The sequence below is a fragment of the Idiotropiscis lumnitzeri genome, chromosome 1 (assembly GCF_059441095.1).
Source record: "Idiotropiscis lumnitzeri isolate Australia: NSW breed Sydney's pygmy pipehorse chromosome 1, RoL_Ilum_1.0, whole genome shotgun sequence".
Classification (NCBI taxonomy): Eukaryota; Metazoa; Chordata; class Actinopteri; order Syngnathiformes; family Syngnathidae; genus Idiotropiscis; species Idiotropiscis lumnitzeri.
Window position 1 is genome coordinate 30,718,906 of NC_142391.1, and position 224,013 is coordinate 30,942,918.

Below are 224,013 nucleotides of genomic sequence, written 5' to 3' on the forward strand. Positions count from 1 at the left end.
AAATTGAATTGACTGAACTATATTGCAATAGAATTTAATTGAACACTTTGATGCCTGAATTTACATAATGGTTTGAGACATATTATGTCCAATGCCGGGCAGAAAGGCAACAATTTTTCATCAGTGCTACTTGGAGGCCACATATGACCACGCACTTCCTAATCAGATGTATGACACTAAATGCCATTCAAAATATGGACAACATATGTGGAAAATACACGCACACAACATGCCACTGAAGAGCGACACTAAATTGCTAAATGGCAAACAAGTGCAAAAACTCATTTTGTGCATTTTTTTTCCCACAAAAATAAATTCACTCAAAATTGTAATACTGTTCAGAGACAGTGTTTGTCCTGTACCGTCATTCCAAATCTGCAAAAAAATGCAGTGTAAAACCCAGAATAAGTGCACATGTTTGCCACCTAGGGGGTGAATGGAGATAATACAATTTAAAACTACAGTCGACCACTCCATACTTGTGGTTCGGCATTTGGATATTGTCAGATTTATTTTTCTCTTTTTTTCAATATATTTTTCTACATTCAGTTCTTAGAGATTAAAAGTTAAATACAACTGAACTGCACTTTGGCAATGACAAATATTTTTTCCACCCATCCCAAATGATTAGTGTACTATCCATTCAAAATGAACACTTCTCCATGGGTCTTTGTAAAATAGTGCTTCAGGTTAACAATGAAACAAAGCGAAAAATGTAATGGACAAGAATTTGCGAGTTGCATACCTGAGTACACTCTGGCTGGGTGGTCTGGTTCGAGTTTCATAAGGGGAGAGGAAGCATGAGGTACAACAGCTTCCTGCATGCGGACCTGACATCGCGGTGACGGAGTGCGTCTGTTACTGATGTGCTGTTAACATGTTCTGCGAGAGTAGTCACGGCTCAGTGCAACCTGCTGCTTCACACCTGTTGTTTCATGTCAAATAAGTACGCTGCACAACACAGGAGGTGTTACACGCTGTGTGGGTGATTACAATGTTCCTTTATAAGGTCGAGTATCGCTGACCAGGAGCTTGATGTCAAGCGGGGACACAATTGATTAGTTGTGAAAAGTAAAGGCCGGGCCAAAATCTACACCGCACGGAACATTGAGCCGGCATGTCTGCTGGCACACGCCACCAGCACATATGTTCTCGCTCTTCTGTTATTTGTCATGTCCAACGCTCTCGCAGGCCCGTCTCATTTGGATTCTTTTGGAAGGCAAGCTGTTTTATCAAGTGTGCAACTCCCCAAATGAGTTTCCCACCTTGGCTTTGGCAGGCAGCGCTTTCCCCCCCTGAGATCTTAATGACCCCACTGCCAGCACTTTGCTGTTTCAGCTAATAAATTGTCTGTCGCACATGTGGGAAGAAACAGATGCATTTCAACCCGAACACTCGACGCGTATGTAAATTGTAAGGGTTTGGGCATAAGTTACACGATAGATGTATTGAAACTGTAACTGGTAGTTTGTCCACTAGGGGGTAGTAATGCAACCTGAGTGAGCTCAAACAGTATGGGACCTTAGAGCAATGGTGGGCAAACTTTTGTGCTCCAGCGGTTTTTAAAAACGGACAAACATGGATGAAAATGAATAAATAAATAAATAAATTCTGCCCCGTGACTGGCTGGCGACCAGTTCAGGGTGTAATGCGCCTTTCGCCCGTAGTCAGCTGGGATAGGCTCCAGCACCCTCCCGCGACCCTGTACAGGATAAGCAGTGTGGATGAAGACATGACATAAATAAATAAATATTTTAATAGTAAAACAATCTTCTTCCATCTTCTCTATTGATTTTATTAGCACTGAATATGCTCGCTCTTGCTTTGCATCACTTTGCATTGTAGTTTCAGTGTATTGATTAGGAAAAGGACATACACTACTGAGCAATTTTAATCTACGAGATCAGCATTAAAAACGGGCTTGCTTACATTATAACTGGAGTGATGACATCGTGGGCTATGGCTTCAAGGAGGTTTTGGGGAGTAAATGCAGATTGCACAGTGGTGACTTTGTCGCTAGAGGGAGACAAAGTCTAAGTTGAAGTCGCTTCAACACAGCAAGGTTTCAGGAACCAAGGGGTCGGTCTTCAGAATCGAAGTAGTAGGAGAAGTAGTCGTACTAGTAGTAGTCTTGGTTGAGGTGGTGGTAGTAGTTATTGTGATGAAGGTGATATGGAAGTGTTTGCAGCAGAAATAGTGTATTAGTTGTATTAACAGTAGCAGTAGTAGTTGCAGCAGCAGTAATAGTAGTAGTTCGGGAGGTGGTAATTGTTGTAAAAGTAGTGTAGTATTGGCAGTAGTAGTTCTAAAGGTAGTAGTACGACGAGTAGTAGTAATAGCAGTAGTAGTAATAGTAGTGGTAGTAGCAGTTATTAGTTTTATAAATGTAAGATGTAGTTTTCATTTTTAAAGATTTTTTAAAAAATGTTTTCATAAATGAAAATGTTTCCTCAATCTTATTTTTTTTTTGTTAAAATAACCTTGTCTTCAACAAATTATTCAATTTTAATTAGACTGGGTAGTACAGCGAGTATGGGGTTACATATACTCATCCAATGCAATTAAATGTGCAGTATTAATTATTCAGTAAGCTGTTGACGTTCCTTTGCATTATTTACCCAGGGGGAGTCATAAAGTATGTGTCTATCTCTGCATAACATCATTTTCCTCAGCTGATGCACTGTGCAGGTTACTTTCCAGGAAATATGAGTCTGTACTCAGAACTTATTTGATGCATGCTGTGCCGTACTCTCCAAAACATGGCTTGTTTTAGAACAACTATAAAACACATTTGTATAGTTTATCACAATCTTTTTATTTCAGAGTAACTTTTTTTCATGCATCTTTAAATTGCTCCCAGAAATGGCTGAGTCATCTTCTTGTACACTGCCAAGTGCCACATGATGTCGCCAAAGTCGTGGCCAAGTAGGAAAGTAGTAATTGGTGCTAAGGTAGTACATTGAAGTCATACACCTAAACCACAGGTGTCAAACTCCAGTCCTTGAGGTTCACAACCCGTAGAAGCTGATCATTTGAATCAGGTTTGTTGTATGGCTAACATGTAAAACATGAGGACTGAAGTTTGACACCTGTGCTCCTTACTGAAAGACAAGCTTCGCAAGTTTGGCAAGAAGCTAAGTTTAGCTTGGTTACGGAGTGTCTTTGACACATGTGCATGTACACGCATGTGCTTTTTTTAATTAAATCAAATCACCTGTTAGCAATTTATATGGAAGGGTAATGTTGTAAGATGAGTTTGAAATGCAATTAAATTGTTCGGGATCACAGCCTAAACTATGAGCGATGGTAATTTTAGGCGGGGGAGCATCAATGCTGTTTTTGTTTTCTCGCTATTTGCAGTGGGGCTCAGTCGATAACACCCACATTTAGTGGTGCTTCACTCTACAATATTTAATATTCTGTTCAAATGACTCATGAGACTCTGCTTTTTACGGATTGTTTATTATCGATTCTCTTATGTAGCCGGATTAAGTCACTTGCTTAGAAAACAGCCAGCTACAGATGGAGTAGCATTCAATTCAACGCAATCACAACGATGATATTGATAAATCAATATCACTTGCTGAAAAGTATCTTATCTTTTTTTAAAGCAGAATTTTGGATACAGCTCTTGCAATGGATCTTATCAGATAGCGCTTAGTGTAGTGCACGCGCGAGTAACGAGAAGCATTGTGAATTTCTCTGCAGCATTATGATTTGATTCTCAGCAAAGGCTTGGTCTGCTGATTACATTTGCACCTCTGTGCAATATTGCAAGCTGCCCAGAGCAGGAAATGTCAGCTGTTTGCACAGGAAGACCCTCCACTGGCCTCGCCCACGGCTTGGCAGCTCGCCACAGATCAACACTTCGTCTTTAAGGGAGGGTGGAGGGTTCTGGGAAAGTGTGTGACAACGGCAAAACATATTGGATAATCGCCGGTGGTGTTTCTGTGGACATCTTTACTAGAACAGGCTGGTCCGATGTGTCCGGACCAATCACAGCGAGGTGCATAATCACGCTTCCTGGAAGAGCGCCGAGCAGCACCATCTCTGGATGCGGAGGGATGCACTGAGATCACTTTCCGATTAAATCAATCACCGCATCGCTACACCATCATTCTATTTTTAGCAAAATGACTTAATTGTGCATTTTAAATACTACGAATACAATGTCATAAACGTTTTCTGGGAATTTCTTCTTCGAGTGTTTTTCAGCTCAAACTGGCTTTTAAACCTGCTTTTAGGGAAGCACTTGCCTTTACTGGAACATTGATTTGCTTGCAAGTGACTCACGCTTTAAGAAAATAGGGAGTTTCTGTACTATGACCAGCAGGGGGAAGCAGAGGACAATAATAAATCACAACTCGAGCTTTCTGGAATATGACTCAACATTACGCCAGTGGATTAGGACTCTTCATCATTTTATTACGTCAGCATTTGGTGCAACTCAATGCAAATGGACGGACCGACGGACGGACGGACGGACGGACGGACAGACAGACAGATAGATATGACATTTGAAAAATGCAGATGACATGAAAATGTAATCAATTTATGTTGAAACATTCAAGATATATGACCCAAATTCCAATAACAAATTCAAACAACTATACTGTAGATTTTATAATTAATTTCACATAGCTTCACAAAAAATATAAATGATAATAAATTTGTCATTGAGGCTCCATTTTTTCGACCCAAGACTTATTTAATTGGTGTGCTGTGTTAGTTATCTCCAGAACACCACACACTGTAAAAGTAAGCTATAGGTCGTGTGTGTGTGCGTGCGTGGGTGTGGGTGCGTGTGTGTGTGTGTGTGTGTTCTCACATTTCAAAATGTTAAAAATGGCTGTGTACGCTGCTTAATGTCTGGAAAAGTGTTTGAACAAGACGCAATACAAGAGCTCTTTTGATTGGTGCTGACAGCGAGCTCCAGGAATCCTTTTGCAATCTCTATACATTATCCCACTCTGCTGCTCAAGCAGTGTTTTTCACTGTTGATGTTTATCCTAATATGATATATAGTGAGTCATGCATCATTCAAAAACGATCTCATGTTGCACAAGTGACTGCATGTTGCAACACATTGCCGCATTTACAGACTGTTTGGAAAATAAAAACACTCTACATATGCAGGTCAGAGGTGAACACGAGACCAGACCGAGTGTATCTTGTCACGTGCCGTCCACATGCAAAAAAAGAATGCAGGCTGCTGATGCGCTATGTGCTCAGTGGCTGCATACTTGAGAGCAGGACAGGGCCCTTATGATGAGTGTCATGAGGTGTAGGCATGCAGTGGAACGCCAGCACACTCCAACTCGAGAGGGAAGGCATGCGTCTGCAGCGGCGTCACCGCTGCGGCCTATGTCAGAACTGATTGCGTTGGTTGCCTTTAAAAAGCCGCAAATGTCGCATTTCTTCAGGCCAAGTGAACCTCGGGCTGCTTTAGAAGAGTTTCTACATGCAACATTCAATGATGTAACAGGTCGTACTGAGTGACACAGTACAGTATGTGAAGGGCAGGCTTGTACAAAATCTTCTGCAAGACTTCTCCTTGTTATTTAAGCCAAACAAAACATTCTCCTCTTTCATGCCTGCAGGTTCTGTTAGTGGGTGAGAATTGTCCAATGCCTACTGTGTTTTATGTAAGACAAATAGCAAACTAAAGCACAGTGAGTTATTTTTGTGGGCTTTGCACATTTGGGAATAACCCTGACCAGTAGCATGTAAAACTAGTCCTGCTCAAAGAGAAGAGAAAGATAACATTGTGAAATTGTGCTTGGAGCAGCAGGCATGGGGTCAAGAAGGCCCTTTCAGCACATGCGCACGTTGAACACTTGGGAGGGGAGGGTGTGACCTTAAACATTTTACACACTTTACTCTCAGTACCAGTATAATGGTGTTGAATACAGTTCATTCTCCCGTTGATATCTGCATGCAAAATTTGATATGATGTTTAATGCTGCACAATGCCTGAGAAGAGTGGTCGCCAATTTCCAATTTGACTTAATTAGTCTGACATTTATTTATCTATGCCCATCACATAAACGCTCTTCCACTAACACTGCAGATCAACTTGATTTTACAATACAGTCAATTATTTTTGTGACAATTGTGTTTGTACTGTATGTGACAGCACTTTTCAACTTTAGGGCAAAACATTGTCTTAGACGATGTGAATGTGCTCTACTGGACAGCTTGCAAATTTTCATTTATTGGACAGACCACTGAGTCAATAAAAGTACTATTATTATTACAAGAAAAAAACACACCGTGGGTCAAAGAATAAGCAAATTTGTGTGTAAATCAATTTCACAATTGCATCATTGGGAAAAAAATGATAGTAGGTGGTTTCAGAGGAAAAATCTTGTGCCATAAGCAATTGTTCATCACTCATTCCTGGGAAAGATTCTTTGCTGCAACTTGGTGCCTACTTTTGCCTGCAGAAATATCTGCTTAGATTAGTGTGGCCTGCCTTCCCACACTGTACACCTCAGTTGAACTGTCTCGCGCTATTGACTCATGACTTTGATGCACGTTGCAGGCAAAACCAATCAGCATGACGAGCGAGAATAAACTCAGTCAGCTTGTTCTGAAATGATCTTAATGGTCTCGGTCGCCCTGGGTCGGCCTTAAAAGACTCGACTTGGGACCAAATTCCTGTTCTACACTTTCAGCAGGCCAAAAAACAAGAGTTGAACACTATCCACTGCCGACAACTTGGTGGTCTATGCTGCTTAGTGTGTCTGCCTAACAGAAGTGACATGCATCTTAGGTTCACTGATTCTTCAAATGATGGTCTATGTGTACCCTCCAATTAACTGGCAACCAATCCAGGGTGTACCCCACCTCTCGCCTAAAGTCTGCAGCTCATTGGAAACCGCAATGATGAAAAGCACAACAGAAAATGAATGAATGGACTATTCACAGAGGGAAAGATGGTGGACATCCAATTTTTTTAACGGTAATTGAGAGCCCCATGTCCAACTCTTGTCTTTAAAAAAAACTGTATTCAATGTTTGTTACATTTTCTGAATAAAGTGACAAAAATGATCCATGCAAACAACAAAACAACTATTTTGATGCCTCAGTCTATGATGGTACAAAAGTGAAAAAGGCGTAATTAGCACCTTACCATATTTAAGGTTAATAAGTTCAGATGAATATTTACTGCAATAATGACATCTTGTGCTTATGAACAGCGCACAAAGGACTAGTTTGTGCAGAGGCATAAGACTCACGTGGCACAACAGGGCATGCTGAGTTAGCATCGGACTTACTGTTTTTTATTTATTTGTTTTATGTTCACGACTTTGAATGGTTTCCTATACAAATATGGATACATTTCCTACTTCATTAGCACACTATGTTTTTACTGTACGTACAAACATCTGCAGCAGGAACAGGGTACCATCATACCCCCTGAATACTGCTTGTCTCGCTTGTTACCCTTCACACAACACAATGAGTAATACACGCTTTTCAGAGATTGCCCTCACACCTCAGTGTCCCCTTTCCAAGAAGACAACCTGTGCACCATGTCAATGTGACTTCAATGTTCAAACCCCCCTCCAATGTCTTTTCACCTCCTCTTCACAGACACAGTGGGAGGTACTTACCGACAAATGATTGACATTGGCGGGCTTTTCCATCACAGATATGTTGATTTACAAACACGCATGTGGCAATGGGTACCGCCTAGTCAGTGCCTCACCACGTTTTGATATTGGCCACAGATGGTCCACTTGTGCTCAAGGAGCAAAAAGTTCTGAGCGTGGGGGGAGTACTATGCAAGAGGAGCTAGGGGGAGCAGGTAAATAAATGGAACAAAGAAAATGGTGCAGGACATTCTGACCCAGTGTGTAGAGAATGGAACAAACACTAAACGAGTGCGTGTGTGTATGTCCAAACTTTTGGCCAACGTCATCTCCCCTGTACTGCTTGGACTGACAAAAGTTCATTGGGCCAAGGGTGGTTGCACAGATCTTTGCAAATCTAACTGTGCACAGACTATACAGCCAAGGTACACGCACACGCTTAAGAGAGATCAATACCTATTAGAATGCACTACGGGGTTATGTTACTCTTCCCTCTAATGTGCACACGCTATAATTTGTGTCAGTAAATGATCACAGCCGTTTCTTTTCAGTCGGACACTCTATATTGGTGTCATGTGTATTACCAGCAGCACAGCTTCAACTATATACAGCATTTCATAACCACAAGTTACATACGGTAACTAGCTGCAGCCTATAATGAACATGCAGCACTGTGAAAATCTTTGGTTTAAATAGTAGAGTCGATGTGGTGAAATACAGAATTTGGGAGAAATACGGCAGAAAGCTTAGACAGAACTTTGCAGTTAAAACAAGATTTCAGTTTCAGACACAGATGGTCTCCAAGTGCCCATTGAGAGCGACTAACTTTACTGTACATCATCCACATGGGGGGATGTTTTTGCAGCTCCCTTTAAATGTACTTTGCATGCCCTAAAAAATACAAAATAAAAAAAATCTCCACAAATATCAGACTGCACTTTGTGCTCAACTTGAGCTGGGCAAGAAAATAGGGTCCTGTGTGGCTGAGTGTTTTTGGTTTTCAGTTTACACTTGAATATTTTTCAAACGTTGCATTCGAGCTGTGTTTAGTTAATTAAAAGGTGAGATTAGTGCAACCAACAATTGGACCCCAAACAGATTTATAATATTTTTCTTCCTTTTCCATGGGAAAGTTGCCTTGCCTTGTCTCTCATTAGATTGTGCAAGTGGTGATAATGTTGCGGCCAGTCAGTACATAGTTTCTATTTATAAATAGAGGAGCACAGTGATCTTGTGGTTAAAGAGGATCCAGAAACACATGACTTTCTATTTTAATTGATTCACAGATGGGGGAGGGGCAGGGGGCTTGGGGCAAAAGTCAAAATCCCCGCCCGCCTCCCACCTAGAACAGGACGTCTTAGTTACAGGACACATGTCTGCAAATAAGTGTGAACAAGAGACTGCTCAGGCAGATTTGTGATTGGGAGAGTGGCCGCGAGATAATGACCTTGGCAGCCCTACTTGGAACCATTGTTTAAACATAGTGGAGTTTGTCCCATTGTTGCTTAACGCACTGTTGGAACACCAGTGAACAGAGTGTGCAGAAAGCCCCCGAACACACACACACACTCACCCACACACCCCATCCCATTGTAAAGACACACGCTGGACTGTCAATAAGAGGTGAAAGGTTAACCAGTAGCTGGCCAAGAAGTCAGAAGGTCAGCATTCAGGGTCTGTGTTGTAATTATACCATCCCCTGGGCTGTGTAAAAAGGGGCTAGGCAGCTGTCCCTTGCCCGTAAAGTTACATTAACCCTGGCTAAGTGCAAACTGGACTTGTGGCTGACTCCTAATGACGGGAGCACAAGTGGGATGATGGTGGTAGAATCGAGGGATGAGGAAGGGTGATTTGTTTCAGCATGCAATGTAACTCACTGTCCACTTCATTAAGTACACTTGCGCACACTAAAACAACTTAACTGATTGCAACAGGGTATCTAGAAAGCTGAAAAGCAAAGAAGATATAACAAAAAAACAGAGGAAGATAACCTAACAGTTGCTAACAATACAATGGAACCTCGATTTAAAAGAACCGGATTGAAAACAGTTTCCAGACCACTCAAAACAACCCTTCGAGTAGTACCTTTCAAAGTCAGTTAGGTTCAAAATTGGCTGCAATTTGGCATCAAACATCAACAGACAGACACTGGTCATGTGATTCCAGCTTGTGCTGCTCTCTTTCCAGAACTAAAAAGCAGGCTAAAAAGTGAGCCAATGTGGCAGCCATGTTGAATGGGGAGACTTTCCCGTCAAAAGCAATGCTTTTACATACACGGCGGCCATGTTAGAGGGAACGACTGTCCCATCAAAGACTATTTAAAGCATTAATTTAGCGCTTTTAGTCGAGCATTAATCTCAGGCATCTAATCGTAATGGAGGTGAAAAAAAGAGAGCACGAACATCATGGCTCATGAATGCCACCTGCTGCAGGCCATTATCCTCTCCACAAGCACCAACAAGGTCATTTTCTAACTTTAAAACCTTGTAAACAATTTCAGGCACTTTTTGTATTTATTTATACTAGTTTTGGGCTACAATGGGAATTTTTACACTATGAAAAAAGTACAAATGTTGACCATATCCGATGCTTACGCTTCATTCTGGTTTTATATATCATATCAAATACAATTTTCATGAATAAATTATATACAGGAATTAAAGTTTGGTACGTAAATCACTGCTGGTTGCTCATTGGATAAGCATATTTGTCATTTTAGCAGCATTTTGAAGATGTATAAGTAAAAATGACAACAAATCCAGTTTCCACTTAGCACCTAAGATTCATCCACAATAAAATGAGTCGCATTGACCATAACAAAGAGCCTCTCTCCATCACTCGAAAGACTCTTGTCCAACTTTGTCCTTGTTAGTCAATGTGTTTCGTTCTTACTCATGAGTTCAATGCAGCAATATTTTTGCAGTTGTAGGGAAATGGAAAACCGGCCCACTCAAACCCAGGCAAGGCAAATAGAGCTAAACTGGTATTATTCAGCATCAAATCGGCACCCACGATCTTCGTTAGACATCCTTGAAAAATCAATATAGTTCTTGTTTTAGCTACAAAAGGTCAAACATTTTGTTTACATCTCCTCCACTGGAGCTTATTAGCTTCTGCAGGTGTACCTAATGAAGTGGCTGATGAGTGTAAAACATGAATTAAATAGTCCCTTTGCTCTCTTACAAAGAGACATATGCTTAATGCCGTCCTTTGAGTGAGCGTTAAATGGGCCTATCTTCCCTTCTGGTGCTGCTGTCGAATGCCCCCAAGGGCAAGAAAAGGAGAGGGGTATCTGAAACCTATCACTGCCCCCCAACCCTCTCCTGTCGTCCTCAGTTGTCATAGCCCACATGCCTGAATCACATCAGTACCCATTAAAAAAAAAAAAAAAAGGCACACGCACGCATCCCTGCGATGATTCATCCTTAACCCCTCGTTACTCCCCGGGGAGCATGAGTGACTCAGGATGAGAGGAGGAGTAGAAGGAGCGGGACAGAACATAATGGTGGCAAGTACACGACGAACCAGCAGTGCCGTCGAGTGGCGGAGCGATGAGCAGTTTGGCCTTCAGTGCTCAGAGGGGGCCATGCAAGGGAGACAGCTCGAGAGAGGCGCCTTAGTCACCACGACAACTGCTGTGTGGCACTTCACTGAGAAACATTGTGTCTCTGCTTTCTGCAAGTGCCATTTATCAGTATTGGCGGTTTATGATAAGGAATGTTTTTCAGAATGCTCCCCACTTGTTTACACTGCAGAGTAGTTCTCAGTTGTAAATGATCAGAGCCATCTTGGCATTTGCTGCTGGCCTAATTGTCTAACTATCAGAAGCAATGATCTACAACTTCATTTTTATATTTCTTCCATGAAATTGTTTCAATTTATTCCCAACAGTCTCTTCTCTTCATTTTATTGCGTTTCTCTTGGCTGCATTGCTTCCAGCATATGCATGTGTGGGTGCCTTTTTTGGTCTAATCAGATTTCATGAAATGTCAATCTAATCGGCCCAGAATCAGTAGTGCTGGCCCATTTAATGTAAACGATTAGCAATGGGACTGCTTCTTTACCCAATCAGATTTCAAATTCATCCTGACTGGGCCAGAGTGCTCCCCTCGATGATGCGAGCAGTTTTGCGGCCTCTGATTGGTTGGTCAGAGCATCATTTTTACAGCCAACTTTGACAAGCAAAAAAGAATTGTACTGTAGCAATTTAACATGATAAGTGAGTATCATGGAATGTTTTTTATCTTTTTGATGATGATCGCGGCACCGTTGTGTGCTCTTATATGGCATTTTTGTAATTTTGCACCTGTAATGATGGTTTCTTGAATTGCATGGTGATACTGGTGGTACAGAGACGTATATTAAGTCACTGCAGTTCCTTGAAGGCCCAGGTCCCAAACGCTGATAGTTCTGCACCGTGAATCATAAAGCCAATGTAGGTGCAAGATAGCCCATTTTGAAAAATTTGTGATCCTAATTGGTGCTCTTATGAACTACCACTGCGACCTTTTTGAAACCAAAGTGGAATGAGTCAGAGCACCTTAAAGCATGGCCCGACCGCATGCTGGGGTAGAAGAGGAGGGAGAGTGCCTTGCAGCCAGGAAAATGACTCACGACTCTCTTTCTCCCTTTCAGTTCTCGAGGGCGGTAGGTTGGTGCGCGTGTGTGGGCCCGGTGGGTGTGTGGCAGCGTGTGGTGAGCCGTCGGTGTGAAAAGCAGCCCTGCACTAATGTCACTCGCAGAAACACAATCACGTCCCGTGAGAAATTGGGCAAACTGTGCAGCAGTGATCTAGAAAGTTTCCTTTAATGCATGTTAGCAGTGGAGTTTCCCCTGATTGGGGAATTCTCTGCTTGCAAGCACCCACGCATACACTCACCAGCAACGACATTAGCTACACTTTCGTATTGTGTTGAGATCCAATACAAGAGTCGTATCAAGAACTCAATGCATCCATTTTTTTTTTTATAGTGCTTGTCCTCATTGGGGTCGCAGGTAGGGATGTGATCATTCTGAGAACTGGTGTTTCTACCAATATAGAAGAGCTTGGCTTCAAATGTGAACCAAGCAGCTCTTCAGTTCTACATCATGTTGTGTTAAGTGGCACAACTAACATCCTATTCCCTTGACTGCAGCATCCACGTGGTGGAAGGGGGCCATAAAGACGAGAGGTCATTATCGGATTGACCCCTTTAATGGAGTACGATGACCTCTGACCTACACCGGACCAGAGTCCGTATTGACTGAGAGTCAGCACACTGAGTGAAGAAGGGGAAGCTCGATCCGGATCGTGTCCGTGTCTGTGCTGCAGAGGGCGTGGCTTCTGCCGGCAGAGGAAGTGAGCGCTGTGCCTGATTGTTATCTGGCTGGCAGGAAGTTCTTTTGTCTGTGGGGTTATCTAGCAGTCTGCAGAGGGGTGACGTGAGTGCACTGTGTACTAAAAGGCCGCTTTGCAGCCACATTGAACAGCTGGAGCTGGTTATAACATTCGAACAAATAATGCAACCAACCAACCGAATAATGCAGACATCTCAAACGCTCTCACCATGGGAGCAGCAATTAAACCACAGTGCTGCCATAAGCTAATTTATTTTTCAAAAATAGTCTCGTAAACCACGCATATGTAATCTTTTTAAAGTTAAATGTGCATAATTACATGTGCAAAGTGCATGTCAGAACACATCATTTAGGAGTTAAGGGCAATACTCCATTTGTTAGCACGTCTGCCTCATGGCGCTGCGTTTTATGATTGGAATCTCAGTTTTGCGTGCACACCCTGGACTAATTGCAAGGCAATTGCAGGACACATAGGGACAAACAACCAGTTGCACTCGCATTCATATTCATTGACAATTTTGAGACTTCAACGATCCTAACATTCCCGTATACAGAATGTGGAAGGAGAAAGCATCCACAAATTGAAGGAAAGCATGCAAACCCTACACAGGAAGACCCAAGACAAGATTTGAACCCCACGACCTCTCTGATTGACAGTGAGGCCGGCATACTAATTGCGAGACCACCAGGTTGCCCAGCAATCCACATCTAGCTTTACTATAGAGTACCAAAATGTATCGTGGTGGGCTGAGCTGAACGATACCAGCTTGATTGTTACTTAATTGTGATTTTGTGAGTGTGATTAGCGCACAGCTGACTGTTAAATTCCATTAGCTAACAACATTGTGTGTCTCGTGTGCCTGGATGCTAGCACACACATTCCCTTCATTCCTCGTCTCCCTGGCTCTTTGCCTCTTCTTCCATTTATTCCTGCGTTCGTTTTTTCTAGGTCCCTGTCAGTACTCATTGTAATGCTTGCCCTTGGTGAGTCTTTTTTTTTTTGTGTGCACTTTAAATCTCACAGGAATTTTGAGTTAGGGGGACCTCACAGTGTGAGCAGGCGCCTCCATGGTGGTCTCGCGTGAGCTCTTGCGCTCTCTGTTTACCTTTGGCATGTGTGCCTGTCTGTGACAAAACACAACCACACACATTTCGAGCACAATACAGAATGTCAGCAATACAGTATACATTGAAGATAAACTCACTGGACACTTCATGAGGTACACCTGCACAATCTCTGACCTGTATTTAAATGTAACATGCACCAACGTTGAGTACTTTGGCTGTCATTCAAAACAAATAGATTCTTGCTTTTACATACAGGGTGCACTTTTGGCTAAATGTACTCGATTGACAATGAGGTGGGGAAAATTAACCATTGATTTTTTTCATTTTTATTATTTTCAGAGATATGGGGGAATTGAAAACACACGGACTAATGGTTGATGCATGTGCCTCATAGTTCTTGTTTTAAAACTAGGTTCTGACCAACAAGTCTGGATTTGACTTGTTCTCTGGTGAAGCAACCCATGAGCCACGGGAACCACGCGGCACGTCACTTGACGGCTGCTTCTTTCGTTTGTTCGACAAACGAAGCGTCAGCATTCGACTCACAGCTTCTAGATGACCATGCTTTTTTTTGTTTTTGTTTTTTTGTCAAAAAGTAATCCTTAAGCTTGTCCATCGCTATTACTACTACTATGTCTCTGCTATTTCCAATTTCACCATGCTATTCCACCATGCCCAGTCCTATAAGGCTTCATTCTCTTCCGCGTGATTACTGGTTGATCTTATATTAACTTCCATCTGCGGGCCATTTTTTGTAAACAACATTGGAGTCAACCCTTATCCTTCAGCCAAAAACTGTGTGAGCCCCTTCTGTACACTTTCGCTTAAAAAAAGAATGTAAGACGCATAAATACGTCTTAGGTAGGCAGGGACAAAATTTCTGAAGACGTGTATATATGTTTTCTGGATTAAAGTGAGTTAAGGTGTGACTATTCAATCATCTGTTGCACAATCAACCAAATTCTTTTTTGATTCATCATACACAGGTTTATTATTTCCAATCCCATTTGACATAGACAAAGAGCCTACTTCTTTGAAGTTTGAACTATAAGTGACTTCTCATTTTTGTTGGCAAGGCTCGAGCTGTATTTGCGCCCGAGCAAATGAGTCTTTGAGGGCCCATCAGCTATAGTTAGAAAGAGACAAGAAGCCGCTTGTTTGTGCAGGTGTCTCTTTGCTGGTGGTAGTGGTTTACGATGCTCTCGCACATCCATCATTTGACACGTTTCAAGTGGCGACTGCGGCTCGTCTGTTTGCATGCATACAGGACAATGAGCCTCACCGAGCCAATTTCAATGTATGCATTTGCGGCTCCAGTGGAGGGAGAGGCCCTTCTGGATCTGTATGTCGGGTATATCTCGGGATTAGAGCCTTCGTCTGGCATTGGAGTTTACAAGGCGGTCTTTCGCCATACGTTTGCAGCCCTGATGCTAACCACAGACATGTAACATACACATAAGCAGTACTTTCTCGGCCACACAACCGGTTCTCAGTAGGAACACACTTTGATTCAGGTCTTTCTTGCCATGTCCAAACCGACACGGTCTTTCGGTGTGCCGCTGGAATACATGGGAAAATCTATAAGTAACTTCTAAGGTCATTCCAGGACTCGGGTCAACAGCCATTTTGTTTTGATTTAGAAATTGTTTAGCCCTTTGCAAATAATGAAATATGAAATACTCCTTCAAATTGCTACTATCATAAAAAAGAATTACACCGGGGTGTTTAAATAACATTAAGTAGCATTTTAACTGTCATGCATTGCATAAAGAAGATAACTTGTGGGGGCAACCTTTACGTTAATGTCAAATGATGACAAACACGCAGAGATAAAATTCTGGAGGTGGGTCTCTTCACATTAACACCAGCAACACAGCTCTCTTGAACTCTCTCTTTTATTCTATAAAATTGTGCTTATTGCCATCTTGTCATATTATGTCATATGTCCTGGACAGAGATGTGCACCATTTTCAATGTCTTTAGTTGGTTATTCGGTTATAATCATCCATTGGTAAATATTTGTGATGGAATTGAGAAAAAAAAAGCAACATACTCTAGTGGAGTTAATCTTTCACATGCTCACTGAGCTCAAGTCTCATTTCTTCATGCATGAGAGACTCTCTGTGAAATTACCACTACAGATTTTACAAAAGCACTGTTCCATTTTGATCTTCTTCACCCACGTTTACATTTCTGCACCATTGCATTCTGGAGACTTGCAGAGTGGCCTCGCTGTCTCTTGGATTGTGTAAGAGCTCTTTGAATCTATTAAAAGGCTTGCAGATTGCAGGACATCAATTTGATCTTCGGCTGTGTGGTGAACACTGTTCTCAGCTGAGAGCTCTCATCTGGTTTGCGTGCTGGGGTTAGGGTTAGAAGCTCCACATGAAACCAGCTCGTTTTGCATGTTGCAGCTGAGCTCTGCGCCACTGACATGTGGCTTCTGTGCTCGCATTTTGTCTTGTCTTTTTTTTTTTTTTTTGGCCAACAAAGGCTTTTTTCTTGCTTTGCACGTCAAAACTATCCTAGAATACAGAAAAGGGCATGTCAAGCCAACCGCTTCTAAATTGGATCAGAATTTGTAAACGTTCAAAGGCATGCATACCTAGCTCCGCACATGCCTGCATTCTGTCATTAACATCCGTGCACATACAACATGGCTCATTCCTTGCTCCATGCAACCATAATACTTCTAAATATAACACAGATCAACCATAGTTGGAAACTTTAAAGCTAGGAATTTATCCTCAGCTCACCTTTGACCTCCTTTGTTTTGCTTTTATCCTTGACTTTTGGTCACATTTTTAAAATGAAGAAGCAGAAAGACTCCAGCATTGTTTGAGTACTTTGGTCCAGCAATAGTGAGTGTTTTAGAGTCATGCCTGTGGATGATAGAGCTGTTACTAGTTAAGCAGCAAGCAAGCAAATTGCTCACTGGCTGCAGACTTGCTCAGATGTGTGTTTTACTGCACGTGTGTGCTGTTTCTTTTTACATGACATTACTGATTGATGTGATGTGTGATGTCGGTGAGAGAGTTCTCATTATTCAAATGTTTGACTTCTGCTTTTGTCTTTTTGACAGTTGATAATATTTAAACCACACGGTGGTAGAGTGGTTAGTTCGTCTGCCTCACATTCAAGAAGTTCAGGGCTGGAAACCCAGCACTGCGTGGAGTTTGAATGTTCTCCCTCTACTTCAGTGGGGTTTCTGTGTGTACTCCAACTATCTCCAACATTCCAAGTATGTTCGGTTCATTGAAAATTGTGACAATGTGGTAGACACACGCACATTTGCATTTTCTCCAATTTCTTCTCTCAGTATTTTTTAATAAAACATATTTTGGGGGTTTTGATCTGTTTTCCCCCCACCCACGTATCTTAAATGCTTTTCAGTGTTTTTGGAAGAATTTATGGGGTTGAAAATATTTATGTGTAGTATTTTTTTCCCCTGTGCATTTCAGAGGGTGTCAATTGTACTAAGATTTTTGATTAGTTGTCCATCCATGCCCTGTAACTAAAACTCCTTGCACACACGCTGACCGTGACTGAGTCACTGCCACCTACTGTAGTTGATGTGCAATTACACATGCATAACGCCTCCCCCATGGGGTTTGTCCCGCCCCACTAGTTGAGAAGGATTGATCTAGACACTTATGTGTCCTAGTGATTGACTGGCGTACTCTGCCTCTGACCCAAAGTCAGCAGGGATTGACTCCTGCCAACTAATGAATCTAATAAAGACAAACGTGACAGAACATAGGCATAGGATGTTGACTGTGGCTTCCACTGTATTTTTATTGTATTGTTGTAGTCCAATGACTTGTGAAGGGAGATGTCTGGCACACAGTGTCCCAACCTTGTCACTGACTATTAATTCTTCACACACACTCGTAAGCAGACTGCTCACAAATACAGACATGAGCACACAGACACAAGCCCATCCCTCAGACAGACGAGTCTCTCTCTCACACACACACCTACACAGACACACAAAACTACATTTCCAGCCAGACAGCATGTTGAACAGATAACTTCTCTTGATGTCGTCGCCGCAAAGTCACGAGGGAGATGATTTATTGAAGGCTTTTCCCGCCAAAATGATCATGTTTTTCCTTTGACTGAAACTCAGTGGCTGGCATGTTAACAGAGGATTTTGTTCCCGCTTTCTTTCAAACCCGTCTCCTCCCTCCAGGGGCAGACACTGGGAGTCATTAAATGACACACAGTACGGGGAGAGTCCTGCTAGACAAAACTAAAGCTGGAAATAGGAAGCGTTTCAGACGCACACTCATGCAGTCAAGTAGGTGATAGCGGCCCATTGGAAAGCTGTTATTTGGCAAACTGCATTGGGGGTGTTTACAGAACAATTAAGAGCCTGAGTAACAGTCTACTGCCGTGACAGGCACTTTTATTATCGTCTGCAAAGCGAGCAGATCTGACGGAAGATGGTTATTATTCAACATTCGTCAGTGTTTATGGCACGGTGTCACTCGTGCCTCGCTGCACGACTCCCGCTGCATAACACCGACGCGTGACCTTATTCCAGATGGGAGCCGTTTCTGGCCCAACGAGCTTAGACGCTCGATTAGGAAACACTGACAAAGACGGAAAACACGTGATACCGTCTGCTGGAAATAGAAGGAAAACTTTCTTTTTCACGTAACCACAAGACCCAAAATAGACATTTCCAGGCTGAAGCCTGTGAGGGAAGGTGCGCGAGGGCAAAGGAGGGCAATCTTAAGAGGGGTATTTACTGCTCTCATCCACTTAAAGAAGCACGGATTCCCCCTCAGGCTGCCCTACATTCAAGATTTCTATCTTGGAGCAGCTTTGTAGAGCAGACAGATTACCCACAGTATCCAGGTGAGAGGTAGGCCAAATAGGATCTGGGTTTCTAAGCTTGGCACTTGTTGATGTTGAGTGCATTTACCTGTGCAAACGCCGTGCAACTGTTTGGAGTGTGTTCAATGCTCAGTACACGACGAGCACATTTTATTGTTTGCAATGGGAATGGACTTAAAAAAAAAAAAATTATCTGTAGACAACTTATTAGGTACACTTGCACACTTAAATGAGATCCAATACAAGAGCTGTATGAAATAAGGCTCACTGGTGATGAACTGCAACATATTGAGCGGTAGTGTAGCTAAATGGGGAAAACAAAATGCACTTAGGTTGAACAATCGGTTCCAGAAGGCTGTAGAAAATAATCGAAATAGATCGTTCCTAGACAAACAGTACAGGCAAGATTATAAATAACATTTCTGGCAGATTGATGAAAGACTTTAAATTGGCTTTTGGTGTGAATGTGATGTGAACGCTGGTCTATTTGCGAGGATAATAATTTACAGCGAATGAACTGCCATACAAGCATAAAAAAAAAGTTGACAATGAAAAATGTCAAGGCAAGTGTGAAAAGAAGTTCAGAAAATTACACTCAGCCCTAACCAGAAATGTGAGTCGACTTACTTAATGTCACTTGCAGTTCAAAGAAAAAGCAAAACTTGCCGGCTTAATGCTTTGATGTGAACGGAACTGACATCCAGTAAGGTGTACTGTGATACTCCAAAATTTTGAAAATCGGCGCAATGTATTTTTTTCAGAAACATTCACCAAATCCACTATAGAGGTGCCACTGTATTACAAAATCACTGTATTATAATAAATAAATTGGCAAATAAAGGCCTTAACGTTACCATCTTAGTCACTGACAATGTAGTGCTTCATTCGCCTGATTTACTTGAAAGTGTGGATTTAGTTCCAACTCAGTGTATTGTGATTTATTGTGCATGTTGCGGCTTGTTTTAGCAGATCCTTTGTTTACACAAGGTGCGCTATCATTAAATGTAGACTCCAGACGACTGTCTCATGCCCAGTTTAAGGAAGATGGGAGTTTTCCCAACTGCGTCTTCTATAAATAATTTGTAACATCGCTCATGAGCTCAAGCAAAAGCTTGACCAAAATTAATTTGCAATGGAAGGGAGGGTCACTTCCTTCCTCTGTTTCTTTTTCTCCATCAGCTTCTCACTGCCTGGCGTGTGTGTTGTTCAACCTCGGTCAGGCGTGTTCAGAGCGTCTCTGTCACATCCTGCCGCTAAATCCACTTCCCTCTGAAATATTTCATTCTTCCCTCGTTCCTCTGCGTCCATACATGTGTGCACAAAGTGCTGTGCGAGCACATGCACAAGCGATGATCAGTCTTCATCTTTTTTTCTCACACATCTCCTCCTACCTTGGTCAGCAGATACTAAATGACTAATAACATAACTGCTAATATAAATAAGATCACAAAATCTGCTCCCTCAGTGGTTTCGTTGCTCACAAACTACGGATGTAAACAAACACCATCTTTCAAGGCGACCGCTCTCGTCCGCGATGTCCCTTTTTGGTGACACACATGCACACCTTTGTATGTGGGTCAAATCGTGTGCCTGTATTAAATGTAGTCCTCGGAAGCAGGTCAGATAAACCGTTATGCACTGGCCCAGATATCTTAACCTATATTCGCGCCATTGCATCAAGGGTGGGAAAATGGAGAAAAATGGCATGGCGAAAAAAAAAATGCAACGTCACAAAAGCTTTTGTCCCGCTCTTTGAGACCCCTCGGTGTCACAGCCAGAACTGGCTGTTCAGGAATATTGAATGTCAGGATGGATGGGAAATTGTGATTTTCCATTTGAGCTATGTTTTGTTCTCCAGCCTTTGCACAGTCTTGTTGTTTCCAGTCAACGTTAACAAAGCAAACTAAGCTTGTTGCATTGATATCCATATTCAATATTCCTGTTCATTTAATTGTTTTTACACTTAGGGAAGGCCCATTGTCTCTTCATCTCAACCTAATCAGTCAAGACAGACAGAGAAGGGACGAGCAGCTTAAATGCTGGAGGGGTGTACGATTTTTCATCATTGCTACAGGTGGGCCACCTAAGACCAAACATTTCCTGACCAAATAAAAGCTTGATTTGAAATACAGACAAAATAGGTGCATATATATTCTCTGAAACAATTTCATTTTTGATAATACATTTTTCAATGCGTTCAAAAGAAAACCACTATTCTAACTTGACAACAAAACACTACAAAGGGTTCCCTTGAATAAAACTTACCAAGTTATCAAGGATAGCACAAAATTGCTGAACAAGAAACCAACATTAAGTGCAAGAAGTCATTTTGTACATTTTTTCACAAAATGTATTCACTCAATACTTTAATATTATTGCGGTACTATCCTACATATCATTCAAAATCCACACAAAAAGCATTACAACTACTGAGGTTGTAGTATTGGGTATAAAAGCCAGTGTAAGCGCAATTAAGACAAGTCTGCCATCTAATGGTAATTGGTGATATTACAACTTAAAACTGAAGTCAAGACCTGGATATTTGCAGTTTGGCATAAATGTATTTTATTTTCCAATATTTTTTCACATTTTGAACTTTTCCCATTTTAACTCATTCACTACCAGCCAAGTAAAAAATGATCTTAATTATATTCCCTTTCCTCATTTTTTTTTCATGAAAATCTGGAATTGAATGTTAATCAGTGCTTTTTGAATAATTATTTGGGTCTATCCATCTATTTATCACTCTCGCTCTCTCGCTATTTTTTTAAAATTTTTATTATTTTTATTTTTAATGGAAAAAAAATCAAAGCAGCTTCAAAGCCTCGTGCACTGTGGACAAGTGTTGCTGTCATATACAAACAGTTACCATATTTTCTGTAATTCCTCAATTAGTTCAAACGTAATGTATTTTTCGTCTTCTGTTTTTTTTTCATAATGTCGCTCATCCTGCGACATATGCTCAAGTGTGACACAATTTCACAATTATCACGTATGTGCAGTTTTTCTCCAAATTATAAAATACTGATAATATTTTGAAGAACGTTGTTAGCACGTCTGCTTTCCAACTCTAAGGTTGAATTTGCATGAGGTTTGCATGGTGACTGCGTGCATTGTCTTGTAGTTCTTTTCACCACATTCCAAAACCATGTGAAGTATTGCAAGACCCTAAAATGTCCCAAGGTGTGGATGAGAAGGATAGTTTGTCTTTTTGTGTCCTGTGATTGGCTGGCGACCAGACATCAGCTGGGATAGGTTGCAGCTCACTCGTGATTTTGAATCATTCATGCGTCCTTGCTTACCTCTCACTGTGACCTCGTTAAGTTTAACCTCGAAACTCCAAGAGAGGAACTTGACTCATTTAGAAAAGCACACAAACTCCACAATGACACGTCGCAATTTGTCCTGCTCACCCGAATCTTTTTAGTCCGTGCGCATGTATCAACCAACCATTCTCCTGTTGGCCGCTTGCACATGCAGTGTGTGTATGCATGCGCTAGAATGACATGACATGCATTAGAAAAACTCAAAATTGTATCTTTTTCTTTTTGTGGAAAAGCCTGTCGTAAAAACAATTCTTTGACAATCTTCACACATTTTGCACTTGCTCCTGTCTATTTGCCAGGGAGTGCATCATCATATCGATTATTCCTCCGAATGCTGCTGATGTTGCAGTGATAGTCCGGGAGGAGAGCTTGATGGAACGGAATTAATGAGTCAGGCTCTCGTTACACAAGAGATTAATGGAAGAATGCAGTTGCAGCAGCTATCATCATTTCTTCAGTATTATGGGCCGTACCAGGAAGCCGTGATACAATTTTTACTGTCAGAGCTTGTCGTTCGCTGAAATTGAATGAGACATTCTTTGTTAGGAAGTAAGTAAGTTGAGTTGTTTTATCGTCAGTTTCTTCAGTGACCTCCCTTCTTTGCCCAGATGTGGCACAATAGAGTCAAATGCAACACATCACGTGACCAGACATCACCTCAAACGCTTGCCACGTCTGCAACCGCTCGTCTTTGAACTTCCTCAAGAGACAATCCGACATGTCAAAGTGTTGCTGTTGTCTCTAATTACAGTTTCCTTATATTACAGGGAAGTCAGGGGACTCCTACTGTTCTACTCTGCCAAGCCTTTGTAAATGCGCGCATCAAAGACGACTAGAGACAGGAGCTACCCCGAAGCGGCCATTCTACACTCTTTTATGCTAATTAAATGTGAGCAAAGCTGTCAAACTACAGTAACGTACAAAAGACATGAAGGCATGGCACAAAAAAATATATACTTCCATTTGACGTCTCTTCTTCCAAGAAAACTGACAATATGAACTCATATTGCAAAGGGGAGTAAGGATAAGCGGATCAGATAATGGATGGATGCATATTTAAATGTCCGTGACAACATTTGACTTGTAATTGTTGCATATTCTTTTCAGTTAATAACGGATCAGGGCAGCACAGTATCTCAGTGGTTAGTATTTCTGTCTCTTAGTTCTGAGGGTCTGCATTTGAATATCCAATTGGGACGTTCTCCCTGTGCTTCTGTGGCCTTTCTGCAGGTTTTCCTCTGAAAAGTATGACCAAGCAGATTGCAGTTTACAACAAAGTTCTATTCCTTGAGCGGTGACATAACATCCACTTTTACAGTCAAGTCAATTATATTAATTTATTTGGCAGAACCCATCCTAAGGCACTTAACACACACTATGAGCAGGTCAAGCAAGAACCAAACTCCTCATACACTTGACTGTTGCATGCGGGTCGTGACCAGAGATTGAGTGGCCACCGTGATTATTAATATGCCTCTCTGAGTTCCTGGCCTGACAAAGTGGGTGGGGTAAGAGGAGGGGTGGGGATAGAGGAAGATACTGTTGCTCCAAACTTCAGAAAGGTTCCTCTCACTCGCATAAACTGAGGGAAGTAGAAAAACAAACAAGACCGTTTGCAGACTAGCTTGCATCAGATTGCACGAACACGACACGCTGCTTCACATTTACTGATGACTCACGCATAGCAAGGGGATTACGCACCACAGCTGGCCACAACTGTAGGGGTGCACCTGCACAATGTAATGGAATCATAACCCAACACAAGCTGCATCAAAAAGTCCGCCTCATTAAAGAAAGCAAGGCTCAGATTTTGAGTTTAATTTGACAATACATTTATTACTGGTTGTACAGTAATAAATGTATATCTTTCTCTCTCTCTGTATATATATATATATATATATATATATATATATATATATATATATATATATATATATATATATATTATATATATATATATATACACACATAAATATATAAATATATATATATTTTTTTATTTATATATATATATATATATTTATGTATTTAGTTATATATATATATATATATATATATATATATATATATATATATATATATATATATATATATATATATATATGTATACACACACACATGCATGTATATGTATGTGCATGTAAAATACTTTGATAGTGAATTTTAATAATGAAATTAAATTAATTATAACTTTAAAATCTATAATTCTTCATTTCCCAAGTAATTTACAAAATATTTAATCAAATAAAACATATTTTTATATATTAATGTATGTATAAAATTATTTGTCACTACTTTTATTGTATTTTTTAACACTACATACTTCATCTTCATTCTTTGAAAAACATGCATGACCATTTTTTTTTTTAATTTTCACGTTAATTGATGTCTGTAATGCAGAAACCCCATTCACGTCAAAACAAAATATGTGAAAAAAATTATGTGCGGTGCCAGGGAGACGGGTGTGACCTGGGGATAATGATCTTTTCAAATTTTTTTTTCGTACAAGACTCAAGTGTAAGTGCGCATCCGCTACAGTAGGTGGCAGTGGCACTCTCATTTATTTCTTTATTTTTATTTTTTGAGCAAACTTCAAATCTTTTCTGTGACACACTAAAAAAAAAAACATGCTCATAAAGTTAATCTTTGTTGTATGTTGATTTATATTTATATTTTGTTTTCTTTAGTGTTAATAAGGATACATTGTTTTGCAGTGTACTTACATAAATTTTATAGACAAATTATACTATTTATAGTCAAGGCGGGGGAGGATGGAAATGTTTTTCTTCTTAGTGGGGCAACACAAAATAATTGAGAAGTACTGAGGGCTCATCCATACATCAATTTTCTTCAACTTGGATTGGTGGCCAGCCAACCTCAAAGCACAAACAACCACATTCACATTCACACCTAGAGACAATTCCATGTCTATTCTTCAAACAATCTAACATGCATATTATGGCATGGAAGGAAACAGTACATTCTGAAGAAAGCATCGGGAGAACTGGCAAAGTCAACAGGGAAAGGCCCCAGACGGGATTCCGGAACCTCTGACTGTGAGGCAGACGTGCTAACCACATGCTCCACCGCGCCTGGAACAGACTGTGTTGAACCTCAGACGTTCCTCTATATATTCCTTTTGGAGTGCTCCACTCATAACGTGCAACCCTTTAAACTTTCCAGGAGCACTGTACGGGAGGTGGAAAGCTGTGGGCGTGTTGCTAAAAAAAGTGAGCTGTGACTAAAGGGCCCCACGTTTGATTCCTCGAACTCCCCCGTTTGCTCCCTGGACATGGAGAAACTACTCACTTCTCCTGGGTCTTATTATTTGCATGCGCTTCAGAGGTCTTAAAAAGAATATCAAACACATTGATTCAAATTGCTACCCTTCAGGCTAATTCAGATAGAAGTAAATGTTTTCTGTTAATGCCTCTACAGCCTGCGACTGATTTTCTCATTGCTGATCAGACACGCTGTCACTGCAACAGGTTTCCAGTTAAAGCAAGAAGCAGACATCTCACAACATGTTTTGTTCCTTTGTACCTCTTTAAACAAAAAGCCTTTTAGTGCCGCCAGTTGAAAAACATCGGATGACTGGATCCCACCCTCAGTTGGCTGCACAACAAGTCGCCACTCTTACTCACAGCCCCGTTACCGCACTGATGACGTCACAGTCCTTGCCTGGCTAAAAATACAATACAGACTTTGTGATTCGCTCGCCGCATTCATGTCACGGCAGTCCAAAAAAAGACCCATGGTGCTAAAAATAGACCACAAACAATAGGTTAGGACTGGCGTTATTAAGGAGCTCAGTTCTCGCTGAGATTATGGATCGCCAGGGGAGACAGAGAGGCGTTGTTGTTGCTGCTGACGTGCAACTTGTGGTCACAATGACTGCGTAGAAACAAACGTTGAGCTCTTTTGCTTGTGCAGGGAAGTCCAGCAACAGGGGGAACAACATACATTTTTGCCCTGCTTTAATCCGATTCCACACCAAAGTTCTTGCTATTTATAGGTTTTGGGGGAAAAAAAACGGTGAAACCCCCATCTGTTGTAAGCTTTTATGCGCCCTTATCACCCTGAGTTATTGCTTTCAAAAGAATTCCCCCTTTCTTCTTTTACAAACGTGCTGGATGTGTTCCAGACACTCCTTCCGCTTCCGATTCTGTGTCGTGCTCCCAAATGTTTGCGTTTCCTGCTCAGGGCTTGATCCCATCTGGCCCCTCTGACCTTTACACAAACAGAAAGAGGCGCTGAATGAATATGTTTCAACAAACCCACTTGCATAATCCTGCTCAATCCTGCATTTTTTCCCCCTCCAACCCTCCCCACAATCCAATCCTTGATTAATGCCTTAAAAGGCCCCAGCATATGGGTAGCCTATCAGATAAGGGTGCGCACACACAAACTAGGATTAAAGGTGCAACCGCGGAGGCTTTATTACTCATTAAGTATAAATCTAATGATGGGGTAGATTGTATTTGCAGATGTGATGTACACAAAGCGATTAACACCCTCCAGATGTTCCTTCTAATGTATTTGATTTTATGCAGCAAAACAATTGCTTATTACATAGTTGACTATGTTTGCATGCAAACGATGCACATTGGGAGTGCTATTAAATTATAATTTACTTCTAATTGGTAGTATGATTGTGACTAATTATTCACATTTGCATGCCGGGTGGCTAAATGATGCTTGAACTCACTGACATTTGAGGCAAGGAAGATTTGTGGTTTGCGGTTTTACTTTGAAGTGAGATGACAAGTTGGTGATGAGATTCTATCAGCTAGTGTCAATTGTCAGTTGCTTAATGATGGAGGTTTGACTCTGGAACAGATCATGTTTTAATTTCCAATAAAGGTGGAGTTTGCAGATTTTTTTTTTTGTTTTCTTTATTTTTATTTTTTTAAGAACCCAACGGCGCTCACAGACGAACAACCTACCGGGGACTGAAGCTACAATCGAAAAAGAGATGGGTCAGTTTGACAGCTTGGGTCACTTCCAACTCCAAAGACTGAGCTGTTTTGTCAAACAAAACGGCCGGTCAAATTGATCCAATTAGAAGATCAGTTCATTTTTGACCCAAAATGGTGTTATTCTTAACCCAACTTGTTTTAGAGTATAGAGACCAACAAGTTGTAAATTATTCGCTCTGCACTAAGAAGGCATACGCGAAGCATGGCTTTGTCATTTCATGCATTCATTTTTGGAACTATTTTGGAATATTTGCAAGATGCTAGTCTGTTTTCTGACTCTCTAAGTATTAAGGCCTGTGCATGTGTATGATTTGCCATGTGCAATACGAAATATACAGCAGAGTGGAAGCTCCATTTCCTCTCAAGTATTTTAAAAAGCGTAACAAATCTAAAATCCAAGGCAAAACTGTACACAAGGCATGCAGCTCTTCAATTGCTGATTATTAATTGACTTTTTGTTGCCTTCCAGCAGTTATGCATTAGCATCCCAGTTGATTCTCGCTGAAACTATCTTGATGTTGACACGGAAACAGGTTTCCAGCCCTGGCCGGTTCACCGGGTGGAGTGCACATGCATGAACGCCGCCACGCTTCCAACCACATCACACGCTTTCCTCACGTCTATTCATCTATGTCCACGTTATGCGTTTCCTCTACCGCCCTTTATTTTCCTCTGTAGGTTTGCCCCAGCAAAAATACCTGCGGCACATTTATATCTCCTTTTATTGTCGGCCTGCGCCTCAGAACCATGCTCGCCCGAGGCTAAGAACATGTCTGCGCTGCCAGCACCCAATGGAGAGAAGAGAAGGGAGTGAGGTGCACGGGAGGAACAAAGGTTGTCTTTGGCCGCTTTGTAACCGAGAACCTTGGCAGCTGTGCTGCAGCAATTTATTTGCAGTAGGGATGAGTGATCGCTCAATACACAAATGTGCACAACATCATTTGCTCAGTCGTCTCTCACTGGTAGTCAAAGCTAATGACCAAACTGCATAGGGAGATTGCCGACCAAAACTTGGTATTAATGCACGTTTTAAACTGTTGCCAACAAGTGTCTCCGAGAACAGTTAAGCATGCTGTTTCCATATTATATTTGTGATTGAATCAAGCTGGTTAGGTATGGGAACTGTTGAGAATACAAGGTAACAAAATGAACAGTGAAGTCCTACTTGAATGAATACCCCTCATAATACGACACCACGACTAGAGAAATAATATGCACACATACTCATGCACAGATCGTCGTGTAGCTAGCTTGGGAGTTGGATGACCTCGGCTCACGGGAGCTAGCAAGTATATCTGCAATCAAATCCCTCCTTTGGCCATTGTGGGTTAAAAAAAAAGCAAGAAAATATTTTTGATTTTCCAACATCCGCCGGGTGGTTTGGATTTGTCTATTTCGTTACTTTCAATATGAGGCCTGCTAGTAGGCCTTACTGTCACCAACTCGTGATCTGATTGGGTATCGCAACTGTATATCAACTCTAAGAGCCCGATCACTCCCACAGCACAGACGCCCGCATTGTTGATTCTGAAGGCCACACACAAATAGTCCCTGCCACTGGTACTATGAAATCTGCCTGGCAACACGAGCTAGCCGAATTCTGATTGGATAAAAACTCTCAACAACACTGTGATATAAAATGACAAGAATAAAATTAACTTTTATCATAGATATGATCATGATTTCTTGATTTTTGGTTATGTTAGTTCATCAGAGAAGGCCTTGATGGACTTGACCACACGCCACTGCCATTTTAGTGTCTTCAGGTTTTCAAGTGGAGTAACAAAACATCTAATGTACAAGAGCAATTCCACAAGCATCAGCAATGCCCCGAGGCTTGATTGCAAACTGAAGACATCCAATTCAACGCGTTGTTAGTACTATTTTCACCGCCAAGACATAACATATTGAAATTGTGCCAGTTGAGTGCAAAAAAAAAGAAGTAAATCCAGCCTCATCAGCCTTGGCTTTTCTCTACATGCAGAGAAGGAAATACAAGAGTCAGCCTACTATACTGTTTTGTTTTTTCACGTCTAGTTAAAAAAACGTGCATTCCATGACGCACCGTTTTGAACTACTATTCCAAAGCAGTATTAGCTGTGGAAGCGCTCAAATGAATGATACACAGGTGGACAAAAACAAACAGCCATAACCTGAAATGAATGCTCTTGCGTTAATGCAGTGAGAGGAAATGGCATCTGTATTTTCAATCATTTGTTTTTTCTTTGTTATTTTTTTGTTTTCCATGTCTGTCCGTCAAAATAATATTTTGACCTGAAACTAGTCCATGATGCAAAAAAAATAAGGTTGAAGACTACAATTTAAATCATTGACTGACCAAAATTTGACTAAACTTTCATCACATTATAGTTGACTATAATCTTAAATCGTTCAATCCCTAATCTGCATCGGTTAGAGTTTAGCAGTAATCGGACATCTAGTCACGAGCATTGCAAATATCCTCCAAAGGCCAATGGGTCTTCATATTCCTTGAGGTGAGACATATAGGCGGCGAAAATGAGGTCAGTGTGTCAGGTGGCGTCTATTTCATGTTGCAGAGCCACTCCGATTATTGTGGTGGCGCTGAAAAGCCTCCTTTCAAGCGGCAGGCCGGTGACATCTCACGTCTCATTAACTCCCAGCCAACAGGTGAGAGCGCAGCTGCAAGAAATCTGCATACATCTGTCAGAGGGGAGGCCAACAAGAGTTTTCCGTGGCAACTGGTTTCATAAACACACATCAGCTGTAGATGTATGAGATGGAAGACAAATAGCGGCATGTACATACAGCCCCGGGGGCTCAGACAACATACATGACCTCCAAATAAAAGCGTATTACTTGTCACACAGTGTATTCCCAATTGAAATAGGAGAGAAAGTGGAAAGTTTTGTTCATTCCTAAAATAACAAACTCAATTATAACATGGTGAGCCAAAGTCAAAGGGGCATCATTAACTTGGCTTTAATAACCCTTTCCCCAACTGTCATATTTATATTGCAAAAAAGAAAATAGTTGAACAGTCTCACGCAAAACACATCTGAAAAAACAATTTCCACAAACCGTAGTGACGGAGTGGTAAATAGGTCAAAGAAGACCTGACGACATTTAAGGGAGTATCTGGATGAAAATGCAGATGACGAGAATGTGAAGCAGAAATAGAGCTGACCAGCCCTCAGAATCATGATAGCAAATGTCAGTTCTTCTTCCGCCAATAAAATAGGAAGTAGCATGCCAACTAACAAAATTCGAATGAATGCGCACTATTTCTTTTGTTCCTTTGATTTCCGGAGGTCCAAAGCTGTGATTGCTTTCCCAGTAAAGTGAGATCATAGATTGTTTCAAAATACATTAAACATGTTTGAAGATAATTGCTGAAAACGGGTAAATAGTGAGAAGTGTGTAGTATTTAATCGTGGAGATGTAGCATTAAACAGTTTTTCACTATATCCATTTTCTAGATTTTTTCTTTAGGTGCAGCAATATGATGCACTTGCTAGCACCTCCGATTCTACAAGAACCTGAGTGCCTTTGTTCAAATCAATGGTTATCCAGCATAAAGGTGAGTAACAAGACAATTTCTACCACACTTCTAGAGAGTTGCCAGCAAGCTAGCTGTGCCGAAAATACAAATTGGCTGAATGCTACAATTTACACAACATCGGTTGTCGTTATTTAAATGCCACAGATGAGGATGTGCGATTTCTCTGAAGCGTTACATTTGCACAAAGCTCATTGCTTGACTTTTTGCCCCGCGTTTGGGGCCTAATTGTCCTCTAGTAACAGACTCACTTCATGGTTACTTCTCTTTTCTTCCAACTGACTGTTTTCCTCCAGTGTCCACCGTGGCCCAGCTGATAAATGAGATTTTGTCACACCACTTCCTCCTTGACCTTGACAAATGGCGTCCTATCAGGCCTCAGTCCAACCACAGCTGGGCGTATGGGTCATGGGTCAGATTGAGTGAGATAACCACCTGCTGGAGCAGACTGGAGGTCTCGATACATCTCGTGTTTTGCATAGTGGGGGTTAATACGTTGTGGGGGCTGCTTACGTCTGCGTGAGCGTGAGGACATTTGGGAGGTACTCTCTAAGAAATTCTGTGAAGGTCGCCTTTGTCCTGGAGCTGTTTAACAAGCCAACAGATGTTGGACTTCAGCATGATTATCAGTAGGTGCCTGAAAACAATCACGAGAAAGACCTCTGACAAATGACAAGAGGTGAACAAAGTCAACGAGAGTAGTACTCGGAAGAGACTTCTCCTTAGAGCGAAACTGTTAACAAACTGAGATCACTTTTTTTTTTGTCTCATTGCAACTAATCAGGGTACTTTAGTGGTGTCGCTCAAACAAAGCATTTTCCTTAAAGTGAAAAATGGGACCATTTTGATGGGATATTTAGTGTGTCTCCTACCAAACTGAACCTTGCGTCAAGTTGGTAACAACTCTTTAAAACTTTAGAAGAGGGCAGACGACAATTGATTGATCTTGATGTGGATTGAACCACATCTTAACATCTCCACCTCCCCCAAAAATGTGATAAGTATATTTGCATACCCACTAACAAGGTTTGCGCTAGGTGGAATAAACGAAAAGGTGCCAATCCGATGCAGACAACTACAGGTTGTGCTAAACACAACACATGCAGTAATTAGACCCTCCTTTAACAAGTTTGCAAAGTGATTAGCCACAATTATATTGCCAAAGTATAATTTTCAAAAAGCGAAAAAAAAAAGCATCGACGGCTTGACATACCCGTGCTACTCATCTGTACTAATATCTGCCTTGATCTTTATCCGCCCCACCCGACCGACCCTGAGCGGCAACCCCTTTTGAAAAGACATTTTAAAACATCCGCCCAGATAAATACAGGAAGTGGGCTTCGAGAAGAAGACAGACTTTTCTGGGAGTTAGGAGGGTCCTTTCTAAGGAACCCCTGGGGTGAAGCCACAAAGAAGAACGTCCTGACGTTTGTTCATGCAAATCCCCTCAGTGCAAAAAGGCTAATCTGCTTTCATGGAGAAGAACATATAACTGACCCGTGTTTGACTGGCGTGTTTCTACTGAAATGAACATCGACCCATTTTGTCAAGTGCTTCCTCAACCTGACGGTTATGTAGAGCACAGGTCAGTCGGCCGGCGCTTGTTTTCACACAACCGACACGTGCCTTGTTATCTGCGCCAGCATATTACGGTTTGCGAGAACACTTTGTGAAAGACCCTTCAAACTGCAGCCCTCTGACATCAGTGGGATCGTTCACATTGTCTTCCTGGCAAATTAGCCCATCAGAGGAGTAACAATAGAGTCAGCATTTATTTACTGGTGCCTTTCAGACAGAACTTACTGAAGTGCGACATGACCGTGTCAGTAGTGCGCATTCACAAAGCTGTTGCTGCTACGCGCATTTACTTAATTGGATGAATTCTCAACATCAATGACAGCATCCAGGATAGAGATGATCGCTTTTAACAAAAACAGATACGGGAAACCTCACACTCTGGTAGCCCCTTACAACTACGTATCCAACATCATCTACTATGAGGTCAGATTTATGAGATATGTCACAGTCAGATCAGAGCTTTTAAGTGGCCCAAAGCTAAGATAGGGAGGAGTATTTATTTTGTCTGTCAGTCTGACCGGTGTGCTAGTTACTCCAATGTATGCACTGTAGATTAAGGGTTGAATTGATTAGTCAACTAGTTGACTAGACAACTCCCCAACGTGTAATCCTTGAAGTCTACTAATCACTAATCACATTTTATTGGCATCATGTCATCCATCCATCCATTATCTGTACCGCTTCTCCTCACGAGGGTCGCCGGGGGTGCTGGAGCCTATCTCAGATGTCTTCAGGCAGTAGGCGGGGGACACCCTCAACTGGTTGCCAGCCAAACGTAGGGCACACAGAGACGAACAACCATCCGCGCTCACACTGATACCTAGGGGCAATTTTAAAGTGTTCAATCAACCTGCCATGCGTGTTTTTGGAATGTGGGAGGAAACCGGAGTACCCAAAGGAAACTCATGCAGGCATGGGCAGAACATGCAAACTCCGCACAGGAAGGCCAGAACCGGAATTGAACTCACGCCGCATCTTGTCACTCAATCAGCCATTTTACACAAGGCAACACAGGCTTCATAAAGTCCGGCAATGCAAAAATAAGATGGAGGTGGTGGAAAACAGCTGTTAGCCTCACTAATTTTGGCTATGCTGATCGTCGCCAGTTTTTAAAGTTTCATCAGGCCTGCCTTAAAATTGGGAGTGAGGAACACGGCCAGAACCTCAAAGTGAATCTTCTCCTTTATTGCTTTGTCGGTTGATCATTTCGCTACTCTACAAAGCCTTAATCAGATCTGGCAACAGTAGCAGTAGTTGAAAGTCGTCAATCTGGCATAAGATGAGACGGGCGGGTTTGTCATAAAGAAACAAGCGCACGACTCTTAATGATTATAACACCTAATAATTGCCGCAGTTGTTTTTTTTTTTTTGTTTTTTTTTAATGCACGTCTGAAATATGTCTTCACAGAAAACTGGTCCATGGCGTGAATAATGGTTGGGGACAACGTCATCAATTCATCGACTCTTTGTCTTATTGTCAACTACAAAAATATATTAGTCATTCACCTCCTATTGTAGGGATATTTTTTTAAATCATAGTTCAGGTTTTTTTTTGTGGACTCCAAGCCAAGCCTTGTGGATCCCACTTTAAGAACCACTACCTCACACACAGCACAGAAATCCCGTAAAAAGCTCGCTCTGACGGCCCGTTTTAAAGAGGCTCCTGACTTCTGACCTCATAAATGCTCTTTTGGATGAATGCACGACAATTCCCACAGACACAATCCAACATCTTGTGGAGTCTTCACAGAAGAATGGAAACTGTTACAGGGGCTTCTAAGTGTACAATGGTACCGACATTTTGGGGTTGTTTTGCTCAGCACAAGTAAGCATTCTCAGCTATTTACTGTTTTACATATGATTGTTTTATTATATTTAGGGTCAAGTGTTTACTATCCAAATACTATAATTGTCACGTCATTATTGCCTTGCATATATATGTTGTGGGTGAGTGACCAAATGTCTTTGTCTAGAATGCAGTCAGCAAAAAAAATCTGCACGGTCAGGGGAATTTGTTGAGCATCTGTTATGAAATTTAACTGAGTACGTCTATTCTCCCACATTCACTCGTGTAATCCTCAAGTGGTGCGTGCTAACAAAGATAATGAGCTACTTATCAGATGGTTAGTTGTGGGATTAATTGCTTGGTCAGTGTTATTTAAACACGGCACCTTGAAGACACCCCGCCGGGATGCACGGCTAGCTCGTCTGTGCAGCATGGCGAGCTGTCGTGAAGCTCATTATCGTGACTTGATGTGGGCACACACGCACACACACACACACACACGTGCGCAGGGGTGCACACGCATAGTACGCAAGTGAGCCGGCGCTTTCCAGCCTTTGCAGTTGAGCAGATTTACCGTAAAAGGCAACTATTTGCAGGGAGTAAAAATGTACTTGAAGGAGAGGATTGACCGTAAACGCGACCTGCTGTGAGTGGTAAATGCAGTCTGGTCTCTCGTGCATTATTTATGACCCGCTCACTCACTGTCCTTTAAAAGTGCAACCAAGTGCAATCATCTCATAGGAACGTTTATGGCTCTAGGACCTTGCATTGCAGTCTTGCCACATGTATTGCATCCATAGGATTGGAATATGTTTCAGGCAAAGCCCTATTGATTTGAAATGACATCTGACACAAGTAGGTTGCTCGCCTCCGCTCCGCCTGTCACAATCCAACTCATTTTCTTTCAGAGATTATTCTTGTTCTGTGTCAGGACACAAACTATTCATTTGGAATGACATCCAATGCAAGATGCTTGACATTGTTGGGCTCAAAGGTCATTCCACAACATGCTGTCTGCGATTTGACTGGCTGCTAATCCGCGACCGCACTTTGTTCAGAGTCAAATTTTCAAAACGAGAGAATAAGAATGTTGTCTTGAAGAAAATGCAATTAGTCTGCATGTGTTCGTTCACACCCCCCCGCTTAAATGTTTTTAAGAGATTGCTTTTATGTCTTTTGCAGGGTTCAAGCAAGACCAAATTTAATGTCGCTCACCTTCAGTATTTGACTATGTAGTGCTTTTTCTGTGTCATACTTTTGGACATTTTGCATTTTTCATATCTGCTGCTCACTCAGAGAAAAGACAATACAGGTTGTTTCATAAGTCTACATGACGTTCCAAAAACACATATCTTGGGAACCAGTAAGGTTGGCAAGCTAAAACCAGTTTCGCTTTAGGGAAAATCTTCAAGTTTTATGCTCCTGTGATCTTGTCAGGCCAATGTTATGTCACAATGAATGTTTTTACTTTTTGCATAAAACGTGATTTGCACTGATTTCATTGCTATTTACTGATAATACCGTTCACTGGAGAGGATGAGGCGTTTTGTCTCAGACATTAAGAAGAATAAGTGGTGAATGTGTTCAACGCAGATTTGGGATGCATTTTTCAAAGTGTTTGGCAAGAAATGGAATATCGTTTCATGCATGGTGTAACGAAGGGTTAGATAATCGCACGTGGGTGAAAGTTTTGATAAAATATGAATTACTTGGATTTTTGTGTTCACATTTTCTGCTACAAAAACGTAAACTCAATAGCTTTCAGGAAATATAAGTTGGATTTCAGCATTAAGATAGCGGACTTTAATTTAATTATTTTATGACGCTGGTTTAAGTGTGTTTAAAGTTGAGAACTTCATCAAAGGCACAGGCAACTTTTTTTGAAGTCACATTTGAAAAACTTTCATATGTGTGAAAAGATCACTTAAGGTTAACGCATCAAAGCAACAAGTCATAACAATGAAAGACAAAGGTGAAATTTGAAGCGACGTCGTTGGCTTGCGTCACGCATTTCCAGCATTGTTAATTATCACCTCAGTGCAAAAACAACTTGTTTATTGTCCTGTAAATCATGCCACAAATATGGACTGACGTCACATTGGTACGAAATGATAACGCGGTTACTTTTACGTAAGTCGGTTATTTCCCAAACCTTGGTGGCGTGTATTCATTTTTCATCTTGTCTTGTTGATCTTCTCCCCAGCTTTTATGCATTTTAATTTATAAAGAAACACTAAATGCTTTGAGTATTTGAGGGATCTATAATCTGTGTTCCTAATCATTTTACTTGTGGAAGGAATCATTTACATGCTGCATTTTCAGCCATACAAGCTCAACCCCTTCAGTTAGGGAGGTGTCTCCGCAGGAATGTCACGCTGCTCAGCTATGTGCGCTGCAGGCACGGAGCTTTCGAGGCTGAGGACGCATACCACTGATTCCAGTCATTTTCGGCTGCGCACATGGCTTCATGGTTAAGGGAATGCTCCACGAGGCCTTATCTTCACTAAATGCTCGCAGCTGCAGATGCTGGGAAAATCTGCCGTTGAACATCAAGTCGAGCAAACAGACACGTTACGTCAGCGTTTAGCTAAGGTGGAGCTCGATGAACTTGAACACACATTCGCATTTTAAGACTCAGAGAAGATGTGTAGGTGCCTGCGGAGGAGGGGAATTGGTTGGTACTTAAGTACAAGTACAAATATTTTTACTGGGAATTGCATTAAATACCAGTACGAAAAGTACATACCTGCACACAAAACAACGACCGGCTTTTATGAACTAGAAGTTGCTAGTGGTGAATTAACTTTTAAGCCACCAAAGCAACATATTCCAATAGCTTTGCTCATGTTGTGAGTAAAAAGAAATAGCTAATTATAACTTTTTTTTTTTTTACATCGGACAATCATTTTTGAGCAACAGATGCTTTTGATTTTCAGGCTGGCATAATACACACCACATCCATCCACTACTGTTCCGCTTCACCTCACATGGGAGCGTGGTGCTGGAGGACCACCTGTCTTGTGGGCAGTAGGCGGGGTACACCCTCAACTGGTTGCCAGCCAATTGTTGGGCACACAAAGACGAACAACCATCTGCTCTCACATTCGCACTTAGGGCCAATTTAGAGTCTTCAATCAAGCTATGGTGTATTTTTTGGAATATGGGAGGAAGCCAGAGTACCCGGAGAAAACCCACGCAAGCACAGGGTGATCAAAACTCCAGACAGGAAGGCCGGATCCAGAATCGATCCCACGACCTCTGCACCGTGAGGCTCTTTGTGCCAACCAGGCGGCCACCGTGCGGCCTGTCACAAGGTATTTATTCAAATTCTCTTAAATATCTTAAATTATTTGTACTTCATCACTTCCTGCCCAAAAACATTTTTATTCAATAAATGGAGAATGGAGTTTGACGTAGGCTTCCAGTTTGCTGTAATCTGCATGTTAATCTCCATACATTCATTTTCTCCTTCTCTTTGCTTGAGCGCGAGATTACAACTTGAAAAACAATGGGGTTATTTCCAATGGTATTAGTTGCCACCCTTGTTTGCAAGCTGGGCGATTTAGGGAGACAAAGGAAAAAAGCCGAGGGTTACAATAACATCTCTTCTGTAGAGATGATCCACCTTAAGTGATTTCCTTAAATGCTTTTTTTTTTCCCCATGTGTGAATATCCTTTTCGGCAACGCTCAGCCTTCATTTTAACGTCATAAGTCGCTTCCATAAGGTTATTTATAAAACGTCGCTCACCCACCCACCCCCTTCTGTGTTAAATATTGTAATCCATTAATACTACTTCCATTTTCCTGGTTCAAGGATGTAACGACAGAATTAGAGATGAAAGAGGGAAAGGACGCGAATGTTAATAAAAATGATGGAACAAAGAGCAAAATTATACAAGGAGGCCCTTAAGTAAAAAAAGTTGATCCCCTCAGCCATATTTAGCCGTTCTAACTCCACACTCTCTTCTCTTCTCTATTGGTATGCTGCTATACATAAACTCATAAGAACACGCATAAATCACCAGGGGGCCTGTCAGCCACTGGCCCTCACAGTGGCAAACACCACAGGGGGAGAGGATTTCCACAGCACTGATCCTGTGAGATTGCCTGTGTCAATATGTAAACACGTGGAAGAACTGCTTCTCTGCTTTTTGTTGTTGTTGTTTTCTGGGACGTAACATATTGAAAGGTGGTGTTGTTGACTTTCCATGTGGCGATTCTGACCAGGAAGGAATCAGCTTGACTATGCAATGTCCGATGTTTACGTTGATGTGCCTCACAAGCGTGCCCGTTGTAATTAAAGCACTCTGCCGCTAGTGTCGCCGTATTACGTGTCGCCCTGGATTCATTCGTGAATTGTCAAGCACAGCCAACAAAATATTAATATTAACGTTGTGCCATTCGTATTTGCGTGGAGAAAGTTTCAGCTGCCATTGTTTTGTTCTGCTGCTCTTTTATTAGAAATGGGACGTTCCAGCGCAGAAAGCTCTGCAATGTTTACATGCATTCTTTGCTTTTAGTGGGTATAAAATTATAAAAACAACTCAGGACTTCAAAGGTCTTCCAAGAACAAAGACAAGTGCTCGTTTTACACATGCAATACAAGACAACTGTATTCATATACCGACTCTGATTTGTTTTAAGTAATTGTTGAATGAAAGCTACAGAACTACAGGGACCCTACAAGGTCAAAAACACTCCATGCTGGACAAGTGGACCATGAGAACACGACATTTGTTTGAGTTTAACAAACCAGAAGTTTCTGCCTGTACCTCTAAACACATTTGAAATGACGTGTCTCGGTCATGTGGTACAATAGCAAAAATAAATAAATAAAAAGAATATAAAAAAATAAAAAAATTGAAAAATGCAAAAAAAAAAAAAAAAAAAACTTTGGCAAGCTTCTTTGTAATGGGGAAAATACCAAATGATGAGACAAAAGAAGAAAATACAACTTCTAAGAAAAAGCATTAAAAACGACTACATGAAGGCCTTCTTAAAACATTTACACAACAAGCATAATTTGTGGCGACAGGCTCCCAAATGAGTCAATGAAGACTTCAAAACTCCTCCGATAGCATAGAATAATGACTTCCATTTCCAACAGCCTATCTTTGTGATTTTAGCCAATGACGGCTACCACAACATAGTTACAGACTAGATTGGACACAAGTCTCCCATGACCCCAAAATTAGACTGGCTTTTTGAGGAGAAGGAAGTGCAGGGCCCTCATTAATTACAACAACTACATTGAGCATATTTTTAATTATTTGCTTTTATTTGTTTCTATGTCAGTTAGTCAAAATATTGCTTTACATGAAACCGGTCTGTAGCATAAAAAGTTATTGCCGCTGACGATCCAAGACATTTAAATGTTTATTTTCCATTTGTTGACAATGCTCCATGCATGCTTTGCTCTTCTTTTAATAACGTTGTCTCAGCTGATGAAATTGCCTCAAGTTCAAAGGCGACGTTGTGAAACCACGCAAATTACTACATGTGACCCATTTTAAGCTGCCCCTCTAAGGTCACTGGTCAGAGTCATCCACAAAGTTCAAACTTTACAATGCTGTGCTAAGATGTGCAGAGCAGCAAGCACACAAAGACAGCCCTGTGCTGATGCAACAAAAAGCAACAGAGAACATCAAAGGCATGTGTTAGAAGAACCCAGCCAGAGGCAACTCGGCCGTCTGCGCGCATGTTCTCATGTATGCAATTGTGCACGGCAGCCAAAGCACACATTGGGCCGTGTGTGATTGTATCACGCCCGCAGCGCTGGACTCTGAGTCCCAACGCGAGTCCCACAGAGGGGCTGGCTGTGCTCCCTGGATAATCAGCTGCTATAGGCCTTGATTAGCTCGGGAACATAGTAAACGTTATTCAGCTTCAGCTGTCCTGCGATGGATCTTTGCATGTCACAGAATAAATTCTTTGTCTGCCCGAGGGGAGTCGAGTGTGGAGAAAGCCTTGTTCGCTGGTGGCATGAAGGGAGGATAAGAGCAACCCCACCGCCCCCTTGGTAGAGAATTTACAGTCCTCACAAACAGAGTTGTTTGCTTTCAAGGCTGTCACAAGTCTGCCACTTCATTTCTTCCTCCTCCTATGAACCGCGATTCTTCTAAACCTCCACATTCAACAAAAGGCCGGTCAGATGAGATGATAACGAATGACATATCTTATAATGCCATGTTCACACAATCAGTACATTTTCTACCACACAGTGGACCACCAGTTGCTCCTCCAGAGGCGCTGTCATGTGAGACCACAAGACTAATGACAGCATATGCGAGTCATGTTATCCACATTGCCGGCTATTGATAGTCATAGGAGACTGAGCTGTCATGCCATAATGAGCGTGTGGTTGAGTGGCATGACTGCAAGATGAGGCAGCGTGAAGTGGGCAGTGGTCATTGTAAAGCACAAGAGGAGGTGCAGTGGGAGGACAGTGGGAACTTGTGCCTACAGTGTGTGTGTGCGCATGCGCGTATAAAACAGCCGATTGATGCTTCAAGTTATAACCAAGTAAAATGTTTGCATTGTTTTAAATCGACCATTTTGTCAATGGGATTCAATTGCTTTTCTTGACAAAGAAGCGAAATGACAAAAACGTCACTGAATCGGCACCATTACATCAATTCAACAAATCAATTTGTCCTTGGCCCCATCTGAAATGATAAAAGCTATTTTAAAAAAATGGTTACATTCATTTACACTTTATAATGCTGTTCACAACAAATAGTATATTTGTCACACTGAGCTTGAATTTATGAAGCCTCAATAAAACCAAAACCATATGATCATGATTTTTGCAAACACTTTCACTCTGCCAATTCAAATAGTCTGTTTCTGAAATCAAAGTGCAACTTTGCAGTGCAGCATTAGAACCCGAACTGAGGTGATAATGTGAAGTTTAAAACCAGCGACTCACTGCCCATGACCCCGTCGTGAAAGCGATTTTTGCTGGCCCAGTTGCAGGCCCTGAAATTGCCACGCATCTAATTATCTCAGTATGAGAAGCAGCAACAACTATGTCAGCCCACACACTGGACACAGCAATCGAACCACCAAGGCCCATGGAATTACCAAAGTGCTACATAAACATTTGGTTCGCGTGACTACTTCAACAACAAACCAACAAAGAATGAAACCAACCAGGGAAATAAATACAAACAATCTGATGTGACAATGAGGTACACCTGGACAAGACACGAGTGGCTGAAGGGAGCTAATTAGTAGGCACAAGGGACATGGAAATTAAGGTAATCCAGGACTGACTTCAATGTGATATCACCGTTTTTCCACGGCTCATCGGTCGCTAACCCTGCGTCACCGGCGCACGTATTGACACTGAAGTTACCACAGCAACCCATGTAGATTAATCAAAGCGCTGATGTGTTGACGCAACAAATCCAATCCAGTAAGAAGTTATGCAAAACAAGAGATCTTCAAGATGAACAAGACCTTAGAGGTCAATCGTTTCCATCTGTCAGTGCTGTTCTCTCTACTTATTTCTTTCAATGACAACACACGTTCCACGTTCTGATACCAAGAACATCAACGTAATCACTTTGAAATTCCGCATTCTTTACAAGACTGCAGCAGCTTCTTCCAGCAGCTTTGCATTGTGCTAAAAGACGTTGGTGAGGCCTTGATACATTTTCCGAGTTACAAGAACACCTTCCTTAATTCAAAGACACATTTCCCCTAAATCAGCAAATATGAAATGTAAGAATGCCAAAGTAAAGTGACCGGTATGGTTCAGACATTTTTTCCATTGAGGGGGATTCACAGGAACTATCCAGAAGTAACACACAGGCTTTATTCATAGACACAAGATCATAAATAGCCACAGTATATCTGGAGTTGATGAGTCACTGGAACTTCTCATGTACCTGCCTGGTGCTATTTGGATCTGCATAGGAACAAATCCATTGACAAAATAGTTTCCGTTTTATGTTGACGCACAAATGTTTTCCACGGTGAACATGTGGCAAAAGACAAACATTTGTATTGTGTCAATGTTACATTAAATCCCCCTCTATCATGGGGTTACATTCCAGAACACTGGCGCATTAAGTGACGTGATAGCATTTACAGCGCTTAATTTAATCTAATATATATTAAGAGAACGCAACCAGCAAAGGTGACGACAATGCCGATGATGACGAAGCTGCCAGAATGCAGTATATTCCCGTTTCGACTGAAAGATGACGGTGTCTCCTTTATAAAGAATTGACAACCTTGTCATGTGTTGAAATTGAACATCTAAAATCCTCCGCTTCCATGAGCATTGCGGTAAAACTGCTCATTAACATGGTTTTAGTCCTTCGAACATGGTTATTGGCAATTGCTGGCTGGCTGTGTTGCTTACTTGGTGTACTTGGGTGGCAACATCAATGATTGGAACTGCAGAGCATGACCCATGTCAGGAATCCGCTCAGCTAATATTACATTACATTACGCATGGTAAACGCGGAAGTGATGAGCAAGGCGAGCAGCGCTCTGTGTCTCTCCTGACAGAACACAAAGGCCAGCTGCTGCTAAAAAAAATAGCAATGTTCTGATTGGCTGAATCAGTACATACAACACAATAGATCTTAATGTATATAGTACTTTCACAACGGTTATTTCATTATGATACGCATTTAAAACTCAAAACAACGTTTACAAAATGCCTGTAAATGGTGGAAACACAAAATTGATATTAATGCAAACAAAAAAACGCTAAATACTAAGACCACGAACCCAAAGCCCGGAGTGGGTTTTACTGTATAGTACATTTGGCTTCAATGCCATTTCCCCCCAAACCAGCATAAAAAAAACTGTGCATGAATGATTCACTGTATTACTGGCAATTCACTTGCGTGGAGAGTAAAGCTTCCACAGCTGTCCTCAGTATGTAAAGGCCGCATACAAATACTTGACTATGGACAGTGAAATCACATACTCTAATGCACAGCTGAGTCGTGTGCATATGATATTTGCCATTTTGTCCAGTAATTAAGGAAGTTAGACTTTCAAATTCAAGAAGAAATGACAAATTACTGACTGGAAGCAAAGTAGTCACTTGAGCATGAGCACATGGTCACGTGGTTTCTCAGCGGTCTGTGTTTTTGGCAGGAAGGGGACAATTGCTGCCCTGGATTTTCAACTTTCTCAAAGATGGATCATTTTGACTCCTATTATGTGTTAAAGACCACTGCAGATAACATAAAAGCAAGTACAAATAAATCCAACCAGATGACGCACTTGTTGAAATATACAGAGCCCAGCACTTGACATGTTTTCAAAAGCTTTATCTTAAAGATAATGCTCATGTATTGTCGGGTGTTAAATACTGTTGCTGGAGATGTTACACTATGTCCTTGTGTGTAAAGCCCCTGAGCTGCCCCTTCTTTTACAAGCACTTTAATCGAAAATGGGGCTTTAAGTAGAAAAGCGCGCATTACCAGTTTATTGAAGTTTCATTTATTTATTGGTAACATCCTCCTCCTCACCTGATTACAAAATCTGACACAGTATATGAAAGTATTAGGTTAGATGTTATTATTTGGTTTCAGTCAATTAGTTAGTTAGTTAGCTAGCTCGCTAGCTAGCCAGCCAGCTAGCTAGTTAGCTAGCTAGACAGCCAGCCAGCTAGCTAGCTGCTAGTATGAATAACCATTGCATTTGGCTGCTTTACACGGTTATTACATCATGATGGTGTCGTAGAGCAGTCAACTTGAATGAACTTTGGAGTGTAAATGTACTCTATGGAACAATGCCAATGTATGAGCATCTTGTGCATCGAACGCAGCCACAGGTGACTCATCATGACAAAGTGTGCGCAAGGGCAATTCTTGTGGTAAAAGGGAGAGAGAGCACAAGGCAGGGCAGGAGTCAGGATTAAAATGAAAACACCTGTTAGTAGACTGCTGATGCAGGTGTTGATCAGCAGGGGATTTTTCTGCACATGTTGCAGACATGAGGCTCAGCAGGGACAATTTTGGTTATGTTTAGGGCGGTCAAATTTAAAGTGTTAACCTGAGATGAATTTTTTTTTTTTTTAAATGCAGATAAATATTTTAACTCAGTTTTATTTACTTCAAAAATAATTTGCATTCTTCACAAAACCAAATTCAAACACTGTACCATATGAGCTGAACATCTTAAGCACATCATCTCAGAACAAAACACCCTGCTCAAGTTACCACTGGATCTTGCGAAACAAAACTGCTGGAGTGTGGTGCTTGTGAAGAACAGAACTAAATGTACTGTATAAGCAGAGCTGGGCAGTCCGTCCCAGAAGCGGAACGGGCCGACCCTCTGGCCCAGCCAAATACCCATTTTTAGGGCGGAGGATGTTGGGTGACAAATTTTTTAAAAAAGGGCTCGACTAAGCAAGGCCGGAGGTGGATTTTAGTAAGGCCCACTATTCGGGCCTCGTGCGTGTGATGTAGTTGCGAGGCGGCCAAAAGTTCCTGTCAACCTACTCGCTGAATTGAGCGAACGACAAAAATTGCCTCTGAAAGCGTCAAAAGCACAAAAATTGGACTTACTTGCATTGGGCACGTTCGTGGAGAAGAAGAAGATGAAGAAGAAGGAGACAAAGAAGAAGAGGAGGACGAAGAAGAAAAAGGAGTAGGAGGAGGAGAATTAGCTGAACAAGAATACAAATAAAGAAGTTTTTTGTGTTCAAAGTGGTCCACACTGTTTCACAATAAATTGTTGTGTTCTGTTCCGTTTTGCAGCCGGTCTTAAAAAAAGTGGTGACTCCAACGGGGATTTGAGTGGGCATGTTTATAGAATTCAAATATTTACACTCAGAGCAGAATGAAATCTAGTAATGCCGTCTCGTGTACTGGCCCTTCAACAGAGTTCATCTCTGTTCACTGGGTAGGACAGGCCGGAGGGCGGGGGGACAGACCGACAAAAAAGGGACAAGTGCCCAGCTCTATAGAAGTTTGGAGAATTATTAAAGGATCAAAGAAAGCTATTAGAACAGTCTTTGATTTAAAATACACATCACATTTGTTAATTACAAGATAATATTCAGGTAAATACCTGTTAAACGCATCACAAAAAAACTGTAGGTTTTTTTTGCGATTAATTAGTTAAAAAAAAATTAATCGCTTGACAGTACTATGCTCACTAACTATAGCTACATGCACAGCAACAACCTAACCAACCAGATTGTCCGATGAACCGACCTCAACTGTGAAAACACACTTCTGTTAATAAGTGAAGAACAAGTAACAAAAATACAAGTCAATCAATTTGGTGTAGAAACTGCCAAGCGAGGCAGAGACAGTAAAGACTATGGTTTAATTCCTGTTTTTCCAAAAAGGCGGCTGAAATCTCGTTGCACACTTGCACACTTGAGTACAATGACAATAAAGGGATTTCTGATTCTGATTCTAAAACCACATTGTTCTCTTACGAATAACGCCTCCATTGGGTTTGCACAGCTATTGCAGCTTGACACATTCAGATAATCTGATGCGACATTTGCCTTCAACACAATGCTCGGTGGTTTCAGGTGTTGAACTTCCCATTCTGGTTACAGCTGCAGGCCATCTTCCTCTCTTACGCATCTGATACCATTTGCACATTGAAATCCGGAAAATTCCTGCAGGAGCAGCTTAGAGGCCCAGTCTGAAAAGATCTTATAAAGCTCCGGTTTTAACAGTGAATAGCTTGGCAATGTTGTTTTATTGTTTTTGTTGTTTGCAGTGGTGAAGAACTGCATTAGGCAATATTAAGAACAGTTTTTAATATTTTTTCTCACTCTTATAGCTAACTAATGTAACATGTTCCATTCCTCCAATGCCGCCGTAGCCTGAATTTGTAAGAACACGGTTTTTAACACATATTGGTATGATAAAAGGTCTTGGGCTATGAATCTAGAAGATTCCAATGGCTAGTTTACTGTACATTGATTAAAAAAGGACGCGGTTGACTTGACTTGTTCGTAACCCCAGCTAAATGAATGTCGACGCTGTAGTACGTTGAGGACACACTCTTTGGCAAAACAGATGTGAATTTTGAATTGGGTCGTGTAACATTGCGCTACAAGACAAACCCACCAATTCATACCGCAATACAAAGGCATACTACAAAAATACACACATAAACTTTACTGTCCCCTTTGTTAGTCTTTTCGTCGCGCCAGTTCATGTGAGGATGCTGCAACAAAGTAAGCAGTGTTGCCCATTGCAGACGCCATGTGACAGTTCACATTTCCTGTGTATGGCTCCATACAGGAGAGTGTGCACAGACAGACAAATGCCCAACGCTCTGCCAAACAAACAGCATATGTCGCCAGTGTTCCCATTCAGTTACACAACATCGGATCACATTGTGAAGCTGGAGCACATGTGCTTCGCTGTTATGCTGCCACTCCTGCCACGTTACTGCCATCTTATGCTGCTGGTTAGCTAACAGCATGCGTCTGAAAATGCAAGTGACTATCGCAACATGATTCGATAGCCAGGCGGTAAAGTGCTGGGAGCCACGTTTCAAGTTATGCAACGGATTATATGGGCTCAATCCAATTCTGTCAATGTATATACGAAACAAAAGAGTTCCAACTGACCCATCAAGTGCCAGTGTGTTAATTCTCTTCTAGCGGGAAGGTTTCTTTTCGTCTTTTATGGCAGATATCATTTCAAAGGAAGGCGAAACCTCAACAACCAGTGTAAAGTAAAGTGAGAGTGTGATCGCTTGAAAATATCTACAATACTTTTTGAATACTAGAAGAATATGGAAGTACTGACTCCTTCTGATGTGTTTGTGTTATTGCTAAATAGAAAGCTGACACAATGGTTTACTTGTTTGGAAAAACAGTACAGTTTTGTGAAGTGCTCAATGGAGAGAGTCGTCAAAACTAACGTCTGTATCATCTGGGTCAAATAAGGCAAATCACTCACCCTAAATGCATATGTTGCTCTATTGGACATTCATAACCCATGAGGCACATGTCGAGCATAAAATTAACATCCGGATCTCTTCACTTAAACTTCTGAGTCCACTGTATCTGATCAAATTCGGCGTGTCTCCTTTTTGGAAAAACTAACCCAGATGAGCATTTGCCAAAGGGCACTTTCACACATGCATCCTTTAATATTTGTTTAACTTAATTGAACTAACCCATATGACCTCAGTCTGCTCCAACTGACACAAGTCATTCAGTTTTACCCTAAATGACTCTTTAGCAGGCTTCACTTTGTTATTCCGCGATGCAGCTGTGTGTGCAGTAGCGCAATAACAACAGCGATAACATCGGCAGCTAAAAGGATGAAACGACATGTTATTGATTTGTTACCAGCACTCTTGAACATCATTATGGTGACTAACTGAAGGTAAACAAATCAGTAAGCTGACACGTAGGTTGTTCAGCATGTTTGCTGTTAGCATCTGCATATTTGGTGCCTGGTTTTTATTTAGATGTCTGAGAGCAGCAAATTTCCACCTCACAAACAAGGAAAATGTGCTAAAGTCATGCTTTTTTAAAGCGTATTAAGTTATTTCCTAGTATCTTACAGCCTGTTTTTCCAGATAATTATTCAGGGTGTCCTTTTTTTGTTGATTTGTCTGGCCTTATTTGTTTATTACATGCTAACTCGAATGGCAAATCTCCGTGTACAGAGGGCTGTCGCTCGAATGTCAAATTCTTGATTTATTGGTGACAAAATACTGTATGAAGTATGCATGTATTTATTACATTGTAACGTCTCTAATTGAGGCAATCAAAGGCTGTTGTCTACAAGCCTGAATTAAAAAAAAAACCCCACCAAACTCCGGGTACTTGTGCACGCAACCAAATTCCTGCATGGGAAGGGAAAGGCAAAGGTCTGTCTGTGCATGTGGAAGTTCCACCGACAGTCCCAGCCAGTCGCAAATCGAACAACAGACATGTTTTATTTGAGATCAATAATCAGCAGGAGAGGATAGATATGATTGCGGCGTCCATGTTTGCATTGGTTCTTTGTAGTTTTGCCAAGTTAAGTGAACCAACAAATTTAATACAAATATTACAAAATATATGTGTAGCTATTTTTTTAAGTAGTTCACAGTTAATTATGCATAAAATTTGGTGTTGAATTTCAAGTGTCCATACAGGTTTGAAATACATTAATTTATTTTTTAAATTATATAGCGCCACCCCCAGGGAAAATTCCACTAACCGCAAATGCTGGAAACAATGGTACATTGCAGTTGCGAACATTTCTCTTTGTCATTACTATTCTGTTGAAGGACTTGTGAGACATGTCATCCAAACTCTCAACATAATCTGAGTGTGTGGCACTGCCTCCCTTGGTGTTGACCACACGTATGATTTAACATTTACAAGTCTCTGCTCGACGTTTTCTGATAAATCACTCCTGAGTCCTGCCACACCACACGATTATGTGTCAGGAGTAATTTTTGCAGATATCTGATTGTCGGGCATTTTCTAAAGAAGAATGTAACTTCATGTGGTATTTTCTAATGCATTTTGGTGGGCTTGAAATTTTTATTGTGCGATAGCGCAGGACGTGAATCGTGGCGAATGGAATACAGAAGTGAATTGGGCATCAAAACGATGGGATTTGAGTCTAAATAGGTAATATCCCGCGTGTTGTCACAGAGGAACGTTTTGGTGCTGAGATCCACGTCTCAATATGTGGCACGTATTGCAGCATAACAGATCGAATGGCGAACTAGCAACAAATGGGAACAAAATGGTTAACTGTTGGCGGTTACCATCCCAAAACAGCAACACTAAATGATTCATAAATTGCAGTGTCATTTCTCCCTTCCACCTCCCAGCCTTTCCAAGTCCTCTCTTTTGATAACCTAATGTCAACTTTCCAGCTCATATGGAAAGACAAACATTCTACAGTAGGCCCCAGCACGCCCTCGACCCTTGTGAGGATAAGAAGCTTAAAGTCAGTCGATAAAGTCCCGCTAGGCAGTGTATAGATACCTTTGTTTACTCATTGTTGGCCATGCACATCGTCCGAACAAGGAAGATGAAATACAAAAGCTTAGCGCTAGCCAGCAGATGATGCGATGCGAGCTGGTTGATTTATAATTGGTCTAAAAAAATCACCAGCAGTTGGCGAGTGCATAGCAAGGAATCATGAAGGTTAAAGAAAGCCATTTTGAATTAAAAAAGAAAATCTCCTATCACCTATGTTGTTCATTCTTGCCATAGAGCCCTTTGCGATGACGGTTAGAACGCATACGAGTATAGAAGGGATTAATTTAGGGGGGCAGGAACATAAAATATCATTATATGCTGATGATGTCATTCTTTTTTTAACAAACTTACACAATAGCGTCCCAAGTCTTATTAGCTATATAGACATATTTGGAAAATTATCTGGTTATGATATCAATTACTCAAAATCATCAATACTATTTCTAAACAAGGAAGAAAGGACAAACCCAACCGTAAAAACACCTTTTATTAACGCAAAAGAAGGATTTCTTTACCTCGGGGTGCAAATAACACCTTCAATTAAAACAGTGGTCCCTTCCAACTATCACCCTTTGATTGCAGAGATGAAGGAAACGCTGGATCGTTGGATGACTTTGCCTATATCAATAATTGGACGGATTAATTTGATAAAAATGAATATACTACCAAAGTTTTTATATTTATTTCAGTCAATTCCACTGCAATTGTCAAATGCATTCTTTAATAAGATTAACAATACCTTTAGCACATTCATTTGGAGTAGTAAAAAACCCCGGTTGAGATTGTGACTACTCTACCTCCCATATGAACGAGGAGGACAACGGTTTCCGAATTTAAAATGGTATTATTGGGCTGCGCAATTGCGATCTATGGCGTTTTATTTTACAAATGAGATGAATCCATCATGGCTGTCTATCGAACAAGCCTCAGTGTCACTTCCCCTAAAGCTCTACTTATACTCAGCAAACCATAAAACCCTAAAAAAGGAGACTAAAAACCCGTTTGTGAAAAACTCTATTGATATCTGGTATAAAGCACATCATCATATTAAAGACACTCCTCTAATTTCACGTTTTACCCCTTTGAGGGGTAACTTAAATTTTGTGCCTGGCAGGGCAGATGGGGGTTTTAGGATATGGACAGAAAAGGGCATTGGAAGTGTGGGTGATTTATATAATAACGGTATATTGCTTACATTTGAAGAACTTGTACATAAATATCAAATTCATAAAAAGCATTTCTTTAAATATCTGCAACTCAAACATTTCATATCTGCAAAATACAAAACGATCAACATAGAACCTCCCCTTTCAAATTTGGAACGTCTGACACTTTCACACAGTGATGATAAAGGTTTAATTTCTGTGTATTACAACCTTTTGGTAACCCATGATGATGAATCCTCTATTGATAGATTACAGGCATGGAATTCTGATTTTGAGGAGGCTGTAACAGAGGAAGAATGGCATAGGGCATGCCTTAAAGCCCAGAAACAAACAATTAATACTAGAATGAGACTATTACAGTATAAATGGCTGATGAGAACATACATTACACCTGTAAAACTGAACTCATGGTCTCCTGTTATACCAGACACCTGTATTAAATGTGTAGAGGGACGGGGTTCCCTCTTCCATTGCGTTTGGGATTGTCCGAAATTGCAAAAATATTGGAGAGGAGTAGGACAGACATTGTCAACTATAGTTGGAATTAACATACCTCATGTTGTGAAACTTTTTGTGCTGGGCATCTACCCCAAAGACTTTGTGGCTTGCACAAACATAACTACTTTGATTGACTTTGGATTGCTACAAGCCAGGAGACTCATTGCATTATACTGGAAAAATACGGACGCACCTTCACTGGATCACTGGATAAAAGAACTGACAAACAATATGGCAATGGAAAAACTGACGTATGTCATGAGAGGGAGAGCAGAGGAGTTTGAGGAAATGTGGAAACCTTTACAAAATTTTGTGGGCCAGTGGGGTGCTCAACCACCCACTGTGCTATAACATAGTCTGAAGCTGCCTGTTTTATTTTATTTATTTACTTTTTTGTTTATTTTCTGTTGTTGTTGTCATGTGTATAATGTGTGAAAAAGTAATAAAAATATTGTAAAAAAAAAAAAAAAAAGAAAATCTCTCCATAGGTTGACGCTGCTACATTACCGCATCGGTGTCGACTTTGATATGTTTTAAAAAAAGTGATGCCATGGTAAAGTGCTTTGGACAAGTTGGAGAACATATGGTGCAGTTAAAATGCTGTAAACGTTTAATTTTTTTGGACTATGACATGTTTTTCGGCAAAAAGTACAATTAATAACCCATTCGGGTTGATTCAAGATTCACTGGTTAAACGCTAAACATATGGCGGGCACAGACTTTGGGTACGGAGTCCGATCTCCACTGGGTGAACATGAACTTACCCAGTGGCGACATGGATATTGTGTATAAACCATCAACAATTCCAGACCATAAAAAGTAAACTACAGATGTGAAAGGGCACTGTAAGTCAAAAATGGAAATTCGAGAGATTAATGGTGCAACAATACATCATTTTGTTATGACAGCATGTGCAATCTGTAGGAACAACGGGCCCTGCCAGGCCGTGCTACGCAGCATCTGGGACAACCTTGCGCGAACCCTCCCAACCTGACATCTTCATTTGGGAATCAGCTGCTATCTCCCAGACAAACAAGAGCCTATTCTCCACACATCTTAGAGGCCATTTACTGAGCCGGAGACGAGATTAAGCTGTTTATTCAACATACATTCTCTCCGCTACATGTAATACGTATAGCCGATGAGGTAAATATTTCACACAACACTGCAAGACATCCCTCCCTGATACAAACAATATTTTGTCAGGCAATACTTACCATCTTTTGTCTACTTGGACTCGTGGCGGGAAAAGGTTGACCTTCAATTTAATAGGCGATTAGCTGTCACTCGCATTTACAACAGCAGCTGTCGACCAAAGCGACGCTATAAAGAATGACGAGAATGACCCGAAACAATACAATGACCCTAGGGTGGCTGAAATGTTACGTAAAGTTGAGTGACGTTCAAAGAAATCCAGTGTTTCCCGGCCTTTTTTGAGCCAAGAGGCATATTTTACACGGGAAAAACACTCCACAACATCAAACAAACAATGCTGGCATAGGTAGATACATGATTTGTAAATGAGAGAACGTGTGGATTAATTTGGTGAACATCATTTTCCAGGACACACTGATGACCTCTCATGGTACATTGCTTGGGAACCACTGCTTTAATCATTGTTCTAAAACCCAAAAAGTCATTAATTGCCGCCACAGTAGAATCTCAAAATTGATTCTGAAGGATAAACTTGCTTAAAAAAAAAATAAGAATCACACAAAGGTTTGTCAACATATTGCATAAGACTTTAAACATTTTGCATTTTGAGGCTTTATTAATATTTCAAAAGACGGAGCAGACTCACCAAAGGGCATTGCAGTTAATCTCTGTCGTTTGGTACATTTCTCAGATCAGAAATGAAATTGTCAAAATTACTTGTTCAATCTTCACATCATCGAGTCACTTGTGCACAGTGGTGGGTAGAGTAGCCAAAAATTTTACTCAAGTAAGGCTACTGTTACTTCCCAATTATAGGACTCAAGTCAAAGTAAAGCAGTCCCTCCTATTTACTTGAGCGAGAGTGAATAATTATAAAATATTAAGCAAAAATTAGTTTAAAAAAAATAAATAAATAAATAAAAATAAAATAAAATAAAAAAAAAATATATATATATATATGTGTGTGTGTGGGGGGGGGGGGGTGTACTTGTGTGTGTGTGTGTGTGGGGCGGGGGTGTTTTGCTATTTGTATTAATTGAGCAGAAACATGCATTGTTCTGCAAATTTCTAGAATGACTCCAGAAATACCAAGAAGTACCGAAGTGACTAAGAAAAACTGTCAAAGAGGAATGTGTGATGAGAGGTTGAAGGATAATATGAACCAGAAATTCCATGAGGTTATGAGCCAGTGGAGTTAGTTAAGCTGCTTCATTGCATACATGGTTGGTACATTTTAAGGCCTCTACACACCAATCCGACGTCGCTCGACGGAAAGTCGATACTCGACATCTATTTGGTGCAGCACGCAACATCGGAAAGTCTGAGCCGTTGTTGCATCAGGGGGGCATGTTCGGCCGATTCAATGTTTACAATCTAGTCGGGGTGTCGGAACAAATGACCGCGATTGGCTGTCAGCTAGCGAATCAGTGCACTGGACAAGAAGAGGAAGTGATGAAAGCTGACAAATGGTGAAATTTGAAGCTATTCCACTCGAACTAAATCACTTTTGCACATCTTTCACATCTCTCTGGAAATAACGACTGGCTGATCAGAAGAGCGCGAAGACGAATTAATAACTCTCAATCAACAATCATACACTGCTCTCGCTCATTAAATAGTAAAGTGTTTAGAGAGTGTATTATCACTAGTACAGCAGCCAACTTAAGTGTGCAGTTATCAGGCCATCCAGAATGTAGAAATGTTACTTAAACATTGCATAGGCCGATTGAGTCAAAAAGGCGAAGCGATGGCGACAGTTTCATTTCTTCCAATTGTTCGTTTGGAAATGAGAACCAGTCGGTGGTACTTTGAAGTTTAACAAGCAAACAAAAAGCCAGTAATTAACTACATGTTGAGAGTTAGTGAGTTCAAAGTGGTTAGAGAATGCTCCTTCTGTTCCTGACAGTCAAACTGTCCTTTACTTAGTTGGCGCAGAGCCGAGGGGGTTCACAATTCCTACTTTTTGCTGCGCATCCATCACCAACTGTACAAAAACCACCAGAAACCAGATCACTTGTCAGGCAGCTGTCGCGTGCAGCTGGTAACTTGATACCGCCCCCCCCCCCCCCCCCCCATGACAAGCCTTTTAATTCCACACATGTGGCGCTACCTGTCCAGTGTGGAGAGGATGATTTTATGCTCTTGGGGTCAGCTGCCGCGGATTGGGGGTCTTAAGCATTCTTCCACGGATCCATCCGTCCGTGCATGCACACTTCCCTCTGCCCCTTATCGGGTAATTGCTCACAAGTGTGCGCATAAATCGGGGGAGAGGGAATTAGTGAATGTGTCCCCTGAAGTGCGTCTGTGTTTATGAAATCTAAACACCGCCTGCTGCTGCACAGTATGTCCTCAAGAGTCGCCGCAAAAGGGGACTTTGAGGAGATGCAGGCAACGGAGGAGGACACTCCTCCGTCATTGCGGTGATTATTTGTCCTTGATGCACTCAATTTATGACAGTCTTACACAGGCACATGTTAATTAGTAAAAGAAGCATGGGTTTTGGCTGCTCTTTCACCGCTGAGGAGTTGCCAGACAGGCAGCAGGGGCGTTGCTGCACTTATGATTCACAGCTCTGGTGAACACTTTGTCTGATTGTGGGAACTCCTAATTGTGTAACAAACTATTTCCATGGCAGCCTTGCAGAAAATCTGCTGAGTTCCATTGCCTTGTATTGCTTTGCTAGGTGTGGCCATAAACAGAGAAAATATGGGAAAACAATAACTTGCCACTAGAGGGGAGGGAGCAAGACACAGTGTCCTACTGGGAGGCACAGAATGTACTTCTAAGAAAGTAACTGTATCACGTCGGGCTCTGCAGAGCACAACAACTCCACAGGCACAGTTTCCTTAGCCTCATTCCAGGGATCACCATTTCACCTCAACGGAGATATACTGAGAAGTTTTTCTGTAATAAACATAAAAGCACACACAGGCGCCTACACACAATCAAGGGTTGTTTGATTGGGTCACCAAGACTGCATTAAAAACGGATGAGGCTATTAACATCTAACGTCATTCAAATATTTCCTGATAGCTTTTCAATTGAAAAGGGACAGGAGCAGAAATTCGAACGTCTTTTTTATTTTATTTATTAGACTGATTATAATCCCTCTGGAAGAAATTCAATTACACTCTGGTGTACATATTGTGTTGCATAGCACACACACACACACACACACACACAAGCACAGAAGCAAATCTCACACTTGCATGCAAGGAGAGAGTCTGTGTGAAAGAGGTGCGCAAATAGCACCGCACCTCTTGAGGTGGGGGAGAGTGGACCGTTATGTAACCTTGCTCAATGGCGCCTCTGCAGTAAGCAAACTAGCATCTCTGCAGCAAATACAGTAGTTGTGTTTTTTTTACATTTTCTCTCCACAGCGCGACTTGAAGCGTGACCCCCCCCAAAGATCCAAAAACCAAGTCGTACCCTGACTCTAATCCAAAGTCCACTGAGTCAAAGTTCCAGCTAACTCTAATGAGGACAAGCGATACAATACATTTGGATGGAATAAAATCATTTTTTTCTGCCAACGAGAGAGATGTTTTGTTCTGATGACAGGAAGCGGCTCATTTCGATAATAATGACCATTTATGAGAAGCTACGAGGGAAGTTCCACACAGAGAGCATTTTATCCTGGCCTCACCTGTGATCGAGTAATGCAGTGCTGCTGTCCTTGTGTTCACTAAACTGCAAACAGAATAAAGGTACATTTTGTTGACAGGAGGCGACGTCTAGCTCGAGGTTGATGTCGTGACAAAGAGGCTTTGCTTTAGCCACAGCAGTAAAAAAGCCCACTTCAGTGAGTTTTTGATGTTCTTACTTGCTGTGACACAGCTGCCAAAATATACTCTTGAATTAAGCCTTGATGTGATGACTTTCTGTCTAAAGCAGAAAAACGGACTACAAATGTGCATTTCCCAAGAAATTAAGCGTGAAAAGCTGAACAATGCGCTCTAAGACGCCAAAGGGTAAAATTTGTTGATTATAACTCTCGTTGATTTGCCGCAACATAGCCGGAGAGTCCGTTCAAATTTGCAAACGGCTGTGCCAATTATCAGAGCATCATCAAAGCATCAACGTTTTCGTCAGAACCCTTTAAGTACTCAAGCAAAGAAACATAAGAGCATGCCTGTCCTAAACCACACACTTCTTAATCTTTGAGTGAATTTGAACAAATACAGTTGCTATTATATAAGCACGTGATAAATGATCCACAAACATAAAATAAAAACAAATACAAGAGATTTTTTGCGATACAAGCATGGTTATGGAATGAATTATACTTGTATCTCAAGGCAGGAGCAGTTTTTGAAAATGACCCGATCTAAAAGATGCTGAGACACAGAAGGATGAAATTTGATCATGTCATTGAACTTCACGTAAGTGTTTGGACTAAGAAATGTAATAGGAAACCTGCCCCACGCTAGCCACGTCTTTTGTTCAGAGAGTCACTGTCAGTGCCGTTACAATCATTTTGTCAATTTGGATATTTGGGTGTACCGTGAACCGATCTGGTCTTTCAATTTCGTTGAAGTTGGATTCATAAAGGCCTGCGGTATGGCGAGATAATGGGCGTCGTCGATTTTAATCAACCGAGGCTAAATCATCACACTGGTGAGGCATATTCGGCAGTGCTGAAGACGAACGCAATGGAGAGTGAGGGAGTGCTTGCACCAAAAGGCAATCCAGCCTCATCTCAGTATCTCAGCAAGTTGTTTCATGATGCGAGTTTGGCACAAAGAATATTGCGATGATGTTTGTACCAGTGGGATGGATTATGCGGAAGTGGAGTCCCATTGAGGTAGACAGAGAGTTGGTTCCTTGATTCCATTGCAGCCCATATGAAACTTTATTGGTTATTCCGTGGCATAAATCTAATCTTACCTTTTTAATATGATTAATTTTCCATGAAATGCATCACTTGATCAAGGATTACTCTCTCATCTCTTTGATGTGTCTTCATTCTGAGAACATCTTCCAAAGCTCAGATCCCTAAATTAATCTGTATCCAAACACGACTCCGTAACAAAGTCGCATTGCACTCAAAAGCACTATCTTCTGCCGCCAAATCACTGGCGGTTATTTTAACTCACTCATCTCTGGAACAAAGAGCACAATGCTCAAGCTCATGATCAAAAGGAACTGATCTTCAGATCCCTTTTCGCCATCTTTCCGGCTTCAAAAGCCTCACAAAGGAAGGGATGGAGGGTGGGGTGCGGGGGGGGGGTGCTTGCAGAGGGGGCAGCTGCCTGCGAGGTGAACGCAGCCAGAAAACATGAACGCAGCTAATAATACCTCAGCTGCGTTTTCAGACAGCGTGCCTGCTGCCTCGTTGTCTGCCTGTCTGCCTTTCTCGCTCGTCGTCTCTGCTAGCTCGCTGCATTCTGCGAGGGTGACGGCGCGTTGAGTCAACCCGGACTTTCCAGACGCTCCACCACGAGGCATCGCTGGAACTCACAAACTGCTTTCCTGGCATATGCAAACACACACGTTGCATTGTTCTTCCTCCCCAGTATTTACCATCATACCTTCCTCCTTCTCTATAGAAGAGTCCCCTCGATCCCTGTATCACGGTTCATCATTCACGCTCCTACTCTAGCAGTGAACAACTGATTTTTTTTTTATTGGCTTATGCTGTATACAGGCACTCCCTTACTTGCGAGCACTGACATGTGGAACATACAAAACACTTCTTTGTTGGTTCAAACGTTTTTTATACATTTTCCATGGGTCTTAATTTAGAATTGCACCACTTCAGTGTCGTAACACGTAGTGCTTAAGGTCCACTGGAAGCGATTTAGTGAAGTGAGAAAAATTGAAGGCAGAGATATCGTCATTGTTCCCAGAGCAGAGAATTTATGCTTTGGACTGTTATATTCCATTTTTATGTGTTGCTGCTCCCTGTGTTCCAAAATAGCAGTTGCTTGAAGATTTATAAATACATAGCATGTGTGCTCATTTCTGATAGGCCATCCAAGGATATTTTGCATGATTTGTTAGCATTACGCGACATGACTGGTTAGCACGTCCACCTCACAGTTGCACAAGTGCAGGCTTCGATTCCAGCTCTGGCCTTACTTAGTGGAGTTTGCAACTTCCCTCCGTGCCTGCGTGGGTTTTCTTCGGGTACTTTGGTTTCCTCCCACATTCCAAAGACATTCATGGTAGGTTGATTGAACACTCTAAATTGTCCTAAATGTTGTTGTGAGCGCGAGTGCTTGTTCATCTTTGTGTGACTGCGTGGCTCGCAACCAGTCCAGAATGTACCCCACCTACTGCCCGTTGTCGGCCGAGCGAGGCTCCTGCACTCCCGTGACCCTTGTGAGGAAAGAGCGGTTCAAACAAAGGGTGTATGAATGTTAGCATTTAGCTAATAGAATGAGAGGAATTTTATTCTGGTGGTAAACAACTGCTTTTGTCGACGCGAAACTCCTCAACTCACTTAAATGCGATATGGCCTGTTTTTTTTTGTTGTTTTTTTAAAATCAGGTGTCTCTCTAACGTTGGGTCTGCAATTTCCCCAGTCATAAACATTGGGTTCGCTGTATTCACCCACTTCCCTGAAGCATTTGCGTGTTGACCTGTGTAAAAGCAAATGAGCCCTGGAATGCTCCCTCTGGGTTATGAATCAGTGACAGCCTCATGTCACATGCAAGTGTGAGGCTTGGCTTTCGGGGCAGGTTGAGTGTACTGTTACTTGAGTGCGAGAGTGTGCCATGACTTCGCATGTTAGCGTGAAGCCCACCTGAGAAATACCGAGAGTTCCTTAGATCCGGCAAGAACAAACAGACCGCTGACCCCTAGTCAGCTGCGAGCGGTCGCTTCTTGAGGTTAGATAGACGCTGTTGAATGCTGTGAAGCTTTTGCATGTGCTTGTGGTCTGTGAATAAGGGAACAAATTTGTGGTGAGCTATTCGAAGATATTAAACATAAAAATATAACAGCTTGTCCGCTGCTCTCTCAGTGAACAAAAATCTCCATAGTGATATTTGAAAATAACTGCTTTCAATGAAAGTCCCAAGAAGAGAGGAGCTGTTAAATTTTCCCCAATTTTCATAATAAGTACACTGGGCGAGTCTGATCAAGCCAAAGAGTCTGGCCTTCAGCGTCTGTTTCCTAATTCATCTCATTTCATAATTCAATTTCTTGAATAGTTACCACAAAGTTATCTGGAATGAATCATTTTATTTATCTTTTATCTTTTTTGACTTATTTAATTTTTTTTAGATTTCATAGACAAATGCAGACTGATGGCACTTACAGCGGATATCTCTTTTTTTTTCTTAAAACAGCACCAGTACAGTAACTAAAGTTTCAATGATGATGAAAGTTTGACGTTGAATTCACTTATCATTCGAAGTTCCTTAGAGTCTCCTGTGTATTCCCAACACTGACGATCGGCGAGATAACACCGTTTGCACAGTGGAGATAAAAAGCAGCTCTGTTTTGATCGTAAAACATTCATGAGCTGCACATCTGGGCCTGCTGCTCAGTGTTTGCACCCAAGACGCACGTATACACACACACGCACACACACGCAAACACACACATGCACCTGTCTTTGCCAGAGCAGTTTTATGATGACGCACATGCTGCCTGAGGCTAATGTTAACTTGCCGGTGTGTCAACTTTGTGCATCTTTATGTGCACGTGCCAGCTGCGCGTCTGCTGCTGCTTGTTTTACCCGATAAAACAGTTACGGAGTCGGATTTCATCAAAGTTGACGACCATAACTTGATACCGTCGTACTAAATGACAGAAACAACATGGAATAAACTGTTAAGGAACTTTCCCGGAGCACCTCCAAGAATGAAACGAAGAAGGTGTTACTTTAAAATTTGCTTCACTACAAAAGATGATTGTAAAAAAAAAAAAAAAAAAAAAATGGCTACAAATCTCACCGCGTCTCACGCAATGAATGACGAAAACATTGCAGAATATCTTTGGACATGCGCTGGTTGATATGTGATGGGCAAAGCACATATTTTATCATTTGGATTTGAAATACATCGTTTGGGACGCCAGTCGAGTGATTTTTCTGATACGCCTGGTATAGATTTATATGTGTCGCAGGAGAGCTGGTGCCTATCCCAGCTTGCTTGGCATGAGCGGTGCAGTCCACCCAGTATTGTTCACCAGCCAATCGCCCAAAGATCATTTAATTTGAAGTTTTCAATTAACCCAACATTCATGGTTTTGGAATGTGGGAGGAAGGCCGGACACGATTGAAAGCAAAACCTCAGAAGTGTGAGGGAGACAATTTAACCACTTAACGGCCATGCTGCCATTTTCCCCATCGTTGATCAAGGAAACAATGCTGAAGCATGATGAAAGCTGTACCTCCACCCATGTTGTCTTAATGACTTTCATGCGAGGAGACAGTCGGCTGAATCATACATTTTTGAAAGGACAACAGGGAGCAAGTGCGTAAGATGCTTGGTGACAGATGAACTGTCTTACAGGAAAGACAAGTTCTACCCCCTTTTAGGTGTAATTAACCATGGCGCTGGTGTCAAAACTGTTTGAAGTCATCTGGTTAAATCAAGCCTATTGTGGTTAGATTCGCTCGACGATAATGATAGGTGGCGAGCCAGGTATCGACCGGTAGACAATGTTGTCTCGATAGGGACAGATTGTTATCAGCGTAGATACAGAATGTGTTGTTAGAACAAACAGTTCAAGTCAAGGCGGCTATTGCACAAAGTATGCTCTTTGTTTATGCACATGCAAGAATCCAAATGTGCGTGTTTGCAAACACAACAGAAGTGTGTGCGCTATTTGATGTCAGCAGGTGTGCGTCTGTGTGCGCATCGGCTACAAATGTTATAGAGACATAAAGTTGTGTTTGCACTGGGGGACGAGCTTTAGCTTTCGGGGGAAAATTGGCATTTGGAAATCGTGTAAGTAATTACATCAAGGCGACTTGTAGGTTTACAGTTCAGGCGTGGTGACAGTGACTGTTAAGAGTCTACAGAATGACAGTTTAAGAGAGTTGAGCAAACAACAGTATGCGTATATTTGCATGAGGATATGCTTTAATGCTGCTTTTGACCCACTTATGTTGTCAAGGGATGGTCAAACTTTCATCGTCAGGTAACAATTTTTGCTGAATGACAGAATGAGATTTTTTTTTTTATATCATCAGTTATGGACAGAGTGAGTGAAACGTTTAAATAATGCTAAACTATTGCACAATGAATTCTATGACTTCCCAATATTTTGCCATGATAACTCACAATAGAGTATTGGCTGCAACTGATGATTATTTTGAAAATCGACTAATCTGTCAATTTTGTAGAGGGATATTAATTGGTGAATCACATTTTTTTAAAATTATCTTTATTGAGAAAAATATTTCAAATTGACAGTATAGAAAATGAAAAAAAATGAAGTGATTATGATTCCGATACTTGTTTGGTCTATAATGCACTGGAAAATGGGCAAAAAAATTAAAAGCAGAATGTTTGCAAATGTCTTGTGACAGGCATTAAAATAATAAGTCTACTTCCATGGAGACTTACTGTTGAGAACCTTTGAGCATTTTGAAAATTTCAAGTTGAGCAATTTGTATAAATGATAAATCAATTATCCAAATAATGGTGTTTAGACGTCAATTAATCGCTTAATAATTGCACTGCTACAATACAGTGATAATGCAATAAAAACATATTTGGGTTTTTAATATTTGGTAGCTGACTAATAATTTCAGAAAAAAATTATCTCCTCAATGCGATTGGTCAAATGCTCCGAGAGCTAGCGTTCAGTTGAGTGAATGAATGCACATAACTCTGATCAGCGTGCTGAAAGCGCTCATTCACAGGCCGCCATCCTGATCTCAAGCAGCTGTCCCAGCGCGACATTTTCCAACACGTGGTCTTTTGTCTTGTCCTACAAACAAATATCATTTTCGTGTAAGACAAAGCACTGTCAAAGGCTCTCTAATCTTGTCAACCGACAATCTAATTATTAGGGCATCCTCCGAGCCAATTAAATGTTGCTTGTTGCTTGTCACGGGAGACAATGACAACTTGAATAGAGCCGTCACTCTGGATCAGACAGACATGTTGCCTTAGTAACAAGGGTCAGTGAGTTTACAGCAGAGGGGGTAGATGAGGATAGAAATGTGGATGATGTAAGAAGTGTCATTCCAAGTTGCTTATGTTGTGTGTGTTTATAGAAACTGTAAACAACATACACTTGTCCTGAGAATCAGTATTAGCGATCTTTCACCTCATTTATCCACTCACTATAGATAACTCCGGATATGTTCAGCTAGTTCGGCTTCAATATGACAAGTCATTTGAGGCTTACAGATGAATGAATTTGTCACGTTGCTCCAAGGGAAATGGCTTTTCAATATAGTTCCTCTAATAGTGTCACAAAATCTTACTTAGAAATCGTGTTGATATTTTCCTCAAAATGGCCTGTCTGTGTCAACAGAATGGGGCTGAACTGGATTAATTATAAGTGCAGCTTGTATAAAAACAGTGCTGTAAAGCAGGGGTTGCAAACCTTTTTTCCACCGCGGACCGGTTCATACAAGTTCATAACTTTTGCGTGGAGGGGGGAGCGAAGGGGGGCGTGGTGCAATGCGGAATATTACAGAGGTAATTAGCATCTTGACATGTAAGCCAGTCACTTTTCCAAATAAAATATTTGTCAGTTTCAAATAAAAAATGAACCAGAAGTAGTGCAGGTTCTTTTTTCTTTCATGTGTGCAGCCTGCCACGGCCCGGTCCAAAGTGGCCCGTGGCCCGTGGGTTGGGGACCATTGCTGTAAACACTTAAAAGGGAAAGCCTATTTATTCCTTCACTGAAAAGGCAATTTTTACATTTGCCTTCGCACATTGAAATCAGACCTAAGACAAAGTACAAGAGCTGAATCAAGAATTCTGCTTTTAAAAATAGTGAGCAAAGTTTTGAGAGTCACAGCGAAAGAAGAATTTAAGTGTGGATTGGGATAATCATCACACCTGATGGAGCTATCAGGAGTTACTGTACATTGTTGGATATTATTAGAAAAGCACAATTTAGGGTGTGGAGCCACTAGTTTTCTAGCTCTGGTGAAAAAAAAAGTTTGACATTTATGGCAGTCACATGAGTGGAGTAAAACAGTATGCATGACCTTTGGTTTTCTGCTTTGAAATACTAATGTCGGTCTTCTGTATATATTTGACATTAATGGACGAGAGGAAACCGTCCACTGCAGCAAAGTGGGGATAACGCCCAAAGATAAGGTCATTTCAAGATTTGAAGATAAATGGAAGTATATTGAGACAAAAACTCAAATGCACTGGGAGCCAGTGAAGTACAACCAGAATTGGTTGCTCTTCCGAGCTCCGGTTGTGACGCGAGCAGCAGCATTTTGCACCAGCTGGAGATGCTTGAGGAAGGACTGGCTGACTCCAAAATGTAGTGCATTAGAGTAATTTAGCCTAGAGATGAAACAAAGGCATGGGATACTGTTTCCAAGTGTTGCTGAGAAAGGAAGGACTTTAACCGTAGTCAATTGCTTAAGGTGAAAGAAGCTGGATCTAATTGCCGGTCCAATTTAAAATCACTTTCCAATTTAAAACCCAAGTTTAAGACTTTGGCTTTAGATATATTTTGCCATGGGGGGCGAGGTCAACAAAGTGGAACGTACAGGGGTCACTGGGACCAAACATCATAATTGCTGTTTTCTTTGCATTCAGAAATTATTTGACATCCAGACGTTGAATTCCTCTAGACAGGATAAAAGTGATCTTAAGGAGAATGCATCCTTCTTGCTCAGTGAGACATAGATCTGACTGTCATCCGCATAGCAGTGAAAGGAAATACCATATGTTTGTAGGATGAAACCTTGGGGCAGAAAATACAATGAAAACAGCAAGGGCCCCAAAATGGAACACTGTGGAACACCATATGATAGAGCCGGACAAACACAAAATCCTGCAAACCAAAAAGCGAGTAAAGCTGCTTTGTATTGTGTAGGTACCATGCAGTGGAAAAGGGCGCAAGTCGTGTTCTAGTTACGTAAATTTTTAGAATCTCATTAGACTGCACGGTTGCAAGGATACATGGGTGGAGGAGTGCCGTCTTTAGATACACCTTGGCACGAATCCACAGCTATCTTTGCCTCTGTACGCACAGTGGAGAAATGACCCCACTGTAAGTCGTCATTCAGTCCTTGTCGTGTTTGGCTCCGATATCTTGTAGGCAGGCAGAACAGCTGCCTCTAAGCCACCATGGCTGGCTTCGACTCAGCACCCAACAGAGACCCACAACTCTTGTCATGTCAGTCATCCCGACCCATCTTTGTTGTCTCTTTTGTGACTGTTTTAAGAAATTATCAAATTTGTATGTCAAGTTGCAAGGAGCAAACAAGTTTCTGGAAACAAGAAAGCCAGAGGATAAGGACAAAGAAGGCGTCTTTTGCATTCTGCCGTGCATTAAGTGCATGACCACACTTGCGTAAAAAAAAAAAAAAAAAAAAAAGCATGCACACATTGCACCCCACCCCTGCCACCCTCTAATCTGCACGGTTCCACCCCGAGGGCTTGAGGCCAGGGCAGCTGCTACTGACGGAGCCACAGAGCCAGCTGTCCTCGCACACTCGAGCCCTCCTCACGCACACACTCACGCCCCTCTACTCATTCATTTGGGACAATGGAGTCCGGGTTATGGGTGTGTGTGAGGCTCGTGATTTTGGAGTGTGCCGTAGTCAAAGGGAGGCGGCAGGAGGGTGGCTGACACAGTCCGGGGGGCGGGGGTGGGTGGCGGTCGTCTGTGGTTTGGCAGGGCTTCACAGTCACTAAAGTGGTTTTTATGCTCGCTTTGTGTCCCGGCAACAGTTGGCAGCACGTGTGCCGATGACACGCCTCTCTGCTTTATTGTCCGTGCAAGCCGAGGGTTCAGCGCGGTGACCTGGCAGCAACATACTGACAGGTTTTACAGGAATCTAAAGAGGCTTGCAATAACACACAAGAAGCTCAAAGATGGATGCATCATCTATTGTCATGCAAGCGGCTTTGAATAAAACCAATTCCAGTGTTCAACTATTGGAAGCCGAAGGACAAATTGATTAATTTTACGGATGACTCCTGCTAGAAAATCAATCTGGATCATTTTTGTATCATGGTCATAACTCACATGGATGTGAACAGATTCCAATGCAATTTGTTATGGAGCTTTTGTATGATCCATGAACCAACTGAGTAAAGTTAGTTTGGGACAGAGCTCACAAAGTTGAATGTACATACTGTGACAATATGAGGTACTAATTAAGACAGAAAGTCTCTTGGCGTAGGAGGTCTGCACAGCTTTTTCACCCCCGGATCTGGGTTCAATTCTGGGTTGAAGGTGATTCTTAACAGAGATCATCGACAAATGTGGTGTCACAAGTTGGATTATTACCTTTGAAGCCACACCCAAAAGACGTTGAGGCAGGATTGCATGGAAGCAAATGTGTCTGACATGGGCCTGCATCCAAAAATCCGAGGTAGTTTGATGGTGTCGTCACTTCAAGTGCACTGAGTGCACCATCTGGGTGGCAGAGCTTTTTGATCTATAGCCAGCGTGCAGACTTCATAGTCTTCTGGACATAGCCATTGTCCATGCATTGGTAATGGGTTGGTGGAATTCAATGGCCTGGGTATGGTACTGACTGAATTACAGAATCTTCCAGCTTGGTTACATACCCGTCTATTTTTGTCCCCCCCACAAAAAGGTACGACAATTTTTCTTTGTATTTATTACCCCAGCGGAATATGATAATGTAGATAAATCTTAATGGAAACCAATTGAATACTTTAACACGATCGGTATTTATGACGCCGGTGGTTTGTTGGTGGAGGAACAGGGTGGTTAAAAAGACGAAATGCATCTTAAAAAAGAAACTCCAAAATATTAATTCCCCCCAAAAAGTCACTGGGGTGGGGAATTAGATTTAATTAAGAATCTCACTGAAGAAAAAGATGGATGAGGAGGCAAGAGACGACTGACCAAGACAGGCGGCAAAGAAACTGATTGGCTGATTGTGGATCATGTGGGTGACAAGACCAAGAGAAACTAATGGACAATGAAAACACCAACAGACACTTGGATGCAAACACAAAATGAGAAACTAAACAGGCTATCGCAACTCCTAAACACAAGATTCAATCGCCTTGCCCATTTGATTTGATTGGGGGAATTGAACACAAGCCTGATTCTTAACCACCCTTCCCCGGCTGTCCCAGCATGTGCAAACAAAGTATTTAAACTCTTGCATGGCGCATTATCAACTTGCAGAAAAACAATTCATCCTATCACCATGTTTTGATTGGTTTATCTCTTATCTCCGACCACTTCACTTCCAGGTTTGTGCTGCCACTGCCTCAAGCTGCGTTCCTGTCCCCGATTGGCTGAGCTGCTTTCAGCCTTCGGCACCTGATTGGTTTTGTCTCGAGACAAACACTGCTATTCGCCAAGCGGCGTGTTTTCCAAATAGTGCAGCTGCTTGGGTGAAAGCGTGCAGGCGTGTGTGCGTGTGTGTGTGTGCGGAGGCCGCTTTGAGTGGGCGCGTGTGAGGTGGGCTAGGTGTGTAGTTAGCAACTAAAGGGACCATATGGCTGATGACACATTGGCGCACACCTGACGGCCGCCACACACCTGCTGTTCTTGTATATGGCTGAGTAAGACCCACATCAAAAGGAAACAAGCCCTCGGGGACGTATGCGTGTTTATGTGTATTTTCAAGAGGCATCCACTGTATTTGAATGAAAGGCGACTCATGTCTGTCGTGGTGGGAGTTGAAAGGATGTAGTAGAAAGAGTATGCGGGGTTGCGGCACACACGCCACACACAAACACAGCCCGCAAATTGACTTATGTGCACCTACCCTAAAACGGGGAGGTGGTGCAGAGGAGGCGAGAGGGAGGGAGTGGAAGAAAGCAAGAAAGTAAGCAAGCTGTCATCACGCCATGCAAACAGCGAGCAACCAACGCACGCAAACGCGGCCAAAGAGCCACACTCCAACGCCCACAAAGGCAACAAAGTGCGTCTTTGTCGCTCTTGTTCAGAGTCAGACGTCAATGAGTGTTGCCGCTAGGTTCGGCTTGGAAAAGTCATCCACTGTGAAGCCGTCAGCATTCAAGTGACCTCCCACACAATGCTATGCGCACAGTGTACGCTACTGTACTGGGAAGAATTATTTAAGAACAGTCCAAACAGAGACCATCGGCTCATTCATGCACACCGACAAGGAATCGAATGTTTTTGTTTCTGAGTGCGCACACGCTGCAGTTGCTGGGAAGAGCCTCCCAGGGGATGTTGTGGTTGGCTCAATTCTTCTTTGTTTACCCCACATGCAGTCTTACACAAGAGATTTGATCACATTGGTTGACCTACAATTTCCAATTCTTCAATGCAAATAATGCAAATTATTGAATCATCCAATATTATTATTGCTGTCGGTGAAAGCAACTATACAGGTAATGTTTGAAATCAAAGTAAGTCTGTAAAATGACAATAAATTTCGATTCAAATGAGGTGGCGTGTCCGCTGAAGACGCTGAAAACGCACCGTGCTCAACTGGCAATCAAATAGTTCTAATACGACCTGGAAATATCAATGCTAATTTACTGAACATCTTTCTTACGCCGGCACACACTGCGATTTTAACCGTGCACATATTGAACAAGTTGAACTGCTTTACTTTTTTTTTCATGCATTTTCAGAGTACAGACATAGCTAGCTAACTGCACGGCGAAACAGTGCCAGATAATCGCTGATGCGAATGAAGGTGCTAAAATTCTCATATTGAGGGGGAGGTTGGACGCATCAAGTCTTTGCAACGCCCCTCCCCAAAATTTGAAAAGAAATTATGAAAAAATGTTTAACGCTATTGTTTATCCGCAACGGAGTACGGCACGAAATAGTTCTCAGCATTTACACGTTTTCAAAAATGTCCTAATTAACATGCATGTATATAAAGAACTGCGATATAGTAATACTAAGAAAAACTACCTTTACTCACTCCTATGTGTGATTATAATGGAGAAGAAAAAGTACAACATTCTTACATGTCACATGGTATAAAAATAAGTTCACAGTTGCTCGCCACATATTGTTCAGAAAGGGTTTCGTACATCAATTTGCAAGCTTGTGACAATCAGCATCTTAACATGTATCAAGTGTCCGATGTAATGCAGAGAAGCTGGTCACTTTTCAAATGTAATTATTTGTCATTATTTCAATTCTTTTTCTGCCTCAAATAATACTGCAAGTTTTTGGTTTTTTTCCATTTGAGCAGTCTAAAGTGGCCCACAGCCTAGAACCAGTCCGTGGGCCAGTGGTTGGGGACCACGTTTAGAGAGGATTGTGGGAAATATCAAATTATCGAACAAGTTGTTAATGTATGAAAACCTTTTTTTTATCAGTTTTTTTTCAGAAACGACAACCAAAATTAGGTGTCGTTCTCCCAATGTTCAAGGCGCTTTTCATTGGACTTTGCCTGTAAGAGGTGAGGTGTCACTACAGTGATTAAGTAAATGGGATTGTCCTGACATGCTCAGTGGGGATGGTCAAGAAGAAAAAAAAAACCGAAAGACTGATTAGATTAACTCTTTTCTGCCGTTTTAGACGTCAAGCAAAGTGGATCGCAAAAGGTGATGACCAAGCTTGGAATAATGGCGCACACGTCGGCGTGCAAACACTGAAACATGGCTGCGAAACTGACTCAGTGCAGCTGCACCTTGTGAGGCACACTCATGTATGCAAAGCGGATGGAAATCACACAAAAAATAGACAAAGAGTGCACACTTTGCGGTCTTTATACATTTGCTAAACAATATGTTCACTGGCCACAACATTAGGGACACCTGCACAAAGTCATGTCATTGCGCTTTATCAAAGGTTTCAGGTTTGAATTTAATGTTGTGCTAGTTTCGCATTAGTTGGTTTGCAAAAACGACACATTTTATTTTATTTTTTATTTTATTTTTAGCGTAGTCACTGGCGTGTAACCGTTGCACTCCACCTAAGAATCAAAATGGCACCAATCAGGCAAAGGCAATATTTTATGTAATTCTCTTTATCCAGGATGTAGTTTGTTACCTAACGAACAAGCACAGATATGCCGCTTCAACACCTTGTTATCGCTTCTGTTAACGGTTTAACCATTGGTGGAGGTCTCCGCTCGGAGTGCTCGACTAACTGGCACCACATTTGTATTTTACTTTGCAAATGTTACCAGCTAAGTTTGTTTACAGTATTGGGTCTTAGTGGATTGTGCAAGGGGTGGAACAAAAATGTTTCATTTAATTACAAAATTAAATCCTTTTGTAATGTACAATAAACCGTGGAAAATGTATTTGACCCTTTGCCAGAATATTGCAACATATAGTCTTGATAATGATGTGAGTGGACAATATGCGCACAATGTTCCGTTCCAGTCAGAACAACACGAGAGCAAACACTGCAGCCGCTGTGTTCTTATGAATGATTTTACAACGGGTGGTAGTAAAACAACAAGTATCACAGGCAGGTGTCACAAGCAGCCATCAGACTCTGCCCCAATAACAATAACAGCTGTATGAGCAGAACACAAAAGCACATGTTCTGCACTACCATGACCGCAAAGTGCACAAACAATACCCCAAAAGGACTCCAACTGACCTAAAGTAAAGAAAAGCGATTCTAAAAGGGAGCATGTAGAGCACACACACTTTTCAGGAGAGATTACACTGTTGTTTTTTAATTGGCTTAGCAGCGTGTGCTTGTTTGATCCCGGTATTATAGAACAGTGTGTTTTCTTCTTGAGTGAGCTGATTAAAAAATCTCCGCCCGTCAACACATGGACAGATAGACAGTTTGATTAATTCAAAAGCACACATGTCATAATCCCCGCCCTCTCATTGGCCGCCGCCTTGGCACTGTCTCCAAAACAAAACTGAAATGCCTGGCGTGTGTAGCTCCGCCTCTTTCAGGAAGGAGTCGAGTGTCAACAAAAGCAGCGTGTGCGGCTTGGTGAGCTCCATCTGACTCGGCGGTAAACAGACTTCAGCCGCTACTATGCAACATGTTGTTGTGGAGCCTTGGAGGACAGCACATTGTTGACCTCATCTTGTCTGACCAAAACAAGGAATGTATACTCAGTGGTGACCTCATCCTATCATATTTTATTCATGTCTAAAGCCATTTAGATGTGCAAGGAAATATTAGCAAAACAATCACAATAAAAATCTTCTTTAAGTGATATATGTGTAACAACGCCACAATGATGAAAAATGAATTGAAACGATAGGAGGGATAAAAAAAAAAACTTGAGTAGATATTGTTGAAGAGGCAACTAAAGTTGTGAAGATCATTGCAAGGACAATGTTGCAAATGAGAAAAAAGTTGATAGAATAAGATGTTTTCCAAACAAAGGAAATATATTTTATATAAAAGGTACTGTGTTTTCTTACTGTTTGGAAAAATATTTAAAAAATAAAGTTAAAAAAAAACAATTATCAGGTAATTTCACGAGAACAGCATTGTAATATTCAAAGAGAAAAAGCTGCAAAGTTACAAGGAAAAAAGTAATTGTCAAAATAAAGTGGTAATATTTCAAGAATTGAATAATGTCTCATAGAAAAAGAGAAGAAATATATAAATGGAAAATTAGAAAAATAATGCTGTTGTCTCAACAATAAGTCATAATTCTTGGAAAGATTACAGGAGTGAAGTCAACAGTGATGTTGTCTGAAGTCATATGTTAGGCTGAAAAAACACAGTGCAGGTGCGTCATGGACTGTACGGCGGTGACAGTGACCTTTGCACTGGCGTCACATCGTAACTCGCGTGTGCGCGTGTGTGTGTTTTCACTCTGGCAGTGGCGCATTCCCTCAGAACTTTGGGTTACAAAAGTTCACAAATGCACACACTTTCTAATGACGGGTCCTGTGAGGAGAAGCATGGCTGAAGGCAGGAGAAAATCCTCGGTGGTAGATGACAACAAAAGAGAGGTGGGGTTGGTGGGGGTGTAACAAGGTTATTTAAGATCATAACGTCAAATAAACACATGGAAAACATCACCGGAGTGCCCCTACGTTGAGACACCTATCCCATTGAGCAAGCACCCCGGCCAACCAATCACAATTCTGTTACCAGCAGCAACAGCTCCTGTTTATTCTTCCTCTGTCTAATCCTGCGCTCCGATTGGCTCCCGGTGGGGACCTGGGAGCGCGCCCCCCCCCTCTTCCCCCCCAACCCCTCCTTCCCTTCTCTGCCTGCTTTTCCACAGCTACAGATTAAGTAACACCGGCCAAAACAAAAAGGGCTTATTTTTGTTTTTCATCACATACGGTGAAGCCGCGCAAATACGCGGGCTTATTCAGATCCAAACGTATTTGGCATAATGGAGGGGAGAAATGGAGATGGATACACAGAGTGAAAGAGGATGGCAGAAGGGGAGCAGGAAGGGAGGGTGGGGGTAATTTGTACGCCTGTTGCCATGCACCCTCAGTGTGTTACTAGGTTAAGTATGGTGTGTTGCTAAGAGAAAAAAGCAAGTGCAAGAAAGAGGGGCAATTGCATCAGCCCCTCCTTGCAAAGTCCTTGAAAAATATCTCGTGCTATGCAAATGTCTACATTCAACTTGTGGAATTTCAACATGAAAGGCTGCAAGAAAAATACATGTTGCAATGCATGGGAAGTTCTGGCAACAAGTTCTTCTCGAGGCTCTTACAAGGTGTCTATAAACTCCAAAGTAAAACGATTTCTATTTGCGTGTTTCATATTCATAGCCCACAACTGTTTTTTATGAAACTATTTACTGTAATAATGAGTTTACTTCCATGTTAATGATGGAACCAAACTCTCTAAATTCATGTCATGTTGTCGCCACGGGAACAAAACTCTTGAACACCGAGCTGAAAAATTAGGCTTGACATGATCATGTTTATGGAGCCAAAAAGCAAGTTTATTAAAAAAAAAAAAAAAACGATAACCGATGACCTATCCGATCAGTAAATGGACATATCTATCCAATTTGTTTAACTTATTAACCGTAAAGCTACCCACCGCTATTCGCGGGAGATTGGGACCAGTCAACTTACAGCCCAAATTTACGTGTAACTGACAGCCATTGAAAAGCATTTGGGAAAAATTTTAAAAATTAAATCCCAAAAAATTCTCACAAAAATGCTAATGAACACACCGGAAAAAAACACACCGGGCGTGTAAAGGAATTAAGCAGCTATGCGACACGGGTGTAACTTCTAACGGCCGATACTCACCTCTCCCGCCCTGTTGTGTCGTGAATAATTGTCACTTCAAACCGAAAGCTAATTCGAATATTGCATGATGCCATTTATCAATTGCTGTGGGCCATATCCTGTTCGGCTGGTTTCTTTTTTTTTTTTGGAATGGTGATTCCAGATGTGCCAAGTGTCCGGTTCGAGTGGCATTTTTGGGCCGAAAATATCACAACATTATTTAAAAAAGGTGGCAGTGTATTCCATTGAACAATTCAAGTGACACCTATACGATATGGCCATGTTGACGTTCACGGAATTCAGGAACAAATCTGCATGCACGGACGTCCAAATTGCTCGGAAATTGCATCAACATTGACTTATATTCCAATTGTGTCCGATTGATTGTAAAAGATCAAACTTATGTCGATAAGTTCAATCATTGATGCAAGTGTTTTGCAGGAGTAGGCTGCTGTTTGTTTGTGTCTCGCCTTGTTCATAGAATGGAGGAACGCCGAGATAAGATACGTCGCGGTGACGGTGGACACTCAGTCCAGATCGAGTTTCTGTTACGCAACGCCCGAGCTGGTTCAAGAAAGGAGTTTTGGAAAAGACACTTGAAAACAAGCTTTGTGTTCAATGTAATCTTTAACTCCTTTCACTGAGTTTATCTGCTGCTTTTGTGTGTTGAGGTAAGCGCTGCGGATTTGTCACATTCAGCTCGTTTTTGCTGCAATACCGCAATATTGCTGTATCGGAACGGCAGCACAAAATGTATCACTTCGTCACATGGACTTTTTGATGAGAATTTAGTCGAGAGGCTATATATAATAACATGTTTCAGGATCTGGTGCGATGTGTAAAATACAGTACTCATAGCCTTCACCTCACCTTATGGAATGTGCCATTTTGCCTCGGTTCCAGCTCCGAACATTCACAGAACAATTTTACCCACACAGAAAAAAAAATACGAAAAATGACCACGGTAGCCACTTGAACACTGCCTCTAAAAGCTATGATTTTTCTATGCTTTTACACTTTGAAGCAGAAAGGAAATGGAAGGATGTGGTCCACAACTTACATGTTTGACATTCTGTGCTCTGCTTAGAGGTCCCTTCAGCTCATTACCAGGAGACAGACATTATTAACGACAGTCTTGGGCCGTGCATTTCAGTGAAGTCCTACTTAGTCCGACTTGAATAAATACCCCTCACAATACCATCGTTTATGACACCACGGCTGGACAAATAATATACAGACACACACTTACACACTAGCTTCTCTTGAAAGGTCCGTCTTGAAGTTAGCCTTGCAAGGATATCTGCAATCAAATCTACACTTTCCCCCCCTTTGAACATTGTGGTTTAAAAAAGCAAGAATATAATTTAGATTTTTGAACGGTCGCCAGTTACGACTTTCTGGTGTGTTGATTACGCATAGCGCTGCCCCCTCGCAAGTGAGTATCCAATCACAAGACGCGTTCATCACCTTCAACGTAAGGCTAGCGAGAAGGCCTTACTGTCATCAAATCGGGATCTGATTGGCTAACGCAACTGTCAACTGTAAAAGTTCCCTTGCTAACATAAAACAGATGCCCGCACGTTTTTATCTAAAGGCCTCGCACGAATAGTGCGTGCTACTGGTGTTATGTAATCTGCCTGGCAACACGAGCTAGCTGAATCCTGATTGGATAAAAACTCTCACCTAAAAATACAACACTAGGATATAATATGACATCAATGTGAAGAATATGATCATGAGTTCTTGATTATGTTAGGCCAGCAGAGAAGGCCTTCAGGGCCTTAACCGCCCACCAATGATTAACGACTATTGAAACCTTGACTTTTAAAACCACATCAAACCGGTAATCGGCCCATGCCTAGTGGCAATAAAAAAAAATTTTTAAAAAAAGGAGAGAGGGTAAAATTTAGCTGCTACGGCTTATCTGCTGCCATTTTGCTTGGTGAATGAAAAAGGCTTTTGGTTGTTTGTCTATACGAGTAACTTCTGCAAAACAATTTGCCCTCGTAACCCTGACCTATGCGATGACGCCAAACGTCGAGCAAACATGGCCTTCACACACCCTCCCCTTTTTGCTATTTCCTTCACTTTTCTGTCCCTCTCTACGGTCGCGCCGGCTCCTCTTTGCTATCAGTCCCTGTCTGCTCTCCGTCTTGAGTCGCTTGACCTCTTTCTAGGTTTCGGCTGCAAGAGAGCCGTAAGCAGAGACGTGCAGTGTGGAAGTCACATGTTTACTCAGCAGCTCCCTCCTCCACCTCGCTTGACTCGCTCTCGAAGAAAACGAGTCTGGGTGCTTGGATACATTTTGATTGGTGCTGCAAAATCACTACAAGCCTGGGGCAGGATTTAAACGGCATGTCCAAGTGCACAATTCCAATGTCATGCCTATAAAAGATTTTTGGTCTATTTTCATTTACATTTCAAGTGGCACATATTTGATATGGATTTGTTTTCATTTACCGATTATGCAAAACATACATTGGGCTCCTTTCTAATCATATGGAAAAAGCAGTTGCACTTGACCAATCTGCTTCCTAGCAGCAACGTTTCAATGAGTGACGGAAAAGAAGGTTGAGGGTAAATAAAATGGATGAGTAGATGGATTGACTACTTCAACCCTGCTGTATGCATCATTGCAACTACATTAATAATTATATAAAGTAAAATGAACGCCAATAAAAAGTGAGCCACTTCCTTGTTGCCCAGGGATTTTGCAGCTCTTGTACTGACCCTTATGCATGTTCTTGAATTAATCTCTAGAGGCAAGAATGATTGCCACTATTCCAGCTCTCACTTTGCAAGGCTGCAAATAACTGGCGTGATTACATTTGGAATTTACTGCAACCATGCAAAGTGTCCTGACATTTATTCGAAACACTTTCCGTCTATCCTTGAATTAAATCAAGGCACAATAAGTGCCTGCGTGCCAGGGCAGAAAAGTTTTTTTTTTTTTTTGTTTGTTTCTGAATGTAAGCACACAGCAGAGAAGAGTTAGCTCAAGTACGTCCCTTCCTCCAAGTGTGTACCTTGTGTCCCGGGAATTCCGAGCGTGGCTCAGAGTCCATGTGCCCACGGAAGGATAAACTCAGCTATGCCAGCAATGTGTCAGCCCCGCAGAGGTTGCAGGCTACTCCCCATATTTGGCAAATCACTTAGCGTCGCTCCACCTCGGCTGCTCTGCTGTCTGCGCACTAAACACAAAAATATGAGAAGAATGTCAGCCCAGGCCGGAATGCGTGCACGGGAAAGATCATGCATTCATTAAATAGTTTGCGGTTAATGACTGGAAACGTTCAAGCGTCTTTTTACTGGTCTGCTCTCATCGTGTCACTCCTCATGTTGCATGCAATTTGATTTACTCAAGCCAACGACATGTTTACACACCTCGGTGGGATTCGGAGCTCATTTCCTGTAATGTCCCTCCGTTTCACGCTAAACAGGGAGAGGAGGGGCGGAAATTAGAACTCTTCAAGCAGACTCACGTGATATTTTCTATGTATGCAGTGAGGGAAAATACACACACGCACACAAACAGTCTATTTCCAAAGAAGAGCTATTGCACTGAGTCGTCACACGTTCCAGAATCCATCCAATATGCCAGAAAACAAACAAGCCTGATGCAATCCCAAGACATAGTCGTTTCCAAATGAGATAAAGCAAAACACCTTACATATTTGTCTGTTCTGACAAGTATTTAGAAGACGGTCAGACAAAAAAAGAAAGCACGAGAATTATAGTACAGTCAACATCCGAGACCACGTATAAAAACGTTTTTTTGCTGATATTTATGAATTAAGGGTTAGGGTTAGTCATTATTTCTACCTGCTTGAAAAAAATGAAATGCATTTTTTTTTTAAATCAGTGTTGAAAATACATTCAGGCACAGATCTGATTAAAATTTGTTGTTGACCAGTGTTATTTCTCACTCCCAAGTTTAATGTGAAACTGGCACATAAAATTAAAGGGAATTAACCGTTGCATATTTAAACTGTTCTACCAAACCATAAAATAACAAATGTTTGCTTGCCTAATACCACTATTTAATGTGAAATGCCACAGACAGGCGAACTGACTTGCAAAGTAATCATTTGTGAAATGTAATGTGTGAAACTTCTGCTTTGCTACTGAGGCACCCTCAACTAGTTTGCTGTCAAAAGAGCAACAACATAACGTCAGCTCTGGGAAGTGGAGCAACATCTGCGCTAAGGCACAACTCCTACAGGCAGCATTAGTCTACTCAATAAGACACTGCTCATGTTTATCTCATAGTTCAAAGGCTCTGGGTTTGAATCTCAGTGTGGAGTTTCCCTGTTTTCCCAACATTGCTTAGTTTTAATCCAACATCCTTACACATTTGAAAAAGTCCCGTGAAGACTCCCAAATTTCCCATTGGTGTGAATGTGGAGTGTGAAACGTGATTTGTCTCTTTGTGCCTTGCGGGTAGCTCTCGCCCCAAAATCAGGTGGTGTCCAGCACAAGCCCTTTTCCAAAGTGGATAGGTGCGTTTCATTCAAACCGATTTTTAGACTGAAGTCATGATATTTTTCATTGTTAATTCCATTGCATAACAGAGACGTGTGCGTTCGTCAGCTCCACCCAACTTGTTTTACTGCCGTGTATTTGGCACAATAACGTTTCAGTCGATTCATTTTGCGCATGATGACTTTATCTCCCCATCAATCTCCAGAGAGCATCTGTTTGTGGGGTCCGTGTGTATCATGCCCTCATCTGCTATGACCTGCTGTGTGTATGTCATATTACACCCCCTCCAGGGTACACGCTGGATCTCCGAGTATAGGTCAGGTGTGTGTGTTTGTGTGTGTTTAACCAGGTCACCATCCCCTCACAGCTGTTTTGCAGTGATTGTAGCTTGTACAAAAACGAGTGCGATCATTGCCTTTGAATTCAGGTGAACGTCATGTGACCTCACCACACACTGTGTGGAGTCATACCAGGTGTGGCGAGGTTAGGAGGGGGTTTACCATGCTCGCTCCCACTATAACCACAATAACAGTTGAAAAAAAAAAAAAAGAAGAAAGGAATAATACGTCATGCTGACAAATGTGTGTACAGCAGTTGTGGCACTTACGTCAGGTTTGTTTCAGTATTTTTTTTCTGATGTCTTTTTACTTTTATGCCTTGCGTTTGAAAAGAGATAACCGTACTTTAGAGACATTGATCTGACAATAGAAGGCGTGTTCGTTTTTTTCAACCTCAGCAGATGATTTTATAATGTGAAAAAGACAATCAATAGAGAAGGGTACAATCAACTGCTGTTGAAATGTTGATTGATTAAATCTTGATATCATCACCCTGCTCTTAAATTCGGGTCAAATTGACCCATTTGGAAATTCTACAATAAATAAAATTGACTCAATTTAATCTGCTGGCTTCCGTTTTTTTTTATTGCATTGCATCGCATTGCATTATGTGATATATTGTATTTTGCCGATAAGACATTAGATATACTTAAACACGAGATACCCATCACCCTCCCTCCATCTCTCCACGAGGCTGCCAGCTGACCTCATGGTACAGTCGCGGCTCGGTTAGAGTGGGGTCGGGTGATTTGGGTTGAGGGGCGTGGGTCCGGGAGGCGGTTCTGCCTGTCCTGTAATCTCATCTCCCTTGTGGTTACTGTAAGTGATCTGCAGAAGTGGGAATGGGTTGCGGGGACCGCAGCAGAGTGAGGAGTCGGGGAAGGGCCTCAAATCGCCATAGCAACGCGCCACATAAGTGCGCCCCGTTTACAGTCCGACCCCGACGTCTGGGAATCTGAGGCTTTGCCCAAACAGAAACAGCAAAAAATAGCACACATTATGTGATCGGTGGTGTGGTGCCACAGTGAACTAACTAAAAAAACAACTCTTTAAAATCATTCCGCATGAACAATTTCGCATAGCTAAGCGGTGATCGTTATAATGAACAATATTGAACACACATCTATACCCTATCATCTATCTATCTATCTGAAAGCCCCCAATCATCTACCATGTGGCTTCACTCAATTTGCCAGATGACTCAGACTCTCAGAATAGATCTCCTGATTTCAATTTTCTATTTATAGCTCCGTGCTCATGTCATCACCAAACATGTCCAATCGGCCTGGTGTGTATTGCTTGTGCTTGTGATTTTTCTGCCCATTCCTTCTTCTGAGAGCATCAGTTGTTATGTGTGTGCTTTCTTCATCGCAGCAAGATGAATGTGTGTTTTGTTGACTCCAACTTAGTGGAAAAAGAGAGCAGGCATTCTGCCGCCTGATGTTTACCATCTTTCTGGTCCCACTTGAGAGAAAACGAGGAGTCAGTGGACACGTGTGTCTGCTGCGTCGCTCACGCAGACGTCTGAGCTCGTCTTGCTGCAGGCTTTGGGATGCAAGCCATCAGAGGAGAAAAGATATTGTTGGATTTATACAAACACCAGCGCCTGTTTTTCTTCTCTGTCCGTCGAGCCAAAAGAACAAGGCTGTAGAAAAACAGACATGGTGTTTGCTCGGCTTGCGTCATGCTTGAGTTGTTCCTACAAAAGTCAAACCTCGGGTGGTGCAAAGTTGAACAGTTAAATAAAACACGGGGCAGTGCCGTCTTTGCATTTTTATGTCTGAACACAAAGACATACGCAAGCAGCAGTTTCTACAATCGCCAGCCTGCGCTCGCACAAAAATGAGCCAGGAGATCACGACAGACAGACTCATGAAAACACAACATGAATAACCGTGAGTTGCCGATAAATGTTTTGATCATTATTTGTAAAAAATGACAACTAGAATATTAATTGGGATGACGTAGAAACAAATATTTGTAAAAAATTACAGCATTTTTAAAAGAAATTACAGAATTTTTTTCTCACAGTGTTGATTGTTTGTTTGCATGTTCTCCTTGTGACAGCGTGGGTTTCCTTCCAGCTTCCAGATTAATTAATAGATTAATTGGCCACTCACTCTAAATTGTCCCAAGGTGTGACAGTAAATGTGGGTGGATGCTCGGTTTCTGCAAGATGATTGGATGATCTGTCTGAGGCGGAGCTGATCTTCCCTTTATTTGAATGACAAGCAGCTGCCACTGCTGTATGTGCTTTTTTGTGTTTCATGATGCAAAGGAGGCAACTCAGTGGCGGGCCGCGCATTTCACACGTAAGCCTTCAGTGAAGCCGAACTTAGTCCGACTTGAATAAACCCCCCTCATATTGCCATCGTTGATGACACTACAGCTGGAGAAATAATATACAAAAAGACACTTGCACACTACTGAGTGTTGGACGAACTAGCTTCTCTTGGAAGGCCTGTTTTGAAAATGGCCTTGCAAGTGTATCTGCAATTAAATCCACACTTTTCCCTCCTTCAGCCATCGTAGTTTAAAAAAAGCATGAATATTTACATTTATATTTACATTTTCGAATGGTCGCCAGTTAAGACTTCTGGGGGGATTCCGCATAGCGCAATCCACTCACGAGTGAATTTCCAATCACAAGACATGGCCATCACCTTCAGCGTAAGGCCAGCGAGAAGGCTCACTTTAACCAATTTGTGATCTGATTGGCTATCGCAACTGTCTATCAACTCTGAAAGCCCAGAGTCTTTGACAGAACAAATTCCCGCACGTTTGTAGCTGAAGGCCTCGGACGAATAGTACGTGCTACTGATATTGTGAAATCTGCCTGGCAACACGAGCTAGCTGAATTCTAATTGGATAAAAACTCTCACTAAAAATTCCACACTAGGATATATTATGACATCAATGTGAAGAATATGATCGGGATTTCTTGATAATGTTAAGCCAGCAGAAAAGGCCTTGACGGCCCTTCACTGGTGCGACTACACAACTACACACACTGTGTCCATTTTATCGTTTTATTATGTCAAACTTTCTTTTGTACTGTTGTTGGTCTGTGCGTTTTCCTGCTTTTGCTGTTTCGTACTAACATTGCTCTCTACTGTGAACTCAATCTAATCTCTGATACACTCGTCTAAGTAATAGTTGATTCAAGAGAAAAGCTGCCCAGCGTCTCATATTTCCAACAGACATAATGGCTTCTGGTAGAGTTCCTTATCATTTTTCTTCTGAACAATTGAAAACAGTGTTCCTTTTCTGTCTAATCACAAGATTCCATCCAGTCGCTTGAGTTGTTTTTGCATGTCAGTAAATTGCAACTTTTGTCAGCATTTACAGGAACGTGCATGAGTATTCCTAAAAACCTGCTGAAGCCCACACTAAATGTTCCTGGAAAGCCCCTTTACGTGTGGCTACACACTTTTTCGCAAACCCCCCCCCCCCCCCGTCTGAGGAAAGTTTCTTCGTTCTTAGAATATGACCTCAGTGAGGAGAAAGTGCTCAGTTTGCTGGTTGCGGCTCGCAGGTGTGCATGTATGTGTGTTTATGCACACACATAGAGAATATGGCCAAAGCGGTTGGCTGGAGAGTGAGCCGATGCAAGTTCTTGTGAAGTGCGTTTTTCTCTTTGATCGGGCTGCTTTTTACTGTCAGCCTGAACCGCAGCATGCACACGCACGCACATGCGCGCTTATTAACCTCACTTGACTGTTATCCTCTCATCTGCCCTATATTCCGCGATTAAACTCAACTCCACACTTATTGATGTGCAAGTGGGTGATTTCACAAGACTTCAAACGTGCGTGTGTAAAGTGAAAGTGCCTTGAGTAAAAACTAAAAATTATTGTTTAAATGTATTTTTGAAGACACTTTATTCATTGAGTAGGCGACGAACCACACTCGTTACATTTTGCGTAAAACAATCACGTAAGCTCCAATGAAGCCCATGGTGGGCGGGCAGAGGACACAAAAATGACGATTCTGGTGAAGGCTTTTGTTTTCCAGCTCCGAAACACCATTGCATGTAAAGATTTCTAATTGTGCAAAAAACTACCCCAAAAAAATGCCTCTCCAGAATGACTTGCAACTTTTCGAGTCTGCAAGTTGCCTCGTCAGCGCTTCAAGGGTCGCCGGTGTCTAGAAAGATCACGTGTCACAGGCACTGGGTCTGTTGCAACTCATGATCCATCACGCTGCTACAATCACATTTTGTCTTTTTAGGCAGAGGAGGAAGAATGATGCCATGCCAACTTCCGAATTTTTCAAGCTCAAGCAACCACACTCCAAAACTGTCACTTGATCAGTGAAAAGGAAATACATAGCTGGGTGCTTTTCTATGTCCAAATTAAATCCTTTTTCCTAACATAAGTAGTATATCATATTTCCGCAAATAGTGGCCTCTTCTCTAAAATAAACTTTGCCTTTTACCTCATGAAAGTCTAATAATTACTGGCATGTCATATCTTATAACTGAACCTTTTTATACTATACCGTAGACCCCCACTATTCACAGGCGATAACGACAAGGCCAACCCTCATGTAGCAAAAAACAGTGAGTCATTGACGCCTTTCAATTGCATTCAATAAAAAAAATGATTTTTTTTTTCACCCCACAAAAAAATCTGGAATAATTGTGGATATACTGCCAATCAGCATTTTACATGAAAAAAAACGTTAAAAAAAAGATAATTTTTTTTTTAATCCTGAAATAAAATCTGTAATAGAAGAATGTGCGGGTGAACTGTAATACCCTTTTATACCATATTTCCTCAAATAATGACTGTAATCGATGGAACACTTCAATTAGTATTTTTGCAAAACAAATAAGTATCCAAACATCACAATTTGCTGTTGAACTTTTTCATACCGCTTTTTAAATATCCTTCACTGCTGTGCATGATGTTTACTCAAATAGTGGTCTCTACTCGAATAGTTGCTCTAATTACTAGACGCCACACCCAATTAGTCTTTTATGCAGGACACCTGGTGTCACTTGCTCATGGTGAACTTTTCAATACCGCCTGCACTGCATCCTTTTGAATACACTTTAGTGTACTTCCTATTCGGTATTTCCTCATTGAATGATCTCAGCTGTCAGGACCAATACATTATTTTTGAATATCCTCATATTCTTCTGTACTTCTTCAAATAATCCCCTGCTCTAATCGATCTCTTAGCTCAATTTGTCTGTTCTCAGGACAAGTAATTAATTACCGGTACGGTGTTGCAACCTGTGAAGTTTTGCATATTGTCTGCATTAGTCTCATTGGAATACACTTTGATGTATATTATGCTTCCTCTGCTCTAATAGACGCCTTGCCTCAATTAGTCCGTTTGCAAGGGTAGTAATGACGAACATCGTGGTGCTTTCTTGGAGTTTTGCATACTTTCTGGATTACTCACTTTGGAACACACTTGGGTGTATACTGTACTTCTTCGACAAGCTGTCTCTGTTCTAAAAACACCACACCTCAATTAGTCTTTTTGGAAGACAAATTACAGTGACCGTAATGCTTGACGGTGAACTTTTGCATATTATCTTTGTAATAACCTTTATCATTTATTTACCACAATGGTGGCCTCCACGCTAATAGACACCACACCTCAGTTTGTCTTATTGTAAGACAAATAATAGAATAGAATAGAATAGAAATCCCTTTATTGTCATTGTACTCAAGTGTGCAACGAGATTAGAGGGCTCCCCTCTCCAGTGCAATACAACAATAATACAGACAAATATATAAATTAGATAAATAAAGAAGAGTGACGGTATTGCTTGTAGGAGATCTTTTGCATATAAGCTTTGTAATAACGTTTATTAGAGTATCATTTATTCACCGCAGAAGTGGCCTCCGCTCTAATCGACACCACACCTCAGTTTGTTAGTCTATTAGCATGACTATTAATGTCACAGCATTAGTTGTCAACTTTTGCAAACTATCACCATTGCAGTCTTTTAAATACCATTTGTCACCTGTGTAAGTATTCGCCATAAGTCAGGTTTGTGTTATAGCTTGCTATTCTCTTTTGAAAACCGTTGGTCAGCATATCAGCATTGAGTCGTGCTAATCCTCAATTAATCTTTTGGCAGGACTACTAATAACTTAGGTGTTGTTTCCTTGGAGGTTTTGCATACTGTCTGCATTACTCTGCAGAATACACTTTGATGTGGATTGTAGTTTCTTTGTTCAAAAAGACATCACACCTCAGTTAATCATGTTGCATGACAAATAACTACCAAGAGGACTTTGCTCAGTGGTGAACATCTCCATACTGTCCTTTGAGTAAAATGAAGAATAAATAATTATTTGGATTCAAGCAGTCATTTGATTTCAAATATTTATTCACAGATCATGAACAAAATGTGTGCAAATTCAAATTAATGTCACTTTGCTTTGCTTGCACAACTTCAAAGAAAATAAAAGCTCCTATCAAAGTTCATAAAATGCTGTGAAAGTGCAGCTCAAATCAAGATTTTCCACAAGTCTTTTGCTACGGATGTCTGCACATGAAGAAATGTCTCGTCTCTTTTTTTTTTTCAGTCACTCTCTTCCCGGATCGGCATCACTCCCATTTGATGAGCTCCGGTCCGGCCTCCGCACGATCTCACATCCACCTCTGCACAGTCTGATGCAGTCGTGCCCACGCACCGCCGACGTCTTCACGCTAATCATCGAGTGGGCCGTCATCGCTTTCGCAACGCCTCCTCGAGTGTTCGTCGTGGTGTCCTCACGGGACCCTATCGAGCCACCCCCCCTTTACAGGCTTCTGAGTTGTTCTCCCCTCAGGGTATAATCCACAACGTCCTGACCCAGAATGCACTGACTGGAAGGCTGCTTTCCCTTGCACGTGGAAGTAGGGATCAGGCACGGGGGAAGGGAATGAGATGGTGAGCTTCCATCCCGGCCTCACAGCCGACTAATCCAGACAAATGGGAGGCAGAAAGGCCTGGAACACCTTCAAGTGAAGCCTTGACTTTCTTTCTTATCATCATCGTCATCATCGCCGATGCATCTTCAAGGGATTGGGGGAGAATGGCTGACTCAGCGCTCCGGGAAGGTGATAGTGGGAACCCAGTCACACATGCTGCGACTTTGCTCGCAGAAGAGACTCAGCTTGTCCAGAGCAGGATCCTTCCATGGATTGGCACTGGGGCTCTGGAATGGAATAAGTAAGGAAAAACATAAATAAATGCATTACAATACCAGAAGGCTATGACTTGGGACATCTGTTGGCCTTTATGTGGCAATAAGCCCATATTTGGTCACTAAAAGACAGTAGACCATGTGACTACTTCACTGAAGTATTCGTGTGTTGGATATGTGCCATGATCTAGTGGGTGACGTCAGCGCTATCACACCTTGTGGTGTATCTTCCATTTTTAGCACCATTTAAAAATCGTCAATCAACTTATTTCAGTGGGAGTTGGGAGTCAAGCTCTTACCGTGACTAGGATGCAGTGGGCATCCTTAGGCTCGCCGCCCTCGTCGGCGCCCACCAGGTCTGCGAGGCGCTCGATGTCGGTGACGCGCACCACGTTGATGTCGTTATCGAAGCAGAACGCCTGGATGAGCGTGAAGTGGATCTGAAGGGCAATGTCGCACGCGTGCTCTTGGTCGGTGGCGAGCACGCAGAAAGCGACGCTGTCTGGATCGCTGTTGGAGAAAGAGGATGGTTAGAAGCTGCACGGTGTCTTGAGCGTAAATTGTTAAATTGATGCTTTAAAATGCTCCACAGCGTGCAAATACTCACACATTCATGACTTTAGCCGACTCGTACACGCCGACTGTCAGGTAGTCTTGCTTCTTAGCGGCGAGCAACAGCTCTTCCAGTGCTGTGCCTGCACTTTGCACCCTTTTCCATGAAGAAAATACGCATTAGACAACTGTGCAATTTACAAAAAAACTAACATCGAATGAGTTCAGAGCGCGCCCAAGACTCACCTCTCGTTATGTTCCATCGTGCTTTCCTGTCCGCGGATCTCCTCAAGAGTCATAGTTATAATCCACGCGTGATCGTGATGTGAGTAAGCACAGGATCAAAAAAGACAAGGCAAGTGGAGCTCAAGTATTCCAGTGCGGTATCAGCTGTTCTCTTCTCTGGCGTCATTCTGAGCTCAGAATCAGCAGTGGGAGACTTTATAGCCGGCCGGCGTCGTTTCTCGGCAGAGGGCGGTCCTTTCCGCTCACGCTTCGCCCCGATTGGTGCACAGTAGGCCAGGCCAGGACGAAAGCAAAAGTCCCCCCCTCCTCTCCACCCCCGGCATTTACTGCTCAAGGTTTGTTGACAAGCCCACGCGGGGAAGGATTATGAACTTTCAAGAAATTACCCCCACCTCCTTTTGCCTTTGTCAACATAACCACCGTGTACAAAAAACACGGTTAAAAGGGACGGCAAGTGAGGTTTGAACTCTACTTGCCCGATTACTCAGTAAAATCGATCAAAAGTGTCGTGTTGTCTCTCCATGGGAGATTCCAAAGTTAAAACCGGGTGCATTGCAAAACATGTTTACGCCTTGGGTCTTCGTGTTTTCGTGCTTGGAATGTTTGTAACGACAAACTTACACAACCTCACACAAAAGCCTAAACAGTCAAGTGTTTCGTGTCATGACCTTTGCCCATGTTTTCTTTAAAGGGGGTATATAAGTGTTATGCATAGAGTGACCCCTCCCCAAGAGTTGTTCAGATTGCATGGGAGAAGGCAAGGGAAAAGTTCAGGGAGATGATCTCAGTGTAACCTTCTCCAAAGTGCAGGGCTTTCCCAGCTCGGGGAATTAACAGACTATTAATAGCATTTTTTTAAATTTTTATAAAACGCTCACTGGAAGCCGACCGACGGCCAATAAACAGGCTGACTTGCTTGCAAGTGTATTCTAAAGTCACCTGCAATTCGGGCAGTTGCTTTTTTATGCTGTACCTGACGGGTGAGACAACGACGCTCACTTCCGGGTTGACGCACGACTTCCGCTTGAAGATTGTTTAGGGCAAATAAATAAATAAAAATACACGCCATGGTTTTCCTCAAATAAACTATTATCTTATTGAGCGGTCGGTCGCCACGCTTATCATTTATTCACGGGGGCTTTTTTTTGACAACACAAAAGTCCCCCAGCCCCATCAGACGTTTTGCTGCGTGCTTTGCAATTGTTAATTTACATGAGACAGCCACCCAAAATAATAAAAAAAATTATCATAATGTTACGCCTTTATTTTAAAATTATTAAAATAAATATTTTTACATTAAAAAAAAAAGTTTTGTTTAATTAATGATCAATTATAATTAAATGTCTCATACCTCAAAACAAAGCGAGCATGAATCAGTTTTTCATGTGCATTTTAACTTTTATTTTACCTCGTGTACATCTCTTTTAAAAATCAAATGTATGTATTGGCAAGTCAGACACGTGCAGTGTATTGCATTTTTAAGCATCTTTATTTAAAACACATTGATATTGCATTGGACTCAATTCCTTTGAGCAGAGTACATAGCTAGACTTACATCGCCATCTTCAGGCCACTCAAATTTCCTCCACATAAACTAGTCTGGGCTTGTTGATTCGTAATCATGAGTCATGACTGCTGATGAGTCACCTGCCTCTACTTCCCCCTTCAATAAAGGGCTGATGTCATGTCGACTGCATTACAAATCGTTTGCCTAGCACGGGACAGTGCAGCAGCGTGCACGTGGCAAAGTAAAATTGGACAACTCGTGAGTAAAAACGAAGTATTTTTCCAACGCTTGATCAAAGTCAGCAAGTACCAAACTGCCGGATGTCTCGAACATTATCACGAACGATTATGTTGGTTACACCATGTGTGGAAAGTTTGTTAACATCAATAAAAAACAAAAAGGACTGCTTTGGTACATAAAAACTTTATTACCATATACTCAAAGAGGTTCAATATACAGAAAAGCTACATTCATTTCAGCGTATTTACATTTTATTTTTGAATCAGTGCGTCTCCCCTCCTTACATTTAAAATCTCATCTGATCATAATACATAGGAGTGCCCTATTACTATTAATAGTAACATAGAAATACAGGAAAAATGCCTCACTGACAGAACAGTTCATTACATTTTTTGGCATAGTTAACTGCACAACATTTTTTCTGAGCATCATTATAGTTTGCACAAACTTGAGAATGTAATCTGGACATTTATACAAAAAATGGCTCCATATTTTAACAACAGAGTATCGTAGGGACTCGGGTAGTCATCACTTGACTGTCCACACACATACACACACACAAAAACCGAAACCCTTGTTACAAGGGAAACGCTGAAAAGGTCATCTATGTACATGGCCAAATGTCCTGCAATGGCTTCATGGTGCAAATGATCCAAATCACTTTAATCAAGCAGCCTACTCTTCTATCAAGCTATGAATGATGGAAGCTAATTTGGATGTGACGTTTATCTATTTAAAAACAAAACTATTATTTGTACTTTGTTGGGAGATTGGGGCTTTTTCAAACGCATGCTTTTATTTGACTATTTTCATGACTGAGAAAGTCCTTTTGGCCCTTTAAAACATTAGAAAAGTGCAAATAAAGTAACAGTAGTACATCAGAAAAGGCGTTCTCACCAGTGGAACATCCAAAGTTGCATTTATTGTTTTCATCACCTTTTGAGGTGATTTTGTCCACAAATGTTGGTGGAAGTACAAATTGTGCTACTTTGGACATGTTCCAACAGTAGATGTTCTGCTGTATTAAGCAGGTTTCACACAGACTCATAATTCAGCCGTTATTCGAACATTTCCCCCCCTTTCCGATCCATGTCAACAAAAGTTAGATAATCGAATGTCTCAAAAAGATTTTCAAGAGATTATCCTGCGTTGTTTATTTAAATTTTCTTTACAGCTGAGGCCTTCAATGGTAATAATTTTCTGAAAGCAAATCCTCGTGTGTGTTTAGACTATTTTACAGTAAAGATTACAGTAATCCCCACATATTCACTCACTAGTTTTTGTGCTTTCAAACTATTAATATATAGACAATTATATACTTTTTGTTCAAGAAGTGGAAAACTTGTTTTTTTTTTTTTTTTTTGCTCTTCGTGACCCAGCATAGGAAAATGTGTAAGATGTCGCGCACGTGGACTCCATGTTGAGGAAATAATGGTTCTGTAGGTCAAATTTCTACCTGTGATCGATTAAAACTTTCATTTATGTAAAGAGTTTAAAAATCACATACTGTAACAGGTACTTCAGTAATTTCCGGTCCGATTACCACTCTGATGGTTTACTGTCCTTTTAAAAAGTCATGGTTTTAATTACTACTAAAACTGTGTCACCGCTTTTTGAGGGTACTTGTAAGCAGCTACAATATGATTAGCCATTTGCGGAGATCACTCAACAAGAAGCTGATATCACTCTTTTTATGTCCTAACTTTGTTGCTGAAATACAGTTCACGCCAACTCATTTTGCAATGCTGAGTCACATTGGGTCACCATCTCTCTCAAATAGTGTGGGGGGGGGTTATCAAATGTGTGTGTATGTGTCGGTGTGTACCCCGCTTCAGCTTCCCTCTGGTACAAGCAAGATTCATGTCTCCCCTGCAGTGGTCCTACAGTGCACCCGCAAATCATTCACAGCGTTTCACTTTTCCCACATTGTGTTACGTTGTAGCCGCATCCCAAACAAAAAGAGTTTTTCCCCCCTGTCAAAATGAAAAAATCTCACCCGTCTGAGGTCTTGAGCACTCAGGAGCAGGTTTTTATACAGGGTGTTTCTGAAAATGAGTGCATTCATCTTTCCCTCAATCCTGACTAGTATTCCAGTTCCGATTGTTAAGATTGGGCCTCTTTGGCACGCGGGTGACTTGGACTAGGTCGTCATATTGCTGTGACCTACTTGTTATGCCCTTTCTTATACCCCACATACTAGTCAAATCGAGTTAAGCGCGTGGAGTCACAGATTGTCACATGAGCTAGGCAAAGATGTCCCACGTACGTAAGAATATAACAACAAACCATTGTGGATAGATTAGACCTTCTTCCGCATCTGATAGAAAAGGCTACCCACGCTGTGTACTGGATTTTTCAGCCTGATAATGGAGGCCACTGTGCTCATTGGAACCTCTTAAGCAGCACAACTTTTGTTTCGGAGGTCTACAGACAATTCCTTTGACTTCATGCTCTGCTTGTGCTTTTGAGATGCACTGGGACCTTATATAGACAGGTGTGTGCCTTTCCAAATCATGAGCAGTCAACTGAATTGACCATACGTGGACTCGAATTAAGATGTTGGAACATTTCAAGGGGGCGGCACGGTGGCGGACGAAGGTCGTGGGTTCGATTCCGGCTCTGGCCTTCCAGTGTGGAGTTTGCATGTTCTCCCCGTGCCTGCGCGGGTTTTCTCCGGGTAATCCAGTTTCCTTCCACGTTCCAAAACCATGCATGGCAGGTTGATTGAACACTCTAAAATTGCCCCTAGGTATGAGTGTGAGCGCGGACGGTTGTTTGTCTGCGTGTGCCCTCCGATTAGCTGGCAACCAGTTACGGGTATCCCCCACCTACTGTCCCATGACAACAGATAGGCTCCAGCACCCCCCGTGGCCCTTGTGGGGAGCAGCGGTTCGATAGATAACAGACGGATGGAACATTTCCAGGTTGATCAGTGGAAACATGATGCACCTGAGCTTAATTTTGAGCTCGGTGGCAAAGTCTGTGAATACACGTGCATTTTTAATTTAGATATTTAGTTCTTTTTAAAAAATCAGCAAAAGTTTAAAAAAAAAAACTGCATGTTGCCATTATGGGGCGTGTAGAATTTTCAAGGAGGATTTTTTTTCCCCATTTTGGAATAGTAACATAAAACGTGGAAAACGTTGAGCGCTGTGAATCCTTCTGGATGTTCTATGTACACAACCACACTACATCTCATCTGACCGGTGCTGCTGTAATATAACAGACGGAGGGTTCCGGTCTATCCAATTCCCCTTGGACTTGGGGACCTCATACGCCACAGCGGCCACCACTACAGAATCTAAGGAGCCTTCCTGTAACCCTCCAGCCCCAGCGCCCACCCCTGGAGTCACTTCCGCCGCCTGCGGGGCAGCGGGGTAGTCGGCTGAAGAGTTGCCGTTGACAGCCGTCTCAGAGTCAGGCTGCTCCACGCGCTGATAGTCAGGCGTGTGGTTGTTCTTACCACCCGCAAAGATGATGTCGATGTTCTCCAGCTCAGCTTGGGGCAGCAGGTGAAGGTCTGGCTCGTCGTCTTCGGGTTCCAGAGAGGCCAAGGCGTCTGTGCTCTCTGACGGCAGCGAGCGCAAAGTTCGGGAAATGACTGCCATTGTAAACACAGCAACAAAAAAAAAGACAAAAGGACGGTTACTGGAACGTTGAATAGAGCATCTCGATGATGACACATGACAAAGAACTGGTGCCTGCAGAATTCAAAAGTTTTCTTTTTCTTTGTTTAGATAATACACATCATTTTTATCACATCACATATCAGAGTTACATCATACTTTGGCACCACTATTTTTAAGTGAGTTTAGGAGTTTTATTTAGAGAAAATATTGTTTTTCCCACCATCTTGATGCAGGGTTCGGTACATGTGTTTTTAAAAACTGATTACAGTGAAAGTTTAGGAGTCATGAGCTGCAATTCTCATTGTCATTGTTCTCAGCGTCAATGTAATCAAAGCATGATATTGTTAATAGAAATTTGCATGATTGAAGACTAAGGGGCAAGGTTATCCATCTGATTGTCAATCAAAAATCAATCAGAATCTTGATTAGTTCATCTAAACTTTGATGGTCATCAGTTTGAAATATAGTACTTTGTTCAATCATTTGGGGCAGTTAGTGTATATATCTGTTGTCTTTTTATTCTTTGTTACACCCGAACGTGTTAAGTTGTGTATCATTCTCACCAATCCAAATGATATTTTCACTGTTTTTTAAACAAGTCAAATTGGATGCTTATTCATCCCCCCCAAAAACAAGAGTTAAGATAAAGAAACTACAAGTGGCTCGTTTTTCCTTGTGCTCAAAACTAAGCTCATGTGGTCTGATGGCCTCTTCTGGTAAGCATGTAAAAAGCCCAACTGGGTCTTTTAATGAACAGTGTTAAAAATTATCAGTCACAGTGAGCTTTTTCTTCAAATGGCCACAATTTGCAATTCTCATTATTCTTACCCCCCCCATGCTGCATTTTATTTTATGGGCCGCTTAAAAGTACAATAGAAGGCAGGTGCAGTTAGAGGGCGCTTACTGGAAGAAGGAAGGTAGAGTTCTTTCTTGTCCGTGTTGCTGCCAAAGGGGTTGACCGACGGGAAGATGATGAGACAAAAAGAGAGCAGGAACACCTGTAGGGTAGGGAAAATGCATTAAGAAAAAGGAAAGTCAATCTTTCTTTAAAAAAAAAAAATATGCACTTTCTCTCACCATGACACACGTGCTCGTCGTGCTGGCCTTCAATGTGGACATCTTCACCACGGCCTGCAGCTTCCTCAGCTGCTCAATTAAAGATCTGCGAGGAAGAAAATGGGTGCATGACTGTTATTTTTGTATGAATGTCAGTTAAGGCATCATCAGGTGTTCTTACATGTTTTGTTTCTGGAGCATTTGGACTTTCTTCTGCAACTCCACGTTGTGCGCGGTGCAGACGGCGACCCTGATGGGGGAGGGAACAGACAAGTTTCACCCACTCAATACTGATCAAGTCGCGCAAACGCCCTGTTAACACCTGTCTTTAATTAGTAGTATGTGATTTGCGTATTAATGACCTCCCCTCCAGTGAGTGAGTGTTCTGAGCGATACCAGAGCACAATGTGAAGTTTTTGCATTTGAATGGAGAATAAAGAGCAAGCTGCCTGTAACACAATTAACAACCCACTTGCATGAATGTCTTTCATTGTTTATACGGGGGGAGCGAAGCTTTAGAGGCTCTTGTCTCGCTCGCATTCTAATGCATAAACATACAGACAACAAGAAATTAATCTCACCTGCTCTCCAAGCCGTCCACGTACACCTTCTTCTTCTTGCGACTTTCCTGAGCTGACTGCTTGTTGCGGATCTTCCTCCGAACCCTCTTCAGTGTCCTCTCCTCAGCCTGCATACACAATAACAGGATGACAAAATATTCACAATTAACACTCTTTTACGCGTGGAAAAAAAAGGTCATATAGTTAATATATTGAATTATCAAAAGCGCGGTATACACCCAAAAATTAGAGTTTGAAATACATGGCGTATAAGAGTTTAAACAAATGTTTACTGTAGTTCTCACTACGACGGTGTTAATGTATAATATTCAAGTCTACAAGGTGTTCCAAATTACGCACAAATTCAGGTTGCATCATCATCAGGCTGCAACTAATGACCATTTTAAGGATTAAAAAAATATTCTTAATTTACATTCTTTAATTAAAAAAAATGGACATTATTTCAAAGTGTCAGTTCAGAAAGTGTACAAAGCTGCATGAACTCTTGAAGTTGAGCTCATATTACAATGGGCCATGGACCAAAACACAAAACGTACAAATAGCTGCTATACAAAATGGGCAGCATTTTCAGCAGAAAAGCCCAGACTAAGACCACAAAATATTTAATAAACAATCTAATTCTGTATACATTATATAAATGTAGGACTTTACCTATGAAATGTACTTTTATTTGTTTCCATACGACCAATAACAATGTTCATTATGACACGTTTCCCTTTATGCCCATGCTATATTTTCAAATACCTTCCAATATTGTCATTTGTAACACTTATAATTATACTGAGAGCATGTTTGTCTGGCTAGATTGAGCATAAATATAGATTTTGGATCAAAAACATGCACTTGACAATGAAAGCGTCAAGGTCAAGACTTGATTGTGATTGGTTAATCAGGTTCCAATCATTAGACAGCAGTGCTTTACATCAAAATTCTGCATATTTATTGAGTCAAATGTATAGGTTGATTCTACTCCAATCACTCGATTAGATCTTGTGCTGTCTCAGCAAGCGAAATTAATATATATTTAAGTCTGTCAACTGCATGACGTGATGTAAAACCCAACCCGGTAAAAAAGAAAATGGGACATTCATACTGCGTTTGGTCCGTTCTATGGCTGTTGTTGTGAAGAACGTGACCATTTCACATGTCAGTTACGTGTGCATGGTGTGTTACTGATTTGTGCCTTGATTTTTCTTTTAAATTATGTTAATATGGGTGGCTTGCAATTCCCACCCAAGCTTGCCATTATATTTATCAACTGGCTGAGGTTACCTTTGTAAGAGGCATGTGAGTGGGAATAGTTGCGCCCTCTTTCGCCAAAAGCCGTTTCTCCTCCTCTGAGAGCACAATCTCCTTGAATTGGAACTGCAAAAGTCACAATGATAGTTTTTGCATATGGTCTTGCATATTGGGATGATGGCAAGCGTAAGATTATAAATTATTTCTGAATGAGCTGACCTGGTCTAAGCTGTCGTGCTCCATTGTTTCCAGTGTCGAGTCTTCGATGGCCAGTGTACAAGGAAGCTCACCGGCATAGTCACTGGCAAGGTCATCCTCCATTTCCTCAGTCACCAGATGATCTGTGGGCATAATTTGAAGAAACTTAATAAGAAAGAAATGACCTGGATGAATGAGAACAATTTGAATACCTGCCTACTATGTCTGGTCAATTGTGACTTGCCGAAGCAAAGTATTATATGGACGCTGACACATACCCAGATCAATGAAGACATCCATGTCAGGCTTCTCAGCCCACACACTCTGCAGGGCATCTGTGTCTTCACATCTGCCGCTGAGCAAAGAGTAGCTGTGATCCGACTGGACTAGTAAGGCCTCCGGGTTCTCTGCCTGCAACTCATCAGCAACTAAGGCCGGCTCGGAGCACACTGGGCTCGGGTTGGAGTAGGTGGGACTGCACAAGACGTCGATGTCACCACCCTCGGGGCTCGGGCAACCCACGGGGGTGCCATTTTCGATGCGGCCAGCGCTGCTGCTGTAGTCGGAGATGCCACTGTCGCTGCCCATCGGGGATTGGGAGGGACTGTGAGTTTCTGAGTTGTACTCATCCTGCAACAAGCTGAGCAACTGTATAGGGAAAACATGGACCAATTACCAATTTATACTATTTAGACGTATCACGTGAGTCAAATTGATCATAACTTGAATGATAAATAAATAAATGATAAATAACTTGTGCCTTGAGTTCCTCTTCGGTGCTCCTCTCAATACCACAAATATATATATATATATATTTAAAACTGTCACCTTTGTCATGAGAGGTAAAACCCAAACTAGCCCCATTATTCAATACAGTACTACTGTAATTAAAAATAGAGATGACCCTACAACGGAGTAAGCTAGTTCATTTCTGAGTTGCTTTTCATTTTTTAAAACATTATCTCCTTATAGGAACATAATGTATATGTGGATTCATTTGTTCCTGGCTCAAGGTGTTGCAATTAAAAAAAAAAAAAATTAAAGCCCAACACAAAAATTTCCCTTGCAGTAATGTTCTATATGCTCCCGTTAGTTTGTCAATTATTCAGATTGTTGTATAATTATGATACAACAACAATTATGCATACGATGAAGAGTCCTTGAACACTTTCACCTGTCCAACCGTGAGAAATAGTGATCAACAACAGTTAAGGCAATGTTTTAACAATTAAAAAAATACTCTCATTCACTTGCAAGATAAATTAACCATTGCAAAATAAAGTTGCAAAAAAAAAAAAAACAACCTCAAAACAAATTATACTTTTGAGAATGGAGCAGGAACAGGAATGTGTTCGCAGAGTCAAACTGCCATCTAGTGGCAGTTTACAGGTATGGCTGGAATTAAAATGTGAGTCGTGTGGATTAATAGACGAATATATGAATTGGTATCTGCTTGGTGAAATGAATACGGAATTGAAATTAACATCTAGTCTTATTGCTCATGTTGTACCGAGCAGCCAATAGATAGACAATTGTAATTTTAAAAGGTTCATGAGATGCATCATTTATTACTAATCACATTGAATCATAATCTAATCATGAGGTAGCAATTGGCAACCCACACAAAAAAGTAAAACACCTGTGCAATGCTTTAGATCTGAACACACACAAGATAATAGTGTGAACGTAATATTTTGGTTCCATTTTTTCAAGTCGCATCAAACCCCCCCCCCCCCCCCAAAAAAACAGACATTTTGGAAGCCTTACATCCTGTTCGGAGTGCCACGAATCAATGAGCGTACTGACGTAAGCAAAGAGCTGCTCCCCGGATGATCCATCCAAGCCATCATCAAACTGCAACCCAAGCAGGTCTGCTCCATCCATGTTTGCTTGGTCCTCTGTGATTGCCATCTGCCATGGACATATTTCAAATAACGTCGAAACATAAAAAACCACAGAGGGCCATGTCACAAAAGACAAGGGACTTTGAGCTTTAAATATGGGACCTCATCAATGGGAGGTGTAGTAATCAAAAGTTTTCACTCGACACATTAGCACCAAACGTTTACAAATACGGCCTTCATGTTGCATCACTCTTTGTATGACCTCATCTTCTAATGTGCCCCGCCCCCTCAAGCTTCACGTGATGTACTTGCAATGTCAACACAAAGGCGTCATTCAGCGAAATATGCAGTAAAATACTATGATTTCAAGCCCGAATGTCTTTTTTGCCTTAAGAATTCCATTGTGACATTGCAGTTACGGGACAATGTGACTACAGAGTCAGGCAAAAGACTCTTGCATTTGTTTAGCGTGACTACAATACACGACCCAGTGACGATAGAAGTGGGTCAAAATGATCAAAGTGACACGCAATTTTAGTGCGCTGGCAGTTACTCACATTATAAACGCGTCCTTTTTAGGAACAGATGGGAGTCATGGACTAATTTCTTCAAGCCATTTTGGCTAATTAGCATTAGCTTGACTAGCATGGAAGGATTATGATGGTTTAATGTTGCAATGAAACACGCAGCAAATTTTGAGGACAATGACTTCGTATGGTAATCAATTTTCTTACCACAGAAGGTAAAAAGGCCCTTGAATGTATTTGGGTGTCGTCGTCTTTTTTTCTCGTCAGTGTCTTCGCGCAACCGTTGCTGTCAGTCACAAACGTTTCCTGTTGCTGTGGAAAGCGTCTTGCTTCCAACAAGGCAAAAAGTGCGTCATCGCGCGAACGCGGAAGTGGCACGCATTATCGTGCGAATACCCTTACACAATGCATTATGGGAAATGAAGTCTTCCTTGCACTTTCCACATTCCGGTTCGAATTTTTGCCGAACAAAAAAAAACAAAAAACTGTATTTTCCGTCCCACAAACACAACTTCAAATGACAATCAATAAACACGGAAAATATATGTATGTATACATATACATATGTATGTATGTATGTATGTATGTATATATATATATATATATATATATATATATATATATATATATATATATATAAATATTATATATATAATATATATAAACACACACACACACATACACACTAACGAAAACCTAAAATTCAATGTTTCATACATAATGTGTATCGATAAAGAAATGTAATCTGTCCAAGGCCTTCAGAATCCCGAGTACTGGTCTGCTTTTCTTTTTTTTTTAAGAATCAGAGTTTCCATTTACCACTCTGCACTTTCATAATGGCTCAGTGAGGTCGGTATTTTTCCGTCCTCTTGATTAGTTGATCTGAATAATCTGCTATGTTTACCTCTCTGATTGACTGAGCTCAATCTGCGTACTGAAGATTGGCTTAGAGGGGAAGACCATGCTGCACATAATAAAAAAATAATTTCAAAAGTGCACATTTCATGAAGAACTGAACAATTGAAATTGTTATATTTTGGTCCTGCTATTAGATAAATATAGATTGTGAACTGTTTTGAAGACAAAGGTTCATTTATTGCTTTAGTAATAATGGTGTTCAGCCTCAATGCGTGCCTCTTTTTCAATGCCATACTTGAATATTATGTTTGTGAATATTATCTTGCGGTGTGGGGACAAAGCATTGACCACATTCAAAATTGTTTTAGTTCACATATTTATGGGTAGGTATGATGCCAGTGGATTAAAATTAGATTCAAAGCAAATTACAAGTAATTTATTGGCTTTTCCAAACAGGCCACCAACCCGCGGCTCATCTCATAGAGATACATGAGGCAAGATGGCAATGAAGCATCTCTAAAGACATTGCAAATGGAAAGCTTATCCTGAAGACAACATACATATGTGCATGCAAGCCTTTGCACACGCTGCAGTGATTTGGTTATTATTATGCCAGCTTTTGTGCTGTGCCAAGTGTCAGCCACTTTCACCCATCCAAAATGAACCCAAATCTTTTCGGAAATCACACTGTCCACATCTTGTGGATTAGACCAAGTCTGCGTCAAAAGATGAGGTAATTAATTCAACGACATTCTCACAGTGACTAATTTCGCTTACGAACGAAATGAATTATATGAAAATCAGAAATCCGAGATTTCATTTTCCGAATGGGGTGTTCCATGTTTTAAGAACTGGCTGACTGCTGGACATCAACTTCCCTTTTTCAAACCAAAATTCAGTCTCGCTTAATGTGAACAGTACTGTACATAAAATATAATCTAGCATTATGTCACAGAATCAAACAGAGTTTGGATGTGTGCCGTAAACTGCGGTACACCTTTAGACGCTCCTTTTTAGTCACTTTTGGACTCACTGTCTGCGTGCTCGTTGGTATGCTCTCGAGAGCGCGTCTCTTTTGAGCGGCATGCAGCAGGATTCTATACACTCCTGTGATGGAACTCCTGCAGTCCTTTCCCTGGTTGTTCAGGATGTGTTCTGAGGTGATGCCAAGTGTTCCTAGAGCTGTTACTACTTCCATCTCCTCCACCCCCATCTCAGAAGGATCATTCTCTGCAAGGTGAGATGGCTCCAGCTTGAAGGGCTCCATGGGTCGCGGGAATTCAACACGATGCATCCAGTCGCTGCCCATCACCTGTTCTACGGAGCATCGGTCAGCCGGTAAAGGTTGGAGGATCGCCCGGATCAGCTTCTGACATGCGTCCGGCAGCCAGGAGGGCAGCGTGAAGGCGCCTTCCAGGATGCACCTCTTAAGTTTAGCCACAGTATCCGCTCTGAACGGCATGGTGCCGGTTACCATAAAGAAGAGCATCACTCCCAGGGCCCAGATGTCCACAAAGACACCCACGTAGTTTTCATCTCGGAAGAGCTCAGGGGCGGCGTAAGGCGGTGAGCCGCAGAAAGTGTTGAGTGTTTCGTGGCGATGGCTCATCGTGCTGAAGCCAAAGTCGCCCACTTTGACGCAAGAACTGCTGGTGTAGAAGACGTTTTCTGCCTTCAGGTCACGGTGAATTATGTTGTTTTCGTGCTGTTGGCAAAAAAAGAAAATAAGTAGATGAAATATCAAATCAATGATCAAACAATGAGGAACAAGTGTCAACCTGAATGGCACTAAGACAGATAGCAAGATCTGAATGTCATGCTTGGCTCAGGAAATCAGTAAATATTTGCAAAGAATTTTCTAGGGATATTATACCAACCATGTGTTTAACGGCAGACAGGATCTGAGCAAAGACAATCTTGCTGTCGGCGTCAGAAAGTTTCCCCTCTGTGGTGATTTTGCTGTAGAGTTCCCCACCACCAGCGTACTCCAACACTAGGTGTAAGCGTGACAATGTCTCCACCACCTTAGGATATAGAAAGAGGAAAAAGGCGTGATCACGGCGTCTTGAAACATTTGAATGCTGAACACATCAAGACATGAACGGGTCTAAGAGTCCAACCTCATAGAGGCGTATGATGTTAGGGTGATGTAATTTCTCCATGCTGGAGATTTCTCTGGACAGCAGACGCTGGGTCTTTTGATCCAGCTTGGTTTTGTCAAGGATCTTGATGGCCACTTTGTCTCGTGTTGCAAGAAAAGAAGAGTGAAATAATCAAATGGGTGCATCATTTACATAGAGATTCCAGTACGAGGGGAAGTTAAGCAGGGGAATTTTGGAAATAAGCATAAATATTTTGTTTTGTCATGAGAAGACGTAAAATAACCCAATTTGAAAAGCATGACATATTTTTTTTTTGATCCATCCATCAATGTTTTGTGCAACCTTTACTCATCAGTGTTGTGGGTCAGCTTGAGGCTATCCCAGATGACTTTTGAGCGAGAGGCAGTGGACACTCTGGGCTGTTTGCCAGCCAAACCAATTTTTTCATTGAAATCCCAACCCATTCTAAAATGTCCATCATCCAATGCATCAAAAAAAAAAATACCAAGACCCTTTCAAAATGGCAATGAAAAGAAGCACCTTCACTCAAGCTTCTCAAGCCTAGCCTCTGTGTTTTTGCTAAACCCTTTTTAGGTAACGGGTTCTGGATGAAATTGAAAAAAATAAAAAATTAAAAGGCCAACCTTTAATTTAGAAAACCCCAGATTAATTACTCTTATTTATTATATTAAGGTTTAAAAAAAAAAAAAGAAGAAGAAACAAAAGTAACCTCATTTCTTCCCTCTTAAGCTTTGACGAGTCATGTCACTATGGAAACGAGATCACTCATGACTCTGTTGAAGGTCAGCAGGCAATCAATTCAGTTCACCTCAATCATCCCCATGTCCAGGACCCCATCACTTATTTACAGTGACTTACTGCCAAAGGACACTTTATTTAGCGTTGCAACGAGCTGTTCAATACAAAACAGCGGGAGCTGATCTCATACAGTACATGTGAAGTTATATTTGTAGAATTAGAGAAAAACCTCCAAACTGACACACCTACGAGGTTGTGCAATCTTTACTACACGAGAAAATACACTGCATAAGTAACACAAAACTTAAGTTTAAAAAGCTAAATAAATAAATAAATGGAAGTTTAAATAGCATCACTGATGACTTCAATCTCATGGACAAGATTTCAGTTAATTCAACAGTAAAAAAAAAAAAAGTTGCAGTCACATTGCACATATTTGTAAATTCAGTGTCAATTTACGATTGCGCTCGCTTTACCTTTCGTGAGTGCATGAATTCCCAGCTTGACATGGGAAAAATTTCCGCAGCCGATTTCTCCTCGAATTTTGTAGAAGCTAATTCTTCTGCCCACTGTAAGTTCACGGACCACCCTGATGCCAACCACAAAACAAAGAAATGTAACACAGATGTAGTGAAGACAGAAAACAAAAATAATAAATCAGAGCCTCACCTCTCATCTTGGCACATATCCAGGTTGAGCCTCTCCAGTGGGGTAAGGCGGCGGATGGTCGTGCCTTCGTCATCTGTGTTGATGTCGGAGCTGTCCTGGGTACTGCATCGCATGTACTTCTGGCAATGTGTCAAGACCGCTGGGTCTCCAACGGAACTTCCCGCAGAGTCGTCAATGGACTCCCCGGTGTCGACACCGGAAACGGAGCTGCACCCTGTGGCTCCCGCGGCCCCTGCCCCTGCTTTGGCCCCCTCCGGGCTGCTCTCTGAGGGGCAGACGGCAGTCATCCTGCCAACGGACACCCTGGGTGGAGGGACACCAGGGGGGTTTACCTCATGGCAGCTGGTGTTGTAGAAGAAACCATTATTATGCTACAGCTTCAGTATGCACTTGATAACAAGAATGTCAGTTAAACACAATCATCGTATTAAGTTCAAGATTATTCTGTGTAGCGCCTTTTCAAAGTCGTGTTTTGCTCATGCAAATATTAGACTTTATTATTTCAGCAGTATTAACCTAGGAAAACACCCACAAATAACACATTGTACAATACCAGCATTGCAGTGGAACCAAAGTTTCAACAAAATGTATTTTGATATGTCGATTGACTTTTCCCCCTGAAAATTCAGCTTCTTGCTAAGAAATAATGTCGAGTTAATTTGTTCCCAGCACATAAGTGTTGCGATCATTAAAGCTTAATTAATTGTATGGACAAGGTCTTAAGTAATATTTACGCATTACAGACTGTCATTCAGAATAAAAAAAAAATTAAATGATAGTTTCTACAAGGTCAAGCTACTCATCTTTTGACATATAACAGTAAAAATGGCTAGTCATTAGCGACATGTGAGCAGCCAAGACCTTTTCTACTTTTCTGTGTTGCATCTCAAGTACTCTTCTCTGGTGACGTCACACAACTCACAGACCCACAAAAAGCACATGCAAAAAAAGCCAAATAAAAAGAAAAGTACTTATGGAGATGAGACTGTAGAATCTCACTAAGATGAAGCCTCTCAAAATTCGGTGACATTGATGCCTTGAACTCACATTTCTGTTTGACTTCAGAAGAACATTTTTTTATACACATTTTTGGCTGAAATTCAGTTTGCCCCGGTTCAAATTTGAGGATTGCCTTCCAATATCATGCACATAATCTAATACGTATGTTTATATAATATACAATAAAATAAACAATGGACAGGCAAATAATGTGACATACAGGACAAAAAAAAATAACACTTACCTTCATATAGATGAGCCATTAGCAGCTGAATCATGTCAGTGTCTTAATCCAAATGTCATGCTTTAAAAAAAAAAAAGTATCATCAACAAAAAATGATCACACTCCACTGAGTCAGCAGCACTTTTTCCTTTGAATTTGAAAGCATTTATAATCTTGTTGAATCTTAAGATGAGTCCTTGGGAGTCCGTCAGTCATAGCTTTAGATGCGTGGGCGAAGAAGCTGGAGACAGTCGAGAGTAAGTCTTATGAGAGTCATCCACAATGGAGGCGTTTACTCAAGAGGTCAGTGTGGCTTAAAATGGGCTCATTTGAGCGTCCGAGGTTTAAATATAACACAGATTGAAGAGGAGAGTAAGAGGGGCTGGGCGGGGGATGGAAAAAGGCAGGCTGGGTACAAAAGAGGTGGAACAGATGATAGTGTCAGGGGTGCAGACATTTATTACCGCAATCTGGAAGAAATCCAACACAGAGAAGTCATTATTTCAATTTCTAATTCAGACGTTTCTGGTAATTAGTGCGCAATCCAGATGACCTCCTGTGTGAAAGTGCGGTTTACATTGTGCACGTCAACTGTTGGCTAACGTTGCTATGAGAGCCAGAACAAACAAGAAATAAATCCTCATCACTCTCTTGCCTCAAGACAAAAGATCCAACTCACCCATTTTTTGTTTCCCCCACAAAAAATATATAGTACAAAATAAATTACAGGTCACAAACTATTGCTGGTCATGTCATAAAATTAAAGATGAACATTATTTTTCCATCATCTCAATATATTAATGAGGAATTGAGGGTGGCTCGAAGAATGTCGGAACAAATCAGAACATAAATTCGGATGAAAAAGGTGATCGACTAAGCTCAGGATTTTTCAACGACAACTTTCAATTTCCTCACTTCAAACTTCATTTTGCTATTGTGGTCCTCTCGCAAATGTTCAATGATGAATACCATCAGAGCAACCTGAAGCGCAAGTGTCTTTTAAATATGGTAGCCTAACGTCATTTTCATGCCTGTTGCCAACAGCGTGTGCAATTTGTTGGTGACAATGAACGTGATTTAGCGCCATTTGGGATCTTTTACAGACACAAAATAAATGATGAGAAGGAACACCACCTCGACTGGTTGCAGCTCCTTCATTAGTTTGTGCTTGAAAAGGATCCTTCATCAACCTCTTATTTTACTGTCAATTTCAATCCCTATATTTTTAGACAGCAAACTAGTAGGGCCTGAATTATTTGTGCCCTTCGCTTGGTTTCAACCGAGTGGAGAAATCCACAAGGTCTCTGTCACTTGAAGATGGCCGAGTGGTCTAAGGCGCCGCGTTCAGGACCCAGTCTCCCCAGGAGGCCTGGGTTCGAATCTCGAATTTCCCCATTGTGGGACTAATAAAGGCAATATTAAGACGCCGCATCATTTTGCACATAAACATTCAACACAATTCAAATATGTCAACGTCTTAAGAGATCTAAAATTCACCAAGTCACACAGCATAGTCAAGCGTATGAAACCAGACAATTTACGCAACCATCTAATTAAAAGAGCATGAATTTGTTGGAAAATCGATTTGCCTGCTACATGATAGTGAGAAAAAAAACAAGGTAAAGAGAGATTCTCTCATTCATCTCCATATTTAAATGAGCCCATGTTACAACTGTACCACTAAATCAAAGGTCTTTTTTCTTTTTTTTTTTTTTAGATCCGCAATCTCTGTGCAATCAAACACCATGAATGAATATTTCAGCATTGATCTCAGGCACCCGACAAGGGCATGCAAAGAGAATACCAGCCTTTTGTGTGTATAAATATAAAGAACAAAATAAAAGGACGAAAATGCATGAGGTAAACACATGAGCCCCGAGCACTCTCAGGAAATGAGATGTTCTTGAGCATTGACACCATTAAAAAAATAAAAATAAAATAAAAAGGTGGACTTAGTGCAAAAATGGCTTCAAATTGCGCTCCACACTCCCAGTGCATGCAGATGAGCAGTTTTCTCCACATTGTCCAGTGCTTGATATCTCCTAAACTACAGGTTGCTTGGCAAGGGTGTTTGTCTTTGTCAGGCTGAGGATCGAGCGCCCACCATTAGGGAGTGTGTCAAGAAAGAGAGCACACAGCGCCATGTTTGCCGTTGTACAACGCCGCATTTAACCTGAGCGTTTTTTTTATGTTAAATACAGCAGATGGGTGAATTAGTGCACACAAAGAAAGCATCAGAGGAGAGGCTGAAACTTACAACCCCATTTAAATGTGCATTCTTGAAGGAGCGACGAGATGACTGCTGCTGTCCTGCTGCCAACTGTGGTTTCACTTACTATCCTGATGGACATTGAAAACGCATAGAATAAATATAACTTTTTTGGTTTTGGAGTAGCAAACATTTGAGAAACATGTTAAATACCCCATTATGCTCCTTGAGCAGTTAATGTGGAACTAAATCAACGAGTAGAGCACAGGCCTCTTCTAAAATCCTACTTTTCTATCAGACTGTATTTGGTCAATTATGAATCATTTTTTGCGACAACGTAGACTAATTTTGTTTGTCATGGTTGCTGTGAAACTGTAGGAACTTCTGAATCAAACCCGACAACAGCAAACGCTACACTCTCATTTGATGACGTCCACATCACTCATTAGGCCCGGCGGCACTTTTTAAAGCCACAAACACACAAAGTCACGACTATTACAGTGCGGGAATGAGAGAATGGTGACACCACGTGGATAACAAAAAAAATGTTGTTAATGCTAAATCCATTTTCAACCGATGACTCCTTTAATCGATGAGAAAATGAGTACTTGATTCTAAAATTCAACAGCTGCAGCCCTAATGTGACACGACTTGCTACCCAAGCACAAGCAGGAATCCCCACCATGCAGGTTGCTCACAATGACCATTACATACAAACGTTTAGGACGAATACAGCGCTTCATGTTACAGGTTAATGACGGAAAACCAATTTCTACGGCGGTGATGTTATTAAATTTGGACACAAACCAGAATCCACCGTAGTTTTTCACTAACCCAGAAGTAAAAAATGACAGTAAATAAAATCTATTTTCAACTTTAATTGAATTGCAACCAGTGTCCAGCAGATTGTGTTGAACTTTACGATGAATATAAAGGATTCTGCAATATATCTTTAGACTAACTACTAACGTTTCTGATGTTCACTTGAGATGGCACACAAATAATGTGCCCTTGCCCTTCATCAGCCAAGAAGCCAAGTATGGATCCTTACTCAGCAGGTGATTTGTCTGAGGGTCCCAGAGGGGATTCGCGCCAGTGCTGCTGAACACACTGCTAGCATCAGCAGCCTCTTCACACACTTCAACAATGGAAAACACTAGAGCCCATCCACTGCAGCTGTGGATCAAAAATGAGGCACAGTTTCCATTCAAGGCACACTGTTCCAGTGGTATGATTTTGGTTTGAATATTCCTGCCTCATGTTAGAGCAGTCAAGATTAGTCGATTAATCAAGACGACGTAGACGATCCAAATCGTCGACAATTAATTTAAGTATACGACGAGGCGTTCATTCTTACATTTATTTATTTGCCGCATTGCTTTTGTCTTAAAACAGCCTCGTCCCGAGAGTTTCCCGGCTGGCTATATGCCTGTCTAGGTCGCACATGTGCAGTCGCGGAGATCCAGGTCATCCGTGATCTACACAGAAGCATTGTGGGTAGTGAGAAAGGGTGTCATGGCTACCTGGTGTTAGCAACAGAGTCCTAAAGTTACGGCACATTTCACCCGCAAATATTTACGATGCAAACTTCCCGTTCATGGCAGCACAACGTGGATTCTCGAACACCAAAAAAGGAAGCACATTGTGGCTGATACCTTGTTTTTTTTTTATTTCCTGACACGTTCAGTCGTGTCTGCAAGCTAGCTGTAGTTAGCACACACACAAGTTGGACATCATCGAATATGGATTAAGGAGGTCACGATTTTAACAACCAAAATTGTGCGTATTCCGTGTTCGACATCGAACCAGAAAGATCTCTTGCGGTCAGAGTGACGTGTTCACAAACTGGGAAATTTCAGTACTCAGAGTAACAAAACATGACATATTAGCCACAAGCCCTCATTGACAATACATAACAATAAAACACATAAATTGCAATATACTGTTATAGTACTAACAAAAAATAATTTAAAAAAATGTTCCTCCCAATAGTTAAAGATTTTTTCCCCTGTTGCTTAGATTGTGTAGACCAATTTACTACTATTTATGTGTTTATTGTGTTTATTTTAGTTTTCTTTAGCACAGCGCATTTTCCTAATTTACTCCTCTGATTTCATGACCTTCATTAAAAAAATGCTTGGTGCCAAAGAAGAGTAAAATTTATTTACAGGTATTTCTTTTTGCATTTAGAGATAGTTTCATCGTATTCGTGCAACTCTGCATAGTGTATGGCTTTCGTTTCATTAAACAATAGCAGCCAAAACTTTTAAGGCGAGAATATTGCCTTCAATTTAAGCTGTACCGTCATTGATGAACATCTCAGAACTGCTGGTACAGCCAAGTTTAATCAAAGTTGAATGTTGAATCATCTCATTAATTTGTACAAACATAAAGAATCATGCTAGAAACTAATTTGGGTTATTTTAGAGCAGCGGCATGCCACAATTCACCTATGATCCGATTAGTCGACTAATCGCGACTACTGTTGGTGATTAGTCGACTACCAAAATAATCGTTTGTGGCAGCCCAAGTGTACGTTTGCACTCATTCCAACCTTTTCACACCACAGGCATGAATCTGGGTGCAAAGGAAACACACAGACACGCATTCAGACGCTGTGTAAGTGCACTTGAGTAAATATAGACACGAAAGTGCTCTTGCAAACACACACATGCAGCAGGCCCACTCCACACAAAGCTCCCTGTTGTGTTAATTGAGATGCACGGTTGACAAGGATTGAGAGCTCAGCAGTGCAACAATGGAGATGAACAAAGGGGAAGGCCTCTTTGGAATCCATAGTGCAAATATGACATGTTGTCAAACTGTCCCGTGAGCGATGACACTCGAACATTAGCAACTAACAGGGAGTGGGAAGTATATGCAAGTTTAATCTCTATAAAAAGTGACCCTGGCTCTTTACAGGGACTGCAGCAACAGCTAGCATCTATTTAGTCAAGGGAGATGTCCATGTTTGCATGTCATGCATTTCAAAAGAATTGGCCATCAAACAACAAGCGCACATGTGAAACACAATCAAGCACGTGTGCTGATTTTTGCTTCAATAGTCATACAAAAATACATTTGCCATCCAATGCATTGCAGAAAAAAAACACATAAAAATCACATGTTAGTTGCCCATGAAGGGCTGCATCTTAATCAACTGGTTATCCATGCACTTGTAGACGCAACCGTATTCATTATAAGAAGAGAAAAGATGTGTAGGATATCTGTATTTACATGCACATGTAACTTTTCGATACTGATTGTGTGGAGAGTATATCACCGGCGTCGAGGCGAAACCTCCTAAGCCACAATTTGGTGAATTTCACATTTTTTTAAATAAATCTAGACAATTGGTGAGTTCATAGGTGTTATTTGATGATTGATTTCTGTGTATACAAATTACACTGCTCAACATAGTTTTACTAAATTGTTTAATCAGAGATGCAAGTAAACTTTATTGGATTAATTGTTTTTGCGCCGATTCCAAATCAGCCCTGGTATTCTTTCTCTAGCACATCAGATTTTCATAGTACGGTATACTCTTAACAATAAAATACGTAACATTGTAATGTATTTAGTAATAATTATGAATCAAGTTAGACTCAGTAACGTGGTATTTTGGGGAGGGAGAATCATAGCTATTAATTTACAACGCATGGTACAATACATATTACGCAAGCTTTTATAGGTTAAACTCCAAATATCTCAAAAAGATGATCTGCGCGGAAAAAAAACTGACATTTTTACATGCACTGAAAGCAACAAAAGTGTCAAGATGGAAGAAAATGACTGTGGGGAATTAATTAATAACATTTCATGGGATAAATACTGGAATTCGTTTGTACATTGTAGACTGCTGTTTTAAAAAGTGTTGAAGGTAGTCGAGAATATTGAGGATTGAAAGTGCCAAAATTACTTAATAAAGTGGCATTAATTAATTGTTTCATTCATTAAATATGGAATCAAATAAATCAGATAAATAAATAAATGCACCATTAAATAATCAAATAAAAGTGTCATTAAATGTTTCATTTATTAATTAAATATGCAATTACATAAATAATCAATGTCAGTAATTAATTAAATTAACAATGATATATATATATATATATATATATATATATATATATATACAGCTTATCATTGGTCATGTCATGTCATTATCCACACCGCTTATCCTGAACAGGGTCGCGGGAGGGGGCTGGAGCCTATCCCAGCTGACTTGGGGCAAAAGGCACACCCTGAACTGGTCGCCAGCCAGTCACAGGGCAGACATAGACACCGTCACTGAGTGGGAACTGAACCCACGGTGCCCGCACACAACTCGGGCGAGTGTACCACTACACTATCAGTGACTCAAATCATTGGTAATCTAATTAATTAATGACGCGTGGATATATGTAATTGCACACTTAACTAATAAATGAAACATTTAATTAATGATTTAATGGTGCATTGATTTATTTATATGATTTATTTAATTCCATACTTAATGAATGAAACAATTAATGACAATTTTAATTAAGCATTTCAAGGTGAATTCATTTATTTCATTTTGGCACTTACAGTCCTCAAAACCAACCACCACTGGCGGATGGACTGCTACAAGTATAATCCAGGAAAGTTAGTTTATTTTGAGTCCTGATCTTACGCTTTTCTTGTGATAAAAAAAAAAATCAGTTTTATTTTGTGGAAGTATTCCTTCCAAAAGAAAAGACTGCGCAGCAGCCATTTGAAATTCAAGAAACAAGCGTTATAAGTGTAGTATCCTCATGTACATGACCGACTAATGTAAACTTCAAAACAGATATGCTCCTCGTGTTTTTCGGTTATTTTCACCGTTTTGTGGTTAAAAAGACAAAGAAAGGAGTTATTATGAAGAAGGCTGCGACAGGTGCCGGACACAAACTCTTGTTACCTACCAAGCTAAGCTATCTTGTAAATCACAGTGATCCTCAATTAGATTAGTGTGTGCGTGTGCCAAGTGATGATGCACACAAGTCGATCACAGATCTGGACAGCAACAAAACTAGACAAACGGTTCGTAAACGTAGTTGTATTAAAAACAAATGTTTGAAAATGAATAATTTCATGAATTCTAAAATAAAACACACGCTTAAAGTACATCACTAAGTGATACTGCGTCCGAGTCGACAGTTATCGCATACACGCCTATCTGCATTTTGCCACTTAATTTGATCTCGCTGGAAACACGATAGCCCACTTCACTCATCCTCTGCCCTTTTCATCGTGTTTTGATCACTGAAATTCCCTTATGGTAGCTTCATTAATTGCAAAATTTCTTTGGTCTAACGAATTCAAATGCAGGTAATTTCCCCCCAATTTCGGCGGAGTCAAACGCTTACTTTACGTGTTAAATTGTAGCGAATGGTGCGCTGAAAACCACACCGACGAAGACTACCACTTTTATGGAAAACCTAGTTTAAATTACAGCAAATCAAAAACACAAAATCATACGTTCTTCGTGTCTTTCAATGAAAACAAACGTAGTAACATCGCGCCGCCTTCAGTCAATGCGTGCGCGCTCCCGCGACAGGGGATACAGATTTTTTTCGGGGGTAAGTACTTTGGCACGACACCGGCCCGTTCCCCGTGCTTCTTCTCAAAACACCAGCACATGCAGATCAAATACTACCAGTCCCACAAACAGCTGTTACCTTAATATATTTGTTGGGGAAAGCTCCACCGATTTTCTCGAAGAATCATCTTGCCAGGTGACATTGAATGTCGCAGCTGCTACCCAGGTTGATTCTGTTGTCAAGGGGAAATTGTTTTGAGCGGCTGCCGAGTGAGCCAATTAGGGGTAACTTCCGGATTGTGTCGTATGACGTTCGACCAATGAGGAGGCAGGAGTTCCCACGGGGCGGTGTGGTTTATGTAGTGAATTAAATATCTTCATTGTCAACGCCACTCCCGCTCTCATTCCGAACCATTTATGTTCCGTGTGAAATGATAAAATATAAAATTTTGTTTGCATTTATTTTGTGTATGTAGTTAACTAGCAATGTATCTTGTTAATCTACACCTGTGACTAATGGTGACAAGCAGAACAATGCAATGTTCTTGCTCTATTAGAAACAAAACATGTGGATTCACCTGTTGCCTTTAATACAACAGAATGAAAGCTTTATGTTCAACTGTACAAGCAGTTTTCTTAAGTAAATTGAAACCAGATCATTATTACTTCAGTATAGTGTATATACTTTGTGACAATTCAATCTGGTTGCATGACAAATGGTTGAGAAAAACTAAGAGATAAAAAAAATAAAACAACCAAAAACAAAATCTTTTTAAGTATACCACCATTTATTACTGTTTTTTTCTACAAAAAAATAATTTGTTAGGTTGAACAAAACTGCAGCATGCCCACTGTGGAATATAAGATGTTGAGCAAAATCATTTTGCCAGGTGAGCGGGAGGGGAAAAAAAAAAATTAAAAAAATCACTCGGGGCTCAAATTGCGATAGGATGCCACAATTTAAATAAATACAACATGGCAAATCAACATCTTTGTCCATTTGTCAGAGTTCAGGAAGTTATAACATGAGAAAAAAAAGGAACTTGATGTTCAATATCCTTCATGCGGTGTCAGCTCAATTTCATACAACCACTGCTTGTATTGTTTCTTCCATGTTTACCATCTCTTCCTCCAACTCAACTTCCACCTGAGGGTGGGCAACCTGCTGCTCGTCCATGTCGATGGAAGACACGCGTACCATCTGGATCTGCACGCCGGCCTGCTTCAGTCTCTCCACGTCCTCCTCGCACATCTCGGCCACGCCTCCGTCCTCTACCACGACTGTTGCCGCCTCGTCCATTGCCATCACCTCGATTGGGTTCACCGTGATGTTCTCCACCTGGATGCCGTCTTCCAGCAGCACCGTTTCTGTGGCCTCCATGGTCTGCGTGGTGATGGTGAGCGCCGCCGTCGCTGCGCCGTCAGTGATGGTCAGTTCTTCCATTGACTTTTCATCTTCTATGGAGTGAACTTCTTTGAGGTGCGCCTTTAGCTCTTGGGGGTCAGTGAACCACAAGTCGCACATGGTACAGTGGTTGGGCTTGTCTCCTGTGTGGCTGACGAGATGGTCTTTGAACTGGTCCCAGCTGTTGAACACACTGCTGCATACCTAGAGAACAAGGGAAACATCTTAAACAGGGTACACAAACTGATAATTAGGGTGACTCTTACAGTAATTTAACAAAACACCACCTCATCATAAATGTCCTTGAAATATCATAATATAATTTTGAGGTTCCATCGCCCATCCCTAGTATCCGGCTTTAGCAATCGAGGTGGAAAAAGTTTATTTTCAAGAGCTAAAGGCCAGATATCCTGTATCCTAAAATGAGGTGTATATATTTGACTCATCCTTAAGCTAGTGGATGAGTGGGGGAAAAAAAAAAATTACCAAAAAAAGTTTAGTTGCATCACTGACAAAAAAAAAAAAGTAAAACGTATTAACGTAATTTAGGAAATTTTGCAAAATTGCTAATAAAAACTGCCGGTCTCACACCGCTAATAAAAACAGATTCATTTAGTACATTGGATTGTACCTGGCATTCATAGAGTTTTTTGCGTCCTTTCTTGGCTCCGGCCCCGTTCTGACAGGCCGCCATATGGCACTTCAACGTGCTGTTCCTCGCAAAACGTTCATGACAGTCAGGACACTCGTATGGCTTTTCACCTACAGATTACACACCAGAAAAAAAGCAAGCAATGTAACATGATTTTATAAAACACACCAAAATATAGACAAGCCGTTTCAGTCTTACCAGTATGCTTTCGCAGGTGCTCCTTAAAGTGCCCGAAATGATCAAAGTGCTTTTTACAGTACTCGCAAACGTGAACTCTCTTTGGGGCTTTCTGGTTCTGGGCTTGCTCTTCTGCATCAAAATGGAAGGAGCTCAAGTGTTGATTCAAGGCGCCCTCCCGCGTATATGCTTTGCCACAGTGGCTGCACACGTGCGGCTTCTTCAGCAGACTGAAGTGCGTTTTCATATGCTGCTTGAGGTGGTAGTACATCTTGAAGGTCCGGTCGCACTTGCTACAGCTGAACGTGTTGTCCATTTGAGAAATCTGGACCTCCACCACCTCCACGTTCTCCAGCACCTTGGAGGCAGTCACTGTTTCTTCCTGATACAGGACTTCCTGTGCCAACAGGGACAAAACCGTATCGGACGACACATTAATACTCAGAGCTTGGAAAAATAAAATCATGCCACTGTATATTGGACAGAATGAAGCTCAATGCACCTCTTCTATGTCTCCCTTCTTGATGACCGGTGGTGAAGGTTCACCCTGCTGATACTTGCTGGTGATGTCTGCAAGTAGAGCCAAAGCCGAGTCGTTTGATTGGGCGTTCTTTGCGGCGTCTACCACCTCCTCCAGTCCAGAGTCTTCCACCTCAATCCCACCATCCGCTATCATCTGTATCTCCACCTGTGAGAACATCCAGGCCAACCAACTTGCCATCAGTTCAACGTTTAAAGACACTGTTCACAAAAAGTGCTGTTAACCGTGACAACTACAAAATACGCACTGGTTCCCCTTCCACCGTGGGTAAGGCTTCAGTGATGACACAAGACGTCTCAGCAATCTTCCTCTTTTTATTGTTGCCCTTTGATATTACTGAAGGAGGGTCGTTTATCCTGTGGGAGGACATGCTCATTTCATATTGTGTACTTGACAGAAAAATACAACTTTTTTTTAACAAGATGTGACAGACTCTCAAATAAGCACACGTTTGTACTAAATACATTGGTAATTCTGGTGGGCCTTTCCCACACCAACATGAGGACAAGTTCATTATAAGCAAGTCTCACTTATTGGCGAGTGCCTTGATGGCTTCCTGCATCTGGAGGTATTCGGCAGCCTTCCAGACATCAAAGGCTTCTTCTTTACCCGCCACGGCTAATGTGGCTGTGTATGTGAACTCCATCAGTTGCCGGAACGCCATGTTACTCACTCCTGTAAAAAACAAAGCCCCAGCTGTGGTTAAGGTCTTACGAATCTAAATTATTGGTGGAATTTTATTTTCAGTTTCTCAAAACATAACAAGCCTATTTCCTCAAATAATGTCCAAATAAACACTTTGCTACAAATAAGACATGACATTTGTAATGTGTTGCCAGTAAGCGTACCTTCAATCTCCACCAGGGGTTCTTGGGTAAAATCCTGGAAAAAATTGTGGAAAAACTGACTGCAGGCGGCCAATACTGCCTTATGTGCTCGGAATTGGTGCCCTACGAAAGAAAAGACACATTTTACAGAGCCAATTCCATTACAGTGCTCTCAAGTGACATCATTTGGTGATGCAGCATCACAGCGTAACCCCCCAAAAATTAAAATAGGCTACCAGATCGGACATAGCTCTTGCTGTAATTAAGCCTTGAGTGCACCATAATACACAGAGCTTGACTCGATCAAAACATACATTCATTGGTTACGTATCCATCCACCGTCGACACAAATAAATATATTCCCTCAGCAGAGTAACACGGAAGTTCATCTTACTTGAATTAATTGGGGATGGGATGTACTAGCCCAGACCAACCTAATTAGCTGTAATATTCAAGCTTGGTAATGTTTTTGTATTGTTATCTTGAGGTTGAAGTGGAATCCTTGGAGAATGAAATGTGTCAATTTTTAGGCAGACATCGAAGACAGTGCCTGAAGGAGCTGTTCTTTTTCATGTTGACGCTTGTAGAGTTTTTTTCTGTGCAGTGTGGACATCTGCTCATGTGGGTTGTTCCAGGTGTTCTGCCAGTGTATATACGGACATAATTTATTTATACATTTGCGCCTTTATTTTAATTTTAAGATCAAATAAATTTGATTTGCCTTAATACTGCTTCCATTTAAACATTTTCTTGTCGTGTCCAAAAAAATCGTTTGAATAATCGTGATTTCAATTAATACTAAAACGATCATGATGAATATTTTCTTCTTAAACCAGCAGCCCCGTTTCCCATGTTAATAAAATGTTCCTTTAGTTTTCAGTGCAGATGCTTTAAAAATTGTGATAACATGGCAAAAATATATATATACACACTAGGGCTGGGCGATTAACCGAAAATTTACCGTTACCGAAATTTATTAGAATGACCGACATCATTTTGCCCATGTCGGTAAATTCGGTGTCTAAAAAAAAAATGAAAAAGGAAAGTCTTTTCTGTCTGCGGCAATGTTCATGCCTCTTTAAGTCTGCTCCAGCGCATGTAGTCACGTGACTCAGGCGCTGTAGAAGAATGTAAACACAAGACGCGTTCGTAGCTGGCGATTCAAATTCAGAAGCGGCTGACACGGCTAAAGACGAAGTAACGTTAGTTGAAATTGGTCTTGTCGCGCTTGTCCCAAAAAGAAATTCGACATCTGTCGTTTGGAAATGTTTTGGGTTCCATAAAGACGATGTTTGAGCAAAACAACATGAACTACAAAGTGCGTCGTAAGCACCTGAAACAGCGCGTCCAACCTTTTCTTTTTCACCACCCACAACACAACCATGCTGTTGACTTGGAGCTTGTGCTAAAAGTTCAAAGTGAGAAGCAAGGTTGGACAAGTGACAACAGCCCACTAACGGAGGCGAAACCATACGAGAGAACGTCTCAGTGGTGGACGGGATAGCCTAGCACATAGCTAAAGATAGAGCTCCTGAAGTTACAGTGGAGCGCACAGGATTTAAACGCCTCAGGAACGTAGCCGACAAGAGGTACGAAAATATTTGCCGCAAACAGCACTTCCCGATATGGACAACATCGGGACGGGAGCGGAGACATGTCGAGCATTTTGCATCCACATCCGACTTGTGGTCGAGTCGCAACATGCATCCCTGTTTGAGCCTGAAATGTGCAGTACATAGACGACGTGGCGACTGCGCACCGGAGTACTCGAGACGGCACATTTTACTGATGAAGCACACGCGTTTGTTTGGCACTGGCATTCCATTGATTTTGTTTTTTTTTCATTTTATTTAGCATTTTGTTTACAGGCGACTAGTGCCTTTGCACATGGCATTATTTATATTGTTTACAAGATACCTTTACACAAATCTAAGCATTTGCAAATGGCATTACACCATCTCGGTGAGAGGTACCCTTTTTTTCCTGTTCTTTGTGACATTGTTCAAGTCATGCAAAGCAAGCTATTTTGAATGTTTATTCAAATGATTTTTGTACTTCTATTTTTCATTGAAAGTAATGTGTACCAGTTGGTCAATAAAAAAAAGCAGTTAATATGCATTTTCTGCATTTATTTTGATTTTGGTCCTCAGGGGGAATTTATCGTGCATTTATCGTTATCGAGGTAAAATTGCCCAATTTATCGCGATATTGATTTTAGGTCATATCGCCCAGCCCTAATACACACAGATTTTTTTTAAATTGTATGTAAAGGCAAGTAATCGTGATTGGCCACTTACTATCCCACCCATAGAGGACATTGTGTATATACAACCGACTTACCATCTACAATTAAGGTGATATCTGTGAACTGGTCCAACTGTCTCTGTTCATTCAGTTTGTCCATCATGACTTTGTAGTGAGCGGGGAACTCACTGCCACCTATGACTTCAGCCGCCATTATTCACCCGATTCTTTCCTATGAGGGAAAAACAAAAATCACATGCGAGAAAAAAAACAAACACTAATTTAACCTGGATGAACAAGACATCAAAGCTCAACAACGTGCCAAAGTCTAGGGGCCATCATCACTTTCTGTTCAAAGGGACATAAAACTGTACCTTTGTCTTGTACACTTTTCTGGAGTGCCTGCCCACGTGTGAAACCAAACCACCTAATACATCTTTTATCAGCTGCCGGTATAAATATTACTGTGAGAGAAGCCGTATATGTTTAGATTAGCGCATGATGTCTTAATTTACCATTTGGACAAACAAAGGGGTTAACATCTCCAGTTCTGAAGTGAGAGTCTCACACTCCCCTGCAGTCTAAATAAAGGTGAGAATAAGGAAAATATTCTTAGCCTTTGAGACATTATGTCACCAATGGAACAACCAACCATTGAGTATTTGTTTTTCTGATGACAAATTACCATTACTGGGCTCATTTAAAAAATGGATATCTGAACTTCCTACTCCTTACTAGAAAGAGTGAGAGGTCAAGTCAATCATGGTGGCATCCTTGTCTGATGGTGTCGACAACAGGAATGGTTCAGGGAGAATGCGTTACGTCTTGTGCCAGGCTAAACACTTTTGGCGTTCAAAAAATGCCCCTCATAACCCATGAAGGAAAGGTGCATTTGTTTCTACGCACGAGAATTACGCATATTGATATGTGGGGAGCTATTTTGTGAGGAGCTGTTATTTTTTATTCTTGTATTTAAATCATATGAGTACCTTTGCCACCCCTGCTTGCTGCAAGTCACCTACAATAACAAGTTATATTTAAATGTCCCAAAAATAAATAACTTAGGGCTATGCGGAAGTTCACAAGGAGGTATCCAGATGAAGCCTATGTATGACTGTAACAGGTCGTAAATTAGAAATGTTGCTGCTTGATCAATAACCAAAAAACAACGGACTAAGTTTAGAAATAGACTATTATAAAGTGTGTACCTTGACTATTAAGGCAACAGGATGTATTTATCGTGGCCCGAATGAGATTATGATGCGACATATTCAATATGCTAGCGTTACTGCACTTCTACGTTAGCACGCCCATATTCTTAACTACATCCAAGGGACGTACTCACTACAAAAAATGAAACAAACAAAAATTGCTCCAAATTGACGTACCTGTTTCAAATACGTTCTTGTAATCATCCCTGTGACTGAACGTGGCCAAAATGACCACAGGGCACATAATGAATGTTGCCGATAACATTAACAGGCCCCTTAGCATGCTCGCCATTTCGCGTTTGACAATCAACATTACGTCATCAAACCGCGCATTAAAATACACTTTTTCCGGACACATTTTTCAATTCCGACGGCCACTGGTCACAAAACGCGACCGAAAGCGTCACTAAGCATACCTCAAGGTCGTTTAAGGCGCTTTAGAGAGTTGTTTGTCGGTGATCATTCCTTCAACGCATGTAGCGCTAGCTGTGGTTGTCTGGCTTGCTCTGAAAAGGGCGGTCGTTGGACGCAAAGGCCTCAGATTCCCAGAAGCCTTTACGGCCTTAAAGGACGCCTCGTTGCTTGGCGACAGCCTTGTGTCGTTCACGAAGAAATAATTGTTCAATTTTAAGAACCTTTCATTCGTGGCCTAAGGTTATTTAGTTGTTTTTTTGTTTTTCAAACATTTTAAAACTTACAAAGATTATTCTCATTAGGGTAAAATATCAATTCGTGTTTCCATTTTTTGTTTTGTTAATTTGTTGTACAGTCTGTCTACGGTCAGCAGAGGGAGCTTCTAATTCTTCGAAAATTGCGTCATTCATTTACGCCTTTGAAGTTAAATAAGTTTTTAAATCACAGAACAATAGAGCGTAACTTATTATTATTATTATTATTATTATTATTATTAATGTATATTTGTAGTATAGCATCATATCATAGTTTACACATGTAAACTAGATCAAAGGTTTTAAAAGTGACAAAAGACAACATCAGTTGGTTTGTACATTTGCATCACAGATCTTTAATCGGTTCTTGTTCCTAATTCTGCCTTCCTATTTTCTCTCCCAGGCGTTCTCAAAGTACTTCCAGCTTCCTTCTACATTCAAATATATGCATGTTGGGTTCAACAAAAGGGTCCCAGTTATTTACCTCTGCCATTTGTACAAAGAAAATTAGACTTTGCTACTTCATCCATCCATTAGCTGATCCGCTTATCCTCACACAAGGGTCGCTGCTGGAGACAATCGCAGGACAGATTTAAATCCACGTCCTCTGCGCTGTGAGGCAGACGTGGAAACCAGTCAACTGCGGTGCTGCCAGACTTTGCTACTTTGCTTTGCTAATTCTGCCACAAGATGCCCAGAGCATAGTGAATCATAAAGCTAAGTCATGCAACCTTGACAGGCACTTTGAAATGAACACTAAACCTCACAGGCTGATCTTGTTCCATAAATCCAAGCCATGCCTCTCATGAGCAAGTGGCCCTTTAAAGCTGAAGGAAAAGCCCTGGTGTGGAACAATGGCCACAAATATGCTGAATGTGACATTTGTTAGGTTGATGTGACCTGTATGGTGCCAGACTTCGTCAATGAGTTACATTGAATTTCTGGAATCATCTTGTTCTGGCAGGGCACCCTGGATCACGTCTTACAATACTGCATCTTTTATAATCATTGGGCACATCCGCTTTATGATCCAAATAAAACTCCTAACGACAACTTTGAATGTCTTTGCATGAAAGTAAAATTATGCAATGGATACTTTTATGCCAACTGCCCTCGTTCTTCTTCTAATCAGTTGCAATGGCTCAACCTGTGTGACGATGTGCAAGATTTTCGCAAAATCCAAGAGGCTTCTTGATTACTTCAAGCCTGCAATAGATGAATTCCCTTTATTATAACCTATTGGGAAATTATTTTTAAATGAGTCCAAATTTGAATTTTACAAGTCCACCACTGTTGTTAGTCTTATAGCATGACCGCATATCGTGTGCATGCGGTCATCCAGGTTCAGCAATGTCGATTTGCACTTGCTGATGTGTTCCTTCAAGTTAGTCGTTAATGCTTCTTCTGCTAAAAAAAAGTAGTTTTGTGTCAAACACGGCTCTGATCTTTGACCGCAGTCGAGCCTCCACCCCCCCACCTATTATGTCATCATTCCGACCTGCTTCGGCATACACTTAACATGTCAATTCAGACTTTGAGCCTCTTTATATGAGCCTTCTTATGACAGTTAAGAAAACGTTCTACACAATAGAAGCAGTGAAACCCCTTAAATGAAACCTTTTTTGGCACAAAAGTGAGCAACCAAAAACATCCTTTACATACCACATCTTAACTATTACACTGCTTTTAAAATCAAACGTTCAAGAAATACCTTTTTTTTTCTTCTAATTATTCCACAAGTTGAAGAGTTTTTAAATCTGCCTGTCTTTTAATGGACTTTGCACAAAAATTCTGGCCACTGACCAGTGATCCACCCTTTGTTCTTTTCCAGCTGCCCTTTCTCCAAATATGTTGCACAACGTGTTTTTAACCACCTCCATGTCTATAAAAAGCAAACTATTCGCCAGCACCGACATCTTTTCTTTAAATCATTTCTGCCAGAAATTGCTCAGAATTTCCAACCTAAAGAAATGTTCACAGTTCAAGGGATGTGATTTATAAGGTAAATAGAAAAGTGTCGCCATCAGCAAAAAAAAAAAAAAAAAAAAAGAAGCTCAGCTTGACCTTTGTTCTGCTTTTGGGCTGACAAAAACAGGCGGAGTATTTAAGGAGTGGGGAGCAGCTGAGGGCCACACTTGTTTTTGCACAAGGGGGCTGCTGCAACTCAACGCTGTGCAGAGGCAAGTTTTCGACAAACAGGTAGAAGACACACTTTTAAAAGACATTTGTGTTCATTCACAATTTTTCGCAAGAGTATTTTGCCACGTGAAATCAATTTTGGGATAAATGAGGCATTTTGGCACTGATTACTTCTTGACTGTCAATTTGTGCTCATTATTTGCATAGAAATAACCAAAATCAGTCTGATTATTTTCTCAAATTGTCCTTTTTACTTTAAAAAGGAGTTTGGCACCGTGTTCTACTGAGTGGGTTTTGCATGTTCCCCAGTGGGTTTTATTTATGCATTGAGTCTTACGCTCACGTTCCAACAACATGCAGGTTAGGTTCAGAAAACACAACTAAAAGTGGACATAAGAAGACCAGAGCCGTGACTTGAAGGTGAAAACTAAGAACAGTGAGGCAATCGTTCTCACAACTGGTTCACCGTTCTGCCCTAATTGGCAAAATTCAACACTTAAAAAAAAAGTACTAAAAACTTCCAGACAACAACATGTTAAGCGAGGCATTACAATTAAATGTTTTTAAAGAGTTTACAGAACTGTTGTACAGGGTCAGACAAAAAAAAAAACGATACCTTTGCAACAAGCCAATAAAATATTTTATTCATAATAAATGAAACCTCAAACTGTGGTATTTTAGAAAAAATTATGGAATTTTCTTTTTTTTATTTCGTATAGATGACGTCCTCTGTACAAATGTATTTAAAAAAAAAAACAATTTTTTTGGGGGGGGTCACCCTATCTCAAGACACAAGATTGAAGTAAAAACAAGTCAGCAAATATTTTTGTTGCAAAAAAGTATAGCTTACCTTGTGCCAACTAAAACAGCTGCCTTAAATGTCAATAATTAAAAAAATCAAACTTTAATGACTGTTTTGTGTTTTTTTACAGAGAGGATTTATTATTATTTTTATTTCTCCAATAATAAAGAACTAAACTGCACAAACAAGTCACAAGCGAAACGCACTATAACTCAGTTCTACCAAATATTCAAATTTTATTTATTTATATATTTTTAAAATTGTCTTTTTATTCTGCTACTGGCACTGCTCAGTGGAATTTATGGGGGTGTAAATTATTACGCCTCATGCCCTAAAAATACTCCCAAGTGTACATCCTATACTAAGGGACATCTTTGCACTAAGTGACATCTTATCTCTGGTGTTGTCTTTCTCCCTCATCAGATAAGGGAGGCGCGGACGTGCCGCAGGCATGTGGGTGAACCTCAGCCTGCTCCTCGCTCTCTGCCTGCTCCAGGGGGGCCGGGCGGAGAGCGAGGGGGGCAACGGGCCTCGCTGTCAACCGCCACCCGACTGGAGGATCGGGACGGTGGAACCCATGAGGGCGGCGATGGGCCGTGTGACGGTGGTGGCCCTTTTGCAGGCCAGCTGATTGTTCTGTTTGGTGCAAGCGTCCAGGTAAGTGTTGTGATTAGTTAGACTGCAAACGGATTTGCTCGTCAGGACATGGGCATTCATTTTTGGTCCTTTGCCCCCTCTAGAATGGAGAGCCTGCGCCTACAGATGGAGAGTCGGGGTTTGAAAGATGTCACCTATATGGTGGTCAACCACCAGGGGGCGCAAGCACAACAGCTGCACCCCATGCTGCAACAGAGGTTGTCGACGAACATCGCGCTCTACAAACAAGAAGAACACCTGCCGGACGTCTGGCAGCTGCTGAGCGGTGCCAAGGATGACTTTTTCATCTATGACAGGTTTGAACACCTCTACATGATCGTTAATTTGCACAATACGGGGCGTCATCAATTTATGACAGCGTTTTAATGTTCCAAAATAATTTAAACAATATGCAGTCATGTGACCTTTTTTTATTTAGTTTTATATGTATGGCCTAGAAGTGTGTTTTTTAATACACATGAGTTCTGTAGATTGAGCCCCACCTCTTCATGGTTTGCTGTTCACAGTTTTGTGCAGCAATATTTAAAACCTGGGTTGTCAGTGGGAGTTGCGGAAAGTTACATGGATGCACACATGTATTTCTGGTGCATTTTATCAAACTCAAATTATCTGTAAAACATTTATTTTTATGGGTCCATTTCTAAAATGAGTTTGAAATGAATTTAAAGTGTTTTGCAGCTTTATGCCCTACGGTTACATTTGTAAGGGAGGTGTCTATTGGTTTTCTCATGCTTATTCACTTTTTGAGGTAGGGCTCAGTCCTTGCCCCAGGAGTTGACTGCAATTATTAGTGTAATAGATTGTGGAGTAGAACTCCTTGTATACATTCTATATATGTATCCATAATTGTTCACTTTGTTCTTTGTTTAATTAACTCTTGACCATCAGATGTGGACGCCTTACTCACCAGATTTCACTTCCGTATTCCGTCATTGGCCAGGGCCACATCGAGGGTGCCATCAAGGACACCTACTGCAGGCGCTTATGTGGTGCTTGCACATATGAGGTATTATTATGATTATGATTGTGATTATATACATGGTTGTTTCTATACTTTGCATGTCAAACTATTAGCGAGGCTCAATGGGTAAATTTGCGCACCCCGGCGCAGAAAAACATTGAAATTCAGACAACACATGAGCAAAATAACACATCATTATGTACAGTATATAATATTCCTTCTGGCCATCTATTAATAGATATGCATATATTTTGAGTTATTTTTATTCCAATTTTACACTTCAATTTTTGGCTTTGTCAAGGTGATTACTGTGTTGGCGCCCTCTATTGACAAGCTGCCACTGAGTCCCACGTTAACTTAATTGTTTCATGTGAATTTTCCACAGAGTGCTGAAATCCCACCAGAGTGTCAAGTAAATACAGAAGAGCGTCCCAATGTCGCCCCGGCAGTCGACACAGAAACTGGCCATCATGGTCAACACCATCACGGGCATCACCACCACCATCATCAGCATGGGCACCACGGCCACGACGCCAGTCATGTTCATCATCACCACGGAAACCACGAGGTGCAAAGCCAAAGTCACCACAGTTTAGGGCAGCAGGCTAGTCAGGGCCACTCACATGTGGCGCCCCAGGAGGCACAGGGGGCACCGGTGTTGCAGCGGCCATGAGCACCCGAGAAGCCCAGGTGAAAGTCCAAGCACAACTGACGTTGGACCGCTGGTTCCGACATTAACGCCGCTACCGCAGCCAGCTGATGCTGACACTGACGGAGGGTGTTGGGCGAGTCGGGCGAGCCCAGTCTGTGACGCTGTCATGAGGCGCTACCCGCCATATGACACTGACACGGGCAGGGCGAGGTCAGTCACATCAGCGAGACCTGACAGTGACGCTTGCCCCGGGTCGACTGACAGCCGCCTCAGCCGGACCAGTGAGCCTGACCCCCGGGGGTCGTGAGCTGAGAATGAGGCCATCTGTAAAGCTGGCCATGATGTCATTCTCGAATAGGAACACCAGCTCACGTCATCCGTTATCCAGATAGGCCGCCATGTTCCCAAATGTCCCATATCCCCTTTTGGACCCCTCCATCTTTTATGAAACCAGGCGCACAAACTATGCTCTAGGGGCGTCTGGGTGAAGGCAGGATGGCAGGGATGGGAGACGAGTCATTAAGGAACATGGTGGGAAGAGTTTTTCTTTAAAAAATGTATATTAGGCATATCAGAACCGTTTTTCCCAGCCTTTATCAAGCTATTAGAAAAGTCTAACGACACACAACCAAACAAAAATAAGTGGATGCAGTGTTCCTGCACTACTATTGAACGGGAAGTCAAGTCAAAAATGGATTACAGTAATATGTTCTATGCATCCCGCAAGTCTAAACGCGGTATTCTGATTAACATTGTGTTTGAGGAATATGAATTGAGCAGCAAAATCTTCTTGTTTGATCCATTTCTCTTTGGCTAAAGTTAGGGCCTCGAAAGCGTATCCCTCAGTCGAGGTATGGCTTCTTCAAACTCCCTGAGCACCAGCATGCCACAAGAAGACGTCAAAACACTTGCAAATATAGAAATGTAGACCTAATGTTCTACATGTTGGACTACTTTTCCAAAAGTATCTAAAACCACTAAAGTACAGAATGTAATGGAACTTTGCACGAGAAGCTAATCTTTGAAAGACATAGCCTGAATGTATTGGTCTATTAAGCACATTTTTTTTTCAAAATAATTTTCATGCACATAACTGTTTTTTCCTTGTACTACATTTACTTGCAAATTGCACATATCAAAGCAAAGCTAAACAAATCCACTGTCACAAAGAGAGACGAATGGAGCAGGAATTACTTTTGTAATACACGCTGTGCTTAATGAAGGTTTCTGCGGGAAGGTGAAATGTCACCCAGAAATCTGATGCTTGCACAGAGCAATGTATTGTAAAGTGAGTTTGTGAATTATACAGCATCTGAAAGGACAGTGGAATAAACTTTGATTGGATCACTTCTTCTGTGTTTGCGCCTTTTGGATCAAGATGGCAATATTGAATTGTTTGACTATGTTGAGATGACATTAACTACGCGTGTTTAAGCTTCTTTAAAAATAACACCGGACCAGCAAATTTGGTTAAAAAATGGCTTTATGTGTGCCCATAAAGTTTTTTTTTTACGCTGATCTTTACTTTGATAGATATTTAGATGTTGTTTTTAATTTGGATTGGATTTTACCGTGTGTTATAATTTATGCCATTCCAGAAAAAGATCCACGTTTTTTAACGTAATCCTTAATTAATGAATATTACTAAATATTTAAATCATTACAGTGATATTAATTATAATAATAATAATAAGAATTATTCTGATTATTATTATGAAAACATGATGTGAAGACATGAGATGAGAAAAAAGAGGGCAGATTCAGAATCAGCACATAAAATCCACTACAAAAATCTGCATGCATCAATGATTTATAAAACAATGAAATATTTGTTGACCAGTGTAACTGATCACAAAAACTACAGACAGGAAAACAATTATAACATTTGAACAAATGCTAAATCTAATTTATTATTATTATTATTTATTTTGATTATTATTATTGCTATTATTATTATTTTGATTATTATTATTGCTATTATTATAAACAACATGCAGTGATGTCAACAACAGCAATACATCAGCTGCAGCAGCATCATCCATTTTTTTTGTCCGAATTGATACAATGACCCACATACCAAATGTGTCCAGCAGATGACGACAAAGCGCCATAAAAGAGAGAAAAAAAAGAACGAGCTGCTCAAATTGCAAATTAACGATCTAAGGATCTCCAAATCCTTTATGACGTTATACTAAGCACATATTTAGATGCGCTTACCCTATTTAATTAGATTGTTAAGCTAATGTTTTGTTTATTTTGGCCATGTTTGCGTTTTACCCACTCTATGTGGAAGAACTAGTTTGCTCTACCATACTGTATAGAGTCTAGTAAGTGAATAACCAACAAACATCTCTGATATAGGATGCAGTGTAGTTCGCAAACTATAACCACAGTTAAAACAAAATAAAACATGTTGACGAATAGACGCCTCTTTGACAGTCAAGCAAAATCTTTTATTGGAGCTCATGAAGTTGTGCAAGGTTACTTAACTTAAGGAGGACAAGCTCCATGATGGCCCTTTTTCACTTACAAGCTCGGTTTTGGTCAGAATCTGAAATTAGTTAGACTTGAAAAAGAACTTTTAATGAGGAATATGACCACGCCCCCTCTGCCCTCCTCATGGTACTACACGAGTCACTAAAGGGACTGATCACAAACTCTTCATTGGAAATCATTGTACTTTCATTGCTTATAACGTCCAAAAATTGTCACATAAATTTATGTGGCCACCCCTACCTATGACCGCTTCAACATATCAAAAAGGATTAGCCCCTCCGTGGCTGATTTATAGAAGAATGAGGAACTGTGGAAGTGAGCAGAGGTACATACACAGAACTGACAATTCGAACAATATTACCTCCTCGCTATGACATAGACGCTGAAACCGGAAAAAAAAAAAAACAAGCCGAGCTCTAAAAGGGGGCATGCCAATTTGTTGTAATTCTCATCACAAAAAAAAAAAAAAACTTAAATGACCACAGTCTTTTAAGAGGGGACATTTTAGTACTGATGTTGTTTTTTTTATGCAAGCCTATTATATAAATGCCGCTGTTAACGTCAATGAAGCGTCACTTTAAGGACATTGCTTCTGAGTATCCACACAAAGCAATATGATGAATATGATGAATGAAAAATGTGCTGATTGAACACAACACTTGTTACCTTTTAAGCAAAGGCTATTTGAATATGAACAGTGCAGTAACAATTGCATATGAATAATATAATTCCTCACAGGGATATATTCTTTATCCTCTGCAAAAAATGACTACAATTACTGCAACCTACTGAGTTTAGAAGTTGGTTTGTGTACCCTGGTTTACCAAATTTGTGACAGTCGCCTTTTCACGTAATCTTTTTAGTTGTTTTCGTAATGACATGCTGCTCTTCAAGCGTCCTTCAGCTTGGAGCCATTTATCCAAATGTCCCGTCAAACTGTATGTCCGAAAAGGTCAACAACCATACGGAGGCGATGAGTTAAGCCGAGGTGCCTTTTCTATGTGGGCGTAATTGAACTGATGATCCAATACACGGGTGGGGGAGAGTGACTTATAGCTAATTAGCCACAATGTCCTTTGAGTGGCGGTCAGTGTGATTTAATCAGCCCCCATACAGAGCAGCGGTACACAGCCTCGGTCTTAATTGGTCAATAAGCTTTCTCCGTGGGTCTGCAGCTCTCCTCCATCTACTTCACCACCGCTCAGGCCTGGAAGTGAGAGTGAAGCGCACACACACGTGAACCCTTTCACACAGTGTTCCTCTATGTGGATCACAAACAAGCCTGTATTCTCAACTCTCACACACACACACGCACACGCACGTGTACATTATACATAGACACGTTTAGGGTAAAAGTACCCATCCTGCAATTAACACACACATGCCACAGGGTGAAAGGAGGTCATCCAACCATTTCTTTGCACACAAACAATACTAGTGTACAAACACACACACACAAACAGAAAGCATCCTGTAATCCGTGTTTGCAAACAAACACACACTTATGCGCAGGGTGAAAGGTACTCCTCCTGCAGTCAACCCCCACAAAATTAATAAACAGCTTCTCATACACGCATGTGGGGTGAAAGGAGGTCATCCTGCCATTTTGTGCACTGAAACAATAGAAATACAAGAACACACACAAACACAGACATGCGCACATGCACGTGAATTCATTGAATTCTATCAAGCAACAAATCCCCACAAAAAATTGTACCGCAGCCAAAATAAAAGAAAAAAAAAATCTGCACAAAGTGCAGGTGCTGTTAAGTAAATTGTAAAAAAAATAATACAAATTCTGGAATATCACAGTTTTCCCAGTTTTCCTCAGCTTGTACTTTGCAATCAGTTTCACTACAAACTATGGTCACATTATTTCCCGTTGAAAATCAAACGTACAGCAATTCTGTGTTCATGTGTGTCAACAAACTCTGGTATTACCAGCATTTGTTTGTCATAACTTCAAGTGGACACAAATTGCTTACACGGCGTCCATAAGTGGGGAGTTTTATTATTAGAAGAAATACCCATAGTTGCAGAAATTTGTACAGAAAAAAAAAACGTAAATTCAGCTGATGCCAGTTTTTAATTTTGCCGTTCATCTTTTTGTTAACAGCAAAAAAAAAATAATGAAACACTGTATAGCTGGACATTTCCATTCAGGACAAATTTCGAGACAAACAAAAAGGATCAGGACAAAATTAAAATGTGGCATATTTACATTTATTGTGTCGCAAGTTAATGAATCACAGATGAAACACCGACAAGGATGAACTGCTAAGAAAAGAATATCCCATCATTGATGGCCAGCTTTGTTCTTCCAGTTCAATTAAACAGCCTCGCTGAGAGTAGATGCTACCAATAGGAACGCAACTTGAAGCAGGTTCTAATGGTACCTTGACTTGTTGCAAGTGTCCCAACTTACAATTGGATATATTTTCCTTGTTTTGTGTTGCAAGCAAAAACTGGACTTAGGAGTGAGTTTATTTTCTCAACATGATCTCTGTTGTGCTCTCCCTGAGCGTGCGGTTTGGCACATAGTGGAGAATTCTTCCCAGAAAGATGCCAATGTGCTTGTTGCAGGCCATTTAATGCCACTCCTGTGTTTACTGGAAAAATAAATATATAAAACAAAGATAATTACATGTTGGGGTATTTTAACTAAACTACATAAAATCTTCTCTCAAAAGCCCGCTAACTGAATGCTAAAATATAATGCTAAACGTCCACAGACAGGCTAACAGCTAGCAACTTGTAATTAAACACAAATGGTGCAAATACTTACAGAGAACAGAATAGTCACATTCTTTTTTGCTTGCGAAAAATGGCAAATATTGTCCAAACCACAAGAAGCCGCACAGCCACTAAATTAAGACAAAAAAGGGGCCATTTGTTTATTACTGTATGCTTTCATACAGTACAAATACTTATATAGAGTATGACCTTCGCATCCAAAGATACGTTACAAAAGAATTTGTTATTTCCATTCATGTCAACAGGGAACGTTGATTTAAGATTTGGGTGATTTGAGTTGAAATCATAGTCAGGAAACAAATTCAACTTGTAAGTCAAGATACCACTGAACTTGATGATGAACAATGTTGGCATAGTCGTCAGTTGGACGTTGTCATGAAACATTGACGACAAAAAAACTGAGGCACAACATGTGATCCAGAACAAGCTGGAGGCTCAAACGCTTTGTTCAGCCTCTCTGACACTTTGAAAAATGGAAACAATAATTATAATAATAATAATAATAAAGAAATAGGAACATAAGAATGCTTGCAGTGTAACTATTGAAACTCTTACCGGCAGAGAACCTGTCGCAACAGAGCTTTATACACAAAAGCCAGGAAAAGTACGATATTGACACAATCGCTTTAGAATTGTGACATAACACATCTGGATGGGAGAAATGAATGTCATAGTGTTACTTTTCAGAAATCCCCTACCCCTAAAACCACACACCCCTCATACTCTGGCACAGTCCTGATGCTGCAGGGACGTAAACATTTTGGCTTGACAGGCAGTGAAATATCAATAGCAAAAACAAATGCAGCTATTCATTTATGTTGAATGCAACAGACTAAATACATAAATCACAGTATATGATTCCATCAAACTGGTAGTGTCAAGTTCCTTGTATAAACACTAACTCTGTAGCTAAAAAAATGATGCTTAATAATAATAAACATTACTCATTGTCTTATTATTTACAAAAAAAAAAAAGACAAAATTCAATGGATTCAGTCAAAGTATTGAAACATTTAATGGTGGATATGTTCCCATGTGAATTTAGTCGCAAAATATTGAAACAAAAACAATGAATGGAACAAAAACCACTTTCCTCCACGAACGATTAAAAAATACAATTCATGAAGCATAATGGGGAAATGACAGTAAAATTCTTTACAAAGACAACTTTTATTTCTCACTCAATACTCACTAATTCTACTAAATTATTATTTATCTGAAAATCAGACCAACAGCCTTCCTCCTCCCCACAATTGTCAAAGTACCAATTTTCCATCATCAATAAACAATTTAAAAGAGTAAACTGAGCTGGCATTTTTTAAAAGCTCTTTCATTAAAAACAAAAAGGATATAGCATTTTACATAAAAAAAGTAAACCTGGTCATTTTTTTTCACGGCATCCTACTAGATTCAGATAGATTTAATATAACTTTGTGACTACAATTTTATCATTTAACACGTCTCGGGAAAATTATGCAACATACAAATGATCACCATATTTTATAAACCAAGGAAAAATGACAAAGCAAGTAAATTCCAATGACAGTGAAAAATTGTAGACATTGAATAATTATATTTGAGAGAATTGAGCATTTCAGGAAATATTTTGACAAAAAAGTAAAAAATCTTTGGGGTTCTCAACTGTTGTCACTGAGGGACTCACCGTTTCATATTGTTGGAAAGTTACACTCCAATTTATTCGAAGTCAAGAACAATATTTTGGGGGACACATACAGTATTTTCTTTTAAACGAAAAGAGTAAGGCTAAAAGCATATTGCCAGACACAGGCAGAGTCGCACTGTACTTGTTTACAGAGCGCACTAGTCACTGGACCACAAGAAAGTAACATTTATTGCCCCCTTCCTCTTATTCCATGTGGAAACCTGGTAGGCCCGCCTCTGTCCTGTGCTGAAAAAATAAAATAAAATTCTATATATGAATAACTGGAACTTTTTGTACTAGCTGTCACCAACCCACCACCATAGGTAAAGAAGACCATTAAAAAAACAAACAAAAAGACCACATTTTCCCATAATTTCGTATTCAGGGAAATATTTAATTCAAAATCAGTCAAGAAAAGCGAAGTCTACTTTTTGTATAAAATCCTACTAAATTCTCACGCATGTACAAAGTGCTAAGTCTAAAGTGTCTGTAACGTTTCGAAAAAATAAATCTCAATTAACATATGAACTTAGTGAAAGAACGAACTCAGTGTGAGCTGGCAATGGCACACCCGCACTTTACCATAAGGAGTTCCACGGAAAGCTTGAAGAAAATACCTCTCGACTGCCCGTCACTGTTTGCATTGCATATATTCCAGTTTGCACACATTTACAGTCACTACACGGAACGGAAGTTCCAGCAAACAGGGGGTTTCACCTGCTGGGAACTTCCTTCATTTTTGGGGGGGAAATCTTTGCCAGACAACGTAAAAACTTGTCCTTGGGTTTCAGTTCATTCATAACAAAGCTGCAAGTGACATACGCACACACACAATCATGCTTACACATGCACTTAATTGTTCAAACCACTGGCGGAGACAGACGGGGAAGTGGGGGGGCATTGCCACCCCTCGAATCTGGTAGGAGTGACTTGATTAGGCCTATATATATTGAGTTTCGTCTGTTAGCACCCTCTACTGGGAAAATGAACATACAGCAGGGTACAGAAAATTATTTCCACAGCTGAAAAGAATAATAAACTTAACATCAACAGTGGTGTATTTTCCCAGACACTTTTAAGATGAAAGTGCAGATTTCATAAAACGGCAAGACCGTTAGTGATGCCAGCCTAACATTTCAAAACTTGTATTACTAAAAGGTCAAATATTTTGATTAAAAGATGTCTGAAATTCATGGATTTGATAACACAACATGGAAAAAGAAAATCAATTCATTCATGAAAAAAGGAACCCTGATATGAGTAGGAATGAGATGTGAGAGTAAGAGTTACTGTGACTACATTGACTGTGTGCGTGTGTGTGGGGGCATGTGCGCGTGTGTGTGTATGAGTGTGCAAGCATTCAATATAAAAATGAATGTTAATTGTGGAAAATGTGCACATTTTTGTTTTGTCGACTCCTTGACGTAGCCTTGGCCACCCCAAAGATAAAAGTCTAGCTCCGCCACTGCTACACACCAACACTTGCATGCACACACACACGCACACACAATTAGATATATAAAACACACACGCAATAACACTTTCACACTCACTTGTAGTTACATAAGCACATTTTCATACACACACAATTGCGCAGGCACTTTAGAGCAGGCGGGTCATTTCCAGGTAGCAGGCTGGCAGCATTGTTAGCTTTGCAGGCTTTTCCAGCTAAATATTACTATTGCCCTATAGTAATGTTAGCTCTACTTTAAATTAACTTTCAACGAATGCAGAAGTACCACGTAGCAATACTAACAATTGGGATTGAAATCACTAAATGAAAAGAAATCTATATAAAATGTGCATATATTTTTTGTGTGTTCCCGTTAAAATAAAACAAAAAACCTTTTCCAAAATGAGAACATTTTTGTTGGCCAAGCATCGAATTCAAACGATGGCCAGTACGAGGATTAATTAGTTTGATCCGTCACTGAACGGGCACTTTTGTGAAAAATCTTCACAGCTTTTCCATTTGTCACTATCCCCCATTTCAACCACATCTAAAAAGAACAAACAAAAAACAAAACAAACAAAAAAAAACTTAAAAATCAAGCAGGTGAATTTTTAAATAAAATTCCCTTTTGCAACTTCTGTAACATTTAAATCCATATGCAATTATCGTCTTTATATATTTTATGAACGTGTATCCAGACATGCTTCACCAGTTCACCTAAACACACTGCCGCCTTTGCAATTGAAAATCCCATTATCATTATTATTATTATTATCATTATGACTAGTTCAACATACATCAACACAGGTGTGAAAAGCATTTAACACAACTGTGGAAAGAGCGGTAGTTAACACTGTGTTTAGTTACACCTATTGACACACCTTCACATTCTTTCGACTCAATCCTTTCGCCGTCCCTGAATTATTTCATGACATAAACATACAGTATATGAAAACAATTCCAATAACATTGTAAGTGTGTAGTAGTTGAGCTGATATTGGTTGATAGTGTGGGTGTGTCCATTTGCTACATGTACAACAGCTTTCAAAGTATTGTTACTACAGTTCCAATGATATTGAAAGCAATCCTTCTCTTTTAAAGTACATCATATAAGATTCCTGTGAGTGAAAAAAAAATGAGGCCGTGATCGAAGGGGAACACTCATTTCTGTCCATGAACTGCGATTTATGCTTCCCTTTGGTCAGCCACTATGGCAATTTCCTTAGTGTCCCTGAACGCCTCACAGCCGCCCTCCACTTGCAAGTCATCATGACGCCATGTAGAACTTGTTTATCACAGTTACGATGAGGAAATCACGTATGTGTGTACATCTATGTGTTTATTTGTAAAATAAAAAATCATACCCTGTCCACATTTTAAATATAAATGTTTCAGCTTCGATTGCCATCTTTAGGCCCGAGTCAGCTGGGATAGGCATGTGGACAAGATTGAATGAGTATCTTTAAGATGGAAATCACACAAGCTTTTCCACTGGATTATTTGTTGTTTTGTTCGTTTCTATCACGCAGAGTGACAGTTTTCATTCATTTCCAGAAAAATAAAATCACAAATTCAACAAATAAAAATTTGGCCAGCATATGAATAAAGCACTATTACAAATACGATGCGATGCAGATTTGCAGCAAAATGTGAAAAATATCAGAGCTTCGTGCGCTGTTTGAGCAGAATATTAATAGTTGTAATATCTCTTGTAAGCACACATGATAAAGTAGTGTCAATTATGTACACTACTTAAGAGTAAACAATGGCAGATGCTTCTTCTTCTGCCGTCTTTGAGTCAGGATAACTGTAATGATCTGCACTGTTAAGACTTCGGCAATTCCCTCAACAAAAGCATTACGAGTGTCAAACTGATTGCTTCTTTAAAAGTATCTCACCTCCATCCTTTGCAAGGATACAGAACACAAAGCGCAGGAAATACATTTTAGCGGCGCACATGTAAGGCAGCGGGCGCAAGTTCAACTCCCCTCCCAGCTCGCTACGAGTCAATCCCCCTCCAGCAAGTGTCAGCTAACTTCCTGGTCTAAACGTGTTGCGTTCAAGGCGAGAGTGCCGCCTGCAGGTCTGGGGTGACGTACCCCACGGGCATGGCGGGGAGTGCTTTGAGGGGGTGCTGCGACAGGCATGACTGCGCAGACTGGACGGGAGGCGGGTCGAGTAGAACACTACGCTGACTGTCCAGCTCCTGCACAACCGTGTAGTCCGCCACGGGGGCAAAGAGCTGCACCTGGGGAGAGTCAGTAGAGACGTAAGGCGACTGGTAGGCTTCGGTTGGCAGAGCCTCGCCGGGCTGGTAGCTCTCGTCGGGCATGGAGCAGTAAGGCGGCGGGATCATCTGTCGGGTGTTGCTCTCACCATCCGGGTCCAAAACTAGGAGCTGAAACTGAAGCTCTTTTTGCTTCTTGTCCTCACAGTCTTTCATTGCCTTCTTCACGTCTTCAATCGAAGTCGGGCCACCCTCCTGAGTTCGCAGTTGCTGTCCAGGCGACAGCACCACACCGCCGAAGGGCATGACGTTGCTGACCTGGGCATAGAAATCTGTGTTGACCCATGTAAGAGGAGCGCCGCTTTGAGAATGCGCCGGGGGCCTCTCCCCTCGCTCAGAGTCCACGTAGGCTTCTCTGTCGTCGGGTTGGCCTGGCAGCAGCGTGGACGTGAGCGCGGCACTTTCTTCATCAGAACCATTCGGGTCATAAGGGTGGTCGCTGTCGCTGTCATCATCAGGAAAGCTGATAGGACAGGAGCATAGGAGCGTGTTGATAAGTCGGACTCAACCATTCACAAATATAATTGAACTGTGATTCCCCCTCTTAATATTGAGATTGTGATTTAATATGCAATCAGTTCTTTCATATATTTTTTGTGAAAAAATACAAGCAACAACTTAATCTGTATTACAATAAACAATATCAGATTTGTATTATACATTAAAAATGGTCTGTAGGTTTGGCTGACACTAAAATAAAGGCAACAGAACCCCTTAATTAATAGGAACATTTGGGCCTATTACGCTACTGTAGTTTAACTTTATTAATTATTAATTAATTATTCCCCCCCCCACCATTCTTGTACAACTCTAACTGAGGTTTCACCATTGGTAGAAATACAAAAAGTACCTGAGTGCGTTGGTGCAGCCCGCTCGGTTTCTGGCAGGCTGAGAGACCCCCAACAGCCTCTCGGTGTCCGAGGCTTGGTTGTCTTCCTTTTCGCCAGTGTCCGGATCCTTCACATCCACCTCGATGAATTCCACCCACGGTTCCTCTTGGTAAAAGTCCGGCGAATACGTGGGGCCGCCAACCAGACCTCCACCGCTCAGGATGAAGTTCAGCTCATCCAGCTTCCCTTTCTACATGGAAACAAAATGACAACATCAGAGCCCGCTGATGTTCTGTCTCTACCTGGTATGGCAGCTGCACTGAGGCAGACCGAGTGAGGCTTCAGAGGACAGTCAAAACAGCGCAGAGGATTATTGGCTGCCCTCTCCTCTCCCTGTTGGACATCTACACCACCTGGTGCCTCAGCAGAGCTCACAAGATCATTAAGGACAATACCCACCTGAGCTCACAACTCTTTGACCTGTTGCCCTCTGACAGGCACTACAGGCGCATCAAAACAAAGACTAACAGACTGAAAAACTGTTTCTTCCCCAGAGCCATCTCCATGCTGAACTCTGCAATATTATGTGTACACTTTTTCAACACTCTTTTCGATTGTTCTTATTTTTATTTCTTTTATTCATTATTATTTTATTTGATCATTTATCAAGAAGCTCTCTAATCTCATTGTACACTGAGTATAATGATAATAAAGGTAATTCTGATTCTGCAAAACTGTAGCAAATATTTTACAAAGTGTTGATTATCATGATTTTAGAGTGATAGCTGCTCAATGCTGAATTTAGTCGTGTTTTCATCCCCCACAATTAAAAGCCGAGCGCTCCAAAATCACTTATTTGGATTATGATCAATTCTGGTCTCTCAGGCAAACAATAAACAGTGAGTCATGTGGTGAGGGGAGAAATGGGCGTTGGGATGAACAATGATACTGGCATGTCAATAGAAATGCCATTAAAAAAAAAACATTGGTTATACAACGCTTTTAATGGTTCATGTTAACTTTCTGCTGAGGGGTTGGACATCTTTAAGACTTTGTAAAACAGATTAAGATGTTTGTTTCTTCGCTGGAAACGTGCAAAGACTGAGAACTAAAGAATGTAGTCCTCAGTTGTGGAGCTACAGCATTAAACTCTTTTTCACATTTTTGGTTTTCCTAATATTTACAGGACGGTGGTTTAAATTTTTTAAATCATTCAAATTTGGCAAGGCTATTAACAACGCTCTTCTCTGTGCTGCGTCAAATTTAGAAGATATTTTGTTTCACATTACAGGGACTTTAAACCTTTCCTAAGGCACAACAGGATATGCCATAATGCATATGCACGCACACGCATATATGAATTCAAATAAAAAAATAAATGGCATAAATGATAAAAACATACATACCTTTAACAGCTCTGGATCCACACCTTTAATTTTTGGTGCAGGCACCGGTGGCAACAGAATGACCATTAATCTGCAAAGACAGCAATGGCAATTGATCAAAGACAAAATATCTTCTCCGTGTGCGCATTTGAGTTCCTACCTGTGCTGCTGCGAGACAACAATCCACATGATTAGTATGACGGCGGCCACAACTCCCAAAACAATAACTAATGTGAGCAGGGAAAATGCATCTAGAAAGATGAAGAAAAAGAAAAACAAAATCACCATTGCATTGCATTACAATCCAAACAAGGACACAAAACTACAAATGCACTAAAAAAAAAACAAACCAAAAAAAACGTTACCTTTGCTGGGACTCTCGGACACTTGGATGAAGACAGATTCACTGAAGTCTCCGAACTTGGTGAAGGCCTTCATCCTACAGCGGATGTGCACCTCGTATACTTTTTCTACATGGAGTCCGTAGATCGTCTGCTGGGTTTGAGCCTGCAGTTGAACCTCCATCTGAAGACCACACACGATGTAACAGAAATCCATAACATCAGGTCAACTTGCATGATTTAATGATTCACAAATACAGTATAGACAAAGTCATAATGTTCGTCAACAATAGGGGTCAGGATACTTCCGGGTGGCAACCGCTGACATGAACGGAAACCTTGTTAAAATGTGTTGTGCTTGAAATAAAAAGAAATTCATCCCTCAGAACGTGCATGTAAAGAGGAAAAATCAAGTGCAATCATAAATAGTTGACCGGAGACACTTCTCAAGAGACAGACTGGGAACCGAACCTCAATTATCCCATTTGTGAAATACATTTTCAGAATCAAATGTTTGGTTGGGCTGTCTTTGAGTCATTTCGAAAAACTTGTTTAGTTTTGTTAATGCTCTTCCCGTGCCTGCGTGCATTTTCTCCAGGCATTCCAGTTTCCTCCCACATTCCAAAGAATGGTAGGTTGATTGAACACTCAAATTGTGAATGCGGATGGTTGGTTGTCTTTGTGGATGGTGACCACTTCAGGGTGTACAGCTGGGATAGGTTCCAGCATGCCCGCGACACCCCAAGCGGCTTGGATAATTGATGTGTGAAAAAACAATCAAATATGATTTTTAATACTGCTTTAGAGTTGGCTTTTTCTAAATATTTGCGTATGCCACAGGTGTGAAACTCAAGGTCGGAGGCCAGATATGGCTTGTTGCATCATTTTACGTGTCTCTTGAAAGCTAATTATGCGCATCAATTTGATGTTTCTTGTCTTCAAAATGTTTTTTTTACCAATTCCCCTTTTAAAATAAACGCGATCATCTTTGAACAACCAGCTTTTACTTGTCCCAGATTTCAAATCTCCCGTAGCTATTCATCATTTTTTAATGTATATGTAATATGAGGTGATCATAGATTTATATATATTTATTTGGGTTCACAGCCAAAACGACACTTTGAAGGAACCCATAACACAATCCGGCCCGCGAAGAAAATCAGTTTGACTCCTTGGCTTATGCGTTTAATGAGTCTGTATAATGCTGTATAAGAGTTTCACTTTTTAAATTGAACAACTGAAAAATGAACTATGATCTGAATCTTGCCACCTTTTTCATGCATGCATCGTCCTGATATGAGGAGGCATACCAAATTTTGTAGCCAGTCAGTGCATATCACTCCTATTTTCAGAGGTTTCAGATTTACAGGTGTACTTCTGGAGAAAGATTGATATGATGAGATTAGCAAACCAGGCAGAAATGCCATGACCTCTAAACCAAGCACTCCCTTCCTTGACTTCCTCGAGTACGCCTGTGTTTTCCCAGGAGGTCGTGCTCAGGCTTCCAGTGGCTTTAGAGGAAGGAAAAATTAAACGACATGTCCCGATTTGATCTTCCACTTTAAGGTTGGAGTGCACACATGTTGCGCCGACTTTGTAAAGTTTTCAAGAAGAGTTGTAGAATTAAAAAAGAGAGAGAGAGAGAGACGACTCACTGTTTCCCAGGTGGTGCTGTTCATCTCTCTGTACTGGACCTCGTAGACAATGTTCATCCAGCCCACAGCGACATCTGCAGAGGGGGGCGGCTCCCACGTCACCATGACGTCGTAACTGAGTCCAGAGGGACTCACATTAAGGCACGTCCAGTTGAGTGACACTGGAGGGTCAGGACGCACTGCCAAAAAAAATGACAATATAGTTCATCAAAATAAATGTGTGCAAATGATACGAAAGTACCACCACTGCTTGTAAAATATGTAAAGTTGCTCATTTTAATAATAAAATACTCATTTATTCACATTTTCTGTTATGTAATTACAATTATTTATTGGACAAATAAAGCAGGTTACATGTTAACTGCAATTTGCAAAACTCCCACGAGAAGAGACAGGTAGAACAATTAAATATTTTTCCACTATTTCAGGATACTATATAATTTTTTGTGAGATTTTTTTGGGTGGTGTCCCATGAGAGTTATCTAGATCAAATTCATACATGCTAAGGCTCAATAAAGGTTGGGAAAACTGGTCTAAAAAACGTGACTTTGTAAAAGGGAAAAAGCAGGATACAATTAGCTTTGCCTCCAACTACACTGCATTGGCAACAAAAAAAAAATCATAATATGAGGCAGTTGCACATTCCATTTGGATTAACATGGGAGTAAGAACAAATAAGGAATCAATAATCAAAGCACATATTGCACGCACACCAATCTAGGACATGTATTTTCACCAAACAACACCGGCCACTATTTGAGGACTGGGTCGGGCGGTAAATAGCAAATATCTGCATCGAATTGACGGCCACTGACATAAATTCCCAAAATTCTTTAAACAATGCAAATAAATATTCAACATGTTTTCCACAAGAAAAAGACAAATGATGGAGGGAAAAAAAAAGAAAACTTGACCTCCGAAAATATTAAAAGATATTAAGGGGGGGGGGGATATGTGACTATGCAAAACCACTTGTGCCGAACCATGAGTATGCAGGAGTCGAATGTACACAATGTTTCTTGCTTCAACGGAATATTGTAGTATGCTTGTTGAGCCCTGAGCACTTAAGAAGAAATTATAGTCAGAAAATCAACGTTTGCTCCAAACCTATGTTTTCCACAGAGAAGCAGTCGTCCGTGTTGAAATAGGTAATGTCTTGACTGCGCAGTTGCAAGCAGTAGGTGGTCCAAATGGCTGTGTGGTTTCTATCAAAGAAGCACTCCCGCCTCAAGTGGAAATACTCTGGACACTCTTTCCATTCATTCTTGGTGGAGGAGCTAAACGCAGGAATAAACAAAAGCAGCATGTCAGCCACAGATATGTTGTCTGTTTCCTAGCAATTTTGGGGGATTTGGGGCATCCAGGTCACTAATCTTACTCGATAACACGCTTTTGATAGAAGACCCTCAGTGCTCCGGGGTCCGAAAGGTTGTGGAAACCGCCGGGACTCCACCAGCAGCTGAAAGTTACCTGGTCTCGGGATGTACACTTAGTGAAGTGAGGTTCAACGGGAGCTGAGGTACACAAAGACAAGAAGAAAACAAATAATCAATGGAACAAAACTGAGAATTTAGGCAAGCTTCTCTTGACATGCTTTTGAATAAATTAATCATTATTTTAGTACTGATGTCATTTTTACATGAAAAGCCATTATATAAGTGCCAATGTTAACTACAATGAAGCGTCCCTTTCAGGTTGAGTTTGTGTTTATTGTATAGTGTTTGTTTTTGTTTTTAATTTATAATGTTTGTTTTTTATTTTGAATTTGTAAAATAAAAAAAAATCACGATTAAAAACTAATAAACTGCACTAATGCCAAGTCAGACAAAGACAAATTTCAGTGTGTAGTTTACTTAAAATGGAATTATTCACGTCAAAACAGCTAATTAAAAGACTTGTTGGCAAATATTTCACCGGTAGATGGTTTTTACTTCCCCAAACAACGCCGAACACAGCTGTAGATACACAGCCACCAGAACTTCTCAGACTCATGTTGTCCAACGAGGCAAATTCACAGATAAGCTCGGACCAGGGTGATACGAGAGATTTTTTGTAAATATATTCATTCAAATATTTGAATTCTTCAATTGTCGTTATATTTGACCTGATTCGGGACGATTAAAGGGACGGATATAAACCCACTTCCGCCCAAAAGACAAAAACTCGCAAAATACAAGCAAGACATGCTCTCTGCGCTCTTTCCGCGGCCCAACACGGAAGAGAAAGGACAGAGAGTAGTTATTAATTAATTAATTAAAAAAAAACAACAATTGCTCGTTACACCATAAGCTTAAGAAGCCACCTGTTGCTAAATGTATTAATGACATTTCTTTTCACTTGAATGGGGCAAGAGCTACGTATCGAAAAATCCCTCCGATGTTTCCGCACTTGTAATTGTATTTAACCTCTTATGCTCGCTTCAATGCTTGGTTAAAAAATGTGAAATATCCAAATATCCAATTTTTTTTAATATATATTTTGCAGCTTTGAAATTCTACATAGGACAAAAAATGTGAAAAATTGAGTGACTTATTTTTGATAAAAAAAAGTTCTTGCACTTAATGTTGGTTTCTTGTTCAGCAGGTCTATGCCGTCTTTTAGTGGTCAGTTTTATGCAAGACAAGCTCTGTGCACAGGGAACCAAAAATTCCAGTAATTGTTTTGTGTTGGTGTTTGATTCAAACGCTTTGTTGTTGGCTGGATCTTTTATGACATGTGCATTGATAAATATATTGTCAAAAATGGAATATATGCCACTTACAGCACATATTTTGCATTTAGCACATTTGTCACACATCTGTTTAGCAAGTGTGGTCCCAATACGGCCCCTCCGTAGTACTGATCTAGTCCATTTACGCGTTGCTCTATCCTGTAGAGGAGCTCGGGAACAACACTTCATCCTCGCCTTTTGCCCATTAAGGGCCACACTATGAAAGGCCCAAATGAGGCACTTTCCTCGCCACAGACGGACGAGCTACATCAGTTGCCATATTGTGAAATGGTCCGTGTTAGCGAATGAGCCGCTGCCGCCGTAAATAATATTCTTCTTCCAGCTCATTTTGCAGATTCTAGTTAAACATGAGGTTAATGGCACATTGGGAAAAAAAAAACTTGACGAATGAATAAGAGAAAATGTGTGTATTTTCGCTGACCGGATAAAAAATATATTTTTTTTCAAATGGTGCCATTGTTTTTATTTACATGTTCTTACATGGTGACAGTGTTCCATTTATGTAGCACAAAGAAAAATGTAAGATGTGTTTCATCCATGCATTGCAGTCTAATGAAAGTGCATTCTGGGACATTTAGGAAGAATGATTTGAAGATTTGAACAAGTAGGAATTATAAGGACAAACACAAAGAGATCAAAGGTCCTGGAGAGGTCAAGGAAATGCCTTGCAACAAGAAAAAATAAACAAGGTAATGTAAACAGGTGATATAAAGAACTGTCAACATGCATGTGTACTTACACCTTCAAAACAAAAGCCCACGTAGAACATTAAAGTGCCATTGTCCAACTGTCAGGTATCGAAATGCCTTGCTGGTTGGTGGGAGTGGCGTGCAACCCGAGAGAGGGGCCCCACCAACAACCGCCACACTGGTCCTTTTACAATATTAGACCATAATGCAATCAGAAAAATGTCTTAAGGACGCGGGTTAATAAACATCCTATAAGAGAGACATTTCCACAAACATTTTGAGCAGAATACAATTTTGTCAAGTCAAAGTGCATCTTAAAACAAAATAAAAGAGACCTATGGGGCAATTCGGAAAAAAAACATGAGCTAGCCGTAACATAAGTTGTAGCTCTCAGGAACACGCAGCATTGTGGAGCGATCACTTTAGAGTTGACGGACGCACTCATTTTCTTTGAAATCACGGTCTCCACATTACATTATCAGCTTTCACTAGATTTTATCGCCAACATGCATTACATCACTTTAATCAATCGACCGAATGTTTGCAAGCCTAGGTGCTGCTTTTTTGGCTAGCAACTGAGTTCAAATAGCGACAGGCCCTCAGCAGTTATACTTGTCATGTCGGCGAGTTCATGACAGCGTATACATGAACTGAGATCGTTACAGTTACTACCTGTCATTTTTAATCTATTTGAGGAAAGTGTTTATTTGTCTTACCCAGTGATTAAATGGGGTAGGGCATCTATTAGCGGATAGGCCCCTATTTGAGGAAAATCAGGTTTGTTAATCACCTCTGCGGCCTTAAAAGTTCACAGCATACATTTACTTTTATTACATCAGTGGGAACATTGTGCTCATACCACTTGCACATGCACACACACCGCCGACATTCCTCTTGGCATTACAGTGCTGAATGTGTGACATCATCACACGAGACATAATGTTGCTGGCGTCACACATAACTCTTTGAGTCCCAGACATTTTTTAAAAAAAGACAACCTCTTGAGGAGGAGTGGGCAAACTTTTTGATTGGCAGGCCACAATGGGTTCTAAAATTTGACAGAGGGGCCAGACCAGGAGCAGATGAATGGAGTGTTTAGGTCACCTCACCTCATCGGAGAAAAAAAAATACATTTAATTTTAAATTAACATGAATAAAAGCATTACAACAATATACCGTAAAAATACGGCCATACGACGCGCTGCATCAAAGGGCGCAACACCAGTTGAGGGTGCTATTTCCGTCTTTAATGCATATACTAGGCGCGCCGCATTACAAGGCGCTAGCTCGGCTGCTTGCGCTAGCACGCTAGCGCTAGCACGCTAGCGCTAGCACGCTAGCGCTAGCACGCTAGCGCTAGCTCGGCTGCTCCCGCTAGCACGTTCGCGCTAGCGCGAACCGGCTGCTCCCGCTAGCACGTTAGCCTAGCACTAACTCGGCTGCTCGAGCTCGCGCTAGCTCGGCTGATGCCAGTTCACCAGGACTCAATCCCTTAAAGAATCGCTGCCAGAGGCACCATCCCATTTTATTGACAGATGTCAAGAAACTATTAGGAATCACTGTCAATAATAATGACTCTAACCAATAAAAGGTGTCTGGGAAATAGCCTACTAGACAAGGTCAGGGGAGGGACTTCACTGGTCACCACACTCCTTAGAGTCACGGTTTCAAATCAAAACCAAAAAAAACTCAGCATACAAGCAAACAATGAAACAAAGAAATAAGATTAACACAAAACATGTATCTCTCATGCCATCAATATACCCAAAAGAAATAAAAATAACACAAAAAGATTATAGCAATGGCTTCTTGGGAGCCACTCAGCCTTAGCCAATTACAGAAATGGCTTCTTGGGAGCCACTCAGACTCAGCCAATCATATGGCTGTTTAGAGAGATGTGCTGTTGTGCTTTGGGCTTTTTGTCTGTTGTCTAAACCTGGGACGTTTCTTGCTTGCAATAAAATAAATGATAAGACAGACTACAACATTGTGGACAGCTGCCCTTTTTTATTCTGCTTTCTCCTACACCATCACCCAAACACAATAGTCACATATTGTATAAGTCACGGTCAATTAGAAGCATAGATGACTCAGACTTTGTCCGGCAGGGTGTGCTAACATGCACTCCGAACAGCCCAATGAGTAAAAGGGTTGATGGTCGCGAGTGATCCTTAGACCATATAATGGGCGCGCCGCGTTACAAGGCGCTTTGTTTGTTTTGGGCAAGATTAGGGACTTTAAAGAGCGCCCTATGGCCCGGAAAATACGGTATATGCCTTTGAAAAACCATAGTATTTAGAAAAAAATCCAAGGTTTATTCATTTAATGTTTTTCAAATTCGACGGGCCGGATTAAAACATTTAATGGGCCGCATGTGGACCCGGGCCGTAGTTTGCCCACACCTGCTCTTGAGTGCCAATTTAGTCTTTTGACTGATCTTTCAAGGCTCACGGAATACTGTATTTTATGAATATGAACATACTGAAACTCCCAAATAAAAGTCTATACATCAATACAATACAAGACCAGACTATGGCACTGACAATAATTTTTTCAGGCTTGTATCAGGGAGGTTTTTTTTTTTTTTTGACAAGCTGAAAATTCCATCACATGGCGAACATAAGAACACTTATACTCAAAGAATAACATACTGTAGTCCTTTTCTAAGGTTTTAAACTACCGCATTTTTCGGACTATAAGCCGATACTTTTTTCCCAGATTTTGAACTGCGCGGCGAATACACGGGTGCGGCTTTTGTGTCAATTTTTCTTTCACCTGTAGGGGCGCTCTATAGCCAGAAAATACGCTAAATAAATCTTGATTTTTTTTTTTCCTCTTGGGTCTGTTCTGTTTTAATTAGCAAAGTTGGTGCCATGTTGTAAGGCACTGTGCCTTTATGTGCATTCACAGTACAAAATCTTTCTGTACATGCAGTAAACAACACTTTTTATTTCAACAGAAAAAAGCTCCGGCTTATAGTATGGTGCGGCTTGTATATCATGTTGTTTTTTTTGTTGTTGTTTTTTTCCCTTTTCGAAACCACCCAAATTAACTTTTGCACTACATTTGAATAAAACGAATAAATTGTTCTTCCATATTTTTGTCATGGGCTACAACATGCAACTGCTCCAAAAGCAGACAATATGCTGCATCGTCACCATTCAATGTGTTGACATTCGCCATGAATGCAACAAGAAGTATGCGATGCTCCAAATGATTGAATGATTGACTGAATACAATCATTCTTGACGGCCGTGAACGTTCATATTATTTCTTCAATAAACACACAACGATGGTAATGGCACGGGCACCGTCGATGTACTGTTTGTTTATGGCTACGCCTCTTCAGACCAAGTTCCAATGTGCCGACCTCGATGAAAAGTTAAACTGCAAACAGTATGCTTTATTTAGTTTGTGCTCCAAGGCTCTCCCTGCAGTTGTGAAGTGGTAAATACGCATCTGTTAGGCAAACAAGACACGGTAAACATTTGAAAACTGTAACAGAACTCATTATTATGTTTGGAAATTAACATTGTTTAGTGAGTGTAACAAGGTTTAAAGATGATGCAATTTAAGTTCTCCCGTCAAGCAGCCTGTGTCCATCCAGGGGTTGTGCAAATTTCTTTACACATTCCTTTTATTACGTTTCTTTTCAGATAACCGTGGCAGGCAATTTAAGTCAATGAAAGAAATGGGCAGAATTTCATTATGTAATCTGGATATTTTTTGTCCACTTGGTCGAGGTGTATCGAATTCAGCAGTCCATTTCTGTTGAACCTTTTCAGTATTCTCTGTCTTCCAGTACTTTTTCATTAGCCACGTTCTCCACTTTTTCACCCCTCTCTATATACATATTTATATTTTTTTTACTTTGCAATTGTTGTCCACACACACACACACACACGCGCACCCCCCCACACAGAACTGGTCTCTGTGGAAATGTGTGCACAGGCTGGGTGGAGTGACCGGGTCTGTGGTTGCCGCTGGTTACCACCTCTGTGGTGTGGAACACAGTGTCATGCAGCAGCATCAATCATTAGGCCTAACAAACAGAGGGTGGGGGTTAAAAAAAAAATTAAAAAAAAGCAACCTCTAACCGGACACTTGGAAATAATGTCCAAATGTGTTCTATATCCAGGACTGAAGTACAATCACTTAAGAGAATGTTTACATGCCAAACCGAGAAGACTCTCTACTTTGCATTTTTTGACAAAAATGACAAATATGTTGTGTATTGATGTGCAAGTCAGGCCAGAAGTTGGCAATTCAACTTGGAATTTGACTCCATGTGTCAAGGTGTTAGAAGTAAAAAATGATATTACAAAGGCTGACAATTTTTTGATGGCACATACCGATAATTGGGCCAATTATGAACATTCAGGAAAAGTTGGCAAAGGTCTGATTGTCAAATATCTTAAAAGAAAAATTCTGAGTGTCTATCCTATGATGTGGGATGCGGGAGTGATATTACCTCTGCAATCTGCACATGAAACAGTCTAGACAGACAATCGTGAAGGTTAGCCCATTATTCAATTTCGGTACCTTAACGGGAAGGCGAGGACGCTCACAATTGTCTGTGGAAATAGTGTATATATCACGCAATAAAAGAAGTCAGCATAAAAAAACCTGTCGATTTTTTCCTCATCATATGTGGGATAACTCACCTTTTTCGGTGCGCGAGTGGGGTATACAATATTGAACATATGGCTCTTAAAAGAAAAAAAAAAAAGGCACGTGGGTGGACTGCGTGCGACAGGCGTAACGTTGGGAAAGGCACAAGCTGTGCTTTCGTTTGCTCGCCGTATCAGTGTTGACGTTATGTTTACAGATGCTTTAACGCTTGTTGAGGAACGCCAGCACAGTGCTGCAATTGATGGAGACCATTTTAACCAACAACGTTGGATTCGTCCACAATGTATCCCAATTTTCCATCGATGTTAACACACAAGTGGTTGGCAACACAATTAGGGTACTGTTCTCACACCAACATTAAAGAATTAACTGCTGAGCCCATTTGAATTTTGTTGCTAACCAAAACAGTAGCACCTACTGTGGCATGCAACGGTTTTATAGAAAATTTTAAATAGTAAATCTTTTTTTTTTCTCACTGCAAGTGGGGCTCTGTAGTCACTGCACTGCACTAAGGTATCGACACATTCTTTACTCGGGAACAAATGATTCCTGCCGTCCATAATCACGACACAACATGAAACTAGTACTGCCTTCTCTCCGCCCTTCGACTATCTGGTCCAATCACAAATCACCGTCAGTCACCCTCATGGCCTCGCAGACAATCGGATATGACAGAACTCATAAATAATCTGCTCAACCCAATTGCAGGCTTGCAACAATCAGTTTCACCCGGTCTGCTTCGGTCCAGCATGCCTTGGTTGTTTTTTTCTCTGCATTCCCTCTAAAAATACGCTCTCTATAATATTCCTTTTATCTGGATTTAAACTCCATTTTAAGATGCCTGGCAATTTCTACAGCTGAGTAAATAAAAACCACCCCATCTATAAAAAGAAAAGTGTTTTTCTACATCTTGTAGAAGAGAGGTTGGTATATTGCTGTTTTGTTTTTTTTATCTTTAACGCGTGCCCTTGAATGAGGTTATTTCTTAATAATTCAGTGTTATTTGCATCGTCGCACCGTAAGGCCAGACAAACACATCCAGCATCTGTTCACATCTCGATTATTGAAAAAAGTATTTATCCGCTACCAGAATGTGTTGTGCGTGCCACATGCAGTTAAAAGCTGCAGTAGCCAGGACTATTTCATCTTGGCAGTTCTGAGGAAGGACAAACTAAAAAAGCTGCACGTCCACAGCACATTCTTCCAAAAGCTCAGCGCCATATCAGCCCAAAGGCTTGGCCATATTTCAGAACGCATAAGTAATAGCTCTCTGGCTGCCGCGACGACAAGAGTAATAGATTTGATTTTAAACCAGTTTGGCTTTAACGATAAAACATATTTGGCTGAGAGTGGGCAGAACGACGCAGCCGAAGTCCTCGCTATTTGCCAGTCTGGCTCTCTTAAGACATGGATTAATCGTCGTAATTGATTGATGAATAAATCCTTGCACACTTCCACCGGACTATAAATAGTTTTCAGGTGAGGGTGTGTCTCAAGAAGGTACGCTCCTGAGCACAATTTCATACCTCCGCGGTGCTACGCCCAATCCAGAAAAACCTGCATTTGAGCCAGCTATTTGACAGTTTTGCTATCGGCCCCCCCCTCCAGCTCCAAAGGTGCAAATGTGCATTTGTAAAACAACACAGACGCGGTCGCAAAAACTCAAGTCATTTAATGTGCATGCTAAACACCCAGCAAACTTTTACGCGTTTCAACACAAAATAAACATTTAACATTGTTCAGAGTTTGCACAAGCATGTGGAAAACTTTGATTAGGCAAATCGCTCTCAAATGATAGGTGGGTTGATAAAAAAAAAAAAATAATTAAAAGTCCGTCTAAAGAGGAAGTCAACCACAAGATTTTCTTTACAAGAATATGTTTGTGGAATATGAGTTAAGCAATTAAATCCACCCATTTTTGTACAACTCATTATAACACTTGCTGTCGACTGAAAATGACATCACAGTCGCTCAGGGCTCAGCGAACAACATGGCTCGGCTTCAGAAAACAGGTGAGCCGTGATTGGTCGTTACCCGAGCCTGAGCAACTGTGATATCATTTTCAGTCGACAGCAATTAGTAAAATGATTGTCCCTTGAGATGCACAAAAGCGGGTGGAGTTGACTGCTTAACTCATATTCCACAAAGGCAATATTAATATTTAGACGAGTGAAGGCACATCGAATTTTTGGGTGTTGAAGACACCGAACCTCGTGAGGATAACGGATGGACTTCTCCGAATTGAAGCTGGACCATACTTATGGCTTGTTCAATATGGATCACTGGGAAGGAGCAGATGCCCACCTTTTGAATTATACTGGTCAGACAAACACTTGACAAGAATTGAGAACAACCTTTTTGTGTGGTGCCAATTGTTCAACTTCCAAATGGATGCGAGTGAGAAAACAGAAAGAACAAAAAATAAAAGAACAGCCAAACCACTAAAATGAAGGGCTTTGCCTTTTTTTTTTTTTTTAATGCCCCAGTCGCCTGTGCAACACGAGTCCAACAAATTCCATGAAAACTGTCCTGTGTCATCCTTCTGTGAGTCCAACAGACAAACAGACACAGACAGCTAAACCAACATAACCTCTATGTCCTCGTAGTCCTCACTTAGTATATTGATTTTCTCCGATTGGAAAAGGACTCTAATATGTATTATAAGCAGTTGTACTTGAAAGGGCTGTTTATTTGACCTTCACCAAACCAATTAATTGAAACCATCTCAAAAATAGTCAATGGCCGCACCAAAAACTTAGAAAAGGAATGACCACACTCTAGACTTGTGTTTCTAAAGCACAAATATTTTAGCCACAAAAGTCACTTTTAAGCATCCTACAGCTTTGGTAAATGAAATGCAAAAGGGCTGCAACCAATGATTACTTTAATAATCAATTTATCTGTCGATTATTATGTCGATTAATCAATGAATCGGATCAAAAAGTTACCATTTCTCTACCTTTATTAAAAAACAGGACATAATTTCAAAATGACGGCACAGAAAATAAACTAACAAAAATGAATTGAGATTGTGTTACTAGTATGATCTTTAAAAAGTCAGAAAAAACGGCAAACATTTTGATTTTTTAAAAGCTGATGTTTGCAAATGTTTTAACAGGTCTGCTTACATGGGCGGACTACTGTACAGATATCAGTGAATATTTGCAGGTGACAGATTGAAATTCAGAGGATTTGGAAAATTTTTAATTAAACTAGGTCGCGAAAAGATTAATCGAATATTGAATGTTATTATCAATTGGTTAGATTAGTTCTTGATTAATCGCTTAATAATTGCAATTCTAAAATGCAGTAATTCAAGTTTTACTTTACACCAAATGTCCTCATAGTGGCTAGGGTGGGGCTCGAAGTTACTCAACTGCAATGAGTACCTAGTGCCATGTGACTGACTATTCTTGCAGTGCAATCTAGTGTCAGCTGATGAGACACTTGTGTTAAGGGTAGAAGAAGCAGAAAGCCTGAATTAATTGGTATACGTTTTCAAATGCTAATATAACAGTTTATTAATTGTCCACAAATAATAATAATAATAATAGATAATACATTATTATTAATGCATGTATAATCATTTTTTTTTTGTTGGTCAGCCACCACACACTGCCACAAACAACTTCAAGGCATTGACGTCCATGTATTACTTACTGGGAAGATTTTATTTTGAAGTTGGCCTTCTCACCACGTTTGTGGCATGTTACTGTCCTGCATAGCATGAAAAATTGTGGCTGCAGCTAGCTTGACTTGTTTTGTTTTCCCGACGGCGCACACCAAATAAACATGTACCAGAAGGCAGAAAAAAAATTATTAAAATAGCGTTTTGACTCGAGATACTCAAATTATTCGAAAGGACTTATTTCATCTCAATTTTCTTTTGAACGTTTGGTGCTGAGATTTGAAATTAGTAAGTGGAACAAAAATGCAGTGAAAAGTTGGGGCAAATCTTTTATATTGAAGATTATTTCTATATATATATATATATATATATATATATATATATATATATATATATATATATATATATACATATATATATATACATATATATATATATATATATATATATATATATAATATAGAAATGAAATTGCGCTGTTGTGGTGAACAACATTGTTGCAGTTATATGAATGTACACATTGTGTTTCATCGGAAAAGGAGCACTACTCACATTGTTACTCTTTAACAAAAACAACCACTCATTTTAGTGGCAAGGAGAAACCTATCTGGTTTTCACCCAAACAAGCCAGTAAAAAATAAATAAATAAATAAAATAAAATAAAATACAAAAGAAAAAAAATAATTTGGAATGTGAGCAAGGTCCGGGTTTTCACAACTGTATCATGCATCAACACATACATATATCTGACTGATCCTGACACCACATTCATGTAATTATAGAAACAACACCCATATACAGTGCTCTTCCACAAAGCGTCAACATCTGGAGTCAATGCTGTCAAGGCAATGCCAAATCACAATAAGGCTTTTCCTCCCCCTTGCAGATAACCATCATGCTTTCACCTAATTATTTCAACTGGCTGAGTGACAGTTTTTCCCACCTCCCTGTGTCCCCGATTTAAGCAGTCCCTGGACTTTGATAGAGTGGCTCGGGCCATCCGTGCGTTTACCCCCGGCGCTATTATTGATCAGGAAATCGCTGCGTTTGCTCAACGGTGAACCTTTCTACATGAATCTGCGCAAACACAGCATTCTGCAACTCACGTCTGACATAAGACGTGATAGAGTGTTGCCCTTAATCGAACGTGTTAATGTTTGATAAGTCACGTGCAGACCGTCTGACACACCGACTGTTTATTTAGAACCTGACGCAAACTTATAACCTCTACCAGGAAGGTTCTGTCTCGCCTACATGTGCTCGTTTGCCATACCAGTAGACCTTTACATAGTAAGGATGCCTATTTTTTCGCTAAGGCCAAAATGAATGCCACTTGCCTCACTCAACAAAGTAATACGGAAATCCAAATGTTTTAATATAATATTGCCTTTATTAGTCCCACAATGGGGAAATTCGAGATTCGAACCCAGGCCTCCTGGGGAGACTGGGTCCTGAACGCGGCGCCTTAGACCACTCGGCCATCCTCACAAACGATGCAAAAAATTACACTGATATGTCTTTAGGACTAGGGCAGCTACAGTGAAAAATTAAGAACGATATCGTGATGATGGCCTTTGCAATATGCATATTATAAAGACATGCAATCATTTTCTTATGGAATCGCTTGCTTTTATCTGAATTTGACCAGTCAGGTCCAGACTTAAATGCTCATCAACACACAATAGTTGGACAATTTCCAGGGGAATTACAATTTATCAGCTAAGAATACATTGAGCTTGTTTAATGTAAAAAAACTGTAAAAAAAAAAAAAAAAAAAAAAATATATATATATATATATATATATATATAGGATTAAAAAAATATTTCACAATACTTATTAGTTTAATATTTAAGTTGTTCAATAAATGCCCAATACTGAGGTAATTCCGCCCTCCTATCTAAAAATCAAAATATTAAAATGTATTCATACTGAAGACATTACAGTAAATAAATCACAAAAAACAAGCGTGAACTGTGCAAATTAAGGGTGTATGCTATATGGATAAGAAAAATGACATTTTAAAAACTTGCAATTAAAACAGAATGAGTTTTAAACCGACTGTGGACTGGGCAGCAATTTAAATCAAATACTGTTCACGTTTTCAAATCTCACCAGATCAGTTTGTAATTTATCGTGCTCATTTGGGATCTTGTTACATTTCATGCACTTGGATCCAGAAGAAACTGAATAACTTGGCCTCTTCTAAACTCTAGCCAGCAACAGGAGATTAATCTTTTAGCCTTGACCCGAGTTCTGCGAATTTGAGTACCAGAAAGTGGCACGTCCCCCTACCTGATGGTGTCATGTGGTGCCAGTCGGTGACAAAGGCCGAGCCCGGAGACGAAAGCCAGGCCGGGGAGGACGTGAGGAGGAAGAGCAGGAGGCCAGAGGTAGGTGAGGACGCCGCCGCCATGACGCTGGTGAAGAGCAACAGAGTGAAGAGGGAACAAGTAACACAGTGATTATAATTACCAACTGGACTCCAAGATGGCGTGTCCATGTGAAAAAAATAAATAAAAAACTTCCACTTCTGCCTTCCTCCCTCCCTTACTGGCCACTTTTCATCACAGAAACCTTTCAAACTTTAACCTTTTGTTTGCTACTGCAACTTAACTGTGCATTTTCATGGATATGTCATTGAAAAAAACAAACACACGTTTCAAGCAATTTTAGCACCATACAATATCCATTTCATATACTACATACAAGCAGAGCTGGGTTTAACATCAGCAACGTCTTCAGGTCGATTATCAACATTTCATTTGGGCTACAACTAATGATTATTTTAGTAATTGATTTTTTTTTTTTTAATTTTGATTATTTTTGTCAATTAATGAATTAATCAGACCAAAAAGTCACGTTTTTAATTTCCACCCCCCATCTTCAAAAACAGGACATTGGTCCCTATCCATTATTACTTTATCAGCTCTTTATTTTACGATAAATCAACACTGCTCCTGTGTGCACCGTATTTTCTGGACTTTCAGCTGCTATGTTTTTCCCACACTTTGAACCAGTGACGTTTAATGTGGCGCGGTTTGTTTAAAAAATTCTACCGATGAACTTCATGCATCTTGAGTCGAGTTTAATGAGCATAAGGAACGAGAGCCGTAAATGCAGCCATTTCGACAGCGTGCCCCCCCCCCCATCTCTCTGATGTTTGTTTGGCGAGCGGCTCACACCAACAATGGCAGCTGATGTGACAACAACTGTCTGACTAGCTGCATTCGGCAATGTTCGGGGTTAAAAAAAAAAAAAAAGGGAAGCGAGCCGGTGTTAATAATCTATCTGTGTGACATTTTATCCTTTATTTTGCCAGATTATAACATGGAGACCCGCTGCTTTTAATACCAAGCATCCAATGTACAAAGTTTGAACAAATTTGTTTTTTGGGCTAAATTTAGCAGTTGTAGCTTTTAATCAGGTGCATTTCGTAGACCAAAAATCACAGTAGAACGATCAGATCAAGAGAATGTATTCCTTCAAGTTCTGTTGCCATATACACTGCAACAGCTCAATCTCATTGCCAGGTGTCGTCAACATGTACACGGATATTTGTGGACCTCCATTTTTTTAATATTCTATTCTCTGCGAGATGACTGTTAATTCTGGACCTCAATTTGTGATAAACAATGCCATTAAAAGTAATTGTATAGCACCAGTCATCACTATAGACAGACGTCCCAGGTCCAAGTAAATAAGTGTCTGCTTACAGAGTGCGAGTTCAATCAGTCAAGTCCAAATATAGGCCAAAATCTGCCCACACCCACGGCTATTTACAGCTGTGTGACTGCAACTTGTTTCTGGGAGGCCCAAAAAACACAACGGAGAGGCACACGCTCTTTAAATACCCACCGCAAATTAATTGTCACGCCACATCAAATGCAACTTGCTTTAATTAGCACCGCTCGGGAGCAAATATATAACGACATATACACTGTGTTGCATTGAGACACGTTTTCACAAAAATGGAGCCCCAAAACATGATTTGTCAAATGCATGAACGAATTTCCAAATCTACATTGGATTAGCATTGCACATTATGTACAGACAGGGCCAGCAAATAAAATGCCACCCCTCAAAAAAAGAGATTAATTTGTTTGTTTTCTATAAATCAAACAAAGCAAGAAATTTGTCAGTATGCATGAAAGAAACAAAGCAATAAATCAGTGAATATGTGTGAGTGGCGAGACTGGAGGTGATGGAGGGGTGAGTGTGGAAGAATTCCTGAGGACGCACAAAGCCAAGTTATACAATGCAGAAATTCAAGCCAGAAAACTGTCCAGCCATTAACTCATCTGCCCTGACAGGGAAGCTCCATTTAAGAACAATTATTTTCCAAATCAGCCGGCAGCGCTTTTTATCTTCGGCTCATTTTGGTTTCATCATTCTCACTGTCACTATTGCTAATGGATAAAAAAAAAAAAAAAAAAAAAAAAAGAAAGCCAATGCACATATGTACGGCACAGAAAAAAAGAACTAGAAAGGCTTTCAATTATTGTTGTATTGCACTGGAGAGGGGAGCCCTCTAATCTCGTTGCACACTTGAGTACAATGACAATAAAGGGATTTCTAATTCTAATTCTGATTCTAATTCTAATTCTATATGCCCATGTATCCAAGACGGATGCACATTCAAGGGAGAAAAACAAAGGAAGGTTTGGCTGGTTGATACAAGTTTCTATGTGTGGTCGTTGAAATTGTTTGGCGTGAAGTGTCAGTGGGGGTGGGTGTGTGTGTGTGTGTGTGTTGTTTGTGACAGGGTATACCCTAAGGTGGATGCCTAGGGCCACGCCCACCTCTACATGCACCTGAGTGAGAGCCAGAGGAATTTAATTGTCTTCCATGAGATGGCAAAAGGATTGTATACCAATGTAAAATATCTGCCTTGACGTAATAAAGGTTGGGCATTGGCCGATTTCACCTCAATGACGACATATGGTCAGTCTAAATAGACCATTTCTGTAGTCACCAGGTCGCTCTATTTTTTGCTAATGCAGTAGTACAGTCATAATTACAGTAAATGTTTGCATGAAAAACATTTTAAACTCTGGATAGCCAGGGGTGCTTTGGGCAGTAAGCGAGGTACGCCCTGTACTGGTTGCCAGCCAGTCTTAGGGAACATGGAGGCGAACAACCTTGCGCACTCACAATCTCACCGACAGATAATTTGGAGCCTTCAATCAACCTACCATGCATGTTTTTGGAATGTGGGAGGAAACCTGCATACCCGGAGAAAACCCACGTACCTAACCAGTCGCTAACCCTGGATATAAAGCAATTCAATTCAAAACAGACGTCTTTTCCGACATGACTATGTACGGTAATCTAAAGTCTAGTTTTCAAATTGCACATTCAGCAACTGCTCGACAAAATAATACCATATCATTTTATTTATTGCTCCAAATAAAATGTGATTGACTGCAATGATTTTCAGGGACAAAAATACGACACTAGAGAAGTAACTGCGAATCGGCTGCTTTCACAAAAACTGGCAGAGTTGTGTTTTTGCAAGCAGGTCTCAGCCAGCGACTCCCCGAAAGAAGTCCGCCAGAGCCAATCAGAGAAGAGGGAGGCTCTGTATGGGTCTCATGGGGTCCCTCTGTAAACATGAGGACTGTACAGTCAACTTTACACTAACTCTACCACACATGCACACGCACGCACAGCTTAATTAATCATCTGTGTTTACTAAAGACGAACTGACACGACAGAGGGGGAGGCTACCAATGGGATGAAAGATGGCGCAACAGTGAAAAGATAGATGGAAGGTTACGAGGGGAAGGAGTCACATCATCTGTGTGTTGGAAAAATGCACGCGCTCACACACACAAAAAGGGGTAATGTTGCCAAATTAGAGATCCCTACACGGTATCAGGTCAGTGTGCAGAGAAAAATGATTGTTGTGTGAAGTCAAGCAAGAACCTGTAGAGTGTTGTATCGGGACCGTTTCAGTGACAATTCAGAGTGCCTCACATATTTTGTCACAAAACCTTTGAGGATACATGAGCACATTTTTTTTTTTTAATTATAACTCCACAATCTCCACTTTACTGCAGCGCTCTGTTTTCTTGCTACCCCCAAGTCTCTTCAGTTTCAACGATTTTGTAGAACGACTATGTTACAGTACAGTATAGAGCTGAAAAAGATCCTCGGGTCATTTGAGAAACTTGCTCGAGACATTTTTTTCTTCCTCGAGTTGACGCAAAACAGTCAGGAAGAAGAAATCAAACTAGCTGCAGCAATAATTGTTCATGCTATGCATGACAGCAACTTGCTTATAAGCGTAACTTGCTTGCCGCTACGGAGGTGAGGATTAGTTACCAGAAGAGTCGCACCTTGGGGAGATGTTGTTCAGCTGCACCAGCATGCAAGCACGGCTCATTGCATCGCCCGTAAAGGTGCGTTGGTGCAGCCAAATATTCCATGAAGGCGTCGCTAATGTGTCAAAAAGTTTAACAATGTGGCAGTAAAGCCTGAAGGCGAGTGGATTATTTGAAATATCTTGACAAATAATGTGAAAAACTCTTTGAAAACTGTGAATCTTAACGGCAAATTGAGATTAGCATCATATTGAAGAAAGAAACCATCTCAATGTGCAAGTAATTACCGTACAGGCAAGGCTTTTGAGTGTGCGTCACTGTTCGTTAATGTAATTACAAAACTAATGGGTAACATGCATGCATATGACAAAACGGGGCCAGGTTCTGATGATGTGACAGCAGTGTGACAACTCTCCGTGTTGTCAATAGCAATTTCCTAATAAACACGGTTCCCAAAGATGAAGGAGAAAAGACCTTGCTACTTTCATGTAAAATCAAATTGCATTTCGGGCCAAACACAAATGAGTGAGGAACGTTAACATTGGGTTGAAATTTAGCATTTTTCACCTTTTCAGTCTAAATTAGCAAAGGCCGACTGTCAAATGATTAGATTATCTTGAGGGATTTTCCTGTGGTGTGGGTGGTGTCAAGGAGGATTTTGTTTTTCCCCTTCAGGATGAGTTTGAAAACCGTGGGGGCCAACAATCAGAGATGTTCATCATTTTAAACATTTACGGTGAACTAGGTGATTGTAACAAACCATCAGCCAATTAAGATCACCTTGAAGTCCGTTCAATGGTGGACACAACTAGAGGAGCAACTGGTCGAGTGTTTGGAGGCGGTGTCTCCCAATTCAATCATGAGGACAATCATTTGCAACTGCTACGTATTTATCGCAGCTGAAAAGCTGTGACAGACTCGCTTCTGGTATTACTTTTTGTGCTCTTCCTCCTACTTCCTAGGTCTTTTTTCACAATGTGAATTTAAAAAATAAAAACAGTTGATTATATTAAAAAAGACAAACCATTGATGGTTATTTATCCTGTCATCTTTTGGTTGAATAAAACACTTGCTTCAGGTCCCTGGGATCAACCTACAAAAAGTTGCGACTCAAAATTAAGACGTTGCTTCTCAAATTAAGTCATCGATTAGTGTCCTCAATCAAATTAATTGATTAGCAAAACTACTTGGCAAAGAAAATTTTTTACATAACCCCCATGATTTTGGGCTGTTTTATTGCTCATTCTTCACTTTCTTGCTTGTGACTAAGGGCTGCATAAAAAAACCTGACTGGACATGACCTGAACAACAACAACAACAAAAGCAAAGAAGCCAAAACAATCCCTGTTCACACAGGCCTGCATGCCGGGCCTGCACTTGGCAATGATATATGTTTTTTACTGACTACGAGCTAATTAGGCTTACATTACTTATGTAGTTTCTGTCATTTTGCAAGTGTGCAACTTAATTCAACCAATTCAATTAGTGCATTTTCATCAACAGCCTGTATGTTAACCTTTGCAAAGGTGTTCAATGGTGGTCAATTCTTCCGCATCAAAATTCATCCAAGCGTGTCTTTATGAACTTGACAGAAAAGACCCTTCATCAATCTCTTGCAGAAAACCAACAATTGTCCAAAAAGTCTTGATAAAATGATGATGAAGGACACAATGAACATAGTCTAACCTCGGCTTGCTTAAATGAATGATTGAGATGTCCTCAAGAAAACTATAAATGAGCCACCTCAATAACATACAGACACCGCAGACAGTGGACATGAGCCTGCATGTTGCAGCAGGGAGGCTTCAGGAGGAGGAGGAGGAGGAGCCTAGAAGAGTAGCAGCCTGCAGCTCTGCCTTATTCCAAGTTCTTCCCCACTGCCTTCATACACATATTCAGCCTGTGCAGAGAGCATGCATAAATGTGTTTTATATGTGTGTCGCACACGGATGTCAACACAGGAAGAGCTCACATTCAGATACCCGACAGCTCCGATGTCTCCTTCTCCCATTACGAAAGAGAGAGTGGAAAAGTCAGAGTCAGCACGCTGGCATGAGAGCAGCCACGGCTGGAAGGAGATCAGCACACACATCTGCAGAGCACCCTGGAGTGGGTGTCTGTGTGCAAAATCAAGTGTGCGTATCAGAGCAAGAACAAGACGGTGAGAGCAAGTGTGCACTCTTCAGAAGTGAAAAGTCAACTTGGCGTGCGCAGACTTGCAACAAGTCCGATTTCGAACCAGTAACTGTCAAGTAAAATTACAAATGATAATGATAATTTGTCCAGTGCTCGCCGCCTGGCATTTCATAGACAGTTATTCTGAATTAAGGAGGATTGAAACATCACGTTTGATGCATTTGAATTTGAATTTAACAGTTACGTTTTATGTACCCTTCAACCTACATGCAACAGAGTGTAGATATTTTTAGTACAGTGCACGGTCGTCAAATATAAAAATCTAATGAGACAACGCGACCATTAAGGATTCATTTGTGCAAGTTCTCACTACAGGAGATCAACCCGTTAAAAAAAAAAAAAATTTAAGAACCATTTTCGGGCATGAAATGACGCCAATTCTAAATGTACAGGGGCATTTTCAAAACCACAAACTACATGGCCAATTATAAAAATATCTATACACCACTTAAGTGTGATCATTTGCTGTACAGTACGTGGATTCAACATGCATGCTCATCACTGTCTACGTGTTTAAAACCCATTAAATTTCTGTCACAAGTCCTCATTAAAGTTGAGGGTCGTTCACATCCAGCGTTAGTTTTGGTCACTTTCGTTACCCCGGCGCTTCCGTTGTGTTGTGGCTTTTTGCAATTGTTGTGATCTTTCTCGGCCACCGTAAGTTTCCACATTCAACATTCAAAGTCCACACAAGAAGGCAAGGATTTAAACCCCCAACTTCAGGACTGTGAGGCAAATGTACAAAGCACTTTCCCACTATGGCACCACTTTCACAATAACAGTTAAAATATAAATAAATAAATAGCACATGAACAACGCTAACAGAGGCTATGAAAACCGCTATTAAAAACATATATTTTTCTTTTACTTTAAATAAATCCAAAACACATTTCACAAAGCATACACATATACAGAAACTACAGAGAAAGTATGAATGATAATACTATTATGAGACTTCCCTTGAAATATTATTTAAAGACCAGCAACAAGCACTGACACGATTAATCATAATCAAAAGCAACAAAGAACGGTAATAATAAACGATTGTGTTTACTTGGCAGCCAGCAAATTCACTAGCTGGAGGAAACTGAATTTGTTCGTGTATTGTTAAATTTCACCTCTTCTAAAAAATGGACAAATACAAATAGAAAAAGTGGAAACAATCAAATTGTTAATAGTAGTGGAAGATAATACGTTGACTAATATTTAAAAAGGCTAGCTAGAAGGATCTAGCAAGCTAGCTTGAACTCGACAAATGAAACCATTTTATGGCATTGTTAGATTTTCAATGAGTTAAAAAGAATGTGAAAATGTAAAAGATATAACGCTAAATCAGCTTTTTCAAACGAATTGGTCATGTTATCTTTTTACAATGTTAATATTATTCATGAGTCTGAAAATCATTTCTAACTAATATAATATAATAAATAGTATCTCCCATTAATGTTCAGCTTCATTGTTACAACTTAAGAAGTTAAGCAAATAGTTTTAAATGTATTTTATCCACAATCAATAGTGTCGGTGTGAGTGAGTTAGTTTGCAGCCCGTCTTTTACATTTGCAAAGCTAGTTAGAGATACTGTGGGTGGAACAACTTTGTCGCAAATACATTAAAAAAAAGTAAAAATATGAAAATGCAATGAAATAGCCCTCAATAAATTATATATATATATATATATATATATAAATCATAAGTTGACCCAAAAATGCATCGTGTGTCGCCATAACATTAAGACATAGCCTACAATACTTAAATGAACAATTAAAAAAACTTAAAGACATTCCTTCACTGATAACAAATCAACCACGTGCCTGCCTAATGATTAACCTCTAGAGACCCCTGACCCTTGATTTGAACAACTCTGGAGTCCACTAATAGAAGTAAGCTTAAAAAAAAAAAAAAAAAAAGGGAAAGGCACGTTGTTTTGCATCCCATCATACGCATGTATGTAGTGTTTTTTCCATAAATTCTATCACATCTTCCATTGCTATTGTATTTTTTTTCTAGTTATAATGAAACTAACCGGGTAAGCTTAATAATATGTAAAGCATTTTGTCCACTAATTACGTATGAAATTGTGAAAGTTAGCATGAGTGAGTAAGTAGCCTGTATTTTTTGCGAAGATAAGCTGTCTAAAGATAGAACATTATGCCACAATGAAATAAATAAATCCACTTTTTAAATGTATTGGCCTTTTGGATATACAGCATTGTAATATGTATATATGTTCATATTTTCATCACAACATCATCACCTTCACTCTATATAAAGAAGTTATTAATTATGGTGGCTGTTTGATAATCAACTGACTAGGGACCGATTTTGGGCCCCCAATCCTCAATTGGGACAACCCTAAATCCACGAATAGAAGTAGGCTTTGTTGAGGCCACAGGATAAAATCAGAGAAACACATGTTGCTTTGCACCTCAACACAAACAGCATGAAAGCCCATGCATAATTACCCCATTATTTCCTATAAATTCAATCACATCTTTTATTTATTTATACTTATACTCAAGCTACACAGTAAAGCAAATAGTTTGTTGCATTTTGTCCGCTAATCGTGCAAAATTCTAGTTGCAAAAAAGGGATACATGAATGACTGTTGCAGCCTTTTTTTGTAGATTCGGAAAAGTTTCCCACACAGCAAAAACTACGAAAAGAACGTGACAACTACCGTGACAAAAAAAAAACACAAAACACCCTATTAAAACAACAGCAAAGTGCTTACTTTGCACGAAGCGTCACGCAGGAATCCTGCAGGGAGCAGATGGACTTTTTTTTCCACGACAGCACAACTTGCTCATCTACACGCACACACACGCACACACGCAATTCGCTTCAAGTCTTCTCCACTTGATTCAAGCATGAGTCCCTTTTTCTTCCATTCACTCGTTTTGTTTCCATGCAAGAGACTACTTCTGCTTCTTCTATTCCTATCGGGAAAGCCTACGCAGGCACACACACGCTACACTTCCACACGCACACGTCCGCCGTGATCGGAAAGCCTCACATGGCGGTGAGGCGCCCCCATCCGCCCAAAAAAAAAAAAAAAAAAAAAAAACGAGAGTCCAACCTCCTTTCCCAAGACGAGCAGCCAACTGGAGCCGGAGGCCACCCTCGCCAAAATGCATCCGCCTCTTAAAGAGCTGCGCACACACTCACACAACTACCCACCGTCTGCATCTTTGCATCAACTCTAATAATTTCTTTGAACTTGTTTGCTGAATAATTATTTGTTGTCTTGTATAGAAATAACAGATACACGCTAACACGACAATAATTTTGCTGGTGTATTTAAAAAATCTAAACATCTAGTAGAAATGAGCATATAGTAGTAATGACTTTAGTCCTAATTACAGGGGTCTTCAACCCACGGCTCCAGAGCTGGATGTGTCACTTTCATCCTTTTGCTGTCGCTCTCTGTGACTTTGGAAAATAATGAGTCCTTCATTTAAATTTAAACTAGAGTAGTTTGCTGATTTCCTAAAAGCACTTGTAAATATGAAGATTATTGGGCCTTAACATTTTTGATGATTTTTGTCACTGAAAATATTTATCACAAACACCGATGTCTAAACCTGATGCCAAGACCTAAGCTACATTCGACCCCTGTAACCATAAACCATAAATCCAAGAAAAAAATAGTTCCTGAAGAAAACAGAATGCGATTTAAGCCCCACTGACTACTGAGCTTAATGTCCAGGCTAACTTTGCTGCCAGCACCCTAATTTGAATATTCTAAATCGCGAGGCTTGACAAACGTACATTCCCACTGTGACCGTATCGGTAGAGGGGCTAAACAGCCACCAACTTGAAAAAAAAAGTTAATAACTTACCAAATTAAGTTGTATCCACGGCACGCAGATGAAGAATGAGCTAGTTTAAAACGCCCGGTCAGAGTGGAACAGAGCGCATTCAAACGCACCCCTAAGTCTTCATATCAATGGCACTAATTACTTGCCCACCGTGCAGCCGTTGAGAATCCATCCATCCATCCATCCATTTTCTATACGCTAATCCTCACTAAGGTTCTTGGGGTGCATCGTGAACCGATCGCCAATCAATTGCAGGACACATATCGACAACGATTTACCATACCATATAATTTTTACAGTCCTAGGTGTTAATATTTGTGATAAATGATAAGATGATATAACTCATAATCCGTGCTAGCTAGCTGAAACAGAAATGATCTGTTGTAGAGCCAATTTCACATCTTCTAGCATGGTTAAATGAAATAAATAGTTGCTAATGCTAGCTATCTTGTTAGCAAGAGAAAACATAAGGTTGCTTGTTTAGAGCATGAATTTAATTCTAATAAAGCAAAAAAGTAGACATTATTGAACTATAGCCGTTGTATAGACTTGACCATAATGTAAATAATTGATGCTAATGCTAATGCTTGCTAGTAGTTATCTTGCTAGCTCAATGACTGGATTTTGCTTGCCTAGAACACAATTTCACATATAATATAGCGAAGTAAAAATTTATTTCAAGCAGATAAAGTATCATTATTATGATCAAGTTGGGTTAGGTAGCTTGATAATACATACAATAGCTAAGTTGGTAAATGTCTGGCCTCTATTGAGTCTTATTGCAACTTCCACAATTCCAGTGATGCTGTCTGAGGCTCACCCAGAATTTTAGCTTACTTTAACTTGGAGCCTGCACTATATTCTGATCAGTATGACTTCATGCTTGAGATTTTAAAACTTTAAAACGGATATAATGTGTTAGATATCTATTGAAAACAATAATTTCTTCTTTCTAAAGTTTTCTTTTAACTGTATTTAGAAATGTCAAATCTGCCTGGTGATTACCAGAACGGACATCTTATGGGTTGTGTAAATGCCTTTTTGATGACGCTCAACTGATTTGCATGTCACGGATATTCAAGTTATGATTATACTATTATTTATTTTGCGGCTGCGTCCTGCTCATATGGAGCCAGAACAATGAGTTTTGGTGGTGAGAGGAAATGTTGGCTCTGTGGAAAATATGCATGAACAAAAAAGAAACTTGAATGTGAAAACAATCTTTTTTGGTGTCGAAACATTTTCTGAGTCAATTATATAGTAATTCCTCAATTTCTTTCACAGTTGATGGGCACCAGAACCCGTGCAAAAAGTGAAAAACAGCTAAGTAAATCTTTTTTTTTTTTTATTATTGCTTTTAATTTTGGGAGGATTTATGCCTCTATTTTGGGAAGATTTACGAATCCTTCTAAATAAAAGTTTACTTGAAAAATGAAAAATGAAGAAGCAGGCTAGGAGCGGACCATGATCTACTAGCCTGGCAGAGGACGATTACAACGGAACTTTGGCTAAAAACTACATTAAAGTATTAATTTTTAGCCTATAATTGGTTGACCTTAACTAAAATCTTGAAGTGCATTTTCGTCAAAGCTACAATCCTGGTGGATTAATGCACTTTTAAACTCTTGTTCTAGTGCAAAGCGAAAGTTATTGCCATTACTTCTGCTCTTGTTGCATCTTCTTCTTTCTTCCCACATGTTTTAAGATGACGCAGAAGAAGCACTGTTGCTGGAAGTAATCATGGCTTAACTTTCTCTATGCACAATAACATCAACTTTTGGATAAATTCCAACGCGGGATTCTAGTTGATTTGCCAATGTTTTGTCCTCCTTGTCTTGCTGAGCGAGCCGTCCCTGTCGGATGGCTGAGCGCGGTCCGCTCACAGCTTCTGAACACAGCTGTTTGCCATCCGCTTATCCGACTTGAAATTGATTAACTGAACAGCACTTGAATATTGTTTTGATTTTCGGGTGAGAACGTTGTTCAAAAGTATCATTCATCGAATAACGTGAATGTGACAGGCCGGATACAACAACGGAAGATTCTGGGTCATTAAAGCCAATAAGCACAAGGGATAAATCCACTCGTGCTCTCATTGGTCGATCTCTCGCCGGGAACCAATCACGTGCCTTGTTAACATACAATTTATTTTTAATTAATATTTGGGAAAAATCCGTGAAGCACTGACGCCGCAAAAAGTGAAGCACAAAGTGGCAAGGCCACACTGTACATCTTTTTGCACAATGAAGTCGGGCATGTGTTCAATTAGTTCCTTTGTTATGGAATAGTCATTCCTGTGATTGTGTGCCCCGAGTGATCATGTGGTCTCTTGTTGTATTAAATATGACAGGGGAACAATGTGACTGGCCCAGTGGACCTTTACTGGGCAAGCTACACCATCAGTGTGTGGATACAACACAACAATTCCATCTTGATTTACACAGCAAGGAGAGAAAGTAAATCTGACAAGAGTGCAGAAAATCTGCAGTGTTTCAGATGAATGATTGTTTGTCTGGAGGCTACTTCCTGGTTCACCGGAGCAACCTAAGATAAAGGAAATACTGTCTAAAACGTTGTGACATGTACTGTATATATAGACATACACGGTAGCATTATTTCTTTTAAAAGGATCTTTCAATTCAAAGAACTGAGGTGTCAGCGTGGGACCCAAACACAGGGAAGCAAGGGAGGGGTAGATTAAGTGGTATATAATTCCAGACAAAAAAGGCAAACAAGCGATTGAGAAAATAAAAAAAATACAAACGTGCGAAATTACAGGGATGAACAAAACAAGGACTTGACTTAACTTGCAAAAATGAGACTGGCATGCACAACAAACATGAACAATGAACTGGACATCTGACAAGGACAATGCACCGACAAGAAGTCATTATACGCCTTTTCAATAGGCTTGTTTTCTCGCAAAACTCTCTATAGACTGTTTTTATTGAAGGTGATTGAATAAAATAACCAATAAGTCAATAAGTATATACTGATGTTTCTTTCCTCCTCTTGTCTGGGCCATTTTCTGGTAATTTGTATCCCCTCCCTGAACAATGTTTGCTTCTCTGTGTATTTATTTTCTTAGCATAATGGGAGAGTGGCCTTTGTGTCATCCCGCTTCAAATGCCCTGTAATGTGTTTAGGGTGCTGTCCAATCACAAGCGTGACACTTCCCATTGTTGTAGGTGGCCGGGCTACCTATTGGATTAGAGCCAGGTGAAGTAGTTGCCTGCAGCGGAGATCACACAAGCATACGCATGCCTGTTCTTTCATCTATTTGTGGACCTTCATTGCTATAAAACGTTCTCCTGACCCTTTACCCCAGTTCTGACCATTGCTGGTAAACATCCACTGCTCTGCAATTGCAATTGTTTTTCTCCTGGTACGCCAGCTTCCTCTCACATTTCAACCTATATATATATATATATATATATATATATATATATATATATATATCCTATCCTATCAATGTGGTCTGAAACAACTGAAATTGTCATGCCACTATCCACGCCGCTTATCCTGTTCGGGGTCGCGGGAGGGTGCTGGAGGCTATCCCAGCTGACTACGGGAGAAAAGCGCATTACACCCTGAACTGGTCGCCAGCCAGTCACAGGGCAGAATATATATATATATATATAGATATAGATATATATGTACTTTAAAACTTTTAAAACTACTTAGCATTATTTTACTTCCCACAAAATGTGAAAAAATAAATAAATAAGACTGATAAACATTCAACAAAAATGGGGATGAGGGGAAATATAGCAAAAAAGGGAAAAAAATCCAAAATATGCAAAAATATTTTGATTAAAAAAAAAATGCAAATCCACTGGTGCCGGGCTGTTGTGAATGAGCAGGGGTCAACTGTAATTTCAAGTTATAATATCACCAATCACCAATCGATGAAGACATGACATGTTGCGCTTACACTGTGTATTTTACTGCCGTATATTACAACGTGAGTTGGCCTAATGATTGTTTGCGGATTTGGAATGACATGCAGGTCAAACATGAAACACCTAAAAAAAATATAAACACTTTGAGTGAGCTCTTGCGCTTAGGTTTTTATGTTGTTGTACGTGCTATTCAGCAATTTAGTGTCATTCTTTAATGGTAATGGAGAAATAAGACTACAGTATGTGGCAATATTACATTTTCCTCAAACGCTTTGTTATTGTGTTATTTTCTACATGCAATGAAAAATGTACTGTATTATCAAACATGAAATACCGTATATTAAGAGCACATATTTTATCCATATTTGAAATAGCATTTTTGTCATACATCTAGTTCAGAACTGCGTGGTCCTATGTGTCCCCCGAACAGTACTGATGAAGAATTGTTGCCCCCTCTAGAACTTAAGCTTAAGTCCACGATTAAAGATTTTTTGAAGCTGAAAACAGGTTGAGGACAAGTGCCATAGAAAATGGATGGTAAACATCTAATACTGTGGCTAATCTGAATAGAGGCAGTGCCTTGCCAGATGTTTGTCTTTCTTGATAATACTGTGGAACCAAAGTTGAACACCCTCGAGGTCATACTAAAATATCAGGCTTCATGCAAAATTCAAAAGACAAGAAGAAATTCAAAGTGTACAACTACGCATCTCATGCGAATGCGTGCACATGTATGTGTTGACAAACATTGCCTCTGGTCTCTAGACTCTGGTTCCTTCTCCACATCGGATCTAAAACCAAGTCTATCTACAAAAGACAATAATAACCCTCACTAAGTAACTAATGTCAATGTGTCTTCGCATTCTAGGGTAAAACTAAAAAATCATTTGCAAAAAGCTTCAACTGCTCTCAGTGTGTCTTGAGAATCTGCCAATGAACCATAATCCACGATTACAAACATTGGTCTGCATAAAGGTGACAGCGGGAGGGCGGCGAGGGCAAGCGGTGAGGAAATTGATGCCAATTGGTGAGCTGGCGCCAGGCGAATAAGAAGCGCAGAGTGTCAGCATGAGAGCCCCGCCATGTGCAAAACAACACAATTAAGTGAGAGGCTTGACCGTAATCAGTGGAACCATCATGCAAATGATGTTTTTTTTCCTTTTTTTTCCCCCTTCTTCCACCTGCCAGTGACCGCTTTAACGTCGGTCGGTCGCCGCCACAGAATACAAATCGGGGACTTAAAACTTGATGAAAAGCCGGGCGGGTGAAAGGCGAGAGAACTTGATATTAAATGACATAAAAGTGTTCTTTTGTTTTACTATATCCACCATATTTCTCAGGGCTCTCAAGTAGAAACAATTATGGGAGCGAGTCCGAGCGACCTCCTGTGCGACACATGTAATCGCCATTTGTTAAAACAGCTTTTGAGTTCTTTTGAACGATTTTTATTTCCATTTCTAAACAACCATTTGATTTGAACACACACTCCGGACGATGAAACAATGATGTAATAATCAATACAGTTCCCACTGCCTACCCATTGATGATGAACAAAGAAGGATTAGGCTCAAAATCTTCCATCCGGACCATCTCAACATGTGTGCTCTTTCAATTTGTGGAAAAAAAGCGGAAGCCCACGATGCAATACGTGCATCGACATTTGTGCTTGTGTAACGACAAAGCACCGGGGAAGTTTCGCTGGATGCCACTTAAAAGGGGAAGAGTACCCCCAAAAATTATTTGAAATAACATGTTCTCGCTTCTTCACTGGTCTAAACATGACTGATTACGGTAATATTGTATTTATGGAATATGAGTTAGGCTGCAAAACCCACCCATTTTCAGCCATTTTGTCACTTTCTGTCGACTGAAAATGACATCACAGTCCCACTGGGCTCATGTAACAACCAATCACGGCACACCTATTTTCTGAAGCTGAGCCATGATTGCTCATTATCTGAGCCCTGAACAACTGTGATATAATTTTCCGTCGACAGAAGTGACAAAATGGCCGCCCCCTGAGCAATACAAAAATGGGTGGACTTCACTGCTTAACTCATATTTCACAAACACAATATTAATCAGAATGGCGTAATTCGACTAGGGGGCCTGGATAGAACATATTCTTGGAAATATTTTTGGGGTGACTTCCCTTTTTAAGAATGAGAGCAGTGTCACAAGAATTTAAACGATTCAACATTTATCTGCATTAATATTGTTGCAGGCACCAATGGTGTACTGGTACGCTTGCCTCATTTGTGTGCAGGCAGCATTGGATCGGTTCCCACTCATTGCTGGTTTCCCTGTGTGCCCTGCAACTGATTGGAGACCAGTTCAGTGTAGTGTGCCTTTCGCCCAGTCAGCTAGGGATAGGCTCCAATGCCAATGCCCTCGTGACCCTGTACAGTACAGGTGTCAAACTCAAGGCCCAAAAGCCAGATCTGGCCCGCGACCTCATTTTATGTGGCCCGCAAAGGGCAAATCATGGGCGTCAACTTAATGTTCCTAGCACATTTTCTTCACTTTTAGCAACATTGGGCTTTGAGATATTGCCATTCATTTGTTACCAACCCTCCCCTTCTAAAATAAATAGAAAAAATGTTGAACAAACAATTACTTACTGACTTCTGATTTCAAATGTGGCTTTCCATCACTTTGTTGTGTGTATGTGATTACGTGAGGTGGTCATACATTCATATGATTTCACAGTCATAACGGCCCTCTGTGGGAAACCAGTACTACGATGTGGCACATTCCACAAAAAATGAGTTTGACACCCCCTGCTGTACAAGATAAGCGGTGTGGATGATGACACATAATGTTGCTGTTATTATGTACTAGGTTTTCCTTTGTTTTTTGGAGCACAAATGTAATGGTTACCATGCAGTGAGAATATAAGATGAAGTGTTTGGCTGGGTCCAACGTCTGCTTTAAGGTAATTAAGACTGTTTTTCAACCTACAAAACAGGACCAACTTTATTACTGTGTAGGTACTGATAAGTCTCAGAGCTTTAGAGATTGCGCATTGTCTCACCGTTTGAAGCACAGTTTAGAAAGGAGTGACAGTAGTTTGTTGCCCTCTTTTTGATATCATCCTCCCACATGGCTACACTAGTAGTTAGCGGGATTGAAATGTTTTCTCTTTTAAGCATGTCATTCGCACATACGTTTCAGTGTGTAACTGTGATAGAAAGTGGCACACGCGCAACCAGTTAACATGTAAACAAAACACTGGTTCCGGTTCAAATCGGATGGCGCTCCCATGTTCGGTCAAAGGCTCATGGAGTGCCGGAATAAGAGGGATACTGTCTTGTTTGCACGTCACTGCCATTCAACCATACATCATCAATCTCATTTGGATATATTAGCCTGTTTTCTTAGGTGCAGTGACAGTGCAAACAACATAGGACACAGCGACCTTGTATAAACAAAAACTCGTGAAAAAGAAATATTTGCTCGGTTAACAGCTAACAAAATGTCCTCTTGCTAAGAAATAAAACGGTTTACTCATGATGTGTGAGTCAACAGGATAGGCAACATTTCCCAATTTGTTCCTACTTTGGTACTGTTGCACCCTCAAATTTATTAACAAATAGAGCAAAGCTTGACCTAGACAAGCCTGCAAAACCTCTGCCCTCATGTCGTACCTCCGTCTGCGTGCCATTAAGGTGTGCTGCGGGATTCAGACCCAACATTTTCAAGACAATTATTTCCAAGAGACTGCTTCCTGGTGTCTGTAAATGCATCTAACATGATTGGTATTTGTCTGTTAAGTGGCAGAGGCCGAGTTAACTGGATCCATCGTCATGACATCATTCCCCTGAGGCCTCTGTTTTGTTTAGGGAACATAAGAGGCATCTGGATGTCTGTTGTTCGTTCATACATCCAACATGCTACAAGGCTCCACATTCAAACACTGCCAACAATGTATAGTGGCTTCCATAAGTATTCTGCCCATATGAACCTTTGCCACATTTAAGGCTCCAAACATAACGACAGAAAATTGTAATTATTTGTGAAGACACAGTTGTGAAGTGGAACGAAATCCATACAATATTTGAAACTTTTTTTTTTAAGAACTAAAAGACTGGAAAGTGAGTCGTGTGATATTATCCATCTACTTTTACTGTCAGTGCAGCTCTCTAAAAAGGTTCCCTGAGGATTTCTGAAAGATCCAATGTTGAGCTAAATGACTGATGATGATAAATAGTCAACCTGTGTGTAACCACTCTCAGTATAAACGTACCTGCTCTGTGATAGTCTCAAGAGTCTGTTCAAAGCGCAAATAGCCCCATGAAGACCAATGAACAGACCGGGCAGGTTTGAGACACTGTTATGGAGAAGTTTAAAGCAGGATCTGAAACTTTAAACATGCCACGGAGCACTGTTCAAGCAATCATATTGAAATTGAAAGAGTAAAAGACCACTGTACCTCGAAATTATCAGCCCAAACAAGGAGCGCACTGAAGAAAAAAAAAAAAAAACTAAGCACAAGACAGGCGGCCTTAAAGCCCCTAACATGCATCAATTGGCGCACTATAACCAAACCTGCAAAGTCAATAAAAACGATTATGGAGCCTTGGGAACATTTTGAAACGTAGGTTGGTACTTTTGCAGTCACCTAGGTAACTAGAACAAAAGAGAGGGAGGCACATTATCTTGTCAGGACTGGCAAAATGATTGTGAACTGTAAATGCAGAGACGGCTCACTTATGAAGCATCAGCACACAAACAGCGCACAGTAAAAACATATGACGTACAGCATTTATTTGGAATTGTACTTATCTCACACATGAAATAAAACAAAACGCCAAATAGTAAAATGCCCTCTACTCAGAGATACGATAGGTTTCCGCATATTTAAGGGATGAGATTTCTCAGCACAGATGTTGTTAATCAACCTCACCACCACCTTGCAAATCAATATTATTCAGACATGATTATGCAATCGATGGACTTTGCAAAAGAAACAGCAAATTAGCTGCACTGACTTTTCACCTGAAAAATCGCTTTTTCATTTGCATTTATTTGCTTCTTTGCTATTTTTTGGGGTTGCTGTGGTTTGGTAAGTAAACATAGTTCATTTTAAAATAGCAGGCTTTTCCTTATTTTTACGTGACCCCCCCACCCCCACACACACTGAGTTATGCTAACTATCATACACTTTGACACCTGAGGATCTCAGCAACCAAGAAATACCATCCAGCAGACCAGACAGGGATTCTGCAACTGTATCCTGCACCTGGAAAAACAGAAAGACAGGAAGCTCAAGACTCACTTTGAAAGTAACCAGGAAGCAGACTATCATTTCATCTGCAGTGGGTATTGAGTCCACTTGTCATTTTACTGTTTGTGCCGGTCAGTCAATTTTTCAATTAGAAAAATTACCATCCAGGGATTAGGTAACTGAGGCAGGCCGAGTCTCTTTGCCATTTCAACGCATGGCGTTCGTTGCCGAGTTTGCGTTCTGGTGGTCCGGACTGTTTCACTTTCCTCTCTGGAGACGCATGAAAGGACCAGCAGGGGTTTGGATGCGGTGCACAGCACAGCTCTGATTTGAGCCCCCTCAGACTCTCCTTCACCTGTTTAATAAGTGTAAATTGTATCACTAATCATAAAAGGAAGTAAAATGTGAAATGTAATTCCAGGAGAAATTTCACGAGAAGGAGGAATGTAATGCCTTTACTTATTTTATGACTTTGAATGAATCTGAATAGATAAAGCCCTTTCCAACTTGTTTTTGTACTAATGGTCATGCACATTGCTCCAATGTTTACTTGCTAACTGAAGAACAATACTCACCCGGGAACAAATAACAAATGATGAATGATGAGATAAAATGATTTTGATATATTCTCAATTGATTTAGGAATTTGAGGTTTGCGTTGGTCAAGAAATGTGGAAAGAATACATAAATTTACAGCAAGTCTCGGTTCATTTGTGGCTTTTGTCAAGGAATGTGAAATACAAAAGAAATTTTGAGAATTGAAAACAACTTTGCATTGTGCCACAGATGACATTTTAAAGCTGCAATCGTTTGAAAAATAATTGAACGTGAATAAATCATTTGCCTTGCTTTTTGTTCAAGTGCAAAGACCTTGGAAATATCAACAATTCAAGCCGGTAGTATTTTTATTTCTGCAACACTCAGTGTTTGCCAACCTTTACTGAGCCAAGGCACACATTTTACATTTGAAAAATCTTAAAGCACACAACTAAATCAAAAAAATCACGTTGTTTATTTAAATAATGATGAGAAGTGGTGATGCTGGAAAAACATTTAATTGCTCTGCCTCTCATTAAATTCTCATTTCATTTTTTTTTTTATTTTTTTTTTTACAAATGTTACTGGTGGTAAATAATATATTTTGGTTCCCTAATTGAAACTTTGGGAAGCATTACTTCTCAGCATTCACATAATTAAACCCACTCACCTCTCCCCAGTTCAGCATTCGCCACATAGATGACTCCTTCCACGACCTGGCATACCTGCTGCACCTGAGGGGCCGGCCTGTAGATTGGGCGCCCCAAGTCATTGCTTCCTCCTACAGTGAAGAGTTTACCACTCATATACTGCTTCTGAAGTTTGGCTCTGTCCCTCTCTGCTCTGCACACGAACAACTCAATGAAAACATCTATCATACTTTACATGAAATTCAAGGTACATGACTCTTACTTGTTAGACGAATAAAGTGTAAAGATGTTGAACTTGTGTTTGTGGTTGAGCATATAACTGATGCCAGAGCCGATCACGGAAGGTCCTGAAGGATGAAAAAGTGGTTTGCCTTAGTCGGATTAAGTGGGATGACACTTAAAAAAAGACAAGACTGCCACCTTTTGGTGACCAAAGGATCCTTGTAAAGCATCGCTTCATGTTGTAGGCGTGGCATTACTGGATGGCCTCTCTGTGGCTACCATCATACCCAGGCGGAAATGTTGATATCTGTGATTTTTCTGCCATTTTCGCATTGGGTGCAATAGACTATTCTTAGGCCCCTTCATATTCTGTCATTTTTTTTACATGTATATACTAACTGCACATTTAAAGTGTAAATGTACAACTGATCTGAATGCAAACTCAAAACTATTTTAACTATTTTAAGCAAAAAAAGAAAAAATTCTTACAGCATCAATCAACATCATTACTTTCACACCATAGCAAGCAAACAACATGGCCAGGTTTTTTGACAAAGGACAAGTGCTCCCCCTCTTGTTCACTTGAAAAAAAGTAAAGTCCCTTTCATTCGCATAGAAACACGCACGAGACTAGCGGTGTATCGGGGTATTTCACGTTCGTATTTCACAAGTAGTGAATTGGCGGATTACTCATGTGAGACAGACTGGGCATGTTTCAGTCCTTCAGTAAAGTGGGTGTTGGTTAGGGATGATTACAAAGACAGACGAAAACGCACTTCCATCCTTGTTCTGTCTGTTCTACTTAAAAAACTTCTCATCCACTGTCCAAAAAATGGGCATCCGTTCCATCCCTGGGACGAAACGGATGAAAATAGGTTTCTAAAAAACTAAGAAAAGAATTGAATTTGGCAAAGTTAAACCGTGAATATGCAGGGGGCAGAGGCAATTCATACCAACGACTACTACTACTACAAGACACGTATTTAAAGAAATCAGTAAGTGTCTCACCATTGATCTGACTGTTCGGAATGATTGACATTGGTAGACAATCCGAGGCGCGCATGAGCCTGGTGACTATAGAGACATCCAGTTGCTCCATGCCGGGCCCGAACATGACGTAGCGCGGTTCAGCTGAAGGCACCAGAGACTGCAGGAAGGACGTCAATACTCGGTACGGGGGCCACAAAGGAAGCCATCTCTGTCTGCATGACGGGCATCCTTTCAGATACCTGCAGGATCACAACTGTCATTGAATTCTATTTAAATGGCGGTCTAAGTTTAAGTCACCCACTCTGCCATGTAGTTGACTTTGGATTCCGTCCTCTCATAATCATCCTGTTCTGCATCATCAGTGATGCACGGGCCCTCTGGCGCCTCCAGTTGCGGCATCGTTAAGTGATCGATGGAGGGCCAGTTAGGCATGTCCCTGAGAAGAAAGAACTTCCACAACAAAGGATCTTGGACCAAGGCCCTCCAGTAGCGGCTGGTTGCTCCCAGGCGACAGATGTCCACAGACGACAACAAGGTCATGATCTGGAACTGCAAGTCTACCTTCAGAATGGAACTATTGTTATTTTCTTCATCTATATATGTTTATATAATATCCATCAATCCATTTTCTGTTAATTATGTCTTGGCGAAAGCTGGATTTGCAGTTGTATTTAGTTTTTTGCTGTTTTATTTATTTTTCTGCTGTTTTTGTTGTTTTATTTATTTTTGTGTCATTTGATCAGTTGTTGTGTTGTTTTGAGTAGATATTTATTTTTTAGTTTTTATTTGTTGTTGTAGTTTTTCAAACTTCCTTTTATCAATTTCATTTCAGGTTTCATTCAGACAGATTGTATTACATGTTCTATAGTTTTCTTGTGCACAGTGACATTTCTTGAATTATGCTTTCCTATTCTGAAAAAAGTGCACTGTTATCCGTGTCCAAATAAAGCATAATTCTGATTTTTTTTTGTCTCTTCCCGACCAACGTCATCTGACTCAATTCTCGTCTTCTTTAGAACTATCCCTTATTAGCCCATTTATATTTGGCATTTTCTCATTATTTTTTTTAAGTTTATTGCCGGCCAGAAAAATAACAGTCTACCATTTATCCATCCATTTATGATTATAAAAATAATTAAATTGACCGAATTTGGACATAAGGGCCGTTTGCCCGACTGTGACGATATACACCAATAAGTGTTCCCTTATGTGCTCATGACTTCGATTAAAACAGTTGTCAATACAGTACTGATCCCTCTGACGATTTTAATTTTGAAATGGACTACGAAAATTTTAATTAACAGCTAAGAAAGCGCTCACACAAGAGGAACATTGCCGCCACCACTCAAAACTTACAGGCAAACATTCCAGAAAGCCGGGTTCTTCCTTTCCGAGATCCAAAACCTCGTCTCGCACACCAGAAGGCCAGTAAATCTCTTTTAAACGCCTTAGGCTTCGAATAACGACTGATTCGCTATGAGAGTTAGTCTTCCCTGCCATGACTAGATACGTAAACTTTAGTTTACATGCTGGCAGTGTTGAAATATTTAAGAAATGTGACGTGCTATTTTTGACTCACTTCCTCTCGATGACGCCGCGTTGCAACGTGGGTATTGTAGTGCCCCACTCGTAAAGCGCCACACACAGACGCACGCACACAAATCACACTGGTTAAAGCAAACACAGGCTTTATTGTCACCAAGGACATAAAAAAAAACGAGAATTTAATCCAAAAACAGCACGTTCTCTATTAAAAGTTAAACAAATAAAGTTAATTAAAAGTTGAAGTTTGCAATAAAACGGGAATACAAGTGGTGGATTATGAAGAAATCTGAGCACACTTTCTGGAAAAACTCAATTGCTTTGTGTGTATTTTATACACATTTACAAACTTGTGTATAGAGTATAAACAGATGTCAAATATTAAAAGCATACCAAAATGGCAACTTAAGAATAAATAAAAATGTTACTGTGCAATGTTTCATTTCAGGCTGTTATCAAATAAACAATTCTTAAAGGAAACATTTTTACTAAGAATCTTTTATATTAATATGAATGTTGTTATAACACATTCTTAGAGCAAAACAAGTGCCCTAGTCAACAGTCTAGAATGAAGAGAACTGCTTTTTTTCCTGCAGAATGAGTCAAAAAAAAATATTTCACTGTCAGTTTTACACCACCTGCCTTATAATGCCACAGACCTGGACCATATGGGGGTCCAGGTGAGGTCCAGCTGACCTTTGGCCTTTGCCCCAATACATTTTCTCCCCTTGCTTCCTCTTAGCCTTGCGTTACACTCAATCTCACCTGGTGGGTTACTTTCTTCAATTTGTTTTTTTTTAATAATTACATATTTTTTTTATTATTTAGGGATTGGGGGGAAAAAAACATTGAATACTGATGTCAGATCTGTGTCCGAGGACATGTACACGGAGCCGGCTGAGCTTCACTGTAAAACACTGAGGATCTCCTTGGCGTTCTCTGTGTTCCAGCCTTGGCCCTGTAGAGGGCCCTCGCAGGCGAGCACATACTTATTGAGGATCTGTGTACCAATGTCCCTAAACTGGAGGCGGTCTTCTTTACAATCCACAGTGTCGCCGCTGTAGTCTTCGTACTTTACCGCCCAGAAGCACATTTCTCCAATGTACATCATGGTCAGCAGGTGAGTGTCTGAGAAAATACCTTGGAAAACAAGTCAAGGGTGTATAAGTCAGAATAAAATTTTATTACAGATATCTATGTGATGCAAAAATCATTGGTGGTCCCTGAACAAAATCAACACTACATAACTTAAGTTTTACAGCCTGTGTATTTCTTCCCATTCCATTTCATTGATAAAATAATTGGTATTTTTTCAATATTTAAAAAAACACACAAAAAAACATTTTTTTCACAGAAAGTGATTTTATTCTAATGGGGAAAATTCATTTGATATAAAGTAAACCGCTAGGGGTTTGGTCACAAAGTGAATGAAAGTCTTCAGTAAAGGGACCACTGAATTTATTTCAGAGACTTTTGTTTCACTCCCTACATTTGACAGCAGCTGTTTTCCACTCGTTAGTTGAGTGGGTATCGTTAAGATTTTAAAGATACTACTTCTATTAACAATATTGTTTATTAATCAAATACTTAAATGGTACAGTAATCCCTCATTCACGGTTAAAGTCCAGAACCAGAACTACCTTGTTATGCATTTTTGGGCAGTTCCAGAGCGACTATTAGTCTGTAAAATACGGTACTTTTACATAAATACTGAGTGTGAGTAAATAAAAATTACGCCCCCCCCCCCAAAAAAAAAAACCCCCATACCTTCAGATAGGAAGCCTGCGGTTGCAGTATCATGGAGCACCACCCCATCATTGAGCTTCACTGAGTTCCTCACCTGCAGCATCCGCATTAGGTAGCGCACTCCTTCTTGAATACACTGCATGAAAACAGAGTACCATGAAGTATACGGACAAGCTAGTTGCAATCAGACATGGAAAGTAACACTTCCTTAAATCGTAGCCTCCACTGTCTTATTTGCCGTGCTCCAATTAAGTACCGGGTTATGTCATCCTCTTGAATGCAATTCTCTCCTATTAAAGAAGGTACGCACACACAGCAACATCCTACCGAGCTTTAAAATGTTGGAAATACAGATGAGGACAAAATATGCGCATGCTCAGAGTGTGGAATGAGATGGCCAACACAGCTCAAATAAAACCAACCCTATCTCCATCTACTACCGTGAGTCTTGTCCCACAAATCATGTCTGTTGTAGAACCAAATCTGACCTGTGTGAGTCAGCTGTCACCACAGGGCATACAGACGCACACAAACGATGAAGAGACGAGTAAAGTATACCTCGGCTATATTGCAGATCATGGTACGTACAGTATAGTTAGATCCTGTAACGCCCTTGCAAAATATCATCTAGTTTTTTATTTTTGCAGCATAAAATCTAAACAAATATTTAACATTTGACATATTCTGGGCTGTATTTCTTTTTCAAGCCATCACTTAGAGAAGGTTTTAACCAGACACACAAAATATGTGTGCTACATGGGAAAATCTGAATGGCGGTTATCAACTTTAGTGGATGAAACTCAAAAAATGTTATTGAAAATATGAAGAACGTGTGAATTTCATCGGATTCCTTTATTAAATTAGGAGTGGCCCAATCGGGCGAGCATCAGTAAACCTCAGGTGGCTTGGCACACTCCTCTAGCGGCCCCATGCCATTAGGGCACTGTTAATGTAAGAAGCCTGCTCTTATTCACTACTCGCAGTAGGACTCAGTCACGTTCCCCTGCAAATAACGGGGGAGCATGCACCAATGAATATTTAGACATGGATCACTGAGGAAATAAATGTCACCCTCTGAGGGTTCAATTTGTGTCTACTTTTCTGTCATTTTGACTATACGATACCTTCAGGAACGTCTCCTTGTTTTCCTTGATCCATTGCTTCCGTTGATGAAGGGTGTGGCAGTACATGTAGAGCAGCGCACCACGTCTCCAATAGAGGCATTCTAACAGCTCCAGGCCCAAAACAGCCTGCACCTGAGAGACCAAATAACAATGTCACAATTCACTTGTATCACCGTATTCAAAATTAATAGCATTGTTTGACATTGTCACTCTCCTCTGGTTCAATGTCATGACAGGCCCTGCTGTACAAACAAAGATGCATTTCACACAGAGAGGAACCAACCACACCTCTTGAGATGGTGCTAGTCTCCCCACCAGAACTTCTGGCTCGGTCAGATCTTGCAGGAGCTGCTGAATTTTGAACGGTGAACAGTCCTCCGGGAACTCTTGATCCACCAGTTTGTTTTCTTCATAAAATGTGATATCTAGGATCACCTACCATACACAAACAAAATGGAACGTTTACATTTTTTACTATCGCTGGCCTTTGCTACACAGACTTGACTTGACAAGAACATAAAGGTTAGGAACATCACACAATGAAGTTGTCTGCATAAGAATGTTACTGCCGTATTTACAGACAACTAGTTGTAGTGTCAACTTTAGCGATCAGCAACTTGAAGTCGACTAATTGACAGTAACTTGTTTTGACATCAACAATACGGACGCCTCGCAGAAAGTAACAGATGAGGGGTGTAGTGTGTCCGCCTAACAAACTAGCAGTAGTGTGTCCAGTGTGTAGAAATATTTTAGGAACAATGAGACCAGTTGCATGGTCACTTGTAAAAAGTGCAAGGGTATCCTTAACTGTAATAAAAGCAAAAGTGCTCTGCATGTTTGTGCATCTGTGTGAAAAGGTTCCCGCTAAACCGAGCTGACTAATTGATAAATCCTCACATTCGCCATCAGTTTACAAATTCATCAAACACCCTGATGTAACAGAGAAAAGACAGAATATACAGTAGCATTTGCTTAGAAAAACAATGAAATGAGACCCAGCAGTGGTTGATCTACAACCTCTTTATTGTATATGCTAAATTAATATCAGCGATGAACACACCCAATGAATATATCCAATGAGTGTTTTGCTCAAAACGCTTCGTGTCTATCCCTCGTGCAGATGGACACCACTCTACCTCCTTCTACTCGCCACGACTCATTCCTCCAGCCCAAATTATATTCAGACACCTTGACGTCAATACAATCAGAACTTGCGGAGCTCTTGGCAACAAACCATGTAAAAAAACTGAAGGTCACTCCAAAGTGCTAAAGTGAACATGCATTTGTATTACGTAAATTGATGACTGTTGCAAGGTGTTGAAGATGTTTGAATGTAGAGAGTGAGGTTGCATTTGGAGGCAATGGCAAAGAGTTGTATGAATGACTAATATCAGCAATTGGCTGGCAACCAGTTCAGGGTGTACCCCGCCCACTGCCCGAAGACAGCTAGGATAGGCTCCAGCACCCCCGCAACCCTCGTGGGGAGAAGCAGAACAGATAATGGATGGATAATATCAATGACGTCATCAACTCTATAATCATCACCTTAGCATTGATTACAAAAAAATATCAAGACTTTCAATATGTAGTTTGTCTATTTGATGCAATGAACTTACCTGTGTGTAATCCTGAAGCAACTTGGAAAGGCTGCTGCTTTCCCCTCCTTGTCTGTAATAACTTTTCAACTTGTCCAGTATGACAGATGCATTTTGTAAATAGTCATCATCTGCGGAAATACATGGAATTAGAAATTTACTAATTGCAGACGCTTCACTACATGTCACTGGCAGTAGTGAAAACCCATCCAGACATTTTCAATATGGTTGTCATCATAAGGGCTGAGAGTGAGATGGCACTTATTATAGCTGACTTTGGGTGAGGAGAAGAGCGCACCCTTGACTGGTTGTGAGCTGATTGCAGGGCACATAAAGACAGACAACAGTATGCAAACTTGTGGGCACTGTGGATTCTTTAATTTACCTAATGTGCCCATTTTATGTGGAAGCCAGGAGGAGCACTTGAGACAGCATTTGAACCTTTTACCTCTCAATTTCGAATCACATGTATAGACCATTTATTTATTTTGAGCGTTAGCACAGGAAAGAATGGATAAACAAATGTGAAAACAAGTTAACCACAAAAAAAAAAAAAAATCACCCCATACAACCAAAGTTCATTTATTTTTTGTATGTTTCTTAAATTATGTAGATGTATACAATAATAAAGGTTGTCCACCTTATTCCTGAGGGCTCCGATTGACAAATGAGTATGCATGCAATGCACGGTAATAGACTTCCGGTTAAATTTTGCTGTTTGTTACAGTGGGTTTCATTTCACGATGTGGTTTATTTTAAACTTTAGTTATCATTAGCCCCCATTGCAATGAAAAACAGCTTGGGAACGTGCTGCACTGTTGTTGTGCTAACAAGCAGAAAAACTTGAATCTGTGACTACAAAGCTGGCCGTCCGGACGGGAGACAAGTTGTTGTGACAGCTTCCAGGGCCAACGCGGACTGAGGAACATACAAATTAGTCTGAGAGTCATTTGAAATGACCACCTCAATGTTGTTCATTTTGTGGACAAAGAAAGCGTCACAACACTTGCATTGAATTTAGTGCTAATAAATGTCCTTCCACACCACCAGAAAAGAGATCTTCGGCAGGGTCACAGTACCACAACAAAATTAAGTGTTGTTTTATGCGTATGATACAAAACATAAGTATTTTTCACTCTGATAAATTATTAGAATGACTGCTGCAACATTTTGGATTTTATCGACAGTAAGCGTAGTAGTGAGTGCCTCAATAAGACGTTACGCTCATAAAATTCTAAATAGTGGAGCCGATTCTTCTAATATTTTAGGGGGGTGTTTGAAGTTGACATAACTATAGATGTTCACGTAAACTTTGAAGATTGATCCCAGTTTTATGACATCGAAGTGTCCCAGTTATGTGGTTCCAAAAAGTGGGAAGTGTTAGGACTGGCTGGCTCCTACGTCTGCTTTATGCCAAACAAGACTGTGTCCAACCACTTAACAAAACATGGCGTTTTGTCAACATTATTACTGTGTAGGTACTACTATGCCTCTGAGCTTTTGAGATTGCTCAATGCCTCAAATCTCAAGTGACAGAGTTCAGAAAGGAGTATAATATATGACGGTACCTTGTCGCTGGCTTTTTTTTTGTCATCCCTTTACCCCCTACATCAGCAGGACGCAGGAGTGAAATGTTTTGTCTTATGAGATGCAACGGGTGTAACCACATTGTTATAGTCCGTAACTCAACGATCCTAGAAAGCCGACTCGCAAAAATATCCGTGTAAAAAAATAAAATAAAAAAATACATAAACGTCGGTTTATTTATACCGGAAGTCGCGCACAGGCTCATGTGGCGTTCGAATAAAGTGGATTGCTTGTGAAATAAGTCCTCAAAACCATATTTAAAATCATGCACACGCACATTCACCCCTACAACTAATAAAGTCTTGATCGTACATGATTTTTGAAACCTATTTTTTTTGGATGTGGGGAGAAGAACGAGACATGATTCGAACCCAGAACCTTACAAAAGTGAATCAGGCGTGCCTACGTTACCGTGGTGAATTTTTCTAAATCGAAAATGACTATTAACAGAAACAAACCAACGTCAGCAGTCAAAAAGTTGACTGGGAGCAAATGTAGGGAGCGCAGTAAATGGTCACATTTAGGCTAAAGTCATTATAGGGTCGCTAGCCAAATGTTTGCTTCTCCATGTTGGCACTTATAAATCATAAATGGGGTGAGTAATCCGATTATTAAATACTATATTTTGATATCATATCCCGGTATGCACAAATTTAGCGCAGCCTGTAGTGGGGGTTATCAAAAGTTTAAGACGTTACATCGGTGCAGCGGCTGTGGTTGCATCGCACGATAACGCTAACAACAGCTAGCTTGTTAGCCGGCTAATAACGAAGCACGGCAGTCAGGCGACGCTGACAGAGGGCAAGATTTGGGTTACTGTTAGAATGTTGGAAGTGTTACCTTGTTTCTCGGCTTTTAAAGCGGAACACTTAGCGTCAAACTCGAATATCCTTCTCTCCAAGTCGAGGCCTTGTCGCCTGTAGTCGTCGGCCATGACTAAAACTACTAGTCACGTGAGAGTAGGTCACGTGTCCAAGCAATGCCAATGCGGGAATGCGACGGAGTTTTGTTTATGTTATTATTACTACTCGGATATAATACTATTTCCGAACAGGGAATAAGCTAAGCATGAAAATGCATTGGTAGGAAATTATAGAGATCGAAAGAAGATTGTAAGCACGATGAATGAGTCTACAGAAATATGTCGAGTGTGACGTCACTTACGTAGTTTCTTTTGTTGACACGTGTTTCGACGAAAGAACGTGAATGTGTGTTTACTGTCAGAGGAGCCTTCCTTTGTTTCACAGCGCAGTTACAAATTGTATTTTATTTTATTTTTTTAATTGGATTAGTGTTGTCATTAGCACATGTCTTTACATTACACAAACTTTGCTTTCCCGCGTCCCATAATCTTTAGGGGTTCGAATGGAAACGAATTTGACACTTGAAATAAATGTGTATCCTACCATCTAAGAAATATTGTATGTCTATGAAGCAAATTACATATTTAAAGTACTGACAAATGTATTCATATTTATATGTAGAATAACACCAATAAATTAATTACGTCATACACTCTTAAACTGAGCAATACCATATCGAACCGTATCGTAATTCACTAAATAGAACAGATATGAATTGTTCCAATTTAAAATCGAACCGTCCTTGAATTATATCAGTGTAACAAGATAGTCTTCATTTAAGCCTGGACAAGCCTATAAATAGCAATATTAAGCTTTTGTATTGTTTATCAAACAGGAACCAAATTAGTGCCATTTGCGTCCTTAGGCAAGTAGGTGAAAATACATTTTTATAAAGCGTCCTGTATTCGATATGTATTAAAGATAACATTAATTTAGCGCAAATGTCACGATTATTGAGGGCCTGTATTTACAAAGTTTATGTTAAAACCCACTAAGAGTTTCACTTCACTGACATGATAAAACTACTTCTTAGATGAACCAATACACATTGAGTCGTTCAGAATATGTATCTTCAAATTTTGTGCTTAAAAAAAGAGTGGAAAAATATAGAACTTTTAGTTTATTTTGGGAGTACTCCAAAAAGCAGTATTTGGTGGAATGGTCCATATAACACAAATATTCATATAACAACATATAACATGTGCTCATTGATGTTTTTTTATTTTTCAATTTGAGCAAAATCGGATGCACTCTCCTTTTTTTCTGATGTATTGCCGAGGTATTGGATCGTAACTCTGCAGACACTTAAAACCAAGGACCAGGACTCAGACTCAAGTTCCAAAAAAGAAGGACTCAGACTCAAGTCCCAAAAAAGAATTATCCCGAATATATATTCAAAAAATTTTCAGGTACATGTTAAGTATCACGGCGGCACGGTGGGCGACTGGTTAGCACATTGTCTTCACAGTGCAGAGGTTGTGGGTTTGATTCCGGCTATGGCCTTCCTGTGTGGAGGTTGCATGTTCTCCTCGTGCCTGCGTGGGTTTTCTCCGGGTACTCTGGTTTAGTCCCACATTCCAAAAACATGCGTGGCAGGTTGATTGGACACTCTAAATTGCCCCTAGGTGTGAGTGTGAGCGTGAATGGTTGTTTGTCTATTTGTGCCCTGCGATTGGCTGGTGACCAGTTCAGGGTGTACCCCGCCTGCTGCCCGAAGATAGCTGGGATAGGCTACAGCAACCCCCACACCCTCCAACAGCCTTGTGAGGAGAAGCGGTACAGATAATGGATGGATGGATGGATGTTAATTATCACACTAATATTGATATCGCAATATTCAACACCCATATGGCATATCGCATGTTTTTCCAATATCCTGCAGCCTTTAGGTGCGTTTAGGTACTGACGTAAAAATCCCCCAAATATTTCTGGTAGCTTTTTTTAAGTCGAAATACGTGTGTATAAAATCCACTAAGCTCATACACATCCCATTCTAATTCGACAAATGTACATTTTATACAATATAAAGTACTACCAAATATCAAATAATGCAGTTTCAACGTTACACACCGAAAGTTTGTTAATTACGATTACATTGAATGCATCAGATCACGAGCGCACTGAGACGCCAGCCAATATGACTGCAGCGTTGACTTTTGACTGAGCTAAAGCTATTAGCCATTAGCTGAATGCTAACAGCGAGAGTGGCTTGCTTCTACGCTTCATCTGCCGTTCGGTGCGTGGGTCTTGCAATGGCGTTCAAATCATTATGTCGAGCCGACACTTTTAAATACCTCAGTGGGACATGCAGAACCACGTTAAACTTTGATAAGCGTCCATTGAGCAAGGTTTGTATTTGCCTGTCTTGTATTTGCTGCACAATGAGTTTAGAACTGCGTGGAGAAGGTCATAATAAACACATTTCCCCATTTATTTGTTTCGTTTTGCTTTTAATAATTCTATTGATACGTGCTGGCTAACTTTAACCGAGTCACTCTATGCAAAGTTTATTGTGGTATTTGCTACAAAAGAATGAACAATAACATCAATACAATGTAACGACACTAGAATGTATTTTATTGGAGGTCGCAAGTGCTTGCGTAATTCACTTCTACTGTCACAATTTAAATTTTATAGCAATTTTTTTCATCATGTTTGCATGAGCCACGTTTGCATGCTATTTATATCAACTAGTGTCATGGCAGGCATTTGATATAACAAACTTAACTAGAGCACATTCAGTCCTAACTAAAAAAAATGTAATAGGCGAATCAGTGGTATCGAATAATAAAAAAAGCAACTTTCAATGTGTAATATTTATTGTGGTTTGTGACATATCTTTCCTATATATTTTCCTTGTTCACAATTGAAGACAGTATTTGCGGGACCACTACCAGAGATATATTATGAAAGTTTGAGAATCGTCGATTCTAGTTCTTGTTTGGGACTCTTTCCATCAGTAAAGCTAACTTTGCTTTGTTCAGTAGCTTTGTTTATCTTCCACTTACACCGTTGAGCAAACAGCTTTTTGTAGTGGACAAGCATGATTATTTTTCACCCCTATGGCTGGCTATGTCCATTTCTTCTCAACATATATTTTAAAAAGCAAATTTGTTGTGCCTTTTTGTGTGAGTTTTATTTTGTTTTGATTTAAACCTGTCCTCTTTATCTGGTGTTTAAAGACATGTAGCTGCTACTTTTCAACCTCCAGCCAGAGACGTTCAAAGTTCTACTCCGATCCTACAGAGGCAGTCAAAGACATCCCAGATGGGGCGACTGTACTGGTCGGAGGTAAATGCTAACTGAAGGATCTTTTTCAGTCTTTTTATCTGCAACAGTCAATGAATTTTGTACTTAACATGTTATCCCCATGCTTGTTCTTCTCGCACTCTGGCTTATTTCTAAAATGGAAAAAAGTGTATTGAAGTTCTCATTATGTGTGAATGTGACTTTGACAGGGTCACTATCTTTAGATAGATTACCACTTCTAAGGTTTGATGTATCACAACAAAGGCCCTACTATAAAGCCGTTAGTAGCGAACCATGTTGTGCTTAGATTTTCCTATATTTAACTCAAATAATCTTTTATCTGTCATTGTAAAAAAATATACTCAAAGTCCTTTCATCTAGATTGATTGAGGTGTATTAAATACAGCTTCTGTGTTCTTGCTTTCATTTCCTTGCTGTTAAGTTGTGAACTTCTCAAGAGGACTTTCAAATTTGTGGCTGTTTTTCCACTGGAAATATTTCACACGTATAAACCACGTTTGCTACAGTCCAAACAAATTCTACCGCTTTCTACAATGTAGACACAAGTGGATGGATGGATGATAAAATAGATGATCATCATAATTGGTTTGCGAGCAGAGACTCCCAACCTTATTAAAAGCTAGTAGTTGATGTGCGTTTGTATGCTGAACTGAAGTTCAGCAAACATCTATTCTAAAGTGTATTTTTGTTGACATAGTTCATTCGTTGTGCACGTGAATGTTGTCTGCTCAGCGCACGCTTGCACATTCCACACTCCACAGGTTATATTTATCGTGAAGTCAGCTGACACAGCTATAAAAATATTTCCATTGTCTCGCCTGCATTCAATGACCACATGGTGAGAAATTAGCATGACACAGTGTAGTATTCGGAAGACAAAGGACTTGGAAAATGGAAAAAAAAATCATCTAATCATACTCCTTGTATATCATCATTTGTAATGTCCATAATAAATAAAATACAAACACCAATTACATACACAATGCACATTTTTTGTGTTCAGAGTTTAGGATCTTGACGTACTATATTTTCCAGGTCAGAAAATGTTACAGTACACTGAACACTCAATTGATGTGGTAGCTCAGGTGGGAACGCTTATAGATTGAAAAAGTGCTGGAATTTGACCTTGAGGGCACAAGATGATATACGGTACCTTTCTGTTTGTTTTTGCTCAAACACAGGCTTTGGATTATGTGGCATACCGGAAAATCTCATCAACAGTTTACTGAAGACTGGCGTGAAAGGTCTTACTGCAGTCAGCAACAATGCAGGGTAAGCGATACCAAACATTCATGCACATTTGCAGAGACTGTTCTCGTAAATATTGGAACGATTTTTCAATACAAATCAACCGGTTGTTCAGGTGTAGAAAAAAAATGCAGTTATATGTGAGCAGCACAATGCTTTTTCCACAACGTCAGCTGGTTTGTGGCAAGCCAGCTGCTGTTTTCTACACTTAAATGCCCTCATTATTGCGCATAATGGTGAGACTCTTCCCCTCTTGATGAAATATTAAATCACATCATTTATCAAAAACTGTGTTTTGCAGAATTCGGGATCGGTACTTTTATGTCTAAATAGCATTCCTTCATTCCATTTTACTTCTACATTGTTTTTGTGTTTCTCAAATTTCTTGTTTTGTATAGAAAAACTGGATCAGATACCTCTGATGTCTCTCACTGTGAGGCCGTCGTGCTCACCAGTCGGGCCACCGTGCCACCGTCATTAATCCATCATAATCTAAATTTCCTAGAATGACACGTAAAGTACTGACTCTTGCACTTGTACTAACTAGACCATCTGGCTTGATTAATTATCTGACAGCATCATGATTTGCTACTTTAATTTTCTTTGCTGTGACTGTGCAGTTTAGAGTGGAGTGTAATTTAAAAGTTCAATATATATTTGTCCCCCCTCAGCGTGGATAACTTTGGACTCGGCCTGCTTCTTCAGACCAAACAGATCAAAAGGATGATCTCCTCTTATGTCGGAGAGAATGCGGAATTTGAACGACAGTATTTGTCTGGAGAGTTGGAGGTGGAGCTTACTCCACAGGTTGGTCAGGAAAACTTACTTTGAGTTCATGTTTTGACAATTGGGAGTACTTTGTGGTTGCCGACAATTGTGCGGACTGCTGTTGCTAGTGCTATGACTCTTTAGCAACTGTCAGTTTTGTTCTCTGCAAAGACGTTTATACTGTGCCACTATTTGCATTGCACTCATCTTATTTTACCTCATTTCCACCACAGGGCACCTTAGCCGAGAGGATCCGAGCCGGGGGGGCAGGGATTCCCGCCTTTTTCACCGCAACTGGTTATGGCACGTTAATCCAACAGGGAGGCTCTCCTATAAAGTACAACAAGGATGGCAGTATTGCCATTGCTAGTGAAAAAAGAGAGGTAAACTTATTGATTTCACTCGTTTGAAGTCTTGCGGAAATATGTCGTCTGTGGGAGAAGTGTGGTAAACATAATGAATTTTGTGGTGGTTTTGCTAATGAGAAGTCCGTACTTGAGGCCCACAGTACAAGAAGCACCTGAATTGCTACTAACCAACCTTTTTAGTTACCATCATTTCACGACCAAAAGGCTCACTTAAAAGTCTTCATTTTTCTTCTAAGTGGATGCAGCGCCTAATAATGTGGCGCGCCTTGTGCGTGCACTTGACTGATTTGGCGCACACTGCTTATATAGAGGAAAGGTGGACATGATTGAGTACAGCATGCGGATGTGAAAGCGGACGCTAAAGGAACGCTCCCAGTAGATACTGTTGCACAGCAAATGAACTCAGTCCGTCATCATTCAGAGAAGCTCGACGAAGGAACTCCAACTGTCGGACATCAGTGTAAACAGGGCGTTCAAAGTGAAGTTGCGAGCGGCGGGCTAGCAATTGCTGACGTGTGGCATTACTAAGACTGGGAGGCACCGCCGGTGAGTTACGGCACACGTTAGCCGCTAATGTGTCTGCACTGTTAGAGCTTTCGAAAAAGTCGGCATCGTTTCTGAGGAGCTGCACGGCAACAAGACTGACCGACACTGACGAGAGGGAACCTGTTGTGTTAAATATTTCATAAAAGTAAACTGAAACTCAGTTTGCTCCCATTGCCTTTTTAAAAACATACGATAGCATCCTTGCTAGTGTATGTTTTAGTGTGCATGCAGGCTACCGTATGTTTTAAACTGGCGTATATTTTACCATGCCTGTGCCCAATAATATGGTGAGTCTTATGTGTGTGTTAAATACAGAAATATAACTCGTAATTGAGACAGCACCTTTTAAGACGGTGTGCCTTATAGTCGTGAAAATGCAGTAATTGTGTTTTCTTTACTCTCTGTATTGTTGCAAGCCGGATGTCTTTAAAAAATTGAAAGCAAGCGGCAACTATTAATGTATTTGTCTCAGTCATTGTATTGTATTTGATCACTTTTGTTGTTGATACTGTAGCTCAGGTCCAGATAGCATATTCATCTTCCACTTTGTTTCCAATCAGGTGCAGGAGTTTAACGGCAGACACTACATCATGGAGAAGGCCATCACCGGAGACTTTGCTCTCATCAAGGCATGGAAAGCGGATAGGGCTGGAAATGTTGTGTTCAGGTAAGCACCGCCTTGGAACAAAGAAATCAGGAGATGGCGAATACAGGCTTATTAGCGACGTGACAAGTGGCATCAACTTTGTGGAATCTTCTAACAAAACAAAAACTATACAAACATGGAACGAGCACTTCAAATGCCTTCAAAATCCCCCATAACAAATACATTCGTCAAAAAAACAATTGACAATTTTATCTGAATGTGATTTAGCTTCTGCGTTTACCTAGTGTCATTATTAGCTTTAACAGCAATCTTTACTTAGTTCAGACATTACGGTAGATAGCGCTCAACTTTCGGAAGTATACATACAAATAATGTAATTCCTTCCAGTTTTAAACCCTATCGCCATCATAAAGCCGCTATCAATTGCTTAGGTTCAGTAACATTTTAATGCAGGTCTGTGTTCGAGGAGTGCTTTTATTATTATTGATTATTTTACAAACTTTTATTTAGTTTAGTTAATTTAGAACTTGATGAGAGCAGCTTTTGAGTCTGAATTGAATCAGTACAATTTAGGTCTGCAATAGCAATGATGTGTAATCAATGTTGACATGCTGAACCATTTAGACAGTATTGACAATGTTGAGGAATGATTTAGCCTTTCAAATAGACAACTTTCCAAGTGAAATTGCAGCAGAGTTACATACAGAATCTCCAATTACACCATAACTTTTACTCACATTCCAGCTGATTTCTTTGGACAAACTTACTGAAGCCCTTTTGATCCATCGGATTGCAAATGACTAGTTTCACCACCCGCTGTGGTACCACCGTTAACCACAAGAGCGCAACATCTTGCAGTAAACTATATGGTAGGTTTACTTGGTGCATTCTTATTTGAAATAATTCTGCTTTGCGTTTTATTTTTCACAGGAAGACGGCTAGAAACTTCAACCAGCCCATGTGCAAGGCAGCCAAAACCACAATAGTGGAGGTAAGTTGTGTTTTGTTGCACGTCACATGCAAATAGCCTTCTAGAGCTTGCAGTGACCCATCGTTTAAAATCCCTTTTGCAAATTACACAGCTGAGTTAAACATGTTTGACTCATTAATGCCCTGTGTATAATTCTAGTATATATATCTAGGTATTATATATTGGTGCATGCATTGCCGTAATTGAGGCCAATGTCATAGACATCATGATACACAAGCAAACTCCTCATGATTTACACTACAAATTGACAGAATTTGAATCAACAAAGTGTAACATTACACTCAATGGCACTCTAGTGGGCAAGAAAAATAAGAGTGGGATTCTTTGCTTTCTGTTTTTCATGTAAGAGTTGATGCTGGTGAATGGATTTGAGACACTTCTCTTACAAATGTGACTACAAATCCGATATCTATCGCGTATCTGCCAATGCAAGTGCAGCATACACAGAGAGAGATCATCTGCCCCCAGCCGATGCAATCCTGACTTCCTTGGAATATCATTGATCGTGCAGACACACGCACGCCAGTGGTAAATCAATGATTCACTGAAAACGTGGCCCATTAAATAGGATGTACATCGGAGGTGCACCAAAGGGAAATGTAAAAATAATGCAGGCCAAATAAATGGTATGTAATGTTACATATTTTACAAATACATGTGGAGACAGTCAAATTGGATTGAGGATTTAAATGGAGCACCTAGACCTGTGTTGTCTATGCAGCCACAAGACAAATTTACATATCCATCCATTATCTAAGCCGCTTCTCCTCGTGAGGGTTGCGGGTGTGCTGGAGCCTATCCTATTTTGAGCGGTAGGTGGGGTACACCCTGAATTGGTCGCCAGCCAATCACATATCAATGCAGTTATTTTTCCAGTGCACTAAAGATTGCAGTCATACACGGATAATTGTGTATACATCAAGATCACCTTTAAGAGCACATTCTCTTGGGAATTAGAGTTAAAAATGCCTTCATGTATCCTCTTGTGAGAGCAACCGAAGCGGCATCGGTCCGTACAGCACAGTCATCACATCAAACCACCTACAGAGGACAAAGGGTCCTTTCTTTCTTTTTCTGTACTTGTGTAACTCGAGGATATTGCAGACATTTTGGAAGTTTTAATATCTCGAGTGACCTGCCGCCTCGGCTCATTTCTAGCGTCAGACCGCTCGGCTTCTTGTCACATCTTGTTTCAATCTCTGCGTCTGGTTATCCACTTATCTGCCATTTGACAGTAAAGAAATGTGAAAGCCAACCTCTATTTCTGTGTCCTCTACGTGCATTCTCAGCTTCACACCTCCCATATACTGTAGGCACCCGTTGAGTCTCTTGGGTGTGTGAAAAAAAACGAAATCACAAGCTGAAAATGAGTCAATGGCTTTTCTGAATACAGGATGAAAATGTCTTTGATTTCTTTGATGCTAATTAGAAATTCTATTGCAACTAAAACTTTGCAAAGCTTTTGATAAACCCGTAATCCAAAATAATTATTGCTGAATTGTTATACGACAGCGGCATAATAGAACTCTGTGACCTTGATGGCGGCCAAGGATGAGTATGAGTGGTATTTGGGAAGTCGGTGCTCCACTTGCAAGGAAGAAACAGCCCAGTGCTGTTCTTCCACTGATATAATAAGAGGACATCAGCAACGGTGCCAGCAAACGTGTTAATGTCTGCTGAAGTTGTGGCGGCGATGCTAGCGACATGAATGACAATGCATCTGTGAGAAAGACAGCGAGAGAGAGAGAGAGAGACGGAAAGAACCGTTGGCTTTTAATATTTGATTGTCTACTTTGACCCAGCTGCTTAAAGCTTAAGGGAGTGGCTATGATGAGGTTCACTTTGTCAAAAGCTGATGTGGTCACCGCCAGAATGCCAGGTCTTATGTATTACTAGCTAATGTAAATTATAGTATCGCCATCTCTGAATTGTCATGCGTTACACTAGGTTTGTATTACTTTTGAGAAACTTCTATCAAATCAACTAGAATTCACATTTCAAAAAACACAAGCAGAAACCCAAGTCAAAGCAAAAGGAGTAACGTGTGCCAACTGTGCGGATGGACCAGCAGATTAGAAAACAGTGGTGAGAAGTGTTTTGTGTGCAGAAAAGACGCATCACCACCACAAGGATCTATTACTTGTTTTATTTGTATTGCCTTGCATTATTACATTACATTAGCTAGGAAATGGCGCTGTCCTAATGAGAGCCTATTTAATGCTGATAAGGCACCTCCAAGAAAAAATACATATCAGTCAGACGAGAGAAAACACGGAGGAGAAGGATGTGACATCTTGTGGGCGAGATTTAAATCCCACATCCAGGTTGCACCTGCCATACTGCTCTTAACAAGGTCTGACTGGGAACAGTAATGAATACAAGAAATGTGTGCTTGGGCAATGTTCACGTTTGATGTTAATGCTTGAGAAAAACCTTATTTTGGTTATAGAGGGGAAGTTACACAAAAGACTACTAATTATACCCTGCGCTTATTGTAGCTTTGTTAAAGGATTGTTAAAAATAACATGTTGCTTGGCTTTACTGTACAGTAATCCCTCGTATATTTGTGATTCACAAACAAATTTAGTTTACTTTTGCATTTAACTGACTGAACTAGAACGGTACATATGATATCCACACCCGCAGCGATTAATTGAAACAAGACAATGTGCCTTTTCTAAGTACAAACTCAAAATTGAGATTAGCATTTTTGATTGGCCGTTCTATCTGCTCATGTGGCCTCTTTGCAAAATGAATTGGCCGCTCCAGAGCCAAACTCTGCAAATAAAGTGCGATTTATAGTCCAAAAAATTCAGTAATTGGGATTATTCTGGCAGTTATTGCAATTTTGAGTTAATTCATGAATTTATTCAGATCAAGCTTCATTGCAACCTTCACTATGTATTGCAACATTACAAACAAAACAAAATAGCATCATTCCATCCATACCATATAACTATATGATTTGGGCAATGTGCAGGTCTTCGCGGGGGCGTGCATTCACGTGTGATTTTTTTTTTTTTTTAAACTCCCAAAGGCTCTTTTCCCCTGATTACTGTAATTTATGCATGCAAACATTTAACGTAAACCGGATTACCTGATCCTCGATTGCAAGAAATGGGATTTCCAAACCTGGATCGTTTTGTTCCAGATTACATTTTTTCAACAACTGGCTCATGTTAATCAATAACACTCTGGTTGTTGTTGTTGTTGTTGTTACTTTCAACTTGTTCCATTATGGGTCACCACTGAAAAACTCCCATATGTTCTATTTAGGCACTGCTTGGGCGGCACTCAAACGTGTGCCGTCTGCACAAAAGGCAGCATCATATACCACAACACAACTAGTATAGTCAATAACTGTATCCTGCAAATCAATTTGTGCATTTTAATGCGCCGCCTTCCCCCAAAACATTTTCATATTCAGTCTTATCTTTTTGAATGCCTTCCTGCACTAACAAAATCACCCTTTCAGAGCCCTGTTAGCCATGTAGTAAAACACGCAACCTAAGTGGTGTGTTTAGTGACTGCGCACACCTTACGTAATGTGTCGTTAAGGAATGAACATTATATGTGTCTGACCAGCTAATTGGTCACAATAAAGTGATAACCCTGTTTTGCAATACCCTTGAAGAAGCACCTGTCAGACTGTAAAGCAATTACCTGTCTGAAAATAAAAGCCTTAGCATTCTGTGCATGCCCAGTCATTAATTGGCCGTCTGTATTGACACCACGGCTATGTCACACTACTTGAAGCTGCGGAAGCAAACAATAGCTGGTTTGGTTTGTCGATTCTAACGTGCATCCTGCATGCATGACATGCATACATGACCATACTGTCAATCTTGTGTCACTAGATCCAAATTTCTTCTCAAAGCTTATCATTGCTGAACTCATTCAGTACCAGCCAAGTTAAAAAAAAAAAATAAAAAAATGGAACTTTGATGTCTTTAGCCGTCAATGGAAGTAAATGAGTTAATTCAATTTTAACCACCATGAATCGAACTTTTGAAAGTATATATTTTTTACATGTCGAAACCACTTATCTTATATATTATACTAATAGACACATTAATACATTATTTAATTAATATAGTAATTGGCAAATTTAAAAGTAAAAAAAACACATCAGGTAAATCAAAGCAGTTTTCAAATTACCAAATTCCAACCAGCTCTTTCTACGGTTGCTTGGCAACCAAAGGCTGCCATTCAATTGTTGAATGTACCATGGTATCCAGCTGGTCCAGTTATTCCCTTATCACAGGTACACTGAAAGGCCCTGGTGCTTGGTAGGACACCATCCACCAGAGACCGCATCAAAGCATGGCTTTTTGCTGTTGCACTCACATCTGTCGTAGCAAATGAATTCAACTCTATCCTTTTGTTCATCATGGCTAAGCAATATATTTGTGGATGTGTTCACAACCGACCATTCGCCATTGAGTATGTATGTCTTTGCATTTTGACAAAAGGAATAGTTACTTTGCCTCAAATGCTGATGCTGTTTTGTGTTTTTGAATTGATTGCTTCTTAATGTATTTTGGTACATTTACACTCAGCGGCAGACAATAGGTAAGCTTGTACAAAGTACACTAATGTAACAGTTGTATTAAAAAAAAATGCTTACTTCTAATTTCAACTGTATGAAAGGCACTCATTTGACAATAATGTTTGATAAATTTGCCTTGCGGCAATCCTGAGATGTTTTGATCACCGTTTATTAGTTAAAGCTACAACTGCAGCTTTGGTGTAAGCGCTGAAAAAAAATAATAATGGATGGATCATTTGCTGCTCAAATAAGTATAACTTGATGTCAGTTGAACTACATCAGGGGTGCTCACACTTTTTCAGCATGCGAGCTACTTTCAAAATGACCGAGTCAAAATGATCTACCCACTACAAAAATGCAAAACATCGATTTATTTTCAAATGTATTAAGGATTATTTGTACGTACAATGTATGTTGATGTACCTTACATAACCAAATGAGCCAATATTGCAAGACACACATAATTAGCTATTAACATTTTTTTTAAATTAACTGAGTTTACTTTGATGACTTGCACTGAATTGAATCAGCCAGGGATGCATAGTCCGGACAGTAGCTGCTGATAGCCAGCCTCAAACACACTTCCAAATGTTCATCAGTCATGGTGGAACGGTATTTGGACTTAATGATCTTCATGTAAGAAAAGGCTGACTCACATAAATAAGTGGAGCCGAATAATGCAGTCAAAGAAATAGCACATTTCCTCATGTTAGGGTACTTTTCCTCCGTGAGTAAGTTCCAGAACTGTCCATGAGCTCTCGACTTCAGTTCAATGTCGGTTTGTAGAGTCAAAATCTCATTTTCCACTCCAGAAGAGTTCATGTGAAACAGTGATGCAATGTTTGATGCGAGTGAATCAACCTCAACATCTCCCTGAAAAGGATAGCACATGAATGTAGCAACTGGCTCGAGCAAAGAAAAGTCTTGAAAGCGTTTGTTAAATTCTGACAGACAACCGGTGATCTGCTCCGTGTAGCGTGCACTGTCAAGTTGCTCACAGGCCTTCCCTTGCGTCTCCAACTCTGACGCCAGGTTCTGGAAATTTGCCAAATCATGGTGCTGCAGCTTTGTGGAGAAATGTTGCATCTTTCGTTTGAAAGCGTGAACTGAGCTGATCATATTGGTCACTGTTTTGTCTTTTCCTTGCAGCTCAAGATTAAGGTCATTCAACAAGTTTGTCAGATCGGTTAAAAATGCCAAGTCTAACAGCCACTGGCCGTCATTTAGCTGCTTGTATTCTGCATGTCCAGATACACGGAAAAACTCCTTAATCTCCGGACAGAGCTCTCGAAATCTTTTGAGGAATTTCCCACGACTAAGCCATCTCACGTCAGTATGTAGCAACAACTCAGAGTGGTCGCAGCCAGCCTTCTCCAGATGTGCACGGAATAACCGTCTTTGAAGAGATCTGGCTCGAATAGAACATGCGATCTTCGTTGCCACATCCATGATCTCTTTCATGTTAAGCATTTTAGCGCATAGCGCTTGTTGGTGGATAATGCAATGGTAATTCAAGAAGTCTGGGAACGCATCATCCTGCCTGCACTTGGCAATAAATCCATTCACACGCCCAACCATTGCAGGTGCTCCATCTGAGGTGATAGACACCAATTTGTACATTGGGAGCTCAGTTTTCTCGATAAAGTTTTTAAACGTCTGAAATATGTCCTCTCCTCGCGTCTGTTCTTTCATGGGAAGTACTGTTAATAGCTCCTCTTTTGCAGTGATATCACTTAACACCATGCGAACGAAAACGCACATCTGGGCTGTGTCACTCACATCCGTAGATTCGTCCAACTGCAGTGAGAAAAATTCACAATTTCTGATGTCCGTCCACATTTGCTGGGTTAAATCCTCGGCCATGGCATCACAGCGACGTGTAACTGTATGTCTTGACAACTGCAGAGCTTTGATTGAAGATAATATCTCTGCCTTATTTTTAAAGTCCCGGAACAATGAGTCAGCTGCTTCAACGAATGCCTCTTTTACCATCTCTCCGTCTTGGAAGGACTTCTTGTTTTTAACAATGGCGTGACACACCCGGAACGATGCTTCGGTGGCCGCCTTCGCTTTTGAAGTATGTTGTGTGAAAAATGACTGCTGTCTTGTCAACTGGGATTTTAGTTCATTCACCTTTCTCTTTCTTAGCTCGCTTTTCGGCGGGAAGTCGTTTTCGTATCTTTCTTGAACAGTCCGAAAATGCCGCTCCACATTTCCCTTCTTTGGTACTGCGATGATAGAATGGCATATGAGGCAAACGCACTTCGAAAATGACATTGTGAAAAAAAAGTCCACCTCCCATTCCGTATGGAAGTGATATGTTTTTGCCTTTTTACTTGGTCCAGCTCCTTCACTCATTTTAGTGACCATAAACTTTAGCGAGGGCTTAAAATGTGACACAATTCGCCGACTAGCTTAGCACTTAGCGTCGTTGTTTACGCATGAGCGGTGACCTAAAGGTCAAAGTTCAGTTGTTATCTGACTGGTTGTCCTGTATGTCAATCAAGTAACGGGGATGGATGATAGGCTGACATCGTAAATTCTGCTGCACTTAGAGCCGTTGTTTGATTTGATTGGTCACCAGAATGGCAACATTCAGTTGTCATCTGAATGGCTCTGCCTTGTATATTAATCAAGTGACGGCATTGATGCTAGGATGATATTTTTTTAATGTCACGCCGCGATCGACCAGTACCACCTCCGCGATCGACCGGTAGATCGCGATCGACTTAATGAGCACCCCTGAACTACATCCATGCAGACATGTTATGGTTAGTTATTACTGTGGCGCTGCGCCATTCTACGCAATATTACACGAGTAGCTTAAGACAAGTTCAAAGCATTTAGGGAAATATTCTCATTAAAAATAAAGTCTTTGTGTGGAATTTCACTTATCTCTTCATCAGAGGAAACATTTTCAGCTAATTTTACGGCACTCTCTAGTCACTATTCATTGTTAAACGGGCTTAAATATGTACATTTTCCATATCATTTCCCACCTTAAGAGATTTCTGAATAAGCCTGTGATCAAGATGTGTAATGAATGTTGTTGGTAAGTTATTGGAATTCTTACTGTGTTTCTGTTTAATTAATTATGAGCGGCATCGTCAAGTGGCTCTTCTCCCCTTGCCTAATCTTGTTTTTTCTCCGCGCATTAATGCAAAAATTACCTGTAGCTTTGAATGATGAAAGAATTAATTGAGAGCAGCGCGATGACAGGAGCCAAAACACAAAAAGAGAAGACACTTTTGCTGACATGCACATGTATGTTTGAATAGGAATTAGTTCCATTGCGACCTATCATTTGGAACTGAAGCAAATTGTGTGGTGGCACAAGTGTCATTTGAAATGTCAACATTAAAGTAGCATATTCTAAAGTGGTGATACCTCGAAATTCAAATGTCATCAACGGAAGTCCTTGAGATATCCCCCCCCCCTTAGAATGGGAACAGTACACACGGGGTGTGAGCACTCAGTGTAATTTGGTGTTAAACAAAATTTCTTGCTGGCTGCCCATGTGGCCTACGTCTTTGTCTGACTGAACAAACACTTCCACCACTTTAAATATGACTGACCTGTCCGTTTCTAAACGAGTCCCAACAGAAACAAGCACCAGAAGAAAGGTTCCCAGTCAACTCAAACCTAACCTAACCTAAGTCTTAACTGAACCATCAATCATCATGAACATCCCCTACTTTTTGAAGTTTTTTTAGTTTTTCCAAACAGATTGGGTTGTACTCCTCCTACAGCTTTCCCGAGATGACCTTGTCAGAGAACAAGAGAACAATAAAATGTCTTCTGTGGGGCAAGACGTCCTTCTTTGCGGCTTATCAAAAGTTTAATCTGTTTTTTGGACGGGTCAGCTCATCAATTGATGCCTCAGGGAAAAACGTCTTGAGCTGTTATTTTATCAAACCCATAGCACAGAAGCTTTTTCTCTCCCTTCTGGGCTTTTTACTCTGGCTCTCAAAGTGTATTGACCTTCATTGCCATTTCTCCAACTCTCTGGATGACCAATGTGATGTCTTCACCTCTACGCTGGAGTCATCTGGCAGCTTTGTGGGTGATATAATTTGTGTCTTTGCAGTGTCCATCATCAGCATCATGAGTACTGAATGTTCTTTCAGACTACTCTCCATCTTCTTTTCACATGTGCTGGTTGGTATACTCCACCCCTGGAATTTGATATAATAGATAAAGTTTCTTTATTTCAGGTGACTCTGAAGGCTCTCCCTGTTTCTGAAGGGTCCCCCAATCACTTAGCCAGCGATAGAAGTTTCTCGTGCATCAAGTGAATGTATGTATGCGTGCGAGGAGCATTTTTTTTTTTTTGCCCAACTCCTATAATGGGTAAAGGTGGAATGTATGGTAGCTGATTTTGGTTTGCCCACTAAGCTGTGTTGTGTGTGTGTGCTAGCTGCTCCAAGCTGCCCATCACTTCCATCACGAATCTCTTTCATGTTTACTTTTTTTTACCCGCTCTTCAATGTGTTCAGAAGTTTCTTGCTCCACCTCAATCATCTCTGCTCAATTCAGGGCTTTCTCAGCTCTCTTGGCAATCTGGACCAGAGACCCAACTTGACCTCCTGCTCAACCTCTGTAAAGCACTTGTCACAGTCCTCTGCTGTCTTCATGACATGCTCTGCTTGTGACTTGCTGTCATCCATGTTAGTCCCAGCAAGAGCTTCCATGTAATCAGTGCTGGCTTGTATGAGGTTGAAATAGTTGCTATTACATGTTACCCATTACTTCTTCTGTGGACGAGTACGCTGTGCAGTAGAGGATATTTGCTCTCCTGGATGCAAACAAACAACAAAAGATACTCTAAAAAAAGCTGACGTACTAGAAGAAATCTTCCTAGTCAATTGTAACCTAATCCAACTCTGAACTGAGCAAAAATCTCTTAACTGTTGGCAAAAAAAATCGGAATTCATTAAAATCTTGCTTATAGGTTTTTATTTTTCTTCAACTATCCCTAAAGATAGCTCAGCTTCTACGAGAGATGCTAAGAGAAGAATGTTCCCTGGAAGTTAAATAAAAAGAACAAATTAAGGTGAATCACATTCGAAGCCTAAGGGCATGCCTGCATTACTGAATATTTTAGTGCCATAGAAAGCAGAGATAATGCAATGTTGAGACAACTGCCGTTAGCCACATGGCTGAAGATTGTGAGACTGAAGAAGTCTAGGCGGGGGGTTCAACTTTCAATTCTTAATTGTTAGAGTTAGTTGCTCACTAGTTAGCTGCTATTGATAATTATCAAAAGTGGAGTTCTAGTGAGTAATTTGTTACAGCCTAGTCGCTACATAGTTACGATTGTAAAATGTGACAAAACGCTGCATGTACAGTTGATAGCAGTTTGTCTTTCATCATTGGCTTGAATTAGCAGTGAGTCTAGATAGAAGCATTTAATTTCTGCTTCTGTGATATTTTCTCCCATTCTTTTGGATCCTGGAAACCATCCACCGAGAGGCAATTTTATATTTTTTTGGTGTCATCAGAGTTCTGGGCAGGGGGAGAATGTCGGTGCAGAGCTCCCCTGCAAGTGACAGCAAAGCCGTGGCCAATTGCCCGCATGTATACATAGGGAGGGAAGATAGAGAGGGTCTATAAATACAGAGGGATAATGAGAGTGTGGTGTCGCAGTCCTCCCCATCCGCTTGTCGCCTCAAGCCACATCATCTCTTTGCCTACATGTTGCATCTCAGTAAGGCTGGCTGTAAATCTGTCCAATTGGATTCATTGCAAAAGAGAAACTGCAATTAATGTACTTTACACTTAGGGTAAATGATCCACTGTAGAAGTCATAACACTACAATACGATGCAAATTTGTTTATATATCACATTTCACAGTTGGAGCTGTAACAAAGGGCTTTCCATATGGTGTAATATCAATTATCAGGAGATTAGAACACAAGTTAAAACATATAAACAATAGATACCAGAAGAACAGCGACAGTCTCATGTTAAGATGAAAGCTAAAGAATAAAAATGTCTTCAAACAAGTTTTGAAAGTGGACAGAGATGGGGCTTGCCTAACATTCAATGAGAGGTCATTCCATAGGGAAGGACCGGCAACAGAAAAGCCACAATCCCCCTGAGGCTGCGCTTAGTCCTCGGCACCACCAGCAGCATTTGGTTCACGGTGGTGAGGAGGAACAGAAGTATCTTAAAGCAAAGTCTAAAGTGCAATGGGAGCCAGTGAAGGGAAGCCAACGTTGGGGTGATGCGAGCCGTCGTCTGAGATCCAGTTAAAAGACGAGCAGTAGAGCATTTTGCACCAGTTGGAGGCGCTTGAGGGAGGACTGGCTGACTCCAAAGTAAAATACATTACAGTGATCTCGCCTAGATGCAACAAATGCATGGATTACTGTTTCTTAGTGCTGCTGGGAAAGGAAGGGGTTCACTTTAGCCAGCTGCCTAAAATGAAAGACGAACAAGAGCACTGGTTTGCTGATCTGATTTAAAATCACTGTCTAGTTTAAAACCCAAGTCAGAGAACAGTCTACATGTGCCACGTCTCATGAGATCACACGAGTAGGGGTGTCAGCATCATGACGTGGATGTCAAGATGGAACACGCTTGCGTGTGTGTGTGTGTGTGTGTGTGTGTGTGTGTGTGGTACTCTCTTCTCACTTGAGTGAAGATGGAGCATGACTTTTGACATCATTCTGGAGGTTTACCACTCCACTTCATCCTCGTCTGTGGGAACACATATAGTGATATGTATACATTAGATGTAAATGCATGTCCTTAAATTTGCCATTCAACTTTTAAAGTATGTGCCCAAAAGTTTATTCACATTTTCTTCAGCCCATATGTCATTTCTTGACCGTTCTATATTAAGACACTTACGTTGGGTTGGAAATAATCTTTACTTTTTGGGTTGAATCCAGATTTTACTATTGGATTGTGCCAGTAATACTAGAACTGAATCATTCTTCCTCTATGAAAATTCTGCCCGCAAAATTTCATCCATCCGTCCATCCATTATCCAAACCAAATTCTTTGCCAGCCAATCGGAGGGCACACACAAAGACAAACATTCACACTCACTTCAGTAGTCTATAATAGTAGTATATGATACTATAATGTAGTCATGGTTTTAACATATGTGCAAGCAGCCTAACAGCATTTTTGGTCCCCCCCGTCCCCTCCAAAGAAAAAAACCAAACAAATGAAAACCTGGCTGAGAAACTCTCTAGAAAAGCACATTTGGAGGTCACTTTGATTCCCATCGGATGCCTGCTAGCTCGCCTTGTTCTGCTCTCATTGATGTGAAAATTAACTTACACATACAGGAATATCAATGTGTTGTGTGCCTTGTTTTTGCTCCCACCACACACACCTGCTCATTTGCTTTTTTGTGTGTTTTTTTTCTTTTTGTGTGTCTGTTTTGCATCCGTGTGTTTATCGTTCCATTTTTTCTTTTATTACCATTCCATGTGTTTTAAGGCTGCTGTCTGAAGTTGAGCAAACCATTCAACCTGGGACACATCACACAGATGAAAGGTTTTTTTTGTTTTGTTTTGTTTTTCACTACATTAATTTAAATTGGATGAGCTTTCTATTATGTTGAGACTTAGCCTTGGTTGTCTAATTTAAAATGGAGCCTAGAAAATGTTGGGTTTGCGCAAGTGAAAAAAATCAAACACCAACCTGGTAGCCTATTTTTGAATAGAAGTGACAGAGTTTTCTCAACGGTGACTAAATTGTCATAAACAATGTTTCCCTTGGCCCTGTCTGCCCTATTTTCAACTCATCTAAAGTGGTGAGCTCCGTCTTGCTTGATAAAGGCGTCTATGCAAATAGCCAGTCTCACAAAAGAAGGATGAAGCTCATCGGAAAGGCGTGGGAGGATGTGTGGGACCGTGCTATCGGTTCTCCACCACTACCAATCTCATCTTGCATGGCCTGGTTTTCACGGCGCAGCGGCAAATTTACCATTTCCCAATCAAAAGAGAAGGAAAAAAGACTTGACGGTCCTGAGCGGCACTGCCGACCAAAGTCTGCGTATCCATGACAACACCAAGATCCACTCTTAACCACTGACTCCTCTCAGTCAGCGCTGAGTGCTGAGGGAGGAAGTGGATATAAGAAGCGATTAAATTCAATTTGCTCTAACGGCTGCTTGCCCCTCATGTAAATGGAATAAGTAGGTTACACCGCATTACACAGGCAAGTACTGTATATTGTTAGGGTGGATACGACTTTTGTATGTCATGGGTCAGTCACCATTTGCTCCTTTGTGATTGGTTGCTCACTTCTGGTTGAAGTGTGTTTACTAAACAATTTCAAGGTAGGGAGAAATTGTTCATGTTCCCAGTGGACTCTCAAATTAGAGCTGTGCAATTCATCAAAATTCAATTACAATTACAATTATTGCACTCACCGATTACAAAATTGGTATAATCGTAAAAAAATATTATATACAGTATATATTATTTATAAAACATTAAAATAGTACTGATTTTACAGTGTCTAATACTATAGTGAGTGTACTCGGGTTCATAATTTGGGCGTTCTATTGCAATTAATAAGTGTATCGTAAGTAAACTACAAAGCATTGTTGATACAAAGAAACCATACTCAAAATTATACATTTGCATCTTAAATTTCAAGATAACATAAATTTGATTCGTCTTAAAATTGTTTCCATTTATACAAAAATCGTTTGAATAATCGGGATTTCAATTATTTCTAAAATAAGCGTGATTATATCATATTTTTTTTTTAGAATCAAGCAGCCTTGTCTCAAATTATTTGTTAAAGGAAACTCTGCTCTCTCAAAAAAATAAAATACACATTGACAAAGAACTACCAGTGGCAATTTTCCCTCTGTGCATAGTGACTTAAAAGTCAAAAGCAAGTTGAACACCTACTGTGAATGTCAACACAACTTTTTTGATGCTCGAACAGATTAAATGTCAACAGCAAGATGCCCCCCACCTGAGCTGGTGAAGACTGCTTTTTGAACATTATCTAAGGAGAAAGGAGCAGGTGCACTCGTGCCTGGCTCTGTATCCTGTTGACCCACCTCGCCTCAAATCAGTGTCTCTTTGCTGGGTCTTGTTAGTTGGATCGAAAAGACACCCTCCCTTGTTGTCACCTTGAACTCAATTCTGCCACTTGCGGTCAAGATGATAATAAAGTGGTGCGATGCAGTTAGTATGTGGTACACAGGCGACTTTTTTCTGGATACATAATGCATCGTAAATAAATACAAACAAACAAACACTGTAAATGCCCTCTCGCCAAAGTCTCATAAAAACAAACTCATATTCTCTTACATTTACCATTTGCTGCCATGATCAACTCTATAAAGTTAAATATTCTGCTTCATCTAATTTGGTTCCATGTCCCCAAACCCATTTCAGTTCAGTTTGGCTCGTTACACCACATTTTCAGATTTCTCTTACTATTGGGCATTTTTTTTCAATTAATGTTAGGGTATTTCTTTATGTACTTATTAGTTTTTTTTAAATAAGAATCTTTCTTTATTGTTTAGCAATGTTCGAATGTCTTTGTACCATATTCCCAGCCTAAAAAAAAATTCTGTCTTATTTATTAAGTTGCTTCTGGATCGACTGTCTTTATCTCCCACCTCATATAATTTACCTTAGCATTTTCATAAAAGGAGGAGCTCTTGATTTGCTTACCCAACTGTTCGGTGGAGAGATACAACTTTGGAATGCGTGGCCACAAATTAGCATTTTGTGTACATGTTGTATTTGTGTTGTATCCACCATAGCAATAATAAAAAAAAAAAAAGTCCCACGTGCCCTCTTTTTGACTTTAGAGGTCTCTGCATGCCCCTGTTTAATTACATTTCCGAGCCTGCTGGCGTTAATGTTTCTAAATAAAGAACTACTGAGTTTAACGTCTGCTAAGACTCTTGACAACATGAGCGCATCACTTTCACAAACATTCGTTGTCCATACGACTAGATTGGAGTCTGGTGGATGGTAATTCCTGAGTCACTCACACTGAGCATTTCCCAAGACAAGGTGCCCATTTATCTGTATATATTTATAAAAGCAGTGATTCATCAGCGTTTTGAATAGGCTTCCAAGTTTTAAAATATTTTGTGCTGCTCTACATTAGAGACGAGCGTGAAAGTGCTGGAATATGTTCAAAAACAACAATGCAGTTTTAGACCTCTTTTTGCGATGTTGTATCGTTGAACATTTGAAGCGTCAATTCTTTAGATATATTTATATCCATGTTTTGCGTCAAGTGCTATTTTTGCAAAGAAAAAAAAATGTTGTTTTTATGTGGAAATTGGTGCAAATTAAGTTTTGTTATCAACAGAAACCAAGCAAATCTCTGATGGGGGATCAAAAAAAATTATGAAATTTGTAATGTTATTGTCATGAGCTCTTGCTTTTTTTTTTTTACATTTTTTTTTTTTAAAAGGGAAATCGGATTTCTTCTCAATTAGAAATATCAACGATATTATCCCTACACTTTGAAAGGGTTCCACAAAACATGATGCATATAATTTGACACTAGTGTCCCTGGTTCCTTCTTTGTAGGTAGAAGAGGTGGTGGATGTTGGTAATTTTGCCGCCGAAGACATCCACATCCCCAGCATCTACGTCCACAGGGTTGTCCAGGGTGGCAGCCATGAAAAAAGGATTGAGGTAAAAAAAAAAAAAAAATATATATATATATATATATATATATATATAAAATATATATATATATATGGCTTTGAAGCATTTCTCATATACCATAATACAGCAAAAATGGTGTAAGAAATACATTTGGGTGATGTCATTTATTTATGATTGAAATGTTTCCAACACAGCATTCGTTGCTTGACATTTTTTGATGTGCCATTTCATATCCAGATACATTACTTAATCAGCCTTCTGAATGTTTCCAGAAACGCACAGTAAAGAAACCCCAAGAGGAAAAGCCCAAACCAAAAAAGGATTCCGATATTGTCCGGGAAAGGATCATTCGTCGTGCAGCTTTGGAGTTTGAAGATGGGATGTATGGTATCCTTAATTGACGCTTAATTGACTTTGCAACCCATCTTTCTTGGTGTCATCCACTTCAATCAAATGACAGCCATGGGATGCTGTTCAACAGGCTCAACCATCCTTTTCCCACTTTCCTAATGAATTATCGACCCGTTGCACAACCGTCCTGTATGGAAACCAATCAGCTGATTGATTAATCAATCAGAGGTCGCAATTATGCTTCTTATTCCCCTGGAAACAATTTGGGTCTTTGGAGAACAGCTGTAATGGGACACTAACTCTTCTTTTTTTTTTCCTGTTTCCTCAAGATTTTTTTTCACATTTACACCCAAATAATAGAATGTTTTCTGAAGATTTTTGGGGGGGGGTTGAAAAAATATAAAAGCTCACAAAAATAGGGGGGGGGATTAATCTGTGGGCAACTCAGTCATCTCTCCTTATTGTTGACGGGGAGGGTTACATTTGACAGATTGTTTGTCATATGGCACTGGGAATGAACATCCAATCTGCATATTTTTAATGGCAAGCTTATAAATCGGATCCTTAACATGTTGACCAGCTAACCTTGGTATTGGGATCCCAATGTTGGCCAGCAATTTTATCAAGCCAGACATCACTGTGCATCTGCAAAGCGAAAATGGAATTTTAGGCCTGGTAAGTTTTTCATGATTAGTATTTCATTTTTTCCCCATTCTGTGTATAGGAGGAATAATAGCCACAAGGGGCCCTCAATAATAATGTTTTCAATTTCTTATGTAACCCATTCTGGTGGCTGGACTAATTTTCTTCGTTTTTATTTTGAAAATCATTATTGACTGCGAGTCCAGAGAAAAGAACGCCGCCGCCGAGATGGAATGACTCCCCAATCATTTTTTGACAGGAGAGTGTAGGCGTCCTTGGCAATGCCTGATTTGTCAAAATGTCTTAATTATGAGTGCCAATTTCGAACAAGTGATGCACTGCTCTCTCCCTCTCAAAAATCAAAGTCTCGTCGAGTCACAGAAATGCAATTGTGTCCAGCTGTTCTGAGTCACCGTGTGTGTGTGTGCGTGTGCGTGTGTGCGCATGCTAATCAAATCTCAGTTCATTTGATGTATTTTTTGTTTGTTTTATTTTCCTTATCTATGCAGGGCCCATACCCCACTGACGCTGAAGTAGATGCGGACCTGATTAATGCAGGTCAGACCAATCGATATGTGCCCATACTGAATTGAAGCCTTTAAAATGAAACATGGACACAAGCCAAATAACATGAATACAAATTGGTTATTTCTGTGCCTTTTACATTCAACATCTATTCATTTGCTTAAGTATTCTACCGCAGTTAAGAGTTGTTTCAATGTTGTGCAGGAAAGGAGACTGTCACAGTGCTTCCCGGAGCTGCCTATTTCTCCAGCGATGAGTCATTTGCCATGATCCGAGGGTAAGACTCGAAAAGTTCTGAGAATCTGATATGCTTGGCATATGGGAACTTCACTGCTTAGTCATACTCGCAAATCATTTCAATATTCTCTTAAAAGTATGTGTTTGAACCACCGCCCATTTGATAAACACCAAGGCAAGCTTCAACGACAATTACCAAACCTGGGTATTTGCAAACCGCATCTCTAACAAATGGAATTATACAGAAGCCTGGCCAATAGTCCAAAACACCTTGGTTCCTATTGATTTGTCAGCTGTCTGGCCCACCTGCACTCACATCAGTTGTTTGTGTCTACGCGTGCGTTTGTGTGTGCGTGCATTTACACCCCGTGGAAATCCGATAATGCTCATAAATAGCGCTTTCCAGTCACACAGGTAACGACGACACCAATCTCAGTCTTGGCCTTTGTGCAACATTTATGGATGTTTGAAAGGAGTAACTAAAAGAGAGATTAATTTTTATTGCCCAACCCAGAAAATGTTGCAGTGTAGTCAGTAATACTTGCATAAGGTCCAACACGAATTAAACAAAACTCCTTTATAAAAATTGTAACCCTATAAAGAATTCAATACGTACTTAATTTGTCTCTGTATAGCGAGCTAAATTACGGACTATCAAAGCAAAATCATGTGTCCCTTAAAACAACATCACATTCAAACCCTACTTGGGTTTGTAAACATTTAAATGGATATATGTTAGATTTCACCATGGTGGACAGTAACAGACACGTAAAATAATCGTCTTACTCAAGTGCCCTGCCTCAAATGTTGACAGCTGTCTTCTTATGGATGCGACTTTGCTCTTCAGGGGACACATCAACCTGACCATGCTTGGAGCCATGCAAGTGTCCAAGTACGGAGACCTAGCCAACTGGATGATCCCCGTAAGTTTCTTTTTGCGTCTTTCATCTTTCTCCTTTGGCGGGGGTTAAAATGCTGACAGTCAGTTAGAACTAGAACTTGTCTGGCAATCTTATGGGAATTCATTTTATAGAATGGCACCAACGCTGTAGCTTGTAAAGAACATCTCATATTTTTATGGCTGCCTTGGGTCAAAGTCAGCGATACATTTAGCGGAATTGCACCCTGAAAATGCAACACCCGTTATCCAACAACAAAACTGACCAAGGAAGTAGTCACCACTTTTGATGAGAATTTGCATGCGTGTGAGGCATACATGAAAAAAAAAAAACATGAGCACCCTGACTTTGCAAAATCAAGTGTTTCCCTTCAAAAATGACATTGCTATTTGAGGAAGAATGACATGTTCCTGGCAGCACTGAGCTGCTGCACAGACTACCTCATATCTGATAAGGTTTTTTGTTGTACTAGAGTACCCGACCAGAACATGGCGATTGTTCTATGCGGGTGAACTTGCAGGTGCTTAAATTGTATGGGTTGGGTTTGGGATTCTAGCAAGATGTTTGATCATGTCAATTGGTCTCTGGACTAAGGCGGCCACAGCCGTCCTCAGTGATTACGAAGGTCAAGAACCCATTAAAAGCCTCTACAGAAGATTTGGGGGCGGGACTCGACACAAATGCCCCTGGCGCATTGCAATTTTTCGCTTGACTGAAGTGTATATGTTGCTTCAGGCACTGCATTAATTCAAAGATGCCTCAGTCCTCATTGGCCATCAAAGGGTGCATTTATTTTCTAATAACCTCTTCATTTCTGGTGTTTGTTGGAATGCTTAAAAAACATGGATTTAAATATGGTCGCTGTCCTGTGAAAAACACTTGGGGTTTCTGAATTACAGACATCCCATTAACTTGAAAATGAAAGAGAAAATATATAAAATTGGACATATGTGTGTTTTCACATGACGATATGCTTGCTTTGCAGTGGTGGGAGGTTTTACATAGCAGTTATCTTTGGCCACGCTGGTTATGGACTGTGTACTCACACACCACCATCCGCACCTACGCCTCAATCCTCATTATATGCCCCCCCCTTTTGAAAGGATGGATGAAGAGAATTACAATCCCTTCCGTCTCTGATAATGAAAATTATTCACCATCTAAAGATGGGTGCATAGCGTGAAATTGGAAATGTTTTAACGTAGGAGTCGGGAATGTGATGCTCTCCGCGTGATTTCGATTTTGAACGCTTTCAATATGCAAATGCAGATAAACATTTTCCAGTTGAGGGCTTTGAAATGCTTTTACATCTCCACTCGGGCTGAAACATCTGGATCAACAATGGCTTGTGACAGAGCACTAGAGGAGAATACAGTTAAGGATTTTGCTATGCTGTTTCATCATCATTGAGCTTTTGGGGCATGACCAAACTCTCCTAAATGTGGGGGACCTGATTTTGTGTCATACCCTTCTCCATGCTGTGTTTTGAATCTGAAATGAAACTTTTGACATGCTGCCTGAAGAATGTTTTGTACATTTGCATTTGTACATTGTAGTTGACCATACGCATTTACATGAAATTTGAGTGGTGTCTTTTGTACAATTGACTCGGTGGCTAAATGTAGCAAGTAATTAATTACAGATTTGTAAAATGTAATTGCATTGCTGTAATGAAGTTGTGAGTTTCATGTTACATTCTCATAAGCTAGGAGATCATAAACCACTCATAGGACACGTTTATTTGTTATCTCTCTACTGTGTAACTCAAACGGTCTTCCAATTTACATTTTTGCACCTACCACTGACCCATAAGAAAACGGATCTATGTCATGTTGGTTATTGTGTCACATTTGTGTTAGAAAAAAAGAATGAGCAAAAAAAGGGCCATAAAAAGCCATTAACTGACTCTACCCCCAAAATGGTAGCTTCAGTGATGGAGCTGCTTGAAAGATTACCTGCCAGATAATGTGCATTTTAAGTTGTTGTCTTAATTGTGTGTGCTTTGTGCCACGTGGATGGCAGCAGAATAAACCATGGCCCATCTTGAAGCAAAATTGTTTCTTTACACAGCTCTGACTGGCTCCCAATCAAAGGAAATTGCATAACTCATTAGAAGGCAGAATTCATTGGAAGTACGCACTGCAAAAGAAACCAAGCAAAATGCAAACCTTATTGAATCCCGCTGAGTTGCATTGGACTGTTAGTTTGCCTCATCCTCAATTTGAAACCAATTGGTGAGAATTCTAACGCTTGTCATTGGTCATCCACGTGACCAAGACAGCCTTTCGTTATGTGATTTAATGGAGAGTCTTTTGTGTCAGACGCCGGTGATTGTCAGCTATGTTGAATGGAAGAGAGAGGTAGCGGCCTGGCAAGTGGCAACTATTGGATCATTTTTGCACGGTGTTTCTGCCACAGTGTACAAACAAGTTGTCATGACAATGCAAATTGTCAATTTTTAGATAAAACATTTTTGCAGTTGGTGATGCTCCTCTCATGCAGTAGGGCTTCAGCAACATATTTTGTAGCATAGTTAGTTCCAAGACACTGGTTGCGCTCTGACATCATTGGAGAAACAACCATTTTTCCCAGAAAAAAATAAAATTCATTCCTGGGTCAAACTTTATGAATAATTAGGGATAAACAATATAACTGATTTCATACATTAATTTAATTGTTTCACATTTGTAAAAAAAATAACTGATGACTGTATACTGCAATGGCAAAAAAAAAACATTGGCTTAACTTGGGCAACACATGATGACTTTGGTGATGCTAGAGCCTAACTGCTTTGAATGTGATTCTGCCCTTTTCGAATAATTTCATATGTATGCAGTAATCCTCAATTAATTTTGGGTGAGATCGCCAATCGCTGATACCTGTCACAGCCCGCAATTGCAGATTTTTCTGTTCACCATAAAAAACATTTGCAATGTGTGAAAGGTTTATTTTAATGCTTAGACTATATTACAAATATTTATAACATTATTATAACATAATTACGATAAATTTCATTTGTCATTCTATTTTTTGTGAGTTCAAATGTTTATAATGTGTTTTTAAAAGTAGTTTTGCTTTGTTTAAATATTGCATGTTTAAAGCGCGGCAGAAGGGTATTTTAAGACTTAATATTCTTTCCATATGGTCTTCAGGGTTCCCCTTTTGTTTTACCTTTACTTCTTTACTAAAAAAGACAAACAAAACAATCCACTCCCACTCCCCCCCCAAAAAAAAAAAAGAAAAAACTTGTCTGGTGGGCAGTGCCTGACATCAATGTCATCTCCTCTCTCTCGCTTGTCCTGATCGGCGCCATCCCAGCAGTACTTCAACATCAGATGTCTCTTGTAATCTGGGTTCGGCTCCACAGATCCAGCCTCCTACAGTCCCCCACATTATCTCTCGCTTTGAAAAATCCATTAAGCTGCTAACATTTTCCCTTAGCGCCTATTTAACCAGCACAAGCGTAGCTGCCTCAGGCAAGGATTAATTTAAAGAGCAGACGAGTATGCCATTAGTATATGAAAAAGAAATCCTCAGTTGCGTAAAAAACATAGATAAATAACTTCAAAAATAAACATGGGGTTATCAAAAGTGTTGGGAATGATAAACTAATGCAACCAAATATCAGTTCATAAAGTTGAGCGATACGACTGTATTGGTACCAGGAACCTCTGTAGAAATCCACCAAGACTCCTTCGATACTGTACATTGATTGTCTTTGCGACCGTTTGCAATCTTGGATAACACTTTTTTTTTATATATCGTGTATGTGTATCTGTGATAACCAACACATACTATAGAATATATTTAGAATCAATTATTATTTTAGTGATTATTCCATCGGTTAACCGAATTTTGAATTGAATTGTCTTGCAGATTATTATTATTTTTTTTTACAATACAATACAAATTTATTTATGTAGCGTATTTCACAACAACTGGAGGTGTAACAAAGCGCTTCCATGAGATGTTTTACTTTTGACAGACTTAAATTAGAGGATTTGGACCACTTCAAGTTAAACAATGACTGTTAAACAATTAGCAATGAATTTGGTAATTGATTGTTGATTGATCGATTAATTTTGTCAGCCCTGCCACACACAATGATATCTCCACCGACAATTGCGAGTCTCCTCCCCCAAACCTCTATTGTAGTACCAACAGTGACCTGTGAGTGGCAGTATAAAATGACAGGGAATCCAGAATGCTGCAAAATTCAACAAAGAAGAGTACTAACGTACACTAAATTAGGAGGGTAAATTCGTCAATGCATTTCCTGTGTGAGGATAGCAAGAAAAGCAAAACCAACGGATGTCGGCCATTAATAATAATAATACCATCCGAAAGCCTTCATCTTGTCATATTTATTTGTGAGACATGTTATGCGCATGCTTTTTTACTTTCCTTAACAGCTCAAGCATTCCATTGTACCTCACAATCTGGCAGTAAATATTAAAAGGTTTAACATTTACAATTGGCGGTCGTCGCTGTTCATTGCTCATTTCCGAGCAAATCAGGAATCAAAATTTTCTCAACACACCCCACGCCACAAGATAGCATTTCAGGATAATCTTCACTAATCACATCTAATAATCAGGACTTTGATGACTTTGATCAGAAGTGGGCGTAATTCTCAAATTTGGCCCGTCTATCGCTATGCATGGATCCGCTTTACTCTTATACACGCACAATCATGCATACAGATCAACATCAAATTGACTTAAAACATGCAGATAAGCAGATGCAAAGCTGAAGATCAGAAGGCGTCGTCTCAGCAATATATAGATCACGACAATAGCAGGAACATTTGAACAGACATTTGTCCATAGTCACACGCAGATTAACAGCAGCTCAGGTCGCTGTGAGAAGGCTGTGCTCACAGGTGTCTGGCTCACACTCATCATCACACAAGTCAGACTTGCTAGTATCAGGGCAGACGTGGTCATCCCCGAGGGGCTGTGCGCACACTCGCCAGCTCTTTGAATGTCAGAAAGTGCATTAGCATCGATCGCATGAAAAAGGACGCCGTTTCCTGCTCAAGTCGCCTATTAAAAGATGCCACGCATTAAATAAAGCAGACGTGTGAACTTGACTGGGTGGAGGGCTTTAGTGCTGTCTTAGAAGGTTAAAGCTCAAAGGGGATGTTTTTTGTTGTATTAAACTAATTTGGGGGGGTGCTCATTTCAGCTTTTTACAAGGATACTTCTGAAGGTGATGCGTGACAGTATATTCAATTAAATCAAACTTACCCCTTCGCTCCTCTCGCCACCCGCGCACTGCTTTGGCTTGGTATCTTTCCCACCCAGCTGGCCTCCCTGGAGGCAGTCAGAATTCTTATGATGCACAACCCTTGGCATAATAGATACGTATATATCCCCTGGTTATCGAGCAGAGAGCAAAGCAAAGCAGCCTCTTCACATGATTGATGAGCAAACAGGATTTTAATTCAGTTACTCAGTCGTCACCCTGTGGCAATATCTGCATGTCAGCCTCCTCCTTTTTTTTTTTTTTGGAAGCTTTCTTTCATTAGGGGCACTGAGGCACTTTGAGTAAAAAAAAATGTTTTACCCACCAGAGATCCGAGTTGATGTTTCAGGTTTATTTCATTTTGAAAGTCACATTCTCTGCTTTGAAATACTCATTTGTTGATCTGATACTTGAGTAACATTGGGACCTCCTTGAATTCAAGTGACTGGAGGAAAGGGGATTGAAGTGACGTAAATGGCTTTGGGTCCCTTCAAATCTTTACAAATCTTACAAATGTTCACTTTTTGGGACGTTTTCCTCATGTAATAAGTCAAGAAATGCTTTCACTCCTCTCTTATCATATTCCATTGCAACAGTAGAACGCAAACACATTATTCTAAAGTAAAAGAATGAGACCACAAATGATTTTTGAAGCACCTTTTGATTTAATGACAGCCTTGAGTGTTTTGTGTAGGAGTCATATCAGCATGGCCCATCTTGACTTGGCAATAGTTGTCCTCTCTTCCTGGCAAAAGCTCTCCAAATGTATCAGATTGCCAGGATGTCTCCTGTGCACAGCCCTCACCTCACAGATTTGTATTAATTGAATTTAGTTCTGGTAGTTCCCATTGCAAACTTTATTTACAAAATATGATATTACTCTTAAGCTTCAGCTTCCCAGTAGAAGCATGAAGGCTACATGCCCAAATTGACATTTTGTCACCGAGACAGATTCTGAGTCTGAGTCTGGGCAAATATTGCTCGGTCAAAATACCAAAGATGCGATATTTTAACTTTCTACAGCCACTGTTTAACTGTAAGTACTACTTTTGTGTTCCTCATGACTTTTTTCCATCCATTCATTTTACAAAAATGTTTTCTCACGTCCGAAAAATGTCTTAAGAACTGCAGCCTCTCCAGTTAAGATAACATGCAGGGAACACGACAACTGTTTTGTTACTGGCGTTTAAAGTTGTATTAAGTTTTTAAACGCACTGGTTTATCATAATTGGCACTTCTGAAGAAGAAATTAGTTTTCCACTCTTGTACAGGGTTTCTTGAACTGTGCAGCACGGTAAAATATTGTCATTGTTGTCACTTAAACGAATTCTTTTAATCGTGTACTGGCAAAAGAGTAACTACCATATTCCAATCTGATATTACATATTTTACAGTAATCGCAACAAATAACTCAAGACATTTAATACGGTGGAAAGATTGATTGTGGTCAGCTTATCAATACTAAAATTGCAGTTTATATTATTTTTCTCTCACATTGTTTAAAGTGTCATCACTAGGAAAAATGTTGTTCCTTTTCCCATTCTTTTAGAATGTGGGAGGAAACCCGAGTACCTGGAGAAAACACATGCAGGCAGGGGGAGTACATGCAAAAACCACACTTGTAGGCCAGAGCCCAGGAACAAACCGTGCACCTCTGAACTGTGAGGCAGATATGCTAACCAGTCGTCCACCGTGCCGCCCAACAAAATGTAGAATCAATAAATTCTTTCTTGCTGCAAGCAGCTCCGGATGGTTGTTCTCTTGTATTATTTACGGCGTGTAGAATAGTTTCAATGACGGCAAACAATGACAATCGATTGCTCTATCCAAATATTTCTTCCAGTGTCCCGCAAATGTGAAAAAAAAATCTTAATTTGTTGTAATCATTTGTGTATCATCAATATTTATCTTGCAATTTCAGGGGAAGATGGTGAAGGGAATGGGCGGAGCTATGGATTTGGTGGCCAGCGCAGGAACCAAGGTGGTGGTCACCATGGAGCACTCAGCAAAGGTTTGTATCATATGAGTGGATGTGTGCATTCCCCTCATTTTTCTTTGTGCCCTGTGTCTACTTCCTGCACTAATGACTGTCAGCGTTCTGACTGATTAATGGTAATTCTCCTAATGGTTTGCTTAATGGCTCTGAAGCAGAAAAGGTTCAGCGTGCATACCAGTTTGCTGCTCATTTCTCTTTAGCTAATTCAAGATTGGAGTCAAGAGCTGATTAGTCAGAGTGGTACTGCGGCGACGGACGACTCAGAATACACGTTTGATTTTGGATTCCTGTAAATGTAAAGCAAGGGCAGCGAAAACATGACGCACAACCACACTGAGCCTGGAGCCCAGCTACGGTCTAGATGGTGCAGCAGGTGAACACACTCACTGCCCTGAAGGGTGTTGTCATTCATGATGGAGCATATGACCTGCTCTCACTTAAAGATGAACGGTGGGAAGATTGAGATTGACGTTCACATCTGCACTTCAGCTACCTGGGGATTAAAGCATGTCTGGCTTCATACCTTGAAATATTGCGGTTGAATCTTCATTTATGAAATTGTTGTTGCACTTTGAAGGGTCTGACTGGTCTTAATGGTTGACTGTGAGTTCTAACGTTAGGCTGAGGCTGTCTTAGTAATGTGTGCTGCTTTCTTGTAGGGCGGTAAACACAAGATATTGGACAAGTGCCTTCTGCCTCTGACAGGGAAGCAGTGTGTGGACCGAATCATCACAGAGAAGGTTTGTATTTGTTTAGTTAACATACACACAGCTAAACAACCTTTTGGTAAATAAAATAACCCGCTCCAGTGTCATGATGCCGGCACCAAATAGCATGGCTTGTTTTTTGTTTTTGTTTTTTTTGCCAAAACAAATGATATTACACCATATGGAAACTGCTTTGTTACAGCTCCAGCTGGTGTGAAATGCTCTCTCTCTCTCTCGCTCTCGCTCGCTCGCTCTCTCTCTCTCGCTCGCTCGCTCTCTCTCTCTCGCTCTCTCTCGCTCTCTCTCTCTCGACCCTAATGAGGATAAGCAGAACAAAAAAAAAGGATGCGTAATAAAACTAAATCTGATCATACATCACGGACATATTGAAGTTTATCCCTAGATTGGGACTTTGCTGAAGTCTTGTAAGATTTGCTGAGGTAATATGCAGAAAGCTGACTTCTGCATGATAAATATGTTTTTATGCCGTTTTTCCTGAGATATTTTCACTCTTGATCATATAAACTTGATTGTTAGGTGGTTGCACTGTAACTGCATTATCCATGCAACTAAGGCTTTATCACGTATACATCAGAGCCACCTCTCGTGTATAACATCATAACATCATTAGCCGATAATAAATTACCTTTGTGACACAGACACACACGCACACTCATATAAAAACAAGTTGACTGATTGCTGTGATGCTCTCGGGGTGGACGGATACGACTTTGATTCAATTAGTACCAATTAGTCTCTTTGGAGGCTGGTTATTGATTTTGTTTTAGTGTTTTCATTTTCACACGGGGGCATGGCTTGTCTCATTATGTCATTTATTGAAGTCCTTATTCCCCCGCCTGGCGTGTTGTTGCTCCTGCTAGAGTATGACTGAATTTAAAGTCATATGCTTGAATATTACTGTCCTATTCAGTGTCACCGAACTGAACATGTCAGACACACAAGCTTTAAACCCAAATGTGATGTGAGGGTTTGAGGAATTTTCCAAGCTCCAACTCCCTGAAAGGTTTTTTTTTTTTTCAATGTTAGTTAAAATACCACTGCAGCAGAATACAGGATTTCCTGAAATTGTGGTCAAGGGCATTTTATTTTATTTTTTTTGTGCACTAGCGGCAGAAACAATTGTTTCCTGCATTGTGGCATGGAAGTAGTTCGTGTTCTGACTCATCTTTGCAGTTGCTGCACAGCCTTAAAATCATGCTGATGTGTATTTTTGCTACATGTACAGAATTGAAGGTAACTTCCATATTTTTTGTTTGTTGATTTGTTGACTACACACAAAATCAGGATTAAGGTGCAATGTTTCTCAACCGGGCGGCACGGTGGCCCGACTGGTTAGCACGATGGCCTCACAGTAAGAGACAGCATCGGTCGTGGGTTCAAGCCCGGCTCCGGCATTCCTGTGTGGAATCTGCATGTTCTTCCTGACCCTGCCTGGGTTTTCTCCGGGTACTCCGGTTTCCTCCCACATTCCAAAAGCATGCATGGCAGGCGGATTGAACACTCTAAATTGCCCCTAGGTATGAGTGTGAGTGCGGATGGTTGTTCGTCTCTGTGTGCCCTGCAATTGGCTGGCAACCAGTTCAGGGTGTCCCCCGCCTACTGCCCAAAGATAGCTGGGATAGGCTCCAGCACCCCCCATGACCCAAGTGAGGAGAAGCGGTACAGAAAATGGATGGATGGATGTTTCTCAACCTTGTATTGAGGCAAGCCATATATTAGAAATTACAACAATCTCATGGCATATAACTAAACATAAACGGCACACGTGTGTAATTAAATAATATCGCAATTAACTCATATTACTCTTGTGCGGGCCTGTTTAAATGTACACAAAGTTCTTATTCTGTCTTGTGAATGGCAACAGGTGGATACACAGCTTAGTTGTTCTTTCTGCCATCTAATAGAAGAGTAATTGTTCTGCCTTTCACTGTGTCACCGCCATAGATAGATGAGTAATAATGCATTACTTTAATCGCAAACAAGTGACATTTTTCCAACCAATTAAGGCACAGCTGACCTGATCCCTCATGGCATGGCGGTAGGGAATCACAGGTACTAAACCCAACTGAACCTTTTGTTGTAAATGTGTATTACATAGTACCTTAAATGTAATAACAGCCAATTAATGGCACCAGGTAGTGTTTTCTCTTGAGACACAAAGTGACACATTTATTTGAGGTTAGCAGGCAACAGAAAGCCTTTTTTTTTTCTCGGGGTCACCATGTGAGGAAATACAGTATTCATCTACTTCATGTGAGGAACAAAGTTGGTGACCAATGCTAGTTAATATGCTGTACAGAGCAGTGAAATTGATTTTCCAATGAAAATGTAACATTCAGAATTGGACTCTGTAGATCTCATTGTCCAGGCTTCTCACATCTTCTGCAGTTCAGTATGAAGCTAACGCTCTCAAGACATTCACTAAAGAAAGCCAAAGATCCTCCAATTGAGTGAAGCTGTGGAAGTGGCTGAATATTTTTCATCATCCACTCTCACCCGAGATTGTGAACCGATTTAGTCCTTCCTCCCAATTATAGAAAAAAGACTGATGCTGCAGAATCCAGTGGCGAGAAAGTGAATAATGTTGGGGAATCAGCTGCAGAAAATGTAAAAAGCTTAGTAGTTTTAACATGAGACCAGTGAAAATATGTGTGGCTCAAGTACAGGAAAGATCAGTGACCTCGAAGCTGCTGCAATCTTTGTATCCTCTTGGCCAAATCGTGTTACCGTGCTGTGTTTTGCCCCTTTAGAAGTTATGTCGCTGAACTGACCAGACACTGGCTAAAGTCCTACAGCGTTCCATCCCTTTCACTCTTTCTGCTCGACTGATGAGATCTATAATTGCACAAGATTTCCCAGCGAGATGGTCTCTGTCCATAAAGAATAAATCTCTTTCTCCTGCCCTTGCCAGCATGGTGCCGGCTCCTCGTTGCCTTCCTTATTTCATCTCCTGCTGCTTTTCTCAATCAGTCAAACCATGTCAGAAATTTTCTTTCTTAGGTCAAACACATTTGGTCTGTTATCCCAATTTGAAATAACGGAAATATACCCAATTCATCTTGAACAGGCTTAACAGACGGAGGTTTTCACTTCATTGACATAGCTATGTAGATGGAATGTCTTTACTCGCTTTCCTGAATGTTGTTGTGCTGTTGTACTATATTTTGCAACCTTTATCATGAGGAAAGGCAAGAGCAAGAGAGTGAAAGTTTTCCACAATTATTGATGCATGGTGGTCAGCTTGTATGGCTCTTGAGTGCTGAGAGTGCGGTACTTCTTTATTGGCAGCAATGTTAAGAGGACAATCCCCGCACCCGTCACCTTGAAGCTCTCATCTGAAATGAGTCTACCCAATCCAAAATGAAAATGTTTATTCTTATTTCTGTCAGTGCAGCACTTTTTTTCGATCTTAACTGGTTTTATTGTTGCAGCTTAAATGTTTTGAAAGCGATGCCGCCTCACAGTCTGGAATTTTTCAAATCTCAGCTCAGGTCTGTGCGGAGTTTGCATGTTGTCCTTGTTTTTGAGTAGTTTTTTTTCTTACTCCCACATGCCAAAAAACACAAATATTTGGTTAATTGGCAAGGTGGAGTCCCAGCTTGGCCAAAGGCGGAAATCAAATCAAATATATTATTTACAATAATTAGTTATATCCACCCAACTAGTCTCACAATGATATTCTGATTAATATTGCGTTTGTGAAAAATGAATGAAGCAGCAAAATCCACCTGCCTTTTTCCATCTCACGGGGTGGCCATTTTGTCAATTGCTGTCGACTGAAAATTAAATCAGTGTCTAAGAGCTCAGCTGGTGAACGTCACGACCAAACCCAGAAAACTGGGGAGCCGTGATTGGTCGTTAAATTATTTATTTATTTTACAATAATTTGTTCTGTCCGGACCCGCTAGTCTAAACGTGACATTCTGATTGTGTTTGTGGAATATAAACTGAGCTACCCCTTAATTAAGCTCCTAGTGCTGACTACTAGACCAGACTTTAGGGTGAGCCTGTATTCGGATTTGACTGTGGACCTCAGCTATACTGCAACCTTCTTGTGAATACCAAAATAGGACGGGTTCCTCTAACATGGATCAAGTTCTTATTTTGTCTTAGAACAGTAAGTCTAAACTTGCAGTCCCATAAAATTGTTAAAAATTCACCAAAGGGCTTTATTATTCCCCCCGCTGTAATGACTTAAAACCAAAAGTTCTGAAAGTTGAAAGCACGTTTTAAATCATGCCTGGCTGAGGGCGGTCAATGAAAAATTTTTTAATGGTTTTGGCATTTTGACCTGGACTACCTCAGCCAACCTGTGTCTATCAATCAAATTAAGTAGAGTTCTTGCTATGACAGAGTGCCCGACAAGAAAGGTGTCCATGCGGGAATTGACCTTTTGACATTGTGAGCTCGCGGAGGACATCATTTTGAACGCAATAGGGTTCTTGGTTTTGACACAAAGAAGTAATCTGTGCAAGTGTGAGAGAGGCAAGACAAAAAGTCAAGTAAATAACCGAGTTACAGTTTTGGAGGAAACGGCCTGACCCCTATCAGCTGTAGGAAATGAAAGGCTATAAAGATGGCAAATGATGCCTTTAATGAACATCATAATGCTTGGCCTCTTTTTATTGTGTCCAGCTCTGCTCCAACACAGATAACCACTTGTAAACGGAATTAATGTTCCACTTTCCTTGCACTCTGTCACACTATACTGTAAATAAAGCTGTTGTCCTAAAATGAGACTATTATGTGCTATGATTCTGGTTTGCTGCTGTTAGATGCATTTTGGGGGGTCATTTAGACAGGATTTACGCTGTGTAGTTTTAAGTGACACAAGTCTGATTTGTTTTCTTCTGTAGCGGTGAAAATGGGGTATTTGTATCATGGCACTGTCAAGAAGAAAAACACTTTGGCTCTGATAACTTGTGGTTGTAATCAGACTTTCTTTAAGATTGGATATACCCGATCAAAGTGACCCTGATGCCCGCAAAATCCAGGCAAATCAAACTGTATGGAATGTCACTTAGCGGTGTTGCTGCTGGTCGGTGTTTATTGTGGATTTTCTTCTTTGCAGTCTGGCGGTGTGACCATATTGGTCATTTCATGTGTTCCATGTGGGTAAAGAAAAATGTACATGTTAATTGACAATGGGATATTGGCACTTTGGGCAGTTGGACTTGCAGTGTTACGCCAACTTCAATCGAAAGAATCTGGCATGAACTGAAATATGCCTTCACTGAGGAAATCACCTGATTTGTCTGTTGGGGGCTGCATTCGTTACTCACCATATAGTCGATATTTGGAAAAAGTACTCTTGGGAAAAAAAACACAAGGACAGTAGTAATTTATTCACTGAATTATTCAAATGTTCACACAAAACTGATTTACCTGTGGCCTTTTCAGCAATGACAGCAATTATCACTACAGCAACCAAATGGAAATTCTTTTTGTGTTGGGGAGTACATTTTGGAAGAAACGCTTGAAAAACTTTTACATGGGAATCAGTATTGCCATGTTAGTAGCTTTAATCAAGCCAAGACTTCTTAAGATTGCGTGAAAGATACCTATAATTCTGAGCATTTATGTCTGCGATTAATGCATTTTTTTGATACCCCTCATGTGCGAAAGCTCCTTTTCTCGACGACCGATATTTTGTGTTCCATAATGATTGAGAACGCTTGCGTCACATGAAGAGACGCGTGTCGGTGCCTGTGTCTGTGTATCCTCCTACTCCCTATGCCGTTCCATCTGTCTTGCTATTTTGGAGTGAGATGTCAGCCTCCTGCCACGCACGTGTGTGCGGGAATCTAATGAGCTGATCCGTGACAGGCTTTGTGTGGAAAAGGCTTCGGCCTGTCACTCCCCGCTGGGAGAAGCAACAGGACCTAGGTCACTTTGTCTTCTGCGCTCCTTTTGTGAAGTTTCTGATGCAGCCTTGCAATACGTCCTCCATGTGGATGTGTTCGAGATAGAGAGACTCTTTTTATGACCGTGATTAACAGTCTTGCATTAGAACATGTTGAAAAGTTCATGATTTTCAGTAGTGCAATTCAAAAAGTGAATATCATATATACATGCATTCACCACAAAGTGAAATACTTTGCAGAAAGCAAATTCCCATCCTATATCTTTCCCATGTGAAATTCTAATTTGCCGAGCTGGTAAATTTTGGCTATCCATTAGCTGTAGGTTGTTACAGTCAAAATTGTGAAAGATTAAATATTTCATTGTGTAGAGAATCTATCTATGAACAGTACTGAAATTATTTTTCCATCATATTTTAATTGATCTGTATTGCTATGACTTTACGGTTCACAATTTTATGCAATACAAATGTATTTATAGAGTGCATTTCACAACAGCTGGAGCTGTAACAAGGCATTTTCAATACGGTGTCATATAAATTAGCTCACAAATTAAAAAACATAAGTGGACAGAGCGGGTGCTTGCCAAACATTCAAGGGCATGTCATTCCAGTGAGAAGGACGGGCAACAGAAAAGGCACGATGCCCCCTGAGGCTGCGCTTAGTCCTCGGCACCTCCAGCAGCATTTTCTCTTTAGACATAAAAATAAATGCAAAAGGGATTTATTTATGTCACACAAGCCCCTCACTCATGTCCTTTTTAAATATTCGTACTTGCCATTTAAGTGTAAAAAGAAGTCAACCACTATTAACTGTAAAACATAAAAACAATAAAACAACAACAAAGCGACTGATGTCAGACCATGAACTTTTCTCACATTCTTATTCTTACTTCTCACGTTCTTAACGCTCCTTTTCTGAATAATGGCCACAAAGTTTATGTGCAGCCGGTTAAATTCCGATTCATGCATGTGTGCTATAGTCCACAAATGATCAGACTATTTTTTTAGTGAAAGAGGAACTGAGGTGCACAAAAATAAGTTTGTTGGATGTGGTGGGGTCGAGGGTTGGTCAGGCTTTACAACAGGATGGATGACACACTATTTTTAACGCGCTTAATGGAAATGAGACATTTATTCGGATTTGTGTTTGTTTGAGCGCGCAAAGCAGCTGCATCGGTGATGATTGTCAGCAACTTGTTGCTTCCTCTTAATTAAAAACATCCATTTAATGTTTTATGTTGTCACCAATTAATTGCTTAGCTACTTGCGTCATGCTCAGTGTCACATAAATACACACACACACACCCACACACACACACACACACACAAGTCAATGTTTCTCAGCATGGCAGACCTTGAAGGTCTCATCTAGACCTTCTTGAGATTGAATTCTTTTTCGAGAGCTTGAGGGGCACCTTAATTATGTAGCCCTCAGCTTCCTGTTCTGTGACCCCTTCCCTACATCATCCAGTACCTATTAAACAAAATACTCCGATTTTTCTTTTATTTTTTCCCCCTTCCTTGATGTTTTCTTCTCTTTGTAATGCCTACTTTTCTTCACTCAGGCTGTCTTTGATGTGGATAAGGCTAAAGGGCTAACTCTCATAGAAGTGTGGGAGGGAATCACTCCAGATGACATCAAGGCGTGCACTGGTACAGACTTTGAGGTCAGTCCTTAGAAATATGATTAAAAAGTCAAATGTATAATTTGACTAACCTTTTTTTCTTTTATTGGCATCTTCTAGGTGTCCCCTAACCTGAGGCCTATGCAGCAGATCTAGAAGTGGATCGCTCTCTTAGCTAATATTTTCAAGACAGGGCGAAGTGATATTGAAGTGATTTTCTATAAACTGACTTCAGCAATCGACAGGAGTGCTCATCAAACAAAAAGCCTTCTTCTGTAAGTTACAAATTTCAGAGTGGCTTCAAAGCATGATTCTTCCAATGGTGGCCGTCCCTCCATAATGGAAACCGCTTGTGGCATCCACCAAAAGGCCAGTGAACACCTTCTCAGGAGAAAAAAAATATCTCAGTTCCTATATTATTCACACATGGGTGTATTCAACATCCTTGTGGGAATAGTTAACTGCTAGAACCTGTTTGGATTCAGTCGCTAACCAAAACAGCAGCATAGTTTCTTTACCCAGTGTGCAAACCTGTGATCACTTCACAACATTGCGTGTGTCCATTTTTATGGTTTTGGGAGCTACGTGCCTCATTTGTTGCGCCCAATCTGCTTCATTTATTGTTGGATCTCTGCCTGTCTACCTAATGAACCTTTTTATTTGAATTTCATCTCCAGTTTGTCTTGAAATTATTGTAATCTCTTGTTGACATTGAATCAATTCCCAGGGCCACCATTTGCAGAAATTTTTATTTTATGTTCTCTTTAGTTAAATGCAATTCTTATAGTCCTAGTAGTGCAATAAGTTAATTTTCAGAGTCCTATTTACTGTAAAATCAACATGTTACTGATAAAAAGGGAGTTTAAAAGCAATTTATGTCAGGGCCTGACCCAGCAACGAAATGTCCATGTAAACTCACACTGGTCCATATCGACGTAAAACAGCTTTTTTTGTTCCTTTTTTTTTTTTTTTTTTTTGACAATACCACAAGAGGAGAGTTTGGGTTTCTTTACTTATGAATCTGCTCTTCCCTTGCTTTTGTACAAGCAATAAAATGCAATGTTGGTTGCTTGGTGGAACTGTGTTGTTTCCTTGTTTGAATGAGCTATTTTGTATTTTTCTAACTAATACTAATTGGAAAGCAGAGCTAAGAGCAGCAGGTCGGTGTCTTCTATAAACGCAACGATGGGCTCACGTTGACGTTGTCCATGCGATTGCCTCCCTTGAGTAGAGAGGCGGCCGCATTACCGGAGGGGGATTACGTAACTGTCGGAATTCTGACCAACGGGCGTTTTTTTGATTGAAGATCAGCTGGGTTAGTCTATCAAGCGGAAGATCTTGAGGAAAAGTGACAGGGCCTGTGGCGGTCCTGCTGCTGATGTTAATCCAGCACGCCCCTTCATAAATCAACAATCTACATATCGTAACCTAATTCGCTCAGAGGTGCTGCAAAACACAATGACACGTTTAAAGGGTTAAACACAAAGGGCAGAAAAACCTGGAATCATTTTTCATTCTGTTTCTTTTCACACGCATGTAAGGGTTTTGTGATTAGCACATCCGCTTCACAGTTGTGAGGTTTGGGCTTCAAAACAAATTCAAATTGACCTGCACAAATAACTGAAAGGTCTTTAGTCAACTATATCACTTTGTGAAGAATGACTAGGCACTTATGCTTGTCTCATCCAAAGGCATATTTTGATTACCCTTTGTCGGTATATACAGCAGAACTCCGAGCTCTTGGTCAACAATATACTAGTATGCAGCCTTATATCAGAAAAATAGTTTGAACCAACATCCAGATCTTAGCATATCGTAGGAAACAAGTTTTCATACTTCTGAAGAATAAGCATTACAGATTAAAGTTCTCGTCTTTTTATTGTCGTGCCCCCACAAAATGAAACCAGTGATAACAAAGAAAAAAATAGGGCGCGGGATCTTGGCAGTACAGTATGAGTGAAGTGACTGGATAAATGATTTGTTTGGATTCTACAGTGATAGGATAAACCACGACTTCAAACAGATGTCATGCAGCACATCTTGTGAGACTTCCACGCATGTTGTGAGACTTCAATGCAGTGAGGATCTAAAGAATTAACTCCTTGTATATCTTTTTCTTGTGATGTCACCACAAAGTAAAA

The 224,013-nt window shown here is 40.5% G+C and overlaps 9 protein-coding genes across 20 annotated transcripts; 2 read left to right on the forward strand and 7 right to left on the reverse strand.

Moving 5' to 3' along the window:
• Positions 1 to 83,192: 83,192 nt before the first annotated feature.
• Positions 83,193 to 85,058, reverse strand: gadd45ga (growth arrest and DNA-damage-inducible, gamma a). The gene is made up of 4 exons (XM_088294859.1): positions 84,811 to 85,058; positions 84,620 to 84,721; positions 84,312 to 84,522; positions 83,193 to 84,024 (listed from the first exon to the last, which is right to left on the reverse strand). The coding sequence occupies exons 1-4, from the start codon at positions 84,861 to 84,863 to the stop codon at positions 83,911 to 83,913; spliced, it is 480 nt and encodes a 159-aa protein (XP_088150985.1). The 5' UTR covers positions 84,864 to 85,058; the 3' UTR covers positions 83,193 to 83,910.
• Positions 85,059 to 86,721: 1,663 nt separating this feature from the next.
• On the reverse strand, positions 86,722 to 95,977 carry creb3l3l (cAMP responsive element binding protein 3-like 3 like). The gene is made up of 10 exons (XM_088294843.1): positions 95,839 to 95,977; positions 95,028 to 95,171; positions 93,539 to 93,908; positions 93,282 to 93,403; positions 93,096 to 93,188; positions 91,824 to 91,930; positions 91,424 to 91,492; positions 91,264 to 91,348; positions 91,091 to 91,184; positions 86,722 to 90,158 (listed from the first exon to the last, which is right to left on the reverse strand). The coding sequence occupies exons 2-10, from the start codon at positions 95,169 to 95,171 to the stop codon at positions 89,746 to 89,748; spliced, it is 1,497 nt and encodes a 498-aa protein (XP_088150969.1). The 5' UTR covers positions 95,839 to 95,977; the 3' UTR covers positions 86,722 to 89,745.
• Positions 95,978 to 96,909: 932 nt separating this feature from the next.
• On the reverse strand, positions 96,910 to 109,264 carry nim1ka (NIM1 serine/threonine protein kinase a). Of its 6 annotated transcripts, none has more exons than XM_088294904.1 (7): positions 109,132 to 109,264; positions 101,263 to 101,322; positions 100,020 to 100,322; positions 99,827 to 99,939; positions 98,610 to 98,731; positions 98,367 to 98,513; positions 96,910 to 98,194 (listed from the first exon to the last, which is right to left on the reverse strand). In XM_088294904.1, exons 3-7 carry the CDS (start codon positions 100,304 to 100,306, stop codon positions 97,439 to 97,441), a joined length of 1,425 nt encoding a protein of 474 aa, XP_088151030.1. In that variant the 5' UTR covers positions 100,307 to 100,322; positions 101,263 to 101,322; positions 109,132 to 109,264; the 3' UTR covers positions 96,910 to 97,438. The 6 variants fall into 6 exon arrangements, with proteins under 6 accessions (XP_088151030.1, XP_088151001.1, XP_088151021.1 ...); XM_088294875.1 differs by having other exon boundaries at positions 100,020 to 100,361; XM_088294895.1 differs by having other exon boundaries at positions 100,020 to 100,361; positions 101,263 to 101,482; positions 109,132 to 109,210.
• A 297-nt stretch (positions 109,265 to 109,561) lies between these two features.
• On the reverse strand, positions 109,562 to 116,617 carry zbtb35 (zinc finger and BTB domain containing 35). Of its 2 annotated transcripts, none has more exons than XM_088294933.1 (9): positions 116,466 to 116,617; positions 114,935 to 115,070; positions 112,616 to 112,717; positions 112,298 to 112,442; positions 112,015 to 112,123; positions 111,729 to 111,914; positions 111,248 to 111,623; positions 111,029 to 111,159; positions 109,562 to 110,601 (listed from the first exon to the last, which is right to left on the reverse strand). In XM_088294933.1, the coding sequence occupies exons 2-9, from the start codon at positions 115,050 to 115,052 to the stop codon at positions 110,074 to 110,076; spliced, it is 1,695 nt and encodes a 564-aa protein (XP_088151059.1). In that variant the 5' UTR covers positions 115,053 to 115,070; positions 116,466 to 116,617; the 3' UTR covers positions 109,562 to 110,073. The 2 variants fall into 2 exon arrangements, with proteins under 2 accessions (XP_088151059.1, XP_088151067.1); XM_088294941.1 differs by lacking the exon at positions 116,466 to 116,617 and adding an exon at positions 116,227 to 116,410.
• Positions 116,618 to 118,812: 2,195 nt separating this feature from the next.
• selenop (selenoprotein P) lies at positions 118,813 to 123,278 on the forward strand. Of its 2 annotated transcripts, none has more exons than XM_088294953.1 (5): positions 118,813 to 118,916; positions 120,082 to 120,315; positions 120,399 to 120,611; positions 121,204 to 121,321; positions 121,662 to 123,278. In XM_088294953.1, exons 2-5 carry the CDS (start codon positions 120,110 to 120,112, stop codon positions 121,947 to 121,949), a joined length of 825 nt encoding a protein of 274 aa, XP_088151079.1. In that variant the 5' UTR covers positions 118,813 to 118,916; positions 120,082 to 120,109; the 3' UTR covers positions 121,950 to 123,278. The 2 variants fall into 2 exon arrangements, with proteins under 2 accessions (XP_088151079.1, XP_088151087.1); XM_088294961.1 differs by having other exon boundaries at positions 118,844 to 118,897.
• A 3,353-nt stretch (positions 123,279 to 126,631) lies between these two features.
• Positions 126,632 to 169,183, reverse strand: ghra (growth hormone receptor a). 3 transcript variants are annotated; one of them, XM_088294988.1, is made up of 11 exons: positions 169,145 to 169,183; positions 168,959 to 169,042; positions 150,766 to 150,890; positions 138,171 to 138,306; positions 137,900 to 138,069; positions 136,793 to 136,971; positions 135,162 to 135,321; positions 134,957 to 135,047; positions 134,818 to 134,887; positions 133,432 to 133,661; positions 126,632 to 133,044 (listed from the first exon to the last, which is right to left on the reverse strand). In XM_088294988.1, exons 3-11 carry the CDS (start codon positions 150,884 to 150,886, stop codon positions 132,354 to 132,356), a joined length of 1,848 nt encoding a protein of 615 aa, XP_088151114.1. In that variant the 5' UTR covers positions 150,887 to 150,890; positions 168,959 to 169,042; positions 169,145 to 169,183; the 3' UTR covers positions 126,632 to 132,353. The 3 variants fall into 3 exon arrangements, with proteins under 3 accessions (XP_088151114.1, XP_088151108.1, XP_088151099.1); XM_088294982.1 differs by lacking the exons at positions 168,959 to 169,042; positions 169,145 to 169,183 and adding an exon at positions 159,724 to 160,029; XM_088294973.1 differs by lacking the exons at positions 168,959 to 169,042; positions 169,145 to 169,183 and having other exon boundaries at positions 150,766 to 150,973.
• Positions 169,184 to 169,458: 275 nt separating this feature from the next.
• On the reverse strand, positions 169,459 to 173,907 carry fbxo4 (F-box protein 4). Of its 3 annotated transcripts, none has more exons than XM_088305708.1 (7): positions 173,695 to 173,907; positions 172,640 to 172,887; positions 172,357 to 172,577; positions 171,389 to 171,473; positions 171,147 to 171,319; positions 170,101 to 170,294; positions 169,459 to 169,954 (listed from the first exon to the last, which is right to left on the reverse strand). In XM_088305708.1, the coding sequence occupies exons 1-7, from the start codon at positions 173,836 to 173,838 to the stop codon at positions 169,862 to 169,864; spliced, it is 1,158 nt and encodes a 385-aa protein (XP_088161834.1). In that variant the 5' UTR covers positions 173,839 to 173,907; the 3' UTR covers positions 169,459 to 169,861. The 3 variants fall into 3 exon arrangements, with proteins under 3 accessions (XP_088161834.1, XP_088161833.1, XP_088161835.1); XM_088305707.1 differs by having other exon boundaries at positions 172,640 to 172,899; XM_088305709.1 differs by having other exon boundaries at positions 172,640 to 172,895; positions 173,695 to 173,846.
• A 102-nt stretch (positions 173,908 to 174,009) lies between these two features.
• rimoc1 (rab7a interacting mon1-ccz1 complex subunit 1) lies at positions 174,010 to 181,012 on the reverse strand. Its single transcript, XM_088305591.1, has 6 exons — positions 180,773 to 181,012; positions 178,367 to 178,476; positions 177,039 to 177,185; positions 176,751 to 176,882; positions 175,648 to 175,762; positions 174,010 to 175,020 (listed from the first exon to the last, which is right to left on the reverse strand). The coding sequence occupies exons 1-6, from the start codon at positions 180,864 to 180,866 to the stop codon at positions 174,785 to 174,787; spliced, it is 834 nt and encodes a 277-aa protein (XP_088161717.1). The 5' UTR covers positions 180,867 to 181,012; the 3' UTR covers positions 174,010 to 174,784.
• A 1,902-nt stretch (positions 181,013 to 182,914) lies between these two features.
• Positions 182,915 to 222,951, forward strand: oxct1a (3-oxoacid CoA transferase 1a). Its single transcript, XM_088295001.1, has 17 exons — positions 182,915 to 183,143; positions 183,978 to 184,086; positions 185,247 to 185,337; positions 185,985 to 186,120; positions 186,315 to 186,464; positions 187,556 to 187,662; positions 188,533 to 188,593; positions 203,679 to 203,786; positions 204,032 to 204,146; positions 204,691 to 204,785; positions 205,262 to 205,310; positions 205,482 to 205,554; positions 206,362 to 206,437; positions 213,582 to 213,671; positions 214,316 to 214,396; positions 221,813 to 221,914; positions 221,993 to 222,951. Exons 1-17 carry the CDS (start codon positions 182,985 to 182,987, stop codon positions 222,026 to 222,028), a joined length of 1,638 nt encoding a protein of 545 aa, XP_088151127.1. The 5' UTR covers positions 182,915 to 182,984; the 3' UTR covers positions 222,029 to 222,951.
• The last annotated feature ends 1,062 nt before the right edge of the window (positions 222,952 to 224,013 follow it).

Coding starts and splice junctions, on each gene's coding strand:
- rimoc1 (XM_088305591.1), bottom strand. CDS start 180,866: ATGGCCGACGACTACAGGCGACAAGGCCTCGACTTGGAGAGAAGGATA. Junction 175,763..176,750: donor ACAAGGAGACGTTCCTGAAG/GTATCGTATAGT, acceptor GTTTTCATGCAG/TGTATTCAAGAAGGAGTGCG. Junction 175,021..175,647: donor CGCAGGCTTCCTATCTGAAG/GTATGGGGGTTT, acceptor TTGTTTTCCAAG/GTATTTTCTCAGACACTCAC.
- nim1ka (XM_088294904.1), bottom strand. CDS start 100,306: ATGACTGCCGTCTGCCCCTCAGAGAGCAGCCCGGAGGGGGCCAAAGCA. Junction 99,940..100,019: donor GATATGTGCCAAGATGAGAG/GTGAGGCTCTGA, acceptor GGTTGGCATCAG/GGTGGTCCGTGAACTTACAG. Junction 98,732..99,826: donor AATTCATGCACTCACGAAAG/GTAAAGCGAGCG, acceptor TTGCAACACGAG/ACAAAGTGGCCATCAAGATC.
- gadd45ga (XM_088294859.1), bottom strand. CDS start 84,863: ATGACTCTTGAGGAGATCCGCGGACAGGAAAGCACGATGGAACATAAC. Junction 84,523..84,619: donor TCGGCTAAAGTCATGAATGT/GTGAGTATTTGC, acceptor TTTCTCCAACAG/CGATCCAGACAGCGTCGCTT. Junction 84,025..84,311: donor CCCACTGCATCCTAGTCACG/GTAAGAGCTTGA, acceptor ATTCCATTCCAG/AGCCCCAGTGCCAATCCATG.
- creb3l3l (XM_088294843.1), bottom strand. CDS start 95,171: ATGGCAATCACAGAGGACCAAGCAAACATGGATGGAGCAGACCTGCTT. Junction 93,189..93,281: donor AGCACGACAGCTTAGACCAG/GTCAGCTCATTC, acceptor TGACTTTTGCAG/TTCCAATTCAAGGAGATTGT. Junction 91,493..91,823: donor GTGGACGGCTTGGAGAGCAG/GTGAGATTAATT, acceptor CTCCCCCATCAG/GGTCGCCGTCTGCACCGCGC.
- ghra (XM_088294973.1), bottom strand. CDS start 150,973: ATGGACACGCCATCTTGGAGTCCAGTTGGTAATTATAATCACTGTGTT. Junction 135,048..135,161: donor GTCCGAGAGTCCCAGCAAAG/GTAACGTTTTTT, acceptor TCATCTTTCTAG/ATGCATTTTCCCTGCTCACA. Junction 134,888..134,956: donor GTTGTCTCGCAGCAGCACAG/GTAGGAACTCAA, acceptor CTGTCTTTGCAG/ATTAATGGTCATTCTGTTGC.
- oxct1a (XM_088295001.1), top strand. CDS start 182,985: ATGCTAACAGCGAGAGTGGCTTGCTTCTACGCTTCATCTGCCGTTCGG. Junction 186,121..186,314: donor AGGTGGAGCTTACTCCACAG/GTTGGTCAGGAA, acceptor TTTCCACCACAG/GGCACCTTAGCCGAGAGGAT. Junction 205,311..205,481: donor TGCGGACCTGATTAATGCAG/GTCAGACCAATC, acceptor AATGTTGTGCAG/GAAAGGAGACTGTCACAGTG.
- zbtb35 (XM_088294933.1), bottom strand. CDS start 115,052: ATGGCGGCTGAAGTCATAGGTGGCAGTGAGTTCCCCGCTCACTACAAA. Junction 112,124..112,297: donor ATCAAGGCACTCGCCAATAA/GTGAGACTTGCT, acceptor GTCCTCCCACAG/GATAAACGACCCTCCTTCAG. Junction 111,160..111,247: donor GCACCTGCGAAAGCATACTG/GTAAGACTGAAA, acceptor TGTAATCTGTAG/GTGAAAAGCCATACGAGTGT.
- fbxo4 (XM_088305707.1), bottom strand. CDS start 173,838: ATGGCAGGGAAGACTAACTCTCATAGCGAATCAGTCGTTATTCGAAGC. Junction 171,474..172,356: donor TCCGAACAGTCAGATCAATG/GTGAGACACTTA, acceptor TTCATCCTTCAG/GACCTTCCGTGATCGGCTCT. Junction 171,320..171,388: donor ACACTTTATTCGTCTAACAA/GTAAGAGTCATG, acceptor GTTCGTGTGCAG/AGCAGAGAGGGACAGAGCCA.